Source organism: Eschrichtius robustus, chromosome 6, assembly GCF_028021215.1.
Source record: "Eschrichtius robustus isolate mEscRob2 chromosome 6, mEscRob2.pri, whole genome shotgun sequence".
NCBI lineage: Eukaryota > Metazoa > Chordata > Mammalia > Artiodactyla > Eschrichtiidae > Eschrichtius > Eschrichtius robustus.
The window spans coordinates 64,585,302-64,873,659 of NC_090829.1; the positions used below are offsets into that span (position 1 = coordinate 64,585,302).

The 288,358-nt window shown below is 40.3% G+C and overlaps 2 protein-coding genes across 6 annotated transcripts; one reads left to right on the forward strand and one right to left on the reverse strand.

Moving 5' to 3' along the window:
- Nucleotides 1–11,724: 11,724 nt before the first annotated feature.
- Nucleotides 11,725–41,923, forward strand: SENP2 (SUMO specific peptidase 2). The gene is made up of 17 exons (XM_068546397.1): nucleotides 11,725–11,972; nucleotides 13,919–13,974; nucleotides 17,898–18,031; nucleotides 18,667–18,733; nucleotides 20,613–20,703; nucleotides 23,916–24,084; nucleotides 26,191–26,294; nucleotides 27,983–28,077; nucleotides 28,661–28,712; nucleotides 29,396–29,459; nucleotides 31,020–31,196; nucleotides 32,739–32,870; nucleotides 34,316–34,519; nucleotides 35,559–35,638; nucleotides 37,588–37,672; nucleotides 39,905–40,000; nucleotides 41,536–41,923. Exons 1-17 carry the CDS (start codon nucleotides 11,872–11,874, stop codon nucleotides 41,596–41,598), a joined length of 1,770 nt encoding a protein of 589 aa, XP_068402498.1. The 5' UTR covers nucleotides 11,725–11,871; the 3' UTR covers nucleotides 41,599–41,923.
- A 17,151-nt stretch (nucleotides 41,924–59,074) lies between these two features.
- On the reverse strand, nucleotides 59,075–224,150 carry IGF2BP2 (insulin like growth factor 2 mRNA binding protein 2). 5 transcript variants are annotated; one of them, XM_068546398.1, is made up of 16 exons: nucleotides 223,896–224,150; nucleotides 222,258–222,318; nucleotides 102,415–102,463; nucleotides 101,377–101,428; nucleotides 97,888–97,951; nucleotides 95,582–95,854; nucleotides 93,046–93,180; nucleotides 86,337–86,459; nucleotides 85,854–85,989; nucleotides 82,923–83,051; nucleotides 72,670–72,738; nucleotides 71,680–71,796; nucleotides 67,571–67,645; nucleotides 62,709–62,840; nucleotides 62,227–62,340; nucleotides 59,075–60,921 (listed from the first exon to the last, which is right to left on the reverse strand). In XM_068546398.1, exons 1-16 carry the CDS (start codon nucleotides 224,071–224,073, stop codon nucleotides 60,829–60,831), a joined length of 1,800 nt encoding a protein of 599 aa, XP_068402499.1. In that variant the 5' UTR covers nucleotides 224,074–224,150; the 3' UTR covers nucleotides 59,075–60,828. The 5 variants fall into 5 exon arrangements, with proteins under 5 accessions (XP_068402499.1, XP_068402502.1, XP_068402500.1 ...); XM_068546401.1 differs by lacking the exon at nucleotides 223,896–224,150 and adding an exon at nucleotides 222,826–222,943; XM_068546399.1 differs by lacking the exon at nucleotides 82,923–83,051.
- Between the last annotated feature and the right edge of the window lie 64,208 nt (nucleotides 224,151–288,358).

The following is a 288,358-nucleotide window of genomic DNA, read 5'->3' on the forward strand; positions in this document are numbered from 1 at the left end:
GTGGGATTCTCATTGTGGTGGCTTCTCTTGTTGCGGAGCACGGGCACTAGGCGCGCGGGCTTCAGTAGTTGTGGTTTGCAGGCTCTAGAGTGCAGGCTCAGTAGTTGTGGCGCACGGGCTTAGTTGCTCCACGGCATGTGGGATCTTCCCAGACCAGGGCTCAAACCCGTGTCCCCTGCATTGGCAGTCGGATTCTTAACCACTGTGCCACCAGGGAAGCCCTGTCTTCATTTCTTTTCATTCTTTTTTCTTTATTCTGTTCCGCAGCAGTGAATTCCACCGTCTGTCTTCCAGGTCACTTATCTGTTCTTCTGCCTCAGTTATTCTGCTATTGATTCCTTCTAGTGTAGTTTTCATTTCAGTTATTGTATTGTTCATCTCTGTTTGTTTGTTCTTTAATTCTTCTAGGCGTTTGTTATTTAATTCTTCTAGGACTTTGTTAAACATCTCTTGCATCTTCTTGATCTTTGCCTCCATTCTTTTTCCAAGGTCCTGTATCACCTTCACTATCACTATTCTGAATTCTTTTTCTGGAAGGTTGCCTATCTGCACTTCATTTAATTGTTTTTCTGGGGTTTTATCTTGTTCCTTCATCTGGTACATAGCCCTCTGCCTTTTCATTTTGTCTGTCTTTCTGTGAATGTGGTTTTCCTTCCACAGGCTGCAGGATTGTCATTCTTCCTGCTTCTGCTGACTGGCCTCTGGTGGATGGGGCTATCTAAGAGGCTTGTGCAAGCTTCCTGATGGGAGGGACTGGTGGTGGGTAGAGCTGGGTGTTGCTCTGGTGGGCAGAGTTCAGTAAAACTTTAATCCCCTTGTCTGCTGATGGGTGGGGCTGAGTTCCCTCCCTGTTGGTTGTATGGGCTGAGGCAGCTCAGCACTGGAGGCTACAGGCTCTTTGGTGGGGCTATATGGCAGACTCCAGGAGGGCTCACGCCAATGAGTACTTCCCAGAACTTCTGCTGCCGGTGTCCTTGTCCCTGTGGTGAGGCACAGCCACCCCCCGCCTCTGCAGGAGACCCTCTAACAGTAGCAGGTACGTCTAGTTCAGTCTCCTATGGGGTCACTCCTACTTCCTTCTGGGTCCTGATGTGCACATTACTTTGTGTGTGCCCTCCAAGAGTGGAGACTCCAGTTTCCCCCAGTCCTGTCAAAGTCCTGCAATCAAATCCTGCTAGCCTTCAAACTCTGATTCACTGGGAATTCCTCCTCCCATTGCCAGATCCCCAGGTTGGGAAGCCTAACGTGGGGCTCACAACCTTCACTCCAGTGGGTGGACTTCTGTGGTATAATTGTTCTCCAGTTTGTGAGTCACCACCCAGTGGTTATGGGATTTGATTTTATTGTGATTGCACCCCTCCTTCCGTCTCATTGCAGCTTCTCCTTTGTCTTTGGATGTGGGGTATCTTTTTTGGTGAGTTCCAGTGTCTTCCTCTTGATGATTGTTCAGCAGTTAGTTGTGATTCTGGTGCTCTCGCAAGAGGGAGTGAGCGCACATCCTTCTACTCTGCCATCTTGAACCAAGTTACGCGTGTGCAATTTTTTGCTAAGATGGATCCCACCACAGAGGTCTGTGGGTGCATGTCCACACTTATTGTGGGGTGGCACCCCCTCCCTTTCTGACCCCCAAGGAGCCTTCCTGCACATGTGCAGACAGGGAAATTTTCTTTGACCTCAACAGTGGTCATCTTATCTCTTCACTTCAGCAGAGCTCAGCTTCTGCCACTACCTTTGTCCTTGGAGTGTCTGGGTGAGAACAAAGCTTTAATTTTACTCCACTTGACAAACACAGCTGTTCGACCCAGGGACCCATCTATCTTCTACCTCACCCCCACTTGGGCCCTAGCCCAGCCAAAGCCCCCTGCCTTAGCAGGGAGGGTTCTTTTTCCATTCGGATTTACACAGCCAATAACAAAATGGATGCTAAGACTGAAATAGCACAGGCTTTAATCAATGGCCAGAGAATGGAGAAGCAGGAACTTAGTTTGAAAATCAACTTCTCCTTGCAAAACCACCGGAATCACAACTAACTGCTGAACAACCACTGACAGGAAGACACTGGAACTAACCAAAAAAGATACCCCACAGCCAAAGACAAAGGAGAAGCCAGAATGAGACGGTAGGAGTGGCGCAATCACAATAAAATCAAATCCCATAATTCCTGGGTGGGTGACTCACAAACTGGAGAACACATACCACAGAAGTCCACCCACTGGATTGAAGGTTCTGAGCCCATGTCAGGCTTCCCAACTTGGGGGTCTCACAATGGGAGGAGGAATTCCTAGAGAATCAGACTTTGAAGGCTAGTGGGATTTGATTGCAGGACTACAACAGGACTGGGGGAAACAGAGACTCCACTCTTGGAGGGCACACACAAAGTAGTGTGCGCATCGGGACCCAGGGGAAGGAGCAGTGACAGCAGGGGAGACTGAACCAGACCGACCTGCTAGTGTTGGAGGGTCTCCTGAAGAGGCGGGGTGTGGCTGTGTCTCACCGTGAGGACAAGGACACTGGCAGCAAAAGTTTTGGTAAGTACTCCTTGGTGTGAGCCCTCCCAGAGTCCTCCATTAGCCCCACGAAAAAGCCTGGGTAGGCTCCAGTGTTGGGTCACCTCAGGCCAAACAACCAACAGGGAGGGGACCCACCCAGGTCCACCCATCAGCAGACAATCGGAGTAAAGTTTTACTGAGCTCTACCCACCACCAGTCCCTCCCATCAGGAAACTTTCACAAGTCTCTTAGATAGCCTCATCCACCAGAGAGCAGACAGCAGAAGCAAGAAGAACTACAATCCTGCAGCCTGTGGAACAAAAACCACATTCACAGAGAGATAGACAAGATGAAAAGGCAGAGGGCTATGTACCAGATGAAGGAACAAGATAAAACCCCAGAAAATCAACTAAATGAAGTGGAGGTAGGCAACCTTCCAGAAAAAGAATTCAGAATAATGATAGTGAAGATGATCCAGGACCTCGGAAAAAGAATGGAGGCAAAGATCGAGAAGATGCAAGAAATGTTTAACAAAGATCTAGAAGAATTAAAGAACAAACAAACAGAGATGAACAATACAATAACTGAAATGAAAAATACACTAGAAGGAATCAATAGCAGAATAACTGAGGCAGAAGAACAGATAAGTGACCTGGAAGACAGAATGGTGGAATTCATTGCTGTGGAATAGAATAAAGAAAAAAGAATGAAAAGAAATGAAGACAGCCTAAGAGACCTCTGGGACAACATTAAACGCAACAACATTCGCATAACAGGGGTCCCAGAAGGAGAAGAGAGAGAGAAAGGACCTGAGAAATATTTGAAGAGATTATAGTTGAAAATTTCCCTAACATGGGAAAGGAAATAGCCACCCAAGTCCAGGAAGCACAGAGAGTCCCATACAGGATAAACCCAAGGAGAAACATGCCGCGACACATAGTAATCAAATTGGCAAAAATTAAATACAAAGAAAAATTATTGAAAGCAGCAAGGGAAAAATGACAAATAACATACAAGGGAACTCCCATAAGGTTAAGAGCTGATTTCTCAGCAGAAACTCTACAAGCTAGAAGGGAGTGGCATGATATACTTAAAGTGATGAAAGGGAAGACCCTACAACCAAGATTACCCTACCCAGCAAGTATCTCATTCAGATTCGACGGAGAAATCAAAAGCTTTACAGACAAGCAAAAGCTTAAGAGAATTCAGCACCACCAAACCAGCTCTACAGCAAATGCTAAAGGAACTTCTGTAAGTGGGAAACACAAGAGAAGAAAAGGACCTACAAAAAACCCCAAAACAATTAAAAAATTGTAATAGGAACATACATATCAATAATTACCTTAAACGTGAATGGATTAAATACTCCAACCAAAAGACACAGGCTCTCCGAATGGATACAAAAACAAGACCCATATATATGCTGTCTACAAGAGACCCACCTCAGACCTACGGACACATACAGACTGAAAGTGAGAGGATGGAAAAAGGTATTCCATGCAAATGGAAATCAAAAGAAAGATGGAATAGCAATACTCATATCAGATAAAATAGACTCTAAAATAAAGAATGTTACAAGAGACAAGGAAGGACATTACATAATGATCAAGGGATCAATCCAAGAAGAAGATATAACAATTATAAATATATATGCACCCAACATAGGAGCACCTCAATACATAAGGCAACTGCTAACAGCTATAAAAGAGGGAATCAACAGTAACACAATAATAGTGGGGGACTTTAACACCTCACTTACACCAATGGACAGATCATCCAAACAGAAAATTAATAAGGGAACACAAGCTTTAAATGACACAATAGACCAGATAGATTTAATTGATATTTATAGGACATTCCATCTGAAAGCAGCAGATTACACTTTCTTCTCAAGTGCACACGGACCATTCTCCAGGATAGATTACATCTTGGGTCACAAATCAAGCCTCAGTAAATTTACGAAAATTGAAATCCTATCAAGCATCTTTTCTGACCACAACGCTATGACATTAGAAATCAATTACAGGGAAAAAAACGTAAAAAACACAAACACATCGTGGCTAAACAATACGTTACTAAATAACCAAGAGATTACTGAGGAAATCAAAGAGGAAATCAAAAAATACCTAGAGACAAATGAGAGTGAAAACATGATGATCCAAAACCTATGGGATGCAGCAAAAGCAGTTCTCAGAGGGAAGTTTATACCTATACAAGCCTACCTCAAGAAACAAGAAAAATCTCAAATAAACAATCTAACCTTACACCTAAAGGAACTAGAGAAAGAAGAACGAAAAAACCCCAAAATTAGTAGAAGGAAGGAAATCATAAAGATCAGAGCAGAAATAAGTGAAATAGAAACAATGAAAACAATAGCAAAGATCAATAAAACTGAAAGCTGGTTCTTTGAGAAGATAAACAAAATTGATAAACCTTTAGCCAGACTCATCAAGAAAAAGAGGGAGAGGACTCAAATCAATAAAATTAGAAATGAAAAAAGGAGAAGTTACAACGGACACCGCAGAAATACAAAGCATCCTAAGAGACTACTACAAGCAACTCTATGACAATAAAATGGACAACCTGGAAGAAATGGACAAATTCTTAGAAAGGTATAACCTTCCGAGACTGAACCAGGAAGAAATGGAAAATATGCACAGACAAATCACAAGTAATGAAATTGAAATTGTGATTAAAAATCTTCCAACAAACAAAAGTCCAGGACCAGATGGCTTCACAGGTGAATTCTATCAGACATTTAGAGAAGAGCTAACACCCATCCTTCTCAAACTCTTCCAAAAAATTGCAGAGGAAGGAACACTCCCAAACTCATTCTATGAGGCCACCATCACCCTGATACCAAAACCAGACAAAGATACTACAAAAAAAGAAAATTACAGACCAGTATCACTGATGAATATAGATGCAAAAATCCTCAACACAATACTAGCAAGCAGAATCCAACAACACATAAAAAGGGATCATACACCATGATCAAGTGGGATTTATCCCAGGGATGCAAGGATTCTTCAATATATGCAAGTCAATCAATGTGATAGACCATATTAACAAATTGAAGAATAAAAACCATATATGATCATCTCAATAGATGCAGAAAAAGCTTTTGGCAAAATTCAACACCCATATATGATAAAAACTCTCCAGAAAGTGGGCATAGAGAGAAACTACCTCAACATAATAAAGGCCATATACAACAAACCCACAGCCATCATTCTCAATGGTGAAAAACTGAAATCATTTCCTCTAAGGTCAGGAACAAGTCAAGGATATTCACTCTCATCCCTATTATTCAACATAGTTTTGGAAGTCCTCACCATGGCAATCAGAGAAGAAAAAGAAATAAAAGGAATACAAATTGGAAAAGAAGAAGTGAAACTGTCACTGTTTGCAGATGACATGGTACTATACATAGAGAATCCTAAAGATGCTACCAGAAAACTACTAGAGCTAATCAATGAATTTGGTAAAGTTGCAGGGTACAAAATTAATGCACAGAAATCTCTTGCATTCCTATACACTAAAGATGAAAAATCTGAAAGAGAAATTAAGGAAACACTCCCATTTACCATTGCAACGAAACAAATAAAATACCTAGGAATAAACCTACCTAGGGAGACAAAAGACCTGTATGCAGAAAACTATAAGACACTGATGAAAGAAATTAAAGATGATACCAACAAATGGAGAGATATACCATGTTCTTGGATTGGAAGAATCAATATTGTGAAAATGACTACACTATCCAAAGCAATCTACAGATTCAATGCAATCCCTATCAAATTACCAATGGCATTTTTTATGGAACTAGAACAAAAAATCTTAAAATTTGTATGGAGACACAAAAGATCCCGAATAGCCAAAACAGTCTTGAGGGAAAAAAACGGAGCTGGAGGAATCAGACTCCCTGACTTCAGACTATACTACAAAGCTACAGTAATCAAGACAATATGGTAATGGCACAAAAACAGAAATATATATCAATGGAACAAGGTAGAAAGCCCAGAGATAAGCCCACTCATCTATGGTCAACTAATCTATGACAAAGTAGGCAAGGATATACAATGGAGAAAAGACTGTCTCTTCAATAAGTGGTGCTGGGAAAACTGGACAGCTACATGTAAAAGAATGAAATTAGAACACTCCCTAACACCATACACAAAAATAAACTCAAAATGGATTAGAGACCTAAGTGTAAGACCGGACACTATAAAACTCTTAGAGGAAAACATAGGAAGAACACTCTTTGACATCAATCACAGTAAGATCTTTTTTGATCTGCCTGCTAGAGTAATGGAAATAAAAACAAAAATAAAGAAATGGAACCTAATGAAACTTAAAAGCTTTTGCAGAGCAAAGGAAACCAGAAACAAGATGAAAAGACAACCCTCTGAATGGGAGAAAATATTTGCAAACGAATCAACGGACAAGGGATTAATCTCCAAAATATATAACAGCTCATGCAGCTCAATATTACAGAAACAAACACCCCAATCCAAAAATGGGCAGAAGACCTAAGTAGACATTTCTCCAAAAAGACATACAGATGGCCAAGAAGCACATGAAAGCTGCCCAACATCACTAATTATTAGAGAAAAGCAAATCAAAACTACAATGAGGCATCACCTCACACCAGTTAGAATGGGCATCATCAGAAAATCTACAAACAAGAATGCTGGAGAGGGTGTGGAGAAAAGGGAACCCTCTTGTACTGTTGGTGGGAATGTAAATTGATACAGCCACTATGAAGAACAGTATGGAGGTTCCTTAAAAAACTAAAAATAGAATTACCATATGACCCAGCAATCCCACTACTGGGCATATACCCAGAGAAAACCATAATTCAAAAAGACACATGCACCCCAGTGTTCATTGCAGCACTATTTACAATAGCCAGGTCATGGAAATAACCTCCATGCCCATCGACAGACAAATGGATAAAGAAGAAGTGGTACATATATACAATGGAATATTACTCAGCCATAAAAAGGAATAAACTTGGGTCATTTGTAGAGACGTGGATGGATCTAGAGACTGTCATCCAGAGTGAAGTATGTCAGAAATAGAAAAACAAATATTGTATATTAACACATATATGTGGAACCTAGAAAAATGGTACAGATGAACCGGTTTGCAGGGCAGAAATTGAGACACAGATGTAGAGAACTAATGTATGGACACCAAGGGGGAAAAGCAACAGGGGGTGGGATTGGTGGTGTGATGAATTGGGAGATTGGGATTGACATGTATACACTGATGTGTATAAAATGGATGACTAATGAGAACCTGCTCTATAAAAGAATAAATAAAATAAAATTCAAAAAAAAAAAAGAAAAAGAAATAGTAATGTGCCAGTGTTACTGTCTTACTTTTATAAATGTACCACAGTTATGTATTAGGAGCAAATGGGTGAAGAGTATAAGGGAAGTCTGTATTCTCTGTAACTTTTCTGTAAATCTAAAATTACTCTAAAATAAAATGTTTATTTAAAAAAAAAAAGAAAGAAAATCAACTTCTCAACCTGCTTGAGACACTACATATACAGGAGGGTCGAGGTAAAAGGAGGGAACTGAGTAAAGTGAGGGAGGAGGACTTCTCTGGAGGTCCAGTGCTTAAGACTCCAGGCTTCCACTGCAGGGGGGCATGGGTTCAATCCCTGTTCAGGGAACTAAGATCCCGCATGCCAAGCAGCGCAGCAAAAAAAAAAAAAGAGAGTGAGGAATATTTATGACTTATCTGAGAACAGAGGTGTGGTATGCTAGGAACTGGGACAACACCCGTTTTACAACACCCATTTTCAGTCCTTCTATGGGCTCTTCTGGCTCTTTCCGTGGCAATTGTCAACTATCAGGTGTGTTATTTACCATGCAAATGTATTACAGTGAGCATATAATGAGGGTCTACTGAAGGTCAGGTTTTCTACCACCTTGGACATAGTTGGTTCTAACTGGTTTGGTGGGCTCTTGTTTTTCTCTTCTGGTGGTTTCCTGTAAGACTAGGATAACACCTCCCTGCAGCTGAAGGGGGAGGATTAGAGCTCAAGGCTAACAGTCTTGGTAACATTTGGAGAGGGGAACGGGCAGATCTGTAGAAAACATAGGATACAGAACTGGCAAGTTAAATGACTTATTAGATATGAGAAGGAAAGAGAGGGAAGAGAAACATTAAGCACTTAGCTATGCTGGGCATTGAAGTAGCCCTTTCATATACATCAACACATTTGATGTGCCCACAGATCTGAGAGCCGGGTTTGGTGAACTCTGTTTTGCAGATGAGGAAATAGGCTTAGGTAGGGCCTGATGCTATTACTTCTCCACTTGAGGCAGGCCAAGCCATTTGTAGTTGATGTGAGCAAATTTTGTAATAAAATCTAGGACACGGAAAGCTGTACTTGCTTTTGGCATAATATGGCCAAAGTTGTTGGACAGACTGAATAAGATCAAAGTCACATTATTAGAAGGGCTCGCTTTTCTTGAGTACCAGAGGAGTTGGTCCCCAGAAGGAAATTAATTTTCATGGTGGTGAATTATGTTAGATTTTAGGCACGTTAGGCCCAAACCAACAACACCTCACCTATGGGTTTATACCCCGCTTCAGTCAAAGGGCCCAGATCTCTCTTCTGACAGGGGTCAGCAAAAACGAAGTTGGGAGGAAATCTTTTAACACTTCGAGAATGCTGGCCAAGGGAAAATTTGCAAGACTAAAGAATGGCTTGGAGGGCTGGGTCTTCATTGTTCTGTGGAGGGGAGGTAGGTTTTGAGGAAGATGGGGGAGGGGCCATGGAAAGGCTTGAAGGAGAGGATCTCCGCAGGAGGAGGAGGAGGAGCTCTTTTTGGAAAATTAGGGTAACCGGTTAGGATATCCTGTGAAAACTGAAGCAATGAGGTTGTGCTCCTCTGGCGGTACATGGGTGCAAGTTATCCAAACCAAGGGCAGAAATCTCAGTATCCTTGTTACTCCATGTGATTTTGGGATTCTCCTCTGGGCCTCCAGTGAAGAGTTCCTGAGTCTGGGAATGGCTCCGGCAGTAGTGGATTTGGGGTTAAGGATAATCCCACTCCTTGGTCAGTGGATGGGCAGTGGTCCACGCCTCTACTGTGGACGACAGGACATCGAAGGCACCAACTGGCAGACGAGACCCAGGCAGAAGCGACTGTAAGGCTGAATCCCCTTTCCTTCTCCATTTCAGAGGGTGACTAGAGAACTAGGAGGACACAAAGGTGATGTATGTGTGCAGAGGGGCTGGCAGAGTTATTGTTTGCTGATGAGGTCCAGAGATTCGGACTGAGGTTTGTAATCCCAAAGCCCTCCCACTTTTCACGGCGGGTGACCTATGTTTCAGTATTGGGTATGTGAGGGTGCTCTTAATGAGGCCGGAAAAGAAAAAAAAATTGTGTTGTGGTGTCGTAGTAGTCTGCTCTGAGACTTGATGCCAATGTTTCTTAAATCTTGGTGGCCAGAACCTGGGAGAAGCTGCTCTTCTAACTAAAGCAGCTTGCAGTTTTCTGATTTATGTTTTAATGAAGACCACTCTTTTGTTTTGGAGAATTCCTTTCCAATACTTGAGTGGTCTTCTTGGTTTGGCAAAAGCAAAGACTTCTATAGTGGAATGGACAGTTGGGACACAGCTGAACTGCCCTGCATAATAATGCCAATGGTAATCTCCTTTTAAGTTAACTTGCGAGACCAGCCTGAAATGGGTAGACGCAAATGTGGAAGGGAAATTATCTTCTGTTGGTGACACGTAGAAGTTGTTGAGAAGAGTGGAGAGATGACCTTGAGGGGCCCAGAATCCTTTTGGGAGGCAATGGGCTATAGATGCTGTACTTGTAATAGCCACTTCTGAATCTTCTCAGCTTTATATTAATAATTCTCCTATTATTCCCAAACTATCTGTAACAGACAGGTGTTAGCTATATTTTAGGGAATTGAGGGAGGATCCCATGTTCACACTTAGGATTTGCTTCTACCCTCTAGGACCTGCCCTCATCCCCCCAGGCCAGTGTGGTGGTAGCCACAGGTGGGTTGCTGTTGCTTCTGGGGCTCTAGTGGGTGGCTTGCTGCAGAAAGAATCTAGGAAGAATGTCTATCGAGCAAATGATGAGGCTTACTGGGGAGTGCCTGTGTTGAAGTTCAAGCAAATCTGGAAGTCTGACCTTAACTGAATCACAGACTAAGGATCAAGTGCATTCAGGGATGGATTCGTGGGGCATGAAAACATTTGAGGATTCCCAAGAGTGTTGGGCCAGGGGACTGGATTTTCCTTTAGTAAGAGGGTGGGTCCTTTTCTGTTGTTGATAATTAACCTGAAGTAGGACCTCTAGATAAGAGAGGGAGAGTAATTAGCAGCACTCCCTGCCAGCTCAGGGGGGGACTAGTAGGTACTAGTAGGCCACAGGTAGCTTTTCATCCTTAAGTTTCTGTGAAGCCTTCCTTGACTTGTGCCCTTTCCTTAACTTCCCTAGCCGACGGTTTTCCTTTCTCTGGCTCCTACTGCACTTTCTACCCACCTTTATCAGAGCAGCCAATTATCTTTTTAAAAATTTAATTGAAGTATAGTTTACTTACAGCCAATTATCTTGTATTGTAATTTGTAATCATGTTTCTGCCAGTAGACGGACTTCAAGGGCGAGGGACTGTGGCGCTGGTACACAGACTGCGGTTCAAATTCCAGCTGTGCCACTAGCTAGCTTTTTGACTTTAGGCAATTACTTAATCGCTCTATGCCTGGATTTCCTTATTAAAAATGGGCACAAGGCTCCGCATCGCCTGCGGTTGCTGGGAGAAATGAAGGTGACTGCGTGTAAAATACCAGACATAAAGTATGTGAAAAGTAAGGGGCGCCTAGCAGCGTAAACGTTTGTTAATTAACCCAACCTTTATTTGGTGCACTCAAACATTTACTGATCACCTACTGTGTTTCAGGGCTGGGAGCGCTCCCTCCCGGGTGGAGAAACGTCACGTGCGGCCCGTGGGCCTTGTCCCGCGGGCAGCCTCAGGACTGGCTCCGCCGAAGAGAAAACCCCGCCCACAGCCCTTGCGATCTCGTTAGCGATTGGGCTGGGACCATCCCGCAGGCATTCTGGTTGCTAGGCTCGGGAGGTGGGGACCTAGATTGCGCCTGCGCAGGTTGAGGGCGAAGATGCTTTCCGGTCGGGCGGGAGGAGGTGACGTCAGAAGCGGTGGCAAGCGGGGGCGTCCTGTAGCTCAGGTGACGTTGTATCTGTGGGCCCTAGGACTGCGTCACAAGTCGGCGACTGAGCTTTGGCGTTGGTGGTCGAGGCAGCGAAGGCGGCAGCGGCGGCGACAGCTCTGGGGTTTGCGTCTCGGGGTGTGTCGGCCGCCGCTGCTGCTTGGGCCTGGTATGTACAAATGGCTGGTTAGGATTCTCGGCACCATTTTCCGTTTCTGTGATCGGCCGGTGCCCCCTGCCCGGGCCTTCCTGAAGAGGCGGCGCTCGAACAGGTGAGAGGAGAGGGGGCCGAGCGCCGGCCTGGCTGTTCCCCTCCCCCACCCCGGGCTCGGCCGGCATAGCGCTGATCCAGCCAGGCAGGCCCCGCTCGGCAGAAACAGGTAGCTGGGGCGGAGGCGGTTAGAGGTGCGTGTCGCGGATGCCCTGGTGACGTAGTCGCTCCTCCGCGCTGTGCAGATGCGAATCCTGATGATGGAAGGAGCTAGTGGTCGGTGACGGTTAGCATCTTTCTTGTCAGAGTTCAAGCTGGTTGCTGTCAACAAATGGGGCTGTATCATATTTTGCTGCTCTTAGGTTGAAAACTGAAAATTGAAGGAGTACTGTCTTTGTGTGGCTCCTGTTTACAAAGCACACTCCCAAGTGTTATCTGTGCGCAATAAGTGCAGTTAAGGGAAGTGAGACTCACAGCTTGCCCAAAGCCCTTTCGATTACACTTACTGTTCTCTTAGCACCGAGAGACAGCAGCTGTCTTGTTCTGAAACAGCTGTCAAACTGTGTGTGTGTGTGTGTGTGTGTGTGTGTGTGCTTTGCTGGGGAGGGAGAGTGATTCTGTGCTTTAGAATTAGCGTATGAGAAAAAAAAAAGTAGGTACTTCATTCCTTTAAAAATATCACTAGTCTGTACTCTAAAATTCAGTTAAAATTTTTGGGAAACTAAAAGTTGTTCTCAGCATTTACCTGTTGGTTTGTCCTATTTCATAGTGTCTATCCCCTTCCCTAAGAATTAATCTAGAGAATAAAGTACCATACCAATTCTATACATAACCTCCCAACTTTTAATGATCAAGTGTTAATTTCATTTTTTAAATTAAGCCTCAAGATCATTGGAGGATGATTTCTTGGAGCTTGAGAAAACAAGATGATTACTTAATGTATGAGTCTAAGAATTCAGATCATTGATGAATTGGCTGTGAGCTAAATTCCATCATGTGTTCCAGAGAGGGCAAGGTTTTAACGTATTCTTTCTACCTTTCTGTAGGGTTGATATAAGGATCATTTGACAACAAGTTGTAAAGTACCTAAAATGATGCTTAGGGTATATAAGGGTAGTGTTTGTATATTCTGCCCCAAGGGCCTTGTGCAGAGGCTGGTGCCTGACAGGCACTTGGTACATATTTATTGAATAAGGAAATGTTAATTTCCTCTCCCGTGTCCTTTATTTTCACTGCGAATCTCTGCTGGTCAGGGAAATAGTGGCTTGTAGGTCAAACTCCTGTTCTTTACCACATCCTTTATCTAAAACAACTCTTTTAAATGTAAGCCATTTTTCAGTCCAGATGAAGATAGTAAGTCTGAATGGTATTCTCCTGGGATTTATTCTGTTCATTTTTTTCGTAAATATGATCATTCATAATCATCTTTAGAAGGATGATTATACCATGAACCTTTAATATTCTTGAGGTATAGGTCCAGAAAGTTTCCTGAATTTCCAAATTCTTTGTTATCACTGTAACATAGTTTCCATGATAAAAATGCAGTTAAATATAACACCTTTTTCTGGCTGAGAACTATCTTTTGAGGCTTCTTGTATTGTCTACTTCTATCTGAAGTAGAAAGTGACTTTCTTTGGGGAGGGTGTCATCTTTCAAAAGGAAATTATTTGTTCTTAAATCATGTCTGGAGAGAAAAGGAATAGCATAGTCCTAAGCTTTTACCTATATTCATTTACTAGTTAAATGATTTCTGACCAGTTTCATGTTTGTACTTTAGCCAGACTACAGATTATTATGTAATAGGGAGTTTTGGATCTCATATAGTTGAAACCATAGTGTTATGTCCTCAAATGCTAAAGGCCTACTATAGCATAAACGTTAGTTGGATCTCATTTTATGACAAAGTGAATGGAAGGGGGTGTGTTGCATGAATAGTAAGCTTACTTATAGGAGTGCGTATGTGTGTATATGAATATATGCATATATATCTCTTTTCTTTTTTTTCAGCACTCTGCTTTCTACAGTGGACACTGATGAAATACCAGCCAAAAGACCGAGATTAGGTATTAAATATTAATTTTAAAAGTTAGTTTTTTATATAAGAAAAGTTTATGTATGGACAAAATTCAAAAGATAAAAAGTACATACAGTGAAAAGTAAGTCTCTTTCCTGTCCCTCTTCTACTCAGTTATCTTCTCTAGAGGTAACCAGTGTTAGCAGAGACGTAAGTATCTTTCCAGATAAATAAGCCTGTATGTTGAAAGTGCATTTCAAAATTCCAAATCTTCCTATACAGAAAAGGTGCTTTTTAAATTTGGGGAGAAAACACTGTAAAAACTACTTCAAACTGAGTCATCTAGTTCAGATAGCTGAGTGAACCAGTGTAATCTGTTAACTCAAATTGTTTACTTCCCTATATCTGAAGGGCTAGACATTGCTTGGTAGAAGAGAATAAAACTAGATTAGAGTAAAGAGAAAAGGCACAGTGGAATACTATAGTAATACTTTCCTCTTTCTCAAAAATGCACGTGAATTTGAATCTACCTCCAGATGAGGTAAAGAGTGGACATGTCTGTGTTAAGATTTCATTTAAATCCAATGAGTGCTTATGGAGCCTGTCTTACTGTTAAGCAATGTGTTAGGTTCCACAGGAAGTACAAAAATAAGTATGACAGGGTCTCTTTTTAAGGACCTTAAAATTGTAGGGGGTGTATGATTATATAGTGGGGGGTTTTAAGACAAGTACATAAATAATACTAATGTCTATGAGGATATGATAAGTGATATAAGAAAGGTAGTAACAAAATACTGTCCATTTTTCTGCTGGTTAAGAGTCTCAGTAAATATTTGATGAAGGATCTAATATGTGAAATGAGTCTTGAAGCATAGATAGGGTATCAACAGAGAGCAATAGGAAGGAAAAGCATTCTTGGCAGAGGGAACAGTATGGGAAATTATGTAATTCAGGAAATAGCAAATAGAACTTAGGGAAAAAGTTGACCAAAGAGAGAGTTCAAAGTACAGAGGGACTTTGAATGCCAGGAATTTATACTAAATTCATTAGGACAGTATTTCCCAAAGCACAGGATAGATACCAATTCAAGAAATGATTTTAGGAGATACAACATTCATAGCATTAAGTATCATCTGAATTATGTTATAAACTAAAAATGTTGTATCCTTTTCAGTTATTTTTAATTTATGATTATTTTAAGCAGAAAACATGTTGATTTAATGCTAGCATGTATTTAAAACTTGTCTAATACATGCTAATCTTCCCTTTTTTAACAGGCCCAGCTAGAACTTAATATTGTTGTTTTCATTTCCTCATAAGGCAAATGAGGTTGCTTTACATCAACAGTAGTAATATAAAGTTACCTTTCACAAATACATTTGTTTAGCAAAAAAAAGTGAGTCAATTTTATAGAAAAATATAAATAAACAGCTGTATGTGGTTAAAAACAAAAAACAAAAATCTTTGATGGTGGTATTAGAGAAGGTTCCTGAAATAATTCTGGTATGTTAAGGTTCTCACCGTCCATGATTTCCACGAAATATATATTAAGATTTTCTGACTAGAAACTATAGAAGGGAGCCTAAGCCAAGGGGGAAGCAGTGGGTAGCAGAGATAATACTTCCTGGTAGAGTTTGTAAAGGTCTCTAGCAGTGCTGGCCAGTAGAACTCTCTGAGATGATGGCTATTGAGTACCTGAAGTGGGGCTATGCAACTGAGGAACTGAATTTAATTTTAATTAAATTTAAACTTGGGTAACTACCTGTTGATACTGGCTACTATATTGGACCGTATGAGTCTGTTGGCTGCTTTGGAGAGAAAAAAAGGAAGAGTGAAAAGAAGAAGCAGCTTAGAATTGCAGACTCATGATCTTACAGATGAAAGGGATCTGAAGCGATCTACTTAGTCTAGTCTCAGCAAAATAAGATGGTCTTATCTTCATTTTACAGATGAGGTGGGCCTTCCTGCCTGCTTTTTTTTTTTTAATTAATTAATTAATTTATTTATGTCTGTGTTGGGTCTTCGTTTCTGTGCGAGGGCTTCCTCTAGTTTTGGCAAGCGGGGGCCGCTCTTCATCGCGGTGCGCGGGCCTCTCACTATCGCGGCCTCTCTTGTTGCGGAGCACAGGCTCCAGACGCGCAGGCTCAGTAGTTGTGGCTCACGGGCCTAGTTGCTCCGCGGCATGTGGGATCTTCCCAGACCAGGGCTCGAACCCGTGTCCCCTGCACTAGCAGGCAGACTCCCAACCACTGCGCCACCAGGGAAGCCCTGCTTTTTTTTTTTTAATCAATGAGATCTTTTGACATAATTTTGAGGCATACTCAGATTTTGACAAAACTTATGGGAAAATAAATATCACAGTACTTTTTGTGCGCACTTATGTTATTACACATTTATGTTATTACGAGTACTTCCTGCCGTTTGGAGTCTGGATGACAGTCTGGATGATAAGCACCAATCCCTAAAGTTCTTTTTCTCCCACTTACAGCACAGTAGAATGTAAGTGATATCCCTCAACGTTATTAGAGGGATAACCTGGAATTCTCTCCAGTTCCTAAAATGAGAAATAAGGCATTTGCAAATTTTGGTACTTCTAACTATTCTATAGTGACAGATTACTTCAAATTGGATTCTGCTTTACCCATCTAGCACATCTTTCTTGTTGTTTAAGTTATTCCCCTATCTTCCTGGAAAGTATTTTATATCTTATATGTTCTGGAGTGCTTGATGTTTAAAAGCCACCATTTCACTTTCAGGGTATTTTTCTCTAAAGCAGAATATCGTTAAGATGATGACCCCTTGGGCTTCCCTAGTGGCGCAGTGGTTGAGAGTCTGCCTGCCAATGCAGGGGACACGGGTTCGAGCCCTGGTCTGGGAAGATCCCACATGCCGCGGAGCAACTAGGCCCGTGAGCCACAACTACTGAGCCTGCGCGTCTGGAGCCTGTGCTCCGCAACAAGAGAGGCCGCGACAGTGAGAGGCCCGCGCACCGCGATGAAGAGTGGCCCCCGCTCGCCGCAACTAGAGAAAGCCCTCGCCCAGAAATGAAGACCCAACACAGCCAAAAATAAAATAAATAAATAAGTAAATTTAAGAATAAAGATGTTAATCTGAGATCACAAAACGATCTTTAAAAAAAAAAAAAAAAAGATGATGACCCCTTTATCTCAAAGTAGTGCTTTAGAAAACCTTAATTAGGAAATAGAAAGGAAATTGTAGAAAACAAATCAGCAGTGTAGGAAGTGAGAAGGGGTAGTGTGATAAAAGGAGGAAGTGGGGAAAGCATTGAAATCTACCCCTCACCCTTATTTATTTACTTACTTATTTTGTAATCTTTATTTTTGGTGGCAGGGAGGGGTGAGTCTGAGATCTTCCAACACATCTTCTCCAGTAGAGGCATAGCTTTGTTTCATCCTAGACATTTAGGAGCCACATATCTTATACTTCACTAATTTCCATCCTGGATATAGCCAAGGTAGTAAGTAGTTGTTTAGGACAACTATGTTGTTAACCTGCCTGAGAAGTAAGGACAAACCAGTGAGTAAATGGTAATGCTTCCTAGAATTCTGCCATGCCTAGTAACTATATGCTCCAGGTTGTCTAAGTTATGCCCTTATGTCTCTGGAAAAGATTTATTTTACAGTATATATTCTGGGGAACTCATTGCTTAAAAGCTGTCATTTCAGGACTTTTTTTTGTGAATCAGTATGTGATTTGCTAAAATGATGGTTTCATGCTTTTGTAACCTCCTAGATATTTTACTAAAAAAACCCCAAAATGCTAATGCTGGAATTGCAGTTATTCAGATACGAGAAAAATTATTTTTACAGGTACCTTTTTCTCTCAATGGTTGAAGATAGGACTTCTAATAAAAATTGAGAGAGGCCTTTTCTAAGATATAATCTTTTTTTTTTCTTGCTAAAAGTTTAAGTACTCTATATATGTGTATGTAATCTATATTACACTTTCTAGGTTGCTTTATTCACCAAGTGAAAAACAGTCTCTACAATGCTGCCAGCTTATTTGGATTCCCATTCCAGCTGACCACAAAGCCCATGGTGACTTCTGCTTGTAATGGAACACGGAATGTGGTCCCTTCAGGAGAGGTCAGTGGGGATAGGCTTCACTGGGGCTACTGGTCTTTGTACTTAATCATTAAAGTTAAATTTTAGAAATATTCTCTTTTTAGGAATTAATATGTAGAATGACTTCTTTCCGAAATGTTCATGTCTTAATTAGCCTTGATACAGAGACCAAAAAATGAAAGATTAAGGAATTGCACATTTAAAAAATATTTATAAGGAGCCTAATTACTAATACAGTTGACCTCTGAACAATGCTTGGGTTATGGGCCCCAACTCTCCACACAGTCAAAAACTCACATAGTTGGCCTTCCAGATCCTTGGTTCTGCTGTATCTGAGGTTCTGCATCCGTGGATTCCCAATCAGTAATCATGTAATACACTAGTATTTACTATTTAAAAAAATCCACATTTAATTGGATCCACGGAGTTCAGACCCTTGTTCAAGAGTCAACTCTACATCTGGTTTTCTTGTTTAAATATGTGTGAAGAATCTGGAATTGTTACTTTTTACATCATTTTGTGAGTCTTGGTCTTACTGATGAAGTTTCTTCTGTGAGGTAACTAAATCATCACCAATAGAGTGATTTTTTTTTTTCATATTAAGACTTATTTAAATTCTAAGAGTTAATACAGAGATGATTCTTTTTGATTTTAAGGTATTTTCGAACTCTTCATCTTCTGAACTGACAGATTCCGGATCCTGGAACAACATGCTGAAACTGGGTGAGGTGGTCAAAAACATTTCTGCTTCCCCTACCTCCTTCTGCCTCTGTTCTCTGAGTTTTGGGAATGTGAAAGGAAAACACTGATTTGGCTTCAGATGAGAACACAGATATATTCTCCCTACCGTTCTAAAAAGCAAATAACTTTCCTTTAGTATTGTCTTTGAATTTACTGTTATGTTTCCTATTTGCTGTATCAGCGTCTTTAATGTGACTTAGATCAGGGCTTATTTATTAAAAAGAAAAAAAAAAGTGTTACCTGAGAGCTTACTCTGTCAGACACTGTGCTAAGTTATCAGGAATAACAAAATAATAAAACCTTTAGTAGCAAAATAACAAAACAAAATAATAGAATAATAAAACCTTTAATAACGAAATAGCAAAACAAATAACAACATAATAAAATAACAAAATAATAAAACCCTGCCTTTGAGGGACATCATCTGATGGGGGAGCAACCTTAGGTTTCCAGTTCTCATCATGGTTTTGTGGATTAGGAACCTCCATATCATCCTTAGATCCCGAAATTGAATTGTAATTATTATATATACTATATAAAATGCTCTGGTGGGGAAAAATAGGAAGAAGCCAGAGTCCTGAAAATGATTGTGATCTCTGCCACACAGATAGGCTTGTAAAGTTTGAAAGGAAGGGGGAAACAGAGCTTTTAGAGAAGTTGTGGGTTCAGAAAATTGACATATAGAGAGGATGGTAGATTTATCTTGTGCCTGAAGTACCAGCACTATATTTCTGTGGGTTTGTGTAGCCTAGTCAGAGAAGCATGGGTATTCCTAGGGCAGATTTCTTATATAAAGAAATCCACAATCTCAAATCGGAAATGCTTGAAGATATGTTTGGGAATTCCACATTTTTCAGTTGTTTATTGAATATTATTTTAAAAACCCCAACAGGATTGAACATTGATTCAAGTCAGGTTTTACAAACAAATGAGTGCAGGTCAGTTCACGTTTTGCTGCTACTGACTTAAGAAAAAACTTTGAGCTTTAGACCTCTTTGCATTTTGGTGTCCTCAGGGACTCCAAACCCCTGTAGTAGCTCCAGCAGATAATGTGGCTGATGAAAATTTTGTTACCCTTTTTTGAGGTATAGTAACCGTCTCACAGGTATTAGAAGCTTCCAGGGAAATGTAGTAACAAAGCAGATTTTCATTTAAAAATACTTCTGTTTTCTTGAGAAGAAGAAACAATTTGAAAAATTTACTCAATTTGATTAGATTACAGTTTATAATCATTGAGTTCTTCATGCCTTTTGTTGGCCCCAGCAAGCAAAACTAGTAAAGCTTTCCTATGAATTGTTACTACCTACCTGAGAGCAAAGACAGACTAAGCACTATTGCTTTTCCTTTAACTTTTACAAAATGTGTGCTAGAAAGTAATAGAATTTGAAAAAATAAGATATTTAGTTCTACAGTATAGACTGCTCACAGATTTTCTTTTCTTTTTTTTTTTTAAATTAATTAATTTATTTTTGGCTGTGTTGGGTCTTTGTTGCTGCAAGCAGGCTTTCTCTAGTTGCGGCGAGTGGGGGCTATTCTTTGTTGTGCTGTGCGGGCTTCTCATTTCGGTGGCTGCTCTTGTTGCAGAGCATGGGCTCTAGGTGCGTGGGCTTCAGTAGTTGTGGCTCACGGGCTCTAGAGCGTAGGCTCTGTAGTTGTGGCACACGGGCTTAGCTGCTCCACAGCATGTGTGATCTTCCCGGACCAGGGCCCCAACCTGTGTCCCCTGCATTGGCAGGCGGATTCTTAACCACTGTGCCACCAGGGAAGTCCAGATTTTCTTTTCTAATGCAGACTGTTCACAGCTATTTTTGTGTGTGTTTTTTGTTTTTCTTTTACAATTACAAATGGTTTTTAAAAATAGGTAATAAATCTCCTAATGGAATAAGTGACTATCCAAAGATCAGAGTGACAGTAACTCGAGATCAGCCACGCAGAGTCCTGCCTTCCTTTGGGTAAGTGTTAAATTCTGCCTTTCTGTAAATGGAAACTTAGTAATTTTTAGGTGGTCAGTCTTGCTAGGCATTCTCACTTCTATTATGTAATCTTGTTAAGTAAGTACTCTGAGGTTAGTAACTTGCCAAATATCATACAGCTGGTGAGAGACGTACTCAAGTGTGTGTTACTTTTTCTACCATATCATATGCCTATATAATGTGATTTTGAAAACCTTTAATTTTTAAAATTATTTTTAATTTTTATTTTTTGGCCTCACCATGTTGCTTGTTGGATCTTAGTTCCCCAACCAGGGGTTGAACCCAGACCCTCGACAGTGAAAGCACTGGACTGCCAGGGAATGCCCTTTAAAACCTTTTAAAAAAGAATTGTCACTCACTTCTAAACTTTTTTTTGAAGTATAATATGCATTCAGACCAGTGCAGAAATCATGTATACAATGAATTGTTATTATTTTATTAGTAATTTTCTTCTCTCTGTGTTCTCACTTTCTAGAACTTCTGTTGCTTGGATATCGGACCTTATGGATTGATCTAATTTAATTTTCATATATAATTCTCTTTTGTTTTTGTCCTTACCCTTTTTTAAAAAAAATCTTCTACCACCGAGATAACATATATGTATACTTTTTTTTTTTTTTGGCTTCATAGTTTTTAAGTTGTAAGCATCCTCCCACTCCCTATTCCCCATGGCTTTTTCTTTCTCCAACCATCGAATTCTTATTATAGAGGTGCAATATCTTTTCTTATCTCTCTAAAGCTGTTAATTATTTTAAAATTTCTTCTCCTCCTTGCTTTGTCTGCTTCCTTTGAGTTACTTCTCCCCCTTTGGTTTATTTTGGTTTTATCTTTCTTACGAGTTCTTATTCAAATACCTGGTAATCCTTGGCTATCCACTCATGTTTGAAAATGAGACACTAACTATAAAAAGTAAGGTTCCCTGGAGGTGGATAAATGGCTGATTGTAGGATTAGGAGAGATAAAGTAAAAAATGATTGTGGAACATCCTGTGCCAGCAATTAAAGGAGCCCTAAAAACCTGGGGACATTATCAACATGACACAGGAGGAAACTTGAAGGGGCTTTCACTGGCCAGCTGGGGACAATTTAAGCATCAAATGAATAAAGACAAGAATACACATGTTAATAAATACATAGTGTGGGAGGAAAAGGTCTTTATAGTAGAATGCCAACTAGTAAGTGTAGAAGGAATGATGGAATTAGAAAATCACCATCTTTTAACTATCACAGTAATAACTGATATATACAGGAATTGTCAGTTGAGCTAAAACTAGTAAGTAAAAGTTTTATGAAGTATGGAATATTTATATAAACTCAGAATTTTTCCCCACAAATCACTTACTAATTATAAAGGGAAAAATAGTAACTTCAGAGTGAAGAAACCTGCCTGATGCCACCTTAACCAAAGGATCAAAGTTTAAATCACCCACAGTGGGCAAACTCACATCCTGGCCTCCAGGTACATTGCACTGAGCAGGACATCATCACCTAATTCAGTATTCCTGAAAAGATCAATAATCTGAATATAATTATGAGAAAACTGGTTAAGCTGAAACTAAGGTTAATTCTACAAAACATCAGGCTTATACTCTTCATTTTACTCTTCATTCATACTCCTCCTCTTTAACCTGTGATTATTTAGAAGGGTAGAATTATATTGTTTAATTTCCAGATACTTGGGGCTTTGCAGATATCTTTCTGTTACTGATTTCTAGTTTAATTTCATTATGGTCAGAGAATATACTTAGTACGATTTCATTCCTTTTAAATTTGTTAACATTTGTTTATGTCCTAGAATATATTCAGTCTGGATGTTCCATGTTCACTGAAAAGAATGTGTCTTCTGCTATTGTTGGGTGGAGTGTTCTGTAAATGTTAGTTATTGTTTGCTGATAATGTTTTACAGGTCTTACTGATTTTCTGTCTACTTTTTTATTGATTGATGAGTATCGAGTGTTGATGTTTCCTACTGTAATTGTGGACTTGACTATTTCTCTCATCCAGTTATGTCAGTTTCTGCTTCATGTACAGTATTTTGAAACTCTGTAGGTGAATACATTTGACCTAGATTCACCAGTTGTTACCATTTTTCCAGTTTGCTTTATCATTCTCTGTTATATGTACATAATATTTTTTTCTGAATCATTTGAGAGTAAGTCTTAGACTCATGCCCCTTTAATCATAAGTACTTGAGTGTGTTTATTTCTCAGAATGAGGACATTCACTTACATAATCACAGATTACCAAAATCAGAAAATTTAACATTGATATAGTACTATTATATAATCTTACTTAAATTTCTCTATTATAGAGATTATTTTTTTCTGGCCCACAGTTCAGGGCAGGATCATGTATTACATTTAATTTTCATGTCTCTTTGATCTCCTTTAATCTGGAACAACGCCTCAGCCTCTCTTTGTCTGTAATAGCATGAATATTTTTAAAGAGTACAAAGCATTGCTTTTGTAGAATCCCTTAATTTTGTCTGATGTTTACTCATGATTTATTTTAGATTATGCAAATTTTTTGGTAAAAATACTGCATATGTGATGTGTCCTTTCTTAAACCTCACATCAAGAGAGGTAAGATGTCAGTTTGTTCCATTATCGGTAATGGCAAGAGAGGCAGGCTCTATCAACCAGCAACAATGACTAGGTGAGGGCTTCATGGCTTCCCATTCTTTAGCATTTATTAATTTAGTATTCAGCAGATACTGATTGAGTGCCTTTTGGCTTAGATCATGTACCAGGATACGGTGGTGGAAGGATGAAATCTCTGTCTTCATGGACTTTAAAGTTTAGTGTGGGATGCAGTCCCACAGTGACACCAATAATTAATCAGTCACACCAATAATTAATTTCAGTGGTGCCAAATGACTAAAGGAAAAGTGTAGTACCAGAGGAGGGTATGTTGTGTAATAGCGAGCTAAGCCAGAGTTGGAGTTGGAAAATTGGGCATGAGGAAAAAGGCAAAGGCTTTCATGTGGAAGCCCTGGTGACTGGGAATAGACATTCTATAGCAGAATTCTGGGGTGCCCTCTGCTCTAGAGATCTAATTTTTGTGAATGGTGGTTGTCTGATTTGCCAGGAGCAAGCTTAACCTGAGACAGCTTAATCACAGGATTGTCTGGAGCTTAAATTCCAGCAATTTAAGCCGTTTGGGAATAACTTTTTCTTTTTTTTTTCCTCTCAGTTTTACTTTGAGTTCAGAAGCCTGTAATAGAAGACCAGGTGGCCGTCGCCATAGCAAAGGCAATCTGGAGAGTTCCTTAACGTGGAAGCCTCAGGAACAAGTTGTAACAGAGATGATTTCTGAAGAGGGTGGCAAGGGTCTGAGGCGTCCCCATTGTACTGTGGAGGAGGTAAGCCCTTTTAGCCTGATCTCTTTTAAAAGCAATTTTAGGAATTTGGGTGGGGGGGCAGATAAATAGTATATGTTCTGTGGTACAAAATTCAAAAGGTATAAATGGGTGTACAGGGACTGTAAATTTCCCAGTCTCCCTTCTATATCTGGCCCCTATTTGACTCCAATGCTTATATGTATTCTTCTGTATATATGTAGTCAATTTTCAGGTAAAAGAAAGAAAAAGGAATCATATTAGGAAAAGGTACGATTATAGATTCTTTCTTTTTGGGTGCCTGAATTATTCTAACTTGTTTCTTGTATAAGCTATAATAACTGTGACTAAGTAAGGGAAGTAAATGGTGTACATGTCTGCTTTTTCCTTCCATTTTTAGGGCACCTAGCATGATGTCTTCATCAACAATCTTCCCTTCCCTCTTGAAGTCTTCACTTATTCCAGGAGAATTTAGAACTATTCCTGTCTCTGGCATTTCCCCCAGACCATCACCTATTGCAATTTGCTAGATGGTTTTCTGAGCCACTTAGCTTAGTTCATCAAAGAAATGTTTATTTGGGTCCCAGGTGCTGTGCCAGTTTTCAGCAATTCAGAATTGAATAAAATATGGTCCCTGTTTTCTAGGAGCTTATACATTAATTGTTGTAATCAGCAAGCAAGTAGGCAGAGAAAGGAATGGACTGCAGCCCTGGAGGGGATTTTAAGGAGAGGTGTCAAAGTAGGCTTCAGTACCTCCTAGATGAGAAATAAGGGATGGGACTGAGCAGATATGTATGGGGTATACACAGGCCATATTCTAGAAATATTAGAAGGTAGTATTAGCAAGGACATACTTACTGGTTAAGTGTGATATAAGGTTAGATGGAAGAGCCTGAGTCCCAGATTTCAATCTTGGATAAATATGTGCCACTGACCAGGATACCCTACGTGTTTAGGGGAAGGTGATGACTTCAGTTATGGACATTGTTTAAAGTGCCTGTGAAACATGCAAGAAGACCTGTCCTGTAGACTTTTGGATATATGGGAGTTTAGAGAAGAAGGCAGGGTTAGGGACACATTTCTGAATCTTCTGCATATTGGTGTTAGATAAATCAAGGGAGCTGAAGAGATTATTCAGGGAGAGTATGTAGTGTGAGAAGAGATAATGGGCAGAACCATCGACATTTACAGGCAGTCAGAAGAAATAATATTCAGTGGAGACTGAGAAGATAAGAAATTAGGGGCTTCCCTGGTGGTCCAGTAGCAAAGAATCCGCCTTCCAATGCAGGGGATGCAGGTTTGATCCCTGGTTGGGAACTAAGAACCCACATCCTGCGGGGCAACTAAGCCCACACACCACAACTACTGAGCTTGTGCACCTCAATGGGAGTGCCTGTGTGCTGCAAGCTACAGAGCCCACGCGCCCTGGAGCCTGCACGCCACAGCTAGAGAGAAGCCTGCGCGCCACAACAAAAGATCCCATGTGCCTCATCGAAGATCCTGCGTGCCACAACTAAGACCCGACGCAGACCCAAAAAAAATAAAGAAAATAAATAAATATTAAAAAAAAAAAGAAATCAGGAGAGTGTATTGTCCAGCAAGGCAAGGTGAGGTTAGCAGGGTGAGATGCTGGAGAGAGGTCAAGTGACAGAAGAGCTGAAAATGTGTCCATTGGATTTGGCCATAGAGGGTCATTAGTGACTTTGGTGAGACCAGTTCTGTTTTGGAAGCTGAATGTTCTGAATATGCAAGTGGATTATTTCTGCTGAGTTTTTTGTGGTTAACCCAGTTTCACTGTCAAAAACTCAGATGCTATCAAGGTCTAGCAGATAATGTAAATGAGTGAAATGGGCTGGAGTGAATAGGTGACCAAGGGAATAAATAGTCTTACATAGCTCTGGATTGTTGATACAGTGTTTCAAAAGAGACCAGATGTTATTGGATTTTTCTTTTTAATTTATAAAGTTGGTAATTAAAATTAAAGGAATTAAAAGAACACTAAAATTACAAAAACACTGTGCTGGCGAATGAAACACATCTGTGAGCTGCGTTTGACCTCTTAGTCTTTGTTTATGATTTAATTATAGGTTTGATGTGCTGGTAGTTATCTAAATGCTTTCTTTTATTTAGGGTGTTCAAAAAGAGGAAAGAGAGAAATACCGAAGGTTATTGGAGCGACTTAAAGAAGGTGGTCATGGAAACTCTGTTCCTCCTGTAACTTCAACTCATCATAGGTAAAGATGCGTTAACAAGATAAATGCTTTGCCAGACATCTTTTTCCTTTTTTTTGGAGAAGGGATTGGTGGGAAGGGCTTTGTTGAAAAAAGAGATTAATATTGAGAGAGCGAGCCCTGTAATTTGTCTGTACTGATGGATTATATTGAACAGTGGTTTTACAAAATAGAATTTTCTGTTAGCTTTAAGAGTCCTTTGTTCAAGTGAACTCTTACATAAAACTCTGATACAGAAAAGTGGAATCACTGGTTGAAGTCAGGTTCCCAGGGAGCAGAGAGTTTTTTCAACCTCCCCAACACACGTTTCTCATGACCTCTGTCTTCCTCTCTTTTTCCCCCTCTTCTCCCCAGCTCTTCCCTCCCTTCATCTCCTCCCACCCGCACCCCCCCCCAGCCCCCCGCCATGTACACATAGTCTCTGAGGCATCCTAGTGGATGCATCTTAGCACAGTCGGAAATCTTCCACTCCAGAGACAAGATTAAAATCATCCCAGGTCATAAGAGGTTTTCCTTACAGGCAGTTTGTTAATTAACTGTGCTGAGTTGACCAAATAGATGAGAATGGCAGAAGGAACTGATGTCTGGCCTTTTATTTCCCTGTAAACAAGGGGACAAAAAATATGCAAGCTCAGGTTTGAGATCTACTTGATAATTCTGACAAGCGGTGTGAGAATACACAGAGGGGAGTCCCAGAAATTATGTAACAGTAAGTTGAAGGTGAAGAAGTCACAAGACTGTCTAGCTTGTTGAATGCAGAAATAACAAGAATTTTAACTTTGGGAATTTTAACTTTGGTTGTGAACTTTAAAAAGAAATTCAGGAACTTCCCTGGTGGCATAGTGGTTAAGAATCCGCCTGCCAATGCAGGGGACATGGGTTCAAGCCCTGATCTGGGAATGTCCCACATGCTGCGGAGCAACTAAGCCCGTGTGCCGCAACTACTGAGCCTGCACTCTAGAGCCCGTGAGCCGCAACTGCTGAGCCCATGTGCCACAACTACTGAAGCCCACGCACCTAGAGCCCGTGCTCAGCAACAAGAGAAGCCACCACAATGGAAAACCCACGCACCACATCGAAGAGTAGCCCCTGCTCACTGCACTAGAGAAAGCCCATGCCCAACAATGAAAACCAAACACAGCCAAAAAATAAAGAAATTTATTTAAAAAGAAATTCAGTTTAGTCAATCAGAATGTTCATATTTTTTTCCATTTTGACTAGGCACTGTTGGGAGCAACAGTATGCTTCATGAACTGTTGGTTTTGTCATGTCAGCAAAATCCTCAAACTATTTTGCTTATTATGGTTTTTTTGTTGTTCTTTTTCTTCTTATGTTCTTTTAATGTGTTGTTTTGGGACCCATTTCAGTATATCGTTTAAAATTTTTCATCTTTTAAGTTGGGTGTTACCATGCTGAGATTTTTCAGTCAAGGTGGTGCTGGGGATTGAGAACATCCACTTTTATAATGGAGAAACTGGAGGTTAGGTAACTTGGCTGTAATATTAGAATCAGGATCAGACTCCTTTTATCCTAGTCCCAGATGATGCTGTGTTGCGTCCTTTCTCTTGTAATTTGACATTTCTGGGTTATCAATAACTCCTGTTTGGAGAAGCTTACCAGAAAGAGATAATGAATACTTATAATAGATTTTCCTTTTGTATCTGATCTTCTTTACTTTTTGTGTTTCTAAGTTCTCAAAGAAGTCAGATGGACACATTAAAGACCAAAGGCTGGGGGCAAGAGCAAAGTCATGGAGTCAAAACAACTCAGTTTGTTCCAAAACAATGTGAGTTCCCAGATTTAGCTGTATCTTAATAGTCTTAATATATTGAACTTAGTTCAAGTGCATATAAAATTGAAAAATGACATACTAGTAAAAGATGGTGTACCAAACTTTAAAACATTATCAGACCCCAGGGCATTGATGGGGGCCTACCAGTACCAGTAGTTTAGTAAAAAAGCTATTTCAAAATAAAGCCAATTTATAAAATACCTCTTGATTATTATTCCTAGCTTCTATATCATAGTGTATATTTTGTGAGCCTAAAATTAATTTCTTTGTATTCCGTATGTTAATTTCCTTGTATTTCTCCAGTTGCTGTTCACTAAATGACACTAAATGATAGCTTACCAGATGAGCAGATATTAGTCAGTTTACACTAAAGATTATATTTAAAGCAGAAAGAGATTTATGCGTTTTTAAGCAACTTAATTTGTATGGAGGCTAATGTCTTTGGAACCCATTTTAGCATTTCAATGTAAATTAATATCTTGATACTTTGGAAACCGTAAATTGAAATTCCAGCTATATGATTGATTAATAAAGGAAACACTTTTTTTTTTCTTTTTTTTTTTTATCATCCTCACAGATAGAGTTGTTGAAACAAGGGGACCTCTATGTTCAGTGAGAAGTGAAAAGAGGTACATGGTTCAGTTTATTCTAAGTTTTCTTTGACATATTATTTTCTTACTTTATAAACTATATTTATGAGTAACCATGTCTGAGGAATTGTGAACTCTCCTCAGCTCTGGTAGCTGGTCAGCATATGTGGGTACATAGGTAGCTCTTGTGTCAGATGTCCACCCTAGCTTGGGAGGGTACCCTTCTCCCCTAGGCATTAGAGGTTGGGAGGCATAGGTACTGCTTAGACAAGAGCGTGGGTGTGGTGGGCATCTCTGGTGATCAGCATCTCTAGTATATGAACAGTGAAGGCAGTTCTGTGTGCCTTAGGATTTTGGATGCTGGTTCATTTATAGTAGAGTTTGGTAAACTATGGCCCATGGACCAAATCTGGTCCACCTGCCTGTTTTTGTAAGTAAAGTTTTGTTGGACACAGTCAGGCTCATTCATTTACATACTACTTATGGCCACTTTTAAACTACAATGAAAGTTGAGAAGATGTGACAAAAACCATAAGACCTGCAAAGCTAAGATATTTACTGTCTAATCCTTTTTAGAAAAATTTTGCTAACCTTTGGTTTAGAGGACTATATAAACTCAAGGCAATATTTGTTTACAATTATTAAATCTTCTTTCTGAAACTAGTTTAATATGTATCAGATTACAATCATCCAGTCTGTAATCTCTCACTTTTTTTCCTCAGGTGTTCAAAGGGGAAACTTTCTGATACAGAGAAGACAGTTGGAATCAGACTAGAAAATGAAGGTGTAAGTAGAAACCCCAGTTAAATTTTATGTCTTTTATTCTTCACCTGACTTATGTTAAAATTTTGGTGCCCATGAAAAATAAGAAAGATGATACATGTTACTTTGATTTCTAATTCCGTTGTTTTCTTTGAAGAAGCAGCAGGCATTGAGGATACACACCTTTGGCTTTCTTCTGAGTTGCCAGATTTTTATCTCTGTGCTGTAGCCACCTTTGTAAGAGAGACTAACTTGCCTCCATCCCAACCCTTATCTCTGTTGCCTGGCTTCTTTTGGAGAATTTTTTAAAACCATACATCTTTAGGGAAAATAGTTGTTCAGGACTTTCTTTTCAGATTCAAGATTTCATATTTACTTGAAAATATTACCAATCTTCTGCATAATTGGATTTTACATTTTCTATATAAGTATCAGAATAAGAAGTGTCCCAGTGATCTCCGTAGCAATACCAACATTTTAAATAATAGTGGCAAAGTGTTTTACTAAGCACTCCATATCCAAAAGAATTATATTCCTAAATTAAATGCAAACTTGAAGTTTTAGATTATTTCATATTTTAGGTAATAGAAATAACCAAAGTTTAGGGAACTGCTTTGTGTTAAGTATCAGTCTGATCAAGCGTCTCTTTTCCCATTTGATATCTTCATAAGAACTAATCTTAAGGCTAAGTCATAGTCTTAAGTCATGATCTTAAGTCCTAAGTCTTAGATTGTTCCCTTCTCTAATGTATTTGTTACCTGGCTAAAGACTACATCCTGCTTCTATCCTGGCTGAACCTGAAGGCATTGCAATCTGGGACCATGTGGAAGGGCCAGCAGCTACTGGTTTCCTAGGACCAGTATACCTGGCAGTTAGCTAGAGTAAAGAGCACTGGCTACATGTGTTGAGAGTGTCGTTTTAGTCCAATGCTCTATTTCTAAATAAATTTCCTAATTTTAGATAAGTTTGCCTAGCAGATGACTTAAGTTCAGTATTAACAGTTCCGTAGGGTCATGGTAAGGAAAGATTCTTATCAGAGTTTCTGGGATGCTGGCAAAATTCTGTTTATTGACCTGAATGGTGGTTACATAGGTGTTAATATTACAAAAATTAAGTGGCACATTAATGTTTTGTGCATTTTTCTATAATATATAATTACTTTTTTAAAAGGATGAAGTAGAACAAGTTTACTTGGTATAAGGATAGAAGTGGTTTATTTTGAGTGGTGGGATTATGGGTCATATTTTTTGCTTTTTTAAAGCTTTTCAAAATGTCTTTTAACTGTATTATTTTTAATTGAAATAAGAGAACTGAAAATACTTTTCTTGCTACCTCCAGGGAAAACGAATGTTTTGTTTCATGGTTTATAATTGAGGTGTCCTGTTGTGAGCCTTAGGTCTTGAACAATTTTTGTTCCCTCTTCCAGGGACAGGCAGATATGCTTAATCTACTTTACTCATTTGGGGATTTACTAATTCTCTTTTCTTTCAAGATAATGGTGCTGTTTTATATTTCATGTGTTACATATGTTTATATGTGCAAGTATCAAACATGTCAGTAGAATATGGGAACTTTTTTGATCAGAGGAGGGGACTCCAGCTGGAACCTGACTTATCTGAAGAAGTGTCAGCCCGACTCCGCCTGGGCAGTGGAAGCAATGGCTTACTCAGGAGGAAGATGTCAATACTTGAGACAAAAGAAAAAACTTGCTCAAGCAAAGAGAGGGTTAAAAGGACAGATGATCTTCTTGAACTTACAGAGGTATTGTTTCTTGTGTTGATCAGAATAAGGGGCATGTTTTTAAATAACCTCAGTTATTTAAGACTTGAGTGAATGTTTTGTTTTGAAGAGTTTCTCCAGGCTGGGGAATGTATATATGAAGGAAAACAGGCCCAAGGGCTGTTCAGTCACTGGCTACACTGATCATTAGTGATCTGTGAAAGTGGCCTAAGGGATTAGATTAATTTCAGCAAATGTGAGTAGACAGAATTGTCACATATCTTGGAATATAATGGGTTCTTTGTAGATTCTTTTTCTAAACTTAAAATATTTTGAGTTACACTGTATGGGTTTGACATTAGGAAGGAGTTCATTGCAGTTGTTCGTTTTTTTTTTTTTTAAACATTTTATTTTATTTGTTTATTTTTGGCCGAGATGCATGGCCTGTGGGATCCCAGTTCCCCAACCAGGGATCGAACCCAGGCCCCGGCAGTGAAAGCGCCAAGTCCCAACCACTGGACTGCCAGGGAACTCCTCTTCATTGAGGTTTTTGTTAAGCGATTATGGTTCACTAAAATGTCCCTTTCAATGATTATTGTATTTGAAACATTTCTATAAGTAAAGACTTACAGAAAACAAGGAAATGAAGGTAGTTAAAAATTCTCATTTTAAAGGTGAGCCCACATCTTGACTCCTTCTCCATTGTTGTGGTAGTCAGTACTATTCAGTGAATATTTATTGAGCACTTACTATATGTTGGGCATACAGGTGGAGAGAGAGAGATCCATAAAATTGCAAAATTGTGTATAGTGGGGGGAGCAGTATTGAAAATATTTGGATGAAATAATTTCTATTGGTTTATAGATTCAGGCTTATAGCTTAAATATGCATTTCTCTTTGTAATTCTTTAGAATGATGCCATCTATTCAATAAGGACTCAGTTGCTAGACTGCTGCCTAGTTTTCTAGTTTCTGCTTACTCTCTTCATGTCAAAAGTGGATAGAATGATCTCTTTGATGTCCTAATTTTATTACTTTGATGTTTTAAAATAAAAGTTCAGGAGGTAGATAAGGAAAGTATGAAAATGCTTTTATAGTATTGTGAAAGGAGCAAAGGCTAAGGAGTTAGACACTCCTGGGTTCAAATCTTGGCTCTGCCTTTTAATCATTATATGACTTTGAGCATGTAACCAAAATTCTCTGAGCTTTACTTCTTCTATAAAATGGTGATAATACTTTCCCCACAAGCAGGGATTAATTGTGTGCTTCAAGCATCTGGTACATGTTTGGCTCATGTATCCCACATAGTAGTGGGATAATTGAGAGTATACTTTAAATATTATTACCAAATTATTGTTTTCAGAAGCTAATAATTGAACTAGCATTTTTTACAACCATTAGTAGTAAGATTGCTTTGTGCTCCTAAATTGAAATCTTTTCCTACTTCAATTTAGTAGGTCTTTGATGGTATATTTTTCTTAAGGGTCAGGTATTACAGAGATGAAAAGCTATTTTCCATCTCAGACTTTCAGTATCTGATAGTGGTTCCATATTAAAGTAGCAACCTCTGGACTTTGTAATTCAGGACATGGAAAAGGAAATCAGTAATGCTCTAGGCCATGGCCCACAGGATGAGATCCTAAGTAGTGCTTTCAAATTAAGAATCACTCGAGGAGATATCCAGACCTTGAAGAACTATCACTGGCTCAATGATGAAGTAAGTTGTCTTTTTTTCCCCCTTTGACTCTCATTATGCTTAACCATTTTCTGTCTGTAACCATAGTGGTTTCTACACAATTAAAAGGGGCTGGTAAAGCAACTTTAGTTTATCTAAAACAAAAACATCTTAAACCTTAAAAAGATGATTAATTCTGATTGTTTGCTGCCTTTAACTAGCAATGTTTCCCTCTTCTCCATTTGTGCTTTATTTCATCCACCACTGCATTTACTAGTCTTCAGTGAGATTTTTATAAATCCTGGGTGCAAGTGATAAATGGAAGGAAGCAAGCAATACTTTATTTTCGATGAATTCTTATAGGAGCCATTTTATTATTTCAATAATAAAGGAATATATTGATCACTGTATGTACACTATGTGATTTTTTTCTTTATTTCATTTGAGTGATAACTGTAAAATTTGCCTAATTGTCATCTTGTATCCTTATGTATTTAGCTAAAGCTAGCTCTTGGTTCTTGCCAATTTCCCAGTTGGTTCTTTACCCAGCTGCTCAGCCCCTGCATTTTCTCCTTTTGCCTTCCTTCCTCCCCGCTATAACTAGTGACATATAAACACATTCTTGTAAAATTAGAATGTTTCTGTTTCACATTATAAATGTAATACGTTTATTATAGAAAATTTGGAAAATACAGGAGAAGTGAAGGAAAAACATCGTTCGAAAGTGGCACAACTCAAAAATAAACAAAATACTAATGTTTTGGTGTATTTCCTTCCATTTAATTTTTTTTAATTGAGGTGTAATTTATATATAGTAAAATTCACTTCCAGTTAATATTTTTGCATATTTTGTGTGTGATATAATTACATATACATTTTCATTGTTGCAGACTTTCTCCTTGAGTTCTTTCTTGTCTCTCCTACTCATATGCCTCAAAAGTACAGTCTCATTCCTTCTTAATCCCTCCCATTTTGCACTGATCATTTTTTTTAAATAAATTTATTTTATTTTATTTATTTTATTTTTGGCTGCTTTGGGTCTTCGTTGCTGTGAGCGGGCTTTCTCTAGTTGCGGTGAGCGGGGGCCACTCTTTGTTGCGGTGCGCAGGCTTCTCACTGCGGTGGCTTCTCTTGTTGCGGAGCACGGGCTCTAGGTGCGTGGGCTTCAGTAGTTGTGGCATGCAGGCTCAGTAGTTGTGGCACACAGGCTAATTTGCTCCGCGGTATATGGGATCTTCCCGGACCAGAGATCGAACCGTGTCCCCTGCATTGGCAGGGGGATTCTTAACCACTGTGCCACCAGGGAAGTCCCTGCACTGATCATTTTTTGTTTTCCATCTTCTGTCATAGACAGCCCTTTTATCCCCTTCCTTAGTACCTTCCCTTCCCTCAGCTTATTTTCTAATTCATCCTAATTCAGTTAGGTAGAAATCTAGTATTGATAATATACTTGCCATATTCCAACATTTACTCTCTTGGTATTACAGGTCATTAATTTTTACATGAATCTCCTGATGGAAAGAAATAAAAAACAAGGGTATCCAGCACTTTATGCATTCAGTACTTTCTTCTATCCGAAATTAAAGTCTGGGGGTTACCAAGCAGTGAAAAGATGGACCAAAGGGGTCAATCTCTTTGAACAGGAACTTATTCTGGTGCCTATTCATCGTAAGGTACATTGGAGCCTGGTGGTAAGTCGAGAGGTTTAATTGTTGGAGTTTGGATAATGACTGTTTTGTTAAATGCAGGCATACCTCAGAGATATTGCAGGTTCAGTTACAGACCACCGCTGTAAAGCAAATATCACAATAAAGAGAGTGACATCAATTTTTTGGTTTCCCAGTGCATATAAAAGTTATGTTTACACTACACTGTAGTCTATTAAGTCTGCAGTAACACTATATCTAAAAAACAATCTACGTACCTTAATTTAAAAATACTTTATTGCTAACTACTTTTTATGCTAACCATCATCTGAGCCTTCAGTGAGCTGTAATCTTTTCGCAATAGTAGCATCAACGGTCACTGATCACAGAGCACCATAACAAGTATAGTAATAATGAAAAAGTTTGAAATGTGAAGAATTACCAAGATATGACACACAGACATGAAGTGAGCAAACACTGTTAGAAAAATGACGCTGATAGACTTGCTTAATGCAGGGTTGCCACAGACCTTCAATTTGTGAAAAATGCAGTGTCTGCAAAGCACAATAAAATGAAGTGTGCTGGAAATGAAGGTGACTCTTCTGTCTAGTGAGGGTCCCGTAGTATATGTTAAAGGCATACTCTGCAGAGTCCCTTCTTAGTTCTTGAGTTGAACAACTTAGAAAGCTACAAGACAGTCTGTGTAGTGGAGGAGCTTTGATTTTTAGTAGGAAAGAATTTTAATACACGTGGGTTATTTTATTACTTTTGTTTATAAGATGATAACAGGTTTATTGTAGTAAAGTAAAGGTATAAAGAAAAAGGCAAAAAAAAAAATCTCATCACTCTGAGAGGACCACTAATGTTTTAAGGAATAAGTTTCTATCCCTTTCTCTAGGAATAGAAAAATATAATTTTATAGACATGGAGCTCATATCATCTGTGATGTTTTATGAAAAATGTGTCTTAGAAATCCATTCATGTTGGTACATATATTGATATTTTTTTAAATGCTTATCTTTTTAGAAATAAAATTCTCATTTTTGTGATGGTTGTTTCTGGATGTTGCATTTTTCCATTATAGGTGATAGACCTAAGAAAAAAGTGTCTTAAATATCTGGATTCTATGGGACAAAAGGGCCACAGGATCTGTGAGATTCTCCTGTAAGTAAAGGCTTAAAAACTTCAGTGTTGCCTCAGTGTGCCCTTTGTTAAGTGGTCTTTCTTCTTTCCATCCTCTGGTGGATGGTAGTCTAATGTGTAGTGAGAGCTATCTTCCTAGTTGTTCACAACTTGACCTGAATCCATCTTTTTGTCTAAAAATAACCCCAAAATCTGATCTTAACTGAGAAATCTTATTTAATAGCATCATTGAAAAGAAGTCTGTCATATGTCATAATGTAAAATATATTTGATCAGAATCCCGTGATTTGAATTAGATTTCTCTGGGATTGATACATTAGTTCTCTCAATTCTTAAACACACTCACTGATGTCTCTGTGCTTTCCATGATGGTTCGGTTTATCTCATAGAACCTGGAGGTAATTTTTAAGTTAAAACATGGTTTGTAGGCAACTGTTTTAATAGTAATTGCTAGAAACCTGCCTTTAAAGCATAGCCATCTATTAGCTATGTAAAGTGATGACAAGAATTTCACAGAGAGGAAGCAAATCAGTGAAACAAGTCTATTTTGAAACCCTTATGCTCACTGGAAGCAAATGCAGGTTCCAGTTTTTAATTTTAGTAAGGATACTTGGATAATTTTAATAAGGATACTTTAGTAGGGAACTCTTGTTGAATGATGTGAAGAAAAGTTAACAATAATTCAGTTCTTCTTTGATGTTGTTTTAGTGTAAAAGATCCTTTTTATTTATGGGTGTTTATCTTGAATAAAAAATATAGAGAAGAAATTTTTAAAAATCATAAGATACACCAAATTGTTTATAAAGCAGTTATTTCCTTCTAGTCTTTTCTGCTTAAGATGTATGTAAAATGTGCATACATACATACGTGTGCACATACATATAATCACATACTTATGAATGTTTTCATTGGAATCATATAGCAAAATTTTGTCTGTTGCTTATAATAGGATACCAACTTTTCTCAATTTTTTTCATTATCACCTCCCCACTCCAAATTTTTTTTTAATTTAATTTCTCCATGACAAGAGAAAATAGTATTAGGGAAGAGACTTTTTTTGTTTGTTGGGTTGAGCTTTAGAGGGCTAGAAACCATTGAAATATCTAAGATTTTTGCCTTCTAAGAACCAGTTTTCACCTCTCTGGGGGTGACATTGCTGCTCCCGTTGAGAGCGCATGCCCTAGCATAGCACTGGTTTACCTTTTATGCAGGTTAGGGTGAGAACTGAGATGCCTGCGTTAAATTTGATAACCCTCTGGAGATTTGGATAAAATTAAATCACTCTCAATACTTAAGTATATATCACTTAGGAATGAGGAAATTCTCTTACATAACCACAATGCCATTATCACACTTAAGAAAATTGACAACCACTAATGTGTAATATATGATTCATGTTCTGATATCGTCAGGTATCTTTTATAGCTTTTTTTCCTAATCCAGGAAGTCAGTCAGGGTTCATGCATGTAAGTAATGTCTCTTTAGTCTCCTTTAGTTTAGAATAGTCTCCTACATTTTTTTTTGTTTTCCATGGCAGTGCCTTTTTCTTTTTAAGACTCCAGGCCAGATGTCTTGTTTTATATCTATTTTTAAGTGAGAAAAAGCAAGTTATAGAATGAAGTACTTTTTTTAAATAGAATAAAATGTGTGTTTTAAAATGGGGTGGAGTAGAGAACTAGAATAGCAAACAGCAAACTGTTAATAGTAAATATTTCCAGAGTGGTTATTATGGGGTCTTTTGCATTTTACATATTATGTTTTAATTTTTAAAATATAACCATATATAATTTTTGTAATCAGAAAAAACACAAAATAAAATGTAAAAAGCCAAAAACAATCATATTTTTAAAAATCTAACAGAGATGGATTTGAGAATGGCAGGTCTATTAAACATCACAATGTCTTTGTAGTCATAATGCTAAGTCTTCACAGGGATTCATCAATATATTCCTTCTTTGCTGTTTTTTCAGTCAGTATTTACAGGATGAAAGTAAGACCAAAAGAAATATTGACCTGAATGTTTTAGAGTGGACCCACTACAGCATGAAGCCACATGTAAGTGGTGATCATCTGTATTTCAAATACTTTGTTGCGTTTCCTGTCAGTAGCATATTATTTAGACTTGGCTTCCTTCCTCCCCTTACTCACTCATCCTTAGGCATGCATTCTCCTGAGGTGTACATCTTTAGAATGATCACTTCTAAGTCTTCAGAAGTTCATTTAACCAAGTTGTTTGCTTTTAAGCCTTTATCTTGTTTCTTAAACTATAAATGTTAAATATCTGCATGTCTCAAAAAATTGAGAAAAAAACACAACACAGTAAATTCAAGCCAGCTACTTTTCTTGGTTGGCATTAATGGAAATTTTAAAGCTCCTGTTCAAAACTTATCTGAGAAATTTGTATATTTATATCTTAAGGGTTCGATGCTGTGAGTCCTCAACAGTCAGGTGTGCTATTTGTGAATGTGCTTTGGATCATGCCAGATTTGAATCTCATTCAGGGTTTAAAAATGCATACATCTGGGACTTCCTTAGTGGCGCAGTGGTTAAGAATCCTCCTGCCAGTGCAGGGAACACAGGTTCGAGCCCTGGTCCGGGAAGATCCCACATGCCGCGGAGCAACTAAGCCCATGCACCACAACTACTGAGCCTGTGCTCTAGAACCTGTGAGCCACAACTACTGAGCTCGTGTGCCACAATTACCGAAGCCCGGGTGCCTGGAGCCTATGCTCCACAACAAGAGAAGCCACCACAATGAGAAGGCTGCGCACTGCAACAAAGAGTAGCCCCGCTCGTTGCAGCTAGAGAAAGCCTGCTTGCAGAAACAAAGACCCAACGCAGCCAAAAATTAATTAATTAATTTAAAAATGCATACGTCTTTTAGTCCTAATGGCTCCTTTTCTTTTTTAAAAAAATATTTATTTATTTATTTATTGGGCAGTGTCGGGTCTTAGTTGCGGCACGTGGGATCTTTATTGCCGCGTGCTGGATCTTTAGTTGCGGCAAGTCTGATCTTTCGTTGTAGCATGTGAACTCTTAGTTGCAGCATGTGGGATCTAGTTCCCGGACCAGGGTTTGAACCCATGCCCCCTGCATTGGGAGCGTGGAGTCTTTGCCACTGGACCGCTAGGGAAGTCCCCTCATGGCTCCTTTTTAAAGTAAGCTACATGAGTTCAATTTTAGCCCTAACCTCTATATAATGGCTGACTATCTTTATCCAAAAGCATTTTCATTTCTAAGTTGAATAATTAGAAGAGTAAGTGTTGAAATTTCCTGAGGAAAGCACAGATAAAAGAAGAGTTTGTTAGGATGAGTAACTGTGTTCGGGAATGGGAAATGTAATAAAGAAGACAAATTCTCTTCATTTGTGTGGTGGAGTCCATAGTTCTCTCCACTCTGTGAGAGATGCTGGGCTCAGGAGAGAAGTTCGAGGTACCTACCATATGTATGGGCGGTGTGCATTTTCAATCTTTTCCTTTTTACAATAATCATGTGTATTTTTTTGAATAAAAATTGAGTTGTCATCTAGTATGTTTTCCAGCAGTGGAATTAGACTCTCTTATACTCTTATTGCCCTTATAACTGACAGCCAAAGTGTGTAAGGGGCTGGCCAAGATTAGTGCGACACGGGCTTGGGGAATGTGTGCGTTTACTTCACCTGGGCTTTGAATCCACCGCCTTTGGTTTATGGTGCCTTTAAGTGCTGCTTGCAAGCAGTAGTGTTTTTTTTTTTCAGGACAGAATTAAACATCATGGCAAGATTTCCTAACTGGTTAAACCCTATAAAGAGGCTTTTTTCTTTCTCCTGCTTGCAGCTGTGGGGGTCCAAGGCAGTAGTCTTAGTTTTCCGGCTAGGGAAGACAAGTCAGACTCTGCAGCATGGAAATAGGTTAGTTGTACTGTAAGCATATTTCTGATTGAACCACACTTAGCCCTTTTCAAAATTTATGAATGCCTCTGAAACAATTCTGACTAGAATTCCTGTTCCTGGTAATAAACCTTCTTTCAATTTGGTTTATATGAGAGCTGAGAGATGGAACTCTCACTTTGCTTTTCTCTTTCCTTCTAAAAAACATTTTCCATGAGGCTCACATACTCCCATGTCATGGGTTGGGTTTTTATGCCACATAAAGACTAATTGTGTTTGTGTGTGTGTGTTTGTGTAATACCAGATTTAACATTTACCTTTATAATATTGTTTATCCACAGTAATATTTAGAAAAAGTCAAAGGAGTTTGTATTTGATGAAATTTCACCCCTTCCTTTCTTTTTTTTTTGTAATTTTAGGAGATTCCTCAACAGTTGAATGGGAGTGATTGTGGAATGTTTACTTGTAAATATGCAGATTATATCTCTAGGGACAAACCTATCACATTTACTCAGGTGAGTGGAGACCCCTCCTCATCCATTTACTTGTTACTAAACAAGATAAACTCAGAGCATGTTACCAGTGCCTGGCACACATTAAGCTCTTAATAATGGTAGCTGTGCTACTATTATTGCTGTAAACCTTGGCCATAGCCCTACTCTTGCTAGTATCAGGGTTTGTCACTGTATCTGCTCTCACGTTTATCCTAGTCTTTGGTGACCAGTGGGGCAATTTGCATATCTCCGAACTCCAGTGTTCACTGGTTCTTGAGTATTACTAATACTTTTAGCCAAAGAAGGAGGCACAGCAGAATATGTAACAGCATGGGGAAATCAGGCCTTGTGAGAACTTAAGCTGCAGGTCTGAGATGTAACTATGAATCCTGATTTTCCTTTCTGTTCTGATTATTTTTGGTTCTCCATAGCTCTGCATTTGAGTGGAAATTCAAATATGTTGGGAACTCTTGAGTATTTATGTTTGTAATAGTGGATTCTCAGTCTTTTTACAACCAAGGACAACCTCCTTTAAAAAATAGTTTGCTTTAACAGACCTCATTTTGATAGCTACCAAATTGTACATATTGAATAGTAGGACTAATAATAACCCCATTCTAAGCTTTTGAACAACATGAACTAACTAGGGCTCCCGTGCTGAATTAATACAATTGGTTAGGTTCAGCAGTTTTACTAAGAATAAATATGTAATTTTTTACTACATGTTTTGAGCTATTTAAAATAATTTATGAATCCATGTGTTAAGACTTTGTAGGCCTCTTCACACTAGTTTATAGTAAAATGGTATATCCAACTATTTATAAGGAAACTCCAGGAGTACCTCAAGGGTATCTGATTTCATCAAAAAGAGTTACAGGTGGTTTTGGATTTGTCTTGCATGTTGTTGCTTTGAAAGTTGGACCATGTAGTGATTATCAGTTAAAGCAGAATAATATATTAAGAAAAGCATCTAAAAAAAAAAAAAAGAAAAAAAAAAAGAAAAGCATCTAATTCTTTGATGCTTCTAAAGAAGGAGTTATTTATTCTCTGAACCTAATGACATGAGATTTGAAGGGGGGAAGTTGCTATTTGAACAGAATTGGCCGTGGACAACATTTGGTATAGCACAGAGTAATTTGCAGGTTTGTTTTTTTCTTTTTTTAAATAGACTTCATGTTTTTCTCATAAGAAAGCAGAATATGTTCATTTTAGAATGTTTTGAAATACAGATGAGTAGAAAAGTTACTTTTTGTGCCACCACTTAGCTATTTCCCTTTTTGGTACACGTTTTTGTTACGAAGTTGTTGTTGGACTCTATTGTATAATTCTGCATCCTGCTTTGATTTTCCTTAACACGTAAAAATGCTTATGATACATATAATAATACAAATAACCTCCTTTTTTTATGGCTTTGTAAGTCTGTACCATGATGCGGAAAAGTCAAGGCTTACACAAAGGACATTGACATCCTACTTTATTTACATGCTACAACTAAAGGTTGTTGACGCTGGGCACTTTCATGTGTGATGTATGTGTTACTTGTGGATTCTCTGCAGCACCAGATGCCTCTGTTCCGGAAGAAGATGGTGTGGGAAATCCTTCATCAGCAGTTGCTGTGAGAACGCCCTGCCGCAGTCCCTCCCGCTGCTGGTGGTTCTTTCACGGATGGACGTTTCCATATACCTCATGCATTGTGGGTTAAAAAGTCCTTGCATCACCTCTGTTCTGTCACAGGTACTGAGCTGTTAGAAGTGCATGAAGGCCCCTCTCTGCACCCTAGTCCTGACTTGGTGTGTGGAGGGCTGCTTGCAACCCTGTTTATAAGGCCATGCCTGCTCAGAGCCCTGGACTGTCAACCCACACAAGAACAAATGCTAATTAATACTTTTTTTAAGATTTTTTTTTTTCCCTATGAATGTGGAAAATGCAGAATTTATTCTATGATTTGTTTTTTCTGTGTGTTTGTTCACGTGTATTCATTCACTCACTCATTTGCAAACATAATGGGCAGTGGCTGTTTTCTGCCGCTCTTTTAAAGTTAACTCTAAATTTCTCATTTGAACTATTTATTTCTGAAAGGAATGTTAAGCTGCCACTCCCTGCTGAAGATCAGGAGGGAAAGCAGTGGGGGAAGGAAGGGTTAATTAACTTCTCTAGCTGGAGCAGTAACTGCTGACTTGAAGCAGGAGGTCTTCTTTCTTTTGAGGCTTGAAAATGCCAGGAGAAGCGCTGTGGTGTAGGGCTCTGGTTGCCTTTCAGAGGAAGTTCCACACTACAGCATTGGCATGGTGTCGTGGAAAAGTGGAACTGTGGCCAAGGAACTCTGGCTATCCAAGTGTCTTCAGAAGAGTGTCGTGGTCATCCTAAAGAGACTTCCCTTTCTGGAAATGAGGTGACTTGGCTACTCTTGAAACTGGATTTGAAGTCACTCTAAACCCTAAATCTTCATTTTCATCCCAGATCTGGTTGAGTATAAGCCTCAGATACGTAAGGGCTGGCCTGAGCTGTTTATTTCAAAAGATACTATTCAGTTTAAAGCTATTTTCCTCAAAGTTTTTTTTCTATATATAAAGCCAAAATTAAGTTTTGTACTCATTAGTATTTACATTTCCCCGTTCCACCGCCACTGAAATCTGTGCAAGAAAATTTAGTACTTGGCTCTGAGGTTGCCAGTTATACAGTAGTCTATTTTGCCTATGAAATTTGTATTTAACTGTTTTGTTCATTAAAAACCTTACAGTGGTTACGCATATTTAATTTCAGAAAGTTTAGAGTTGGTCAGAACATATTTTGCAAGATCTAGTGCCTAGTGTTGCTTTTCTGATGTAATAAAAGGTTGTCTGGCAGAACCTGAAAAGTATACGCTGATTTCTAACCCTTTCCCTACTTAAACCTCCCACACTTCTCCTTGTTCACAAAAGTAAGAGGTCAAACCAGAAAAACTGGGCATCTGTTAGCTATGAATCAACATGTCTGCCACCTGGAGGCCCTGGCTTCTGGTCGCAGAGGCATACTCTTTTTTTTTTTTTTTTTAATTTATTTATTTAATTTTGGCTGCATTGGGTCTTCGTTGCTGTGTGTGGGCTTTGTTGCAGCGAGCAGGGGCTGTTCTTCGTTGCAGTGTGTGGGCTCTAGGCGCGCAGGCTTCAGTAACTGTGGCACATGGGCTCGGTAGTTGTGGCTCGCAGGCTCTAGAGCGCAGGCTCAGTAGTTGTGGCGCACGGGCTTAGTTGCTCCACGGCATGTGGGATCTTCCCGGACCAGGGCTCGAACCCGTGTCCCCTGCATTGGCAGGCGGATTCTTAACCACTGCGCCACCAGGGAAGCCCTACAGAGGCATACTCTTGCAGGCAGTTTTCCCTGAGATGTGTAAAAGTCTTGGTATAGGACCTGGGGCCTGTGGTGAGGATTGAAACCACTGTGCCTACTTGATGGTCAAACCAGAGGACGTGTGCTTAGGTGATGATTAAACAGTGAGCCAGTTGGGCTGAGTCTCCCTCAAGCTTAGGCTGTACGGAGAACCCTGCCTGCAGCCTCCATTCTTTTCTTGAGGCTTCTGGAGCTGTGCCAGTATGTATTGGGATCAGGCAGCGGGCACAGCCAAGAAAGGCCAGAGATTTACTGGGTCAGCAATGCACTGAACGCCTGGTTCCCACTTGGCACTAGTAGGTTTCACCTGAGAATTTAGAACCTTGGTTAAGATTTGTTCCATGTGGGGTAAATCCTTTTAGGAATGGCAGCCCAAATGAGTGATGGTGGGGGTTAATGTATTTGTATTACAAGTATTTGGAGGGGCTTCTTAGAGCAGCATTCACTGAGCTTTCCACTAATGTGATTCTTCAGGATAGCTCTTAATAATCTTCTAGGACATAATGAATTGATGAGAACAGAGAGTCAAGTTGGAGAATGCCATTCTACTTAACCCTGAGTTTCTGAATTTAATAGGAGATAACACAGCCATGCTTCTCTAGGCACTGACATTTCTCTGTACAGATACTTGTTGGTAATAGAATTTTAATACCTAAACAGTTTATGAGAAAAGCAGCCAGCTACTGATAATTTGCTAATTATCAGTAGCAAATTATTAACATTAAAGCCAGTGAGAAAGATATCTATATCTCTCTCTATATTTTATTGCAGTAGTTTGGGGGTCTGAAAAAAAGTTGGAGTGAACCATTGTTCTTTTTTTAGTAGGCAGTCTCTCCTAAAGATTGATGATGAAGAAGAAAAAAAACCCCCACAACTGTTGGTGAGCAAATGTCTTTCTCATTTTTGACCTTTGAGCCAGGAGGAGGGTGGGAGGGAAACAGACTTGGGGCCTGTGGAAGATGTCTGGAGAGCCCCTTATTCTACCTCAGTTACCTAAGGCTATTAGAACTTCTGATCTTTTCCTCCTAAGCGCAGCTTGGGGAATGCCATGTTGAATGGTGGATGTTTGCCTGCACTGAGAGGAGTTGCTTGGTGCTGGGACCAAGGTGTGGGTGCAGGGAGAATGTGTCCGTGAAGATATATTGAACTTCAGATATGAATAAATAAATATGGTGGAGAAATTTAAGTTTGTAACAACCTTAGTACTATAGTTAAGCTACACAGTTTAAATTGGCTTTTGTGAGGGAATTCCCTGGTGGTCCAGTGGTTAGGACTCTGCGCTTTCACTGCCGAGGGCGCGGGTTCAATCCCTGGCTGGGGAACTAAGATTGCACAAGCCAAGCGGCACAGCCAAAAAAATAAATAAAAATTTTTTTAAAAAATTGGCTTTCGTGAACTAATTGGGAACCTAATCTCTTTATGATAGTTTCTTTAAGAAAAGCTCTAGGTACCCAATATTCAAACAAATTTTTGGTAATTGTTTGTAAGTTGGGGATCTAGGTGTTTGTATTGCTTTGGTGATTTTTTTTTTTTTTTAATTTATCTAATATATACAAGGAAGGGTTTGGGTGTTTGAAATAGGTGTTGATTTTATCTATTTATCAATAAATTCATCTATTTAATTCAGTGGCTTTCAAATATTTTTGATTGCAACTCATAGTAATAAATGTATTTTTTGGCTGCGCCGCAAATTTTTTTAAAAAATTTTTAAAAATCAGTGTGACCACCACATTGATTTCTCAACCCACTAATGGATAGAAATCCAGCTTGAAAAACACTGCTCTAAATTAACTGACAGCAAAATGCAAATTATGTTCAAAACTATAATGCTTGAGACCACAAAAATACAACAAATGTGGGGTTGTTTTGAGATGAATCAATCTAAATCTAGGAAAACGGGCCAGAAGTTTTCAGACCCTCAATGGAAATACGTGGTTAAACAATCCTTGTTCTTCAGGTTTTTACATTGGAACTTCGTGAAATATGTTCAGTAGAAGTCTTATTACTTCTATGTAGGATGTAAAACAAAGGGTTCTGTGGCCCAGTGGATGTGTGTACCATGTCTTTTCCTCCTGGGGATGCATGGCAAACGTAATAAATTAATGTCTTAACCTAGTGTGTCTAAAAACTTGGACGTTGAGCCCTCTGTGTTGACACCTGTGGAACTGTTTTGTGAAATACAGTTTGGCACGCGCCAGGAGAAGCAACATAGAGTTCTTGGAAGCATATGCTTCAAATATACATTGGGGAAGTATCCCCTCTCCCCATCTCAGGCCCCCCCCCGCCAAGCACACACACTGCCTCCTTAAGGGCATGTGGTGATCATAGTCTGTGGTGCCACTTATATTTTTCTTTAATTGTATCAGTAATAGGTGTTCATAGTAGAAAAATAAAATACTGATAAAAGTTAAAGAATAAGGGCTTCCCTGGTGGCGCAGTGGTTGAGAATCTGCCTGCCAATGCAGAGGACACGGGTTCGAGCCCTGGTCTGGGAAGATCCCACATGCCGTGGAGCAACTAAGCCCGTGAGCCACAATTACCGAGCCTGCGCGTCTGGAGCCTGTGCTCTGCAACAAGAGAGGCTGCGATAGTGAGAGGCCCCTGCACCGCGATGAAGAGTGGCCCCCACTTGCCGCAGCTAGAGAAAGCCCTCGCACAGAAACGAAGACCCAACACAGCCATAAATAAATAAATAAATAATTAAAAAAAAAAAAGACCTTATTAAAAAAAAAAAAGTTAAAGAATAAGAGTTCTGTAAACTCACCACCCAGAGTTAATAACTCTTAACATTAACATTCTGGTATATATCCTGGCCTTTGGTATATACTCTGTCACGTGTGTATTAATAAGTGTGTGTGTTGTGCACGCTTGTGCAAGTATATATATATATTTTTTGTTATTAACAAATATGGAATCACACTATGTGGCCTATATAACCCCCTTTCCACTTAATTTATGTTGAACATATTTTCATGTCAATAAATATTGACATCTTAATTGTCGTGTAGTGTTCCAGCATATGGTTATAACATAATTTATTTAATCAGTATTGTTAGACATACTGTCTTGCAGTGTTTTCAGTTATTCTCTTAGGAGAAGTTCTTAGAATTAAAATTTCTAAATTAAAGTTACATGTATTTTTTTTAAAATCAGAGGTAAAAATCACCCATTAGTATTTTGACTTTTCTTCTGGCACAGGCTGATGACCTGTACCTCCATTGATTTAAGTTTTATAATATTTTTCATGTGTAGGTCTTCTGGATAAGTTCATTCTGAAGGATTTAGTGTCCCATTTTAGTGGACAATTTTATTTTTATTCAACTACTTTACAAAAAACTTTTTATTATGGAAATTTTAAGACATAAACAATCATCACCACCTTTCAGCAGTTACGAAAATGTGGCTAATCTTGATTCACCTTTTTTTCATGGGAGGGGGAGAGTCTGGAGTATATTAAAGCAAAACCCAGACATGTCTTTCTACCTAAACACTTAAGAATGTCTCCCTAACATATAATAACTTAAAAAAAAAAGCCTTTGTCATTTTTACACGTAACAAAATTGGTAAGAATTTGCCAGTACCATCTAATAGTTCATATTCAAGTTTCCCTGATGATTAAAACGTTTTATTACATTCTTCTAATCAGGATATATAGTGGGTTGAATGGTGGCCCCAAAAAACATATGTCCACATCCTTATCCTTGGAACCTGTATTACGTTCTTTGGCAAAATATGTGATTAAGATCTGGAGAAAAGGAATTTATCCTGGATTGTCTGGGTGTGCTGTAAGTGCAATCACATGCCATATAAGAAAGAAGCAGACAGTTTTGAGATGGATAAGGCAGAGGCGTTGAAATGGGCCTAGGCAGTGTTTATTTTTATACCCATTTTTAGGTATAAACAAAATCTGGAAAAAGACACCCAAGTGTTAATGATTGGCTGGACAGGCTCTGTTGCTTTCTAATTTATAAACTTGTGTTTGGAGTTAAAAATTAAAAAAAGGAAGAGGCAATGAGACTACTACAGAAGCAAGACTGGAGTGATGCTACCACAAGCCAAGGAAGCCTGGAGCCACCAGAGCTGGAAGAGCCTTCAGAGGGAACCTGGCCCTGATGACACCTTGATTTCAGGCTTCTGGCTCCAAAACTGTGAGAGAATAAATTTCTGCTGTTTAAGTCCATCAAATCTGTGGTAGTTACAGCAGTCTCAGAACAGTAATATGGGATCCAGTAAAATGTACACGTTGCCGTTGGTTATTATATCTCTTGAGTCTCTTTTATTCAACAATAGTCTCCTTCCTTGTACTATTATTTATTAGAGAAACCGGGTGTTCCTGCGGAAAATCGCACTTCTAAATTTGGCTTATAACTCCTTGGTGGTTTTTAACTACTTCCTCTATCCCTTGTATTTCATGTAAACTGGTAAGCTTGATCTAGAGGCTTGATCAGATTCAGGTTGAATTTATTAGGCAAGGATACTTCATTAGTGGTCATACTGTATTGTATCACATGATGCATAATGTCTACTTGTTCCACTTACTGGTGCTACAATTGATCTGTAATTCAGGCTGTCAGAGTTCCTATTCATCTTTCTCCTCTTGGTTTTAAATTTAATTGATGATCCATTATTAAGAGGTACAAAATGGTGATTTTCGAATTCTATCATTTCTCTATGTTAATTACCTTGAATTCTTCTATAAAAGAAAAACTTCTTATCAACTGATTTGGTTACCCTGAAATGTACTGCAACTAGGAAAAAATACGACTTTTAAAAATTTCTTTATTTTATTGAAATAGTTGATTTACAATATTATATTAGTTTCAACTGTATAACATAGTGATTTAAAATTTTTATAGATTATACTCCATTTAAAATTATTATATAAAATATTGGCTATATTCCCTGTGCTGTACAATATATCCTTGTAGCTTATTTATGTTATACATAGTAATTTGTAAGTCTTAATCCCCTACCCCTATCTTGTCCCTCTCCCCTTCCCTCTCCCCACTGGTTTGTTCTCCATATCTCAGTCTGTATCTGTTACATTCATTTGTTTTATTTTTTAGATTCCACATATGAGTGATAACATGGAGTATTTGTCTTTCTCTGACTTATTTCACTAAGCATAATACCCTCCAGGTCCATTCATGTTGTTGCCAACGGCAAAATTTCATTCTTGTTTTTAAATGGCTGAGTAATATTCCTCTGTGTGTGTGTGTGTGTGTGTGTGTGTGTGTGTGTGTCACATCTTCTTTATCGCTTTATCTGCTGATGGACTTAGGTTGCTTCCATGTCTTGGCTATTGTAAATAATGCCATGAACATTGGGGTGTATGTATCTTTTTGAATTAGTGTTCTGATTTATTCCAGAGTGGAGTTCCTGGGTCATATGGCAGTTCTATTTTTAGTTCTTTTAGGAACCTCCATACTGTTTTCCACAGTGGTTGCACCAATTTACATTCCTGGCAACAGAGTATGAGGGTTCCCTTTTCTCCACATCCTCACCAACATTTGTTATTTGTGTTCTTTTTGATGATAGCCGTTCTGACAGGTGTGAGGTGATATCTCATTATGGTTCTGATTCACATTTATCTGATGTTGAGCTTTTCATGTGCCCATTGGCCATCTGTATGTCGTGTCTATTCAGGTCTTCTGCCCATTTTTAAATCAGCTTATCTGTTTTTTTGATGTGAGTTGTTTGAGCTGTTTATGTATTTTGGATATTTTGGATATTAGCCCCTTATCAGTCATATCATTAGCAAATATTTTCTCCCATTATGTAGGTTGTCTTTTTTGTTTTGTTGATGGTTTCCTGTGCTGTGCAAAAGCTTTTAATTTTAATTAGGTCCTATTTGTTTATTTTTGCTTTTGTTTCCTTTGCCTTAGGAGGCAGATCCAAAATAACACTGCTCAGATTTATGTCAAAGAGTGTTCTGCCTATGTTTTCTTTTGGGAGTTTTATGGTTTCCAGTCTTACATTTAGGTCTTTAATCAATTTTGAGTTTATTTTTATATATGGTGTGAGAAAATGTTCTAATTTCGTTCTTTTACATTTAGCTGTCCAGTTTTCCCAGCACCACTTATTGAAGAGATTGTCTTTTCTCCATTGTATATTCTTGCCTCCTTTGTTGTAGATTAATTGACCATAGGTGTGTGGGTTTATTTCTGGGCTCTCTTTTCTGTTCCACTGGTCTGTGTCTGGTTTTGTGCCAGTACCATACTGCTTTGATTACCGTAGCTTTGTGTATAGTCTGAAGTCAGGGAGCAAGTTACCTCCAGCTCTGTTCTTCTTTCTCAAGATTGTTTTGCCTATTTGGGGTTTTTTGGGTTTCCATATAAATTTAAAATTATTTGTTCTTGTTCTGTGAACAGTGCTGTGGGTATTTTGATAGGGACTGCATTGATTCTGAAGATTGCCTTGGGTAGTATAGTCATTTTGACAATATTGATTCTTCCAATCCAAGAACATGGTATATCTCTCCATCTGTTTGTGTCATCTTTGATTTCTTTAATCAGTGTCTTAAGTTCTCTGAGTACAGGTCTTTTACCTCCTTAGTTAGTTTTATTCCTAGGTATTTTATTCTAGGAATAAAATGTGATTGTAAATGGAATTGTTTTCTTAATTTGTTTCTGATAGTTCATTGTTAGTGTATACAAATGCATCAGATTTCTGTATATTAATTTTGTATCCTGCAACTTTACTGAATTCGTTGATGAGCTCTAGTAGTTTTTTAGTGGCGTCTTTAGGATTTTCCATGTATAGTGGCATGTCATCTTGCAAACAGTGACAGTTTTATTTCTTCCTTTCCAGTTTGGATTCCTTTATTTTTCTTGTCTGATTGCTGTGGCTAAAACTTCCAATATTATATTGAATAAAAGTGATGAGAGTAGACATCCCTGTCTTGTTCTTGATCTTAGAGGAAATGCTTTCAGCTTTTCACTGTTGAGTATGATGTTAGCTGTAGGTTTGTCATATATGGCCTTTATTATGTTGAGGTATGTTCCCTCTATACCCACTTACTGGAGAGTTTTTCTTATTGTAAATGGGTGTTGAATTTTGTCAGAAGCTTTTCCTGCATCTATTGAGATGATCATATGACTTTTATTCTTAAGTTTGTTAATATAGTGTATCACATTTTGATTGATTTGCAGATATTGAACTATTCCTGCATCCCTGGGATAAATCCCACTTAATCATGTTATATGATCCTTTTAATGAATTTTTGGATTAGTTTGCTAATATTTTGTTGAGGATTATTGCATCTATGTTCATCAGTGATATCTGCCTGTAATTTTCTCTTCTTTGTGATATCTTTGTCTGGTTTTGGTATCATGGTGATGCTGGGCTTGTAGAATGAATTTGGAAGCGTTCTTTCCTGTGCAGTTTTTTGGAATAGTTTCAGAAGGATAGGTGTTAATGCTTCTCTAAGTGTTTGGTAGAACTCACCTGTGAAGCCCTCTGGTCCTGCAGTTTTGTTTGTTGGGGATTTTAAAATTACCGATTCAACTTCAGTACGTACCGGTAATTGGTTTGTTCATATTTTCTACTTCTTCCTGGTTCAGTCTTGGGAGAATGTACATTTCTAGGAATTTATCAATTTCTTCTAGGTTTTCTGTTTTATTGGCATATAGTTGTTTGCAGTACTTTGTATTTCTGTGGTGTTAGTTGTAACTTCTTTTTCATTTCTGACTTTATTGATTTGGGCCCTCTTTTTTCTTGATGTGTCTGGCTAAGGCTTGTCAATTTTACCTTTTCAGAGAACCAGCTCTTAGTTTCATTGATTTTTTAAAATTGTTCTTGTTTGTTTGTTTTGTTGTTGGTGGGTTTTTTTTTGGTCTCTTTCTTTTTTTTTTTTTTTTATAAATTTATTTATTTATTTATTTTTAGCTGTGTTGGGTCTTTGTTTCTGTGCGAGGGTTTCTCTAGTTGTGGCGAGCGGGGGCCACTCTTCATTGCGGTGCACGGGCCTCTCACTATCAGGGCCTCTCTTGTTGCGGAGCACAGGCTCCAGACGCACAGGCTCAGTAGTTGTGGCTCACGGGCCCAGTTGCTCCGCGGCATGTGGGATCTTCCCAGACCAGGGCTCGAACCCGTGTCCCCTGCATTGGCAGGCAGATTCTCAACCACTGCGCCACCAGGGAAGCCCTGGTCTCTTTCATTTATTTCTGCTCTGATCTTTATGATTTCTTTCCTTCTGTTAACTTTGTGTTTTCTTTGTTCTTTTTCTGGTTCCTTTAGGTATAAGGTTAGGTTGTTTATTTGAGAGTTTTCTTGTTTCCTGAGGTAGGTTTGTATCACTATAAACTTCTTTCTTAGAACTGCTCTTGCTGTGTCCTATCGATTTTGGAGCGTTGTGTTTTCGTTTTAATTTGTCTTCAGGTATTTTTTGATTTCTTAGATTTCTTCAGTGATCTGTTGGTTGTTTAGTAGTGTATTGTTTAGTCTCCATGTGTTGTGTTTTTTTTGCAGTTTTTTCCTTGTATTTAATTTCTACTTTCTTAATGTTGTATTGGAAAAGATGCCTGATACGATTACTGAGGCTTGTTTTGTGGCCTAGCATGTGATCTGTCCTGGGGAATGTTCCACGTTGCACTTGAAAAGAATGTGTATTCTACTGCTTTTGGATAGAATGTTCTATCTATATCTATTAGGTCCATTTGGTCTAACATGTCATTTAAGACCAGATTTTCTGTTTGGATGATCTGTCCATTGATGTAAATGGGGTGTTAAAGTCTCCTACTGTTATGTTACTGTCAGTTTCTCCCTTTGTACCTGTTAATATTTGCTTTACATATTTAACTCCTCCTGTGTTGGGTGCATATATTTACAATTGTTATATCTTCTTCTTAGATTGATCCCTTGATCATTATGTAGTGTCATTCTTTGTCTATTGTTACAGTCTTTGTTTTAAAGTCTGTTTTGTCTGGTATAAGTATTGCTACCCTGGCTTTTTTTTGATTTCCATTTGCATGGAATACCTTTTTTTTTATCCCCTTACTTTCAGTCTGTATGTGCCTCTAGATCTGAAGTGAGTCTCTTATAGGCAGCGTATATATGGGTCTTATTTTTGTATCTCTTCAGCCACACTGTGTCTTTTGGTTGGAGCATTTAGTCCATTTACATTTAAGGTTATTATTGATAGGTATATACTTATTGCCATTTTGTTACTTGTTTTGGGGTTGTTTTTGTAGTTCATTTTTGTTCCTTTCTTCTTCTTTTGTTCTCTTCCCTTGTGATGTGATGACTATCTTTAGTTTTTTGGGAGGTTTTTTTGTTTGTTTTTGCCACACCGTATGGCATGTGGGATCTTAGTTCCCCGACCAGGGATTGAACCTGCGTCCCCTGCAGTGGAAGCATGGAGCCTTAACCTTGCCAGGGAAACCCCTATCTTTAGTATTATATTTGGATTCCTTTCTCTTTTGTGTTTGTGTACCTATTACAGATTTTTCATTTGTAGTTACCGTGAGATTTATATATAACCGTCTATATATGTGTGATTATTTTAAGTTGCTGATCTCTTAACTTCAAATGCATTTTAACAACCCTGCATGTTTACTCCCCTCACCTAGTGATTACTGTTTTTGGCATCATATTTTACATTTTTTTGTTTGTGTATCCCTTACTTTCTTATTGTGGATACAGATGATTTTATTACTTTTGTCTTTTAACCTTCCTACTAGCTTTTTACATGGTTGGTTTACTACCATTACTGTATATTTGTCTTTACCAGTGTGCTTTTCTTCCTTTCATAATTTTCATGTTTCTAGTTGTGGTCTTTTCTTTTTCAGGTAGAGAGTCCCTTTCACATTTCTTGTAAAGTTGATCTGGTGGTGCTGAACTCTTTTAGCTTTTGCTTGTCTGTAAAACTTTTGATCTCTCCATCAAATCTGAATGAAAGCCTTGCTGGGTATTTTTGGTTGTAGGTTTTTCTCCTTCATTACTTTAAATATATCATGACACTCCCTTCTGGCCTGCAGAGTTTCTGCTGAAAAGTCAGCCATATGGGAGTTCCCTTGCATGTAACTCATTGCTTTTCACTTGCTGCTTTTAATATTCTCTCTTTATCTTTAATTTTTGGCATTTTAATTACAGTGTGTCTTGGTGTAGTCCTCTTTGGGTTGATCCTATTTGGGACTCTCTGTACTTCCTGGACATGGATGTCTGTTTCCTTTCCCAGGTTTGGGGAGTTTTCAGCTATTACGTCGTCAAATATGTTTTCTGCCCCTTTCTCTCTTCTCCTTTTGGGGCACCTATAACTTTTTTTTTTTTTAATTAAATTTATTTATTAAAAAAAATTTTGGCTGTGTTGGGTCTTTGTTGTTGCGCGTGGGCTTTCTCTAGTTGCAGCAAGCAGGGGCTACTCTTCGTTGCGGTGCACGGGCTTCTTCTCATTGCAGTGGCTTCTCTTGGTGCGGAGCACGGGCTCTAGGCGTGCGGGCTTCGGTAGTTGTTGCACACGGGCTCGGTAGTTGTCGCACGCGGGCTCAGTAGTTGTGGCTTATGGGCCCTAGAGCGCAGGCTCAGTAGTTGTAGCACATGGGCTTAGTTGCTCCGTGGCATGTGGGATCTTCCTGGACCAGGGCTCGAACCCGTGTCCCTTGCATTGGCAGGTGGAATCTTAACCACTGTGCCACCAGGGAGGTCCCACCTATAACGTTTTGATATTGTCTCAGAGGTCTTGTAAGCTGACTTCATTTCCTTTTATTCTTTTCTCTATTTTCTGTTCAGCATCAGTGATTTCCACTACTCTGCCTTCCAGCTTAACTGATCCATTTCTCTGTATCATTTAATCTACTGTTGATTCCTTCTAGTGTATTTTTCATTTCAGTCATTTCAGTTATTGTAGTCTCCATCTCTGATTGGTGGTTCTTTATATTTTCTAAGTCTTTGTTTAAAACTTCTAATTTTTTTTTTTCGGCCATGCCACTTAGCTTGCAGGATCTTAGTTCCCTGACCAGGGATTGAACCAGGGCCTAACTACTGGACCGCCAGGGAATTCCCAGCAATTTCTAACTTCTCACTCTGTTCATCTATTCTTCTCCTGAGTTCTTTGATCATCTTTATTATTGTAAAAACTTAACTCTTTATCTGATAGAATGCCTACCTCCACTTCATTTAGTTCTTCTTGGGGTGTTATCCTGTTCTTTTGTAACATGTTCCTCTGTCACCTAACTTTTCTGAATTTGTTGTTTTTATTTCTATGTGTCTGGTAGGTTGGTTACATTTCCTGACCTTGGAGAAGTGGCCTTTTGTAGAAGACATCCTATGCATCCCAGAAGTGTACTCTCCTCTGGTCACCAGTACTATATGCTCTAGATGTGCTCCTAACCTATGTGGGCTGTGTGGGTCCTTTTATTATAGAGAGCTGGTTATTGTGGGCTGTCTGGTAGGACTGGCTGACCCCTGGTCTGGTTGGTTGCCAGGGTCTGCCTTGTGTGGAGGCTGCCAGCCACTGTTCGGCAGGGCCAGGTCATGTGGCTGGCTGCAGAAGCCTGGAGGGCTCTGGGGCTAGTGGTGGCTCACTCTTGGGCAGAACTGGGTTCTGGAGTGGGTGGTTGCAGAGCCAGCATTCCTGGATATAGTGTTGGCCTGCTGGTGGGTGGGGCCAGTTCCTGAAATGGCTCACTAGGTTCCAGGGTGTCTCAGAGCTGGTGCTGGCCCACGGGTGTGTGGGGCTGGATCCCGCGGTGGCTGGTTGAATAGTGCATGGTATCTCAGAGGTGGTATTGGCCTGCTGATGCGTGGGGCCAGAGCCCAGGGGCTCCCAGAGCTATTGCCAGCTCACTGGTGGGTGGGGCTGGATCCAAAGGCCTCTGGCTGAGGTGCCCAAGGTGTCCCAAAGGAGATGTTGGCCTGCTGATGGAAAGGGCTGGAGCTTGGGGCTCCTGAGGATGTTGCTGTCCTACTGGTGTACTGTCTGAGTCCTGACAAGGCAGGCTGTGGGGCATGGTGGTTCTGTTCCTGCTGTCTACCCACTGGTGGGTGGGGTCAGTGCCCAGGAGGTCCTGGGGTGTTGGCCCACTGGTGGGCAGAGCTGGCTCCCAGGGTCTCTGGCTGCAGGGTCTTGGAAGTCCTGAGTCCAATGCCTGTGTACTAAGTGTCTGGGTCCAGGTCCTGGGTCCTCTGGTGGACAGAGCTGTGTTCAGGGATGGCTCTGGGCTATGGAGGTCTTAAGGCAGCCTGGCTGCTCATGGGTGGGACTGTGTCCCCACATGGCTAGTTACTTGGCCTGAGGGGACCCAGTACTTGGGCCTACAGGCTGGTGGGAGGGGGTAGGGCTGGGTCCTGAGGCTAACAAGCTAGAGGGAGGATTCCAAAATGGCACTTGCCAGCACCAGTGTCCCCATGGTAGAAGGAACTCTCAAAAATGGCTGCTGTCAGTGTCTTTGTCCCCAGGGTGAGCTCTACTTGCTCCCTGTCTCTCCAGGAGACTTTCCAAGTTCAGCAGGTAGGTCTGACCCAGGCTCCTTTCAAATTACTGCTTCTGCACGGGGTCCCGGAGCATGTGAGATTTTGTGTGCACCCTTTAAGAGTAGCGTCTCTCTGGATCTCCCAGAAGCCAGCCCCACTAGCCTTCAAAGCCAAATGTTCTGGGGGCTCATCTTCGTAGTGCACCCCTGTGTTGGGGAGCCTGATGTGGGGCTCAGACCACTTGCTCCTTGGGGAAAACCTCTGCAATTGTAATTATCTTCCCATTTGTGGGTTACCCCCCCAGGGGTGTGGGTTTTGACAATATTGCAACTCCACCCTTCCTACCTATCTTGTTGTGGTTTCTTATATCTTTAGTTGTAGATCTTTTCTGCTAGTCTTCTGGGTTTTCTCATTGATAGTTGCTCTGTAAATGGTTGTAATTTTGCTGTGCCCATGAGAGGAGGTGAGCTCACAGTCTTCCTACTCCTTGGCCCAGTCCTATGATTTTTCTTTTTTTTTAATATATAAATTTGTTTTTGGCTGCGTTGGGTCTTCATTGCTGTGTGGGCTTTCTCTAGTTGCAGTGATCCGGAGGCTGCTTTTCGTTGTGGTGCACAGGCTTCTCATTGCCGTGGCTTCTCTTGTTGTGGAGCATGGGCTCTAGGTGCGTGGGATTCAGTAGTTGTGGTTCACGGGCTCAGCAGTTGTGGCTCGCGGGCTCTAGAGCACAGGCTCAGTAGTTGTGGCGCATGGGCTTAGTTACTCTGCGGCATGTGGGATCTTCCCGGACCAGGGCTCGAACCCGTGTCCCCTGCATTGGCAGGTGGATTCTTAACCACTGTGCCACCAGGAAGTCCTCTTTCTTGATGTTTAATGAGAAATTGTAAGAAGGAACATTGAAGGCTGCTAACCAGAAGCCATTTTTGACTTGAAAGTCCCTTCTTATACATCAGTTAGAATCAAAGACTTTGTTGTGTTCAAACTTTTATTTTACAGATGAGGAGACAGGCCTCCAAGAGGCTGTGATGTGCACAAGGTTATTTAGCTAGTGTACAGGCAACCAGGGAGAAAACGTCTGGGCCTGGGCTTTCTTATTCTCCTGATGAGAAAGTGAGACTGCTAGAGATCTGGTACAGGGAAAGAGGCACCCATCCCTGCCTTCAGGCCTGCCCTAGGGCAAAGCTGAGCTACACCCTGGTTAAGTTCCCTTCACAGCCCCTTGCTCTGTTTGCTGAGCAAGGCCTCCCATGCTGACCGCCAGTTACTGGGGCTTTCGAAGGTGCAGGATGCAGGAGGTGGGGCTGTATTCCTTCACAATGATTTTTCAGAGCCGAGGGAAAGCAAGTCCCAGCGACGAGGGATGATGACTGGAGGAACTGAGTAAAGGGAGAACTAGACAACTGTCTTCAAACATTAGGGGAGTTGTCCTAAGTAACATGTAGCAGATTCAGTGTGTGGTGGTTGTGGGGTGAGCAGATTTCAGATCACTGGAAGGAAGACCTACGAGGCTGGACTGTGCGACGACAGAACTGTCTGCCTTAGGAGCCGCGTTTCCCCTGGCCGGGGGGTGGCCAGACTTTGGAGAGAGTATAGAGGACATTATTCCATATTAGGAAAGTGGACCAAATGACCTCGAAAATCCTTCCCCAATACTGCTGTTCTGTGAATTTAGCGTTGAGAAAAGGTTTTGCCAGGTTCAGTAAGGGTGACTGGAAGCAGTTTTGTAGCTATCGAGAATCAGGGACATTCAGGAGTCACAGAGGTCAGGGGAATCTTTCGTGTTAGGAATTGTTGCAATTACAGATAAACTGCTCTGTTTGAGTTTGGTTTTTCATTCAGAGTTTGCCCTGATCACTAGAGGTTACTGCAGGCAAATGGGAATATTCTTCACTGTTTATATTGTCAGCCACATCTGATATTAGGTTAGATCTTAAAATGGGAACAAACCAAGTACCTTGGATCCCTGCTTTTACAAGAGAACACAGGAGGATCGAGGTCAAGTTAGAATATAGTTGCTCCATGAGGTTTCCCCTCATGTTGGCTGTTTCTGTGAGAGCAAGAGCTATTAAGAGCACTCATGGCTTCTAGAGAGACAGTGACTTACGTGGCTGATGTGAGCTAGAATAGAAGATTAACATGCATATGGGGTAAGTCTCAAATTTTAATTCACCAGCACCTTAAGGGGAATGTAGAGAGGAAATAAAAGGCGGCAACAATTGACAGTAAACATCAGGGGGTTTGCTAGCAGTGGTATTAGACGTTAGCAGTAGCAGGTCAAAGATATCTCCATTAGGCTTTAAGACAGTGAAAGATTTGGATGCATGTACAATTTAGGCTGGTCTCTGAATTTCTACAGTTGCGGGCTTCTCTCATCATCGTTCACATGGGGATGCCTCTGTTGCCCATGTCCTTCCCCAGGGATGCAGGAATAAGACTAGGCCAAATGCTTTCATACTCCATAAGTCCTTATCCCATCTCTGTCTACTCAGTCACCGAGTCATTCACATCCTAGCTGATGCCAGGTTACCAATTTTCCCCTGCTTCCCTTAGAAGTCATTTCCTCTTTTCCTCCAAATTTCTATTCTATCCATCCTTTTTCTCATGTCTTTAAGTTCTCCCTCTATGCTGGAATCCTCTTCCAATTTGCAAACAACCTCTTCCTTTCCATAGCTCCATGTTGGAGAAAACGAGATTGTCTTGAGGCAAAGTTGGAGGGCAACTAACCAGGATAGAAGGGATGTCCAGGCCTACTCACCACATCTCCTGACATACTTAAAATTTGGCTTCTGGGGAGGGGTGAAGGAAGTACCTCTTCCCTTAAATTGTCAGGCATATTAGCCTCTTCCTTCCCCCCACGTAAAAATAAGCTCTTTCCCTGGCCAGGCTTAAAGTTTCTTAAGATAGGGGATGACCTTACCTAGTTACTGTGCAGTCAGTATCCAGCCCTCTAGTTCTGTGGTTCTCAAACCTCAGCATACATCGGAATCACCCCGAGGGCTCACTGACGGAGACTGCTCGAGCCCACCCTCCACCCTTAGAATTTCTGTCCCAAGGTGGACCCTGAGAACCTGCATTTCTAACACGTTCCCAGGTGATACTGGTGCTGCTGGTCTGAGGAGCACAGTCTGAGCACCACTGACCTAGTTTAGCTTCTCCCAAAGACCTGCCTGGAGAAGCCAGCCTCCTCAGTGTAGCTTCCCAGTCCTGACGGTATATGCCACCCATTTCCCTGAAGTCCCCTCAGAGGTGGAATTCAGCTGACACTTTGGGATGGGCGATACTTACTTAGTAAAATAAGAGACCAAGACACCAGGATCTTGTTAGCTGGATATATTTCTTTTTGTTTGTTTGTTTTTGTTTTTGTCACAGAACACTGTTTGCAGTAGAGGAAACTGGCATTGCAGTCTGGTGGTAAAATGGCTTGTTCACATAAACCAGTACATGTTCATCCTTTAGCGCAAAAAGCCCTAATGGCGCGTACCCTATTGAAATTCAGGACATCTCCAATATTCTCTCTCTCTGTTTTTCTTTGTCACTTTTTTTTTTAAATAAACATTTTCAAGGTTTGTCCAAAAGAAGGCCATATAGGTTCTTGGCTAGCGGAAGACAATTCAGAACAGTTGTTGCACACTTGGACTGTTACCTTCTCCAGGCTGGCAGTTGATATCTTATTTTTTTCCAACTCATTTTTATTAAAAAAATAAAAAAATGCTCCAACTATCAGTTTTACAAAATCTCTAAGGGAAACACAAGAGCAAGGTGCTGAGGTAAAAAACACCTGAGGTAGCTTTTTTTTGTGTGTTTTTCTCGTTAAAAAAATCTGTAAATTTAACGCCCTGGGCCAACGACCTCGTGTAAATTGCTATTTTCCTCCCTATTTTTTTTTTAAAGAAAGAAATCATTTTGCTGAATATTGATGGCTTATACACCAAAATGTAAAAAGACAAAATACATTCTTTCTTTGTGGAATTTTTCTTTGTTTGGTTTGATGATGGGTTACTGTTTTTCCTCTTCCAAAATGCTAGGACAAGTACCATTGACTCTTGTTCTTTTGAGTAACCAAGTGTAAGCTGAGGCTGGTTTGTGTGTTTCGCTTTTGTTCCTTTGTGTGATGTGATACTCAGAGCACTGCTTTGCCTGGGGGGTGCGTAGATATGGGAATTGAGACAGAGGGATGAGGGAATTAACAAGAATGGGGATGGAGAGGATGGGGAGGGAGAGGGGGTAGGGGAGAGATAAACAGAGAGAGACAGAGAATTATATAGCAGTATGCAAAAACCAGTTTAAAACCTGTGAAGCAAAGAGAAATGGGTGTGTGAGCTAGACAGGGATGAAGAGAGACAGAGTTTTCCTCTTCAGAGAGACGGTATCCCTTCTGTTGACATACACAGGTGATCCAGAACTGCTGTGAGTGTCCTTTCGACGAGATTTCCCTCCGGGTGAATTTTGTGTGGGTGGCCTTGAAGCTCCTTACTAAACCGTTAGACCTCCCAAAGCACGACTTTATTCTTTAAAGTCTAGAAAAGCCTGCTTTCTCTTTAAAAAGAAAAAAGAATAACTGATTAAAAATTGGAGTTAGTTGAGTTATTTGATATATTATTTCTAAAATATATTAACGCCGCAGGCACCCTGTGTAACCCACAGGCCACATATCTTAACATCTTTCCCTTCTAATATGTACATACATGTACAGAGACAATTTTCCGCAAAAAGAAAAGGGTGTGAATTTTGCTTTGATTTGAACGCGTTCACCTATGTTAGTTCAACTAGAAGGGATAGCGTGGTGGGGTTAGGAGAGACCCGAGTGGATGGTGAAGTGGATGGCTGGGAAGCCTGCAGAGGCCCTGGGGGAGCTGGGAGGCCGGGCCCCGGCATGGCTGCCCTCCCGCCTCCTCCCTGGCCCCCCGGATTCTCAGGGCCTCTGCAGAGCCCCTGGCGCCTCCGCAGACTTCTCATTCCTCAGGATGGTCTTTGGTTTGCTCCCGATCTGGCTGGCTGTGTTTGGTCTCATTCTGTCAGGTGTTGGAAGGGCTACATTCATCCGTTGTTTGCTGGTGCCTGTGGGAGCCTCACTTGCTGCGCTGTGAGGCAACTCCCTGAGGATATTTCTGCTCCTGCTGCTTCACCTGTTGTACAATTTCCCTGATCTTGCGCTGTGCAGTCTGCAGCAAGGGAGAGGAGGGGGACAGGGGAGAAAAGGAACCCAGTTCTGAGGACAAGCAGTGGGGTGTGGGGAAGGAGGCGGTAAACTCAGAAAAGTGTCATCTATCTACTGAGGCCCTGACTCCAGGCCTTTTCTGCCTGGAAGTAAAGTGGCAGAGTTCCCCACCCCCACCCCGCTGAGGCTGCTGGGTGGAGGGTAAGAGGGTGGGACCCCAGGAAGCAGAACCAGGGCATTAGTGACTAGGGAACCTGCAGAGGTCAGACGGCATCCTCCCTCCCAGCTAACACACGCTCCAACGTCCAACGCTTCGCCTCCTCCCCGCCTTCCTAGAGTTACTGCAAAGACAGTGGTGTATGGCAAGGGAAGATGGAGTCAATGGGATGGGGATAAAGCGAGAAACTGGCCCAGACACTCTACCCTGAACAAGTGGAGAAAACACATGAACCCAAACCTGTCCCCTCACCCACCCTGCTGCTCCCACTGCAGGGAGAACCCTGCAGACTGAACTCCTACAGGAGCCCAGCCACTGAGACCCACACCGGGGACACTGGAAGAGCTGGGATGGGAGAGCCCCAGGGGGTGGTGTGGTCGGGCTCTGACTCTACAAGTCTCAAAGGGTGCTGGTGGGGTGCAGGGCGCAGCAGCGTGGCAGGTCCTGGCAAAGGCACGGCACTGAGCGCGCAGGCTGACGCTCAGACAAACCTGCAGTGTTGGCTTAGACTGCCTCTGTTCCTTTGGGACAGGGGCTGGACTGCTCTATCCCCAAACCCAACCCCCTCCCCCAACAACAACAACAAAGCATCAAAAAGAACCAGGTCACGTGATCCTGAGTCACTAGCCCTTCTGACTGGAGGAGAAGCAGCTGCGTGGAGCCCTGAGTCCTAATGGGGGTTGTCACAGTGAGGTAGAGGAGAGGAAAGAGAAACAAGGGTCTCCTGACATGAGCGTTTAACCCATAATAGTGGAATTGTGGCACCTAGGCTGGTCCTCAGGGCCCAGGGGTGGCCCTTGCCTGAGGCCTGAGCAGGAGGACGAGGGAACAGGAGAGCCCGCAGTTCAGCATTTCAGAGGCTTGAACTGTGCTGGCTTGACTCCAAAGCTCTATACCCTTCCTCAGGCTCCTCTAGCAGGCCTGGGAGAGCAGTGGTGAGCCAAGAACAGCCGCCCCTGCCCTGTTCCATCTGTGCATGGGGGTCAGGGTCGGGGGGGTGTGCACGGCCTGGGGCCACTGGACAGGTCACCAAGAACTTAGAGACTTGCAAAGAGATTAGCAGGAGAGACTGGACCCTCACAGCACAGGTACCTGGCTGGCAAAGAAATGCCCGATAATTCGGACAATCACTTCCTCATTTTCATCTGGCGTTTGGTCACGAGGCACAATGACTTCTGCACTGGTTAAGTTCTGCAGTTCATTCACCTGTGAAGGGAGAAACCAAAAAAATTCCTGTGACTTGCTTCACTGCAGTGGTCGGGAACCGGAACCCAGCATATCTGCAAGGTATGTTTGTATACTCTGGGCGGGACTCTGCTCCTTATCATTTTCCTGCTGCTGTGTGTGTGGGTTTACAGGGGCAGGAGGCAGGCTCCCTGTCTTCATTTCCCAGCACATAGCCTAGATGCAGTGTTCCTGGACCCAGGACCCTGCTGTTTCGGTGTCTGGCTCAGCACTGTGGATTTGGGGCCCTCAGCTCTGGATGATGCTAATTACATTTTTGTCCTTGAAGAGTCAGTGGGGGTCTGAGGGAAGTCAGGCCAGGAGACGAAGCCAGCTCAGAGCACACTTACGGTTTTGCCACCCTTGCCGATCACACGGCCGGCTGTAGAGGAGGGCACTCGGATGTGGGCTTCCAGCTTCACCTCCTCTTTGGGGTTAAAGAAGTTTTCTTCTTTCAGTTTCCCAAAGATCCGCCCCTGAGCCTGACAGAGCAAGACACGTCAACCTGCTTTAGCAGCACTGCTACAGGAACCAGTGAGTCCAGGCAATGGGACAGCCCCAGCCCCATGCTCCCAGGGGTCTGCTCAGCTCGCTCAGACCCGGTGGGTGCATGCCTGCCACACCCAAGGAGTTGCACCTTGCAGACATGCACAGACACTCCCGTGTCTTCAGGTTTGCACATGGATCGCACAGGAAGCTTTCTGTGTATAGGGTCAGGGTGGAACTACATGTCTTACTTCCGTATTCCTGAGCACCAATAAATGTTTGGTTGAATGAATTTGTTCAGGGAATTCTTAACTTCCTCCCACCATGATATGTTCAGGCCTCTGGTTATTAAAGGATGGAGGCAAGGGTGGTGGTGATGGGATTTGCTCTTTGATGTCTAACTCCAGAGCCAGTGTAGCCAAAAGCTTTTTGTTCTTTTTAAAAGAACCTTTTTTTTAGGGCTTCCCTGGTGGCGCAGTGGTTGAGAATCTGCCTGCCAATGCAGGGGACACGGGTTCGAGCCCTGGTCTGGGAAGATCCCACATGCCACGGAGCAACTGGGCCCGTGAGCCACAATTACTGAGCCTGCGCGTCTGGAGCCTGTGCTCCGCAACAAGAGAGGCCGCGATGGTGAGAGGCCCGCGCACCGCGATGAAGAGAGGTCCCCACTTGCCACAACTAGAGAAAGCCCTCGCACAGACACGAAGACCCAACACAGTCATAAATAAATAAATAAATAAATAAAAGAACGTGAATGTCTTTAAAAAAAAAAAAAAAAAAGAACCTTTTTTTTAAAAAAATTTATTTATTTATTTTTTGGCTGCACCACGTGGCATGTGGGATCTTAGTTCCCCAACCGGGGATTAAACCCGTGCCCCCTGCAGTGGAAGTGCAGAGTCTTAACAACTGGACCGCCAGGGAAGTCCCTAAAAGAACCTTAAAAAAAACTGAGATATAGCTTACATAACCTAAAATTCAGCATTTTAAAGTGTACACTCCAGTGGTTTTTAGTATATTCACTAGGTTGTGCAACCACCACTGCTATCCAGAACATTTCCATCCCATTCCCCCAAATAAAAACCCATACCTATTAGCAGATAGTCCCAATTCCTCCCTTCCCCGTGTCCCTGGCAACCACTAAACTACCCTTCTGTCTCTGGATTTGCCTTTTCTGGATGTTTCACATAAATAGAATATATAATATGTGGTCTACTGTGTCTGCCTTCTTTCACTTGGTGTAATGTTTTCTAGGTTCATCCATGATATAGCATGCATCAGAATTTCACTCTTTCCATGGCTGAATGATATCCTATTATGTGGATATACCACATTTTGTTTATCCATTCATGAGTTGAAGGATTATTGTTCTTGAACATTTACATGTGTTAATTTTTTTTCAGACACATTTCAAATATTTTTAATACGAATTATACTTTTACAAATAAATGTTTCTGACTTTCAGAAAACTCAAGTTATAATTTTCCTAGGGGTGAAAAGGCAATAACAAAACAATGCAGGGGAAGGGAGACAAGATGGTGGAATAGAAGGACTTGAGCTCACCACCTCTCACGAAAACACCAAAATCACAACTAACTGCTGAACAACCATTGACAAAAAAACCCCTGGAACCTATCAAAAAAGATATTCTACATCCAAAGACAAAGAAGAAGCCACAACGAGATGGCAGGAGGGGTGCTTTCACGATATAATCAAATCCCACACCCACCAGATGGGTGACCCACAAACTGGAAACTATATCGTAGAGGTTCTCCCATAGGAGTGAGAGTTCTGAACCCCATGCTAGGGTCCTCAGCCTGGTGGTCTGGCATCTGGAGGAGGAGCCTCCAGAGCATGTGGCTTTGAAGGCCAGTGGGGCTTGAGTGCAAGAGCTCCGCAAGACTAGAGGAAACAGAGACTCCATTCTTGGAGGGCGCACACAAGGTTTCATGTGAACTGCAACCCAGGGCAAAGCAGTGACTCCACAGGAGCCTGGGCCAGACCTACCTGTGGGTCTTGGAGGGTCTCCTGGGGAGGCAGGGGTTGGCTGTGGCCCACTGCAGTGGCAAGGACACTGGTAGCGGAGGCCCCAGGGAACACTTCTCAGCGTGAGTATGCCTCCTCCCTGAGGTCGCCATATTGGTACTGAGACCTGGCCCCACCCAACAGCCTGCAGGCTCCAGCGCTTGGACACCTCGGACCAAACAACCAACAAGGTGGGAATACAGCCCCACCCACTGACAGCTGCCTAAAGTCATCCTGAGCCCACAGCCACCTCTAGACACACCCCTTGACACGGCCCTGCCCACCAGAGGGACAAGACCCAGCTCCACCCTCCCATGGGCAGGCACAAGTCCGTCCCACCAGGAAGCCTGCACAAGCCCCTGGACCAACCTCAGCCAGGGGTTGAGGCAGACACCAGAAGCAAGAACTACAATCTGGCAGCCTGCAGAACGGAGACCACAAACACAGAAAGTCAGACAAAATGAGACAGCAGAGAAATATGTTCCAGACGAAGGAACAAGATAAAACCCCAGAAGAACAACTAAGTGAAATAGAGATAGGCAATCTCCCTGAAAAAAGAATTCAGAATAATGATAGTAAAGATAATCCAAGATCTTGGAAAAAGAATGGAGACACAGACCAAGAAGATACAAGAAATATTTAACAAAGAGCTAGAAGATTTAAAGAACAAACAGATGAACAATACAATAACTGAAATGAAAAATAAACTAGAAGGAATCAAAGGCAGAAGAGATGAGGCAGAAGAATAAATAAGTGAGCTGGGAGACAGACTGGTGGAAATCACTGCCACAGAACAGAATAAAGAAAAAAGAATGAAAAGAAATGAGGACAATTTAAGAGACCTCTGGGGCAACATTAAATGCACCAAGATTTGCATTACAGGGTTTCCAGAAGAAGAGAGAAATGGCCCTAGAAAATATTTGAAAAGATAATAGCCAAAAACTTCCCTAACATGGGAAACGAAACACTCACTCAAGTCCAGGAAGCACAGAGAATCCCATACAGGATAAACCCAAGGAGGAACATGCTGAGACACATATTAATCAAACTGACAAAAATTAAAGACAAAGGGAAAATATTAAAAGCAACAAGAGAAAAGCAACAAATAACATACAAGGGAATCCCCATAAGGTTATCAGCTGATTTTTCAGCAGAAACTCTGCAGGCCAGAAGGGAGTGGCACCATATATTTAAAGTGATAAAAGGGGGAAAAACTACAACCAAGAATACTCTACCCACCAAGGCTCTTACTCAGATTCAATGGAGAAATCAAAAGCTTTACAGACAAGCACAAGCTAGGAGAATTCAGCACCACCAAACCAGCTTTACAACAAATGCTAAAGAAACTTCTCTAGGTGGAAAAGAAAAGCCCATAACTAGAAACAGGAAAATTACGAATGGGAAAGCTCACTGGTAAAGGCAAACGTACAGTAAAGGTAGGAAATCATCCACACACAAATATGATATCAAAACCAGCAATCATGAGGAGAGTACAAATGCAGGATATTGGAAATGCATTTGAAATGAAGAGACCAGCAGCTTTAAACAATCATACACACACACACACACACACACACACACACACACACATATAGACTGCTATATCAAAACCTTGTGGTAACCACAAACCAAAAATCTACAACAGGAACATACACACAAAAAAGAAAGAGCAATCCAAACACAACACTAAAGATAGTCATCAAATCACAAGAGAAGAAAAAAAAGAGGAAGGGAAGAAAAAAGACCTACAAAAACAAATACAAAACAATCAACAAAATGGCAATAAGAACATACATATTGATAATTACCTTAAATGTAAATGGATTAAATGCTCCAACCAGAAGATATATATATATATATATATATACACACACACACACAATGGAATATTACTCATCCATATAAAAGAATGAAATAATACCACTGCAGCAACATGGATGGACCTAGAGATTATCATACTAACTGAAGTCAATCAGACAGAGAAAGATGAATATCATATGATATCACTTATATGTGGAATCTAAAACAATGATACAAATGAACTTATTTACAAAACAGAAACAGACACAGACTTTGAAAACAAACTTACGGTTACCAAAGGGGAAACTGGGGCGGGGGGGGGGGGGAGGGATAAATTAGGAATTTGGGATTAACATATACACATTACTATATATAAAATAGTCAACAAGGAACTGTACTCAATATTGTGTACTAACCTATATGGGAAAAGGATCTGAAAAAGAATGTATATATGTATATGTATAACTGAATCACTTTGCTGTACACCTAAAACTGACACAACATTGTAAGTGAACTATACTCCAATATAAAAAATTAAAACAATGCACACACCCCCCCCCCAAACACTTCCAACAAACTGTGCCATTTCCCCTCACATCCATGTTTATGCCCCATCTTCAAAACCACGACCAAGGGGATCAGAGATGCCATCTGAACAGGGCATTGACAGAGTCCTTTTCCACAGGAAAGAAGGGAAGGAGGGCTCCACAGAGAGGGAGCAGCCTGGAGGTGGGGAAGACAGGGTGGGTGGGGACTATAGAAGGAAGGGAAATGGAGGTGGGGCCTCCAAAGAAGAGCCTGAACCTGGCTCTGGGGCAGGTGCGCCTGCTAAAGGCCCTCAGCCTTCCCTAACAGGCGGCCCTGTATCCAGGGCTGCAGGGCTGAAGGGGTTCTTGGCACTGACCTTGAACTGGGCTTCAGGTGGGCCGGTGATGATGACCATCCTTTCACTGACATCTGGGCCTTCTGCTGGGGCAATCTGCAGTTCACAAAGCAAGAGGGAAATGCTACTGCTTGGCTCTGTTCCCCGAGCTCCTCCGTCTTGTCTCAGAGGATGGCACACCCACTAGCAAGAGATTATAAGACTCACGCCTTTGTACCTGGTGCTTTGTCTGACCCTGCTGCTTCCACCCTGGGTCTTAGGAGATTATGGCCGTAGTGCCCAGTATCACATTTGGGTCTCTGGCCACCCAGGAATAGCTGGAAACAAGTTAGTACTTACTGACTGTCCCGGCCCCCACCAGCAGTGTGACCAGCCTCCTTTCACCAAGGAGCTCCACTAGCCCACCCAGGGCCCAGAGGCGAGGAAGGGCTGGTCCACAGAGGAGTTAAGTTGGAGTCAGCCTGCAGAGAGGGCTGTTAGTGACAGGTGTGACGAGGACCAGCTCCTCTGTAGCACACTAATCAACTGACGGCACCAGAGCAAGAATGAGGACACCTCGGTTCCACTGCGCGCTCTACAAACCCCTCCTCCCCCCACAGATGAAATGTGGCAGTTGAACCTGGCAAGCTCAAAACCTCCTAGCTCTCACTCTGTGACTCTGACGTCTTTTATAACACAACTCAAGGTGGAACAACCGAACATTTTTTTGTTAGATCCTCTTTACATATTTTTTCCCCGCATACCTTGCCTTATTTCAAAAACCTTTAAGGTAGCTTTAAAAATAAATACAATGTAGCATAATTAAAGTTAAATTTATTTATTTATTTATTTTTTTTGGGGGGGGGCCACACCACGTGGCTTGTGGGATCTTAGTTCCCTAATCAGGGAACTTGTGCCCCCTGCAATGGAAGCGTGGAGTCCTAACCACTGGACCACCAGGGAATTCCCATAAAGTTACTTTTAAATGAGCTAAAAGTACACCAGGCACTTAGGGATAAGCCAGGAGTGAGATTAGTACACAAATGCACCTCATAAAGTCCTACACACCACCCAGAGACCCCATCCCCGAGACGGAGCTGTTCAGCGTGAACATGAGTCACCACTGACGGGGCATGTCTGAAGTTATCACCTCTGAACCACTGTGTCTCAGCCTTGGCTCCCGCAAGAAGACCTCCACCTCCACAGGGTTTTAGTTTTCTCTCAGTACATGTCCTAAGCCAGGCTGCACCTGCAGGCCTCAGGGTCCTGTGTTGCTGTCCCAGCTTTACCGTGAAGACAGACCCAAGGCCTGTGCTGACCTTGCCCACTCTGAAAGGAGAGACTCTTCTATGAGACCTTCAAAGAAGATCTGGCCCTGACTACTTAGTGGCACGAGGATGAACGTTGAGACACAGGTCACCGACCACTGAGCTTCTTGGGGGTCTTCCCTTTGCTGTGGGCAGACCCTGCCAGCCTTCAACTGCAGGGCAGCAGCCTCAGCCAAAAAACAGATGTGTCCAGGGGACTGAGACCCTCCAGCAGGCCGCATACAGACTGGCCCTTAAGATCACTGGCGGGAACCCTCATCTCTACTTCTACATCCATAGGTGGCATTAAATCTGCTCCTTATTTCCAAGAGTAAATGAGAGTGACAGGAGCACGGACACGGTGGTTCCCAGCTCTTATCCACCCAAATCAAGAAGGGCTGAAAGGCTAATTCATAATTCACGTTGACCCAATCAGCTCTCACAGTTGCCTTGCTCCAATCCTGAAAGAAAGCCCCCCATCTCTCCACTACCTGGTATTCACAGCCCAGCCCAGAACTCTGAGAGCCGCACGTGTGCTCCTGCAGTTCTGGAATGGCACTCCCCAGGCAAACTCCCTGAGAGGACCTGGAACGAGGACTCCACTTTATGACTGAAGCAAATGGGATGCAGAAAGATGAGGTGACCACCAAGATCACGGGTGAGCAGGGCTGAAACAAGGATCAGGAATTTTGTGTGGCATTCTGAAGCCTGTCGGCCAGATGATGTGCAGGAAAGGCAGGCGACGGGGGCTTAGCTCTCGCCTGTAACTGAAGCATCTCTTGCATGCACTGCCCGATCCCAACTCAGCCCACCCCCTTCCAGCACTCTGCTCCCACGTGTTAGTGTAAAGCTCTCCCCCTGCCCCAGCAGCATCAAATGTGCCTCTAGTTGTGGCCCCTGAAGACTGGCAGAGCAGGATTGGGGTGTGGTTCTCTGGAATTAGTGAGATCATCATCTTTAGAGACAGATGCTGTCAGAGACCTGTCAAGATAAAGGAAATCTAGCAAAAACCAGACTGATTTTAAAAAGTAGGAAATGTCTCTTGCAAATGTTTGGCTTCCCTGGCTTCCTCTCTTCTTTAGTGCTCTGGAGAGAGCCAGAGCCCATTCTGTCCCCTGCTGTCTTTGCCCACCACAGAAGTCACGCCACCACTCAACTCTGCTGGGACACAGAGGGACTACGGGGATGCTGTGGGGGAAGCCCAAGGGGTTGATCCTTCTCTACTTTCCCAAAGTCTTGCTGGAATGACTCTGGTATAGCACTCGGGTTGCTCAGGTTGAAAAAACATTGGACCAAAAATAGGATAGCCTGGTCCAACCTCAGCTCTCACATTCTTTAGCTTTGTGGCCATTGACATGTCAATGAAACACTGGGCCCTAGTTCCTTATGGGCAATGGTAAGTGGAGAGTTATTGCTGCGATTAGTCCTGGGAAGTGCCCTGTAGCCTACAAGTCGGCAGAACTGCTATCTAAGAGCCAGTCCTGCCACCTGTGTGCCTTGGCCATCTCCCGTTCCCTCTCTCAGTCTCCCTTTTCTCAGGGGAAAAAGAGAGGATTTGATGAGACGATCCCTCAAGTCCCTTCTAGTTGAAATTGTCTCATTCTGTCCCTTGCGTCGCATCGCACCTCAGACCACAGGATCGGACACCGAGAATGGCCCTCAGGGTGCAGCCAGCCCAGTGGTCGTCCATACCTTACCTGTCCCACACAGAGGGCGGGCCCAGCACAGCCCGTCAGTACCTGGGCTGGGGTCTCACCTGCAACAAGCCTGCCGGGTGCAAAGGCCCCGGGTGCTCCACCACCATCTGCCCCCACCTCGGGCTCTCCAATCTGCGCGCTTTGCAGGTGAGATAAACGAGCACCGAGAGGGGAAATGATTTACCTACGTAAAATTCTTTCATGGTCTCACTGCAATCCTTGTTCTGCACTACTCAGAATGTTTTGTTTTTGTTTTTTCTCCAGCACACTTGCTGTGGGAGAAATTCCAGCTCTTCTTAGGGAGAAAGTGTAAGCATTCTTTCTCTCCAAGTCATGAGACTTCTTCTTCGGAATTCCGGGTTGTCCCATGGCAGCAAGTTATTTTACGTAACAACGGAAACTCTTGTTTCCGACAGCGTTTCACGAGGCTTGGGACGTGCTCAGCATTCTGCCCGTGAGTCAGCGCTGATAGCTGGGCTTGGAGCAGGACCAGGGTCGAATAATCCTCCCCTTTCAGCTTCTCTGCCGACTCTTCCCATTATGCTCCAGGAGACAGGCGGTGGAAATGTAACTGCAGCTGTGTCTGCACTCGGCCAGTGCATGAATCAGGGGCCCTCCTTCCTGACCTCTCTCCTCAACCCCAGACTCTCCTCAACCCCGAGGCCGCGGCTCAGGTTCTATCACCCGCTTTTGTTTATCTGCGGTTTCATCACTGCCTTTCAAAGAGTTTTCCATTCAAACTATTTGTCAAAGTTCAAAGGTTTCTGAAATGGAGACTAACTAAAGCATCAAAGCACTGACAACTGCTGAGTATAAATTATCGCTCTCCTTAGGCTCACCCCCTTCACTTGGGAGAATCCTCAGCCTTTGTTTTCTCTTGAGGACAATGGTAGCCCAAAGAGGACCAGGTTGGCTTATGTATTACTAGTATTTTTTCCTAATTCATTTGTTAGTTGAACAAAAAAGGAGTGAGAGAGGTAAAGATGAGTGTACATGGGAATAGTCCTGAAGGCAGGCTTTCCAGGTCCTGTAGGATTTTATGGATGGTGTAAGAATTGCCCAGGATGGACAGAAGGAACAAAGGACATGGGGTGGATATGGGGGTGGAAGAGGGTGGTATAGGGGCAGCTGTCAAGAGCGGCTTTACCTTGATGGAGGCCCCGGCGAATCTGGCCAGCTGTTTAATGTGCGCCCCTTTCTTCCCGATGATGGCACCCACCGCCTGGGTTGGGATGAAGAGATTCACAATCTCCTGCTCTGGATACTGGAAGGACAGGACAAGACAAGACAGACGACATCATTCCTACTGGGGCTGCTCCTTCAGGCACTCAACAGTAACGGAGCAATGGCCAGATGCCGCATGGGATTCTTCTGGGGCCTGGGGCACTGCAGTGGGGAAGCTGGAGGGATGAACTTGAACAGGGTCCACACTAACTACACAACCACTAGAGTACAAACTCCTCCTGAGCAGCTCTGAATTTGCTAGACACAGCAAGCTGTCTGTCCACGGGCCTTCTGTCAAGTTCAAATGTGATGCGTATTTCTCCTGTGTCTTCATCCAAGGAATCAGTAGCTATTAAGCACACCTGGCCTGAGGCACGTTGTTAGCAGGAACGGAGAGCTGCCCTCCCACCTAGCGGGCATGAGCGGCATTTTCACTGGAGGGGAACTGGGTTCAAAACGAGACTGTAATTAAACCTGCCCTGAACAGGCTGCGAGGGGACGGCCCAGAGAGACACAGGCAAGCCCGCCAGGAGCCCTTGCTGTTCTTGTCTGTAGGGGTCTGTGGGAATGACACGGCCCACTTGCTAGACTTTGTTAAAGAACTTTGGAGACTCTGTTCTTTAGCCCAACACCACCTCCTAATTTGACCTGCTGATTGCTCCTCTGCACCAGTTTCCAGCCACCTGTGGGATCTGTGAGCACCAGCAGGATGCTGAAGGGCCTCTTAGTGCACTTGAGTGCCGGGTGGTCTGGTGTGCTGATGCCCTGCGATGTGTCACTCCCAGGACAGCCTGGAACCAGGGGACCCGGCACGCACACCGTGAGCATGCACTGGTCAGTCTGCTAAGGACTGAGTGGCACCGGCCACAGGAGAGGGACAAGTGGCAGATGGGGCTGAACTGTGGGCACTTACTGAGTGATGATGCGGGAACGGGCCGAACTGGTGAGGGGGGTACAAGCTGGAGAAGTATCCGGAGTGGGTCTGCAGCAGGAGAGAAACGGTCAGTCAGCAGGGCCCATAGGGCCGCTCACCAAACTCAGGGAGGCAAGATTCCCACACACAACAAAGGCTCCTGGCACCACCACCGGGCCGCACTGTCCTAAAGGCACACCTGTGCCTCTGCAGCTCAGATCTCTGCTCCCTTCCCTCACGGAGCACTGGCTGGGCTGGATACTCATCATTTCCAAGCTGAGTCATGGTCCAGGCTTCCCAGGAACCCACCAGAGGAGGGAACATGCACACGCACTTTTTAACCTGCCCTCAGGCAGAGAGGAAGCGCCAGTGGTTTCTATTTTCTGAGGAATTATGAACCACAGGTTAAAGGAACAGAGAGAGCCAGGACAAATCCAAGAGTTATTCTAAACAAGCAAAGTGTTCCTGGGAAGTCAGATCAGTGAGTGCCCAGAGAATCTCAGAAGGAATGGAGAGACTGAGAATAGAGAAATTGAAAACGAAACTGAGGAGAGAAAATGAATGAATAAATACATATTGTGGAGGGGGAGGGGGAAGCAGGGGACAGGAAGGCAGATGTGGTAGAAGAAAACAGAACTATTAGGAAAGTAGCGTTAATTTTTAAAGTAGCTGCTTTTTATTGAATACCTACTGTGTCCTAAGCATTGTGGGAGATACTTTGTCCATAAACTTTTTTTAAAAAAATATTTTATTTTTGGCTGTGCCACGCAGCGTGTGGGATCCTTAGTTCCCCGACCAGGCATCGAACCCATGCCCCCTATAGTGAAAGCGTGGAGTCCTAACCACTGGACCACCAGGGAATTCCCCATAAACTCTCTTAATCCTCACAACAGTCCTGCAAGACAGGAATACATCTGCATTTATATATTTTACGGGCAGGACATTAAGCAGAGTCAGCAATGTCTAGTTCACTGTGCTTTACACATAAGGCCAAGTAAATGCTGACATGCCTATTACAGGAAAGGAGGTGGACAGCTCTGGGCACCATGGAACCAATCCCTGAGGGGCCGTCTAGCAGTGGTCAGACACTGACCAGCTGGAGGCTTGGAGTTAGGGGACCTAGCTTTCATTTGAGGGTCCTTGAGCAAATCTCCTGGTATCCTCTGTCTACTGAATAACCAGTTGGATTCTGAGTTCCAGAGCACAACTTTGCCTTCGGACTCATTAGGGACAAAAATGAAACGACTCCTCTTTTTGAGTTTGGATAGTGGACTTCAGGGGAAAAGAGGTGTGAACACAGTGGGGAACTTCCTCCAAGGGTGCTCTGAGTGTCCACAGCACCTGCAGGGGACAGAGCTTTGCCAAAGGAAGGGAACGATCCTGTAATGCAAGCCTCTGCTCCCACGACTTGGAAAGAGGCTGCAGTGACACCTCAGGGCCACAAGAGGGGGCTATGAGATCAGTGTTCTTCTGGCCGACGTCCACTTTTGAAAGGAAGCTGAGTGAAGACGTTTGGCTCACTTGGGCCTGCCTCTTTCTTGAAGAGCATCAGCTCCAGACCCTTCTCAGTGCAGGCCCCTTTCCTGGGCCACGGCGGGTCAGGGAGAATTCCTGCAGCTTTTCTGCTCAGACAAAGCTCTACCTTGGGGAAAGGATGCTTCTGCCCTCCTCTCACCTGGAGAGCTTCTCCTTCAGCTCTCAGCAGAAATAATTCTTTTGAATTGTGATTTGGCCTCAAAATAGACAAACCACAAGTGTAGCTCCATTCTGGGTTCAAATACTCCCAATATAAACACTGTATCAAATTCAGATCTACCACTTGGGTGAGGGGAGGGGATGAACTATAAAAGGATAAAAAGAAATAATTCCCCAGTCCTCTTTTTATTCATGAGTTACAGCTGGAAAAACCGCTGTGGAGAAAGAACCCCAAACTCGGCAATCAGGAACGTGTTTCTAGCTGAGGCTCTGTCATTAGCCTTTGTGTATATAAGTTGGTTTTTGGAGTCAGAAGACCCAGAAGACTTGAGTCTGAATCACTAGTTCTATACAACTTGGAATAATTTATTCAGCTTTTCTGAACCTCATCCACAAATGGATTAAAATAATATCCAGAGCTTACAATACTGTTGTGGGAGTTCATTCAATTGTTTACTCATTCATCCAAAAGATATTTGAGCAAAGCACTGTTCTAGGTGCTGGGGACACAGCTATTGAGACAGAAAAGGTCACTGCCACCACAGAACTTAGATTCTACTGGAGAGGCAGACAAGCATGTGAAAGAAACGAACAGGAGGATATGAGGAAGGGTAGCGGCCGAGATGAGGAGTGGGATGGCAACTTCAGCTGGAGGGGTCTGGGAAGCCTCTTGGAGGAGGTGACCTCTGAGTTGGGACCCACGGAGGAGACGGAGCCCCATGCAAGGCACTAGGGAAGAGACATTCTAAGCAGGGTTCTGAGAGGTGCAGAGCTAGGAAAGGGGTTGGTCTGTTTGGAAAACAGAAAAGAGGCCAGTATGGCGAAAGCAACTGAGAGAACAGCCTGATGGGATGGGGAGGCAGGTAGTGTGAGATCACGCAGGGAGGGCCCTGTGGGCCTCGATTTGGATGTGGATTTGACCCAAAGTACAATGGATGCCCCTGAAGGACGTTACGTGGCATTCAATGAGGTCACAGGAATGGAGAATCCATCATCAGGCAATGTATGGCTTGAACTACTGAGTGTTAAATGAGTACTTATTTATCACTTATCAGAGCACACTTTCCATTCTCCCTACCCCCATGCTTACATGGAGTCCACAACCTCAACTGGAAGAGGAGCTTAGTCATAATGATCAAAAAGTAACGTGCTGATGACTTAAATAAATGTTCTCTTTAATGGGAAAGCAGGGTGTACCCATCTGACAAACGGGCCCCAGAGTGGGGTGGGCGGTATGGAACCACAACCCTAAAATGGCAATTGGGCTTTTACTGTCTCAGTTTGAGGGTCCCCAGCTATTTTATGAGGGAGAAGCTACTTCACTTTTGAGTGTTTCAAAAGAATTATGATTTGGGGTATGGGGTGGGGGGAGAAGAGGTTATGGTGAAGGTGTCCCTGCCAGGCGTGCTCCCCCAAAACGAGAGGCAGCAAGGGTGCAGGGGGTCACTATTATCCACTGGTTCATTTCAGATTCTGTTTGAGGGCAACTAGTGTCTGCTTTTCCTCTGTGCTTGACTACCTGGGGGTAGTAGAGGCGTATATATCAAACATACTCATGAATATTTAGAATGGAATTAAATTTTAAGTTGGGCCTGCTTTTCCTGGAAGAACTGCAGGGTCCTCAGTTCCTATTTGTTGTGTATGACCATTTGATATATCATTTAGGTGATATTCTGAATCATGAAGAAATCAGGGAGCAGGAAGAGAGAGGGGTGTTGAAGGGGTAGTAAAGAGGGCAAGGGTCAGGCATACAAATTATGTTCAAAAATATAAATAGCTTTAGTGTGATGACAGAGTGATGTTATAAAGATGGCAGGTGCTCTCCCTGGGAACCAGGGATATGTACATGGGAGGAAGGGAGTGGACTTGGTCAGAGTCATGGGCAGAGCTATTCAAGATTCAGAAGGTGCACCAATCTATCCCAGCTTGTCCAGTGCCTCCTTCCAGCCCCTGCCTATCACCCCTGTGAGCTCTCAGAGGACCACCTCAGAAGCTGAGGGGGACCAGAAATTGGTAAGCTAGCAAGAGGTGGAGCCAAGATTTGAGCAGAGATCTCTGTGTCTGACTCTGCGTCCCAAGATCTTAACCCAACACTGCCCTCCCCTGGAACATTCCAAATTTATTAGTTCAGATGGGGCCCATGGTGCAGTTATGATAAGGCTCCCCTAAGGATTCTAATATGCCCTCTGCTGAGTTTAAGTACATGAATGGACAATTAAAACTCATTGGACATATACAGAGAATCAGCAGCATGAAAGAGGGGAGCAAAGCTGAGCAAGGCAAGAAAATGACCTCAGTGAATTAATTCAGGAAAGAGGGAGAGCTTTTTTAAAAAGTCTGCTTTGATTTCTCAGTTGAGATTCAAGAGGGCAGTGCTTTAATATGTGAGTAGACTGCTATGAGGGAAGCCAATCAGAGAACTAGATCGATCTTAGAAATTAAAAACATGACTTGTGGAGTAAAAACTCAATAGAAGTCATACAAATAGCAGCATGGACACTCTTGAAAAGCCAATCAGTGCACAAGAAGATTAACTCACGCAAAACAAAAGGAAGGACTCAGACATGATGAGTAGAGTGGGAAGATCTACTCTCTCCCCATAAAGTGGAAACTCCAGGAGGAAATGGAGTGGAGGGAAGAGAAGCAATGCTAAAATTAATTACAGACGCAAAAGGTTTTCCTGAACCAATGAAAAACTTGAATGTTCAGATTAAAGAGCTCAGAGTCAGATTTCTGATTTCCAAGGGTGTCAGTAAAATACTACAAAAGGCAAAAAACTTACAGACAAAAGAAAAAAAAAAAGTTACCTACTAAAGAAAGAGAATCAGACTGGTAGCAACAATGTTTTCAGAGTTCTAAAGGAACTAAGACCCTAGAATTTTTAGATACCTAGTTGAACTTTCATTCACATGTGAAGTGGTGGGTGCGGGGGAGGCATTTTCAGGTATAGAAAAGCTTAGAAATTATACTACTTACATAATTATTCCTGTAAAAAAAGTTGTTTGAGGAACTACTCCAGAAAAACAAAGAAACGAAAACAAATAACTCAAAAAATAAGAGGATATGGAATACAAGAAACCATCTGTAGTGAGCAAAGAAACCAGTAAGAAAAGTTTAGTTAATTCTAAATAACTGTGAAATATGAGATTGTGTATTGACTAAGAAAGAAAATTTAATAATTTGTACTAAAATTCCAGGTTATTTATAGAGTAATATAATAAAAATACATTAAACAAAAATCTGTTAGAAATAAAGAATTTGAAAAATCATAATCATAGTGGGAGAACAGTAAACTGCTATCAAAATGTAGTAAGTCATAGAGATAAAAATAGTTATATAGAGGATACAAGCCACCAATTAAAAGCTTGATTTTACAGCCATAAACACAACTTTGAGTCCATCAGAGAAGGTACATCTTTCCAAGTGCCCATGATTTCCAAAATTTGATCATGCATGAGCAAGACCACAAAAATCAGAGATGTTCCAATAACAGTCTTTGAGTACAAAATGTACAGGAAACAATTATACGATAACAAAAAAGAAACCCTTAACTACTTAAAAATTAAAAGAAAAATCCCTAGTAAATTTGATTAAGAAAAAGAAGAGAATGGAAATATACGATGTTAGGAATTAAAAGAGAGAGATATTCACAAGTTCGCTGCTTTAAAAGGCAACAGTTTGCTTTGCACAGCTTTGTGTCACTAAGTATGAAAAGAGAGATGAATACTTTCATAGGAAAATATAAATCAACAAAACCAAGTCAAAAACTTATAAGAAATTGAAAAGGTTATAAATGATCGATCTTTCTCCAAGCAAAAGGTACTAGGCCCAGAATTTTTATGGATGGATTGTATCAAATCTTCAAGGAACAGAAAATTCCTACATATTAATTTTCCCAAGTATAGTATAAGTTGACCATCTTTCCAATTCAACCTTTGAGGAAAAAAAAGATTGTTGAAACTGTCAAAGACGCTATAAAACTATAGTGTAGACAAAAAGATGAATGGAACAGAATAGAGCCCAGGAATATGACTCAGCGGGAATTAAGCGAACAACAAAGCTGCCATTTCAAATTGAGTGATGAAATGGTGCATTTCTCAATAAGTGACTTTCGGAAAACTGGCTATCTATTTGGAAAAAAAATAACGTTAGATCCCTATCTCAAAGTACAAGTTAAGATAAATTCCCTGTGAATTATAAACTATGATCCCCCAAAAGCAACAACTAAAAATTACTGTAAGAAAACTTGGGAGAATATTTTATAGTCTTAGATGGCAGAAGGCTTTTTCTTAGCACAACAAAGGCCAGAAGTCCATAAAGGAAAACATCACTGATTTAACTATCTTAATTCTTAAAATTTCTGCATAAATTCTGCTGAAGGGAAATGTGAAAATTTAAAATACATTCCCCTTTGATGCAATAATTGCAGTCTTAGAATTTACTTCTAGATATACTCACACACTTATGTATAAGGATATTCATTTTGACACTATTTGTAGCAGAGAAAGCCTAGAGATAACCCAAATGTAGAAAAATAGTATGCTCAGTAGAAAAATTATAGTAAATTTCATACAATGGAATACTATGTAGCCATCAAAGAGAATTAGTTCTAAATATGGAAAGATGCCCATAGTAAGTAAAAAATGGAAACAAACAAATAAAAACACAGTAATTCATTGTGTATGGCATGATTCCATTTATGTTTTGGAATAATATGATTATAGGATTATATATGCTCATAAAACATATTTTAAAACATAATAGTGCTATACTTCTGGGGAGTGGTTGCTGGGTGAAATGTGGGTAAGAGAAGGCAGGCTGAAGGGAAACGTTTACTATTTACTTCACACAGCATAGTTCGATTGTTCAAAAAATATCTATTTTAAATTACTATGGCACAATTTGCAGAGATGTGGATGGACCTAGAGATTGTCATACAGAGTGAAGTAAGTAAGAAAGAGAAAATCAAATTATCGCTTATATGTGGAATATAGAAAAATGGTACAGGTGAACTTAATTGCGAAGCAGAAATAGAGTCACAGATGTAGAGAACAAACTTATGGTTACCAAGGGGGGAAGGGGAAGTGGGAGGAATAGGGAGATTGGGACTGACATATAAACACTACTATGCATAAAATAGATAACTAATGAGAACCTAGTGTATAGCACAAGGAACTCTACTCAATGCTCTGTGGTGACCTAAATGGGAAGGAAATCTAAAAAAGAGTGGATATATGTATATGTATAACTGATTCACTTTGCTGCATGGCAGAAACTCACATAACATTGTAAAGCAACTATACTCTAAAAAAACTTAATTTAAAAAAGAAAAAAGAAAAAAAAAGGTAAAAAAAATAAATTAAATAAGCCAAAAAAAAGAATTTACTATGGCACAAGACACCACAAATAAAGCAAAGAGAAATGACAAGCTGGTGGAAGATATTTACAACATGACAAATGGTTAACAGCTTTAACATGTAATCAGCTGTCACAAATCATTAAGAAAAAGATGGCGGTAAATGACAATAGCAGCTAAGATTTACATAGCAATTACTGTGTGCAGGTTTTTACTTATTTAACAACCCCATGATATGTGTACTATTATTACCCCCTTCTTATAGACAGGGACATGGAGACACAAAGAGGTTAAAAGTCACTTGCCCAAGTTTGTTACAAATAACAAGTGATATAGTGCAGAGATTCAAACACAGGCAGCCTGACTCCAGAATCTATACTGCCTCTTAACAGACTGATGGGCAAGGGATACAAAAAGACAATTCATTAGAGAGGGAAAAAAATGGCCAATAAGCCCCAAAGTGTTAAATCTCATAATAGCACCCTTTAAAGTATCAGACTGCAAGGAATAATTACATTGGTAGTGAGTATAGGAGAAAAAAAACACCTGTCACATACCAGATAGGAAGGAAAAGTAGTACATTCTTTATGTATCAAAATTTATCATGTATCAATATTTATGTTTTTTATAGTTATATATAAAATTTATACATTCTTTGGCTCTGCAATTCTATTTCCAGGAATTTATTGAGAAAATAGCTGGATAAAAGAACCAAGATATATATACAAGGATTTCCATTGTAGAGTGAAAATTTGGAACACACACACACACACACATACATATATCACCTATATATTTAATACATTATACATGTATATATAAATTGCATATATACCCACACACATATACATAGAAACATTTTTTCTAGATTAAGAAAAAACTTGCACTTGTATTATTTGCTTCTTAAATACTTTGCACATATTACTTTTATAACCAGAAAATGATAATCGTAATTTTCATACATACACACATACATTAAAAGCTTCCAGAGCTGAGAGACCAATTTGTGCATGTGTGAGCCTGCTGCAAAGAGGTGCAGAGACTTCCTGACCTTTGGATGCTAAGAGCAAAAGCACTAGAGTTTTGTGATGCACAAAAGCAACCAGGAAATAACCTAGTTCCTTGAAATCTGAATGCCTTTGTGACAAGAAAGCAATAATATTTTATAAGTATTTGAAGTATCCCCACCACCCCATCCTACCCTGTCCTTCTCCGGAGGCCTGGGCCCACTAAGGAAGCCCTCAATCCTGCAGAGTACAGGCTCTAGATTCTGCACAGGTGGGTGGCGATGGCCACCTCCATGCCTGCCCTGCGTTCTGCAGCTGTCAGAGAGAGAGGTCTGCAGGAGCTGTATTGTTGCAGATTTGGGGCAACTGTGTGCTTTCGATTAGAATCTAATCTTGACCTATGGGTTCAAGATCAGAACTACATGGCTTTTAGCCTAAAGAAGAAATTTTATTTAAAATCTATTTTATAAAGAACAGAAACTATTTTAGTTAAAATCATTACTCTACTATTTTAGTAAAATCATTATTCTACTATTTTAGTAAAAAATCTCAGATGTGAAGGAAGCTTTCAAAATGGCAAAACCTATTTTCAAGTTTAGAAAATATTCTGCTATCATATGAAAAGTTCTCTTTTTGTTTAGTTCAGGGGTCTGCAAAATTTTCTGTAAAGAGCCAAATAAATATTTTAGGCTTTGCATACCTCAGGGTCTCTACTGCATCTACTCAACTCTGCCATCACAGCAGGAAAGCAAACAGACAGTACGTAAATAAACATTCACAGATGTATTTATTTACAAAAATAAGTAGTGGGCTGCCTCAGGCTGTCGTTTGCTGACCTCTCTTTTAGATTATCAATTTTAGAAGTGGTCTATTGTATTATACCTTTTTTCTCCCACCATTTACGTTACTTAGGTTGAGAGGCTTTTGAAGTTATCTTCTGTGGAGCACTATTTCTCCCAAGAAATGAGATGTGTCTAAATGCCAGTTCATTGTACTGGGCTCGGTCATTCTCAAATCTCAGCAAAGATACGGGGTCATGCACCTCTCATAGCTCTTCTCCCTCCTTAGAGCAGCTACATGACTATAACAGCTGCCATTTCCCTCCTGCCATATTCCCAGCTCCCTCTAACACACACACACACAAACACACACACACGGCTCAATATTGGGCCTTATCCTTTAGTTTAAGGGAAAATGTATATAACTCTAAAGAAATGGTATGGAGATTTTAAAATGACTCAGAAGAGCTGTATATAAACAAGATGACAGAATGTGTATGTTTTTGTGACTAAGGACGTGGGTGCAAGTTCATGTCTGTATTTTGTTGACAGAACAGCACAGTGAGTTCATCCTACCTCTCTACAGAGACCCAAAGAGTTACTAGGAATTCGGACATTGCAATGCCTACTACACCAGAGACCACCTCTCAAAAGAAAGAAGTGGTTAAGCTAATGTTCTCCAACCTGATTCTTCCCATTTAAACAGTATAAACATTGGGAGAAAATTAGTTTGCTTAAAAAATAAGTAGTATGTCTGGAGAAGAATTAGGAATGAAAAAAAAAAAAAAGCTGTCAAGTATCCTGAGTCCTAATTTGGTAATTTGTTGATCCTGAATGATGCTTGAGAATGGGAACCAGCAGAAAACACATAAAGTTCACATTTCTTCTGCCACTATTAATTATGATTCAAACAATAAATACTTACTGAGAATCTACTAAATGCCAGGCATTGTGCTAAGCGTTTAGAAATCTAAACACTGTGTGTTATTTTCTTTTAAAAACTGCCTATTAATAGAATATAATGAATTTGAGTCATAGACACAGGTGGGAATTTTATACATGAGTCATCCAGGTACCCTAATATTTTAGTAGGTGAACAACACTCATGAAGGTTCTTATTTGAGCTAACAAATCCTTTTTTACAATGAATAGGCTTCTAGCTAATGAATTTACTAATAGTCTCTTTCTTTCCCAGATATGACATATACTATATGTTTAAGAGCAGCACATACTTAGAAGATGGTTTAGTAACATTAATCTGTCCATTAGGAAGAAGTCCTAAGAACTGTTGAATTCATTCTACAATCCCTTATGAGCACAGCCTCCAAATGAAGGCTTTGGCTCTGATTCAACATGGCAGAGAAATGCTGCTGCCTGGAGGAGCACGAGCAGACCCCTGAAAGCTGAGCTACTTACAGCGAAAGGGTGGTAGGGGGGAGCGGGGGGAGCTCCTCGGGGCCCTGCTGGCGGAGGCAGCATGGACAGTCCTGTTGAAAAGATGCCAAGTGCGCTGAGGTTCAACCCCGGGATCAGATTGGCTTGTTGCTGGGAATAAAAATGGAGAAAAAGTTGAGGGGAGGAGACCTGAGAGGTCCAGCTTGCCTGGGTCAACCTCCATCTCTTGTCTGGATGGCACTGGTGTCTCCTCATCAGCTCCGCCCAGGCCCCGTGGACCTCTTCCTCACCCTGCTGCAGGGTCGAGCTCTCCAAACCTCAACCTGACTGTGGCATTCCTTCAAAGCTTCTCTGCTGCCTTGAGAGTGTCTACACATCTTAACACAGCAAGCAAGGCTCTTCCTGGGGACCCAGGCCACCTCACCAGCATCTCTCCTGCTAACCCTTTACCTCCACTCTGCCCAGTCCTGCTCCTCTCTCTCCTCTGGATCCCCGCACACACTGTCTACCTTGCAAGAAATGTGCTTCTCTCCCTCCTCACCTGGCTACATCCTACTCGTCATGTGGGTTTCACCTGAGCTTAGGTGTCCCCTCTTCGAGGAAGCCTTCTTTCACCCCAAAGGCCTTAGCTCAACTGCCCTTTCTGTGCTCTCCTAACATGCCCATGTTTCCTTACAACAGCATGCATCACATGGTATCTGAGTGGCCTGTGTAGCTGCCCCTCCCCTTTTTAGACCACAATTTCCTTATAGACAGAGACTGTCCTATTTAGTGCTGTGAGCTCAGTGCCTGGTACATAGTAAGTACTCAATAAATATTTGCTGAATGAATATGTTTAAAACATATTAGATTAATAGTTTTTCCTAACTCTATCCAGGAAAAGATCAGACCCTTCACTAAGATACCACTTATGTAAACTCCATTATCCATATTCAGAATGGTTCACAACCTTGGCTTCTTCACCATTTAGTTGCCAGCTTCATGATCATCTCACTTGCTTATTTCACATTTAAACATGGGGATGCTCACATAGGCTGCCCCTTCAGAGGCAGAGGGATGATGCAGCGCCCACCCTGGACTGTATCCAGCCTGTCCCACCATTGCCCCCCGAACGCTAAGCAAATCTCTAACATTTTCTCTTTTCTTATCTGTGGCTCTAGGGTCACCCAGTAAGTTGCCTTCTTTTAGAATGTCTGGAATAGGAGAGCTAGGATCCTTAACCTTGATCCCTTTCACGTATAAGATCTAGTAGTTTGGTTATTCACCTATCAATGCATGACTTTAGCACAGACATGAATGAACCTAAGTGATATATATGCTCAGGGGAAGATGTCTGGAGCACCCAGACCCTTTGTAGCATTTCCAGGTGTTCACGGAAAGAGCTGTTTATCATAAGATATCAAGATCCCAAAAGAAGAAAATGAGATCAGTGGATGATACTTTCAAAGACAAATACACACAAATGGGGGAGAAGTTTCCACTGAAGTCTTCTCCTCGTTGTGCCTCGTAATTATGATGTGATGTGGGCTACTAAGGTGGGATTTGGGGTGAGGTGGGAGAGAGAATACTGACCTGAGTAAGAAGGTCTCGTGGAAAGTGCTGCAGGTGAGGAAACTGGGGCTGCGTTTAACCTATTAACTTACCTAGTACTTTGTCAACATTTATTCTTCTGTGAAATGTTATATACAAAGTCTGGGATTTTCTTCAAAGTCATCCAAGGGGGGTGGGGATATGGATAAAGGTTCAGATGAAACAAAACAGGCCATGAGTTGATAACTGTTGAAGCTGGATTATGGGCATATGAGAGCTTATCATAGTATCCTTTCCTGTTTTGTATATGTTAAAAAAATCATTATCATAAAAAATGAAAAAATTTACTCCTCTGAGCTGAGTTTGTGCTTTGATTGATGGACAAATATTTTTAAGATTTCTGAATGAACTTTAGAATGGTGTCTCCCCATTAAAAAGTTGGAACTAGTAGTAATAACAGGAAGAACAAATCCAAATCAGTCTGCTAGAAGTATTAGAGCTGAGGTGGATGACAACATTTACTGGGCAATACATCAGGGACTGCCTTGGTGGCGCAGTGGTTAAGAATCCGCCTGCCAATGCAGGGGACACGGGTTCGATCCCTGGTCCGGGAAGATCCCACATGCCACGGAGCAACTAAGCCCGTGCGCCACAATTAATGAGCCTGAGCTCTAGAGCCTGTGAGCCACAACTACTGAGCCCGCGTGCCGCAACTACGGAAGCCCGTGCGCCCTAAGGCCTGCATGCCGCAACTACTGAAGCCTGCGTGCCTAGAGCCCGTGCTCTGCAACAAGAGAAGCCACCACAATGAGAAGCCTGCGCACCACAACGAAGAGTAGCCCCCGCTCCCCACAACTAGAGGAAGCCCGCGCGCAGCAACGAAGACCCAATGCAGCCAAAAATAAATAAAATTTAAAAATAAATAAATTAATTTAAAAAAAATAAAAGAATAGATCAGTGAGAGATGAAAATCAGAAGTTATGTTTAAAGTATGTATTTTTAAAATTGGAAAGGAGGGAAAAAAATCCCACTTTTCTAACATACCAGCTATTTTGATTTTTATATATAGCCTTCCAGGCATTTTGACCCATATTATTTTACATAATTATAACCCTAGTTATATATACTTTTATATATTCTTTTCTTAATTAACAATACATCATAAGCAATTCCTCATTTTAAAATCTTCCAAGTTGTGATTTTATTGACTTCACACTATTTTGTCCAGTGCACTTATCATAATTTACTAGTTCGTTTCCTGATTATTCTAATGTCCTTGTCCCAAGAAGACATGAATAACTCTGCATACCTATTCTAAAGTGCTTCTTCACTTTCTGAATGGCAATTATTCTTAGAGAGGCTTGGGGTCCTGCCTGAAAACACATGTGAAAACCAGTGGAGAAGAAAGCAGTAGGCACTTACATTAACAGCCAGCATATCATTTTCAAAGGCCTCACGCAGCTTCTTCATAATCTCTATTTCAGCATTGGCACAGGCCTCAACTGTGCCCTTCACAGTGATGGTTCTTTCAGGGTTGTATATGCTCAAATCCTGCAAGCTGGCCACCAGGAAAAAGAGAAAAATTTCCTTTTTTCAAAAGGAAAAATAAAATCCCAGAAGGATCACAAACAAGTCTTGGTGGAGGAGACAGGGAGAAGACACCACACGCTGTGGCACAGAATATCTGCCATCTTATCTCAAATCTTTGTAGTGATTTAGATCAAATCCATAGTAGAAAATGTTTGACTGGTAACTATTTATGTATTTGTTTTGATGGTGTTGAACATAATCATATCACTTATGATTACATTCCCACTTTAAGGAAAAGCAGATGAATGAGTTGGATATATCAAAATGCTCAAATTCTCCATTATTGGGCACAATTAATCTGAACAAGTGGCTTACGATGAGATTGTTATCTTGGTCCCTGTCTCGTGCTCAATTTTCTTCAAATTTCTGCCTTCTTTTCCAATCAGTCTTCCAACCAAGCCATTGTGGGCCAAGATCTTCAGAGGAATCTCTTCAGCTCTAAAAGACATAAGCAACATTTTAACATTTAAGGTGAACACAACGGTTGCCTCCTAAGAGCTATTACCTCCTTTTTTCTTACAAATAGAAGCCATTTTTGTTCAGGTACCAAGTGGCCATGGGCTTTACGAGATGCTGGGTCCTTCACTAACTCTGGTGTGTGAATTCTGATTAACACAAGCCAAACCATGGAAATTATACTCCCTTGTTGTGACTGGTTGGAAATGGGTCCATGAGAGAGATCTGGCCAACTAGGTATGAGAATAAGTCTGTTGGGTGATTTCAGGAAGGTTTTCCTTGTTCTTAAAAAAGGCACAATGGATAATGACATCAGTCAGATGGTAGACTAGGAAGCTACAGGCCCTCCTACTCCCACAGAGACACCAAGTTGACAACAAAAGATAGGCTAGACTATCTCTCTGAGAACTCTAGAGATCAGGTGAGAAGCTATAGCATCCAGGCTTTTATAAAACCAAAAAGGGATTCAAGTAAAAGGGGTAGGAAATTTTGTGGCATTTGGCATGCCTTTCATGCTCCTTCCCCTACACAGTATAGCAAGGGGAAACTAGGAGGAAATCCTCCAAACCAGGGATCCTCCCCTGGGACAGAAACAAAAGACTGGACCATGATTCCCACGTTCTGGCTTGCCTGGGGGCTGCCCGAGTGATTGGTTTCTGTCTCGCCTGACTTAGAGTTGACAAGCCTGGTGCCAGAGTCTGGAAGCTGCTCAAAACAGAGATGAACTGTTAGAGCCGCAGTTCCATAGTCAGAGGCCAGAGGGTGAAAGAGATCAGAAATGGTTTGAGAGGTCCTAGAACCTCCAGCCAGACTGATCAGTGATGATCTTCTCCTGAACAAAGCCAGTATGCAAAGACTGTGAGAGGTGTTTTTTTCCAAATGCCCAAATCGCAGCAAAAAGTTATAAGGCATATAAAGAAATGGAAACATGGCCTAATCAAAGGATCAAAATAAAACTCCAGAAACTGACCCTAAAGAAATGCAGATCTATGACAAAGACTTTAAAATAATGATCATAAAGATACTCAATAACCTAAAAGAGAACACAGACAACTAAATGAAATCAGGAAGATGATGCATGAACGAAGTGAGAATATCAACAAAGAAAAAGAAACTATTAAAAAACAACCTAACAGAAATAACAGAACTGAAAAATACAATAACTGAACTGAAATGTGCATTAAAAAGGTTCAACAGCACACATGATCAGGCAGAAGACAGAATCAGCAAACTTGAAGATCAGTCATGTGAAATCATCAAATGAGAGGAGAAAAAAGAAAAGAGAATTTTTAAAAAGTGGAGAAAGGGACTTCCCTGGTGGCACAGTGGTTAAGAATCTGCCTGCCAATGCAGGGGACACAGGTTCGATCCCTGGTCCGGGAAGATCCCACATGGTGCGGAGCAACTAAGCCTGTGCACCACAACTACTGAGCCTGCGCTCTAGAGCCTGTGTGCCACAACTACTGAAGCCCATGTGCCTAGAGCCCATGCTCCACAACAAGAGAAGCCTGTGCACCGCAACAAAGAATAGCCCCCACTCACCACAACTAGAGAAAGCCTGCACGCTGCAAGGAAGACCCAACGCTGCCAAAAAAAAAAAAAAAGTGGAGAAAGGCTAAGGGACTTATGGAACATTATCAAGTGGATCAAAATACATGTCATTGGAATCCCAGAAGGAGAAGAGAGAGATGGTGCAGAGAGCTTATTCAAAGAAAAAAGGCAGAAAACTTTCTAAATCTGAGAAAAGAAATGACATACAGATTCAAGAAGCTCCAAGAACATCCAACTGGGATCAACCGAAAGAGAATGCCATTGAGATACATTATAACCCAAGTGTCTAAAGTCAAAGAGAAAATCTTGAAAGCAGCAAGAGAAAAGTGATTAGTAACATATGAGGAAGTCTCCATAAGATTATGGATGGATTTCTCAGCAGAAATTTTGCAGTCCAGAAGTGAATGTGATGACATATTCAAAGCACTGAAAGAAAAAACTATCAACCAAGAATACTGTATCTAGCAAACTGTCTTTGAAAATGATGGGGAAATTAAGACTTTTCCAGATAAACAAAAGCTGAAGGAGTTCATTACTATCAGATCAGCTCTACAAGAAATGCTAAAGGGAGTCCTTTAAGTTGAAATGAAAAGATGGTTCAACATATGAAAATTAATCAATATAATACACCACATTAACTGAATGAAGGACAAAACTCACATGATCATCTCAATTGATACAGAAAAAGCATTTGATAAAATTTAACAACTTTTCATGATTAATAACACCCAACGATTTAGGAACAGAAGGAAACTACCTCAACATAGTAAAGGCCACTTGTGAAAAGCCCACAGTGAACATCATATTTAATGGTGAAAAACTGAAAGGTTTTCCTCTAAGATCAGGAACAGAACAAAGATGCCCTCAGTATCTCTATTTAACATACTATTAGAAGTCCTATCCAGAGCAATTAGCTAAGGAAAAAAAATAAAAGACATCTAAGTTGGAGAGGAAGAGGTAAAATTATCTCTGTTCACAGATGATATGATCTTATATGTAGAAAACAAAGATTCCACAAAAATACTGTTAGAACTAATAAACTAATTCAGCAACACTGTAGGATATAAAATCAACACACAAAGAACAGTTGTGTTTCTATACACTAACAATGAACAATATGAAAAGGAAATTAAGAAAATAATTCCATTTATAATAGCATCATAAAGAATAAAGTATTGAGGAATAAGCCTAATTAAAGAAGTAAAAGACTTACACACTGAAAACTATAAAACAATGCTGAAAGAAAGTAAAGACAGAAATCAATGGAAAGACATCCCGGATGCATGGACTGGAAGACCTAAAGTTGTTTAGATGTCCACACCACCCAAAACAATCTACAGATTTGATGTAATCCCTATCAAAATCCCAATGTCAACTTTTGCAGAAACAGAAAAATTCATTGTAAAATTCATATGGAGGGGCTTCCCTGGTGGTGCAGTGGTTAAGAATCGCCTGCCAATGTAGGGGACACAGGTTCGAGCCCTGGTCCGGGAAGATCCCACATGTGGTGGAGCGACTAAGCCCGTGTACCACAACTACTGAGCCTGCGCTCTGGAGCCCACGTGCCACAACTACTGAAGCCCGCATGCCTAGAGCCTGTGCTCTGCAACAAGAGAAGCCACTGCAATGAGAAGCCCACGCACCGCGACAAAGAGTAGCCCCCGCTCACTGCAACTAGAGAAAGCCCACGTGCAGCAATGAAGACCCAATGCAGCCAAAAATAAGTAAACAAAATAAATAAATTTATTTAAAAAAAAATTCATGTGGAATCTCAAGGGACCCTGAATAATCAAAACAAGTTTGAAAAAGAACTCACATTTCCTGATTTCAAAACATATTGCATAGCTATGGTAATCAAAACAGTGTGGTACTGGTGTCAAGATAGAAAAATAAACCAACAGGAAAGAATAGAGATCCCAGAAATAAATCCTTGCATATATGGTCAAATAATCTTCGACAAAGGTGCCAAGGCTACATCATGGGAAAAGGAGAGTGTCTTCGAAAATGGTCTTAGGAAAACTTGCAAAAGAATGCAGCTGGACCTTTATTTCATATACAAAAGTTAACTCAAAAGAGATTAAAGACCTAAATGTAAAACCTGAAAGTACAATTTTCCTAGAAGAAAACAAAGGAGCAAAGCTTCACGACAGTGAACTTGGCTACTGTTTCTTGGATATGACACCAAAGAACAGTTGACAAAAGCAAAATTAACAAATGGGACTACACCAAACCTAAAAACTTTTGTGCATCAAAGGACACACTCAACAAAATGAAAAGACAACCTATGAAATGGAAGTAAGTATCTGCAAACCATATATCTGATAAGGATGTGGAGAAATTTGAACTCTTGTGAAAGGCTGGTGGGATTGTAAAATGGTGCAACTGCTATGGAAAACAGGTTCCTCAAGAAATTGGAAATAGATCTACTGTATGATCCAGCAATCTCACTTCTTGGTATATATCCAAAAGAATTGAAAGCAGGGTCTCAAAGAGATATTTGCACACCCATATTCGAAACAGCACTATTCATATAGCTAAGAGGTAGAAGCAACCCAAGTCTCCATCAATGGATAAATGAATAAACAAAATGTGGTATACACACATGATGGAATATTATTCAGCCTTAAAAAAGAAGGAAATCCTACAACATGGATACATTTTGAGGTCATCATGTTAAGTGAAATAAGCCAGTCACAAAAAGACAAATACTATATGATTTCACTTATCTGAGTTCTCTAAAACAGTCAAATTCACAGAACCAGAAAGTAGAATGGTAGCTACCAGAGGCTGGAGGGAGAGGGAAAAGGGGAGTTGTTGTTTAACAGGCACAGAGTTTCAGTTTCGTAAGATGAAAAAGTTCTGGAGATCTGTTTCACAATAATGTGAATACACTTAACACTACTGAACTGTACCCTTGAAAATGGTTAAGATGATAAATTTTATGATAGGTGTTTTTTGTTTTTTTTTACAATAAAAAAAGTTCAAAAAAGGGGGGGAGGGGAACAAGGAGAGGATGCCTTCTCTTTCAAATTTTAAATAGTTTTTTGTGGGGATCCAATGTCTGAAATCACTTCAGTCATCTTGTCATCATCAGGGGAGTATCAGACACCCTGAAGAAGGTAAAGCGGAAAGAAAAGTCATGGGCCTTTTAGTCTATGATTCAACTAACCTTTCAGTCACTCTCACATAATAAGGACTTCTAATTATGTGACATCATAATTGTTTCTTATTGCTTAAGCCACTTATTATGTTTTCTGTTACTTGAGACCAAAAGCATCGAACAGATGCATTACTACTGCCTCAAAATACATGGATGTTTGAAGAAGCTCCAGTAGAATGTGACTTACAGAGGGCAGGGTTTTTTTGTCAGCTTTGTCCACTGGCACATAGAACAGTGCCTGACAGATAGTATGTACTCAATAAATATTTGGTAAATGAATAGAAAGAAAGTTTAGAATCCCTCTTCTCCTCCATCCTCCACCTCCTAGTCATCTTCCTCAGGGCTCAGCTTAAGTGTCACTTACACAGGGAGGCCTTCTCTGAAATCCTCTAATCTCTTCTTGCCCCTCTAAAACCTTGATTAGGGCCTCCAGTTACCTGCAGTTGTTTTCCACTGTAGCACCTCTCATAGCTGTGCTTAATTACTTACTGGTGTAATTATTTGTTTAGCAGATGTCTCTCCCACTGGATAAAAAAAAGGAACTGGATCTTGTTCAGGGCTGTAGCCTCAACCCCGCACAGTGCTCAGCAAGGTGCCGCACTCAAAAAAAAAGTTATTTCAAAGACAGTCAAATTCTATCTTGGCTCCACACGAATACTTTAAGAATCCAATTTATACATCAGTCTTTTCGGTTCTGTAGAATATTGTAAGATGCTTACACCTAGGTCAAAGGACCAAGGAGGGTAACATTTATAAAATTCTCAATAACTTAGATGAGGGAGGGGCTTCTTCAAATTAAGCCACAGCATTTGGGGGGTTTCAAAAGCCCCAAATAGTAAATAATTAGTTAAGTGAAAGGTTAGCATCCCTTATGAAATCTAAGAATAGATTTGCAATGTTTTTCTTTTAGGAACTACTTTCATCTTCTTGGTTTTGGAACACTATTATTGATATTGTTTGCTAAATTAGTTTTATATTCAATTCATCCCTCACTGCTTCTTTATAAAACTGCCACACATGCCTGTAAGCGGATTTTGCCAAACAAACATAGAGCCTTTTTTATTATATTGCCTATTCCGTTACCATTAATTTGTTTATAATACAAATTAATAAATTTGTATTACTAAATTATACAAGTTACTAAGAACTGTATTTGTCATTCAAACTGGTACAACACTCAGGAATCCTAAGAAATATTTTGTAAAAGAAATGGACAGGGGGAGAGAGAAAAACAAAGATGAATGAAGTAGCCACTCAGATACCAGTTTCTACTATTTAAGGAAACATAAGCCAATTTTAAGAGTGCAAGTGGCTTAGGAGCATGGTGACAAAACCCTTTTCCAGCATAGTAAATGATGGTTTTGACGACAATGTACTTTCTATATCTGCCCAGTCCAATATGATAGCCATTAGCCATACATGCGATTATTTAAGTCTGAATGGATTAAAATAAAATATTCAGTTCCTCCATTGCACTAGTCACATTTCAAGCACTCAACAGGAACACGTGGCTAGTGGCTATCGTATTGAACAGTGCAGATACAGAATATTTCCATCACTGCATGGCCCTGGACAGCACGGGTCTATATGTTCCTACCAATAATTATTACCAGTGAGTGATGGAAGCATTAGGATTACCAAGAGAAACATACAAGTAGAGAAACAGCCATGCTATAAACATAAAAGATCTATTTCCCACCGTATTCTCTTTAGGAACAAATTTTTGAAAAATAATCTTTCCCCTGTTCTCTTTACTGAGAAATAGATTTACAGCTTTTTAAAACTTTCCTCGGTTAAATGAATGAGAACCGAATCTTTTTTTCTGCTGAGTGGTCTGTGCATTGCATGCAAACTTACAGTTTGGTCTCATCAGCCTCTTTCTGCATGATTTCGAGAATCATGCGGCATGCTTCAGAGGTTCCCTCTGGGGTGGCATGGATGGTGACAGGCTTCTCTGCAGCCCCGGAGTTCTCCTTTCTATGGATGTCTACCCTGCAGGAAAAGAATCAGGAGCCATAGCACAGAGTCATCTAGGACTGGATCCTAGTCCCAAGAATGCGTCGCACCGGCCAATGTACAGCAAGGACACAGACAGACCAGGAAGTGTCATGAGCACGTTTGCAACCAATGCCATTCTCCAAGAAGGCGGCAAGCAGTGCAGGGGGGTCTTGTGCCAAACCCAAATTCTCGGCAGCTCCACTGAGAAGGGAATATTTCTTACAGGAGTGCCATTGGGCAAAGGCACCAAGGCAACGTGGTAATGAAGCCAGTTTGGTAAATGAAGTATTTTGTGTAGTCTTTCCAATGATCTTAGAAGCGAAGAGTAAAGTGAGCGGGATAATACTGCACGTTGGCACAGTGCAGGTCTCTGAACTGATTGCAGCTTTTAAAAGCCGTATGTTAATCCAACTCTAAACACCAAATTCAAGCAAGCTTTATGTATCTGAGTATGGACAGAAAACAGGCATGTCCTTTCTCTGCCTAAGTTTTTGGTTTCCTTGCCACCAGCAGCCTGCTTTCTTCCAGGCTCTTAAAAACTAATGGCTCGGGCTTCCCTGGTGGCGCAGTGGTTGAGAATCTGCCTGCCAATGCAGGGGACACGGGTTCGAGCCCTGGTCTGGGAAGATCCCACATGCCGCGGAGCAACTAGGCCCGTGAGAGCCACAATTGCTGAGCCTGCGCGTCTGGAGCCTGTGCTCCGCAACAAGAGAGGCCACGATAGTGAGAGGCCTGCGCACCGCGATGAAGAGTGGTCCCCACTTGCCACAACTAGAGAAAGCCCTCACACAGAAACGAAGACCCAACACAGCCATAAATAAATAAAAAATAAATAAATAAATAAAAATTAAAAAAAAAAAAAAGTTTAAAACAAACAAAAAAAAAACTAATGGCTCAAAAGCTTGATGACTTTATCAGACTTCTTTGGGTAGTTGTGGCTCTATTTGTTTTTAACTTTCAAAATCACATAATTGATTGTATCCTTTTTTACTTTGGCTGTCAGAAAGCCCAAATCCAAGTCTCTGGCCTATTTCTAAAAAAATGGGCACACACTTTGAGAACTAACTCACTTGTATTTAAACTCGCTGCATTTTTTTAAATGATTTTTTTTAAGTTACTTTATTTTATTTTATTTTTTGGACACACTGTGCGGCATGCGGGATCTTAGTTCCCCTACCAAGGATTGAACCCAGCGCCCCCTGCAATGGAAGCGTGGAGTCTTAACCACTGGACCGCCAGGGAAGTCCCTAACCTTGCTGCATTTTTAAAGCCACTTTAAATAATCTTTGGAACAAAAAGACATACAAATAAAAGTCACTTTCTCAGTGAAGAAAACTTAGAGGGGAAAAAAGGGGACTGATTTTAAAATAAAGGAAACATCACATAGTACTTGCCCCCTGTACTGTCTCATCATTTTACTCCTATGATTTTAAACTCTGGGACTCATATAAGTGTCCATCATTTGGAAGTAACTCAGTCACTTTGCAGAAAACAGTGTTTTCTCTTTCAGTTTACAAGACACTCAATATCTTGAATAAAATGCACTAGGCATGTAAATAACAAATATTTGTCAGTAATTTGGTGCTTTGTAATTTAAGTGCTTTCACAGTAATTATTTCATTCAATCTGCCTGACTGTCCTAATTCTCACAATACTCCTGGCTTACAGAAGAAGCAATTGGTGCTCAGAGAACTTAACATTTTTTCTAAGATCATATAGCTATTAAGTGGTAAAACTTGAACAAGGGTCTTTGTTTTCAAGACCTGTGCTTTGTTCATTACATCATGCTGTGGTCTTATGAACACACAAAACTCAACAACCTCACAAGTCACTTTATCCACTACAACTCCTACTACCAATTCAGTCTCCTTAAACAGAAAACTAAACATAAGACTAATGTACTTTATTTATTGCTCAATGTAACAGTGACTCACCCGTTTCCTTTATGTAGCTATTTGTGAGACTCCCTAGCTGGTCTCAAAGAATGACTACCACCCAGGGCTCTGACGCAGGAAAGGAGGCAAGAGCTAAGATACGTGGGTTCTAGGGTCCCGTAAAGTTCAGCTCCATACCTCTGTTGTTTTAAAAACATGTAGATGTATTCACAGGTATCAGATAGCTTATGAGAACAATTCTTGACTGTGAGGTCATTAGTACCTTGTTTATGAACTATTAGTGTTTCAGGGTATGACCTTTAGGTCATTGGCATGAAAGCTCATTAAAGCCCCTGGGCTTTGTGTTAGTCTGTTAGTAGTTCCGTTTAAAGAAGCCATAGTCCCATACAGCACAGCCCCCCGCTGCTGATGCAAGCAATAGCAACCTGGGAATGGCCGGGACCCACCAGCACTCAGGGGACCCCTCAGAAGGAAGCAAAGGAAGCCCCGGAGGCACGTACCGGGACTGGGTCTGCTTAGTGATGTTCTTTATGGTCAAGCCCTCCTTTCCGATGATGGCACCAACAAACTGGGTGGGGACCAGGATCCGCAGCGGGAAATCAATCTGTCTGGCCTGAGAAGAGCCCCCAGGGGCATGGCCTTGCTCCCGGGAAGAGTGGTCCCCACGCTGGGCTCGCTGAGGGGGCGAAGGGGAGCTCACCTCTTCATCCGGGATGTAGGAAATCTTGAAGGAGTAGTTCTCAAACTGATGCCCGCTTAGCTTCTCGATGGCTCTGAAATGCAGCAGGGACAAGTGAGCTTTGTTAGAGAACAGTGTTGGAGAAGACCCCCCAGGGTCAATGGACCGGTTCATTCACTCTCCTTTACTAGTTGCCTACGTGAGTGCTGTCCTCGGCACTAAGGATGCAGCAGTGAGCAAGACACATGCCATCTCTGCTCCCTCAGAGCTTGTGGTTAACAAATTAAACAAGTAATTACAATGTGTAGGCCTGGTCAGACTTGATATACAATGTGCCAGTCTGCTTTTTTTCACCACTCAAGGCTGTATCCCCATCATCAAAAACTCTTTGTAAATATTGGCATAAAATTGTCTCTTTTTAAAAATTCCAATTGTAATACAGTTATTACTGAAAATTCAGAAATAGATAAGCACAAATAAGAAAAACATCCTAGCCCATCCTATATCTTTCTTAAATATAAATATAATATTATGTATACAAATGGATTAATACCATACATACTACTTTATAACCTTTAAAAATAGTTAATACTCTAAACACTTTTCCAAGTGATTAAATATCCTGCAATTTAGTTTTTACTGGCTGCTTAACATTCTATTGATTTGCCATCATTTTTGCAACTGATTCTCTATTGTTTTATATATATATATATATATATATGTTTCTAATCTTTTACTACTGCATACAGTGTTGTCACGGGCATCTTTGCAACTACAACTTTGCAAACAGGACAAATTCCTAATGGAATTGCTGGGTCAGAGAGTAGGCAGAATTCTAACATCTTAAGCCATTATTGCTCAGTGTCCTTCTGGAAAGGTTTCAACATGTACTATCCCATAGCAGTTAAGAGAGCATTTGTTTCCTTGAATCCTCAGAAGTACAAGGTACTATGATTTTAAACGACTTATCAATTTGATAAATCCCACTATTGCATCTTAAAAACTATACATGAAGTGCAACCATTTTTTCACATGTTTTTGGCAGCATGTGAAAAAATTAACCCTCTTCTACAAGGTTACCGTTTAGGATTTACAAATTTATTACAAAGCAGCACTTTTTGAATTCAGTAAAAGCAACAAAGTAATATCATGTACAGAGGGCCTACCTAAGTAGCAGATGGACAAGTACTGTAAAGGCTGAGTTGTTGGTATATGTATCCTGCTTACATACGTGTGCAAAAGTCAACAGCAAATGACTACTGCCTTTTTCAATGCAACATTAACATTTTGAAAACTAGTGGTATGAGAATGGGTTAACCATGTATTCATGGGTGTGGAAACCTTGAAAAAGAAATAAAAGTATAATCCTGGGACATATAACCAATACAGATGTTATGCCACATGTGACCATAATTCTAGTTACGATGACCTGACAAGCACTTCATGGACCCTCTACAAAAAGGAACTTGTTAAAAAAAAAAAAAGGAACTTGTTTTTGTTGTTGTTGTTTTTTAAAAAAATTCAGTCCCGTGTGTGTTAATAGCCAAGCTCACAATTAACCATCACTGAAGCAATGTAGCCGTGAGTGGGATTAGGAGGTGAATGTGAGTAGGAAAAAGAACCTGAGCCAGGTGCTCTTTGATGAACCACTCCTAGATGACAATGCTCCCTTGGGCTGATGTCACTAAGGCGGATCCCTCTTTTAATATTCACAGAGGGAAAATGAGGTTTCAGCATCCATTCAATGAGTTTGGACAGAAACAGGCTTGGGCTTCTTCCTCATGGTGCATGGAGGAAGCTCCAGGTGAAAGTGGCTCCTAGTGGTTGTCAAAGCAGACTCTAGTGGACACAATGTCACAGACGTGGTGCCCTCTATTCCTGACTATATCAAGATACAGCTCCCACCTCGGTTTTGATGCCAAGGCTCAACATTTTTCAAGATAAAAATCTCTGTACAATCAACAAACAGACACTCTGGTATAAATGCCCTGGGGCTCCACTGATGTGTCAAAGATCTGCATCTTTTCAGAAAAGGTTTATAAAACACAGGACTCAATGGAATTCAAAGACAAGCTCCACTCCCCCCCACGCCCAAATTTGAAGGGAAATAAGCCCAAATCCACTTACGTTTTTGCTTCTTCTCTTGTTGCATATGTGACGTTGACAACGGCAGTTTCTGTGTCTGTGTTGACTAGGAAAGAAGCAAAAACTACATTGTCATAGAAAAAAGAAAGCTGCCACCCTCTGGCTAATGTAAATAAACTTATTTAGAGAAAAATGCACAAAACACCTCACTGCCCTATCTCTTAGAGTTATTTGAATCTATCTTTATTCATGCGCATTCATAGTAATTTGTAATCAACTGTATATACACATTTGTAATCAATTGTATATACAACTCAAAACTACACTTTCACTTATTTTATCAACACTTTTGCATGTGTATAGTACATGCACATTTTCTTAGGATTTTTCATTTTTAATGCCTATATAAAATTGCAGCAAGTAAATGTGCCATGATTTTTGCCTAGCCATTCCTTAATTGTTGACAAGTGAGTTATTCTCAGTATTTGCTATTCTGAATAGTGTTGATAAAAATCACCATTGTTGCAAATATCACTTGATTTGTGTTCTTCTGAATTGTTTTTTTTAGGGTAATTTAGAAGGAAAATAATTGGGTAAAAGAACATAATGCTTTTTAATGATTGTTTTCAGATTATTCTCCTAAAAGTTTGTATCAATTTATTGTACGACTATGAGTTGTAATTGTTATAATTTGCATTTATTTTAAAATAACTGGATATATGTATAAAATAATAAAAGTATTTTAATTTTAATTCTTCATTCATGGATAAGGTTGAACTATTACTATTTTTGTTCCCCTTTGATAGACCTCCTTGACTGTCTGTGTGAGTTAAATCTAGTAACTGTGTACAATGAATATAGAAAGTTGACAATTCCAACCCACTTGACTAAAGAGAACACATAAACTCTAAGAGTGGTTAACAAGGGATCACTATTGTGCGTTGGTTTATCTTGATTCATAATTGCTTGCCTCTTCTTCCAAAGTCAGACATTAAAAATGAATTCAAAAAGCAAGACAAGACTTTCTCAATCTAAGTCAGTAAACTTAAACCAAAAATACTGGTTTCCCCAAAACCAGTAAACATAACTAAATCAAATCCTCCCCCACTAAAACATTTAAGCTATTGGGAGACTTGGAATTAACAATATTAAGGTGAGGATAATTCAAGAGAACCACAATAGAGGTGTTTTTCAAAATAATAATAAAACCCTATAGTGCAGGGATCCTTAATCTTTTTCTAAAAAAAAATTTTTATTTATTTATTTATTTGGCTGTGCTGGGTCTTAGTTGCGGCATGCGGGATCTTCGTTGTTGCATGCAGGCTCTCCGTTGAGGCATGGGGGATCTAGTTCCCTGACCACGGATTGAACTCGGGCCCCCTGCATTGGGAGCCTGGAGTCTTATTCACTGGACCACCAGGGAAGTCCTGGGATTCTTAATCTTGAATCCATGTTAGAGCTTCAGGAATTCTTTACTCACCCTCCCCACTTCCCTGCAAATATTCAAATTTGTGGGTACGTGGATTTTTCTGGCTTATAATTTCCATACGATTCTCAAAAAGGTTAAAGATCACTGTTATCCAATAACTTCAAAGTAGCTGCAGCCCTTATGGGGAAGGGAGGCATAATCCTCAGGAAGGAACTGCCTCTGCGATTTACGTGTCACCAGTGCTGAGCCCAGCCCTTGCCTTGGCCTGGGAGTGTTCGTTTTGCTAATACACAGAGAGGTCCTCATAGTGCAAAATAGGGAATGTGCGGCCCACAACCATCCTCTTTCAGTGCTGACACACTGAATGCTACGAGGCCTCATATCTGCACTTTGTAGTGCTAAGACTCCCAAAACGGGAGAAAGGCTGGCTTTGAACCTCCTGAATAAAGCTATCCACTATAAGTCTCAGATTCTCAAATTTTGTTCTACTCCTTAGTCATATTCTTTGTTCTTGAAAGACGTCTGTCTTCAGGAAGTCAGACCTGTGATTCTGGGAAAAACTGAGCTCCATTCAAATACTTTATTTCATTGGACATGAAAGCTCTCCTTAAAATCCTACTGAAAAAGTTTTCCTGCTGAATCAGGAATCACCTATGAAACAGAACAAAACAACAGCCCAGCACTTCTATCCCGTAGTTGTGAGGCAGCTAGAAACTGGGTGCTCTCAGGGCACAGGTGCCACTGGAGCTGTGAACTGCCCCCAGGGACCTGGAGTATTTCTTCCTTGCATGGCATTGTCCTAAGTTTATAACATGGTCTTAGTAACTTTTACAGGTTCACGTCTGGAAGGTCATCCTGCCTACTAAATCCATTCCTTATTAGAATGTTTTCTTTTCCATTTGAGGGAAATAACAAGAACTGAGAAAACAGAATCCTTGTAAATCATGTCTTCCTTCTGAGCTCTTTCCCTTCACCTTTGGGTATGGGCAGTCAGCAGTATGAAATTGACTAATAGTATTTTTAATATTCAGGAGTGGAGAGCATCTGAATAACTACTGCTTTAAAACTATTATATTAATTATACTGGCAGACAGAACAGACTGCATATGAGAAAATGGATTCTCTGTGATTTTTCCTAAGTGAACTTTAACGATTATGTATGACTCCATGGTCTGTAAATATTTATTCAGGTTCTCTCTGGGTGCCCCAACTATTCAGTGATATAGGAAGGGTAAATTTATTCTCCCCATTATACACATGTGGAAACTGAGCCAGTAAGGTTAAGTGACTTTTACAAGGGCTCACAGTCAGTAAGTGACTGAATTCATAGTCTGCTTTCTAGGTCAATGCAAAAATAATCTTTATCACATGTTATTGCCTGTCCTATCAGGAGCTTGGAATCTACTTTTCAGGGACTCTTAAATAGCTACATAAGATATCAGCTCAGGAACCCTTTTTTTTTTTCTTTAAAAATCATAGCACTTCATGTTTTAGAAGACAAAAATAAGGGCAACAGGAAAAAGAAAATGTGTTTTCTGGGGATTTACAGCATTGTTCCTAAGACAGAGGCTCTCAAATGAGTACACACAAAAATCACTTGGGGGTGCTTGTTGAACATACAGATTCATGACTTCTTCCCCCAAAGAGTCTTACTTTGTAGGTCTGTCTATGGTGAGCCCTAGGAATCTGCATTTTCCCAAGCACTCCAGGCGATTCTGGGGTAGGAGTCCTACACCTTGAGAAACACTCAGTCCAAGATATTAGGGATATGTTGTTCTTAACCAGGAAGAGGAAAGCTGTAATAGTGTAAATCCAGTTACTTCCAAGTGAATTAAGCTTCCCCCACCCTGACAGCATTTGTCCAGTGCTTGAGTACATTACGGAGTATAAGAAAAATAGCCTGAAAACCATTCTTTGAAAAAATCGATATAGACAGATGGATATAGACATCTCTCACATACAGATATACAAACATACACTCTAGGAAGCTTGCTTCAAAGGAATTTGAACTTATTATTTGTCCTTGGATTTGACCCGACCTATAAGAAATAACAGGTAATATCCCTCTCAAAATTCAATAGGCTAATTTCGTCACTTATTACCTTGTTCGACATTCTCCACTGTCCCATACTGAGCCAAAAGTCCATCCAACACCTGAAAAAGAAGCTTTGCTGTCAGAATTTCAGGTCTTCCATAAAAGCAGCTAGAACTGAATAAATGTACAGGACTTTCATTTGCTTATTGGCTCTCGAGTAATCTGTTCACTGAGGAAACACAGCAGAGCTTCGGAGTCTTAGTAATTGTTAACAATCACATTCATCATGATGGTTGGAACCCGCTTGCTGCTTTTGAAATCAGAAGCAGAATAATGTACAAAGATTACTTCTCCTTCCTGGAAGATTTAACCTTCTTCCTTCAGTTTTCCTTTAGGGATCTCCTTATTTTACAAAGTAATGAGATATGTATACTTTCAAAATTTTCCACAATGAAAATTTTTTTTTCTTAAAGGAATAAAAACATTAGACAAAACATTCTGCTTCCTTTAAGGCTATTTTGATTTTGTTTAGGTTGGGGAACATGGGGCAGTATGTTTTTCAATAATGCAGTAAAGCCACTCCTCATATTCTATCTTATTTTATTTCAAGGTAACAATCTTGTAAGAAGTTTTACAACTCCGAAAATGTCTTAACTGTTATTCATAGCAACTAATTCAAAATAAACAAAAAACTTGCTCAAACTAACAAAGAACCTTCTATTCTTATGGGTTTTCCATTTATTTTATTTTTCCCCAAATCGTAATTTAGAAAGGTAAAAATCTTTTATAAAATCATAGAATAAAAATCACAAGCAAGGTATGTATTTTGTTTCACAGTTTGTCTGTTGGTGCTTGGTTTCTGAGAAGACAGAACATAAGGGATCAAAGTGCACATCCTGCACGACGAAAGGGACAAATCTGACCCCAAACTCAGGGCAGATCATGCACGTTAGGGGCACTGAAGAAGGGAAAGTCTGAGGACCTCTAATTCCTAAATGTGAAAGGGAACTATAAAAAAGGGAGAAAATCCCTTATTAACCCATTAAAAAATAAAATGAGGAAAGAGAGCAGGAAGATAATAAATATAGAAATGACATTGGCCTACCTCCCACTGCAGGTGAGGAGGGATGTTTCGAATCTGAATTTTCCTGCTCCTGTAAAAGACAAAAGCACAGACACAACAAACAGGCTTAAGACCACAGTTTGAGTTTACTTTCTCACTATGTTCACCAAGACATCAGCAAGGGATTTTGATTGTGAATCAAGAACATCTTGTTTTAAGCCATTCGTCAATTTCTCCCTTTATGTCTGTTAGTATTTGCTTTACATATTTAGGTGCTTCTATATTGGGAGCCTATATGTTAATGAGTGCAATATCCTCTTCCTGTATTGATTCCTTTATCATTATATAATGCCCTACTGTATAGCACAGAGAATTACACCCAACATCTTGTAATAAGTTATAATGGAATACAATCTGCAAAAAAAAAAAACACACACACAAAAGAACTGAATGACTATGCTGTACACCTGAAACTAACGTAATATTGTAAACCAATTATACTTCAATTAAAAAATTAAAAGAAGAAAAAAAGAGCAGCTTGTTTTAAAACTTTCAATTAGGGACTTCCCTGGTGGCACAGTGGTTAAGAATCCGCCTGCCAATGTAGGGGACACGGGTTCAATCCCTGGTCCGGGAAGATCCCACATGCTGTGGAGCAACTAAGTCCATGCACCACAACTACTGAGCCTGTGCGCCACGACTACCGAGCCCACGTGCTGCAACTACTGAGCCTGTGTGCTGCTACTACTGAAGCTCGTGCTCGGCCTAGAGCCTGTGCTCCGCAACAAGAGAAGCCACTGCAATGAGAAGCCTGCACACCACAATGAAGAGTAGCCCCCACTCGCCGCAACTAGAGAAAGCCCGCCGTCGCAATGAAGACCCAATGCAGCCAAATAATAATAATAAATAAATACATAAAATAAAACACAGCTGTTTTAAAAAAATAAATAAATAAAACTTTCAACTACTTTGAGGAAAAAAATAAAGAAAAAACCCAAGAAGTCTGAACAAGCTAAAGAAACAGCTTAGATGCAAATCTGCCTTTTCAATTTCCTACCAAAATAGTCAGAATTTAAATTGCCACACATGTCCTAATTATAGAATTATTCCCTTCCTCCTCAAAATACATAGTCCTGCAAGTGACCCTACCCCAAAAGGTACCTAGGCTCAAACATGAGAGGTGGAATACATATACAGCAGGCTTAAAGAGGATCTTACCTAACAATGCAGAACTTCCTTTTAAAAAATTATTTTTATTTCTAATAGGTAATACAGTCCTAATTCAAAAATCAGGACACTTTAAAGAGGTATTCCATGAAAAGTCTTACTCGTTGCTTGTGTAACCTTCAGTTCCTTTATGCAAATACTAGTAAATACAAATATACAATCCTGTTTTCACCTTTTCTTACAGAAATATTTGCATATTCTACACACTCACTGAATCTTGTTTTTTTCACCTAACAGTAATGTCCTGAAGATCTTTCTACATTGGTAGATATAGAACATCCTCATTCTATTTTACACTACTTGGATGTACCAAATATCCATCCCCTATTGATGGATATTTGGGCCTTCTCCTGCATTTTTATTCAGAAGATTTTTCTCTTTTTCCAAGACATCTGATAACTTTGAGTGATTTAGATCATTTGTTTTTACTTAAGCGTTAAAATTAGATAGAAAAAAGAATAGAAATAGGAAGATAAGAATTTTTCTGTCTTTGGAGAACATGTTAGATCCCAGAAAGAAAACACAAATCAGCATTTAAATATTAGAAGAGGTCATTTCAATGGAAGGGCTTGGCACTGAAATCCCATAAATATCGCCTTTGGGGGTTGCAAGAGAAGAGACGTGGTGGCCAAAGTGTAGCCCCATTACTTTTCCTTTCCTTCTCGTGTAAGAGGTACCAAATAGTTGCTATATGCAGCCACACATTTCTCCATGGCTTTAATCTGGGCAATAGCCACAGAAAGAAATGTTACAATTCATGCAGAGAGGAAAAAGGAGAGAGACAGAGAGAGAAGTACACAGACAGGGGAAACAACAAACAAATAATAAAGGAACTGAGGGGCTCCTGTTTCCTCTGATCTTTTTTTTTAAATTAAGGGGGACCATCCCTCTGTTCTAGATCCCATATACTACTTCTGTCTTGTTTTATTTTTTAAAAATGAGAATGCATTCATGCTTTACCAGAGCTGCTTAAATGACTATACAAGCCATTCTGTAGAACCTCTAATCTTGTGTCAGGATAGGAAGGAGAAAAAAGAACCAGGAACTAATTTCTGCTTCTGTGCTATGAAGGCTCATTCCTGACACTGCCTTTGGCAAGAGTTCATAATAAAACTGCTGACACCATCCCATACAGTGGCTACATGGAATGCTCCACAAAGGATGTCACAAGCCTAACTATTTATAGAAAAGGCATCATAATTTACAAGAAAATTGAATATTTCTAAAGAAAAATATTTTTGTTATCTCCAAGTATAAATAAACATTGACTACAACTGCTAAGCAAGAATTTATTGATAGAAATCCTATGGGAAGAAACTTCTGCATAGACACTAAGATTTGAATAAAGAAAGATACTGTTGCATTGTTATGACAAAGAATGCAAATAATCTAAATATCCACCAGCAGGGAGATGAATAAGTAAATCATAGTAGAGCCATAATACTGAACATTATACAGCTGTTAAAAAGAATGAAGTAGACATGTATCCACGGTCATAGGACACTCTTCAAGGCATAATGTTATAAGATGAGCGCTAATTACAGATTAGGTTTGATCTGTTCTTTAAGAGCACAAAACAAAACTATATGTCATTAAGTGTGTATATATGTAAAAGCACAAAGGTAGCTACAAACATTTGGTTGGTAAAACGGGACATGTACTTTTCATTTTAGCTGCTTCTGTCTTGCTTGCTTTTTAAAAAAATGACATGTTCATGTCTTACTTACTTTAAAAAATTAACACTTAAAACTCCTACTAGGGCTGCTTTCATGAATCGAAAAGATTCATTTCTTTAAAGTATCCTGGAACCTGCTTTTAAAAAAAAAGAGAGGGGGCTTCCCTGGTGGCGCAGTGGTTAAGAATCCGCCTGCCAATGCAGGGGACACGGGTTCGTGCCCCGGTCCGGGAAGATCCCACATGCCGCGGAGCGGCTAGGCCCGTGAGCCACAACTACTGAGCCTGCGCGTCTGGAGCCTGTGCTCCGCAACGGGAGAGGCCGCGACAGTGAGAGGCCCGCGCACCGCGATGAAGAGTGGCCCCCGCTTGTCGCAACTGGGGAAGGCCCTCGCACAGAAACGAAGACCCAGCACAGCCAAAAATAAATAAATAAATAAATAAATTTAAAAAAAAAAAAAAAAAAAAAGAGAGGGCTTCCCTGGTGGCGCAGTGGTTGAGTATCTGCCTGCTAATGCAGGGGACACGGGTTCGAGCCCTGGTCTGGGAAGATCCCACATGCCACGGAGCAACTAGGCCCGTGAGCCACAATTACTGAGCCTGCGCGTCTGGAGCCTGTGCTCCGCAACAAGAGAGGCCACGATAGTGAGAGGCCTGCGCACCGCGATGAAGAGTGGCCCCTGCTTGCTGCAACTAGAGAAAGCCCTAGCACAGAAACGAAGACCCAACATAGTAATCAATCAATCAATAAATCTTAAAAAAAAAAAAAAAGCCTGTGCCTTTAAAAAAAAAAAAAACCATATTAAGATGGTTTAAAAAAAAAAAGAGAAAAACCCTCTTATTTTCTCCATAATTATCAACCAGTTAGGTATCCTTCTTGAAATCTTATTTAACAAAGTATTAATTTATTTGGCAAACCCCTTTGTTCACAGTGTGTAAATAATCAAACTCTGCCCAGTCCAGATGATCCCAAATCCTAACTGAACGGGTCTAAAACAATAATGCTTCCTTGTAATATCTGGTGTGAGGACTGCACATCAGGCAATCAGTTGAGTAACTGGAACGTTCGTTAAGCAGGGTTCTCTAAAAAGCTAGTGTGTCGCATCTCTAATTTTAGACCAGGACGGAAAGGAAGAAAAAGAACCCAGAAACGAAAAGGGGAAATGGAGATCACTTCAGCAGAACCCATTCAATTGGAGTTCAGTCAGGTCACCTGGGAGAACATCCTGAGAGACTGTCTTTCAGGATCAGGAGTGACCAGGATCTTTGTGATCTGCTAACTTCCATGGCATCATCTGGACATTGTGCCTGCTTGTTAGGGCACCCAGGATGCCCAACCCCTTTTTCCCTGGGAGGGATGTCTGTGTGCTCTTCAAAACCCAGCTCACACCTGCAGACAATTCCAGGGCTTCTCCAAAAAAGAGTTGTTTCTATGCACTCTTAAGTTTTTATAACAGCTCCCTCTTTGCTATAATTACTTATCTGCTGGTGTTGGTCCTCTCCTCACTGGATTGGAAATTTCCTCAAGGACAGGCTTCTTGTTTACTAGTCTCCTGTCCAGCAAGAGGCCAAGCTCATAGCAGAAAAGGAGAACATGGAACTCTGGGGTCTGGGAAAAGCACTGCTATTGCTGGCTGTTGTCTGTTTATGATGCGGACCTTCTGGACCCTACCTGGGAGGGCACAGGCTGTCCTTTACTCCTTTGCCAGGTAGTAAAGGGGAGAGGAAAGACTTCTCTCCCTTCTTTCCTTTAGAGAAGAAACCCAGTGTTCAGCTCAGTCTCGAACAACAAATGTGGATCTTTCTCCCTTTGAAATCCATAAAAGTGTGCCCTGCTTGCAAACAAGCCCAATTTACACAATAACTTAGGAAAGTGATTGGTTTTAAGAAAATAGTTCTTTGTTCCTTAAAAAAAAAAAAAAGAATAACCTCACAGTTCCTTTAGTTTAGAAAGGAAATCAAGCTTCTCTAAAAATACATAATTGACATTTCTCATCCTCACCACCCAGAACCATTACAGCCAGCTTCTAGCTGGCCTGCCGTCTGTCTTACTTTTCCCTCCTCTCCCATTCATCCCACACTTAGTGACTTTCTAAAACACAAATATGACTGGTTGCTTCTGCCTTCTTTGAATGACTCCCTGTCACCACATCCAAATTCCCATTCATGACCCTGTTACTGTCCCATTCCCCATCTCTTTATCTTTAAACCCTCTTGCCCCAGCAACTGCTCTAAACTTTGGGCTCTTACCCTTCCATCCAAAATAATTTGTCACACCTGTAGTTTATATGCGTGCCAGGTCTGAGCCTTCAACATGCTCAGTCCACCTTAAAAACAAGAGTAAACAAAGGCAGTAAGGAACATGATTTTGATTTTTTTAAAAAAAATTTTAACTGAAAACAGAATAAGACCTGCAGTCAAGCTATTAATATAGACACACAGGCTCTCTCCCCAAGGCTCTGGGATTCAGGAACTCAGAATTTCCCACCTTCATATTCAAGTAAGTGTGTTCAGTGGAAAAGAGCAAGTAGCTCAGTCTCTACACATCCAGGAAAATAATAATATAGCCCAACAGCTATTCTGCTTGGCTGAGGAACTGGCCACTTTGATGGATTCTATATTCTGGTTAATTGGTGACAACAGTATACACATGTAGACTATCAAATCTTAACTACAAACAAAAAAACTTAACCACAGCTCATCTAAGGCTCTTCAACATGTAAGTGCCTCAGGGTACTTTTCATGAATATGTTATTATCTTTGTACTGTAGATGCCCAGAGGAAGTGGAAAGCTCTGAGTGAATTTCAGATAAAACTAGATGTCCACTGTTAGGAATTTCAAGGACCTGGCAGAAGTTATTTTGTATGGTAGCATCTGTTGCTTAAAATATCTGGGCAATCAGCTGGGGAAGTAAAATCATATTTAATTGTCAAGGAATCTCTGTGATTTTGAAGAACCACCCCACATCTCTGTGTGTGTGTGAAACTCCTGTTTGCTTGTGAGGTGGATAATGCCATAGTTTTTAGGCATACGGTCAATTAACCACAAGTCTGATCAACCACCTTGGGAACTCTAGCCCAGGCACTGACCATGCTGGGGGTCTGAGTAGGGAAGACTTAACATATATTGTGGACACCCAGCTCATAGGATCTCAGATTCCATTTGAAAATTAGGCAAGCTAAGAATCAGAAGATCTCTGGGAAAACTGTGGGCAAGAGAAGCAACAGAGGAAGCAAAAGGATCGTATAAGAGAGTCCTTTGGGGTTCAATGAGAGATCCTACCCAACTAGGTCCCATCTGTTTCCATAGCAATTTTGAGCTCCATCAGATGACACTGTGGTTTTAATCTTGCAAGGAAATCAAAGCACCATGGAATGTGCATTATCTAGAGGCAGGTGTGCTAACCGACTCCAAGGGCAGTGGCAGAGCCAAGGCTGAAACCACCAGAACTCTTGGCCACACCCCCTCCTCTAGTGCTATAATCAGATTCCCCTGCATCTCATGTCCTCATTAGTAAGTGTTTGAGGCACTTTCTCTCCTTCCCATTCCTCATCAGTTCTAAAAGTTCCCCTTAAAACTGGACATTCTGTACAAGGGACATCCTGTGCTAAATTGAACTAGGACCTAGGGCTAGCAATGAATCAGGGAAGCAAATGAATCACCGGTGATAGCCTCGGCCAATCTTCTATCCAGCACTCAGCTGCCTTTTACAGTAATCCCCTCCCCCACCCACCTCTCATTTTTCTCTCCTTTCTCTCACACACATACACACAGAGGGCACAGGGCATGACCTAAAAAAAAAAAAAATCAATGAAACTAACTGTTGTCACTTTGTTACAAAATTATTAAGAACAACTGCATCTGCCGCTATGAAATCTAAAATAAATGTATTATAACAGTTATTAGAAAACCAAATGCTTTCCACATAAAAACTGTTAAAAAGTGAAAAAGAGGTTTTGGGGTTTTTTTAGGGAGAAAAAACATGTGATCAGAGTAAAGTCCTTGTGAATATTAGCAGTGTTATGGGCCAAATCATATAAGGATTAAATCAGATATTATTGTGGTGCCCTGTTGCAAAGGGTTTGAGCCAGGAGAACTGCAGTTATGAACCCAGTAAATTCCCTTGCTCTATAAACTCAGGTCCACAAAACCATAAACCCCCAAGTGGCCTGAACACACTTATGCTTCATGAGAATTCAGAGACAGGACCTCTTGAAAGTCTACTGCTTGAGTATCACAGAAAAGAAATCAGTGAATATGATAAAGCAATAGTCTGAGACTTTGTAACTTACTCATTTACCTCCGAGCCCCTCTCAAAGAGGCCTTGACTTTTTAAGAGGTTGCCAACACAATTCCAGACTTCCCTCTTGAGGAAAACATCAGGAATTCTTAATTGTTCTTGAAAGAGGTAGAAGGAGAAAAGTAATTAGATAATGATGAGATGCTCATGAGAAGACAGGTCAGGCTGCTCCACCTGGGCAAGACGGTGAAGGAGTCTCCCTAGTGGGTCAGGTACAATGAGTACAATTTGCATTAAATGACCATTGAGTTTCAATCCAACTGCAAGATTCTACAAACCCTTTAGAAAGGTTAAAATCATCTCCTGTTAAAAGGAATCAGTATGCTTGACTGTAGGTTGAAACCACCATACACTGTTCTAGTGAAGTAGATAATCACATTCCTCAGATATTCAATATTTTAGCTCTTTAAAAAGGAAGTCAATATCTAAAATTTCTCTTTTTTGATTTGTATTCAGTTTTTAGTGAAGGGGGCTCCTTTTACTGAAGTAGTGGTAAATAGAAATATTTGAACTGAAGGAACACTAAAAAATCTAAATAATTATTCAGGGAAAATATTTTTCTTTGTCGAATACATCTTCACTATTTTAAAATAAAGCAAAAAAAAAAACAAAACCTGACATAGGAAAACCGTGACCAGTCTTACCAAGGTTTGTGTACAATTTCCTACAGATAACACCATCTTTCCCATCTACCATACTACTCGTTAACTCATTTTGTGACAGTAGAGAATGAAATACAGTTTTAGCTCTAGCTTTACCAGAATTTCTCCATGGGGTTCATTGAACACTATTTCTTTCTCATCCTTCAAGTTATTTTATTTGATGAGTTTATTAATGTTTCAGAGAGACACCCAACACGTTCGTCACATTGTTTTTAGCAGGAAGCTTTCCCCAAACCACCACTATTACTTACATTAATGGGTGCTAAGCATCCCATTTAAGCCTTACCACTCCCCTATGAAGTAGGGATTGTTATCCTCACTTTCAGATAAGTAAACTGAGGTATTGATGAATCCCCTGTCCAGTCTCACAGCTGGGAGCAATATTTTTGACCGCGGTCTACAAGTTTAAATCTTTGCTCTTAAAATGTCACTCGAATTGTCAAGTCACCAATGACAAAATTTACATTTCATGTATATACTTCAGTTCAATGAATTTTGGACAAGATGTACCACCTCAGGCAAATGCTAGGAAAATGAGTCTTAGGAATAGATTTCCAGGCTTTCCCTCTCACTGTCAACCTCATTGTAGACTCTGACCAAAAACATCTCTCCCAGGAAGGGTTATTTTGGAAATTTCACTATAGTGGTTCACCCTTTGCTCCTCAGAAGATTTATTTAATATAAATGCCCTTCAGAGAGGGCGATAAAGGTATTAATTAGTGAACTCCTTCACAGGGTCAGCTGACTCCTGGTTGACAGCTCTCCTGGCCCAGGACTGGGAGCTGTGCCTGCCTTCAAGCCTAATAAGGCTTTACTCATCATCACTGGCCCCAGTCAGCACTGTGCTGAATCTCATGGGGCAGGATAGAGTTTGAGAACCCTCCCCGAAATACGGATTGCTGAATGGAGAAGGGTGGGGTGAATCCCAGACAGGAGACAAAGTTCTCAGAAGGAAAGGACATTCAAGTGTGCCTGAGTACAAACAGGCATTTGGATTCAGGAGGGTGAGATCTTGAGAGGTAAGGCTGAGTCTTTGTGAGTGAAAGATCTCAAAGCCAGCTTCCAGCTTTTCGAGATCTGAACCATGTAAGAACTGAAAGCATTTTATTGTGCTGTGATGAAGATGCCAGTTAACAAAACCAAACTGTGTTTCTCTTCTTTTTTTTTAAATTAATTTATTTATTTTTTGCTGCATTGGGTCTTCGTTGCTGCGCGCAGGCTTTCTCTAGTTGCAGCGAGTGGGGGCTACTCTTCATTGTGGTGCGTGGGCTTCTCATTGCAGTGGCTTCTCTTGTTGCAGAGCATGGGCTCTAGGCGCACGGGCTTCAGTAGTTGTGGCACTCGGGCCTAGTTGCTCCGCAGCATGTGGGATCTTCCCAGACCAGGGCTCAAACCCGTGTCCCCTGCATCGGCAGGCGGATCCTTAACCACTGCGCCACCAGGGAAGCCGCAAACTGTGTTTCTAATGAAGTGATTAGTTACCCTTACAAGGCCCTCAATTCATTATCTGTAATTAAGACTAACCAGGGTAAAAACAAATATTTACACATCATATTTTGAGCTCTGATAAAAACATATATAAACTTGATGCAACACAAGTTACAATTTGAGTATATAAGTGTTTTACTTGTGTGGTGCAGGGTAAATACAAAACCATCTTTATAAAGGAAAATGAAGCCACGTGCCTAGTCACCAACAACTGTGCCATCCTTTCAGCATCTCTCCAATTCATTTTCAAATAATTGTTTTCTTGAGTTCTCCAAACAGCACTCAACTCTGTCCTTTTCCTTTTTTTTTTTTCACTTGTGCCTTTTTCATTTTTTCCCTCCTCAGCTCAAGTAGCATCTGGAACAGAGCAGGTGCTCAGCAATCAGCAAATTCACCAGGAGCATGTGTTGCTGACAGCTGGCTTCTTTTTCCTGGCACACTCCACCCCATATTCTGTGTTCCAACTATAAGAAGAACACGTGATTAGTGAAGACACTGACTGGTCTTCAACCAAGCCAATTTCTTTCACTCCAGTCTATGCTTATCAGCTCAAGGCAACAGGCTTTTGACTGGAAAACGCAGGGGAAGACGTTTCCCGACACAGTAGCCACTGCAAACCCTTCCTGTGATTGGATGTAATGACTCATGTGGAGGTGATGTTTCTTCCCTGAAGACAACAAGTACAATGGCATGCCTTGACATACTGAAGAAACAGTTTCACAATTAACAAAAATTCAAGCCAGAAGCTGTGAGTCCTCAATGTCTGGGAATGAGTGATAAACCAACAGCCATCTTACTTCTGAAAAGAAGGAACTACTCCCAGCAGTTATAAAAGTCTTTGATCTTATTCACTGTAGTCAGGATGATTAAGAAAAATTAAGTTCATCTCTAATATAGCTCTAAATCCCAAGTAAGCAGAGAAAGGGAGGAGAGGGTCCTCCCTTGTAAAGGAACTCCTTCCCCATGCCGTGAAAATCAAATAGCATTCACCATCTCACACAAAAGGAACATCTCACCCACACTGAAGGTTAGGTACTCTGAACAATCCCAACTACCCATACCCAAATGTTCTGACTGGAGGTTAAATACTGGACATTTTATCTCATTTGGGGAAATAAGATGATTTCTAAGATTAAACCAAAAGCTTTTCCAAATTCATTTAACAGATGTTCACTAAGCACCTGTTACTAGCCACGCACTTGTTTTAGGTTCCAGGGTATAGTAGTGAACAAAACAAAAATGTCCTCATGCTGCTTATATTCTAGGGAGTAAACGAACAGAAAAGACAACATTGACCTCAGCAACCCTAGAACTCTCTAATTAATTTCAATAAAACGTACTTTACATGTTTAATGCAACATGTACATTTCAATAAAGAATGTACTTTAGAGCTGGTCCCTTGACTCAATTATATCCTCAAGGAAAAAGGCTATTCCTGCATTTTCTTAGTCATATTTTTAGGTTTTAGCTAGACATGAACCCAATGTCCTTTAACACCTGTTTCTGCACAGTATCCTTAAACTGTAATTGCAGGTAGAAAAGAGCATCACACAAGTCCTTGTTTCCAACCACCGTGGGGAAGTTAAAGCTGAGGGAGGCATTTCTGTGTATAAGAGCAGTGGAACACCTGCACTGCCACAAAGGGGAAGCTTTCCTTCCCACCCGGCTCTGCCCCTTAGCACTTAACCCCCTGAGATTTCCTCTGCTACACAAAGGGGAGCTCTGGAGAAAATAAGAGGACCAGAGGAAAAGTTATTTCTCAAAATTGTAAGAGGAGTCAGAAAAAACTTCTCACACAACACCAATAAAAAAAATAAAATCACAGCATGCAAAGAAAAACAAATCAGTGAATGTCTTCGATATCTCATAAAGTGCTGATGTAAAAAGAAAGGAAAATCATTAGCTCTTAGAGCTAATGTTACATGATTTGAATACAATGAGACTTTTTAAAACCTAGAATTGCCACCTTTTTTTTTTTTGAGCCATGCCACGCAGCTTGTGGGATCTTAGTTCCCAGACCAGGGATTGAACCTAGGCCCTCAGCAGTGAAAGTGCAGAGTCCTAACCGCTGGACGGCAATGGAATTCCCCTTTTTAAATTTATTTTATTTTATTACCAAATAGCCAACTTTTAAAACAGACAAACTGGGGAAAGATGGCATATAAATTATTCTTATATTTAAAAGGATTCATCATCCTAATGAGGATTCATCTTAAGATATTTTTACATCAATTCTGAAATAAGACAAATTAGTAGGGAGATAACTGCAAATACACAAATTTGATTTATAACCAATTTTGAGAGACTAGACTTTTGCCCAGAGAAATTTTTCCAGTGGTGCTGATAGAAATGCAAGATTCTTGAGTTGTATCCTTCTTGAACTATGCACATCCTATCCCTACCCCTGCAGCTCAACAGCTCTAACCTGGTGATGTGGACACAGCAGTCACTCAAGAAATCTGAGGAATGAATGAATGTACATGACAGGGTTAAGATCTCTGGCACTTAAAAGGAGAATTCCTCCCAGCTGCTGATTCACACTCTCTTTTGAGTTCCCTGTCTTACAAAGACAGTAAACAGAGCATCTGTCTCAGTTGGTTCCTGACTTTTCATCACTTCCTCTCAAACCAGCACCATTAGCTGGGTGGGCCCCAGCAGGACCCAACACTGGGAAGTATCCTATATAGGGGTCAACACCTGACATGAATAAAGGTGAACAACCTACCTGGCTCAGCAGGTGGCCAAGGGAGGTCCTGCTACCACAGCTTCAAATTCCTTTTCCTCTCTTCTCCCTTCCCTGGAAGCAGTGCACGGTTGCCCTCTACTACCAGGACCCTCTTTCCTTTCTTTGTTGGGAGCCAGGTCCTCAGCAGCATGAATGAAGGAGGGGAAGAGAGTTCAGCCGGTGGCCTCCCCTTAGCTGTTCAGAGTCCCAGTCTCCTTAGCATTGTGATACGCTCCTGCACTCTCCTCTCACTTGTCCCTCACCAAACCCCAGGGGATTATGAGAAAGCACTCCATGAACTGTAGTGCACCCTGCACAGGTAGGCATTAGGGTTATTCTGACAGAAGCACCCTCAAACTCCTTTTCCCAGCGTTGGTCCTGATATGCCCAGCAGAGCTGGTGCCTGGTTTTCCTATGAAATGTGAATGGATCTGACTTCCCCTGATGAGTCACAATCAGATAATCAATTAGAAGGCACTGCATGGAGGCAGCATTGAACTAGAAAAGAAGCTACTGAAGTGATAAAGGATCACCTGTGGATTCAGGCTTAAAAGGACCCATTTCAGGATAATTTCACAAGCTAAAATGTACAACTGGCAAACTGATGGATTATTCTTCTCCTGCATTTAAGAGCACTTTGATTATTGTGCTCCAGTGAGAGTACTTCTGTTCCTTGGTGGGAAATACAAAATTTGTAATAGTCAAGCATAGATACCTGTGGAAATGCAAACACTTTCATTTACTAATGTCCATAAGGCCTTGATTTCTTAGAAGAGAACAATGACTTAAGAAAAAATATAAATTTAAATATAGTCCCTGGATTTTCTAACCTAATAATTCTCCCACCCCTAATAAAACATTTTATCGTTACCAAAGGCCACCATTATTTCAGCACCACAAGACGCAGAGTGGGAGATGTGCTGAGCAGGGAGCCAGAGACCATGGTTTGAATGCTGGCTCCACTTCAGGCAAAGCTGTCGGATAGAGATACTGGGCCAGTCACTTAACCTCCCTGCTTAATGCCTCAAACATGAGGCACTTGAGATAAGATGACAGCCAGTTAGACAAGCTTCTTTCCAAACCCAAGATTCACTCCATTTTGGCAGCAAAACAAAACTGTCACAAAGAAAAGGTAAGGAGCAGAAAAAAGAGGTGTCTCCATGGACCTCAGGCTACAGAGACTGAATTAAAAAAAAAAAAAAAAATCATCCCAACAAATCTTGCATTTTGTTTGGGTCACAGTTTTTAACAACCCACTAGATAAGTTAGCCGACAGAGTCCATACTATTTTATAATTGAATGGCTTACAATCCAAAAAAAGTGGATTTGTGACTCTACCTGTATCACAACCCATCCCTACAGCCACAATTTATCCCATTTCTTCCCTTTTCTACCTTATTGCAGAAAGCCTTATGTTTACATTTTCACTAGTGCCAGGGTTACTCTTGTACAATCTCTGGTGTCTGGATTTTGAAGGTATAATGTTATTTCCTGAAATTTACTATGAATGGAGTATACGGCACAGCTAAGTAGGAGTTTGTCCATTTCCTACAGGTGTATATAGGTCTTGGCATGGGACTGTGAATAAGGAGACTATAACTGCCTCCAAGGAATTCCACTGATGTCATAAACCACTGTATCAAAGCTTAGGTTTCCACTACATAGAAACAGAGCTCTGGCCCATAGATTCAGATGCTGGTTAATTAGTATTGTACTGATACTCTACTTGTTATTGCAACTTTGATCTATACAACTCTGTAAAGCCTACATTCATATTTTTAAAGTAACGTGCTTTAGCAGCAGGTGAGAGAAACTTAAGACGTGATACAGGGCTTCCCTGGTGGCGCAGTGGTTAAGAATCCGCCTGCCAATGCAGGGGATACGGTTTGAGCCCTGGTCTGGGAAGATCCCACATGTCGCAGAGTAACAAAGCCCGTGCGCCACAACTACTGAGCCTGCGCTCTAGAGCCCGTGAGCCACAACTACTGAAGCCCGTGCGCCTAGAGCCCATGCTCCGCAACAAGAGAAGCTACTGCAATGAGAAGCCCGCGCACTGCTACGAAGAGTAGCCCCCGAACACCGCAACTAGAGAAAGCCGCGTGCAGCAACGAAGACCCAATGCAGCCAAAAATAAATAAAATAAATAAATTTATATATATATAAAAAAATGATACATTTATTGGAAAAGCAGCAGTGTTAGCTTGATTAAATGCATACACCACTAGATAACTGTCCAAGGCCCTTTCCAATTCCAGCGGTCTAGGCAACAGGTGAGTAAGAGAGACTTCAAAGGCAAGGGGGACAGGCGGGGTGGGACTGTGGTGAGACATCAGGATGAAAAGTGTTTATATTACATGGAGCTCTTCCTAGTGAATTTTATATAGTGATTCTGCAGATCTCAGCAAAACTGGACACTTATCTATCACTCAACTGGTTTCTTTGAAACAAACTTTTTAGAAATAAGTACTACATATTCTTTGCACAAAGTTCAAAAGGTACCAAAGCAGAAAAAACATAGTAGAAAAATTTGTCCTCTATATCTATCCTTCAGGACTCCAGTCCTGATACCAGTTTTTAAAAATCATTCCAGAGTATTCTGTACAAAAGCATATATGTGTATAGTTGACCCTTGAACAGTGTGGGGTTAAGGGTACTTACCCACGCCCCCCGTGCAGCTGAAAATCTGCTTATAACTTTTGATTCCCTCCCGAACTTAACTACTATAGCCTACCGTTGACCAGAAGCCTTACTAATAACATAAACACATATTTTGTATGTTATATGTATATCTACATATATTTTATGCATTCATGACATACCTTTTTCTTAATCTTTTTGGTATTTCTAGGCTACACGGTTCATCTGTGAGGTTTTCTTTTCAAATTGTCCTAAATCTCCAAAAAATTTCCAATATATTTATTGAAAAAAATCCATGTACAGGTGGACCCATGCAGTTCAAACCCATCCTGTTCAAGAGTCAACTGTGTATTCTTTTTCCCCCCCTCAAAAACAAATGTTAGTGCTCTGTATATGCTTTTTTCACTTGGAGATTGTGTCATATCCATACACAGAGCTGTATTATTCTTTTTGACAGCTGTATAACATTCAACTTTATGAATATACCATAATTTATTTAACTCGTCTCCTATTGATGGACATACGTTTCTAACCTTTTGCTATTTCCAAAAAACCAAAAATGTTGTAGCAAATAACTTGTCTATCTACCTAATTTTACACATGTGAGTGTATCTTGGAAGACAAGCTCCTAGAAGGGGAATCACTGAGTCAGAGGGCTGTGCATTTGTAATGTCAACATACAAATGCAACACTGTTTCTCCACACATGAAAACGCAGCTATCCAATTTCTGATTTCTGCCCATTCATAGGTGAAAAATACTATCTTTTTTTGCATTTTAACTATGAATGAAGCTGACTGTTTTTCATATGCTAAAGAACCTACCCACCTTACCCACTCTGGGAAACTCCACAGAATTCTTCCCTGCTCTTCTTTGGTATTCTGGCAGGTGACTCCTGATCTGATTAACTTCATTCACTTCATTTATTCAACAAACCCTCACTGAGTATTGTTGGACACCAGAGAGACAGGTGAAAAGCCTGTTGCCCACCATGAGGAGCTCACAGTCTGGCAGGAAGATAGCCAGTGCACCCTGTATGCAGTGTTGCTATGAGACAGGCCTGCACCACGCTGGAGGGTGCCTGGAGGGTGCCGAGTGGCTGAGCAGACAGGAGGAGAACCTGGCAAGGCCCCCAGGGAAGGTGATGCCTCAGCTGAGTCTGAGCAGTACGAGGCAGAGTGAGCCAGGAGAGCAAAGGTGAGGTAGAGAGTGCAGAGGGGTCCAGAGGGCCTTTCAAATCAAGGGAATGAGGTGTACAAAGGCAGGGCAGCAAGGGTACTTGGTTTGAGAGGAGCAGAGCACGCTTCCAGGGACCATGAAGGTGATAAACCTTTCACCAAGACTCAAACCGGGAGACAACGTAAACACAGCCGTCAGCATTAACTTTCTTTTCAGAAGCTGTTTTCTTCTTAACTGACTCCCTTCCTCAGAGAAGACAGCCTTGTGGCCCTGAGAATTTGGGTGCAAGTATAACTCTATCCTTTCCTGTAGCTGTGTGCATCTCACTACTGGGGCAGTCTACTGATAATTCCTCACTTCCCTTTGACATGGGGCTGCCAGGTACACTTCACCAACAAATTAAGTGCCTCTAGATGAAAATAAAAGCATCTTGCCAACTACCATTATAATACTCTTCTGTTCCCAGCAGGTACTTACCACACCTCTTGAGAGTGTAACAAACAGATCCATTAAAAATATTAAGGGAATTCCCTGGTGGCGCAGTGGTTAAGAATCCATCTGCCAATGCAGGCGACACGGGTTCGAGCCCTGGTCCTTGGCAGGCGACAAGGGTTCGAGCCCTCGTCCGGGAAGATCCCACATACCGTGGAGCAACTAAGCCCGTGCGCCACAACTACTGAGCCTGCGCTCTAGAGCTCGCGAGCCACAACTACTGAAACCCGCGTGCCTAGAGCCCGTGCTCCGCAACAAGAGAAGCCACTGCAATGAGAAGCCCACGCACCGCAACAAAGAGTAGCCCCCGCTCGCCGCAACTAGAGAAAGCCCGCGCGCAGCAACAAAGGCCCAATGCAGCCCAAAATAAATAAACGTATTACAAAAAAAAAATTAAGCGTGCTTTAGGTTAGTGGAAGGTATGATTAAATACCACCACTGATTTTTTTAAATGAATGCACTAGAACTTTTATTTTTTTAATCCACATGAATAATGCCTCCATCAAAGTTATGCCCTTAGAAGAGTATTTACTTATTCTAATAATGATTCCTCTGCCCAATATATTTTTTGAATTCTTTTATTAATATTTTCTATAGCATCTATCCAAGAAACATTGATTTAACTGATTTGCCTTTGGTCTGTAGTGCAATCTTACAAATATGCTGTGTTGAGTAAGAATCTCCCTCTTCTTCTTCCTTTTCCTCTTTCTATATTTAACAGGAAACAAAACTCAGAGGCCTCTCCTCTGCCTCTTCTAACAGCAAAGAGTGCAGCTCTCTGGGGAGTAGGCTGCCTTAGTTTGAATGCCAGGACTGCTGGGTTGGCCACCATACCTACGTTACCAACCCATCCTCATAAGGGGTTCACCTCCCACGTTCCTTTTGGGGTGGTGGTGGAGAGGAGAAGTGCAGGGAGAATATCGCCCTTGGCTGCTCAAGCTCCCTGATCTGGTTAAGGAGAGGGTATTTACTCAGGGTCATGGTGGTGCATGAGGAAGCCAACCCCATCAGTGTTGGCTGATCATCAGAATGCGGACAAGGGGACATTCTTCATTTCTAGGTCATGTCTGGTTAAGATCAGGTGCCAGGATCAATATTTCACCTTAACTCAGGGGCAGCTGCCCAGGCGGGCAAGGTCAGTGCCGCTGTGGCCCTTAGCTAGTGTCTTCTTCACAGCATTTATTACAAACCACTGTTTACATTTCTGCAGCCCAGCCAGACTCTGCCCCACCACTGCGATTTGTTCATCCCACCATCCAGCACTTTTCTTTTCAAGGGATGGTTATACACAAGTGAACAGACGGCAGGCGTGGTTGCCCTTTAAGCTCATGTAATCGGGCCTCTCATTTCAATTCACTTTGGTCAGCCCAGGTCATCTGAATGTAAAAGGGCCCCTCTGTCTCTGACCGAGATCCTTGCAGCCCTTTGATGGCCATGGAGCTCTAAGAGGGAGCTCATTCCCTGAGTGCTTGAGACCCCAGTCTACTGGGAGGTCGTGGGCAGAAAGTCAGACTAGGCATCAGGACTGCTGGGCGTGGGGCCACCACCCAGATATGTGACTGGGCTATTTGTGGCAGGTTATTTCATTTCTCTGGGGCCAGATGGTCTCTTTCTACAATCCTCCTTAGTGTCGAGAGTTCTCCAGCCCTGCCTGCTCTCTTCCCTCAAGGACAGTAAAGATGCCTCTTCCTCCCATAGAAATGTGTACAAGAACTAAGCTGTCCAGGCAAAAAAACCTTTAAAGGAAGAATTTCTGTGCTGTGAGTGGTTTACTGTGAGAATAGGACTCAGAGAAGTCTTAGAAATCTTCACTCAATGACACAGATGGATAGACAGGCTTTAATCTGTGAGCCAAGAAAAATGGTTTGTAAAGGCTAGAAGAAAAGAACCCCATGGCTAAGAACTTGTAAAAACATCTATAACAAACAAAAGTTCTAAGGGAAAGACTATGAATCAGCAGGATCACAGGAGGTGGAGAGTGAGCTTTGAAACGGCAGAGAACTAACCAGCTAAAGGGCAAATGGTGCAGAATGCCACTGCAGGAGGTGACACACAGGAATCCAAGCAGCACCTGGAGTCAACAGAGGACAAGTAGACACATTTTCATCCCAGGCCTGTGCTGGTGGGGACAGCCTACCCTACCATACTAGTATTTTCCGGATGGGAAGTAGGTACCACTGAGATTCCTTAGCTTATAAAGCCAAAAATTCCATTCTTGGGAGGGAGAGGAGAGAAGGAAATGAGCATGAACAGGAATGACATTTTCCATTCCCTTCATGGACAGTTTTGCACAAGCTGCAAATGCAAAGGGGGGAGATGTAGACAGAGGCCCACCACCACGGTCTCTGCCCTCCAGGGAACTCAGTCCAAAAGGAGAGGAAGACAGGTCAACAAAACCCACCACCCAAGGTACTGCCAATGACAAAACTGGTGCAGACTTCACCATTACAAAGCATTTTTACACACGTCATCTCACCTAATTCTCACACTGGTCAGTGGACCAGAACGGAATTTAAGTAACTTGCCCAAGGTCTCTCAGCTGTGATGCAATAGGACCAATTACAGAAATCTCATAGATACTATTATAAGAACTGTAAGAGAGATTCTGAATTCACAGGGGTTCCAGGGACAATAGTGCCCATGAGAGGGACAGGCACTGTGTTGGGTGCTTTACCAACACCAACTCCAGTGCCTAAAAAAAGCCCCACACTGGTGCCCAGCAGGGCCCAGAAAGCCAATACCTGACTCCTACTTGCTCTATGAATGAAGCTGGGATAAGTACTGTTCCTACTTTGCAGCTGGGGAATCTAAGGTGAAGCCAGGAATGTGAACACAGGTCTGTTTGATGCCCAAGTCACTAATCCTGTCATTCTAGAGGTTTTTAGGTGTCACATGAGACACAGAGTTCCATGTAATGTCTGCAGGAGGTGAGCAAATACAGCAATAAAAACAATGCATCACATTGCATTTATTTTCTAACATTTCTTTTTATATCAAGGAAAAACTCTCAGTCTGAGGCTGGAAGTCTTTAACACCTCTCCAATACTAATACTCCTCCCTCTAAAAAAAATAAAAAATGTTAGGCTCAGAACCTTAACAAGCAACGGTAGCTAGAATTTAATAACAACACATTGTTGTCAGTATATTTCATTTTTATGGTTACTTTCTATTTATTGCAAATGGTACTGATTTTTCAATTATATAGATAATATAAAGTTTCTTTTAAAAGTAAACTTAGGGTGTTTTTTTAAAGGGGGACCACTTTAAAAGACAACATTAAGTAGTTAACAGGGCAGGTGTAGAGATAACGGCAGAAAACATGAAAGCAGTACACAGATGGCTGAAATTTGGGAAATGTTGCTCTATGTCATACTGGCCCTCAGAACACAAGTGCTTCTGCCCATTTTGAATCAGTGCTCCTTTGTGGGTCGAGCAAACAGGACAAGTATGTTCTCTGGAACCCTTAACTCTGAGGCTGCAGGATTCCCAGCTGGGCACGTCCCAGACAGGATCTCTTGCACGAGCTACGTTAATGAACATCACGTATTCAGGCTGGCACACAGTTTTATGAACAAGTGTCAGCAGTAGATATTAACAGGTGTTTGACTAGGGCAGGGGTCAGCAAACTATGGCTGGTGGGCTACATCCAGTCCAAAGCCTGTTTTTGTAAGTAACGTTTTATTGAACCTCCTGTTTGGTTATATATTGTCTATAGCTACTTTTCCACTAGAATGGCAGAGTTGAGAAGGTGTGACAGAGACCATATGGGCCAAGAAACCTAATATATTTACTATCTTGCTCTTTACAAAAAAAAAAAAAAAGGCCCTGGACTCGGGAGGCCAGACATTGAAATTGAGAAGATCAGGGCCAAGAGAGGGTGTGAGCATAGTTCAAGGGCCAGAGCAATAACTGTGCCAGAAATTAAGTCAGAAACTCCCTCCTGGAACTGGCAGATGGGTAGGAAGAAATCTGAGTGGAAAACTGAAGCAGGAAGAAGGGAAGAGCAAAGCCACGATCAAAACTGGAGAAGCAGAGATGAACAAGGGGCAGGGTAACACCAGAGATAACGGTCTTGCATCTTTTGAAGTCAAGAACCACCCCTACGGGGTGCTATTCTGGACTTCCCAGTCCTTTGAAAGTTGCTGGCTTTCGCAACTTAAGGGAGCCATGTCCCTGGGAAACCAGGGGCCCCAGTCATGCCTTGCAGGTGGTATCAACGTGGACCATGATAGGATTGTGATGGTCAGAGATGAGCTTGGGTGGGGAGAGGAAATAACGGACTGTGTTTGGACAAGACAAGGGAAAACAGGGTATGTCTACTGGGGAGACAGATGGCTACTAAGTCGGGACAACTGTAGAGGTCTTATTTAATAGGGTGAGGAGTTTCTGCTAATATAGTAGGCTAAGGGAGATCACTGCCGGCATTTGAGCAGGGCAGTCATTCATAATTCCACTTATTCATGAGGCAGAGACAGTGGGGTGTGACAAAGCTCTACAAAACTATAAGATACTACCTATCTTTGACTAGCAATAGTATAAAAGACAAAGCAGATTGGGTTTACTAGAATAGAGGTATTAAAAAAGTGGCTAGGGACTTCCTTGGTGGTGTAGTGGTTAAGAATCTGCCTGCCAATGCAGGGGACACGGGTTCGAGGCCTGGGCCAGGAAGATCCCACATGCCGCAGAGCAACTAAGCCCGTGCGCCACAACTACTGAGCCTGCGCTCTAGAGCCCACGAGCCACAACTACTGAGCCCGTGCGCCACCACTACTGAAGCCCGTGTGCCTAGAGCCCTTGCTCTGCAACAAGAGAAGCCACCACAATGAGAAGCCCGCGCACCACAGCGAAGAGTAGCCCCCGCTCACCGCAACTAGAGAAAGCCTGTGTGCAGCAACAAAGACCCAACGCAGCCAAAAATAAATACATTAATTAATTAATTTTTTTTAAAAAGTGGCTATCACTAGTGGTGTGAAAATTTGCAGCAGCCACAGGCTCAACACTACCTATGACAGCTCTCCTTTCATGTGCTTCGCCTCATCTGCATGGACGCTTCTACAGGTTAAGCAGAAAGAAGGCAGCGATGACCCTGAAGCAACCAAGAGTGCTGACTGGGGGGTGAAGGCTAGAGTACAAAGAAGTGAGCTTTGATAGAGAGAAACTCAAATGAGAGCAGTTAAGTCCTACTGGATCCCAGGGCCACTGGTACATACTTAAACTAAGTGGCGAGGGGGAGGCAATGTGTAGCTTTCGTTAATTTCCATAATGTAAATACTCTCACCATAGCTAATTTAAAGCCACTAAGGTGATGTCACCAAACAAAAGTTGCAAAGAGGTGCACACAGTTGGCTCCTCCAGCAAACCACTGGGAATCTAAGCATGTTGCTCCCAGCAGCTCTTACCTGGATGATGTGAGAGGACGCTGACAGGTCACTCAGATGTCAGGCTGCTGAAGCTACTCCTCCCACCCAGTTATGGAGGGAATGAGACCTTACAGCTGACATCCTCAAAAGGTTGTGGAAGGACCTCAGTTTCAGATTTCAGAACAACTTCATTCTGCAGATAAGGAAACCGAGGCTCAGAGCTTTAGAACTGCTCACCTTGGGCTACATTGCAGGGCTGGGATTATGCTTTGTACGAACAGAAACAAATTCTGAAACCAAACAGGGTGTAACTGTAGAGTGAAGAGGTGAAGAGGTAGTCCACAAACGGTCAAGCCACATCAAAGTGCAGCTGGTACAGGGCTGGCAAATTACTCCAAGGGTACTCTGGGCAAAGAAGAGAGAAGAAAGATCACCAGGAAAGCCTCGAAGCTGTGTGTGTGTGTGTGTGTGTGTGTGTGTGTGTGTGTACACGACCATGCACACATGTGCACGTGAACAAGTAGATGTCACAAAGTACTACCAATTGCCACTTCCTGTGTACTGTCAATAGAACGAGATGCCCTAGGCATCTTGAAATTACCAAAAATTAATGTGTGAATTTTAGCCAGTTAATGTCACATATGAAAGGGAACGTTCATACTCTTTTCTCCTTCCAACTGAGGTTTTTTCCTCTCCTGAATTTTATACACACACACAAATTATAGATAGATAGATAGATAGATAGATAGATAGATCTTTTTGGCCGCACCACGCGGCTTGTCGGATCTTAGTTCCCCGACCAGGGATTGAACCAGCGCCCTCAGCAGTGAAAGTGCGGAGTTTTAACCACTGAACCGTCAGGGAATTCCCCTGAATTTTATTTTTATCGTTAAAACTTTAAATTTTGCTACATGCTCACCCTAGCAAATTTTACTGGAAATCAATTCCTTCTCTAAAAACTGTACTTTCGTGCTGGCTTCCTCCAGACTTATAAAACACTGTTTATCAACTGAAACCTCAAGCAAGTCTCTCATGCACCTGTCTTCCTCCTTTCTGTCCCCCACCTCCTCACCTTCATCTGAAAAGACATGAACACCCACCTAGCAAGTTCCCTCTGTCATCAGGACCAACAGAGCCTGGGGAAATTTGCCCATGTTACTCCTCCTGCTTACAGAGAAGCCTCCTCTGGCAAGGCAGGACAGCCCTGTGGTCTGTCTGGGAGGTGCTTTTCTTCTGGGTGGCAGATAATGCCTTCTATTCACCAACCGTTCACGCTGCCTCCTTGGCAGCCCTTGGAAACCTCCGGGTGGCAGTGTTTGTTTACCCCCTTTTTGTAGGGGATGAAATTGAGGCACAAGAAGACACTGTTAGGATACACTACAGGAGCAAGATACAAGATAAGAGCTTTGTGGATTAGTTTTAAAAACTAAAGTGATTGCAACAAGAACTGAATCACACCTTAAGACAGCACTGCCTTTCTTCACCGCTTTCTTCACACCTCCTTCACCAGCCAGCTGTGAAGTGAACCTCTACTGAGGGGCAATGCCGGCAGGTTTAAGTTTTCAAATTTGTGTCATTTTGTGATTTCTGGAGGAGGTATAGTGAGCTTGGATATAGGTGATATGGCGGGAGGGTGGAGACAGGGAAGTAAAGGGAGAGGTTTGTATGATCCAGGCTAAGATAATCAAACTAAGAATAATCAGTCTGGTGGAGGCTGCAGAGAGACTCCAGGAAATGACCCTCAGCTGTGCTCACAGCTCACTGGAAAACTACAGGAATGGCCTCTTTACATCGGGTCTGGCGGGTAGAGAACTCAGGCCTGATGCTGTATAATTATGTAAATACACCCCCAGATATATAAACACATATACACATGTATACATAATACATATACATAAAACAGATACACATTATTATACATAATTATGTAATTATAATCGAGTTACAAGAACCTACTATGTTAGGGTGTTTTCAAGACCAGACTTCATTACAAGGGAAAACTGTTAGCCATAAAAATAGTTTTGTCTTGTCCCCAAAGCGATATGTCATTCTGTCTTGCTTTTGCTAATTAAGAGTTGAAAATTGTTGAAATGTTTCTTGTTGGTTAAACTGGAGAAAAGACAATAAAATCCAGTGGAGACTGAGAATTAGGAACCACTGAGGTTTATGTGGGAAGGAGAAAGGCTTCATGGACTGTGGCCATGTTTATGATTCCATCAAATCTAGTCAGCCACAGCCCACCACCAGGGCACAGTCAAAACTGCACAAATAACCAAACTTCTATCCTTTGGAAATGATAACATTGGGTCATATTTTCAATAGATAGAACTCACTGCTTAGCTCCATGGCAGTCTACAGTCAAAAGCTTATCATTTAAAATTATCTTCACAGGGTATTAGGACTGGGAAGGTCCTTAAGGAAATCCTTTCATCTCATAAATAAACGACACTGCATTCCAGAGAAGTGATTTGTCCAAAGTTTTTTGGATGAGAAGCCATATCTTCTGAGTCTCCAGATCCCTGAATCTTCTTCCCACCCCCATGTCTCTTTTGGCAGCATCCACCCTCGTCAAACCATTAACAGACATAAAAAGCACTGGTGTTCCAGGCACCACACCAGCCTCCTCAGGAGGATCTGAGGGTCTTTGATATGCCCAGCTCTTAACAGGCACCGAGGGCTCCAAGATGAATGACGCACAGTTTCTTCCCTGCTGGAGCTCCCAGACCAGTGAGGGTCACATGGAACTAAACAGCAGACAAGTACAGAATGGGACAAAAACCATTCTAGAAGAATGTACAAGAAACTGTGGGAGCTCAGAGGAGGGACCATAACCAGCCTTGAGGAAGGTGGGTAGGAACCTGAGCTGAGTTTTGAAAAGAGAGTCAGCACCATCAGGTAGAGAAGGGGGACGAAGGACATTCATCCTGCAAACAGCATGAGTGAGGGTGGGAGGCAGCCCAGGTAAGCAGATTCAGGATAGGCAACCCCAGGGAATCCAGTTGAGCCAAATCCAGAGAGAAGCCAAACTACGCATAGACTAATATCTGTAACTCTAAATGGGGCTGCAGTGAGCATGAGGTCAAAGCAAACACATGCTGGAGCCGAGGAGTCCTAAGTGGACACTAGGACCAGATAGGAACCCACAGGAGAGAACAGAAGAGGAAGAGAGCCTCCCAGAGAGCCCAGCCCAGGCCTGCGGAGGGAGACATAGAGACAGTCACGAGATCACCCCTTAGCCCTTCCTGTCCACTGGGACCACGTGTGGTCTGAGCACCAAGCTGGCCTGAGCCATCAGCCAACGAGAGTCTTGCTTCCTTGAGTTGTGAGCTCTCCGGGACTGCAACTGGCCAAGTGGGGAGGTCAGAGCCTAAACTAAACCTGATTCCTGGTAAGTTTTTATAACTGCTATCCTCTTTTCTCTCTCTCCCTGCATCTGCGCGCCCTGACAGAAGTGGAGACAGGACAGCCTGGAGGTTAAGATTGGAGTCAAAGGTTCTGCAGTCAAACCCCACTTAGCTATTTACAAACCGGGTGACCCCTGACAAAGCTGTGTTAAGTTTCCTGATTCAGTTCCCTCATCTAAACTCTCAGAATTGTTAGATTAGATGAGAATGCATAGGATGTCTTTTGACACAGTGCCTGCCACATAGGAAGTGTTCTGTGAATGGTAGGTGCTCTCATATTCTATTTAAAAGGTCAGCTGGTTACTATACATAAAAAAGGTAAGCAACAGGGATTTACTGTATAGTATAGGGAATTATATTCAATATCTTGCAATAACCTATAACGGAATATAATCTGAAAAAATTAACTGAATCACTTTGCTGTACACCTGAAATTAACACAATATTGTACATCAAGTATACTTCAATTAAAAAAAAAAAGCTGGGCCATAATTTAAAGGAATTCCCACATCAGGCTAGACTTTGTGATGGATTTTATTTTCCAAAGACGACAGCAACAAAATCACCCACATGCTCTTCTTATGATGTGACTTTGATATTCCTCCCACAAGAGACGGGGTTCTACGTTCCCTTCCCTTGAATCCAGACAGACTCGTGGCCACAGCAAAAGTGATACTGTGTGGTTCCCGAAGCTAGATCACAGCCTGCCCCTCTTAGGAACGCCTGCTCTTGGAACCAGCCACCATACTGGGAGGACGCACAAGCAACCACGTGGAGAGACCACTGTTCCAGCTGACAGCTCCAGTTGAGGTCCCAGCCGACAGCCAGCATCAAATCACTGAAGATGTGAGCAAGTGAGCCCTCTGATGTCAAGTCACTCCAGCCTTTGAATCTTCCCAGCAGAGGCCCCAGACATCACACAGCAGAGGCAAAGCCAACCCATTGTGCCCTTTCCAAACTTCTGACCCGGAGAATCTATGAACCTACAACAGTGGTGGTTTTTTTATGCCACTTAGTTTGGGCTTGTTACACAGCAGCAACAGATAATCACTATGATTGTTGGAAGGCAATAGAGGGCCATGGAAAAATTTGAGAGTGGTGAAAAGGCAAGACGAAGGTTTCAAGAAGATTAACCTGACCGTAGTGGGTTGAGACTGGTGGCAGGGAGCTCTTGTAAGAAACCACTGATACCATATAGCAGGCTCTATATGATGCAAACCTGAATACTGGGGCAGGGGGAGTGTTTACTGGGAAGAGATTAAATGTGGGGATTCAAGAAAAGAGAGTTCAAATGACTCCAAGGTTTGAACTAATGGTGGAACCCCTAACATAATTAGGTTCATCAAGAAAGGGGACTAATTTTTTTCCTGGTGGGCAGTAGGGAAAGAGGAGAGAAAATAAATTCCATTTAAAATATACTGAATCTGCATGATGTTAGGATAATCTAAGAGGAAGTATCAAGCATGAAGTTAGAAATCTAGAACCAGAAGCTGAACACTGGTTTTGGTTAAAACCTTGACAATGGATGAGATTACTTCTGAGATTATGCTGAGAAAAGGTCTTAACATCAGCCTCTCTTTAGGGGTGTAAGAGATGAGTGGGACCAGGTCTGGTCAGTCACAGAGGCAGGGTCCTGGGAGTAGAACATCACAATTAAGTTTTGGAAAGGTGTGATCACGATTAATGCCAAATGCAGAGAGGTCAAAGGGACAAAATATTGAGGAAAAAAAAGCCGGAACCAAAAAGGAGATTAGGAAGGGACCCAGGGTCAGAGGAGGGAATCTCTGCCCCAACCAAAAGTGGAATTAGACGCACACAAGCGTGAAGAGTGAAATGACTCTTAGCACACCGGAGAGACAACTTCCTACGAGCCTGGAAGGGAAGTGGATGGGAACTGTTAAAATGAGATGGTGAAATGCACATTTTAAGGGTATAAGGTGGGTACTGGAGCATCTCCACTTACCAACCTCACAAAGATAAAGCACAGAGTAAATTATCGTAACACGCTTTGAGTTCCCTGGCGTTGCAGTAGATCTGACACCTATCTTTCAGCCTTTCAGAGGAACCATTCTTAGCATTTGTTGAACTCCACAACATTCCTGCGAGGTAGATATTATCATTGGATGAGGAAACAAAGGCCACACAGCAAGTCAAAAGCCGAGGCAAGATTACAACAGGACCTGCCTTCGGTGCAGGGAAGGCCAGTTGGCTGGATTCCTTTTGTGTCAGTAATAGGTTCTTTGATCTGTAACACAGAAGAGGCTTGTCTCTGGGGAGGCTGTGAAAATAGATTCATTAACAACCATAAGGTTCTCTAAAACTCCAGAGGGGGATACGGGGGTGGGGGGTGGGGGGGGAAGGTGCAGCCACCCAGATTCTAGAAACAATAAAAGAAATTCCAAGGACAATGGGGATTCTAAAAACACTGAGGGCGATCAGGGCCCTGAGGGAGAGTCAGTCTGGGTAGAGACCAGGAGGAAACAGGCGTTCGGGGGAAGGACCTTGGAGCGGTGGCCATGTGCCAGCTGTTCCTCACACGTCTTCCTTCTGCCTCCTCACTTGGGCAGACGTAGCATGAAAGTGGCTGGGTTGGACTGAGGCTCTTGGCCTCAAAGACAGAGCAACTGGGTGACTCCCAGGCTGAGTTGCTGAACAAATGGGCAGTACTACGGAGCAGAGGGGTTCTGGATCAGAGCACCTCAGAGGTCCACAGAAACAGCAGAGGAGGGGTTACGGTTTTGTGAATTGTTACCTGAAATCCCTGGAGAAGAAGTAGCATCACAGCTCTTCCAATACCACTTCCAACTTTTTCTAAAAACTCAAAAGTTTCTTAATAAAAGTAAAAAAGCAATGATAACATGGTTTGAATAGCAGTTAGGCCCTTATTATAAATTAACAGTGATGGAGTTTAAGATAACTGAAGCCAGCATGGGGAAAGTAACAGATATTTATTGAGTGCCTACCATCAGCTATCTCATTTAATATTCATGCCTCCACAAGAGGTACTGGCAGCTCCATTTTACAGAGACGAAACAGAGGCTTAGAAATGTTCAATCCTTTGCCCAAGGCCATAGAGCTGGGCTATGACAGAGCCAGGATTTGAGCCCTGACATGCCTCCTTACAGAGCTCATGCTCTTTTCTGTGCATTGCACTGTCTACCTCGCAACAGTTACAAGTTCAACATTAGTCAGGTCTGAACTAATGAGATTTATTGTACTGCCCCAGAGATGGCTGCACCTCAGAACTGGAGAATGTGTAGGGAGGGGCACTTACATTAACATATGCCTGAACTACGCTTGCAATTCACAAAAGAAAGAAGAGACCAGGACCAATTCCAGTGTAAGAGAGTTTGTGTCATTCCTCCCCTCCCCAAAGAGCCCTTGCTCAGCACTCTCTGGCTACATTCCAGCTGTCTGAGGGACCCCTCACTGCTCTTGGACCTCCCCCACCACTGTCACTTCATCAAGCACTAACTATCCTTTTCTCCATTCCACCACAGCCTTGACTCAGTTGGCAAGAGGTGCCAATCTCTGCTAAACTGTTAGCTAATACATTACCCCTTTTACCATACAGGTTTTCATTCAGTTAATACGTACTTTATCACCGTAAGGGTATAAAGAAGGAATGATAATGGTGGCCGTCTCAGGCATCCTAGAATACAGACAGAGGAGACAGCTTCTGGGCAAACCTTGCCTTTATTTCTTCAGATAATCAATCAACCAATCAACTAGGTATTAATTTCACTAATACCCATCAATGGGTTAACTATTAGGCAGATTAACTCATTTAATCAGGCAGGTACTATTATTACACCCATTTTACAGAGAGGAAACAGTCACAGAGAGGCTCAATATCCTCCCAAAGTCACACAGCTCATCAGCAACAGAAGGAGGATTCGAACAAAGGCAATCTACACCCTGCGTCATGCTCTTCACCACTAACCCACATAGTTCTCAAAGTGTGATCTGCAGATCCTTAGGATCCCCAACACTCTTTCAGGGGTTCCACAAGGCTAAAACTATTTTCCTAATAATACCAAGAAGTCATTTGCCTTTTCACTGTGTTAATATTTGCACAGATGGCGCAAAAGCAATGGTGGGTAAAACTGCTGGAACCTTAACAAGAATCAAGGTAATGGCACCAAACTGTACTAATAATCATTGTATTCTCATTGCTATGTACTCTCAGTAAAGGGGTCCTTGATAAGCAGTAAAAATTATTAGCTTTTAATAATCTTGACCCTGGAGTACTGATCTTTTAAAATATTCTGTATGACAAAATGGAAAGTACACATAAAGCACTTCTGCATACTGAAGTAAGATGTTGTCTCAAGGCGAGGCATTTGTGTCGTTGTTTGAGTTTTGAGTTGAAACAGTGGCCTTCTTCATAGAACACCATTTTTACTTGAAAGAACCACTGACAGCTATGGCTATTCAGAACTGGGTATCTGACATATTCTTGAAAATGAATGAGGTGAGCCTGTCACTTCAAGGAAAACAACTGACAGTATTTGTTGGCTAATGATGAAATGTGACCTCTCAAGCAAAAATAAGAATTTTGGGAAACTTGTATTTACCATTATTAGTTTTCAGCTTCCCAATATTTAAAGATTTTTAGAGATAAGACTGGACATGGTAGTAATGATTGTGATTTTTTGATACTGTATAATACAACATGTCAACATTTGGAAAATCTGAATAATCCAGTGAACCAATATTTTCCAAATAACTAATGTATAATGTTGCAAAACCCTGCATTAGTAAGAGATTCTCATGTAACAGAATATTAAATTTCATCCATATGGTTTCAGGTACCATACGGCAACTAACCTTTAAGAAACGACTACGTGTCAAGTTTTGGTGCAGTATCAAAAAAGAATATCCATAATTATCTGAAAGGCCTATTGAAATATTCCTCTTTTTTCCAACTATGTATCTGGGTGAGCCCAGATTTTCTTCATATACTTCAACAAAATAATATATTACATCATATTGAATGCAGAAGCAGATATGCAAATCTAAATGCCTTCTCTTAAACAAGGTATTAAAGAGATGTGCAAAAACATAAAGGTAAAAAACACCACTACTCTCACTAAATTTTCTGGCTTTACAGTTGACCCTTGAACAACACGGGTTTGAACTGCGTGGGTCCACTTATATGTGAATTTTTTTCAGTGGTGAATACTACAGTACTAAACGATCCGCAGTTGGTTGAATCTGCAAATGCAGAACTGCAGTTATGGAGGAACCGAAAGGCATATATGGAGGGCTGACTATAAGTTATATGCGGATTTTCAACTGTGCAGGGACTCAGTGCCCCTAAGACCTGCGTTATCGAGGGTCAACTGTATGGTTATTTTAAATGTTATTTATGTTAACATGCGATTATTTTATTATTGTTATTTTAAAGTGAACTAATAAATACTTTCAAACTTTCTTAGTTTTAACTTCAGATATGGTAAATATCAAAAGCTCTTCAGAGTCCTCAATAATTTGTAAGAGCATAAGGGGGTCCAGAGACCAAAAGTCTGAAAATCACTGTTGTACAGCACAAGATCTAGAAGAAGAGAAGCCAAAAGAATAGACCGTGCAGCTGCATCACTTTCCAGGTGAGAGGGCGTCATGACTAGCCACCATGAATTTCATGGACTTCTCAGCAAGCAAGTTTCAAGGATCCAATTTCTCATCAGGCTTTATGGCTTAATGAGCATTAAAGATCATTCTCAATTCCTCGCAATTCCCAGCGAATACTTGCTCTCTTTCCTGCCCTGGGAACGCCTACTCCCCTTGAAGGAGCCATACTGCAGGAGGTACTGCCCTCTGCTCTCTGCCTCCAAGTACCCTATATGCCCTCTTCTAAAGCACCAGGCTTGTCGTTCAGATATTTGCTTATGTGACTCTAGGTTGGGAGTCTGAGGCCTTGAAAGCTAGACTTTTGACTTAATTCCAGCACTTTGCTCAGTACTTGGCACACAGAGTGAAACTCAAAAAATGTCTGTTCAATTAATGAAACCAACGAACTCCCCACCATGCACCAAGCAATCTTCCAAAGGCAACCTGACTTCCCCAGGGGAAGGCTGCTGCTGGCTAGCCAAGAGGAACAGTGCAGGTTTTTTGAGTGCTTCTCAGTATGTTATTCAACTGACATTCTGACTCACTATCACATCTCCTGTTAGTTACATCAGTGTGAACTGTAAACTAAGACGAAATCCAAGGCAAGCTCTCCTGCATCCTCCCCATACCGAAGGGCCCTTTCTTTGCAGACACTGACCTCCCTCTGTGATACAGGTGACACAAGCTCTCTAAAACGAACAAAACGTTTTTAAGCAGCCAGGTTTGAAGAAATTTTTAGTAAAATGAAGAACACATAAAGCCAGTTAGAAAATCATTGCTGTAGCCTGAACTGCTATATGATCAGGGACTTCATAACTCAATTAGAGAAAAAGATTTTCCCCCAAAATTTAATGTAAGCAATGTGTGGGAATAAAGGATGTTGAATCAGATAATCCCCTGTGAGCATTACACACAACACAATGTGTATAAGTTATGAAAAATTTTCACATAGCTCAGGATGTTACAGCTTCTTTCTGGAATGCTGCTACTGTCCTGTTAACCCCCCTCACCTCCCCCTGTCAACACACAATGTTCTCTTATCCTGTTGTTCACCCTGCCTCTTCCCTTCCTTCTGCCTTTCCTTTTGCTCTACCTAGTTCTGCTGCTTCTCCCTCTATTCACCTAGGAACTGAGGATATAATATAGCTGACAGAGACAAGACATTTCACAGCCTTCTTAAGCTCTGCCAAATTAGATGATCTCCTTATTTCCTTATCCCTACAGAGTCAGAACCTTGGAAATCACCTGTTCTCACCCCCTCATTTTACTTGAGAGGAAACAGAAAAATAATGTTAAAGGACTGAAATGCCATACTTCCTCAATTTATTTCTATGTCTTTCAGGAAAACTGATCTCAAGGAAAAGGGGGTGCCCATGGGTAAAAGGAGGAAAGAAACTGAGGCATGGTTAAGAAGACTGTCAGCATCCATTCAACACCATTTATTGAGCATTTACTCTGTGCTGGGTGCCAGAGGCCCCTTAGCACAGGCAACGGAGAAAGCCCTAACTGTGTATTAAAAATTTAACAGATATTAAATCAGAGGGCAAAAAGTAAATGCAAACAGCACAAAGGAAAACAAAATAAATACAGTAATCTAGGAAAATAGAAAACCTAGCAAGGCTCTCTATGAATGGAACAAGAAAGAAATGGAGGAAAACATAACATATATATTTAGATCGTAGATAAAAATGTATCATCTTTCACTGCAAGGAAAACAGTAAAGACTAAGCAATTTATTCACACTGCAATTTAAGGATTTGTTGAGAAAGACTGTGTACATTCACTACTGGGAAAGAATTTCTGGTGACAATTTAAAAAACCCCACAATAACAATATTCAAGTACTTTTCAGAAAACTCCCTTAACCCCCTCACTTCACCACAAGAGGGTGCACAATTCCTTATTAATACATTAATCAAAGGAAACCCTCAAGTTCCTCCAGGCAGCTGCCCACCTCTGCTCGGGTATCTCTTCCCCACTCCTGACCCTCAGGGGTAACGAGCATCTGCACAGACTGATGTAGGTTAAACCGTTTTCACCCACATTATCTCATATAATTCTAACACTATCTCTGTCAGGGTGGGAAAGGTGAAAAGTACCAACCCCATTTTAAAGATGAGGAAACACACTCAGAGGCAAAGGGACTTCGCCAAGGGCAGAGGGATAAAAATGTCAGAGCCCAAACTCAAATTAATATCCTCTGATTCCCAAATCCTATATACATTTCCCTTATTTCCCTATAAGAGCATAATCAAAACCCATACCTCAATCATACAGTGCCTCTATCAATCCATTCTACTTTTTCTGAGCAAAGAATCATACACTGGGCAGATCAGGAGGTCTTGCTCACCTCTGCAGTATTAAAGCTCTTTTTTTAAAAGTGTATGTTAACACCTGGCAATTACTTTCATGGGTTTCCAATGAGGTGAGAAGTGCACTTACACTTGTCCACAGTATTCCAGCCAGCATTAACACGGACTATAATAATTTTAAGTGTTGCTTACAACAGGGAAATTAACTATAATCTCAAATGTCTTTGGCCATATCTTATGAGATTCAGGCTAAATAATTCCAAAGGCCCTCTCTCATAAGAAACAGTGTAGCACAATGGTCAAGGATTTGGGCTTGGCAGCCAGACTGTGTGAGTTCAAATCCAAGTCCTGCCACTAACCCTGTGACCTTGGCCAATTATTCAAACCCGGTGTGTGTCAGTCTCCTCTCTGTTCTGTGGAGAGCAGCACCCACTTCACGGTGTAATAATGAAGGTGCAGTCACCACACAGAAGAACACATAATGTAGTAAGCTCTCAAGCTACAAAAGGCAGTCCTTGTTTCAAAAGCACAGATAAAATTATTAATTACAGTAGTTATTAAAAGAAAACATTAATTTTATGTGCTTTATGTCACATTGCATTTTATGACAATATGTACACTTGAAAATACATTTAAATCCCTTAATAATCTATATGCACAGCAAATTATATCTAAAAGAATTTAGGGCATAAATGTAAGTTACTAAGGAGTATATAGTTCTCCTACCTCTGCTTTTATGACATTGTGTATCTATGGTTAATTCAATGCCAAGTCCATGGACAGGAAAGAAAAGGTAAATTACAGAGTTCCTTTGGGAGGAGATGAAAATCTTTACACAGCAGAGGGGAAAGATTCCTGCCCTAGAAATCTGAAGACCCAGGTTGCAGTCACAGCTCTGCTACTAACCAGCATCCCCCTAATCCCACATACATAGCTCCTAAATATCTCTAAAAATCCACCATTTCCTCTTCGTTCCTACTACCAAAATGATAATTCACCCCTTACCATCATGGGCTTCTAACTGGCCACAGGAAGGGCTCAACAAGTTAGTTAACTGAGTGAATAAATGGGGTTGGGAAGAGTGACACCAAAGGAAAAGACTGCAAAAGCAGGGGCGGGGAGGGGGGAGATAAGTTTACAGACTACATACCTCCACTTTGTTAACGCAAGTCCTAGCTCAGCTGACATGGTAGGACGCTGGGCTACTCCAGCAAGGGTGGTCTATTAGAATCTTTCCTCCCTCTCAGAAGGTTTTTCTTCGTGGTAGTGTCACAGGACGCTCAGGGACCCCAGACCACCTTTTCCAGTCCTGTTCAGTTTGCCAGATCAAATTCACCAGAGCAGTAAGGCTGGCTGCTCCTACACCTGGTTGAAGTCACTTTGGCACTTCTAGGCCTAAGAAGGCATTGGGCCCAGCTTTGCTAGAGATCATGTGGGCTTGGAGGTGGGGTAGCCCACTCTTTCCAGCTCCTTTCAAGGGCCCCCACAGACCTCTGATCCCCTCCCATTCCAAACATCACACTCCTTTTAAGACTGACCTCTAAGTTCCTGTTTAGTTTGGACACCTCTCTTGCCTGGCTCCTGTGGGCAGAGATAATTCCGTGGCTACATCCCAATGAAAGGTGAATACCTTTTACAGCTTTGACCTGAGATTTTATTTGACATCCCATGGGCTCTGGCGCCCCTTCTGGGAACACAACTTCACACACACACAATACATGCAAGATCATTCCCCACCCGTGTAACGGCACTGTCTTACTGCATCTGAAGGACAAAAGACTACATTGCCTCCTAGGCTCCCTCAGGAATGTTCTCACTTGCTTACCCAATGTGGCTGTTAAATTTTTACAGTAAGCAGGCACCTCTGTATCTTGCTCACAACCTGAAATTTCCAGCAGGGGGCACCATGAAAGGAGGAATCTGTCACCTTCTGGGAGCGGAGTTAATCAGCTAAACTCTTAGGGTTTTAATTTAGGCTGCAGGGACAGTCTCTGCAAGGTTGGACTGCATGACGTTGGGGACGTGCCTGAGTTTGGCTTCTACGAGATTGTAACTCTTTCTTTTGATCCCGATATCCAAAACTGTGCAATCAGAACTGGGAGACAAATCCATATGAGGAAGGGCCATGATCTCAGCCATCAAAATTAGAACTGGAAAAGGCCTCCCCAAATGTAGGCAGGATAGCTCAGTCATAAATGCCTCCTATATAGGGCTGTGGATACTTCTCTTGGGATTCTAATTTAGAAGCTAACAAGTCTCTCCATGAAAACAGCTTTTCGTGATGTTTAGCATTAATTTTTATTTCTTTTTATATACTGCTTTGATCAGTTCTAAATACATTTTCTCTTTCCATGATGTTTACATCCTTCACATTCTTAGGGACTGTTATCATATCCCCTTTAATCATCCTTTGGCCAAGCTATACATATTTAGCTCCTTTCATCTCTCCTATGTCCTTCCTTCCGCAGTGTTGGCTCCTCTTTAAATTCTTTCTCATCTGTCAACATCTTTCTGGAACTGATGCACACTCTCCCTAAATAAACATTCTAGGTACTCCTTGTTTCCTAAGAGTTCTCCAAAACCTCCTATAATACAAAGAATATTGGAGCAGGAGTAAGTAGTGGTAGTTCTAATCCTGGCTCTCCTCCCAGGCTCAGTTGTCCCTTCCATCAAATAAAAGAGAGTGAGACCTCTTCTGATTAGATCAAGAGAACACAAAATATTAAAATCGCTTTGCAGATTTTAAAGTACTGTGCACGAACGATCTGTGCACATATTACTTGCATAATTTAAAAATCACAAACAAAGAAAAATAAGCTTGGAGACAAGTGTGTCAAATAAGAGTTGTTAAATCTGGTGGTAGCAAAGAGTAAGGTTACATTATTCAATGTATTTGGTGCTTTTTGTTTCAATTTAAGGAACTCATTTATTCACTCAGTATTTACTGAACATCTACTATATGCAAGACAACGGCCTGGATGATATGGGAGAACATAAAACAAGGACAAGGACTTTAAGAAGGTATCATTATCATCCCAAATTCTTAGGAATTTGGTTTGGATCACATAAAATCAGAAAGCTGTTGCTGCTGTACCCTTTTTTTTTTTTTTTAAGTATATTTGCCATAGAATTGCTGTAATTTTGATTATGCTCAATGTCATAACGGGATGAATTCTTCATTATTTCTTTAGAATACATTATAAGAAACAGAATTACTAGGTCAAAGCGTGTGCCCATATTTAAGCCTCACATTTCCAAACAGTGTTCCAGAAAAGGTGTGTCAATTTATACTCTCATCAGCACCCCATTGCCAGCATTGGTGTTACCTTTTTTCCCCATCTAATGGACTGCTTTTATAAATCATAAACAAAAACATGAGAAAATCTAAAATTCATTTCTACCAACACAAAATATCTCCACTTGCACCTATTTTGGTGTCCCCTTATGGTTGTTAAGTGTTCAGGAGAATCTTTGAGTGCTTATTACTTTCCAGGCAATACACTGGGGGTTAGATAAAGGTGAAATAAATGTGGACCCTGCCCTTAAAGGCTCATAATCCAGTGAAAAAGATAAACACCAACAATTACAGACACTGTGAGAAGTGCGCCTTCCTTGTGAAGTATGTGTAAAGTACAAAAGCAACACAGAACAGGAAGTCAGGAGCAGCAGAGAGGAGTCAGGGAGGCTTCAAGGAGTGGTGACACCTCAGTTGGGTTTTGAAGGATGAGGAGGTCTGGACCAGAGAAGGGAGAATGAAGGAGAGTCACCCAGGCAGAGTATTCTGTTGTGTCTTTGCAGCCAGTATCATCTTCTCCCAGAAAATATTTTATTGTATAGAGTTTTAGCAATCCAGATTTAAGCCTCATGGGTAGTTTTATTTTTTTTCATCTCTAACATTTGCAGTTGTACTTCTGTCCACGGAAAAAGCAATCAGCAATCTTCCTGCTACTTCATCCAACAACAGAAGGTGCATGATTACTCCTGCTTCCTTTACAGAAGACTTTGTTTTTACAAAAATGGGTAGGAAGACATTTTGTTGAATACAAACTTTAAAAATTAGATTTTCAACTATAAGATGTTAATGAAAGAAACTGAAGATGACACAAATAAATGGAAAGATATTCCATGTTCTTGGATTGGAAGACTTAATATTGTTAAAATGTCCATACTACCCAAAGCAATATACAGATTCAATGCAATCTCTATCAAAATTCCAAAGACACTTTTCACAGAAATAGAACAAACAACCCTGAAATTTGTATGGAACCACAAAAGACCCTGAATAGCCAAAGGTATCTTGAGAAAGAAGAACAAAGCTGGAGGCATCACATTCCTGATTTCAAATTATATTACAAAGCTATAGTAATCAAAACAGTATGGGGGGGGGGCTTCCCTGGTGGCACAGTGGTTGAGAATCTGCCTGCCAATGCAAGGGACACGGGTTCGAGCCCCGGTCTGGGAAGATCCCATATGCCGCGGAGCAACTAGGCCCACGAGCCACAATTACTGAGCCTGCGCGTCTGGAGCCTGTGCTCCGCAACAAGAGAGGCCGCGATAATGAGAGGCCCGCGCATCGCGATGAAGAGTGGCCCCCGCTTGCCGCAACTAGAGAAAGCCCTCGCACAGAAACGAAGACCCAACACACCCATAAATAATAAATAAATAAATTTTTTTTAAAAAGTAGAGGAATTTAAACAAAAACTCCTAAAGAAACTCAACATTTAAAAAAAAAACAAAAAAAACCCAGTATGGGGTTAGCATAAAAACAGACACATAGATCAATGGAACAGAATCGAGAGCCCAGAAATAAACCCACACATATATGGTCAATTAATTTACAACAAAGGAGCCAAGAATATACAATAGGGAAAGGACAATCTCTTCAATAAGTCGTGCTGGGGAAACTGGACAATCAAATGCAAAAGGATGAAACTGGACATATCTTACACCATACACAAAAATTAACTCAAAATAGATTAAAGACTTGAACGTAAGACCTGAAACCATAAAACTCCTAGAAGAAAACATAGGCAGTACGTTCCTTGACATCAGTATTGTTGATGATTTTTAGATCTCACACCAAAAGCAAAAAAGAACAAAAGCAAAAATTTACAAGTGGGACTATATCAAACTAAAAAGCTTCTGCACAGCAAAGGAATCCATCAACAAAAGGAAAAGGAAACCAAATGAATGGGAGAAAATATGTGCAAAGGGGTTAATGTGCAAAATATATAAAGAACTCACGCAACTCAATAAAAACAATAACAAAAAACCCAAACAATTCTATTAAAAAATGGCAGAGGATCCGAACAGACATTTTTCCAAAGAAGACATACAGATGACAAACAGGTACATAAAAAGATATTCAACATCATTATCATTAGGGAAATACAAACCAAAACCACAATGAGATATCACCTCATAACTGTCTGAATGGCTATTATCAAAAAGACAAGAAATAAGTGTTGGAAAAGGGAACCCTTGTGCACTGTTGGTGGGAATGTAAACTGGTGCAGCCACTCTAGAAAACTGCATGGAGGTTCCTCAAAAACTTAAAAATAGAAGTACCTATGATCTGGCAATTCCATTTCTGGGTATTTATCCAAAGAAAACAAAAACACTAATTTGAAAAGCTATCTGCACCCCCATGTTCACTGCAGCATAGTCAAGAAATGGAAACAATTTAAGGGTGCACCAACAGATGAACGGATAAAGACAATATGGTGTGTGTGTGTGTGTGTGTGTGTGTGTGTGTGTGTTTACACACACACACTCAATGGAATATTGCTCAGCCATAAAAAAAAGAATGAAATCTTGCCATTTGCGACAATATGGATGGATCTTGAGGGCATCATGCTAAGTAAAAAAGACAAATACCATATGACTTCACTTATATGTGGTGAACATATAAGTGAAAAACCATGTATGTGATAAACATATAAGTAAAAAACCAAGATCATAGATACAGAGAACAGACTGGTGGTTGCCAAAGGTGGGGGGATGAGCAAAATGGGTAAAGGGGATCAAAAGGTATGAACTTCCACTTATAAAATAAGTAAGTCATGAGGATGTAATATATAGTATGCTGACTATAATTCATGATATTGTATTACATATTTGAAAGTTGCCAAGAAAGTAAATCTTAAAAGTTCTCATCACAAGATAAAGAAATCTTGTAATTACATATGGTGCTGGACGTTAACTAGACTTATTGTGGTGATCATTTCACAATATATACAAATATCGAATCATTATGTTGTGTACCTGAAACTAATATAATGTTATATGTCAGCTATACTGCAATTTGAAAAATTAAATTTAAGCTTTAAGAAGATATTTAATCTTTAAAGGTCCTTAAATAGTTTCTCAAGTAAGATGGGAAGGTATACAAATGAGATAAATAACTTCCCATTCCTACAAAAATAAATCAACTGGATCTACATAAAATCCAACTTAAAAATAGTATAAAAAAGCGTAAGAATTAATTAACAGCATCAGATAATTTTCAAATAATAAAAACACACATAAAAGCTGCCCTTTTACGTGTTTTCACATGTCATTAGTAGCAGATATAAATACCCACGTCTGGGATTTAACTGTTCTGAAAAACAGACTTTTGCAGAATATGGATTTCAGCAGCACACTTAAGGGGGGGGGGGGGAGGGCAACTGAAACTGTACTAGTTAAAAGCCTCTAACTTATCCCAGAATTTTCAAAGCCCAAAACACCTCTCTAGGTCACTAATCCTCCAGTGCTTGCATTACAGAGGATTTAAATAGAATTGGCAGAAAATCACATACAAAGGGGCCTCTGGTCCCTTATCAATTATTAGAAAACGGCTTCTGAATTACTTTATTATTTTCTTTTAAATTTAAGCCTTTCAAATTGTGCCTATGGCTCAAATATCTTCCTAAATGCTTTGTTATCAAAGGCAAACAGATCTTCCCCTGAATCTAAATGACAGCCTGGCTTTCTCCACCACCTGCTGGAATGCACCTGAGCTTGGCCAGGAGCAGAGGCTTATCTCTGATGCTGCGCCTGTGATGGGCACAGCTTCTCCAGCCAGGGAGCCATAGGGGAAAGGCTCTGACCCCTGAGTCCAGGTAAGCCACCACACGGAGCTTCAGTTTCTGTCCAGCCCCACGACGCAGCCCAAATCGCAGCTGAGGCTCCAGGCCATCTGCTACTGAGTCCAGGATTCACAAGTCAAGCCTGTGTTCAGGTAAGGAAAATTACCAGTTGGCCAATCTTTATTAAAAGTAAAGATACTGGGGTTTCCCTGGTGGCACAGTGGTTAAGAATCCGTCTGCTAATGCAGGGGACACAGGTTTGAGCCCTGGTCTGGGAAGATCCCACATGCCACGGAGTGGCTGGGCCCGTGTGCCACAACTACTGAGCCTGCACTCTAGACCCCGTGAGCCACAACTACTGAGCCCACGAGCCTGGAGCCTGTGCTCTGCAACAGGTGAAGCCCGCACACTGCAATGAGGAGTGGCTCCCGCTTGCCACGACTAGAGAAAGCCCGTGCGCAGTAACGAAGACCCGATGTAGCCAAAAATAAAAATAAATAAAATAAATTTTTTAAAAAAAGTAAATATATCACTCAAATTTGTCTGTTCGGCTTTTTCCTACCTTTTTTTTTTTCCCAATTGTCAAAAAGCAAATGGGATCCTCACACACAAAAATCCCACATTAAGCCCACACAATTTCTACCGACTTGAAAAACAGATCGCTTGGTTTGTTTGTAAATTTAGAAGGATAAATGTCACTTAAGGTGAAAAATAAAATAGTACCTATTTATAAGTTCACAGTTTAATCAACAAGCACTTACTATGTGCTGAGCTAAGGATACAGAAATGAAAGACACGTTTCCCATCTCAAAACGCTCACAGTCTGGTACAGACCAGCACCATTTTCTTCTTTGTATTTAATTTCTATCTGTTGGGTTACCAATAGAACTAGACTAGGCTATTTATTATATTAATCTGATAATATATTTATTATCCAATTTATTTAGTTTTAATTACAAGCATCATCATTTGAAGACTTTTTTTTCAGTTTTATACTAATAAGCATAAGAGCTAAAATTGAATGCCTAGTCTGTGTCAAACATGAAACTAACCCATTTTCTGTATATCATCAAGCACAATCCTTTGATTGTGCTATTCTTATCATTGTCTCTTTACAGGTGAGGAAACCAAGCTCAAAGCCATAGATGACTTGCCTAGTCTTATGCCCAGTAAGAGGTAGAGCCAGGATACAAACTCAGGTCTGCCCAATCAGAGTTTAGGCTCTTAACTACCAAGTTTTGTGGCCTCCACTTACTCAAGGGTCGAGCAAGATTAGTTACAAATGGAAAGAATTCTGGGATATTTTCTGAGGAATTGTTCTATCATAGGCACATGGGCAAAATACTACAACAGTCTCTTGGAGATAAGTTCAGAAAACTATTGGTGAGCTTCATCCACCAGAGGGCACACAGCAGAAGCAAGAAGAACTACAATTCTGCAGCCTGTGGAACGAAAACCACATTCACAGAAAGACAGACAAAATGAAAAGGCAGAGGACTATGTACCAGATGAAGGAATGAGATAAAACCCCAGAAAAACTAAATGAAGTGGAGATAGGCAACCTTCCAGAAAAAGAATTCAGAATAATGATAGTGAAGATGATCCAGGACCTCGCAAAGAGAATGGAGGCAAAGATCAAGAAGATGCAAGAAATATTTAACAAAAACCTAGAAGTATTAAATAACAAACAAACAGAGACAAACAATACAATAACAAAAATGAAAAATACACTAGAAGGAATCAATAGCAGAATAACTGAGGCAGAAGAACAGATAAGTGACCTGGAAGACAGAATGGTAGAATTCACTGCCGAGGAACAGAATAAAGAAAAAAGAATGAAGAGAAATGAACACAGACTAAGAGACCTCTGGGACAACATTAAATGCACCAACATTCGCATTTTAGGGGTCCCAGAAGGAGAAGAGAGAGAGAAAAGACCCAAGAAAATATTTGAAGAGATTATAGTCGAAAACTTCCCCAACATGGGAAAGGAAATAGCCACCCAAGTCCAGGAAGTGCAGAGAGTCCCAAGCAGTATAAACCCAAGGAGAAACACGCAAAGACACACAGTAATCAAACTGACAAAATTAAAGACAAATAAAAATTATTGAAAGCAACAAGGGAAAAATGACAAATAACATAGGAGGCAACTCCCATAAGGCTAACAGCTGATTTCTCAGCAGAAACTCTACAAGCCAGAAGGGAGTGCTATGATATATCTAAAGTGATGAAAGGGAAGAACCTACAAATAAGGTTACTCTACCGAGCAAGGATCTCATTCAGATTCGACGGAGAAATCAAAAGCTTTACAGACAAGCAAAAGCTAAGAGAATTTAGCACCACCAAACCAGCTCTACAACAAATGCTAAAGGAACTTCTCTAAGTGGGAAATACAAGACAAGAAAAGGACCTACAAAAACAAACCCAAAACAATTAAGAAAATGGTCACATACATACTGATAACTACCTTAAATGAGAATGGATTAAATGCTCCAATCAAAAGACACAGGCTTTCTGAATGGATAAAAAAAAACCCTATATATATATATATATATATATATGCTGTCTACAAGAGACCCACTTCAGACCTAGGAACACATACAGACTGAAAATGAGGGGATGGGAAAAGATATTCCATGCTAATGGAAATCAAAAGAAACCTGGAGTAGCAATTCTCGTATCAGATAAAATAGACTTTAGAGAATGTTACGAGACACAAGGAGGGACACTACATAATGATGAAGGGATCAATCCAAGAAGAATATATAACAATTATAAATATATATGCCCCCAACACAGGAACACCTCAATACATAAGGCAACTGCTATCAGCTATAAAACAGGAAATCAACAGTAACACAATAAAAGTGGGGGACTTAACACCTCACTTACACCAATGGATAGATCATCCAGACAAAAAATTAATAAGGAAACACAAGCTTTAAATGACACAATAGACTAGATAGATTTAATTGACATTTATAGGACATTCCATCCAAAAACAGCAGATTACACTTTCTTCTCAAGTGTGCACGGAACATTCTCCAGGATAGATCACATGCTGGATCACAAATCAAGCCTCGGTAAATTTAAGAAAATTAAAATCATATCAAGCATCTTTTCTGACCACAACGCTATAAGATTAGAAATAAATTAAGGGGAAAAAAACATAAGAAACACAAACACATGGAGGCTAAACAATACGTTACTAAATAAACAAGAGATCAGAGAAGAAATCAAAGAGGAAATCAAAAAATAACTAAAGAAAAATGACAACAAAAATACGACGATCCAAAACCTATGGGATGCAGCAAAAGCAGTTCTAAGAGAGTGTATAACAATACAAGCCTACTTCAAGAAAAAATAAAAATCTCAAATAAACAATCTAACCTTATATCCAAAGGAACTAGAGAAAGAAGAACAAACAAAACCCAAAGTTAGTAGAAGGAAAGAAATCATAAAATCAGAGCAGAAATAAATGAAATAGAAACAAAGAAAACAATAGCAAAGATCAATAAAACTAAAAGCTGGTTCTCTGAGAAGATACATAAAATTAATAAACCTTTAGCCAGACTCATCAAGAAAAAGAAGGAGAGGACTCAAATCAATAAAATTAGAAATGAAAAAGGAGATGTTACAACGGACACCGCAGAAATACAAAGCATCCTAAGAGACTACTACAAGCAACTCTATGCCAATAAACTGGACAACCTGGAAGAAATCGACAAATTCTTAGAGAGGTATAACCTTCCAAAACTGAACCAGGAAGAAACAGAAAATATGAACAGACCAATCAAAGTTGAAACTGTGATTAAAAATGAAATTGAAATTGAAACTGTGATTAAAAATCTTCCAACAAACAAATGTCCAGGACTGGAGGGTTTCACAGGTGAATTCTATCAAACATTTAGAGAAGAGCTAACACCTATCCTTCTCAAACTCTTCCAAAAAACTGCAGAGGAAGGAACACTCCCAAACTCATTCCACAAGGCCACCATCACCCTGATACCAAAACTAGACAGAGATACTACAAAAAAAGAAAATTACAGACCAATATCACTGTTGAATATTGATGCAAAAATCCTCAACAAAATACTAGCAAACAGAATCCAACAACACATTAAAAGGATCATACACCGTGATCAAGTGGGATTTATCCCAGGGATGCAAGAATTCTTCAATATATGCAAATCAATCAATGTGATACACCATAATAACAAACTGAAGAATAAAAACCATATGATCATCTCAATAGATGCAGAAAAAGCTTTTGACAAAATTCAACACCCATTTATGATAAAAACTCTCCAGAAAGTGGGAATAGAGGGAACCTACCTCAACACAATAAAGGCCATATACAACAAACCCACAGCAACCATTATTCTCAATGGTGAAAAGCTGAAAGCATTTCCTCTGAGATCAGGAACAAGAAAAGGATGTTCACTCTAGCCACTATTATTCAACATAGTTTCAGAAGTCCTCGCCATGGCCATCAGAGAAGAAAAAGAAATAAAAGGAATAAAAACAGGAAATGAAGAAGTAAAACTGTCACTCTTTGCAGATGACATGATACTATACATAGAGACTCCTAAAGATGCCACCATAAAACTACTACAGCTAATCAATGAATTTGGTAAAGCTGCAGGATACAAAATTAATGCACAGAAATCTCTTGCATTCCTACACACTAACAACGAATGGTCAGAAAGAGAAATTAAGGTAACAATCCCACTCACCACTGCAACAAAAAGAATAAAATACCTAGGAATAAACCTACCTAAGGAGGTAAAACACCTGTACTCAGAAAATTATAAGACACTGATGAAAGAAATCAAAGATGACGTAAACAGATGAAGAGATATACCATGTTCTTGGATTGGAAGAAACAATATTGTGAAAATGACTATACTACCCAAAGCAATCTACACGTTCAATACAATCCCTATCAAATTAGCAGCGACATTTTTTACAGAACTAGAACAAAAAATCTTAAAATTTGTATGGAGACACAAAAGACCCCGAATAGCCAAAGCAGTCTTGAGGGAAAAGAACGGAGCTGGAGGAACCAGCCTCCCTGACTTCAGACTATACTACAAAGCTACAGTAATCAAGACAATATGGTACTGGCACAAAAACAGAAACATAGATCAATGGAACAGGACAGAAAGCCCAGAGATAAACCCACGCACCTATGGTCAACTAATCTATGACAAAGGAGGCAAGGATATACTATGGAGAAAAGACAGTCTCTTCAATAAGTGGTGCTGAGAAAACTGGACAGCTACATGTAAAAGAATGAAATTAGAACACTCCCTAACACCACACACAAAAATAAACTCAAAATGGATTAAAGACCTAAATGTAAGACCAGACACTATAAAACTCTTAGAGGAAAACATAGGAAGAACACTCTTTGACATAAATCACAGCAAAATCTTTTTTGATCCACTTCCTAGAGTAATAGAAATAAAAACAAAAATAAACAAATGGGACGTAATGAAACTTAAAAGCTTTTACAAAGCAAGGAAACTAAAAACAAGACGAAAAGACAACCCTCACAATGAGAAAATATTTGCAAACGAATCAACGGACAAAGGATTAATCTCCAAAATATACAAACAGCTCATGCAGCTCAGTATTAAAAAAAAACAAACAACCCAGTCCAAAAACGGGCAGAAGACCTAAATAGACATCTCTCCAAAGAAGACATACAGATGGCCAAGAAGCACATGAAAAGCTGCTCAACATCACTAATTATTAGAGAAATGCAAATCAAAACTACAATGAGGTTATCACCTCACACCGGTTAGAAAGGGCATCATCAGAAAATCTACAAACAACAAATGCTAGAGAGGGTGTGGAGAAAAGGGAACCCTCTTGCACTGCTGGTGGGAATGTAAATTGATACAGCCAGTATGGAGAACAGTATGCAGGTTCCTTAAAAAACTAAAAATAGAATTACCATATGACCCAGCAATCCCACTACTGGGCATATACCCAGAGAAAACCATAATTCAAAAAGACACATGCACCCCAGTGTTCACTGCAGCACTATGTACAATAGCCAGGTCATGGAAGCAACCTAAGTGTCCATCAACAGACGAATGGATAAAGAATATGTGGGGAACACCAGAATCACAACTAGCTGCTGGACAATCATCGACAGGAAGACACTGGAACTCACTGAAAAAGATACCCCACATCCAAAGACAAAGGAGAAGCCACAATGAGATGGTAAGAGGAGCGCAATCAGAGTAAAATCAAATCCCATAACTGGTGGGTGGGTGACTCACAGACTGGCGAACACTTATACCACAGAAGTCCACCCACTGGAGTAAAGGTTCTGAGCCCCACGTCAGGCTTCCCAACCTGGGGGTCCGGCAACGGGAGGAGGAATTCGTAGAGAATCAGATTTTGAAGCCTAGTGGGAATTGACTGCAGGACGTCGACAGGACTGGGGGAAACAGAGACCCCACTCTTGGAGGGCACACACAAAATAGTGTGCACATCGGGACCCAGGGGAAGGAGCAGTGACCCCGGGGGAGACTGAACCAGAACTACCTGCTAGTGTTGGAAGGTCTCCTGCAGAGGCGGAGGGTGGCTCTGTTTCACCGTGGGGACAAGGACACTGGCAGCAGAAATTCTGGGAAGTACTCCTTGGCGTGAGCCCTCCCAGAGTCTGTCATTAGGCCCACCAAAGATCCCAGGCAGGCTCCAGTGTTGGGTTGCCTCAGGCAAAACAACCAACAGGGAGGGAACCCAGCCCCACCCATCAACAGTCAAGTGGATTAAAGTTTTACTGAGCTCTGACCACCACAGCAACAGTCAGCTCTACCCACCACCAGAGCCTCCCATCAAGCCTCTTAGATAGCCTCAAACACCAGAGGGCAGACAGCAGAAGCAAGAAAAACTACAATCCTGCAGCCTGTGGAACAAAAACCACATTCACAGAAAGACAGACAAGATGAAAAGGCAGAGGGCTATATACCAGATGAAGGAACAAGACAAAACCCCAGAAAAACAACTAAATGAAGTGGAGATAGGCAACCTTCCAGAAAAAGAATTCAGAATAATGATAGTGAAGATGATCCAGGACCTCGGAATAAGAATGGAGGCAAAGATCGAGAAGATGCAAGAAATGTTTAACAAAGACCTAGAAGAATTAAAGAACAAACAAACAGAGATGAACAATACAATAACTGAAATGAAAACTACACTAGAAGGGATCAATAGCAGAATAACTGAGGCAGAGGAACGGATAAGTGACCTGGAAGACAGAATGGTGGAATTCACTGCTGCGGAACAGACTAAAGAAAAAAGAATGAAAAGAAATGAAGACAGCCTAAGAGACCTCTGGGACAACATTAAACGCAACAACATTCGCATTATAGGGGTCCCAGAAGAAGAGAGAGAGAAAGGACCTGAGAAAATATTTGAAGAGATTATAGTCGAAAACTTCCCTAACATGGGAAAGGAAATAGCCACCCAAGTCCAGGAAGTGCAGAGAGTCCCATACAGGATAAACCCAAGGAGAAACATGCCGAGACACATAGTAATCAAATTGGCAAAAATTAAAGACAAAGAAAATTTATTAAAAGCAGCAAGGGAAAAACGACAAATAACATACAAGGGAACTCCCATAAGGTTAACAGCTGATTTCTCAGCAGAAACTTTACAAGCCAGAAGGGAGTGGCATGATATACTTAAAGTGATGAAAGGGAAGAACCTACAACCAAGATGACCCTACCCGGCAAGGATCTCATTTAGATTTGATGGAGAAATCAAAAGCTTTACAGATAAGCAAAAGCTAAGAGAATTCAGCACCACCAAACCAGCTCTACAACAAATGCTAAAGGAACTTCTCTAAGTGGGAAACACAAGAGAAGAAAAGGACCTACAAAAACAAACCCAAAACAATTAAGAAAATGGTCATAGGAACATACATATCGATAATTACCTTAAACGTGAATGGATTAAATGCTCCAACCAAAAGACACAGGCTTGCTGAATGGATACAAAAACAAGACCCAGATATATGCTGTCTACAAGAGACCCACTTTAGACCTAGGGACACATACAGACTGAAAGTGAGGGGATGGAAAAAGATATTCCATGCAAATGGAAATCAAAAGAAAGCTAGAGTAGCTATACTCATATCAGATAAAATAGACTTTAAAATAAAGAATGTTACAAGAGACAAGGAAGGACACTACATAATGATCAAGGGATCAATCCAAGAAGAAGATATAACGATTATAAGTATATATTCACCCAACATAGGAGCACCTCAATACATAAGGCAACTGCTAACAGCTATAAAAGAGGAAATCGACAGTAACACAATAATAGTGGGGGACTTTAACACCTCACTTACACCAAAGGACAGATCATCCAAAATGAAAATAAATAAGGAAACAGAAGCTCTCAATGACACAACAGACCAGACAGATTTAATTGTTATTTATAGGACATTCCATCCAAAAACAGCAGATTACACTTTCTTCTCAAGTGCGCACGGAACATTCTCCAGGATAGATCACATCTTGGGTCACAAATCAAGCCTCAGTAAATCTGAGAAAACTGAAATCATATCAAGCATCTTTTCTGACCACAATGCTATGAGATTACAAATGAATTACAGGGAAAAAAACGTAAAAAACACAAACATATGGAGGCTAAACATATGGAGGCTAAAACACAAACATATGGAGGCTAAACGTTACTAAATAACCAAGAGATCACTGAAGAAATCAAAGAGGAAATCAAAAAATACCTAGAGACAAATGACAATGAAAACATGATGACCCAAAATCTATGGGAGGCAGCAAAAGCAGTTCTAAGAGGGAAGTTTATAGCAATACAATCCTACCTCAAGAAACAAGAAAAATCTCAAATAAACAATCTAACCTTACACCTAAAGGAACTAGAGAAAGAAGAACAAACAAAATCCCAAGTTAGTAGAAGGAAAGAAATCATAAAGATCATAGCGGAAATAAATGAAATAGAAACAAAGAAAACAATAGCAGAGATCAATAAAACTAAAAGCTGGTTCTTTGAGAAGATAGACAAAATTGATAAGCCATTAGCCAGACTCATCAAGAAAAAGAGGGAGAGGACTCAAATCAATAAAATTAGAAATGAAAAAGGAGAAGTTACAACAGACACCGCAGAAATACAGAGCATCCTAAGAGACTACTACAAGCAACTCTATGACAATAAAATGGACAACCTGGAAGAAATGGACAAATTCTTAGAAAGGTATAACCTTCCAAGACTGAACCAGGAAGAAACAGAAAATATGAACAGACCAATCACAAGTAATGAAATTGAAACTGTGATTAAAAATCTTCCAACAAACAAATGTCCAGGACCAGATGGCTTCACAGGTGAATTCTATCAAACATTTAGAGAAGAGCTAACACCCATCCTTCTCAAACTCTTCCAAAAAATTGCAGAGGAAGGAACACTCCCAAACTCATTCTATGAGGCCACCGTCACCCTGATACCAAAACCAGACAGAGATACTACAAAAAAAGAAAATTACAGACCAATATCACTCATGAATATAGATGCAAAAATCCCCAACAAAATACTAGCAAACAGAATCCAACAACACATTAAAAGGATCATACACCACGATCAAGTGGGATTTATCCCAGGGATGCAAGGATTCTTCAATACACACAAATCAATCAATGTGATACACCATGTTAACAAATAGAAGAATAAAAACCATATGATCATCTCAATAGATGCAGAAAAAGCTTTTGACAAAATTCAACACCCATTTATGATAAAAACTTTCCAGAAAGTGGGCATAGAGGGAACCTACCTCAACATAATAAAGGCCATATATGACAAACCCACAGCAAACATCATTCTCAACGGTGAAAAACTGAAAGCATTTCCTCTAAGATCAGGAACGAGACAAGGATGTCCACTCTCACCACTATTATTCAACATAGTTTTGGAAGTCCTAGCCATGGCAATCAGAGAAGAAATAAAAGGAATACAAATTGGAAAAGAAGAAGTAAAACTGTCACTGTTTGCAGATGACATGATACTATACATAGAGAATCCTAAAAATGCCACCAGAAAACTACTAGAGCTAATCAATGAATTTGGTAAAGTTGCAGGATACAAAATTAATGCACAGAAATCTCTTGCATTCCTATACACTAATGATGAACAATCTGAAAGAGAAATTATGGAAACACTCCCATTTACCATTGCAATAAAAAGAATAAAATACCTAGGAATAAACCTACCTAGGGAGACAAAAGACCTGTATGAAGAAAACTATAAGACACTGATGAAAGAAATTAAAGATGATACAAACAGATGGAGAGATATACCATGTTCTTGGATTGGAAGACTCAATATTGTGAAAGTGACTATATTACACAATGCAATCTACAGATTCAATGCAATCCCTATCAAATTACCAGTGGCATTTTTTACAGAACTAGAACAAAAAAGCATAAAATTTGTATGGAGACACAAAAGACCCCGAATAGCCAAAGCAGTCTTGAGGGAAAAGAACGGAGCTGGAGGAATCAGACTCCCTGACTTCAGACTATACTACAAAGCTACAGTAATCAAGACAATATGGTATTGGCACAAAAACAGAAACATAGATCAATGGAACAGGATAGAAAGCCCAGAGATAAACCCACGCACCTATGGTCAACTAATCTATGACAAAGGAGGCAAGGATATACAATGGAGAAAAGACAGTCTCTTCAATAAGTGGTGCTCGGAAATCTGGACAGCTACATGGAAAAGAATGAAATTAGAACACTCCCTAACACCAAACACAAAAATAAACTCAAAATGGATTAAAGACCTAAATGTAAGACCAGACACTATAAAACTCTTAGAGGAAAACATAGCAAGAACACTCTTTGACATAAATCACAGCAAAATCTTTTTTGATCCACCTCCTAGAGTAATGGAAATAAAAACAAAAATAAACAAATGGGACGTAATGAAACTTCAAAGCTTTTGCACAGCAAAGGAAACCATAAACAAGACGAAAAGACAACCCTCAGAATGGGAGAAAATATTTGCAAATGAATCAACGGACAAAGGATTAATCTCCAAAATATACAAACAGCTCATTCAGCTCAATATTAAAGAAACAAACAACCCAGTCCAAAAACGGGCAGAAGACCTAAATAGACATCTCTCCAAAGAAGACATACAGATGGCCAAGAAGCACATGAAAAGCTGCTCAACATCACTAATTATTAGAGAAATGCAAATCAAAACTACAATGAGGTATCACCTCACACCTGTTAGAATGGGCATCATCAGCAAATCTACAAACAACAAATGCTGGAGAGGGTGTGGAGAAAAGGGAACCCTCTTGCACTGTTGGTGGGAATGTAAATTGATACAGCCAGTATGGAGAACAGTATGCAGGTTCCTTAAAAAACTAAAAATAGAATTACCATATGACCCAGCCATCCCACTACTGGGCATATACCCAGAGAAAACCGTAATTCAAAAAGACACATGCACCCCAATGTTCATGGCAGCACTATTTACAAGAGCCAGGTCACGGAAGCAACCTAAATGCCCATCTACAGACAAATGGATAAAGAAGCTGTGGTACATATATACAATGGAATATTACTCAGCCATAAAAAGGAACGAAACTGAGTCATTTGTTGAGATGTGGATGGATCTAGAGACTGTCATACAGAGTGAAGTAAGTCAGAAAGAGAAAAACAAATATCTTATATTAATGCATGTATGTGGAACCTACAAAAATGGTACAGATGAACCGGTTTGCAGGGCAGAAGTTGAGACACAGATGTAGAGAACAAACGTATGGACACCAAGGGGGGAAAACCACGGTGGGGTGGGGATGGTGGTGTGCTGAATTGGGCGATTGGGATTGACATGTATACACTGATGTGTATAAAACTGATGACTGATTAAAAAAAAAAAAGAAAACAACAACAATAAAAAAAAAGAATATGTGGTACATATATACAATGGAATATTACTCAGCCGTAAAAAGCAATGAAATTGGGTCATTTGTAGAGACGTGGATGGATCTAGAGACTGTCGCACAAAGTGAAGTAAGTCAGAAAGAGAAAAACAAATATAGTATATTAACGCATATATGTGGAATCTAGAAAAATGGTACAGATGAACCGGTTTGCAAGGCAGAAATAGAGACACAGATGTAGAGAACAAACGTATGGACACCAAGGGGGGAAGTGGTGGGGAGGGGGATGTAGTGGTGGTGTGATGAATTGGGAGATTGGGATTGACATGTATACACTAATATGTATAAAACAGATAACTTAATAAGAACCTGCTGTATAAAAAAATAATAAAATTCAAAAAAAATAAAGAAAACTATTGGTTTGCAAACATCTTATCAGCCCATGAATGAGTGTATAAACCCAACAGTAACATATGCCAACAGAAGTACAATTGTGAAGGTATTGATTATAAATTTTGTTTATTAAACTTCTTAAATCCCAAGATCCTGGACTTTTTTTTTTCGTTTTTTTTTTAATTGAAGTAGAGTTGATTTACAATGTTGTGCCCATCTTTGCTGTACAGCAAAATGACTCGGTTCCAAGATCCTGGACTTTTAGACTCAACTTCATTTCTTTCCTATTCAGGATCCATGGGCTAATGTGTCTGACTGATAAACACATAATGAAAGAATGAATTGGTATCAATAGCAAGCAGTACTTTGTACCATGAATAACTGCTATTTGTCATTGTCAAGAAAACCTGGAATTCACGCTGGACAGAATTCTGGGCCCCATGAGATTCCAGATAAGGAGGACTCATAACCCAGAATAGAAAGCCATGGGAAGGTTGTCAAGATCCAATCATAAGGATTACAAAAATAACAATACTTAGGTCTGGCTTTATGGGCATGTGACCTGTGCAGTCACACAGGTCCTATGCTCAGCAGGGCCCCCAACACTTGGTTTAATGCTCTCCTGTCACCACGCAGAAATTCTTAATATTTTGTCTCTGAATTTGTGTTTTGTAAGTAAAGTCCAAAGGAATGACGGAGCGTGTGTGAGCAGGAGACATATGTAATGTGCGTGTTGCCACTCTTTGTCCCCTCTTTGCATAGAGCATTTGTGATGCCCTTTAAGCAGAGATTTCTGGTGGGCCCACCACATGTGCGAGTTCAGCAAGACTCAGAGCAAGTACAAGGCAAGCATGTGATGTCTTCACATCACAGTAAGTGGAGGTAAAGCCCCAAGACGTCACTTTTTCCACTGGAACCAGAACTTGCTTGGAACACAGAGAGAAGGCAAAGGCATTCTAAGAAACATGAATGACCAGTGAAGGACTACAGTATCCCTTCTTACACACATTACTTTCTCATGCAAGCCAAGCAGTTACACTGAAAGGATGATGGTAAAAGGAAAGGAAAAGATAGGGTAATCCATAGTCCCTTTTCCATTAATCCTTACTATCAGTAAGCCACAGGTAGAGTACTGGTAGAATGTGCACACATTAAGTGAAATAAAAATGGCTGAGTTAGCTTGGTGCAGTATTTCCACTGTTCTAGTTAGAACAATGTATGAGCTACAAAATACAGATTGTGTAATTCTGGTGATTTCACATATGAGTTAAATCCACATAGTTACATTTTAAACTGGCGTTGCAAGATATAAAAGTCAACAGTAAAATTCATAATAATAATGAAAATCTTTAATATTCCTTCACTTAGAATGACATTAAATAGCAAATAAAATACATCATGACAAGTCAAGATAGAGAACATGGAAGAAAGGAAAAAGCTTTATATTTTAGTACTTTTAATGACACTTTTTCTGTTTTTTTTTTGATCAAGAGACCCCACATCTTCATTCTGTATTTCACCCCACAAATTATATAGCAGCCTTGACAACAGTAAACAGGTGAAAAAATTAAATTATGATTAATTCACTGCCTGCTTCCAATCGAACTTCAAATCAAGCAATGAAAGACTAGATAATTCAACAATAAAGCAAAAAAAAAAAAAAAAAAGTATTACTGCTTGGAATTCTGAGTTTGGTGAAACCAACTCATCAACACATACACACAACCTCCTTCCACCACGTGCAGCAACCCAGGTATTCACCCTGAAATGGAGGAAAGAGGTTTTCACATCAAGTCAGTCACCAATACTTCTCCCAGTGCCCAAGACTATGCCTAAGGGCTTCCCTGTGAGGGAAGAACATGAAGATAGGACAAGTGGTATAAATGATCCATTTGCAGTGCAAATCTCTGTATGACACAAGCAGCCTCAGACTTCAGCAATGACTTATTGCTCATGTGCACTTGTCATATTTGGCACCTTAGAGGAGAGAGATAACTCCTTATGCTCGATGGACATTTTAAGATTTAATAAACCACCTAGAGGGGCGGGATAGGGAGGGTGGGAGGGAGACGCAAGAGGGAGGGGATATGGGGATACATGCATACATATAGCTGATTCACTTCGTGATACAGCAGAAACTAATACAACATTGTAAAGCAATTATACTACAATAAAGATGTTAAAAAAATGATTAAAAAAAGATTTAATAAGCACAAGCACTTTCATATACAGTCTTATTTTATTCCTACCATAGCCATGTGAGGGGCTCAGGAAAAGCAGATTTTAATAACATTTTTATTGTCAGTATTCCAATGATAAAAGTAATGTTGCTTTTAATGTTCCTGACCTGGGTAGTGGTGACATGGTATTCACTTTAGACTCATTCTTTAAACTTCATATATGTGTTTTATGTACTTTTGGGTATGGCAGATAGAGTCTGCAACAAAAAACAAAAGGTAATAAATGTTCAGTGTAGGAATTAGAAAAGAAGGCTGTAAATCTCCCATAATCCCATCAAAGGAAACTATTAACAACTTGATGCTTTCCCTTCTTTGTTGTTATAAAATTGGAATCCTGTTTTCCGTGATGTCTCTTTTTCTTCAACATACCATATTTTTATACAGTATTAAAAATTCAACATAGTATTTCTTAGCAAAGATAAACCCTAGTGTATTTAACCAATTCCCTATTGTTGGATATTCAGGGTGTAACTAACTTATTTCCAAAATTACCAGAGGGCACTTATCTCTCTTGCAGGGAAAAGGAACAGCTCATGGAGGTTGACAACCTTACCACTGCTGTGTGCAGAGCCAGGAGATACTCACTGGGTCGGAGGCTTGTTCCTCTCCATATGCTGCTCTACACTTCCTCTGATCGCAAAGGTTTTTTTTTGTTTTGTTTTGTTTTTTATTTATTTTTGGCTGTGTTGGGTCTTCGTTTCTGTGCGAGGGCTTTCTCCAGTTGCAGCAAGTGGGGGCCACTCTTCATCGCGGTGCACGGGCCTCTCACTATCGTGGCCTCTCTTGTTGCGGAGCACAAGCTCCAGACGCGCAGGCTCAGTAGTTGTGGCTCACGGGCCTAGTTGCTCCGCGGCATGTGCGATCTTCCCAGACCAGGGCTCGAACCCGTGTCCCCTGCATTGGCAGGCAGATTCTCAACCACTGCGCCACCAGGGAAGCCCGATCGCAAAGGTTTAACCTGACAAATTAAAGGGGATAATAGTGAAAGACAACGCATCCCTGACCCTTTCCCATGAACTCTTGCCCCCTAAAATGGGGCACAGTCCACCGAGTTCAGGGTTGAGCTCAGGAGGGATGTGTTTCTGCGGTGTCTGGTCTGAGATGAAGGGCCCCATCGCTGTCCCCCTGAGGTGTACTGCCTAAGCCCAAACAGTTCCTTGGGAGACCAGGCAGGGAGAATAAACTTTTCAAAGGTACAAGGTTGCAGGGTTCGAGGTTAGTAGGGAGGTTCTATAAATATTTACTGAACAAAACTCTGTCTGTTAACTGGTGACACAGAGCAAGGTGTGGTTTTCCTTCCTGCCCCCAGAGGCGGCTGGGAAAGTTGGTCTGACAAACTAGTGGGAAGTGCTGCCTGGCCAAGATGGAACCAAGACACAGAAGAATGCTGAACACGATTCAGGAAATGAAGTGAGTCCAACCATCCTCTGTCTGCCCTCTCCCCCGAGCCTCCGCAACTCCCACCCCTGGTCACTGAAGCCGGAAACCATAGAGGAGAAGACACTCATAAACAAAACACTGGTCACAAAAATGAGAGCCTGGAGGAGCTGACCAAACAAATAGCTCTGGTCGCAGTACACAGTTTAGCTGTTTCCCAACAGGTTGAAATATCACTGGCACCATTTAATACTGCAAATGCCACTGGGTGGCAATAAAAATGAGCTGTGGGAGGCTGTACATAGAAAAAAAGTCCTAGCCTACCTCTGGTTTGGTGGGTGGTCTGAAAGTTTTCTTTTTGGCAAGGCCACGTCCATTCCTTTACAATCCTTGCTAACTGAAGTAGCCAAGAACCTACTTTTAGTAAGATGACCTTCCTTCAGGAAGAACCACAACTGAACCACTCTAGACTTAAGACAAATCTATCCTATCATCTAGGGACTCCAAAGACAGTAGTTCCAAAACCTACTTGAAAATGCAAAAATGTTTAGCTACAGTTTACTACGAAATCCACCTCCCATCCCCAGTCAATTCTAATCTAATCCCTGATTCTTAAAAAAAAAAAAAAGCCCATTTTTCATATAACTTAAAATATAGTCTATGTGGCACGACAAATTTTGCTTGGGGACATCCAGAGTCAGTGGGGGCCTTCAAAGGGATAGGAAGCCACCTTCCAGAGCTGCCGAAGCCGAAGTGCACCTGACTGCTCACAGCAACCGCGGACTTTTACCTGCTGGCTCCAAACATCAGTGATCTCAAAGGCAGGTGCTCCCAGTGGCAGGCGCTGCTCTGTCGTGGAGCTGCTTCTCCCATGAGCAACTCCATGTCCTCCCAGGAGCAGCAGAGATTGATGATTCATTACTGTCCTAAGCAGTACTGGGGAGTCCAGCTAGCATGTCATAATTCAGAAGGATTAGTCTTTTTAGCACTGGAACCCTAGCTCAAACTGAATCTCTCTCCCTTCTGGATCAAAAAAAGCCAGCTCTCATGAACATGGGTATGAGACATAATTTGATTTATAAGCTTTGTGGGCCTCTATGAGGAAGACTGTATATGGGAGTGGAGTAGAAGTGAGGATAAAGCCAGCAAGAAGCATATAACATATTATGCAAGCAAGATACCTATTTATTATTAACTTTTATTTAGATTTTCATTTAAATGATACATTCAAGCTAGGGACTCCTGTAGAAATTACCTGAAATATTTTATGGAAGAGGAGAAAATACTCTGCTGTTTGGAAGCAGGACCAGAAAAGGATCTCTTTGATGCTTTTAAGTTGAAAAGTTAGGTCTGTAAAGATCTAGGTATCCAAATGTGGCCATGCTAAATTTGAGTGTGGGCTCTTTTTCATTCCTGGCCTGCCTTCTTTTCGAAGTATGATTGGGCAAAAAGTAAAATCAAAAATAAACAAAAGCAAAAACCAGGTAAAACACGGAAATAAGTCAGAGACATAGAAAATGCCAACATTAATAATTTCCAAATCGCTAGGAGTTAAGGATAATTACCCAGCTATGTATCAATGGAATTACTATGTTTTAACTTTCTAAGATTCTCATGCTTCCAAAATTAATTATCTGCTTACTTGTAGCTTCTAACTTATAATTTATAAATAGGTACCCTTTTTCTGCTTTGAAGAAATTTAGATTTTAAGATGCTAACATTTATGTTTTGGTATAGTCATCATCCTTGGGCTTGGAGATCTTTGGTATTTATGGTCAAGGTGCTCTGTTCTTTCAGATTAAAAAAAAAAAAGTCTATGGACGACTTTAGTTTCTTTAACAGGTTGGGAGTGTCCCAAATGTAATCATAAAAGTTCCCTTCCTGTCACTGTTTTAGGGAGTCCTACTCAGACTGCTCTCAGCAGCAGCAAAAATGGCAGAGGAAGGAATAGTGGGTTGGCGTAATGGACAGACCGTTAGATATATGATGTACTACCTGCCTGTCTTAGTGTGTCAGTCAACTAGAACTACTGTGCTTTAACACCAGAGCAGCAACTGGCAAACAGCAAAGTCTACCACAAAGCCTGTTGCTGTTACTACTGTGGGAAGTCAAACTTGTCAAATATCAGTTTTCTCTCCGCTCCAATAATGGGTTATATAGAAGCTCTCTTCCAGGTTATAGAATTTGTTTTATTTCTAAAAATTCCCAACAGACAGTAGGAACCGGTAAGGCATAATATGTAACAATCATTAGAGGCTGAATTCCCCAACTCTTGATTTAGAGTATATAACCGTCACCCTGCCCCAACCTCCCCACATCACCTGCACTGTGACAGCCCAGTTCCAAAAGGGCTGGTTGTCCTCACACACTTCAAAATTCAGCCTAAGTCCCATCTGGTGAAACCTATCCCCCACGTTCTTGACACAAAGAACTCCAATGTCACTGACAACCTCAGAAGTTCCGTAAGGTCCTCTTACCTCTCTTCAGCCATGAAAATTATTTTAAAATATGTATAGAAATTCAAGAACTTCCCCCTTTTTCCTGCTTGACTATACTGAGAATGGTATTTAACCTAAACACATACATGTCAAGGCTGTGTTGTAAAGGATAATTACCTATTTATTTATTAGACTCTTGGCCTTAAAAATAAATGTCAGGAGGGAAAAAAACCAAGAAATTGGGGTCAACACTTGAAGATTCAACACAGAGAAATTAATACACATAATTACTGATTAGACACTAATGACAATAATGTATGCTGCAGTCCAAAGTTCAAACAAGCAATTATGGTTGATATAAGAAGTATAAACAATTAATGAACGGTCTAATTGCTTTTCTGAATCGAGACTGGCTTCTATCCCTCACACAGACTCTGTGACAGTCTATCCTAGAATCTCTATGGGTAATTCCTGGGCCACTTCCTCCCAGGTGCATATTGAAAAGCTCTGAAAACTAGTAACACTCTGAATGCAGATTTATCTGTTAGGACTATCACTTCTTCCTCTGGGTAACTTTGAGAAAAAACTTCAAGATGTTTCACTAACCAGAGTGAAAAATAAATTGGACGTGGAATTAGCCAGGATATGATCTCTCATTGAAAGGCAAAAGCACTATTACAATTAGCAAAATTGCACTGTGTTAAAAAGGTCCCTGACATCAAGCCAAGAACATGAATTAGCTTGGCTCAGAGAGAAAAGAGCCTGTTCCTGAGATAAATCAGGCAAGCACACATCTTTAACAAAAATTAAAAGTACACCAAAACCACAATGGCATCTTGGCTTTTATCCCCCTTGCTGATTTAATAGGTGACTCTAAACTCTTCAAAAGTGGTGGTGACTCTAAACTCTTCTCAGCTCAATTCCTGCATCAGAATCCCCAGGAGGACTTGTTAACACAGGAGCCACCTCCAGAGTTTCTGATACAATAGATCTGGGGTGAGCCTGAGAATTTGCATTCCCAACAAAGTTCCCAGTTGATGCTAAGGGGGCTATACTTTGAGAAGCATGTCCTGGCTTATATATTACATGGGGTGTACAAAGGTGAGAGGATGCTTACCTTTCTGTGGGGAACATCCCCTCAAGAGTGCTGGAGAGCTGCATTGTGAAAGGATCCTTCAGGAAATGCCCACATAGGCCCACACTTTGCCTTTGACACTGGGAATTTATTATCTGTTGATCTTTAATCTATGTATTACAAACCTCTCTCGACTTTGAGACCTTCCAAAGCAAAGGAGAGCAACTCCCGAAGCCTAGGAACCATCTCACCTGTGGTGACATGCATCCCATCCCCTAGAAGTACAAATTCCAGAATAAGATGCACCTGGGTTCAAATCTTGGCTCTTTCACTTATTAAAGTGTGAGCCCTTGGGCAAATTACTTAATCTTTGAGCCACTGCTCCTCATCTATAAAATGGGAATCATAACAATATCTACAACTCATAGCGTGGATGGAAGAATTCGATGAAATAAAAAGGTATCTAAATCTCTTAGCCCAAAGTCTAACACAGAGAAAACTCAGTGTCAATGTTATGATGCCCAGTTTTTACTGAGGATATCTAGAATTCTCTACCCAGATCACTTGTAATCCAGGAACTCTTCCTCTACTGACAACTCCCACCTACCCAGACTTTTCAACAAGACATCCAAGACAGGAGAGAGAGCTTTCTCCCAAGAAAATATCATTCACAGTCCTCTTGGATCCCTTGGTCCTCCTGCCAAACTGGTATCTCTGCTCCAATCCACACCCTCCATAAATGCCGGTGTAAGAAGTCGACCTGGAGTACTTTCACCTGAAGCCCTCCAGGTGCCCTAAATTCTTTCACCACTCTTCAAAAAACAGTCTTTTTGAATAAAGGGAGGAAAGGTGTGGGCCATCATTAATTCAGCCAACCAAAGATAAGCAAACCACCATAGCACCTGAATGCGTGCATGTCCTTTAAAATTTATGTAATTCAGTGCACATGATCTTTTTAAAAATTTGTTTCATTTTTCAACATTTTTATTATAAAAGTAATAAATATAGAAATTAGAAAATTAAGACCACTAGTGATCCTATCACAAGATAACCAGTTAATAATCTGATGCATGTTATTTCAGTTCTATATGTATATATGAAAATGGTATCATACTATGTTATTGTTCTGCAATCTTTCTCAGTATATTGTACAAGTTCTTAAATTATACATTTTTCATTTTTTATTGAAGTATAGTTGATTTACAATGTTGTGTTAGTTTCTGGTGCACAGCAGAAATGTATATTTTTTTCTCTTTCAGATTCTTTTCCATTATAGATTATTACAAGATATTGAGTATAGTTCCCTGTGCTATACAGTAGGACCCTGTTGCTTATCTATTTTATATACAGGAGTTTGTTAATCCCAAACTCCTAATTTATCCCTCTTCACCCCCATCCTCTCCCCTTCGGTAACCATAAGTTCGTTTTCTATGTCTGTGAATCTGTTTCTGTTTTGTACAAGTTTTTAAATATTCTTCTATAACGTTAATGTTAACAGCTGCAAAGGGATTCATGACATGGCTGGGCAATAACTTACTTAACCCCTTGGAGCCTTTTCTCTCACACATGCTATGTATGCTGAGGACCCAGCAGAGTGAACATGCATATTTACAACTGCTGCTCCCCACCACTGGGCCATGTGCAAGGACAGAACTGTTGGACTGATAAAGCTGAAGGAATTATTAGCTAATAAACTTGCAGACTGACTTAATCAAAGAAAAACATTTAAATTAATTAAAAATACTTCTATTAATTTTCTACACATTCTAATACTGGACAGCAGGTGGTCCACAAATTCCTACCCTTTTGTACTCCAATGTAGCTGAAACATTTTCCCCCATTTTTGTTTTAATGAGAAATTTAATTTTGTCAATGAAATTAAATTAAATCAGAATATACTTCACATATATTCCCCAGGGTCTGAGCAGTTAAACTTTTTTTTTTTTTTTTAATAAAAAGAGGGAAAATCAAGACATATAAGCTATTTACTATGCTTCAATTCTGTATTGACTACAGGGAGAATGCAGTGTGCTGAGAGTGGTTGGGGGAGGTAAATCTAAGTCTTACACAGTATATTCTAATTAGTTACCGCTGTTAAAGAATCAAAGATCCTGTGTGAGGGAAAGTTCAACTCTGTTTACACTGTGCCTCTCAAAGGGATCCTGTAAAACTGATGATTGTGAGGGTAGGGCTCACGCACCAGTCACCTCAGGAAGCACCTACAGTCGTGGCCTTCGTGGACATCCAGTACTGATGTCACTCCCGAAGACCGTCAAGTACCTGCAGTGGTGCACTCTGCTGCCCCACTACCAGCCCCACCAAGTCTGTGCCTCCTGCTTCTCATTTCTCACTGATTCCTTCAAAGAATATGTCATCCTTCCCATTTGGGGAGGACCAACGTTACTAGGAAAGATGGAGAAAAGATCTTATACACACACACACACACACACACACATATTATCTAGAAAGAATCAACTCATATATCCCTTATAAATATTAAATTACTTATCACTTCCCATAACAAGTCACGCCTGGGGGGACCTGAGGGTCTGCCATGGTATCATATGCAGATAAGGCAACTGCCCAATCAGAAGAGACAGCAGGGCACAGCCATCCTCTCCCATTGCTAAGCAGACATTTCCTGTTGATGTACGAGTGCCTCAAATTTAAAACTTTATCTCCTCAAACCTACCTCCCTCTTCTGACTTCCATATTACATTTAATAAAACAGCACTGCTCTTCTCCTAAGATCCCCAGTTCAGGATCACTGGGCCATCTTTGAGGACTCCTCTTCCTTACCTTCACTAGACTTGCACATCCAGTCACTAACTCAGCAAGTTCTGTTTCTTCTCTCTTCTCAATGTCTTCCATCTGCCTCTTTCTTTCAGCTTCCTCAGTCAATACCCTAGTTCAGGATTTATTACCCAAACACCTAAACAAATCCGTAGCCTCTTAACTGGCCTCTCCACCTGTCAGTCCACCCCACCCACAGGCACCTGTTTTGATCATATACCTCTTTGCCGATCAGACACTCAGGTAGCTACAGAATAGAATCTGAATGTCTTTGTCAGCACTCAAGATACTCTATGATTCCAGCCATATCTCTGGCCTAGCAGAACTGGTCTATTCTATTCCAGGGGCACATTTACAATATGCACTCTTGTATTTCCAAACTATACTTGACACCTTTTTCCTGCATTTGGAATGTCCTTCCCGCTTTCCCACTCTTCTCCTTTTCCTTGAATTTTATTCATACTTGAGCGTCCAGCTCAAATTCTACTTCTTTCTGTCCCTCTGTGAGTCTCATACCTGCATCAATTAGATGTAAACCTTTGAGAGGCTGTATCTCACACGTCCTTATTTTTTTAATCCTTCAGCACTCCTAGCATAGTGTCAGGCATGTCACAAATGCTCAGTAAATCTTTGCTGATTGATTTTTGATTAGTACTTATAGATCCAATCTATCTCCACACACACACCCTGACCTGCCTGTGACAGCAGCCGTTTATGCATCCAAGCTAACAGGCTCATATCTGGAGAGGTTAACCTTCATTAACAACTATGCTCCAAAACCAACAGGGCTAACTGGTCACTTGACCAAGAACAATAATTTTCTTTCCCATAGAGAACGTGAGCAGTTTGCCTTAGGCACTGAGTGCACTCTGTAAAACCCTGATGCAACAACAAAAAGCACACTTCTGAATGAAACAGGAGTCAGTACAGGTGGCCTCTGCCTTTGTATGCCTAGATAACAAAACACAGGTTTAGTCAAAGATTCCCATTCATATAATGCCTTTGATAGTCCTTACAAACTCATAACCATTTCATCTCATATAAATTTAGGAGATATGCAAAAGATCTGTCACGCATCCAAAATATGCATCAATTCAGCCAATATTTACCAAACAACAAGAAGAGGCAACACACTTTACAGGAAAAAGCATGGGCTTTGGAACTAAGAAAACCTGGTTTTGATTCCTAGCTTTACAGCTAGTCGTGTGGAAAGACATCAGACCTTGCTCAGCTTTGATTTCCTTCTCTGTAAAACAAGGGTAGAGCCACCTACCTCACAGGGTTGCTTTGAGGATTAAATGAGATAATGCATGCAAAGTACTTGGCACAGATAGGTTCATAGGTGGAAAGTTGTTGCTATGGTCAAAGGAGAAGAACAGAGCAGTAGTTGTATTCAAAGTGCTGGGCTTTGTGCTTAATTAGCACCGCTGCATATTAAACAAGACAAGCTCAAGAGAGACCCTTACTTAAAGACAGAAATAAGATGAATATATATATAAAACTATCTTAGGCCTCGGAACTCTGTGTCTGTCTTTAAAGTCTTAAGTAACATTGAAATTTCATAGATATTACAAGCAACATTATGCCAAAGTACTTAGGAAGTGAAACACATCTCCAACTACTGTCACATGGTAGTCACTAGGTGCTTTCAATGATTCAAACTGTTTTGGGGGATATAGGTCTCTGGTAGAACATCTACTGCACTTTAAAGTTCTTTCACCTATTTTACCTTGAGCTAAATGGCTTGTAAACTCCTAGAAAGTCATTGTTGTTCCAAAAACCAAAGTTGGTTCTTTAGGGAAGATAATGCCAGGAATCCAAAACTAGCGTAAGAATTCAGCTTCCCGGCAGGCCACTGCAAAGAGGACATACCTACCATATACAGTAGACACACAAATGTGTGCTGAACACCAGAATGAGTTTCAGTTACAATGAACCTGTACCTCTAGTGTAATGTAACACCTGAGATACAATGTAATAAATGTTTCTATAAACAAGAATTCCAATCTTGAGAATCAGAGAAGGAAATACAAATGCCCAGTTTCAATCTCCCTTGAGAACAAATAGTACCTGAAAAAAAGTACTAAAAGAGAAGCTGGTGTTTATTCACAAACATATGTCACTGTCAACGTTACCCCTTTCCACACCCATTTTCAGTCTTAGGGGTATGTGTGTATATGGTTTCATCCCATGGGTTTCAAGTTCACAAGCAAGTCAAGGATAAATGCTATTCTTTAGCATCTTGCTAAAAAAATTTAGCTCCCCACCTGAGAAGATGTTACATTTAAGTACTTCAGCACTCAAATCCCAAATTAGGAGACAAAGAAGTGTAAAGGGCAAAAACCCTTAAGAGAGAAGAGATAAGAGTTCTCCTCTGCCTTTCTGAAGAGTGGCAGCTATTCCTTTCACAACCCCATGATGCAGTATCTGAGAAGCACAGGAAAGGCTGAAAAAGCTGTGGATGACCTTACTAGAATTTCATGCTTACTTATACGTGTGACTTCGAGCCAGTACCCAGGCTTCCAATCTCTCAGAAGTCACCCATAAATCAGCAAATGAGACAAGTGCTGCAAATAGCATAATTTCTCATGAGCAAGTACCCTAGCTATGTTGCTAGATTTTTTTTTTGTAGTTAACAGAGAATGGTAAAAAATGTTTTAACATTTTATCATGAAAATTTTCAAACTTACACAAAAGTAAAGAGATAGTGTAATGAACCCAGCTTTAACAGTTATCAACATATGGCCAATCCTGTTTCATCTAAACCCTATCTACTGGATTATTTTCAAGGCTACCCAGAAATCATAGCATTTTATTTAGAAATACTTCAGTATGTATCTCTAAAGATAAAGACTTTTAAAAAAATCACCACAATGCCGTTATCATACATTAACAATGAAAAGTAATTCTTTTATACTATCAAATATGTTCAAATACATCCCAATTATCTCATAACCTCATCATCTCTTTACAGGTGGTCAAACATTGAATGTTCACAATGGAAAGAAACTTAGAAATTGCATAGTACAATTTCTACCCAATATGACCCAATCCCCCTTAAAGCAGTTCCTCAGCTGTGACACTGCCCCTGAGATGTGCACATCTCGTGGAAGACATGAATCTTAGACTCATGAGATGATTTTTTTCAGTATGCTATTTAACCATCTTTTATAATTGCAATTTTAAAAATTTAAGAATAATAGCTCTGTTGAGATATAATTCACATACCATAAAATTCACCCATTTAAAGTATACAGTTCAGGGCTTCCCTGGTGGCGCAGTGGTTAAGAATCTGCCTGCCAATGCAGGGGAGACGGGTTCGAGCCCTGGTCTGGGAAGATCGCACATGCCGCGGAGCAGCTACGCCCGTGAGCCACAACTACTGAGCCTGCGTGTCTGGAGCCTGTGCTCCGCAACGGGAGAGGCCGCGACAGTGAGAGGCCCGCGCACCGCGATGAAGAGTGGCCCCCTCTCGCCGCAACTGGAGAAAGCCCTCACACGGAAACGAAGACCCAACACAGCTAAAAATAAATATAAATAAATAAATGAATTTATAAAAAAAAAAACAAAAAAATATACAGTTCAATGGTTTTTAATATATTCGCAGGGTTATGCAAGCGTTACCACTATCTAACTTTAGAACATTTCCACCACTCTGAAAAGAAGCCTCATGCCCATTAGCAGTCGCTCCCCATCTCCCCTTCTCCAGTCCCTGGAAACCACCCATCTGCTTTCTGTGTCTATGGATTTTGCCTTTTCTGGACATTCTTACTCTACACTATGCTGTTTTAAAATTGCTTGGGGCTCCGCTTGCCCCACAACCAAGGCAGCAACTGTCCCAGAAGGTACTAGGGGTACCTGACACTCATGGGAACAAGATTCCTTGGCAGGGGTTTCTCCCTCTTTTCCCTAATTTGGGAGCGGAGGATCAGCTGCTTCTTTTTGCTTCAGCTGTCAGGAAGCCCAGAGTTGAATTTGTGGCCCAACTTTTATAACTGTGTAGCATATTATCATATACATTTCTCTGACCAAACTTTCCCTCTGACCTGAATTTTCCTTTTGTTCATTTGTTTTTGCTTATATTTCAAGAATTTTTGTACTTTATTCAAATACTTCTTTGGAACAAGGAAAGATTTAAATGTGTAACATTTCCTTTCAGACATTCTGGTAATATTCTATCATATCTTAAAAGCCTTGGAAAATCTTTCCCATTTGGCTATGATTATTTTCTTTTGATGATGGATGCTTAGGCTGGTATTTAAAAAAATACTGTCCTAGGACTCCTAATAAAGGATACGAATGCATAAAAGGTGACATGAGTGAGGAAAGTTTATTCCTGTACATACAAAAAAGAGGTGTAAGTGTGGGGGCAGATTCTGTAAAGAAAAAGTTGGTGATTCAGTGGTTTACAGAAGTAAACCTAACAGAGTTAATGGTCAGGGGAAATAAACAGAAAGAAGAAAAGAGACATGGCAGGTATCACACTCTGGGATCCTGGGATTACAGCATTTACTAAGAGGGTGTGTGTGTGTATGTGTGTGTGTGTGTGTGTGTGCATGCGTGTGTGTGTGTGTGTGTGTGTGTGTGTGTGAACTTAAGAGACCAAGAACTGAAGCTTTACTGCTAGAAATGTGATGTACTCATCCCCATTCCAAGTGCTGGCTATTCAGCACATTTTACTTGGTGGTATTGATTGTTTTGCTCAGAATATTTTTCCGTACCAAGTAACATTAAAATCCAGGCTTTCCCAAGGAAAAGCTGCCTGGAAGGACCTCACAGGCAGAAGACATTAATCCTTCTCTTGATAGAGTTCAACAAAACTCTTCCTGCACCCAGGAATGCAATGATTAATCAACTAATTTCGACCCAAGTTTTGTTTATATGTTCCAACCATAAACATTAATTGAAATATTTCCATTGCAACAAAAACACTTTGGTTTAAACATCGGTGTAGGACAACATGCAAGCATGTTTCAGAACATGAAAGTACAACTTGTCAAAGTAACATTTCCTGTATTAAATCCAAGGGGGCACACAGTGGAAAGTGTGTTATTCTAGGGTGCACAGCTACTTGACAGCTAGAGCAAGGGACTGGGACTTCCTCTTCCATGTGATAAACTGCAGTAGGGATTCCACCTTGATTTGTGGTTTTAGAATAGCCTGCATGAAGACAAATTTGCTTGTTGGTGTCTCTTTTGTTTTACTGTGTTTGCGGGGGGGGGGGTGGGTGGGTGGGTCGGTGGAGAATTTAGGCTTAACATGTGAAAAAGAAACACGAGTGTGGGAAACACCTTATCTGAGAGTAAGCATGTTTTTGATAGTATTTGAATAGGGGTTAGGGTTAGGGTTAGGGGTTAGAGTTGGCACATTCAATATGTGCTAGATCACTCTCAGCTGCAGAACTCAAAAATATTTCTGAAAGACATATATCAAAATGTTAACACAAGTTATATCTAGGAAGTGGCATTAAGGATTTTGTTGCTTGTGTTTTTCTGTTTTCCCAAGTCTTTTACAAGAGCACGTGATGAAAAATACTCTCTAAAGAAGGTGAAATCAGTGTGAAGAATGGAAAATCGATAGGCAGAGAGGGGCATAAGAAAGCAAAGTGCCAGAAGCACTTGGTAACATGAGCGGCTCTGTTTGCTATAACTTGGAGTGTAGGGCAGAAAAAGGAGGAGGTAAGGTGGGAGAGATTGGAGCAATATTGCAAAAGCCTTGAATGTCAGGGTAAGGGGATTTATAATCAGCAACTGGGAGGTGTTTAAATGGTACTTTTTATCATTATAAAAACAACATCTTCTCAAAAAAATAGTATTATACCTTTATTGTAAAAATAACTGGCAAAGACTAAAAACCCCAAAGTAAATAAAAAGCACCAGGAAGAAGCTCGTCACCAGGAGAAAACCATTGTGAATATTCTGGCACATTTCCTTTCAACCTCTTCACTGTGTATATAGCTCTGGAAGATTTTTGAGCATGAATGTGACATCATCAGGGCTATGCTTTAGGAAGGCTGGGTTACAAGGTGGGCTAAGTACAAAGTGCACTTTCTGGGAATGCAAGTGACCAGCTGAGGTTTCCTTGCACACATTCACAGCTGCTCCTGCTTATATTTCTGTACCCACGCAAGTCAGAGGACAGTCTGGCTATTTAGGGCAGACTCACAAACATGTCCAATGGGGCAAGTGGCACCTGAGAGGGAAGCCCAAGGCGAAAGGCTAGGAGTGAGCAGCCGTAACAGTGTTCAGTCAAGCCGAAAAGACCTCACTGTGGGTGGAGAGAATGTTCTGCAAAGCACCAGCAGGTTTCCAGGGAAGGGAGGTCTTATCTCAGGGAGAATGGAGAAAGCTTTCCTAGAGACCATCCTCATCATGCACGATTCCCAATAGGGAAATGCCTAAAAATAGGCAATTACCACATCTAGTATGTGATAATCATATTATGATAAAACAGCTCATGGTATGACAGCTACTACCTATTAGTCAGAATTCATGTCAACTCTGAGATCACAGCCTCAAGAAGAGGTTGACCTGTGTCAAAATTCACTGACAGGCTTTACTTGCCAAGTCAGTTCTCACAGCTCTCAGCTTTGCCCCATACTCGGAGACAACGGGGCTCTGTGCAGGAGGAGAAGCCAAAAACTGGAAGGAAATTTGTATGCCTCTTCTACCCCCACGAGGTGCTTATTATTTTGCTTCCAAAGAGGCAGAGTCCAGTGTTTTATTCCTCCCCTTTCTTCCCTTTGCTAATTTTAACTCAATTTCAAATTAATATTTTTCAAGCGATAACTTATTTAATTCCCAGTCCTTCCTACCCGTTTATGACTTAGGAATGAACGTAAGCACAAAACATCTTGTGATGGCCTCAAAATAGAAAGCAGGTTTAAAGTTTTATTTTTCTGTCCCAAAGCTGCCAAAGCTCTGGGTGTTTTAACTTCTGCTCTACACACAGTTTTCTCCCTCCCTCCCTCTCTCCCTCCCTCCCTCCCATCCAGCTATATTTAGTAAAGCCCAAATAAAAGGGATACAGGCAAAGCAAAATTAAATATAGTTTCTTTGAATCAGTAAACCCCAGAGTTAGTCTATATGGCAGCAGCTAAGAAAGTGAAGCTCATATGAACACATGTATACTCATGACATGCACCGTCCTCCAAAGGTGACCACAGCCTCATCCGATTCACCAAGTGGCAGGTGCACCCAGGAAGGTAAACACACCCCCTCCAACCACCCTCTTCCTTTCCTACCCCCACATCTCCCCCCCCCACCTCACTGCCACCCCCATCTCACTGCTCTCCATTTCTAGATATCAACATATCTACACAACCCACTACTCTCTGCCCGCATCTAGAAGGAAAAAAGTTGAGAAGGGTAAATTTAAATGAAAGGAAGCATGGAGAAGTACTTGGATGACCAAGGACTTCTAAACCAAGCTGGTTCAGAAGCACACTGCTGTAACTGCTGTACAGTATACACTGTCACCTCAGTTGATTTACTTAAAAGTGATCTCAGACTTTTGTTGACAGAAGGAAATTCTATGGGACTTGAGAACAAGGGAAACACTCTGTTTCTGGTTTTCCAATACAAATAATGAGCTTACAATGACAATAAGGAGCCTACAGTGACAGTAAGATTTTGCGGGTTAACTTCCCATCCACAAGGCAGCAAATCTATAAACCTAAATACAGAACACTCCGTAGGAGGGAACGGGATGGGTTTGAGGAGCATGGATTGCGGCATGGAAAGGCAATGCCACCCAATGCAAACTTTAGCTTTTCCCATAAAAGAAGTACCTGATTGCCCCCCCTGCCTATCCCCAAACCAAAGGCACAGGACAAGAGGGGAGAAATGCAGAGCTTCTAAGAACCTAATGGCTGAGTAGAAAACTCACCCTTCACAACGTTCTCACCTATCAAGTCCAACCTGAAAAGCAATAGACAGCACACTCTCTATTTAGACAATATCATCAGAGAACACCCATATTTATTTGCTACTACATTAAGGAAAAAACCCCCACAACTGTACACTTTAAAATATTTTAAGGGAATTCCCTGGCAGTCCAGTAGTTAGGACTCCGCACTTCCACTGCAGGGGGCACAGGGTTGATCCCTGGTCGGGGAACTAAGACCCTGCATGCCATATGGCGTGGCCAAAAAAAAAAAGAAAAAATATATATATATATGTGTGTGTGTATATATATATACATACACATATATATATATACACACACATATATATATATATTTATTTTAAGTATAATGTCCTAGAACAGGAGTTAGCAAATTATGGTCCATAGGCCAAATCCAGCCTGCCACCTGTTTTTGTACAGCCTGTAAGCTAAGAATGTTTTTCATTTTTTAAATGGTGGAAAAAAATCAAAAGGAGAATACTACTCTATGACGTGAAAATTATACGAAATTCAAATTTCAGTCCATAAATAACGTTTTATTGGAACACAGCCATGTTCATTCACTTGCATACTGTCTGTGGCTGCTTTTGCAGTTAGGCAGGTATGAAAGAAACTTTTGGCCTACAAGCCAAAAATATTTACTATCTTGCCCTTTCCATAAAAAGTTTGCCAACCACTGGTCTAGAGACATATCTGGGGTGTGAAAATACCTTTCACTTATTTCATACTTTATAGTTTTTCCAGGTACATTCACACTCATAACTTTTATCTTTACTCCAAGCCTTTGAGTTGGATAAGCAGGAATTATTATCGCCTCTCTAGAGATGGGAACACAGTTTGAAAGTGAATTTACCCAAGGTCATGTTGCTGCTAAGTGGCTAGGCCAGGACTAGACTCCAATTTTCTGACCCATGTCCACAGGTGCTCACATTATACAACTGTGTTCTCTTGGATGTCAGCCAACTGTGGCTAACCAAAGTCTTTTAAACATTCTCTCCATATTTGAGAGTTCACCCTAGTGTAAAATCCTTCCTTCCTAAAATAGGATCCCAAACACTACACTTCCTAGCACCACTTCCTGCTAGGGTAGAGATGCATGAACGTGGACTCAGAGGTTTCCCATCTTGGCAGAGGCAGCTCTGACAGAAGCATACCGATGGTGGCAGAGGAAGCAGCCCCCTTGGCAGACCAGTTCAGTGGAATTCCTGGAAGCTCAACCTGGAGTCTGTTTCTTCAACTTGCCCAACAGTTCTGTGTCTATTTACACACCTCAGTACATTCTTTTAAGCTTAATCAAGCTCCTGTGGGTTCTATTTTCCAGAACTAGAATCATGAACCAAAACAACTTAAGTCAGAAGAAATCCTTATAATACTATAGTGAGTCCTAAAAACTCCTGGAACAACTTCCATCTTCATCATCATCGCCATCTTCCAAAGTACAATCCTGTTTCCATGAGATATTACCAAATGTAACTCTTAGAAAAGGCTTCTGTAATTAAATAAATAAAATTGGAAAACACCAAGTTAAGCAGATTTCTCTACTGCAGGACTTATCAGAGCCTTAATACACATGTATGCTTCATAAATCTCCAAGAAAGGGACAAGTATGCAACATTTGAAAATTTATTGGACCACTGAATCATTTTTAAATATAATACCTCACCTGGATAGTAATAAGTGTTGGGAAATACTGGTCAATTGATATCCTCTATCTAGAAAAAAAAATTTTTTATAGTTCTAAAATATTAAAAAAATAAGACTGTTGAAATGAGAAATCCAGTTCTGGAGTGTGTTACAGTAAAAAAAAATACTTTCATATACTGCTGGGGGGTGGTATATATTATACAACGTTTTTTGAGAGCAATTTTACAATAACTAGCAAAGGTCCCAATATTTATACTCTTTGACTCAGTAATTCCACTTCTAGGAATTTATCCTAAAAAAATAATCTGAAATTTGGACGAATGTCAGCTCCTCAGTTCTTATGTATGTCTCTGATACTTTATGAAAAACAATATGCTCTGATTTGAGGAAAACACAAAGAGGGGCTGCTTCATCTTTCTACTCAGGTGACAGAAAAAGGACTTGCTCCTTATAACTGAGGAAAAAAGAGACAAAAGTGCTCTTATATTCTTAGTGGCATTATGACACTATATAAACATTTATTTAGCTCTCAACCTTCTGCAAAAAAAGGAAGAAGTTGAAAGTTTAAAACTTTCCCAAGAATATCTCTATTGTTAATTAAAACATCCTAGGCACATAATCTCCATAAATGAAGCAGGGAGAAGAAACCTGGGTGACACTGGTATGTTGTTAAGAGGTGCTATGATGCTGAGCTAACCTTAAGGTTGATGACAAACCACAAACCTTTGGGACAGATTTTTTCTTTTTTTTAACAGCTTTCTTGGAGTATAATTGCTTTACAATGGTGTGTTAGTTTCTGCTTTATAACAAAGTGAATCAGCTATACACATACATATATCCCCATATCCCCTCCCTCTTGCGTCTCCCTCCCATCCTCCCTATCCCACCCCTTTAGGTAGTCACAAAGCACCGAGCTGATCTCCCTGTGCTATGCAGCTGGGACAGACTTTTTTACTCCAGGATTCAGGTTAACTTGGTAAAGATCAAGAAAATGATGATGAAGAACTGTATGTTAAATATTTATTTTTTAAGTTAATTTAAATACTTTTAAAAAGATTATTTAATATTACTTATAGTTATTAACTGTATTTTGTATTATTGTATATATTTAGCATATATAAAGAAATACAGTACTAGAAATTTTAAGTGGAGGGTTGAAGGGAGCCTCAAATTCAGCAATTTGTAGGTTTAGATCATGTGACTAAGGCAGCAATGCCCCCTAGTGGTGGAGCATCACACTTTCACTTCGAGGCTTTTGACAGATCAATAAGCATCTTTAAAAGGTCAAATCCACAAAAATAAAGTCATGAGGAGACAGCAAACATTTCTAAGAACCAGTAACTCCTAATTGGTGAATGCCATGACCAAATAAGGGTATATTCAGTTTTAAGGCCATTCCTTGATTTGCTCTCAAGTCCATTTTACAGATAGAGAAACCATGGCCTCAAAAAATCAGGAATGATTTTGTCTCAGTCACAAAACCACACGAACCAAGAGCGCTATGTCTCTGCCATGCTTACTGCCTATTAGGCAAAATCCACAAACAAAGGATGAATGAACCATCTTTTCATATTTTATCTCTAACAAAGTGCCAACACCTATAGTGGCGGCCACTACATTTTTCTTTCCAAATTCAGCCCCTGTGGACTAGAGGCCTACACAAACTGCCTAAGGTCCAGCTACCCCCAGAAGGAAAATGACCCCTTTCTCCACGTCCTTCAGTAAGTACAACAGGGAGACTGTTTCCTGCTGAGGCTCAAATGCCAAGAGAATCTATGTCTCAAAGGAGGGGATGTGGTGGTGGGTATATAATTGATATCAGAAAATGAAGCCTGTATCTTTGTTCTTCAGGAGTACAACCACAGAGTTAGGAGTCAGGACCGGTCAAGTAGGGCCAGCCAACCCCAGGGACATATCTGGTGATTTACAGGAAACTCTCTAGTTCTCTCAGGGAAAGCGGGATGTGGTAAGACAGGCAAAACCAGGGAACAGAGACCATCATGCTGGTGTGAGCAGTAGTAGTGGTTTACATTTACAGAGTATTTTATGTATTGCAAAGTATTTTCACAAATATTTCACTTGCTCCTTTAGTTATATCCCTGTAGAGAAAGTCCCATTTATTCCAAGGTTAGAGATTAAGAAGAGAAGATTCTGAGCTGAGTGGCTTGTTTGTATAAGCTGGCAAGTTAGCAGACTCAAGACTCACCCTGAGGTCTACTGTTTCCCACAGTACCTGTCACATCCAAGTGGGAGATGGCTTAATTAGCAGCGAATACAAATTGTGAGAGGAGGGGAGCTCCTATAGGTAGTCACCAAGCAGGAGAGAGAGACTGGTAACAGATGACATTGTAGAAACGTTTTCAAAGTCCAAGACACAGTCACAGAAATTAAAAAGCAAAGACGTCTGAGACCATTTAGAATAGGGACAAACAGGCCTCCACAACTGGAAAAGAGCCTTAGTTAACCACTATATTACAATTAAAATACATTCCTTATACTCTGCGCAAGAAGCAGGAAAGCGAGAAATCCATTTTAGAAAGACTGCTACCCAAAATTGCTAAAACATTCCCTTGAGGCAAACTTTCCACTTTCCAAAAACCTTCTGGATAACCAAGGTTCTGGCTAAAGTTTCGTCTCAATAATCTCAATCAGTTAGTCAATCTTTTTCTCTTCTTCCCATGCTCTCATTTTTCCTTCTACTTACTTACAGTTTGAAGTAGTCTTAATCTGGAGTTTTTAAGATGGTACATTTCAAATCTTATGAGCTTATATTTGCATTGTAAAACTCCTTCTTGGTAATTAAAGAAAACAATGGAACTGAAAAGGTAGGGAACCTATAACAGACACATAATAGCCTATAATAGTTTTTGAGACTCTCAGCAGCTCATACTGCACCCCACATCCTCAGGAACTGCTTCTTCATCCCAGGGGTGGGCTCTTGGAAGCCATGTTTATACCCTGGAACCCTGTCTCTGTGACCATATCTGACTGATTAGGAGTAGACTTCCGTCCCAAACAGAGCCAATCAGAAACGTCCTCAGAGCAATTCCTTTTGCTTAAGCTAGCTTGATTCTGCTTCTATTGCTTGGAACCAAATGGTTCTAAATCACACATTTCATGTATTTATTTTCTGCTTCCCTACATTGAATTGTTTGTTTTACGAGGGCAGAGATTTTTGTGTTTTGTGTTTATTATATCCTAAGTGCCTAAAATAAAGCTTAGCCCATAGTAGATACTCAAAATGTTTGCTGAATAATGCATATTGTGAGCCTTTCTTAGTTTTCCCCATTCTAAGTTTTATTCAGTGTACACACTCTATTTGCTTAAGAGAGAAGACTCACTCCTGCAGAGTTCGGTCTTTACCACACTTCCACACAGTATCTGAAAGGTTTCCAAATTCATCCTTTTCCCAAATATCTATTCCCCCTTCTTCTGTCACTGAAGTCTCATCTTCCCTTTATACATTAGCACTTCAGTACTATATGTGTTGTATAGAGTGCACTGCATTACTATCGTCATAATGGGATAATCCCTTTATTTCTCTTTCTTCCCTTCTCTTTTATCCTTCCAAATGTCTGCTCTCAATAATGTCACTGGCCAGGCCATCTATTAATGAATGGGCAGAAGACCTCGTTCCTGGTTCACCAGCTCTAGGATTTAAATGATGTCAGCAAGGGAATAAAGAGGTGCTCAGGGAGGCCTGATGACTCCATTACGGACCAATAACGTTCCCAAGAGAGGCAAAACATGTGATTGCTACCCAGAAGGCCACAAACAATGTCATACACCTCCAAATCCCTTTACAGAAATTAAAAAGCAAAGACCAGCGTAGCATAAAAACTGCAAAAAGACAGCTGGCCAAATCTTTAGTAAAACAGATCAGTCCTATTCTCTATATTCTTAAGGGAGAACAATCACTACTGTAACACCTAGACTATAGAGCTTGAGTTTCTGGCTAAGATAAAATGATCTATTAGACTTCTAAGTGATTTTAAAGCAGAAATGCTAAATAAATATCAAGTATTCCTATATAAAATTCAAGTCCAGATTATACATTTAAATGGAGACATAATCAAGAAATAGATGATTGTTTTTTAAAGTAGAACATTTCCCCAAATATATGGCAGTAAGATTCAGTGTTTATGTCTAAAATCACTTAGTTTAAAAAAACAACAACAAAAAAAGACATTAAATAAATTTAAATTCCCAACATAAAAACCAAGTTAGGGAAAACCAAGAAGAAGCTTATTTATAAGGTAGAAAGAAATATCATCACAAGTAGATAAATGAGCAACTGGCCTTATCCCTATGGTTTCTTACAATTCGTTTTATCACCTCATCTTCTCATGCCAACTTCTCTTTCTTGTTTTAATTCTTCAATGTAACTCCTTAGGCTTAAATACTTAAAACTTTTTTTTCTTTCATATTATGGAACTCATTAGCTTAATCTTACTTTCTTGCGGTCTGAGTACTCTAAAAACAAGTGCCCTAAAAGCCCTTGTGTCACACTTTTAATGTGTTGAACACACTCGTGTAAGTGATCTGACAAAGGCAAACACTTTTTCAGCTCTCATTCACCAGCTCAGAACTCTTCTCACTCTGGCCCTCCCCTCCAGGAAGTCCTGACTTTGCTGATTAAGGGGAGAAACAAATCTCTTTTGATGAGCTGGGGTGAGAGCTGCCTGCCACTCTCTACCACTCCTTAATACAGGGCTAAACACAGTTTTCTGGAGGAGCTCCAGAATGTGTGTTTTCTAGAAGAGTAAAGAACTGTGGCAGCACCTTTATTCTAGTTCTCACCGTTGGGAGAGTGTGGAGGGTTCAGAGCAGAAGGGAGGGAAGCAGGGAGCCTGTGATATGGAGCTTACTGATAGCACTGACATTCACCAGATTTCAAATGTCCTCTTGTTTTCCCTCACTTACGTAAAATTGCAGACTAAGAACGTAAAAGTGACTTCAAGAAATAACTACTGGGCAAAGCTCTGCCTTCCCACAGATAAACAAGTAGGTCTCACAGGCAGTATATGTGATGATGAAGGGAGAGCCTGGGTTTAAGTCTTGGCTCCACCACTTATCAGTAAACTCTAGCAAGTTACTTAAGCTCTGTGCCTCAGTTTCTTCATTTGTAAAATAAGGATAATAACAGTACTGACTGCATAGGATTATGCAGATGTTACATAAGATAAACATGTAAAGCATTTAGAACAGTACCTGGCACGTAAGAGCTCACGTAAATGATGGCAGCAACAGCTGTTGATGTGATTACTATCACTAGCTTTGTTTTCTAAAAGAATTCCAAGAATTGCAATGCTTTCATTTAGCAAACATTTTAATGAGAACTTACCATGTGTGCCATGTATATGGTGCTAAACACTGGAGATACAGACTCAAAAGGTGCAATCCAGCCCTTCAAACAGCATCCAATCAAATGCAACAATATATCACAGAGTGGTTGTAACAGAGATCTGTACAGGATCTGCACAGAAGCAAGAAGCCTGGAGAGGTCCAAGAAAGGGAGAAGGAGCCAAGCCTTAAAAAGCAGACTGGAGGGCACCGAAGGAAGAGGAGAGGGAAGGTCATTCTGGGCAATGGCAAAACATAAGACTAATAAGCTTAGCAAAGGCAAGTGTACGAAAGGCTTAAGTAACTTGAACCTTAGATTCAAGATAAATGTAGATCCTTAACTTTAGGACAAAGGATCGGCTAGAATGGGTGAAACAAAAGGGGAAGGAGACTGGAGTGGCAATTACTACAGTAATAAAACCCCCAAAGTGAGCAAGGATAGATTAAAAACCTCAAAGCATCTTACAGAAAGGATGGAGCAGAGAGAATAAACTCCCCAAATATTTAGCAGTTAAAGTGACTGGTCTTAGTTACTGATTAGATGTAGAGGACTTGAGAATGAAAAGAGTACAAAATGAGCCAGCACAAGGTTATTCATTGGAGTAACGGGATGGTAGTGCAACTGGGATCGAGGCAGAGAGGGTTTTGGGGAGACTATGCTGAGCTTAGTTTTGAAGGTGTTGAGTTAAGGTACCTGTGGGACCTTCAGGTGGTGCCATGTGGTAAGAAGGAAGTCAGAAACACAGGTGTGCGTCTATGAAACTGGGTGAGGAGGTTGGACGTAGAGCTGAGCCATCACTGCTCAGGGTGCCGCCAAAGCCACACAGAAAGAGAGAGAGGTGGAGGTGACCAAGATGGATGGGTCAGGGAGATGAGAGGACCAGGGAGAAAGAAAGAGCAGATACAGACTCAAAAGGTACAATCCAGACCTTCAAAAAGCATCCAATCAAGTGCCACAACACATCAGCAACATTTTCTCAGAACTGCCGCACTATTTTCATCCTCATTAGTCATGTCAATAACAACTTTTTCAAACATTCCAATGTTCTTTATTTATATACCATCTGTTTCACAAATATTTGAGGCAGCTTATGGTAAAGACATACAATAAAACAGTGAAATAAAAATGAAACAAATATGGTATTAGAAGAAATATGAAGAAAATATGGTATTAGATTAGAAGATCATACAGAGGGAGGTTGGGGGAGAAAATGGGATTAGAATACAATTATGCAGGCCAAAGGGGACTACAGAGTTTTTACAGTAAAGTTGCAAGTCTGGCTCTGAGCTTCCTAGTGGCCAAAGTAAGAAAAGAAATAGTTACCTCCATAAAAAGAAACTATACCCTTCCTCAGGGTTACCTGATTTGCCCAAGATTGTCCAGTTAAAAGGCAAATGGCTCTTACTCTACCAAGCTGTTTCAACATGCAAATACTCTTCTGCATAGTTAGATTCCCATTATCAGGGTGGAGTGATAGAAAGGGAAATAGACTAGGAATCAGGATACCTAGTTATTATAGTATTAGCTCTTCTGCTAATTGCAAACCCAAGGCAGATCATTTAAATTCATTTTCTCAACTATAAAATAGGTGCTTTCACTGAGCCAGGGTCAACCAATACATAGCATTTGTGCTATCATTCTCCAATCCAGCACACCTTGAAAGACATCGCTAGTTAATCACAGATCTTTTTTCTGCTGAATCCTGAAAAGACCTCAAAATCCTGCTCAACAGTGTTCCGAGTAACCACCAATGAATCAACATGGGCATTCTGACCCCGGTGCTACTCTAAAGTGCCTCCAATGCTATCAGACACACTATCATGCAATGAGCATGATCTCTATCATAATTTGTGGGATCCTCTCTGAATGGGAAAGGCCGAGGGGGGTTTGACTGCAGCTGCTAAGGTAGGCAGATATGGAACAAAACTCTTTTCAGAGTTATTTTTAAACTTCTAAAAATACTTTGATATATTAAAATTAAAACTCACATGAGTCAAAATACACCACTGATTAAAATAAATACTTCCAAATGATCCACCAGAGGAAATCTAGGAAAGGCGTAGCAGCATGTACCAAGCTGAAAATCTTTAGAAGCAACTCAAATTTCAAAGAATCTTTCTTTTGTTCTATTTCAGAATCTGTATTGTGAGCATTTCTACAAAATCCTCTTCACAAAAGTAGAAAGAATAGTACAACAAATCTGTATGCACCACCATTCAGTTTCTACAACCATCAACATTTTGCCACAGGATTTAACTTTAAAAGTGAGGCCAGGGCTTTCCTGGTGGCACAGTGGTTGAGCATCTGCCTGCCAATGCAGGGGACACGGGTTCGAGCCCTGGTCTGGGAAGATCTCACGTGCCACAGAGCAACTAAGCCCACGTGCCACAACTACTGAGCCTGGGCGCCACAACTACTGAAGCCCGCGTGCCTAGAGCCCGTGCTCCACAACAAGAGAAGCTGCCGCAATGAGAAGCCCGCGCACCACAACAAAGTGTAGCCCCCGGGCTTCCCTGGTGGCACAGTGGTTAAGAATCCGCCTGCCAATGCAGGGGACGTGGGTTCGAGCCCTGGTCCAGGAAGATTCCACATGCTGCGGAGCAACTAAGCCCGTGCACCACAACTGCTGAGCCTGTGCTCTAGACCTCGCAAGCCACAACTACTGAGCCCGCACGCCTAGAGCCCGTGCTCCGCAACAAGAGAAGCCACCGCAATGAGAAGCCTGAGCACCACAAGAGTAGCCCCCACTCGCCATGACTAGAGAAAGTCCGCGTGCAGCAACAAGGACCCAACGCAGCCAAAAATAAATAAATAAATTTATAAAAAAAGAAGAGTAGCCCCCGTCGCCACGACTAAAAAAAAAAGCCCGCGCGCAGCAACGAAGACCCAACGCGGCCCCCCCAAAATTAAATAAATAAATAAATTTATAAAAGTAAAGCCATCTGGGACTAGAATTCACATTCTTATAGCAAAATACAGCTTCCTCCAGAAACACACGCATGTCCATGCATTAATGCATGGACACACACACCCATTACAAACAACAACTTCCAGGCAATATGCGGAAACAAGCTAGAGCGAGATCTGTTCTCTAGATCCTTGCTCCACAAAGTGTGGTCCCTAATAAGCAGCATCAGTATCATCTGGGAGTTTGTTAGAAATGCAAAATCTCAGGCCCCATTTCAAATTTACTGAGTCATAATTTGCATTTTAACAAAATCCCCAGTTAGTCTGTACATTATGGTTTAAGAAGCACTCGTCTACTCTAGACCACCATAACTGTCCTCTGCAAAGTTTTTCTTAACTAAGTGACTTCAGAGGAGCTGGGCAAGAAACTGAAGTGTGAAAAATAGTGTCCATTTCACTTGGGAGGGCAATTGGCCATTAACTACTCAAATTTAAAGGTATATAATTTATGACCTAGCAATTCCACTTCTCAGAACCTATGCTAGAGAAATATTCACCCCTGTACTTAAATAGGATATTACAAAGATGTCTATCACAGCATCTTTTTGGGAATTGGAAACAACCAACTGCCCATCAATAGGTGAATGGTGAAACAAGCCAGTACAGAACAGTCAGCAGAGGTTAAAATGTATGAACCAGATCATGGAAAATTCTCCCAGACATGTTGCTGAGTGAAAAAAGCAAGTTCCAGAATGTTCCACTTAGTATAACAACATTTGTTTAAAACAAAAGAAGAACAAATGTTTCATTATGTATTTTCTCTGGATACATATATGCATGTGTAAAGGAAGAGAAAAGGTCTGGAAGGACAGATACCAAAAGGAAACGGTGCCTACATTTGCAAAGAGATGAAGAGGTCTGGGATTAGGGGTGGTGAGTTAAAGGGCGATTATAATGTTTTACCTATTTGCTTATTTACTAAAAGGAGAATGCATTCATATATCACTTGTGGAACAAATATTTTATAAATGGCTACGTGATTTCTTACACCAAACGAGTTTACATAGAGAAAATATGGTCAGGGTAAGGGTACAGAAAGAAGGATTAGAAAGTCTAAAGACCTTTGAAAAACTGCAGATTTTTAGAAATGAGTTTTGTTTGCATGGACCATTTTCTCTGTTTTCCTCAATACATGCATACAGCTGGTACTGGGCATATTTTGCACTATTTAAAAATATCTTCAAAAGTGGTATGTTCTGTATACACTGATGTGTATAAAATTGATGACTAATAAGAACCTGCTGCATATAAAAATAAATTAAATTAAATTAAAAAATTAAAAAAACAAACAAAAACAAAAAAAAGTGGTATGTTCATTTTTCTGCGTATTTTTGTATTTCCTTCATTTGTCCATGATCTATTTGAGAACAAGTTATATATGTGATTGTTTCTATTGCTGCATATTCCAGGTTCCTAGTTCAACAGATGAGAATACACACTACCTAAATGAATAACTTACAAGCCTATGGATAATAATAGATTTTAAAAATCCCTAAGAAGTAGGCAGAGCACGTATTGTCCTGATTTTATAGCTGAAGAAATAGGCTCAGAAAGGTTGGGCTATGTGCCCAAGGACCTTCTAGCTAGTAGGTGGCAAAGCCAGAACTTGGCTCCCACTCTACGATTCCAAGTCCTCTGTCCTTTCAATTATACCACATTTATCATGCCACCATACTTAAATATGATACTTACTTACACTTCTAGGCAGTTTTTTACATAGCTTCAGATTGGAAACTCTCATGGGAAATACTAGAATTCAAATAATATGTACACTTTGGGTATCTTATATCTAATTATTTATTTAGAGTTTCTTTTCCAATACCTTGCCTTGACATGCCCAAGGAGATAAGACTGAAAAAAGTACTACCATCTTATCCTCATCAAAAAGTAGAAAAAGGATGGATTCTAGTACTCTGAGTTTAAAAAACCGTCTGTTCTAATTTACATGGGGAAAACAATAGTATAAAAGTAGACAAAAAAAAAAAAAAAAGTAGACAGATACTATGTACCCATCTCCCAGCTCTAACAATTACCATAGTGCATTAGAAAAATCCTAGAGACAATATCAATAGTGTTAAGGAGTAGGGGTGCAAGTGAGAATCTAGTTGTCTATCCTTAATAAAGGAAAGTGACCACATACCTGGAAGCTTTTCATGGGAAATAGTCTCAATCTGACTAATAGGCTTTGTGAAGTTAAATTTTTTTTTTTTTAAGTTTGAAGTTAACAAGGTTAAAAAAGCTCACACTGGACCTTAGATATCAAGATAATACAACTGACTTCTTGATCCTCTTAAGCACTGTGGCTAGAGAGGAGCTACTCTGGACACACATGCCTGCCTCTATTTATAGCAGTGAGCACCAAGTCTTATGGGAAAAGCTCCTAAACCATTTAAAAATCAAACTATTTTAAGTATCTCACAGCTTTCTAAGAATTTTTTTTTGTTTGTCTTAATATTGTTCCCAAAAGTTGGGTCATAAATTGTATATGTGTGCTTGCACACACACGTGTGTGCTTATTTTGGGGAAATGTGCAAAATGAGGTTAGTGGGTTTGAAGCATTAAAGGCTCTTTGGAGAGCTCTAACCTGAGCCGCATTCGTGGGATTAGGTCCTGGGGGCTCACAGTATGACTAAGAAATGAATTAGATGCCTAAAAAAAAAAAAATCTATTTTTTTTTAAGTATCAGGCAGAATTTACAAATTGTTAAAAAATATGAATCACGTACAGCTCATTTCAAATAGTAGGCATATTTCCCATAACCATTTAAAACATGTATGTACTGATTCTGGGAACTTGCTAAATTTAAACCCTGACTCAGTAGAGTAAGACATGTCCTTCCTTCTTCTTTTGGGGAGGGAAGAGTGGAAGAGATTGCCCCAGCAGAGAGGACTTTTAAAAACACCCTCTAGGGCTTCCCTGGTGGCGCAGTGGTTAAGAATTCACCTGCCAAATGCAGGGGACACGGGTTCGAGCCCTGGTCCAGGAAGATCCCACATGCAGCGGAGCAACTAAGCGTGTGCGCCACGTGTGCCACAACTACTGAAGCCCGCATGCCTAGAGCCCGTGCTCTGCAACAAGAGAAGCCACCGCAATGAGAAGCCCGCGCACCACAACGAAGAGTAGCCCCCGCTCGCCGCAACTAGAGAAAGCCTGCGCACAGCAACGAAGACCCAATGCAGCCATAAATAAATAAATACATACATACACCGTCTGTGTGCAAGGAACTTTTTAATTACGTAGAGAATTATTAGCGCTCCCCCCTTTCTTCTGGATGAGTAAAACCCAGTTGAAGACATTTAAAACCTGCTTGGGATCACAACTAATTTCCTACACTGGTCTGTTTGACTACCCCTTCTCTCTACTACCTTGACACTCAACTACGCCAGTGGCACTATACGTCTGCATAAGTCTTGAAATAGTTTTTACTGACCATCACATCTCTGCTTGGAATTAATCTTTTGATCATGTCTTTCTCTAATGTGCCATGTTTTTAAAGGTCACATTCATTTATACAGTTACCACCCACTAATTTTGAGGAAAAACCCTTGAAAAGGGCTTTCTACTCCACCACAGCACTTACAAGGTGGTCATCAAAAAATGGTTATTCCTAGTAATTTTACTCCATCACCAGAAGCTCAGAATGTAAATCAATGGGCACAGCTACACTGGTCTTGTCTGAAAATAGCTACATGACTAACTGTGTCCACACAGTGACTAGAATAAGTCAAAGTACAAGACTCATGGGTTGCAGGAATTCAGTAGAGGGGAGCCTCCAGGAAGGTCGACCAGGACCCCAGGCTAAGCGCTGGGAGGTGGAGGTCACTGGCTTTCTAGCTTGGTCACCAAATAGCACCCACCTGAGATTTTTACCAAAAGTCTTGTTGTTGTGATTATTGTTTTAAATCCTATCTTAAGGAACACATATGAAGAAGTTATGCAGTAGGGATTAACCACCTGTCAGCTGTGGGCCTTGTGTTATCAAGTTGCAGACTGGACTCAATTAGAAGCTGTAATTAATTACATAATTTTTAGTTCAAGTTTAATTCCACTAAAATGTCATGGTGAAACTATAATGACCAAGTTAAAGGTTATCATACATTTGATTCAGATTTGAGACACCTGAGATACTTATAAACCAAGAGTCGACCCTCTTGCTCCATGAAGAGCAATAAAAGTATGTCCTTCACATATATAGGTTCTGAGCATTTGGATTCTTACTGAAAATAGACTGATGCTTCTGCCCTGAAAAGGCCACAAAAGGAATAATTCCACCCCAGCACTCAGCAGGGAGAACGTGGTGGGCCTCTCCAGGACTGCAGGGAGCCCTGCAGAGGTGAAGGGCTTACAGTGGTGGGAAGCCCCAGGGCCACTGAGACTGCCACAGTCAGCAAATGGAGTTCTCATCCTTGAGGGCAGGACAAAGGATAATCAGAGCGTCCAAGCCATCAGTTGATTACAAACTCAGGGACATAAACCAGGGCTGTCACTTTGTCACTCTAACCACAGGCCACTGCTTCTGCACCTGGTTCTTGGTTTACATCACTTTATGTGAAAATATCTCAGTTTCCAAGATTTGATTGGCCAAAGCGGCTAATGCCTGTCTGTTCCCAGCCAATAGCTCAACTATGCTTCTCTATCTATGATGTAAGTCTTCCCAGCAAATCACAGTGGTGGGCTCAGGGTACAGGATGAACGTAGTTCATTCTTGTGGAATGTCAATTCCATGTAAAGTTTTAAAATATTTTTGACATGTTTATACTAAAGCAAACATGTATATACTGGGGTCAGATTGCCAGAAACAGAAATGTTAAAAAAAGTACAAGAGGAGACAAGTTTTGTGTTCACTGAGGTGACTTTGGTGGCTATCTCCTGATTCCCCTGGAAAATGGTGGTAGAGATATTTAAGGAACACTGGCCTGCTGGATCTCTACACTGTTCCCTCAGAGCCTAGGCTGGAATGGAAGGTCCCTCTCCCCAGACACCACTTCCAGCTCCCATCCCAGCAGGAGGCATGAATCCTTGGCACTGCCTCTTTCATTATCCTCCACCACACCATGCTCTAAGTCAACCATGGGGCTGGGCACGACTCCATCAGCACTGGTTAGGCCATGAAGACTGTCCCTGCACACTGAATGCTGTCTGAATAGCCCCTTGTTATTTATCATCATCAAACCCTGCAACAGTGGTAGAAAGACCAACTGGTACTTGGGACCAAAGTGAGACAGGGGGAACTGTATCTACAGGAATGAGTCTGTGAGTGAGAAAAAGTTGGGGCAAAGAAAATTGCTAATAGAAGGAACTCTGGGGTACAATGAAGCATGTGCAGAAATAGCACCAGTACAGCCAGCAAAGAAACACATTCACTAACCACCCCATCACATGCTAGGCACTGGGGATACAGGGATACATAAGACACAGTCCTTCCCTGTGAGGTGAGATCAGGATGACCCAAGTCTTTGACACTTCAGTGGCTGCTTTCAAAATTTATATATTCTAAATCCAACTTTATTTTTCAGGTAAAATAATGATACACCTGTGCTTTCTTTCCAATTTAGAGCTGACCTGACTGTGAGGAGCCTTGCATGGAGATGTAGGGTGAGCGGTCTTTACACTTCAACACCTACACTCACTTTATTGTGTCAATAACAAACGTAAGAAAAAATAATAATAAGAATTCTAGTCTAATAAGAAGCATCTGTCTGCTATCACAGAGATTAATCATTTGACAAACTTCTTAAAGGTTAAAAAGAATTTTTTTTTTTTTAAATTTCCAGTGCTGTAGAGTTTGCTGGGAAAGCAATTTCTGAATTGAATGGGTCACTGAACTAGATCAGAGGTTTCATTCATTCAACTATGCTGTAACAAATTTAACGGATTGAAGAAAATGTTCTAGATCCTGTGCTAAATGCTGGAATATTCAGAGGCTAATAAGACACATACCCTGCCTTCCAGAATTTAGTCTTGGGCAGTGTTTCTCAAACCTTTTTTCATTATTGTTCCCCTAATTAGCCTAATTATATAGACATTTGCTCTAATCGCTCTTCCCCGCCTCCCCTCCCGCAAGAAATGTTAATGCCAGAGATAACACTATATATCTGTTTATACGTTGTGGCCCTTTGGAAGGCTGCAAATTATACAGTATCTAAGATTTTTCACCCCCCAAGAACCAATTTCACCACGTTAAGGGCAACATGGCCCCATTCCCAATTCATGATCTAGGATAGATGTTCATATACCCCCATAAGATATATATGTGGAAGGGTACGTGTACACACACACACATATTTTTATTTTTTTTAATTAATTAACTTATTTATTTATTTTTGGCTGTATTGGGTCTTCATTTCTGTGCAAGGGCTTTCTCTAGTTGTGGCAAGCGGGGGCCACTCTTCATCGCGGTGCACGGGCTTCTCGCTATTGCGGCCTCTCCTGTTGCAGAGCACAGGCTCCAGACGCGCAGGCTCAGTAGTTGTGGCTCACAGGCCTAGTTGCTCCGCGGCATGTGGGATCTTCCCAGACCAGGGCTCGAACCCATGTCCCCTGCATTGGCAGGCAGATTCTCAACCACTGTGCCACCAGGGAAGCCCCACACACACATTTTTAAATCAAACTCTTAAAGGACCCCATGATTTTAAAAAATGCACATGGGGGACTTCCCTGGTGGTGCAGTGATTGAGAATCTGCCTGCCAATGCAGGGGACACGGGTTCGAGCCCTGGTCCGGGAAGATCCCACATGCCGAGGAGCAACTAAGCCTGCGAGCCACAACTGCTGAGCCCGCGTGACACAACTACTGAAGCTTGCGCGCCTAGAGCCCATGCTCCACAAGAAGCCACCGCAATGAGCAGTCCGCACACCGTAACGAACAGTAGCCCCCGCTCACCGCAACTAGAGAAAGCACGCACGCAGCAACGAAGACCCAACGCAGCCAAAAATTAATTAATTAATTAATTTTTAAAAAATGCATATGGGATCTAAAACAGGGGTCAGAAAACTTGTTCTGTAAAGGACCAGATAGTAAATATGTATTTTAGCTTTTGTGGGCTACATACTGTCTCTGTGGTATATTTTTCTTTATTTTGTTTTTGTTTTGTTTTTACAACCCTTTAGAAATATAAAAACCTTTCTTAGTTCAAGGACCCTAGCAAAACAGGCTACTGGCCAAATTTGGCCTGTGGCTGAAGTTTGCTGACTCCTGATCTAGAGGGATAACAGCTAACATTTTTTGAGATCCTACCATTTATAAAAAAGTAACTGTAGTATGGTGGTTGTCAGGGGCTAGAAGGAGAGGAAAATGGAGAGTTATTGTTTAATGGGTATACAGTTTCAGTTCTGCAAGATGAAAAGAGTTCTGAAGATGGATGGTGGTGATGGTCACACGATAATATGAATGTATTTAATACCACTGAACTGTATGCTTAAAAATGGTTACAAAAGTAAATTTTATATTGTGTATACTTTATGATAAAAAAAATTGTGATTTTTATAAAAGTTAACTGTTTAACTTTCATTTAATACTCACCCCAAAGCCATATAAAGTAGATATCTTCATTTTATAGCTAAAGAATGTGAGGCTAAAAGAGCTCTGACCACTTGCCCAAGTTACTAAGCTGGCAAGTGGAGTGCTGAGGTCTGAAGCCTAGTCTGTCAGTTTAAAAGACTGAGCTCTTAGTCATTCGCACCATCAAGTACTCCTTTTATTTATTTTCTCCAACAAATGCTGTATTTCAAAAGATTTTATCTGCTGAACAAACATCATTTACTAATAATTTGTTTTGCTTCTTAAACAGTTATCCCAAAACACATATCTGACAATCAGAGCTTCAGATCCATTCATGCGTCAGTCCATTCTTAAAAGATAAGCTCTAAACTGGTATGATTTTATCCAAAACTCAAAGAAATGTGGCATCCTAGTTAGCCTGTCAAGATTTTCCCTTAGATTGTAAATGTAAGGTCCATGAGGGGACTTTCCTTCTCTCTGTTTCACCCCACCATCCTCAGTTCCTAGAACAGGGCCCATATTTAGAAATTCGAAGAAATGCTCACCCTTCTTTACCTCTGAGTCCTTTGTGTTTAGGAGACCCCATGATATATGTGAAACAACTGAAGGCAGATGGGATCAAGGATCTCTTTCACTGCTCAAGTTTTATGATTCTATGCCTCAATATACATATTCCAGTGGTATTCAGTCAGTCAACCATAATTCTCAAGAACACACTACAGCACAGGGTGCAAGCCTGTGTTCTTGTGAAAATGCAGAATAAAATGAAAGAGGAACCTAAAGGTCAGTTGGGCATAAAGTCCAGAACTGGACAAAAACAACAGAAGAAAAACTTTAAAACATGTTCCATGAATTAGGGAAAGAATCTTAACCAGTTGTTGGAACAGGATCCCATATGGACTAAAAAAGCAAAAAATTGCTGTGGCTGTCTGTTTATAACAATTCTCTCAAGGCAATGTCTGTGTGACCTCCCTGGATAAGTGACACAAGCCTACCTCATCCCCTTGGCTGTATGAACTGTCCTGGGCATGTGACCTAGGCCAGGCCCATCAGAATTCTTCCCTGGGGGAAAGGGATCCTGTTTCCTCCCAGATCCATGGTACTACCTTCCAGGTAGAGGCAGCCCACCTGCAGTAAGAGAAAAATGAAGCCAGCACTAAAAGAGACAAAAAGTGGAGAGAAAGCATGGAGGAGCCAGAGATACTCAGCTGTGTTCAAGTCCCTGGTTCTCAACGTCCTTAAAACCCACTTCATCCAGCTTATCTTGCAGTGTGGTTAAGTAGGCAAAACAGCAGCCCCCTTTTGCTTAAGCTGGATGAACTGAGTTTCTGTTACCTGCAACCAGGAATCTTAATGCATGGGCCGAGGAGTCGGCCTGACCTGGAAGGATAAAGTGCGTCATCCCAGAGAAAGTAGGCTAAAGGTAACCAGCTCTGCAACTCACCCTGGACTGTTCCTCATCCTTCCTCCACCTCGAGTTTTCATCTTAGAAACTAGGTTAAACCTCTTTGCTACCAGGTGTGCTCAAATCTCTTAAACAGGCAGATCTAACATAATGTACTGTTTAAGCATTTTTGTTTTTAGACAGAAATGAATAACCCCGAAATCCTCAAATAGAATTATTTTTATCTTGAAAGCCCCTTTATATTTTATAGAGCATCCACAAACAAGTGTGAAGAAAGGCTTCGGGCTATACATAATAAAGAGCTTTAAGGGAACTGTTAAGAACGTAATCCCTTCAAATAGCTCATGTAAATTATATAATCTATGGAAAGAAATCTTGCACCACAAAGAATATCAAGAAAATTTTTCATTTTCTTCCAACCCAGCCACCAGCCCCATCACCCTTTACTTTGCTGATTTTGTTGTATTGTCATTTTCTTACCTTTCCTTCTCATGATTTTAATTGTATTTTTTTCCCATATGAAACTAGATGAAACTATTCACCAGTAAATACTCTCAGATTTACCTAAGACTGGGGAGCTATGAATAGAAACAATATGCAACTAAATTAGTCCCAGGCACAAGGAAAAGTGTGCCTGAACAGAAAACTCAGAAATTAATAATTTATTAGCAGAATATTTGGGAAAGGTTTTTTTAATACCCCAGATTACTATTTTAAGACTTTATTTTAAAAGAAGGTAAATAAGAATTACTCTCTAATCAAAGACTGTGTAAAAGCAAACTGCCCACATCTTGTTTTTCATTAGTTTATTTTTAAGGACACTTTTGAATAACTGTAAAAGTCACTTTTTCATCACTGATATTCAAGGTAAGAAAAGAGATTTTACCGCCAGACACATAGGGTATTTCAAAGTCAGTTTATGTATTTCTAAAATAGCAGCAGTTAACAGAAAACCGTTCCACCCCAGACCCAGTGAATGCCCTCCTGACAATGGTCAGATTATAAGCTCCAAGAGAGCAGGCCATGGAATTGCACTGGTCCACTGCGCTGCTTTAAGTGCCTGGTAGCACCTGGCACATAGCAGGTGATCAACAAACGTTTGGTGAGTAAGTAAATAAAGAGATCAATAAATAAATCCAAATTCCAGCACTAATAAAGAGCTCAACTAAGAAAGTTCTTGAGGGCTTCCCTGGTGGCACAGTGGTTAAGAATCCGCCTGCCAATACAGGGGACACGGGTTCGAACCCTGGTCCGGGAAGATCCCACATGCCATGGAGCAACTAAGCCCGTGCGCCACAACTACTGAGCCTGCGCTCTAGAGCCTGCGAGCCACAACTACTGAGCCCGCGTGCCTAGAGCCCGTGCTCTGCAACAAGAGAAGCCACCGCAACGGGAAGCCCGCACACCACAACAGAGAGTAGCCCCAGCTCACTTCAACTAGAGAAAGCCCGCGTGCAGCAATGAAGACCCAATGCAGCCAAAAATAAACAAATTAAAATAAATTAAAAAAAAGAAAGTTCTTGAGAAACTGACAAGGATGAAAATAGAGAGTGTAAAAGTTTCTCTCTTAAATTCAACCTAATTCATCAAGTCCTGGGGGGCATGTCCTATGTGCCAGGCACTGGACTAGCAGCTGCTGACACACAGATAAAGGTGACTGAGCCAGTGCACATCAGAGTGAGCTGACATTACCTAGAGGCCCAACTTTCATAGGACCTATCAGTCTATCAGTAGGTTCACCTTTAGTAGGACTGTCAAGGTGGGAAGGGAGAGACTACCATGGGAAACTAATGAGATTTTTAAATGCACTTAAGTATCCTAACTAGCCATTACAATGTAAGCCACTAAAAGCTTACAGTATCATACAACCTATTCCCTAACATTGTTTCTACAGAAAAATACGTTTTAACAGGGATGCTATAGTTCCAGGAACAAGCCTCCACATTCCTAATTCCTCTTCTCTCCTCCCACTAGAGCATTGCTCAGGCAGAGGTGCCGGGAAAGAGAAAGAATAAAGGGCAGGTTTGACAATGGGGGTTCTTCTAGAATGGGAAAATATGAGAAGGAAAGATAGGGGAGGGTGTGACATTCCTAATCATTCACGTGTCTGGAGATGGGAGTGGCTGCACCTTTAATTTTGAACCTCACCACACCCAGGTGTACTTTCTCATACTGAATTCCACCTACTAAAGTCATTACTGTTATTGCCCTCTGTTTGAACGCATGATCACATAGACAAATCACTCATCAAATTATAACAAATCCTGATAAAAAGCAATCCTCACTTTATTGCTTTCAGATACCATCAAACTATGACACCCCTCCAAACAGCAGATATACAGAATATCTAGCTAATTTTGCAATTGAGTATCTGCTTTTCTCCCCAGTACCAAAAGTAAAAAAAGATTGCATTGTATTCATTTAGCATAGATGTTATCAAAGTTATAAACAATGATTCTCTAAAAACTGCAAGCTCTTTCATCTGTCCATCCATTCACCCATGGAACACCAATTATGTGTCATTTACCATATCAGCCTTAGGAAAAAATATGGGGCCAGGGCAGAAGGGAGGGACACACAAAGGTGACACACCCTCAACTGGTAATATCAAGTGGTATTCTTTCTATTTCTGATATTGACTTGTAAAGTCTAAATGAATGACTAGTAAGTGGAATGGGAAGGGGAAGCTTAGCTCCAAGTCATATCCCATAATAAGTTAGAGTAGAAGTTAAAAATAGATTAAGAGCCACAATTATTTAAAAACACACAGGTGCAAACAAAATAAGAAGAGTATCTGGTCACACCGTAAGCATTCCTGAAAAACCATAAATCAGCAGAATTAGGCTACCATTAGACTCTCACAATAGTTTCTGAACCACCTGAGACCCTCTCATAAGCAGCCCACCACTCTTCCTCCTCTACCCAAGCGAGAATACTCTACTGTCCTAACACATAAAGGCACTGAGGAATTGTTCTACTCTTTGTTATGGTTATCACAAACATGGCTCAACAGTCAACAAAATTGTTCAGATCTCAGCATTACAGCAAGGAAAATTACAAAAAGGGCCAGCTAGTGATTCTACTACTGCCTTCTTGAATTGGAGATAATCTTTCAGTTCTAAATTATTGAATAGCACGGTTATATGCCCTCCTATATTAAGAAGCGTGGTACAGCAGAAAGACTACAGGCTTTGCAGTCAGATAGATGTAAGTTCAGATCTAAAGTTTCCTGCTGGTGGCCTTGGGAGAGTGGCAATCTTCCCGAAGCCCAGTCTCCTCTTCTGAGGAATGAAATTGCCACCACTTGCCCCACAGCGTTGTGAAGAGATGGACAATAATCCACATAAGCAACTAGCCCAGTCAATGGCTTCTATTTTTTATGCTAGGCTGTCTATACCTCCTCTCAGCTAACACACCCACAAGCTGTGCACACATGGCACTCAGAGTGTGTTAAAGGTGAGTTTCAGCCTGTCAATCAATCTCTGTGTGCTTAGTAAAAGCAAAGCTCCAGTCTTTGGGAAACCTAAGGGGAAGGATTAACTTGGTACCAAACTATATGCTCCAAAGCCTAAAAGAAACAACTCAGCCTCTAGCAACTACCATTCTACTTTGTATATCTATCAATCTGACTACTCTAGGTGCCTCATATAAGTGGAATCATACAGTATTTGTCCTTTTGTGACTGGCTTATTTCACTCATATAATGTCTTTAAGGTTCATCCATGTTGTAGCATGTTTCACAATCTCCTTCCTTCTTAAGGCTAAATAATATTTCATTGTATGGATATACCACATTTTGTTCATCCATTCATATGTTGATGAACACTCAGGTTAGAGAGAACCTTTCCCATGGATTACTGAAAATAAAGACAAATTGGGAGGAACAGCCCCCATCTTTGAGGCAGTGATAAAGAAATAGATTTTTGATGCCAAAAGGGCTCAGTCAAAAGCACTGAGAGAAACAGCCCCAAACTCTGGGCTGGTGTCAAAGCAGGTACAGGACCCCAAGATATAGCTCTGGAATCTGACAACTCTGTGGAGTTCTGGTCCTGCCTAGAGAGCAGGGAGGCAAGATGGACTGATAAAATGCTTACTGTATTTTCAAACATGCCTGAGACAAGTGTTGGCCAGAACAAGTTCTAGAGAACTGGTCTGCCCTCATATCACAGGTGTGCCAGGCTCCTTATCTTCACAGGCAGTTGTTCCTAAACAAGTATTTCTTTGCTAAGGACCTGAACACTCACAGAATTCCAGAGCAGGCAGGAAGGCTGGAGATGGACCAGCCTACAGCCTGACTTTACTGATGAGAAAACTAATGGCCAGATGGGTAGGTCACAGAGCTGGTTAACGACAGACAGAGAATTAGACAGAGCCCGGGTCAGCATTCCTTCCACCAGACTCATCTCATTCAGGTATCAGTGAACAGCCAGAGTTCCCTTCTTATCAGTGTTTTTTGTTTTTTTAAAAAAAAGCTTTTCAAAGGCTTGACTTTATTTGGAAGTCACCTCCTTTTTTATCCAACACATTTTTTTATTGTGATAAAATATACATAACAGGGGGCTTCCCTGGTGGTGCAGTGGTTGAGAGCCTGCCTGCTAATGCAGGGGACACGGGTTCGAGCCCTGGTCTGGGAAGATCCCACATGCCGCGGAGCAACTGGGCCCCGTGAGCCACAATTACTGAGCCTGCGCGTCTGTGCTCCGCAACAGGAGAGGCCGCGATAGTGAGAGGCCCGCGCAACGCGATGAAGAGTGGTCCCCGCTTGCCACAACTAGAGAAAGCCCTCGCACAGAAACGAAGACCCAACACAGCAATCAATCAATCAATAAATAAGAATGCGAATTTCTAAAAAAAAAAAAAAAATATATATATATATAACATAAAATTTACCATTTTAACCATTTTTAAGTATACAGTTCAGTAATATTAAGTACAGTCACACTGTTGTACATCCATCACCACCATCCATCTCCAGAGCTTTTCATTTTCCCAAACTGAAACTCTATACCTATTAAACAATAATTCCTCAGCCTTTGGCAACTACCATTCTACTTTCTGTCTCTATGAATCTGACTACTCTAGGTGCCTCACTTTGTATGTCTTCCAGGTTCCTCCACTTTGCAATGTGTCAGAATTTCCTTCCTTTGTAAGGCTGAATAATATTCCATTGTATAGATATACACTGTGTATACAGATGCACATTTTATCTATTCATCTGTCAATGGACACCTGAGTTGCTTCCAGCTTTTGACATTTGTGAATAATGCTGCTACGAGCATCAGTGTACAAATATCTGTTCGAGTCCCTGATTTCAATTATTTGAGGTATATACCCAGTAGTGAAATGCTGGATCATACCGTACATCAGTGCTATTTTGAAATGTGTCTAAAAGGAGACCAAGAAGAGTTTAAATCATCTTGGTTGGTGGATTTCTTTAAGAAAATGAAAAATTACTGAATGTTTTGTTCCTGAACTTAGCTTTACTTAAAAACAAATTTTATGAGAAAACTTTTAGAGGTTATGTGAGGTAGAAGAAAAAGCACAGTAATGATAGTGAGGAGAATAAATGTCCAATGTAACATGTTTGACCTCTCTGAGCATGAATTTCCACAGGGAGGAGAGAGTGGTCTAGATAATCCCTAAGGTCTATGGATTCTGTGGGTTCTATGAATCCATGGAAAAACTTAGAGGATTACTATGTTCCTTAATCATTTTCTATTTTCCTTCAGTTTGCTTTGAATTCCTAAGCATATTAGAGCTTAAAGAACTGTTTCTAGTTAAAGAACTTAGTGTATTCTTGAGACAAGAGTTCCAGGGGCAGTAAGAAGAAGAATCCTGAGCTAGTAAAAAAATTGTGACTAATTTAATATAATAGGCAATAATTTTCTCTAGTAGTACATTTATTTGATAATTGCCTTAGAATTCCTAGAATATAGTACCTGTATAACCTGCGTCACTGTGGCTTAATTTGAGTCACTGTGAACCTGTGGTTATTTTATAGTAGTTGCAACGCACACGGAGTTCAGTATCAACAGGGCATACCTGCCAAGAAATGTTTGCTACAATAGTTTGGTCCAAACAACACTTCAGTTACTGAGCAACCTATTGTTACCAAGATCCCTAACTGACAATGCATTCTGAGTCAAAATGCACACCTGGCTACAGGTAGGACACCAACAACACACTTCAAACCCCATCCATTCTTGGGCCTTTCCTAACGACCCAGACTGCGAACATTTCTCTCTTTCCCCAGGAAGGATTTGCAGGGTGAGAAACATACTTCCCCATCACCTCCCCCAGCTTCCCAGAACTATCTGCTTGGGTATTCACCATGAAGCAGGCTTTCTACTCCAGGGGCAAGAAGACAAAATACAGATAGGACTCCTCATGTCTGTTTCACCAATCAATATTTCAGCTACTTAAAATAACTTTCATGGAAAGCTTCTTATGCTGGGTACAATTATCTATAATAATCTATTCAGTCCTTCCAATCCTGTGAGTTAGGTGTGTTCATGCTCACACCGCAGGAAAGGAGATGGAAGCTCAGAGAAGTATCCTGTTGAGAGCCACGGGCAGTAAGGAGCCAGCCAGGTTGGACTGGGTCTTCTGGCACCAAATTTAGTACTTTTTTCCACCAACCGTTTGCCCAGATTCTCACAAGCCTGTGCCAACCGGCCAACCCAAAGAGAACATCTGAAGTGCCTCTCTTAAAAAGCAGGCCCTAATGATTTAACAATTAATTTGCAGCTTTTAAGTCAAATGTGAAGTGTACTGATCACATCACTTATTCTCTTCCCTGTATTTCTGCTAATAGGCAGAACTTTGAGGGAACTAAGGTCAAGAGGAGAAATCTTGGACCAGTCCTTTTATGAAAAAATGCTTTTCAGGGATAGAAACACCCACATTCTCACCACCTCCACCAGCAGCACACACTGCTGACTCCAGGTAAGGCTGCTGAGGGAAAAGGCATCCATCAAGGCTTCCTTTGACATTTTTAGAGGCAGGTTATCTAAATCCTTCCTCTCCAAACTCTAAGTGTGAATACAAATAGTGATAATATTTATTACATAACAGATCCAGGAAACTGTTTATGACCACATGCATTTTTCTATAGCACCAAGACCTCTGGGGGTGATGCTAGCTTGTGTACTACATTTATGCTGATTTTACTGGACTTGGAGCATAATTTTATTATTTTAAATGACCACAGAGGTTTATAATTATTGTATCATTGATTTTATGACACGTTATTGGTCCCATCTATGATTTATTTATGCCAGGGCTTTGATCAGGAAGTTAATACCCAGATATGACATTGTTCCTATGGGAAAACACCACTGGCTTTAGAACACCTGCTTTTATGAGAGAGTTTTTATTAATGCCATGCCATGAAAAGCGGGGACTGCCTACTCAATAAAACCCTGATTAAGCAAAATATAACTGTAAATTTTCCTTTGTCCAACTTTTAGGAGAAAGAAGCATTACTTTGGTTTTATTTTTTAAGCAAGCTGCAGAGGCTAATACGGAGTAAATCCCAAATTTCTGTTCTACCCCCTACATCAATGGTTCTCAATTGTGGCTGCACATCAGTATCACACGGGGGCACTTAAAAAATAACTATGCTAGCCCTCACACCAGACCCACTGAATCAGAATTTCTGGGGGTGCCCTTGCACTGTTGGTGGGAATGTAAATTGGTACAGCCACTATGGAGAATAGTATGGAGGTGCCTTAAAAAACTAAAAATAGAACTACCATACGACCCGGCGATCCCACTACTGGGCATATACCCTGAGAAAACCATAATTCAAAAAGAGTCATGTACCACAATGTTCATTGCAGCTCTATTTACAATAGCCAGGACATGGAAGCAACCTAAGTGTCCATCGACAGATGAATGGATAAAGAAGATATGGCACATATATATAATGGAATATTACTCAGCCATAAAAAGAAATGAAATTGAGTTATTTGTAGTGAGGTGGATGGACCTACAGTCTGTCATACAGAGTGAAGTAAGTCAGAAAGAGAAAAACAAATACCATATGCTAACACATATATATGGAATCTTAAAAAAAAAAAATTTGTTCTGAAGAAACTAGGGGCAGGACAGGCATAAAGACGCAGACATAGAGAATGGACTTGAGGACATGGGGAGGGGGAAGGGTAAGCTGAGATGAAGTGAGAGAGTGGCATGGACATATATACACTACCAAACGTAAAATTGATAGCTAGTGGGAAGCAGCCGCATAGCACAGGGAGATCAGCTCGGTGCTTTGTGACCACCTAGAGGGGTGGGATAGGGAGGGTGGGAGGGAGACGCAAGAGGGAAGAGATATGGGGATAAATGCATATGTATAGCTGATTAACTTTGTTATAAGCAGAAACTAACACACCATTGTAAAGCAATTATACTCCAATAAAGATGTTGGAAGGAAGGAAGGAAGGAAGGGAGGAAGGAGGAAAGAATTAATTTCTGGGGGTGGGCTCAGGGTACTGTATTTTTTAAAACGTTATGTGTATCCAGGGTTCAGAACAGTTGCCCTATACCAGTGGCTCTCAAACTTGAAAGGGCACCAGAATCACCTAACGGCCTTATTAAAACACAGATTGTTGGGCCCCACCTGGGAATTTCTGATTCACTAGGTCTGGGGTGGGATGGAAAATCTGCATTTCTAACAAGTCCCCACACGATGGTCCAAGGGCCACACTAAGAATCACTGCCCTATGCTTTCTCTAGTTGAACAATATTAAGTTATTCTAAATTAATTTTATTATAAAGATATCAGACCACTCCTTAGTAAGAAATGGTCTAAAACTTTAGAAAGATTTTCAACAGTGCAAGCTAAAGAAAAAGATTTTCTGCTTAACCATCAAATAAAACAGGTAACTGGGACTTCCCTGGCGGTCCAGTGGTTAAGACTCCGCACTGCCAATGCAGGGGGCGCAGGTTTGATCCCTGGTCGGGGAACTAAGATCCTACATGCCACGTGGCACGGCCAAACCCCCCCCCCCCACACCACCAAAAACAGGTAACTGAGGTTATCAGAATGCACTGTTCCCTGAGAATTTCAGTTACTGAAGTTAAACCAGGATAAAATCAGACCCAATCCCATTCAACCATGAGTAAGCACCTCCCATGTGGTGATTGGGCACACACCATGAGTAAATCATTCCTTCCTTCCTAGAGCAGTGAACAAACTATCAAACAGGACTGCTGTGCACACAGCTACACAGTCACACAGTAACAGCTGAGGTGATAGTGAGACCCGGACAGGGAGCGTTACAGAAGGACTTGGGGGAGCTTTACCCAGGTAGGGTCCTTTTAGCTGGATCTTCAAGGGGACGACCCAGCTGCCAGCTTTCCACTGCCCACAACACATTTTACATTACCTGGGCAGTGAACTCCCTGCCCCACGAGGAAGCATCTGGACTTTGTCCCCAGGCATTACAGGAGTGATCAGGAACTGCAGGCTACTTTTACTTCCAATCTGAAGGCAAGTTCTGTGGTTTATCTACCTTTGTACTTTTTTTTTTTTAACATCTCTATTGGAGTATAATTGCTTTACAATGGTGTGTTAGTTTCTGCTTTATAACAAAGTGAATCAGTTATACATATACATATGTTCCCATCTCTCTTCCCTCTTGCATCTCCCGCCCTCCCACCCTCCCTATCCCACGCCTCTAGGTGGTCACAAAGCACCAAGCTGATCTCCCTGTGCTATGCGGCTGCTTCCCACTAGCTATCTATTTTACATTTGGTAGTGTATATATGTCCATGCCACTCTCTCACTTTGTCCCAGCTTACCCTTCCCCCTCCCCATATCCTCAAGGCCATTCTCTAGCAGGTCTGTGTCTTTATTCCCGTCTTGCCACTAGGTTCTTCATGACTTATTTTTTTTTTTCCTTAGATTCCATAGATATGTGTTAGCATACTGTATTTGTTTTTCTCTTTCTGACTTACTTCACTCTGTATGACAGACTCTAACTCCATCCACCTCACTACAAATAACTCAATTTCGTTTCTTTTTATGGCTGAGTAATATTCCATTGTATATATGTGCCACATCTTCTTTATCCATTCATCCGATGATGGACACTTAGGTTGCTTCCATGTCCTGGCTATTGTAAATAGAGCTGCAATGAACATTTTGGTACATGACTCTTTTTGAATTATGGTTTTCTCAGGGTATATGCCCAGTAGTGGGATTGCTGGGTCGTATGGTAGTTCTATTTTCAGTTTTTTAAGGAACCTCCATACTGTTCTCCATAGTGGCTGTATCAATTTACATTCCCATGAACAGTGCAAGAGTGTTCCCTTTTTGTACTTTTTTACAATTAGCCCAGCACCTCACATATAGGCGTTGCTGAATACCTGGGAGTAAGTGATGAAAAAATGTAATCTGGAAAGCAAACCTAATGCCCCCCCAGGGGTGCATACAGGTCAGAGGGGAGGTCAGGTTCAGACCACCAGTCTTTTGCCCTCTAATTAGCACCCTCATTCCAGACTTAACACACTATAGGCATTTAAGAAGTGTTCCTGACTAACCAAAAATACGGTAGCACATTAAGCTGGTAGTAGCATGGTTGTTTCCGTAGATTTGGAAACAATAAAAGAAGACTCCTCAGAGCCTAGCTCATTAATGCAGGGACTGAGGGCTGGCTTCTTCTGTATCCTATGCTCTATCCTCTGCACTCTGGCTAAACACATAGTTTATTTAGTTCAAGTGAAGCTCTTCCGAGATGAAAAAACTTGTTGAATTCCTAGTGAGTCTCAGAAACATTTTTAAAATTATTCAGACATTATTTGATGTTCAGCAGTTGATTCAGCTGAAGTAATTGAGAGCTGACAGGCAGTTAATTTCAAAACCCTAATGCAACATCACTAGGCACAGAATCCCTCCTATTAACCCACCAACTACACAAGCACTATCAATGACGTGTAGGTCACTAAAGACCCCATGGAGAAAATCTCCAGAAATAAAAGCTTTTCTCAAGATAAAAACACCCACAAATACCGTTTTGGTGTTACAAGAACTGAAATAAATGTAGAAGTTAAATGCTTAAAGCACCCTTTGGAGTGCCAACGTAGTAGGGGTTAGCAGACCTAGGCTCTGTCTCTCCCAATAGAACACAGCTCCCAGGCAGCCTCTTCTACTTAACAGCCGGATATTGGAGGTTATCATTCTATTTCTGACAAATGCAGTTTGCTAGGCTCAATCTGAGAAGTTACCCACCATATATATATATGTATATATATATATATATACATATATATATATTTTTTTAAACTAAAATATATTTACATTTTACCTTTAAGGGGTAGTACAGAGTCAAATAGCAAATGATCAAACGTTAAAATAGCCCCCAGTTAAGTACTATTGGTTATTAAATTCTTGTCGGTGAATATTTCCCAAATAAAAGTACTGAAAAAAAGAGGTACTTCCATTCTATTAAGCTGTGATTATTCTGATCAAAATTGCCTTCATTTTCTATCAGTTAAGTAATACTGGCTTGCCATGATTTAAATTGAACACTTTCTTTTGAATGGATGGATTTTTAACCACTTTCTGTTATGTGAAAGTTATGAAGGCATCATCCTAAATTCTTCCAGAATAGGATGGTAACCGTATATTAACTATCTGCATCTCAAGGGCATTGAAAACGTAAAATGAATCAAGACTACAGCTCACTGAATAGTGAACTACCATTAATTTTAATTGTAATAGGACAGAACCGGAATTTACTTTTTCTTTAAAAAAGAGGGAAGGAGTGCTTACTTAACAAAGAAATCACTATAAACAAAATCATAAGAGGTAAATTTAAACTACTAAGAGAATAAGCTGTTTAAACACATTTCAGAAGTATTTATATATAACTGATATCATGAATATAAATCATTTTCTCTATTCAATAAGAAAGTCTAGCAGGACTGTTCTTTAGCAACATTTTGTTAGTTTACTCAGGTTACAATTTTTAATTGAAAGTAATATAATTTTTTAAAATCTGCCTATTCAGACATTCTACAAATTATCATTCATCTTTCCCTTACCTCAACTAGTCTGAATCAATGAGGCCTCAATGTATTTAATTCTAACCATAACCTCAGGTCAAGAATTGAACAGCATCAACCAAATTCAGAAAAACTGATACTGCTTTTGTTTTCAGACAAGAGGATCTGATGCATTTGTTGATGAAAAACACCCAACCACACTCATTCTGCATTGCGTGGCTCCAGGCTGTTAGACACAACCATGAATGTCTGAGGTTCAAACACCAATTGCACTGGTCCATGAGCATTTCTGAAAATCCAGGAAACCTGTGTGTTTCCAAAGGCCGTAGAGCTATACTCGAGAGCCTCTCCACACACCCAGGGCCACTCAGAGGAGTGGCATCCTAACTGGACTCTGTGGATAGCTCCTGTGGTGAGCCGTCTGTAGGCAGGGACACCTGTGTGGCTCTGTGAGGTGGCCTGGGAAAGGGGCTCTGTCAGATCACCAAACAGGAAACGTTCTCGTCTTCCCCAGAAGGTGCTTTTCTTGACTTGAAAAACAAATCAACTGGTGGGGCAAGTTAAGGAGGAAAAGCCGAGATTATCTGAGACCTGAGTAAGTCACCTGAGGGTGTTCAGCCTGCTGATGGCTTCTGATTTTCCCTGCTTCCTCTCCCCCACGCTGGGATTACAACAAGAAGAAAAGTCACTGAGGAAGAATGAGAAAAAATACATTTCTTTGGGTGCATATCCACAGGCAGTCAAAATATTAGGAAAACCAACAATAATAAGAAACAGTGTAGTTACATATCACAGTTGGTCCTCTGAGCTCACAGAATTCCTTGTTCATGCTCACCTTTAACCTCCTAACACTTGAAAGTGATAAAAATCTGAAATAAATCTTAAACTCAGTCTCTCCACTGAGGGTAGTTGGGATGTTCTCTCTAAAGAAAAAAAAAAGTTTAATACTATAATCATTTGATTGTTTTATGAAGAAAAATGCATCAAGATTCTTAACTATGAAGAGGTCAACAATTCACTCAGAGCATAAAAAAGGGAGCAAGGTAAGCAAAGGATAAAGATAAAACTTCGATGGACTAGAATATATAACCTGTGTAGAAAATTTAATATTATATTTACCACTATTGGCTTTTTTAAACCATACAGAAAGCACCTATCTTTTCTAAAGAGCAGACACTCCTAAAGGACTCCAACATTCTATGAGCCTCAGTCTATACAAGTTCAAAAGGAAACAACCAACATTACTTTTTTTTATTCCAAATTTATTTTATTAAAATTTTTGGGGAAAAAAAAGTTTTGGGTGTTTTGAGATTTGACACTGTTATTTTTTTTTTTTTTAATTAGTCTCTCTGTGTGCATTTTTTAATTATTTATTTATTTATTTATTTATTTATGGCTGTGTTGGGTCTTCGTTTCTGTGCGAGGGCTTTCTCTAGTTGCGGCAAGCGGGGGCCACTCTTCATCGCGGTGCGCGGGCCTCTCACTGTCACAGCCTCTCTTGTTGCCGAGCACAGGCTCCAGACGCGCAGGCTCAGTAGTCGTGGCTCACGGGCCTAGCCGCTCTGCGGCATGTGGGATCTTCCCAGACCAGGCTCGAACCCGTGTCCCCTGCATTGGCAGGCAGATTGTCAACCTCTGTGCCACCAGGGAAGCCCCGACACTGTTATTTAAATATAAATTTTTTTGCTTTTTAAAAATAGAATTAAAAATTTTTTTTTATTCAAGTATAGTTGATTTAAAATATTGTATTGGTTTCAGGTGTACAGCAAAGTGATTCAGTTATATATATATATATTTTTTCAGATTATTTTCCATTATAGGTTATTATAAGATATTGAATATTTTTCCCTGTATATAGTAAATCCTTAAAATAAAGTTTCATTTCACATTAACTATCATGTTATCAGGACCTTTAAGAGAAAAGATTGCCTGTGTAATGGGAAGTATATGCAAGTAAAGTAAGCATATGGAAGTAAAGTAAGCACTGGGATTCAATAAAAATTTAAAGACATCACTATTAAAATAGTATATTTTACTGAAGTCAAAGTAATTTAGGACATTCTATAGGCAAAGTTGATAGGTCTACATGAGTTTTGCACAATCCTCACACAGAATGAATCATTCAACACTGACAGGGATATATCTCGCTTTAACAACAATGCAAAAACACTAGCAAATATCTTCAAGAAATAAATGTATAACAAAGGTAGGTACCAAAGATCTGAGGGCCTGATGTTTGTATTTTTAGTGGGGAAGAGAACTGGCTTGTCTGATATCAAAGTGACCACTGCTTTTTGCCTGAGAAAGATTTACTCAGATTTGGTATAGTAAATAGCATATTTCTTAGAAAACCAATGATTTTAAAGAAGGGTAAATATATTTTCCTCTCGTAGACCACGGCTAACCACAGTGTGGCACAATTTTGGAGAAATCAGACCTCACCCAGTTACAAAAATAGCAAAAAGGATTCTTGCTGCTGGCAGAAAAGTGACATCTTTATCGATACTGCAAGAACAGTGTTTTAAACTTCTCAATTAGGCATTTTTTTTAAAAAATCAGCTCTTTTAGATAAGGCTGAAAGGGGAAAATTAAATTGTGTTTTATAAAATGGAAGTAACTGAAATCATTCTTCAGGGGAAGGAACAGAAAGAGGCAAAAAAGAAAAAGAAAAGATAAACAACTCAGGTTAAATACTGAATATATGACCTGTCTAAGTACTTTGAACAATCTGGGCCTCAGTTCTCTAATCTATGAAATGAGGATAGTAGTATCTGTCTTCCTCACCTTACAAGGTGCTGAGAAAATTAAATAAGAATTATAAAAGGATTCAGTAAACTGTAACTGTTGTTACTGTTGTTTTATAAGGAATTCCAGTTTCACTCCAAAAGGAGCTAATCATAAATATTAATACAAGGGGATCATTCTTTTCAGTATAAGTGACAAATCAACCAAATCTCTCTTTGACTTGCTGACTTTTCCTGATTGACTTAATTCAACCCTAGATGGTCCCCAATGATCCCTACCCTCTTGGTATTCACCTTTTGAGTAGTCCCTTCCCTTCGAGTGTGGACAGAACTAGAGTCTTGTATCTAACAAACAAAATAAGGCAGAAGTGACAATGTGCAACTCAGTGACTAGGCCATAAAAGGCTGTGTGGTGTCACTCTTTCTTGGATTACTCACTCAGGGAAGTCTGCTGTCATGCTGTGCACAGACCCACGGAGAAGCCCACACTGTGGGGAACGGAGACCTCCAGCCCACAGGCAGAGAGAGACGGAGGCCTGCCAACAACCCCAGAAGTGAGCCTCGCAGCAGATCTTCCAGCCCAGGGGAGTCTTTGGATGACTTCAGACCCGGGTGGCAACCTGACTGCAATTTCATGAAAGACGCTGAGCTAGAACAACCCAGCTAAACTGCTACATGTTCCTGACCCTCAGAAAATGTGTGCCATAATAAATGTTGGTTGTTTTAAATTGCTAAATTTTGGGGTAATTTGTATGCAGCAGCAGATTACTAATACACAGCACTTGACAGCATCTTGCTTTGCAATTAACATTTAATTTAAGATCAGTCTCTTCCTTGCTTATGAATTATCTTAACCACTGGTAAATACTGTCATTTTTGTACTTGTCGGTTTTTTCCATAATAACTTTCGAGGCTGTCTGCTTAAACTGATCATGTTTGATTTACTATATAAAAACACACCTTAAGTTTGATTCTTGTATCCACCTATTATCTTGCAATAGAAGGACAGCTGCTTTCATTTTTTTCCAACAGGTTTTTCTTCTGTGATTCTCAGCAGATGTTTAATGCAATTTGGGTTATACAGAGAAAAATATCTACAGGGAAAATTGTATTTTCATGTAATCATACTGAATTTAATAGTACTAAGATTAACCTATCTTTATTTTTTTTTAGAAGACTGATTTGTAAAACCTATTCTGGTTCCAACAAATCTAAATCTTTGCTTTCTAATACTCGTTTTGCAGCCCTGTGCAATTGCTCTTTTGCAGCTCACCTCATATTTTAAAGAGACTTCATAACTAAAATGTCCGTGAAGGTTTCATTCTACTTAAGCCAAAAGATTAAGTCAAAAGTTTGAAAAAACCACTCACAAAAAAGCAAAATCTTTGAACTGCTATCCCCCCTGCCCTGTTTGAAAATAAAGAAGGAAAGAGAAAAAGAGGGAAAGAAATAAAAGTAAATTATTAATGATATCTTATTATGATTTTAATTAATTCATTCAAAAATATTTAATGACCAGCTATTTCCAGGCATTCAAGATGCAACAGTGGAAATAAAAAATAAGACACAGATCTCATGGAACTTCAAATTTTTTAAAATTCAAAAAACCAGCCCCCAAAATAGAGTTAGCTATTTTTGTGGAACCTATGACCATTTAGATCCATCACAAATGAGGGGAGACATATAAAATCCTGAATTCCCAGATCCTGTATGCTACTTTATTATGCCTTACCATAAATGACTTGCTAACTTTTTTTTTTTTGAGTGAGGCATTTACTTCTAGTACAAGCTTAAGGTGAATAAATGGAGAGAGAATCAATATTTATAAGTTTTTTCTATGTGTCATGCATGTTAATACATTGTTATATAAACTACATAGTAACATTAATTATTTAGTATTAGAATACAATTTGACAGGTGAAATTTAGGCTCTAAGATGAAACACTAGTAAGCAACATGGTTGGGGTTTAAATTCAGTTGATTTTGATTCCAAAGTCCATGTTCTTTCCACCCCTTGATGAGTTCTGTTCAAAGCTCCAGTAAATCATGGTGTATATTCTATTCTAAAATTCTAAGATCAAGAGCTTCTACAAAATTGCCTTTCAGAAAAAAAATATTCTATTAAAACTACACTTTAATTCTAATAATTACTTCTAATTTAACTTTCAGTCTTATATCAAGTAGCCACTTTCAGAAGAGCTCCACTTGGATATCTCACATGACATCAAACTCAACATACCCAAAATGTGATTTCCTTCTTAAAAGCTACTCTCTCCCCAAGATTCTCTTTTTACCATGGCATCACTCTCACCTCACAATTCAATCTACTTACCTATCACCAAGTTGTCCACTCTATTATGCCTTACCATAGATGACTTGCTAACTTAACTTCTCCAAGACAAGGGCTTTACCTCACCATTATGGTGATCACTAATGGGCTATTTCATTATGTATGTAAATTATAGAACAAAAAGATACATTTAAAAAATGCTAATTCCAACTGTCAGAGAAGATTTTTGTTTTTCTTTTTTCTTTTTTTTTAAAAAGGTCCCTTAGGCAATTGGCAGTTCTCATTTAGTTTGGCCTTAATGAGTATTTACCCAGGGCCCAGAAGCAGAATCCATATGGCCTTCAATTTCCTCAACTTAAATACAAGAAAGTGCAACAGTAACCAAAACATTTTTCAAACATATTTAAAAGCATATTTTTTTCACCACCAAATTTTTCTACCAAGTACACTCTATGCTTTCAAAACTACCTGCCTTATATCAGATGTTGATTTATAGGCAGAACTCAAGTTCTTATTTTTAAAAATGTTTGCTGGACATACGAGAATCATATTTTCTTAGGAAATGGTTTAAAACATTATCTATAGTTGGCCTAGTGTTTAACTGGAGAAGAATTTAGACTGATATGGAAACATGTTCCTCCAATTATATGAAAATAGAGGCTTATTTTTTTCTCATGAACATGTATTCTGAAATACTATATAAACTTATAAGAGTGTCACATATTCAGCATATGTACATTCTATATTTACGAAAGGATTTTAGATGGCTAAATACAACAGAAGCAAAATAAGATCTCTATCATAAAGCTAAAAGTAGGGTACTCTTTAATGGAGAAAATAATTATTCCAGAAAACTAGACGAAGGATGGTTGCTCTGAGACCTAATTTTAGTTTTGAGCTTCCAAACAGCTATCATCATTGGATAAGAGACATACTAGTTTATCCAGTTTATCAAGAGAAGGACTTTCCCCTCTCACTCACAGACAGCCTTAAAGGTAAGAGATACTAAACGTAACAGAGTGTTTTCAACAATATTTTGCAGAGGATGCTGACTTTCATGTGGCAGAGACTGCAAACTGGCAACCCATGAGCCAGATTAACCTGCTGTCTTCTTTGACTCTCACAGTGTCTCCAAAAATTTTTCAATGGTTGAAAATTTTAAATATTTAAAATAAGAACTCTCCAAAAATAAATAAATAAATAAATAAAGTTTATTTAAAAAAAAAACACAAAAACCTAGTTTCTAAAGATCCTTGATTTCATCATCTTTAGCTACGACACAACTCGGGGAGTTTTAAAGAGCTTAGTTTACAAATTCAGTGTCCATGATTTGAAGACATCACTATCAGTCTGAAGAGAAGGGGAAAAAAGGTTGGAGCTAATAGCTACCCCTCCTACACTCCATAGAACACCCCTCCTTTGCCACCACTTATGTCATCTGCAGGAATCTAAGTGTGGACCCCTGTAAATATATGGTGGTCTATTAGAACAGTATTACTATAAAACTTGAGTGCATATTATGAAATCATCAATCTTTGAAGACCAATCTGCAGGAAGTTAGAGTGGTGAAGCATAGGGGCATGGAGGAGAGCTCAAAGGGCAGTGTCCCAGTCTCCCTCTCCCTCTCTCCCTCAGGACTATAAGGACTCCCTCCAAGAGTCTTTGGCCATAAGTTAAGAAATCATCAAAAAAATAATACATATTTTTTGAAGTAATATCCTGTTTTTAAACAAGAATCATACATGCAAGACTGATACTGAAGAAGTGCATGTTAAGAGTATAATGGCTCATGTCCCTTCTGATTTGTTGGGCATCCACTCTACCCAGGTGAAAATATTTTGAAGATCACCTCTGTGTTCATGGAACCCCAACATACACAACAGATGAAAGTAGGGCTGCTCTGCTTGAACAAGGGGTAGGAAGGCTATCCTGCTTGCACCTCCTAAAGCAAAAACTTGTTCTTGATGAATGGGTGGGTCCCATGTCACCAGACCCATCACTGTACAAAGTCAGTGGACTCTAATGGCTCTGCCAAGAGATAGAGTACAATTATTGCCCAAGGAGCTCCCTGGAAAGTTCCTGAAGTGCAAACAATCTGTGCTGTTGATTGTAGAAAAATCCATAGATTTAGTAGTCTGGCATGCAGTTGGCAAAGCAAACAGTTGTTACTAAAGCGAAAGTGACAGAAGATGGAAGGCCATTCCACAGGATTCAGAAGTAAGGGAGGCAGGGTCTAAACTTTCCTCAGGAAAGAGCTTTGCATCTGCTAGAATACCTGATCAAGGAAGGAATGGACTCAAGGCCCAGAATTACATACTATAGGATGGATACTTCCAAACTGTTTTTTCAAAGCAGCAAACCCCTCTTCTAATCCAAATTCTAGACCAAACTCCAATATATAAAACAACAACGAATGCAGCTGTCTTCCAAATGAAAGGTTGGTAAGAAGACAGGATCCCACAGGTACATATGTCCACTCCCTCTTCCCATAAATTTGGCATCTCCTCAGAATCCTAAGGCTCCGTGGAACACTCTGTTAAAAGCACGGCTGTGGGGAATAAAACATGTGACTCTGGCCTGGAAATTTTTAAGGCAGGTATTAACACCTTGACCATGATTGTTATAGGTGAACTAAAGCCACAAATCATTTTCAATATCAGAATTATTGTTTTGAAATCACTATCGAAATAGACACATATGGCAAACCATTAATACAAAAATCAATGAACCAAAGAGCTAATTCTTCCCTGGCAAACCTCTTAAGATGTATAAAGAATTACATTAGAACCAGCCACCTGTTCTCAGTCTTTTATAACCTTTACAACAAAATTCTTTTTTAACTTATCTACTTCATAAACCTAAATCCCTGTCTTTATTTCAAATAATGGAGCCACCAGTGCCCTTGTCATTTCAAATCTTTTGTGAAGAAAAAAATAAATAAAATCTAAATTTTTTAAAAATATTAAGCAACTAAAAAATTTAAAGAATATTAACCAACCAGCAATTTGTTTTTTATTCCTTAGAAAGGAGATTAAATCCTATATTTTAGAAAATCTGAGCTTAAAACCTAGTTTCTCGGGCTTCCCTGGTGGCGCAGCGGTTAAGAATCCGCCTGCTAATGCAGGGGACACGGGTTCAAGCCCTGGTCCGGGAAGATCCCACATGTCGCGGAGCAACTAAGCCCGTGCACCACAACTACTGAAGCCCGCGCACCTAGAGCCCAAGAGAAGCCACCGCAACAAGAGAAGAGAACAAGAGAAGCCACCGCAGTGAGAGGCCGACGCACCGCAGTGAAGAGTAGCCCCCCGCTCACTGCAACTAGAGAAAGCCCGCACGCAGCAAGGAAGAACCAACGCAGCCAAAAATAAATAAATAAATAAATAAATAAAGTTTATTTTAAAAAAAAACACAAAAACCTAGTTTCTAAAGATCCTTGATTTCATCATCTTTAGCTACGACACAACTCGGGGAGTTTTAAAGAGCTTAGTTTACAAATTCAGTGTCCATGATTTGAAGACATCACTATCAGTCTGAAGAGAAGGGGAAAAAAAGAGTACAGCTGGATCCAGGAGAAAGGCCAGGTTATTTACACACCCACAAATTTTTTTCTGTTCTTCAATGGTTGTTGTTGTTAGTAGATTTTTTTTCCTTTACAAAGAATAACCACCAATCCACTTCAGGGGGGAAAAAGAGTAGCCTAAACTTTCAGCACTGGGAAATTCCATCCCAAGTTTTCAACTACTCACAAAACCTTATGAGGGTTGACCCCCAGGACCGTGGAGACCATGGAGAAGCGTGTCTGTGGCACATTCCGAGGAAGCGTGAGCCACAGAGCCCATACATTCCAGCACACTGAGCAAGCACACACACACCTCCCCACTTCCCCAGACTCCGCCAGCGAGGGGGCACCAGGCTGGAGGCAGGCCCCACACACCAGGCACCTTCCAGTCCTGCCCAGCCATCCCTGCGGAAGTACAAAGGGGAAGGAGAATAAGAGAGAGGAACTGGCCAGTGCAGGGCCTCAAAGAAAGAAATATAAGACCGTTTGTGGGGCAGGCCAACCACATACTCTAAGGGTTTTTAAAAGTCAAAGAACAACTTGTGTGAGACTCCTGGTCCTGCTACCACCAATGGAATCACTTACTTTCTCCTACCCACCACCAGTGAGTACCAGTCTTTCCCACATGCTCTGGAATTACAGACCGTACAAGCTGCACGACAAAGTTCAGTCACCTATGCTTCTACGGCTATCTATATCCTTTCTCCCTTCCTCCATCCCTCTTTCTCTCCTTCCTTCCTTTCCTCCTTTCTTCCTCCTTCCTTGCTTCCCTCCTCCTTCCCTTCCTTCTTAATAATTGAAGAGGTTAAACTCCAGTTTTTCAGTGTTAAACTCTTTCATCATCTACCTCCGACTCTCTCATGTAAAGATGCACAGACCCTTTTACTCCAAAACCTTATCTACACAATGAAGAGACAAAACATCCATTTTTCAAATATGCATTGTTAAAATCACAAAGATCAAGAGGGACTAAAGTAAAATGTCTCCACATAACAAAAACTATATAGCCTGTCCTCACGTGAGCTTTTTTGAAATAGCCTCTATTTCATGAGTTGGTTTGAGGTTAACCTGTCCACAGAACCACGATTCAATGAAATATTTTTTTGCTTTATTTTCAAAGAGAAAGAGTAAAAGAGAAGATACAAATGTGGTAATAAAAATCTTTTCTGATAATATTCTTGACTGAGAAAAGCCTAATTATTTTTTCATCTCATAATAAAATTTTTTTCATAAAATTACATTCTTATCAAAAAAGCACCACCTCTATATCTACGAAGCAAAATTCTTGTATATCTCATTGCATTGGTAGTATAATTGTATCTCAAGTCCTATTTACTAAAAAAAAAAAAAAAAAAAGTCATGAATGCATAATATGCTTAAGTAGTGTATCAAAAAGAAGATACAAACCTTTCTACTCCCTGTGCTTTCAGAATCTTTCATTGTCAAAAAAGTTTAAGGGCTCCCCTGGTGGCGCAGTGGTTAAGAATCTTCCTGCCAGTGCAGAGGACACGGGTTCGATCCCTGGTCCGGGAAGATCCCACATACCACGGAGCAACTAAGCCCGTGTGCCACAACTACTGAGCCTGTTCTCTAGAGCCTTCGAGCCACAGCTACTGAAGCCCACGCGCCTAGAGCCCGTGCTCCACAACAAGAGAAGCCACCACAATGAGAAGCCCGTGCACAGCAACGAAGACCCAACGCGGCCATTAATTAATTAATTAACTAATTAATTAAAAGGTTTAAAATTTTCTAATGTTAGTAAGATGAACCACTCTATAGAAGATAATTTGCAAGAATCCCGTATTTCCGTCTCCAAATCATAGACACTTTTAAAAATATACAGATAAAAATGAAAGCATGCCACACTTTGTGCAATACTCTAGGTCCTACACAAAAAAGTCTGAGGTGCTTTTTTCCAGGATTTAAAAAAAGTATCTGGGCCAAAGGCATAAATACAGACCCTCCCTACCCCCCGCCCCACCCCACTGCATACATATGTTTTTTACACTTAACTTTCAACCACAATGATTTTTTTAAAATCTTTTATCTTTAAGTTATTACTAATGCCTCTACTATAGGTCTACTTCAAGAAAGTTTCTTCAAATTATGACTAACACTTTTCAGCTTTCAGTTACACTAAATTAAAAATATACTAAACTTCAGTCCTTTATTTTCCTCAGCATATCTGTTGTATACATGTAAACTTTAGCTCTAATTCTGAGTTAGGAAAAACATACAAAGTTACTCTATTACCTATGTACACATTATCACAACTTTCTACTTTATTGCTAGGGTGCTGTTATTGTATACAAATTAGATGGTAAGCAAGGGTAAGACGCCCACTGCTTCTTTGAAGCAGGTTTGGTCGGGTAGAAGAAGGAGTTGCTTTGGAGTCCAAAGCTTTACAGCCCTATCTGTGAAACGGATGAAATTCAGATCTCTCTCAGCTGTATACAAAAAAATATGGAGAAGGCCTAGCCCAATGCCTAGCACATTAACTACTCAGCAAGTATTAGTTACCTTTCTTCCTTTTCCCCATCTTCTGAGTCAGAATTCCACAGAACATGCAATACCCCATTCTGGGCTCTACTAAGTTAAAGAAATGAAATGCCCAGGGAGTTGGAAATAATCTTCTTTCACTTACCTTTTTCTTGATAATTCCTTCCTCCCTTCCACCACAACCATAAATATGATACTACACAAAAGTTAAAGGAAACGAGGATAAATGCAGAAAAAGTTCACAATTAAGGGGAAATGGACTGTTCTTCACATGCTTAGTTATTTAGTATATGCTTTTGAGTGACTATATCATTAATGAGGAACTCAGAGAACTTTAGGGATGCTATCCTATTAACATTCATTTCACTCCCACAGGAGAGGCCAAAGGCCATATTCTGTACAGAAAGTGAATCAGAGAGAGAGACACCAAATCTCAGGAAAGACTTGGCAGCTACCAGGAAAACACTTAAACCAAAACAGTCCTGCCCTCTAGCAATGGATTGGCTGAAACCTGGGACGAACCCACCCAAGTGATTCCTTGAGCTTGACTTTCCTTTACCATGTGGCACATGGTCTTGACCAGGGCTACCTGTGTAATCTGTGTGGCTAAGCTGTTGAAACATCTTTCTCAGCAATGTCCTATGTCATAACACAAGGAATGCAACCACTGAAAAAAGCAATGTAACAACAACATCAAGATCCAACCTGCTTGGTTAGGCATACCCCACTTCTGTCTATGGGCAAGCATAGTGATACTGCCAGTAATTTAAAAATGACCTCTGTTTCTAATTTTTTTCCTAAAAACTATAACAAAGTACAGATCATTTGGATTGATTAAGAATAAGATCATTGCAAAGGGTGATTCACAAACAAATCTATATTTATATCTTTCCATCACTCTTGAATGGCAACCTTTGAACCTTACAACACCTTCAGATAACTTCTTTAATTAAACAAAGTAAATGTAGGTGAAGTACGCTGGACTGAGAATCAGAAGTTCTAACCCTAGCTTTACTATTTAATAGTAATGTGACCTTAGGTAAATTATTAAATTTCTCTGAGACTGAGTTTTCTCATCTAAGAAAAGGAATAATATTAAATTTCCTTTCTTCTTCACATAATTATTATTTAGAATAAATGAAATAATGTGTTGAAGAGGCTGAGATATTATCAGTACTATGTGAATATGAGATGCAGGCACAGAAACATACATTTATCTAGTATTATTTACATGTCAACACATGGAATCATGAAATTACCTTTCTGATCACATTTAAAACAAAAATTAAAAGTCCAAGCTTCCCCCATAAGGCAAATCCTCACATGTTGGTACACATTAATTGTATGATAATAAGAAAAACTGAAAATATCATTCTCATTGCAATCATCCCATACAGATTATCCTGGTCATTAGGTACAACATTTTCTTATGATATAGATAGATAGAAGAAAGTCTAAAACATGCATCAGAACTCTTAATTTTCATTTATTGGACTTACTGAAATACCTATTTTATGAAATATTCTTGATAATAAACAGAATGGGAAAATTCTAACTAAATCTTCACGTTTTAAGAAATAAAGTATAGAACAGATAAATAAATAGGAAATCCAAGAATAAACAAAACATGTCTCCAAAATGTAAGCTTATTATTTAGTGAGAACCAGAGGCTTGGGGAAGAAACATATCTATTAAATGATGGACATCATTTTGGACTCGATTGCCTGCTATTAATGCAAAAGTATCCATTTTCTCTGGTCTACTTATTCAACACCTCAACATGCCATCAAACACTAAACCAAATTAAAGAAACAGTAATTATATTCTCCCTCCTCTTTGGAAGCCAAAGTAACAAAATCTGAATTTTTCTGTAAAAGAAAACAATTTTTCTTCACTATTTTATGGAAAGACCAGACTAAAGTACATGATCAAAACAGGAAAAGAAAAACCTTAAAAATAATGCTCTGAGCACTCTGCAATTTTGCTGCCCAAAATAGAACCCATACAGTCCATGCCACCAAATGAAAATTACAAGTTTGTAAGCATGAAGTCAAATTATAAAGTAAAAGATTTTTAAAAATATTTTAATGGTGATAAATGAAAGGAAAGACTGTTATCTTTACTGGTAGGTGTTCGTTGTTTATTTGCTATTATGTTTTCTTCAGTGATAGTGTTTTGAATGACCACCCAAACTAATTTGAACTTTAATTTGAGTGTAAAAAGGACAAACCTTGACTAACAAATTACTTGGGCAAGTTTTGTTAAACAGAACTCTCCCATTCTTCAAATTAAGAAGTTAATCATAACTTTTGGAAATTATGCTTTTGACTAAAATTTTTAGAAAGCTGGTTTAAAAAATTGGTTTAGCCAAACCCCACCACTTTCTTCTTCAACACCAATAAGAACACTGAAGACATTTTGGTGGCATTTAAATATAATTTTTTTAAATATATTTTTGAAATTTATTATTCAACTTTTTTAACAGCCTCCAAAGAAACCAGCTCAATACTATGCTTCTTCTAATGAAATTGATTCTCTCAGAGTACTTTTGTTATGCAAAATAATACACTGTCTTCCACAGTATAGAATTTCTAAATGAAAATGCATATTCAAATCTTAAATCTTCTACAGAAAATCAAAGCCTACACAGAATCACTTGCCAATTCTCTTAGTGAGAGGAGACATCCAAGCAAAAGTGAAGGAGAGTAAATTTCCCACAGAATGGTCCTTCCAGGAGCATGCTCACTGAAGAAGCCACTACAGGTGTCTGTGCCCTGGCTCCCACAAGGTTAACCACCTGCAAGAGTTATGCATCACTCAAGGCACATATTATTGCACTTGACTCCCTTTAATTACCACAAGGTTCAAACACCTAGCAATTTTCATTTGCCTTGTCAGGACTAAAATCCAGAACATTTGTTGTTTAATTTAAAGATATCCTCCTCTTCCCTCTTGATACCATCTGTCTGAAACTACTGTCTCCCATAAAACACACACGCACGTGTGTGCGCACACACACACACACCCATGTGCACACACCCTGCTGAACCACAGAGATGATACACTTAAGCTCAAATTATGTCCTCTAACAACTGACCAATTGCTCATCTATTTTTGAGGATTTCATGAGCAGACTTGGAAGAGTGATTCAGCAGGAGACAGCAAATATTTAGAAAGTTGAACGTATCAAATATGTATATAAATAGTTCTTATAGAAATCTGATTTTCATAACTTTTTGACTTTTAATAAATGTGCCCAAATTACTACCCTTTTATGCACATTTCAATGTTATTTACATTCCCCCCATTTAAAAAACTGGAACAACCTCTGTAAAATAAAAAACATTTACTCAAAATAATAGTGAAATGTTGATTTTGATATGTATTAGTTCTAAATCTTCTAACGTCCTTTAAAATTTTTCTTCTTAAAGAAAATATATTGTACTTTAGATCATTATGTATAAAAGGTGTTCTACAAATATTATTAATCTTCTCTCATCTTCTCCATATAAATGATAATCTCAGGCTAACATAATAAAAAACAAACTCTGAGACCATCCCTTACTGGTCATCTTATACCCAGCCATAATTACAAAGAAACATTATTATTTAAAAAAACACAATTTGACAAATGTATTACATATCACCAAATCACCTTTTAGAATTAACGTTTATGTGTTTAGCCATCTAGTACTTCTATAAATCACTACAATATAATTTAAAATTGATATGAATTTGGCAAATTGGAAAATCAAGCCCCATATAACATCTATTTTGATTTGTAGATTTCAATGGCTTTTAATATTTAACCAAGTAACGTAAAAAACATCAAATGGCCAGTCTTTTAAAAACACAAACTAGAATTTTAAACCTGAATTACCAAGTAATTTTTTTTCTTTATTGCTTCTATTTTAATTCCAACACTTATCTCTTAAAGGTCATCAAAATGTGTAATTTTCTATGGCATTCCCTAGAACTGCATAAAAAAATTACTAGCCTTTTTTTAAAATGGGAAACTAAATGTCCAACTCAAAGACAAATCAAAACTAACCTTAGAGTAATATATGTATGTGTGTGTATGTGTGTGTACATATATATATATATATAAAATATCCACACATGGAATCTATACAATTAAATCCAGGCCTTAATGTCTAATTCAACAAACTCTTGAAATAGGGTACCATATGATTTTAACCTAATAAAGTCTTTTCTGTTGCTACAAAATTAAAAATTGATCCATCAAAAGCCTTTGTTGCAGGGAGGGCTTGAGGTTGGGTGGTTGGGTTTTTTTTTTTCTTTTTGGTATTTAATTCAACTATACACAATGTAGTACATACAAGCAAAACACAATTGAGATACTGTTTTCTTTAACATTCCTATAGGAGACCAAATTCATTTGCATTGGAGAGAACACAATTACTGATTTCTAACTCATGAAAGACAAATTCATAGCTTTTTCCTACACTACCTCATAGTATTCTCACCATCTTAGTGAAAGCATGTCTAGCACCACTTAGTTACTTCCTAGAAGTGGGCAGAAATTGCATTTTTCAAAGTTTTGTTTCTCACAGAATCATTCAACTTTAGTTACAAAGCATATTCAGGTTAGCGTATGTCTTAGCTCAAAACAATTTATGCAATGTGTGTGTGTGTGCATGTGTGTAGATACATATAGTATATAAATTTTTTTTAAACTAAACTCTCATCAACATCAAAAATGAAATTTCTATCAAGGAAGTTTCCACAACTTTTACAGCCCTTTGTCTGTTTTTTCTTCCTTAAGAAATCTTTGATTCATATATGCTACCAAGAAATGCGAATAGAGAAAAAAGAATCAAAGATTTTTATTCAACAGAGCCTGAAGCCAACTTAGAAAGTAAGAAAAATAGATGGTTTGTACATGGTTTACATTACAATAATTTGCATTTAATAAGAATGAAGCACATGTGGCAAAAGAAAAAAGAGTTTTCTACTTCTAAGTGACTCTGAGAAAATAATACTATCTAGTCTGTCTACAAAAACAGCACATATAACATAATGCTAGAATGATATTTAACAAAAGATCCAATTGGTAAGCAAATGGCATGCCAATATTTTCATAACTTAAGATAAAAAACATCTCCTCCCAAGTATCATTAGGTTAAAAAAAAATCTATTTGGAATATAGATATTAAAACTGATTCTTGAGAACAGAAAGAAATCAGAACAATATAAAGAAAATGAGCACTCACTTGTGGAATGGTTTTTTAAGTAAGCAAGCAATGAGGATGAATTGTTTTCTTCACATTTTCACTTCTACTAACACAAAAACCACATATAGAACTGACTGAAGGCCAACAAATGTACTTTTAACTTGTTAATTTTCATGCAAGTGCAATAAAAGAACACCAAAATAGTCACCATATAACATAAAAGCTTTGGTTTCAAATGTCACAGTACCCTGTTTTTGAGAGTCCCCTCCGTGGTGGAGCCCTGTACATGAGAACACACAGCTGCCTCCTCCCAGGAGTCTGAGCTCAGTACACAACACCAGGCATCAGCTCTCTCTCCCTTAGCCTGCAGTACCAGTAACTAATTTCTGCATTTTAAACTAATAAAGGAAAGGAAGAAAGATCAAAGCTATCCAATCAGAAATGAAGCAGCCCTCTACAGCAGCAGCTTATGCATACATTTGGCATGTCAGACATCTTCAGAGTAGTGAATCATACACAGCGCATTTCAATCTACCTCCTAGGTATTTCATATTACCCACAGTGTTCAAAGAAATCATGTACCAATAGAGCTGTATAAGTCCTAGACTGCTCTTTATTTAATTAATACTAAAAATTTGGGACAAGCTTTTAATTCTGAACTCTTATATAAACACAGCAAAATCATCTAAATGACCCTCCATCTAACAGCAAATAACCTCTGTATTTTGAAAGAAAAAAGTTAAAAAGTAATATATTTGTGAGAAGTTTCAAGAGATGTTAATAACTTTGAATAAACTAGTATTTCACTTACATTGCAACATTAAATAATATACTTTGCAACATGAAATGAGACACCAACTAACCAAAGATAAAATTCTACCGATTTTTACTAATTATAACCAAAAAAAAAACCTCAAAACAATTATACAGCCAACAGAATTAGATATTTATAGAAACATAACCCATCAAATATTTTGGGTGGTTCTTTCAAACCCTGTTCAATATATTCATCCAATATTCAAGTGTTATAAGATGAGTAATTTTAACTTACAGTGAATAGTTAATGTATCAAAAAGCTTCAACTTCGATTTTTCAAGCAAAAAAAAATTTTTTTAAGAAAAGCATACAAACTTAAAATACTTAATTGAAAAATTAATCAGCTGCACATTACATCTCTTCCTAGAGAGAAGAACTAGCTTAATACTACACATGAAACTGCAAATCATAACTTTTACCTCTTTTTTTTTTAAGTTATTAAGTAGTTTTCTGATATGCCACTGGAATCATTGGCAAACAAAAGATAATCTGTTGCTTAGTTAAAACATATCTGGAAATGTGCACACATTTTTAGAAACCCTTTAAGCAAAACATCTATGTATTTAACAATTGGGATAGTTTGTTTTAAAATCTATTCAATCCTGGCAAAAATCAAGTAAATGGTTACACTATGGAGAATCACAAACTGTAAAGGTGGTAAGTCAAAGACTTCACTTAGAGTCTCCAATTCAGCTACTTAATGACTAATGGTGAAGAAATGTATGTGAATGGGATATAAACTAAATTACGACACATAGGAAAAAAATCTAGAATGAGTAATATAAAGGGCCCAAATTTAAAGTCCACAATAAACTTTAAACAAAGATGTTCTCCCTCATTCTCTCCTCACAGACATTCTCATATAAGCAAATCACTGTGGAGAAATCCAACCTCCACAAAACTTTTTAGTCCTTCATTAACAACAGTGCACTTAAATATAATTATAGATTTCACAGTGATATTTGTTTAGCCTCAAACATATCTTAAAAGCAGCAACAACAAGAAAACGCTCAGAAGCAATATTCAGTAGTCTCAGTGACTAAAAAAGTCTGGCTTTTAACTGCCACCTAATCCAAACAACCTACTTGTTTAAAGCACTATGCAAAAATATCGACCCCTTGCTGAATTATTTTATTATTCAACACTAAGGTATCTAAAAAAGAAAACTAATTAATCGCAATAATCGCGAAGTTTAGTTAAGCAATTTAGCTGACACAGTAAATATTTACTCTTAACATCTCACAGGAAGTCTTGACAAGCATTTGTTGCCATTGTGCTGGGGGGCAGGGGTGGGAGTGGTGGGTGGGAGGCAAGTTTTCATAAACAAGTTAAACGGTCCCAGCGAATTTAACACAGCTAGTGTTCGCCACCCACCCCCAATAAGGCACCAGATATTTTCCAAGTACAGTAAACACCTTATATAATGAAAGTAAAAAATGTAGCTTTCTAAACTATTTTAACTCCACTACAAAAACAAACAAACGCCTTTTAAAAAACTATACAAGCACATTTTAAAAAACTGAGTGTATTTTTTTTTATTTAGACGTTAAGACCAATCACACAAAAAAACTAAGCAAAATATATTTACCTGAGCTTTTTGGAGACTGAGTAATCAACTTCCATGATTTTCCCATGCAATTCCACTTTACCTTTAAAACAGAAATTAAAGCACTCAGAACCTTCCTGCGATCAAACCGGCGGGGGGCTAGGAGGGGCACGCACAGAACTCCACGCTCCGGCTCCGCCTTCGGGCGCCCTCAAGGGGTCTCCTACCCCGCTCGAGCTGGGCAAACTTGGTTCCCAGTGGAGAAAAAAGGTGGGCGCCCCATGTCGCCTCGTTCCCCGGGACGAGGTGGCAAGGGTGCGAGCCCGGATCCCGACCCCAGGTATAGCTGTGGGTGGCATTACCGGAAAAACAAATTTAATAAAGAGCGGCGCCAATTTGAAAGGATGAGCTCATTTGAAACTCAAGCTGCAGGGCTGGCGCGGCCCCGCTCCTCTCCGGGCCCCCACCTCTCCATTGCGCTAATCCGGGCTCCGAAGGCTCCGCTGCGCTCCCCTCCCTGCCCTCTCCTCCCGGTGGCCCTGGTGAGACACGCCGAAGCCCCCCAGGGGCCGCTTCCGCGAGAGCCGGGTCCCCGCCTGCTTCTGGTCACCTTGGCCTCGCCGCCGCCCCGCCCCCACCCCGCGCGCCGGTGGGGAAGGGGCTCCGGCCGGGCCGAGGTTCGGGGGACGCAGGCTCGTGGCCTGGGGGCGAGCGCGGCTCCGAGCGGTGCGTGTGCGGGAGGGAGAGTTGGTGAGTGCGCGCGCGCGCGAGTCTGTGTGTGTGTCGCTCTCCGTCTCCCGTCTGGGCTCCAGCGCTCTCGCGGGCCCCCCGGTCGCCTCTTTCTCGGTTCTCAGTCCGGGCCCCCACCGAGTTGAGACAGGGCACCTCGTAAAAAGGTGCTTCTGGCCGAGCGGGAGGCGGGGGGACAGGCGGCGGAAAGCCCCCAGCCCCGAGTTCTTCTCAATAAAATCGGACAAAAAATTCAGAGAAAAATAGGAGCGCTTGAGAGACAAGCGAGAAGAGACTGAGGTTCGGGAGAGGACCGAGAGAGATGTGCCGTCGTGCAAAGGCGGGGTGGGGGGAGCCCCGAAACCTCGGAGGGGATCGTCAGGGTGGCGCCGAGGGGGTGCCAAAAGTGGGGGACCGCGGGGCGACCTGGGGAGGGGGCTCGAAAGGAGAGTGCGGCTCAGGGGACGCCAGAGGGCGAGAGGTCCTGGGCACGAGGCACGGGAAGGGGTAAGGTCCGGTCAAGGGAGAAGGACATGCAGGGTTTGGGGGGGGTCCCTGACAAAAGAGGTGACGGGAAGGTCAGGGAAGAAGGGGAGACGGGGGCTCTCTAAGGATGGGGGTGGGGAACTCTGGAAAGCAACTCGGGGAGCCGGAGGAACAAGGGGTGCCCCGGGAGAGCGAGAGAGCCTCGGGAACCCTACGGGAGGCTCGGGGGTCGCCCCAGGGCTGCGGCTGGGAGGGCAAGGGGTGAGTCCGGAGCCGTGGGGGGAGGGGAGCTGGCCGTCCCAAGAGCGGGCCGGCGGTGAGAGTTGAAGGTCTGGTGCGTGGAAGTGAACGTGCGGGCGCTAAAGACCCCGCCGGGCGCCGCCCGCAGGGCTCGGCCTCCCTCCGGGCGCCGTCCCGGCCTGAGCTGGGCGAGGCGGGGGGAGGGGGACAGCGCCGACTGCTCACCCGAGAGGGTCTCGATGGCGCGGATGGCCCAGTTCTGGTCGGGGTAGTCCACGAAGGCGTAGCCGGACTTGAGCAGGACCTGTCCCGCCAGGGGCAGCTTCCTGTCCCCGAAGAGCTGCCGGAGGTCGTCGGCAGTGACGGCGGGGCTCAGGTTCCCGATGTAAAGCTTGTTCATCATCCGTCTCTTCCCCGAGAGCCCGCGGCTCCCCCGGCCCGGTACCCGGCGCTCCTCGCCTCCTCCGCTGCCCTCGTCTCCCCTCCTCCTCCTCCTCCGCCCCCCCTCCCCGCCCTCCGCCCGCCCGCCACCCACCCCCACCCTCAGCCTGGCTCCCCCCACCGCGGCCGGCCCGGCCCGCCCGGGGGCAGAGGCGGAGGCGGGGACTCGGCGCGGCTGCCTCCTCGGGGCAGAGTCCCGGGCCGGGCGGCGGCGCGCGGACAAAGCGCTCTCTCTGCCTCCCTCTCTCCCTCTCAAGGCGGTGGCGGGAGGAGGAGCAGCGGCGGGCGGCGGCAGCGCACCCCGCGTGTGTCTGTGTGAGAGTTTGTACGGGCGTGTGCGCAGCCGAGAGTGAGCGAGCGAGCGCCCCCTCCCCGCCCCGCGCCGCTGCGCCCCTCGCCTCGCGCCCCCCGCGCTCCGAGCGCTCCGCGCGGCTACCGGGACTTCTGCCCCGCGCCGGGCGGGCGGAAGCGGGTCGCGGCCTGGGGCTGGGGCTCCCGGGAGCCAGAACCCCGGGCAGGCGCGGCGCGGAGGCCGGGCGAGCGGCGGGGAGGGGAAGGCGCGCCCCGGGCGCGGGTGGGAATGCGCGAGGGGGAGCGGCTGGGAGCCGCAGGCGTAGGAGGGCGAGGGGCTGTGGGAGAGCGTGGAAAGGGGTGTGCGCAAGGTGGACCGGATGTGAGGGCGCGGCTGCAGCGCCGGCGGGAAGGTGTGTCTCGGAGGTGAGAAGCGAGGGCAGGCTGGGAGACCACAACTTTTCGCGGCGAGTTGGCCGAGTCCGGCTCCCTGCGCGTTCCTGGGCGGAGCGCTCGCTCGGAGACCCGCTCCCCGCCCCACTCTCCCGGGTAACCGGGCGGCGCGTGTGGTCGAGGGAGCGCGGACGGGGGTCGGGACGCTTGGGGCCCAGGACCGGCCGGGCCCTCACGGACCTTGCACCCTGGGGAAGTTGCTCCGGCCTTGGGCCTCAGTTTCCCGGCCCGCGAGGGGAGAAGGAAGGCCAGAGCGGAGCAACGTCCCCTCCGCCCGCACCCCGTGCGCCCGGAACCTCGCGGCCGGCGGCAGCCTGACGTTGGCAGCTGCTCTCTATTCTGGGAAGTGCCTAGGGCTTCCCGAGCCACCGCTGCGAAGCCAGGTGGCGGGTGGGGAGGCGAGCGAGGAGGGGGCAAGGACTGCGGCCGGGAGGACCAACGCTTGCTGCTAGGCTTCGAGGCCGGGTTCAGTACCCCCGCCGGGGTGGTGGGAGGCGAGGGTGACTGGAAGTGGAGGCGCTCAGGCGGTGTAGGAGTTCCCCGAGCATTGGGAAGGGCCCGGAGAGGAAAGAGGTCCTTCCAAGCGGAGGAAACAACGTGACCGACGGAAGAGGCAGGGTTGGGATGAGAGCAGCCCGAGCCGAGGGGCTAGGGAAGGAGCCAGACAGGCTGGAGACCGGTTGCGAGTTCCGGGGCTCGGCTGGAAGTCTGGTGGTTAGAGCCTGGTCCCAGCCAGGAAATGAAGTTCTACAGGAAGGAAAAAAATGGGCAGGATTCAGAGGCGAAGGGGCAGAAGAAGATTCCAAGATCTGCACTTCTGGGGGCCTTAGGAGAGGTGATAGTTTGACGGGAGGAACGTGGGTTGGTTATTTATTTATTTATTTATTTATTTATGTATTTTGAGGACGTTGAGGGTCTCTTGCTGGAGAAGCCACAAATGTAGGGATGGTCTCCTGGCTGGGTCGTGAAGTACTCTCTTTCTCAAGCTCTCCTGTCGACCAAGTGGGTGGAGGGAGCACGGCTTCCTAAAAAAAAAAAAAAAATACACGTTCCCTGGCCCCTTCCTTTGAAGACTGACTGTGAGCCTGGATTTTGTATTTTCTGTAAGTACTCCCAGGTGATTCTTGTCTAGGAAACACTGGCCGGTGGAAGGTCTTTCGGATTAGGATTCAGACCTCAGCGTTGTGGCATGTAGTGTTCCAGCATCTCTGAGCCTAAGTTTCTTCATCCATAAAGAGAGGATAAAGTGACCAACTCTTGGCTGTTGTGAAGGCTACACAAAGGATAACTGAGTAGTGTGTTGAGACAGTGGATACACACTTAATGCTTGTTTCTTTTCTTTCCCCCAGGAACTCATGAGCTTTAAAATATTTCCTTGGGGGGAAAGAGATAATTGGTATGATCACCTTCATACTATTTGCTTTATTTTACTTCCAGTATTTCAAAACTGCACATTCTAAAAGAGAAACAAGAGTGGCAGGGATAATTGGTCTCTGAAAGGTTAGTAAAACTTTTGTGTATAATATTTTCAGACATGTCAATTCCTTGGTCCTACTGCAAACCTGCAAACACTTTAGCATGGATTCTCTAGTGGGTAGCAAGCATCTAAAGATTCTTGGCAGAGCTGGCTTCTGGTGAACTCTTCTACCCTGCTTCACCAGGTCACTTTCATATTTTTTTCTGAAAAATAACTGGTCTTTGCTGTAATTTGTGTCTTCTGTCCTGCTGGTGGTTTGTAAATATAGTGCTGGAGAAGAGCTTGATAGGTAACTGATGGGGGATGTGTTTCCACCACACCTCTGATCTTGTAGCACCCACAGTTCATTATCTTAGAAGGCAGAGTTGCTTTTTCACATGATAGAGAATGGAACAGCCTCCGAATGCAAAACAGAAATCCAGAAGTCTTTGCCACTGCTTGACAAAACTTTATTTTCTACGTGTTTTCTCCTGAGATCCCCTGACTCCTCCCTTCCCAGAGAGATGAAATAGAGATTGATCCGGGCTGAATTTAAGGTTAATAAGCAAAAATTTTATGAATGTTGCACTGAGGTCAGAAATTTGGGAAAATTCTTATATTAGGCATATTACTTTTAAAAGCATATATTGACCTTTTCCTCAAGAATTTCAAAACAGTACAGATCCTCATGGTTTTCCAATGGTTCTTTTGGGCAGGATGGTGGTAAGGTGACTGGGACAAGATTTCTTAATGTCACTTTGCAGGTAGGAAAACAAGCCCAGAAAAGTAGACTTCTTTCATGGTCATACAGAGGGCTTGAAATACGATTGGCAAACACATGTTAGCCTAACAAAGAGCTCATGAAGTATTAAGGCTTCATCTTGACTTTCATGACCAATATTTTGTCCATGGACGGAGCACCATCTGATAGTATCACTGTGGTGGCCTTAACCTTTGGAGTCTAAAAAAACCACAGTGGAAATGTTTTTGTTCAACTAATGATGGTGGTCATTGTGGCCAATGGTTCTAGGTAATACAAGGAGTTGGGAGAGAAAATGAAGCCTATTTCCTGGAAGGCTGAGGGATTTGGAGGCAATTCAGTATTTAATAATACAGTATTTGGTGGTGTCAGCACCTGCCTGCTTGTTGGGAATGATTGGTGGTGGGGTAACTGTTTAGATACAGTTCCCAAATTGGCAGAAGAGAAATTGTTTGACCTTAGTTGAGTTAATTCACCTCTCAGAACTTCAGATTCCTCATTTGTAAAATAGCCCAACCTACTTCCTCACTATAAACTCCAGCTCCCCTCCACTTTTCATATTTTCCAAATACTGGGCCATCTCAGAGCTGTACTCCCTTACACATACTGCTCCCTTTCCCTGGAATGCGTTTCTTCCCCTGGTAAACTGTTTTCTCTTCTGACTTGACCCCAGGATACACACAGCATTTCCTTTATACAGATAAAAAAATATGTTGTCTAGTGGTGATACCCCTGAGGTGTACATTTTGAACAGATGGATTTTATGATATGTGAATTACATGTCAATTTTTAAAAACTGTATGAGAAAAAAAGTCTTTTTGAGGTCTTGGGTTTTTCATCCTTTCACCAATATCAAACGTGGCACATACTAGGAGCCCAGGTAATATTTGTTGCATAAACAGTTATTATCTGAGGTTTGCTCTAAAGATTAAATGAAAATGTATGAGATGGTACCTACCTTGCATGGCGCTTGACATACAGCAGGAAGAAATGTTCATTTTTCACCTCTTGTTGAATTTGTTCATTCATTCATGGCATTACACAGTGTTAGGCACTGAGGATCCAGAAGTGGATAAACATCATCCTGCTCAAGGAGTTTATGATCATGGAGGAGGCAGATGTATAAACAGATTATAGTTTGGCATTAGAGGCGCCAGAAAAGACTTTGTGAGCATACAGGAGGAGAGGATGTCTTATTCAGCCTAAGATCAGAGAGGGGATCACCATAGAAGAACTGAAGTTGGAAATGTACTTTGAAAGATAAGTAGGGATTTTCTAAGATAGGAGAAGGAATGGGAGAGGAAATGCATCCTAGGTAGAAGGGATTGCATATGCAAAGGCACAGAGACACAAAAAAGCATCTGCTCCACACCTAAAATTAAATCCAAATATTGATTTAGAATAAGTTTGAGAAAAAGAGAACAGAGAAAATAATGCCAGAAAAACAACAACAAAAACAAGAACCTTCCGGAATTAAAGACATGGATCTCCAGATTGAAGGGGTTTACTGAAGGCTCAACACAAAAGATCCAGAGCAAAAACACACTGTAAAACTTAGAACCCAAACAAACCCAGCAGCTGGGAGAAAAGAGGTCACATAAAAAGGATTTGGAAAGAGAATGGAAATGTATTTCTAAAACAAAGGACTCTAGGAGGCAGTAGAGCAATGCCTTCACAACCAAATGGAAATGATTTCCAGTCTAGAATTCTAAACCTAGTTAGACCATCAATTTAAAAATACTTGCAAGGATTCAGACATGCCTCCATTTGGGGGGAAGCTACTGGAGGACAAGTGCCAGCAACACCATGAAAGAAGAAGACATGGGATTAGGGAAATGAATCCAGCCCAAGAGACTGAATAGAAGATTCAGAATGCCAGCAATGCAGCCTTTCAGAGAGCAATCAGCACAGGCTGGAACAAGAGAATATATGGCTTGGAAAGTGAGGACTTCAAGGAACAAAAGAATGGAACTCATGTATGAGTGCATAGTAATTATTTCTGATAGAATGGCAGGCATGTTGGAGCATTTGGAAAAAATTAATCACAGGTATATGGAAAATAGGCAAATGGAAAAACAAAGAAATCATTAACTCTAGGAAAAACACATGGTCATACTAGAAAGGAGCAATGGTCATAGGCTCAACAGTGAAAATATTTGTACAGTCATAATTTAAACACAGATGTATTATCCAAACTGCAAAAGAGAACTTACAAATCAATCAGAAAAAGACAACCATTAAGAAAATGGGAGAGAATATGAATGGGCTAATTCACAGAAGAAGCTCAAATGGACAGTAAGCTCAACTCATGAGTAATGGGAAATCAAAACTATTCACAAATATCAAATTGACAAAAGTTGTAAAATTATGATGAGGCAAGGTATTGGTGAAGGTTAGGAGTATCGGAAACAACCATCCACTGCTGGCAAGAGTATACGTTGATACAATTGCTCTGAAAAACAATATGTCAATGTCTAGTAAAACTGAAAATACAGGCTCTTAGCACTCCCTGGCAATCATTCTCCTAGATGGCCTTCTCTTATATCATCTTTCTTCACACTCTCCAGTTGCTCTTCATCCACTCTAGGTCTCAGTCTCAGCAGGTAACCTTGCTTTCTATTTCACTGAGAAAATAGAAGCAATCAGAAGAGCACTCCAACAAATCCCCACTATGTCTGCCCACATACCTGCACCTGTGCCCATAGATTCTGCCTTCTCTCCTGTTACTATGGATGACTGACTATGCAGGATCCAGAAGAGGGAAAAACTGATGACTCCAGAGAAAATGAACAAACGTGCACATCCTCTGACCTAGCAGTTTCTCCTCTGAAGAGCTACATGTGCACAAGGAAACATACAAGGTTCACAGTAGCACTGGGATAGTGAAAAACTGGAACCCAAATGTCCACCAGTAAGGAAATGGATTTAAAAATAAATTGGTATAGTCATAAATTGAATATTACACATCAGGTCAAAGGGTATGCATGTTATTTGTTTTCTCTGGAATCATTGGTTTTTCCCTCTCTTCTGGATGAAATAAATGAAATAGGCTACATGTTTCAGTTAAAAACCAAACCATATCATGCTGAATAAAAAGTTGTATTGCAGAAGGAAGTATTGAATACTTATGATACCATTCCTAAAGTTTGAAAACGTACAAAACCAATTCTATTGCTGATATGGATATATTTGTATAGTATAAATGTATAAAAATAGGCATGGGAATGACAGACTTCAAATTTGGCATAATGATGATCTCTGGGGAAGCTCCAAACTTGGAATAATAGTTACCTCTTGGAGGATAGAAAAGGGACTGGGAGATCGAGGGGCACACGTGGAATTTTCATTGTAACTGGTTTTTGTTTTTAAAGCTAGGTAAATGGATGTTTGGTATCTTTTTCTACCTCTTCAGTAACAAAATTTTTGTCACTCTGTCTGGCCCAGAATGATTCTCAAACTAAATTAAGCATGGTAATCACCAGAAGAACTTTTAAAATACAGATTCCCAAGACCCATCCCTCGAACTCCTGAATGAAAATTTCAAAGCTGGGGCCCAGGGATCTACATTTTTTAAAACTAAAAGCTTTTCTGGTTTATACATATACATACTTATATGTATCTGTATATATACAAATATATATAGATACATATATAACATATGTATAAAATGTTGGACTGATAGGAAGTTTGCAAGAATAGTACAAAGTAGTTCTATATAGCATTAATGCAGATTCCTCAAATGTTGATGTTCTACCATATTTCTTTTATCTTTTTCTCTGTTTCTCTGAACCATTTGAGAGTAAACTGAAGACGGGATGTCCCTTTGTGTCTAAATAACTTCAGCTTATATCTACTTTAAAAAAAAAAAAAAAGTCTGTTTATAACCCCAGTGTAATGATCAAAAATAAACAATACTCTTATCTACAAACCTGATTCCGATTTCACCAGTTGTGTCAATGATGTTTGTTATAGCAAAAGAAAATCCAAATCATTTGTTGCATTTGGCTGTTTTGTCTCTTTACTCTCCTTTAATCTGAACAGTTCCTCAGTCGTTCCTTGTTTTTCATGACATTGACATTGTCATGTCAATGACAATGAGGGTCATTGAGAGTAGAGAAAGAGGCTACTTATTTTGTGCAGTGCCCCTCAATTTGAGTTTTTCTGATGTTTCCTCTTGATTAGGTTCAAGTTATAGGCTTTCTTGCAGGAATACAGCAGGAGTGATATTGTATATTGTATCAAGATGCGCACGATGCTGATTTGTCCCATTACTAATTTTGGTGATGTTAACTTTGTTCATTTGCTGAAGGTGGTGTATGTGCGCCCAGGTTTCTCTGTTGCAAAGTTACTAATATCTCTTGGGACAATACCTTGAAACTATATAAATACTCTGTTACTTAAAATTTGATATCATTGTTTCTTGACTAGATTAATGATTATTATTATGGTTGCCAAATGGTGATTCTAATTTCATCATTCCTTTTACATTTATTAGTTGGCTTTCTTCCGTAAGGAAGAGCTTTCCTTTCCTCTCCCCCCGAATATATTATATCAGTGTAGACTAATGGATTCCTGTTTTATTCAAAGTGTTATAAACTGTTACTGTCATTAAGTATTTTGATGCTCAGACTGTCCCAGATTTGACCAGTGAGAGCCTCTTCAAGCTGGCTCATGGAAACTTCTGACATTGTTCCATGTTTGTACTCTCTCTGCTCAGTCCTATAATCAGCCACTTACCAAGGAGCCCTGGTACTCCTTTAGCAAAGAATAGTATTTAGAAACCAAGATCTACATGCCAGATATGCTCATTGCTACACGAATATTGTTGATTCTAGACCCTGACAGCCAAAAGAGCTAGGAAATAGATTATGTATGTAAATACACACACAAGCTGATCTATACCAGTCTATATTTACCTGTCTATCTTTACCTATCTCTTACTATGTGTATTAAAAATCACAAGTTCACACTGATACCTCTGATTCCAGTGAAACACTGCAGGGTTCATTTTCTTCTCCTTCCCACTTTTCTTATTTGTAGCTCTCCTTTAACTGTGAGAAACCTGGCTCTCATTATCCACAATGTACTTACTTATTTGATCAGTCATAGAATACACAGAATTGCTAACCCACATTTCTGAGAAAAAGAAGGCTATTAACTAGGCTTCTAACTATTATTAGTTTAGAGTTCTTTTCTGTTTAGCCTGAGAGTATCCAGTCCAAATACAGTGTTCAAAAGTCACTTGAAAAAAAAAAAAAAAAAAAGTCACTTGAGTTTTATTTCCCGCTTCAGTGTTGGTTCTCTTATTCATTTGAAATTTGGTTAGTTTGTTTTTGTACATTTTTGTTTTTCCCTCCATCTTTGTTGATTTTATTTTTCTTTTTGTTGTTGTTGAATATATAAAACATTAACATGGTTCCAAAACACAAGGTATAGTCAAATGATTTCCATCCCTCCCCCTTCCTTGTATTCTATCTAACCTATCCCCACACATCCCCTGAGGGTAACCAATCTTTTTAGTCTCTAGTTTATCTTTCCTTTGTTTCCTTTTGCACAAATGAACATATACATATATGTTTTCTTATTCCCCCTTTTTCATACAAAGAAAATAGCATACTGCAGATACTCTTTTACACTTTGATATCTTAACAATATATCGTGGAAATCATATCAGTTCATAGAGATCTTTCTCATTCTTTTTTTTCTTCTTTTAACAGCAGCATATTACTCATATCTCATATATATGCATGTCAGTGGCCTCCAATATTTTTTAGTTTTGTAAACGATGATGCTGTGAATAACTTTTATGTGTGTTTTTGTACTGTTGGAGGTTTATCTTCAGGGTAAATTCTTAGGAATGGGATTGCTAGGTTAAAAGAGTATGCGTGCATACACATGTATGTTTTAAATATATTTTGTGAAATTCTCCTCCATAAAGATTATACCAATTTGCATTCCCACTAGCAGTGTATAAGAGTGCAATGTATACAGCCTGCCAACAAGGTGTGTGATTATATTCTTAATTTTTTCCAACCTGATTGGTAAGAGATGATATATCAGTGTAGTTTTAATTTGTATTTCTCTTATTATGAATGAGAAGAAACTTCTTTTCATATGTTTAAGGATCATCTTTATTTCCTTTTTTGGTACATTTTCTGCTCATGTCTTTTGTCCATTCTTCTATTGGATTTTGATCTATTTTTTGTCTAATTTTTATGAGTTACTTAAATATTAAGGATATAAGCCCTTTATCTGTGATACATGTTATAAATATTTTCTCCCAGGTTTTAATTGTCTTTTGACTTTGTTTATGATGTTACTTCTCCCATGCAAAGTTTTATGCAATCGAGTTTTTCAATATTTTCTTTCATTCCATTTGATTTTGAGTTATAGTTAGAAAGCTTTTCTCTACACCCAGGTTAAAGAGGAATTCACTCATTTTTTTGTTTTTTAAATAGGACTTGTGTGGTTTCATTTTTTAATTTAGATCCCTGATCCATTTGGAATTTATTCTTGTGTGTGGTATGAGGTATGGGTCTAATTTTACCTTTTTTCCCCCTAAAGAGCTAACTAGTTTTTCCAGTAGTATTTATTTAAAAGTCCTTCAGCCCAGGTATTTTGATATGCCACCTTTATCACACACTAAAGTTTCATATGTATTTGGTTCTATTTCTGGACTTTCTTTTTTACTGGTCTATCTATTCATGTGTCCATACCCCACTGTTTAATTATAAAGGCTTTATAGTATGTTTCATGTCCGGTATGCCTAGTCCCCCTTGTAGCTTTTTTCTTCCTTTCTTTTTTTAGTTTTTTTAAATTTTTCTGTTTTCCTGTCTATTCTTGTTTGTTTTTCCAAGTGAAGTTTGGTATCAGCTTGTCAAGCTCCATAAAAAGTTGTTGGTATTTTATTCAGATCACATTACATTATAAATTAACTTAGAGATAACAGGCATCTTTATGATGTTAAATCATCCTATCTAAGAACAAAAGCTATCTTTCCACTCACCAATCTAATTTAATTAAAAAACCCGCGGGTTCTAACTATGTTGGAGAGAGGAGATGGGGAAGAGCCAAAGGTCATTGACCTCAATGGGAAGTCAATAGATAATGGCTAGGGCTTCCCTGGTGGCGCAGTGGTTGAGAATCTGCCTGCCAATGCGGGGGACACGGGTTCGGGCCCTGGTCTGGGAAGATCCCACATGCCGTGGAGCGACTAGGCCCATGAGCCACAGTTGCTGAGCCTGCACGTCTGGAGCCTGTGCTGCGCAACAGGAGAGGCCGCGTAGTGAGAGGCCCGTGCACCGCAATGAAGAGTGGCCCCCACTTGCCGCAACTGGAGAGAGCCCTCGCGCAGAAACGGGGACCCAACACAGCCATAAATAAATAAATAAATAAATAAAAATAAAATCCCATCTTAAAAGAAAAAAAAGACTAATTAGAAAGTCCCTTAAAGGGCTTCCCTGGTGGCGCAGTGGTTGAGAATCTGCCTGCCAATGCAGGGGACACGGGTTCGAGCCCTGGTCTGGGAAGATCCCACATACCACGGAGCAACTGGGCCCGTGAGCCACAATTACTGAGCCTGCGCATCTGGAGCCTGTGCTCCGCAACAAAAGAGGCCGCGATGGTGAGAGGCCCGCGCACCGCGATGAAGAGTGGCCCCCACTTGCCGCAACTAGAGAAAGCCCTCGCACAGAAACGAAGACTCAACACAGTCATAAATAAATAAATAAAAGAACGTGAAAAAAAAAAAAAAAAAAAAAAAAAAAGAAAGTCCCTTAAAAAAAAAAAATAGATAATGGCTAAAATTGGTAAGGCAAGGAATGGTACAGGCAGATTAGTTAAAAATACGTAGATAAATGCCAAGGGAAAGAGCTACAAGAGTGAGAGGATGTTTGTTTTTTTTTTAAGGAGGCTTTCAGTACATATATTAGTCAGGGTCCTGGTAGGAAACAGATGGCACACTCAATCAGAGTGATTGTGAATATTAGTAAAAGTGCTATTTAGAGGTGTGGGTGGGGTAAAAGGACATAAACAAGGCCTGGTGCAGCACCCTGCCACTAGCAGCAACAGGGAGCCATTACCACTGCTTGGCCTAAAGAGTGACAGGAGGAAGGGACAATTTAAAGGAACCGAGAGAACTGTAGGAGAGGACAGCGCAATAGAAACCTTGGACTTGGGTTGAACACAGTTACTGCTTACTGCAGCACGACAGGTTGAGAGCATGACAGGGAGGGAATAATTATCATCTTACTCTTCTCCCACTCTTCCCAGTGCCCTCTAATAGCTGAACCAAAGCAGAAGGCAGAGGGCAAAGGCATATAATAAACAATAAAATAATAATAAAAAACAACTTTAGTCAATGAATCTATGGTCTAAGGGAACGTGATTCAAATAATTATAATAAAGGTTGAAAAGTGATAAATGCCTGAAGAGGGATCAAGAATATTCCCAGTAAGGGAAGCCTGGAAGGGGACTTCCCTGGTGGTGCAGTGGTTAAGAATCTGCCTGCCAATGCAGGGGACCCGGGTTCGATCCCTGGTCTGGGAAGATCCCACATGCTGCAGAGCAACTAAGCCCATGCACCACAACTACTGAGCTTGCGCTCTAGAGCCTGTGAGCCATAACTACTGAGCCCACGTGCCACAGCTACTGAAGCCTGTGCGCCCTAGAGCCTGCATGCCACAACTACTGAGCCTGTGTACTGTATGCCTAGAGCCTGTAATCCGCCACAAGAGAAGCCACCACAATGAGAAGCCCACGCACCGCAATGAAGAGTAGCCCCAGCTCACCACAACTAGAGAAAGCCTGCATACAGCAACAAAGACCCAATGCAGCCAAAAATAAATAAAATTAAAAAAAAAAAAAAGAATCCTGGAAGATTCTCTAGAGGGGGACATAAACATTCAGTTCAAAACAGTCATGTCAGCAGAAACACCACGAGCCTCTTGTTTTACAGTTGAATATCCACTATTGGTACAGTGGCCTCTCAAACTCATCCTGTAAGTGAACACTCCCTTCCTGCCCAGAGGCAATGGAAGTCTTTAGTTCATGGTTTCTAATTTATACTGCATTTGGCTTCCTTGATGTTATACCCCTTCTCCATGCTCTTTGCCTCCTTGAATTGCACCCTGCTCCTCTGAGACAGGAAAGCATTGTGGGAAGTGCTGTATTGAAGTCAGTAGACCTAGAATTGAATTTCCTAACTTTCACTTACTAGCTGTGTGACCTTAATAAAGTTACTTAGCATCTCTGAGCCTCAATTCCACTTTGCAAAAGAAGAATAATACCTACGAGAATAATACCTACCTCATGGAATTGCTGTGAGAGTTAAAGATGCTATATATCAAGTACCTGGCATGAGGCCTGTCACTCAGTAGATAGCAGGTTAGGATGTTACTGCAGACTGTAGGCTCTCCCTTTTCCCACTAGTTTCTTGACTTTGAGCCCTTTAGAGTTACTCCAGTGGGAGTTGCTCTTCTGGCAGCTACTTGAAACAAGTTTCTGGACAGAGTTGGAAAGGACCTTAGTAGTAATCTGGTCCATCTTGCCAGCAAATCCAGGAGATTCTGCCACAGGCTTCAGGGTGGATGACCACCCTGACTCTACCCACATTAACAGAGAGCTCAACACCATTGAGTTCTGAAGCTGCCTGTTATCAGAAGATTGGTTGATTAGAAGAAAGCTTTTCCTTGAATTGAGCTGAAATCACTTTCCCCACTAACTAAAGACTCAAAACAATCTAGAGCTAAAAGAAATCTTCAAGATCTTCAAGCGCACCAACTTATATTATGAATGAAGAATCTGAGGCTCAGGGAAGCAAGGCAACGCTATTCTTCATGGTAATGCTTTGTGGAGCTACACAGAACCGTCTCCTCCCCTGCCCTTCAGTGTTATCAACCAGCAGGCCTCCCAGTTCTTTCAGAGCTCTCCCCCAATCATTCAACATGCCCCCACCCTTTACCACTCTGATCACTCACCATTGCATATGCAAGTGTGTGATGCCCAGAACTAAATCTGATTCTTAGTGTGATCTGGTCCTAGCAGAGTGAAATGAGACTATCTGAGATCCCGGGCAAGGGATGGCCATTAGACCTAGAAAGGCCAAGAACTTGACTTAGACAAAACCAGCAGATCATTTAGAGAAATGAAGTTGGTTGTGGTTGCTCAGTTCTATTAGGCCCCCTTCACTGGACACTTAAAATTTGCCTGTGTGCTTCTGAAACATCTGTGCCAGCTCCAAAGAAGGTGCTTAGGAATATTAATATAGATTTATTTATTTATTATTTTATCAAAAGGAGAATGACTTTATTATTTAACATTATGATAGAGGAAAATTATTTTGATTAACATTCTTCTAGGCATCTCTTTATCCATACACACAGATATATTGGGTTGGCCAAAAGGTTCACTCTGTTTTTTCCATGAGATGGCTCTAGTAGCACTTAGTTGTCTTTAACTTCATTCGAAACAATTTTGTTAGAGTCTTTGTGACAACTGTCCTATCAGCGTGCATTTAAAAAAAGAATTATCAAAATGGGTGAATTTTTGTGTAGCCATTTTAATATTGAAGGTGGAAGAAAAATGCAACATTTTTGGCATATTATGCTTTATTATTTCAAGAAAGGTAAAAATGCAACTGAAACACACAAAAAAAGATTTGTGCAGTATATGGAGAAGGTGCTGTGACTGATTGAACATGTCAAAAGTGGTTTGCGAAGTTTCACGCTGGAGATTCCTTGCTGGACGATGCTCCACAGTCAGACCAGTTGACGTTGATAGCGATCAAATCAAGACCTTAACTGAGAACAATCAACGTTATACCACGCAGAGATAGCTGACATACTCAAAATATCCAAATCAAGCGCTGAAAATCATTTGCACTAGCTTGGTTATGTTCATTGCTTTGATGTTTGGGTTCCACATAAATTAAGTGAAAAAAACCTTCTTGACCGTATTTCTGCATGCGATTCTCTACTTAAATGTAACGAAAACATTCTGTGTTTAAAACAAATTGTGATGGACAATGAAAAGTGGATACTGTACAATAATGTGGGATGGAAGAGATCGTGGGGCAAGCGAAGTTAATGACCACCAACCACACCAAGGGCTGGTCTTTATCCAAAGAAGGTGTTGTTGTGTATGTGGTAGGATTGGAAGGGAGTCCTCTATTATGAGCTCCTTCCAGAAAACCAAATGATTAATTCCAACAAGTACTGCCCCCAGTTAGACCAACTGAAAGCAGCACTTGACAAAAAGCATCCGGAATTAGTCAACAGAAAACACATAATCTTCCATCAGGATAATGCAAGACTGCATGTTTCTTTGATGACCAGGCAAAAACTGTTACAGCTTGGCTGGGAAGTTCTGATTCATCCGCCGTATTCACCAGATGTTGCACCTTCGGATTTCCATTTATTTAGGTCTTTACAAAATTCTCTTAATGGAAAAAATTTCAATTCCCTGGAAGACTGTAAAAGGCACCTGGAACAGTTCTTTGCTCAAAAAGATAAGATTTTTCGGGAAGATTGAATTATGAAATTGCCTGAAAAATGGCAGAAGGAACAAAAGGATGAATACGTCGTTCAATAAAGTTCTTGGTGAAAATGAAAAATGTCTTTTATTTTTACTTAAAAGCCAAAGGCACTTTTTGACCAACCCAATACATAAGTCATAAATGTATCGGAAACACACACACGTAATTTTATACAAGCCAATTTTGTACAACATACATGCCTGTTATTTTATAACATCCTTTTTCTTTTGTTAACATCCTTTTTCTTAATATTTTGTAGACATCTTTCTATATCAAAGAACATAAGTTCATATTCTTTTTTTTATTTTATTGGAGTATAGTTGATTTACAATGTTGTGTTTCAGATGTACAGCAAAGTGATTCAGTTATACATACACATATATTCATTTTTTTCAGATTCTTATCCCATATAGATTATTACAGAATATTGAGTAGAGTTCCCTGTGCTATACAGTAGGTCCTTGTTGGTTATCTATTTTATATATAGTAGTGTGTGTATGTTAATCCCGAGCTCCTAATTTATCCCTCCCCACCACGTTTCCCCTTTGGTAACCATAAGTTTGTTTTTGAAATCTGTGAGTCTGTTTCTATTTTGTAAATAAGTTCATTTATATCATTTTAAGATTAGGTTCTACATATGAGTGATATCATATGATATTTGTCTTTGACTTACTTCACTTAGTATGATAATCTCTAGGTCCATCCATGTTGCTGCAAATGGCATTATTTTGGTGTTTTTTATGGCTGAGTAGTATCCCATTGTATATATGTACCACATCTTCTTTATCCATTACTCTGTTGGTGGACATTTCGGTTGCTTCCATGTCTTGGCTATTGTACATAGTGCTGCAATGAACATTGGGATGCATGAATGTTTTCGAATTATGGTTTTCTCTGGATATATGCCCCGGAGTTGGATTGCTGAATCATATGGTAGTTCATTTTTAGTTTTTTAAGGAACCTCCATACTGTTCTCCATAGTGGTTGTACCAATATAAATTTAGTTTTAACCTTTTCTCTACCAAATACACAAAAAGCAAGGGGGGAAGTGGAGATAGGGTAGAGTGTCAAAGGAAGAAATAGACCTATTATCACCAAACCAGAGTTGTTAATTAGCAGTTTTGCCCAAATAAAGTATTAAACTTATTACATGACTTTAAAATAAACCTAAGCAGAATTTCTAGAAGTCCAGCATTGTTGGTATTTTCTGGTAACGTTGATAGAGAAGGCACAATAAATAACTGCCTAGTACAAGGTAAAATAAAACTGGTGAGTCCTTTTGTTCAAAGCCAGAGAAATTACCTGTGGTTCTTACAACATTTCTGAGAAGAGGAAGGAGGCATGGCTGAAAATATTACTGTATTGTGCAACTGAATAATCCTCAGAGAAGTTATATGTTTTTATGAAATTCCTATAGTCACCACCATATTGAACAAGATGCCATTTGCCGCAGTAATTTGTTTTAGGATCATTACCACATCTGGTAATTGGTTTTTGAGATTTTCTTTTCTAAATCTTAAAAAACCAGTGACCACTGATATTATAATGGGTACATTCAATTCTGGTTTTAATGGGAGATATCTATTTTTATATCCCAGGCACCTCTAATTTTTTCATTTACCTATGTAATCTTTTCCCTGTTTTAGACAAATTGGATATATACCCTCCTGGATCATCTTTTTTTAAAAAAAAAATCACCCTCCTTTACATGAAAGACATTTTTCACAAGACCAGAAGTGGTCTTCAGAAGCAGCTGATCTGATTATCTGATTACTGTCAAAAAGAAGAGCTATATAAGTACCATGCCAAAACAAAATTTGTGGTTTTTGTCAGAAGTTTGCCATTATTCAGATGGACAGTTTTAAATAACACACATGCAGCTGCTTATAAAAATTTTTTTATCTTTGTTGCTGTTTTAAAAAGAACAAATAACAGCTATTAGCAGCCTCCACCAGGTCATTGAAATAAATAGCTAACTCCTGCCGCAGTCTCCAAGGGAATTTATCCTGGACTCATGCTGGACTCAGATGACTGAATGGAACAAGCAGGATGACAGGTAGCATCTTTTTTACTGTGCTTCCGTCTGGAGAGGGAGAGTTTGTGAAGCTTCATAAAGTACCAATTTGGTTTTGGTTCAGTAAAGTAACTGTACTTTGTGGCTTAGTTTGAATTATTATTTTTTAAATTTATTTATTTATTTATTTTTGGCTGCGTTGGGTCTTCTTTGCTGCACACAGGCTTTCTCTAGTTGCGGTGAGCGGGGGCTACTCTTCGTTGCAGTGCGTGGGCTTCTCATTGCGGTGGCTTCTCTTGTTGCCGAGCACAGGTTCTAGGCACGCGGGCTTCAGTAGTTGCAGCACACGGGCTCAGTAGTTGTGGCTCACGGGCTCTAGAGCGTAGGCTCAGTAGTTGTGGCACAAGGGCTTAGTTGCTCTGAGGCATGTGGGATCTTCCCGGACCAGGGCTTGAACCCGTATCCCCTGCATTGGCAGGCGGATCCTTAACCACTGTGCCACCAGAGAAGTCCCTTGAATTATTTTTTAAAAGACTAGTTTATGAAATCTTATTGCTGTCTTAAATGTTATTTGTCTTACAGGCAAAACTTTTTTCTGTGATAAGACATGATCAAATTAATAATGGAAGTCAGTGGGAAATATGATTCAATTTTAAAACTAGCATTATACCCAGTTCTATTTAAGATTTTTCATCTGGTCTGTCTTTTCTGAGAGAAAGGAAGGAGGTAAGGTTGAGGGGGTAGTTACTGTATCTACAGGTTAATGATACTATTCACTCTTAACGGTTCTCTGACTTTCTTAATCCAGCAGTAAAGAATTTTGAATTGTCCAACTCAGTTACTCCTAAAAACTGTTGCCCAAAACAAAAGGCACAAAGAACGGTGACAAAGATGCTGCTTTTGATAAGAGACCAAAGCAGGCTTTCTGAAGTAAGTTATTAACTCGTATCAGAAACAAAAGAATGGCCACCATCATGGGGTTAACGTAAATTTGATGTGGAAAAGGCACAGCTTTATAAATAGAAAACCTGGAGTCTAGTCCTCCTTACTACTTCACTTTAATGAATTTGGGGCAATTCACTTAATCTCTGACTCTCAATTACCTGCTGAAGGCAGAATGCTGGTTCTAATCACCTTGTAAGGGTGTCTTTCAGTGGTCAGATCTATTAGCAGAATTATTCTTGGGAAAGTAGCTGTCTTTGTTTCAGGAAATACCATCATAAGCCCCTAGGGCATAAGGGCTGGCTAGGGCTCAGGCAACCAAAAAGAACCAAAAGGCTGCACTTGCAGAAGCAGGAAATTAATTTTTCTTGGGGGCTGGGTTGGGGAGAAGGTGCTCTTTATAGGGTGGAGGAGTGAGAAGAGGAGGGGAGTGGCTAAGAGATTGCCAGAGTAAAGGCCCCGCATGGGGTAAAAGCCAGTGAGAAACCTCCAGTAAGGAACGATCAAAAGGACATTTATGAACCAGGAAGCCTAAAATGTAATTTTAAGTGCTTTGTGGCTTAATGGGCAATGTGACCCTTCCCCAAGACCCACATGTCTTAGAGAACTTGAACACACTAATGGTCTGCATGAGTGGAGGTTTGTTGGAAGAGGAGTAAGGAACCATATGGCCACATTGGGCAACAGAGATGGTCTTAGGAAAGCCAGCCAGAGCTGGGAGGCAGAAAGGCCCTCCAAACAATATACCCTCATAAATCAGCAGAAGGCTTGGTAGAGCTATGGACCTTGGCTGGGCACAGTGGAGCTTAAGCCCATCTGATCTAGAGATGACAGGGCTAGCAGAGCCCAGATGACATTTGGGTTAGCTGATTGGGGGGGGGCTGGGGGGGTGTCTATAGGCTGCCCCCTGAGCACCACTGCTAGCTTCATCTTCAGTGTTTTCACCCTCTACATCAGTGTCAGTTTAAGGGGTGATTTCAAAGTCTTGTAGGATCACCTCTGTGTGTCTCCAGTATTTTGATTAGAACACAGGCATTTCCCCCTAATATTTCTCCCTTCAATATGTCTCTTAAACCCCTCTATATTGTTCTTGTGTTATTTTCTAGCTTGAACTCATTTTGTCTTTTTGTTTCTTTTCCTCTCTTAGAAGTGAATTGGCAGAAATTTTGGTTTATTTCCTGTTTTCTCTTCCATTTATCATTCAGATTTTTCTTTACCTGGAAATCTCTGAAGATTATTTGCAAGGTTTCCTTAGCCTTGCGGTTTGCTTTCTGTGAGCGCTATTCTATAGGACATCATTTTTTAGCATATTTAAAGAAAATTAGATCATCTTTCATATCCAAAAATTTTATTGCTTCCTCCAACTTTACTTTTTAAAAGAAATTTATATTTAAGTGTTCCACATTTGTTCTATTCTGTGACAGTTTCACATTCTCTCACTCTAAGTGAAAACAATCACTTTGGAGTTTCATCTAAAAGCATTAACTCATTCTAAAGATTATGCTAGTTTGAGAATAAATTAGTATAACCTTTCTGTCAAGAAATTTGGCAATATAGTACTTGTCAGGAGCCTTCAAAATGTTTCTACCCTTTGCTTCAGGGATCACATTTCTAGGAATCTTTCCACTGGAAATAATCATAAACGTGGTCAAAGATTTATGCATGTTTATTACAACATTATTTATTTGAGATAGTGACAGATTGAAAACAACCTGAATGCCCAGCAAAAGGAAAATAAATTGTCACATCCATATGATAAAAATTATGCAGCATTTAAAAAAGTATGCTTTTTCCTGAACTGGCAGTCAGTTTAAAACATTTGGATAATCATTCTGAGTGTCCATGACTTCCAAGATGGAAAGCCAGAATGGCTTGGGTCCCTTTAGGAATTTAACCCCATCCATTGCCTATGAAAATAAGCCCAGAATGGGGAAGGGTCTTACCCCAGAGGCCCAGCTCCACGGTTTCTGTCTTTGCAAGCCTGGGGGACTTTATAATCCATATTTTTACCAAGGTTTCCATGTGGTTCTGACATGAGCACAGTCTGAGACATCCCCTCCTCTACCACCACCAGGACCTGAACTCTGACAGGAATTGAGGAGGGGAGTAGAAAAAATTTGTTCTTTCAAAAATTTTTTATGATCTGGCAAAACGCTATTTTGAAGTAGAATTTTTTTAAACATTATATTATTCCAAATTTGTGGGGAAAATTAATATATGCTTAGAAAAAATTAACACACCAAAATATTTACAGGGTTTAAATCTGGGTGATGGAATTGTGGATGATTTATGGGGAACCATGATTCAGAGAGATGAGGTAATTTTCTCAGGTTCTCATAGCCAGCAAAGTGCTGGAGTAAAGATCCAAACCCAAGGCTATTTGCTCATAAAGTCTGCTCTAATAGCTAGTGACTCCTACTTAAATTGGAAAACCATGTGTAAAAAACCCACAAATATGGTACTCTAAGTGTGATAGATTGAATTATTGGTCCCAATTATTCACTGTCCTGTAGGAGTATTTTACAGTCACCCCTTGCTATGGCCTTATGATGGATAGAATGTATTCCGAGCACCTTGATTTTGGGCTTAGGCATATGACCTGCTTTGGCCAGTGGGTTGAGGGTGAAAATAATGAAAGGGAAGGCTTAAAATGGGCTGGTAAAATTGGGCCTTTTCTCTTTGTACTACTACCTCTTGCCATGTGAATAGTATATTTTGAGTAAGCTCTGGTCCAAGGAGAATGAGAAATAGTAGACGAACATAGACCCAACCTTCTGATTAAAGCTTAAATTTCAGCCAATCTGAAAATACATAGTGAAAAATAAATGATTATGGTTTTAGGTTATTGGATTGTGGATTGTTACATTTTATGTAGAATTATTATGGCTGATTGATATGAAACATAAAGATGTTTGTATTAAGTAACAAAACTGAATCTCTTGATATGTCAGTATAAGTGCAAATTTGGTCATGCAAATGTAGGGTCTACAGGTTCTCACCACCTGGTTAAACGGTATAAAAAGGCCTTTTATTTAATGCAAACTGCCTCATCACTTGATATGAGAGCTAGTCTCAAATGAGGAGGGAGAAGTTCACATAGAAATGCATGGCATTCTGAGGAAAAAAGGAACACAAACCCAAAATCTCTCAAGTCTAGGGTTGGGAAAAACAATTGATGTGGGCCAGGCCAGAGTAGGGATGAACAAGGAGGAAAAGAGAAGAAATTCTGGTCTCCAGAATTTAGAAGGAAGTTCTTTTCTTTTGCGACATGGAAACACATTCTGCCCATCATGAGGCCACAGCAAGTGTGTGGATGTAAAGGGTAGAGGGTTCTAGGCTCAACAACCTTTGAGGATGGAGCTGGAAGGCTCTGAGACCAAGTCACCATGGGCACCTTGTGTGAGCTTTAGAGAACTATGACTTAGTCTGTGGACTGTACCTGTGGAGTCCAACCACTGATCCCACATTTATACCCTCCCCACCTTTTTTTTTTTTTTTTAACAAATGAGATCATACTTCTTTTAATCAGCTGTATTTTGCAGTATACCATGAACTGTTTTCCAAATCACTAAATATTCTTCTATAATTTAGTTTTTAATAAGTATAGAATGTTCTTTTCTATGGCCCAGCATCCTAGGGCATCTGCTTACTTAGGATGAGAATTCAGCCAGATAGAAATATCTTCTCCTATGTTCTGTCCTCCACAATTTAAAATAAATGTTAACACTATGTCTTTTTTTAAATATGAATCTTTATTTAAAGCAAGCATATGCTAAATGAAACTTCCAGAAAGTAAATTAATTGTAGGAGAGAAAAATCAAAGAAAATAAAATATTAGATCAACTATTTCAGCCAAAGCAATGAAAAAAGAAACAAATTTAAAGGAGTCTCTCTAAATATTCATTAATATTTAATAAGAAATGAAAAATATGAAACATGAAAATTTTACACTTTTTTTTCATAAGTCACAATCCTGATAATTATCCTAAGCATATGATTCAAAATAAGAATAGTCCATAAGTGTTTGGTTGAGTAACTCCTAACAGACTCAATCTTCCCACAGATTACTATAAACTGGACAAAATACAAAAGCACAGAGATTTTGGAGAGGAGTCAACACTCAAGAAAAAAAGGGACATCAGGGTAAGTTATTCATTTTCAAAGCTTTTTGAATTAAGAGAAGCCTCAGTCAGCACTGCATGGAGTAACTAAAACAGAGAGAATGTTTGCTGTCTTTCTGGTGTAAAGCACCACAGGATAATGTTGAAGGAAACCCCAGGTGCTGTAGAGGGGAGAGTGGAATCTCAGGAAGGAGAGAGTCACAGAGGGAGTACTCTTAATTCTGTGTATAAACTCTGGCCAAATCTCAGGTTGACTCCTGAACCACATACATATGCATCAGACAGACTTGAGCTAAGAACAAAAGAACTGAATTGACATTTGAGCAACCATTCAAGAGATAGCGTTTACAGTTCAAGTTCAATCAAATTAGTTGCTGGTTAAAACACACACACTCTCTCTCAAAATATAACAAAATCCAGAATCTCTACAACATAGCATTTACAAGGTCCAGGATACAGTTTGAAGATCCATTCTCAAGGGAAAAGACAATCAACAGAGACCAATGGTGAGAAGACGCAAATGTTGAAATTAGCATACAGGGATTCAAAACTATTATAATCATGTTCAAGGAAGTAAAGAAAATATGCTCACAATGAGTAAAAAGATAAGGACTATAAAAAAGAACTAAATGGAAATTCTAGAACTGAAACATACAATATCTGAAATAAAAAATTCACTGGGTGGATTTGACAGTAAATTTTGGATAACAGAGGAAAGACCCAGTGAGCTTGAATATCCAATCTGAAGAACAAAGAGAAAAAAATACTGAAAAATAAATAATTAAGAGCTCCAAGGACTTATGGGACAATATAAAAAGTCCAATGTGTGTGTTATCAGAGGGAAGAGAGAATGAGTAAACAACATATTTTTTCCATATCCAGTGAAAGTAATTTTTTTATTGAAAGATTCTTTAAATTCTGTAGTGCTTTACCATTTTCAAAAGTTTCACACACATGATTTTATATATTCCCGTAATAACCCTTTTTTTCTCCCCTATGCTTATGTTGCTCCTCCCCCTTCCCTCTCCCCACTGTTAACCACTAATTTGTTGTCTATGTATGAGTCTGTTTCTTTTTTGTTTTATTCACTACTTTGTTGTATTTTTTGGATTCCACATATAAGTGATATCATACAATGTTTGTCTTTCTCTGTCTGACTTATTTCACTTAGCATAATGCCCTCCAAATCCATCCATGTTGCTGCAAATGGCAAAATTTCATTCTTTTTTAATGGCTGAGTAGTATTACATTGTGTGTGTGTGTGTGTGTGTGTGTGTGTGTGTGTATATATATATATATATATATAAAACATCTTCTTATCTTTTAATTTTTTAATTTTTTTGGCCATGCCATGCGGCATGCAGAACTTCCCCAACCAGGGATTGAACCCATGCCCCCTGCATTGGAAGCACGGAGTCTTAAACACTGGACCACCAGGGAAGTCCTATATCATGTCTTCTATGTCCATTCATCTGTGGATGGGCCCAGGTTGCTTCCATATAGTGGCAATAATATACTTGGAATAATGCTGCCATTAACATTGGGGCGCATGTATCTTTTCAAATTAGTGTTTTTGGTTTTTTTCGGATATATACCCAGAAGTGGAATTGCTGGGTCATATGGTAGTTCTATTTTTAGTTTTTTGCGAGACCACCATACTGTTTTCCACAGTGGCTGCACTAACTCACATTCCTACCAACAGTGTATGAGGGTTCCCTTTTCTCCACATCCTTGCCAACATTTGTTACCTGTGTTCTTTTTGATGATAGCCATTCTGACAGGTGTGAAGTGATACCTGATTGTGATCTTTTTTTTTTTTTTAGCTTATTTTATATATAATAGTTTGTACCTCTTAATCTGCTACTGCAATATTGCCCCTCCCTCATTGTGGTCTTGATTTGCATTTTTCTGATGATTAGCCATGTTGAGCATCTTTTCATGTGCCTGTTGGCCATCTGTATTTCCTCTTTGGAAAAATGTCTATTCAGTTCTTCTGCCCATTTGTTAATTGGGTTGTTTGGTTTTTTAGATTTGAGTTGTATGAGCTGTTTGTATGTGTTGGATTTTAACCCCTTATTGGTCATATCATTTGCAAATATTTTCTCCCATTCAATAGGTTGACTTTTTGTTTTGTTGATGGTTTCCTTTGCTGTGCAAAAGCTTTTAAGTTTAATTAGGTCCCATTTGTTTCTTTTTGTTTTTATTTCTCTTGCTTTAGGAGATGGATCCAAAAAAAATTGCTTTGATTTATGTCAGAGTGTTCTACCTATGTTTTTCTCCAGGAGTTTTATAGTATCCAGCCTTACATTTAGGCCTTTAATCCATTTTGAGTTTATTTTTGTATATGGTGTTAGAGAATGTTCTAATTTTATTCTTTTACATGTAGCTGTCTGATTTTCCCAGTACCACTTATTGAAGAGACTGTTTTTTCTCCATTGTATATTCTTTCTTCCTTTGTCATAGATTAATTGAGCATAAATGTATCAGTTTAATTCTGGGCTCCTTATCCAGTTCCATTGATCTATGTGTCTGTTTTTGTGCCAGTGCCATACTCTTTTGATTATTGTAGCATTGTAGTATAGTCTGAAATCAGGGAGCATGATTCCTCGAGCTCTGTTCTTCTTTCTCAAGATTGTTTTGTTGGGAATTCCCTGGTAGTTCAGTGGTTAGGACATGACACTTTCACTGCCGTGGGCCCAGGTTCAATCCCTGGTTAGGGAACTAAGATCCCACAAGCCATGCAGCGTGGCCAAAAAAAAAAAAAAAAGTACAGGATTGTTTTGGCTATTCAGGGTCTTTTGTGTTTCCAGACATATTTAAAAATTTTTTGTTTTAGTTCTGTGAAAAATGCCATTGGTAATTTGATAGGGATTACATTGAATTTGTAGATTGTCTTGGGTAGTATGGTCATCTTAACAATATTCATTCTTCCAATCCAAGAACATGGTATATCTTTACATCTGTTTGTGTCATCTTCAGTTTCTTTCACCAGTGTCTTATAGTTTTTGGAGTACAGGTCTTTTGCCTCCTTAGGTAGGTTTACTCCTAGGTATTTTATTCTTTTTGATGTGTTGGTAAATGGGATTGTTTCCTTAATTTCTCTTTCTGATACTTCGTTGTTAGTGTATAGAAATGCAACAGGTTTCTGTATATTAATTTTGTATCCTGAAACTTTACCACATTCATTGATGAGCTTTAGTAGTTTTCTGGTGGCATTTTAAAATTTTTCTATGTATAGTATCGTGTCATCTGCAATCAGTGACAGTTTTACTTCTTCCCTTCTAATTTGGATTCATTTTATTTCTTTTTTCCTCACTGATTGCTGTGGCTAGGACTTCCAAAACTATGTTGAATAAAAGTGGCGACAGCGGGCATCCTTGTCTTGTACCTGATCTTAGAAGAAATGCTTTCAGATTTTCACCATTGAGTCTGATGTTAGCTGTGGGTTTGTCATATATGGACTTTTTTTATGTTGAAGTATGTTCCCTCTATGCCTGCTTTCTGGAGAGTTTTTATCATAAGTGAATGTTGAATTTTATCAGAAGCTCTTTCTGCATCTATTGAGATGATCATACGGTTTTTATTCTTTTATTTATTTATTTATTTATTTTTGGCTGTGTTGGGTCTTCGTTTCTGTGCAAGGGCTTTCTCTAGTTGCGGCAAGTGGGGGCCACTCTTCATCGCGGTGCGCGGGCCTCTCACTCTCGCGGCCTCTCTTGCTGCGGAACACAGGCTCCAGACACACAGGCTCAGTAGTTGTGGCGCACGGGCTTCGTTGCTCTGCGGCATGTGGGATCTTCCCAGACCAGGGCTCGAACCCGTGTCCCCCTGCATTGGCAGGCAGATTCTCAACCACTGCACCACCAGGGAAGCCCCGGTTTTTATTCTTTAATTTGTTTATCTGGTGTATCACATTGATTGATTTGCAGATATTGAAAAATCCTTGCATCCCTGGGATAAATCCCACTTGATCATGGTGTATGATCCTTTTAATGTATTAGTGTATTCCTATATTAGTCATTGCATATAATCCTTTTAATGTATTAATATATTCCTATATTTGGTGAAAGATATACATTTACAGATGAAAGAAAGTCAGTGAAATGAAATAGTGTAGATATAAAGAAAACCATGCTTAGAAGCATTGTAGTCAAACTGCTGAAAAAAGATAAAGGGGAAATTTTATCTTTAAAAGACAAAAATATGTCTGACCTATTTCATTTAGCATAATGCCCTCAAAGTCTATCCATGTTGTTGCAAATGGCAAGATTGCATTCTTTTTATGGCTGAATAATATTCCTCTTTGTGTGAGTGAGTGTGTGTGTGTGTATGTGTATATACATGCACACCACTTTTTCTTTATCCATTCATCCATCAATGGATATTTAGGTTGTTTCCATGTCTTGGCTATTATAAATAATGCTGCAAGGAAAATGGGGTGCAGGTATCTTTTCAAGATAGTGATTTAGTTTCCTTTGGATAAATACCCAGAAGTAGAATTGGATCATATGGTAGTTCATTGGATCATATGGTAGTTCTATTTTTAACATTTTGAGGATCCTGCATACTGTTTTACATAGTGGCTACACCAATTTACATTCTTATCAACAGTGCACAAGGGTTCCCTTTTATTCACATCCTTGCCAACACTTGTTATTTCTTGTCTTTTTGATAATAGCTATACTAAATAGGTATGAGATGATATCTTATGTGGTTTTTTTTTTTTTTTAGAATTGCCATTACATGATGCTATCTTTTATTTTTTTAATTTTATTTACTTTATTTATTTTTGTCTATGTTGGGTCTTTGTTTCTGTGCGAGGGCTTTCTCTAGTTGCGGCAAGCGGGGGCCACTCTTCATCGCGGTGCGCGGGCCTCTCACTATCGCGGCCTCTCTTGTTGCGGAGAACAGGCTCCAGACGCGCAGGCTCAGTAGTTGTGGCTCACGGGCCCAGTTGCTCTGTGGCATGTGGGATCTTCCCAGACCAGGGCTCGAACCTGTGTCCCCTGCATTGGCAGGCAGATTCTCAACCACTGCGCCACCAGGGAAGCCCTCTTATGTGGTTTTGATTTGCATTTCCCTGATGATTAGTGATGTTGAGCACCTTTTCATGTACCTGTTGGCCATTTGTATATCTTCTTTGGAAAAATGTCCATTGAGCTCCTCTGCCCATCTTAAAATCAGATTTCTTTTTGCTATTGAGCTGTATGAATTCTTTATGTATTTTGGATATTAACCCTTTATCAGATATATGATTTTCAAAAATTTTCTCCCATTCCATAGGTTGCCTTTTCATTTTGTTAATGGTTTCCTTCACTGTACAGAACCTTTTAAATCCATTTTGAGTTGATTTTTGGGTGTGGTGTAAGATAGGGGTTCAGTTTTATTCTTTGGCATGTGACTATCTAGTTTTCCCAACACCATTTGTTGAGGAACTACCCTGTCTCCAATGTGTATTTTTACTTCTTTTGTTGTAAATTAATTTACCATGTATTTCTGTGCTCTCTATTCTGTTCCATTGATCAGTGGGATCTGTTTTTATGCCAACGTCATACTGTTTTGATTACTATAGCTTTGTAATATAATTTGAAATCTGGAATGTGATGCCTCCAGCTTTGATCTTCTTTCTCAAGATTACTTTGGCTGTTCAGAGTCTTTTGTGGTTCCATACAAATATTAGGATTATTTCTTCTATTTCTGTAAAAAATGCCATAGGAATTTTGATAGGGATTGCATTAAATCTGTAGATTACTTTGGGTAGTGTGAACATTTTAACAATATTAATTCCTCTAATTCATGAGAATGGAATATCTTTCCATTTATTTATGTCTTCTTCAGTACTTAAGGATGCCTTCAGTAATCCCCAGGACAAGCACTAATAAATAATGCAGAAAATATAGTGAAAAAGTCAATAGGTTAAAAGTATTCAAATATCTAAAAGAAAAGGAGGAACAGAGAAACATCACACTGCAGGAATTAACAAAAAGTAGACCCTTCCTTGGTTTCCCTTTGCCCCAGCACAAAATCCATGAGACCTCCGTGGCCTGGACCTGCCAAATTTGCTAGACTTATTTCTCCAGCCCACTAGCATTCTCTATATTTAGCTTTCTCCTCTTCCCTTCTTGCTCCCTCTCCTGCCGTCTCCCTCTCTTGTCATCTGCCAGGGATACCTTTCCCACAGTCCTTCACTAGGCTAACTCCTTCTCATTCTTCAGGTCTCAGCAAGACCTGAAGAAAGCCTTTCTGGGCCAGGTTCTCCCTCCTGTGTAGTGGTCCCTTGCACCCCAAACATCCTTCATTAATTCACTCACCTAACTTCTCTGAAATTTTTGGTCCATTACTTCTGTTTCCCTAGACTCAGCTCCATGAGGGCAGGGACATGGCCTGTTTTGCTCACCATTCTATCCATGGCCTGGCTCAGTGCCAGCACAGAGTAAATGCTTAGTAAACATTTGACAAGTGGCTAAAAGAGTGACTAAATGAATGAGTAGAGAAGGCAGATACTGAGAGGGAGAGAGTTCCTACTCTGGGGAGATGCTATCACAAAAAAATTGCAGCAAGGGGAGCTGAGGGAACAAGCCTGTCAGAAGCACTGAAGCAGTGTTTGCTGGCATGAAAGAAGACCAAGGTGTATTATTGAATGGAAAAAGCACAGAACAGTGTGGGGAGTATGCTGTCATTTGTGTCATATAGGCATAGTGTACTTCTTGAAAGGATGTACAAGAAGTCTGTAACAGTGAGTTTCATTGTGCAGGAAGGAAAATCTTTTCAGTTTGTACAATGTTCATGTATTGCTCATAAAATCAAAAACAAAAAATAGATTACGGCATAAAGACTTGATGTGTAGTACTAGCCACATTTGGAAAAAATAAAAAAGAATCTCCATGCCTCTATTGGAATTCTCCAGAGAAATAGAACTGAGAGAGAAAGGGGGAGGGGAGGGAGAGGGAGAGGGAGAGAGAGAGAATGTGTGTGTGTGTGTGTGTGTGTGTGTGTGTGTGTGTGTGTGTGTGTAAAGAGATTTATTATAAGGAATTGGCTCATGCAGTTATGGAAGCTGACACGTCCCAAAATCTGCAGAGCGAGTTGGCAAGCTGTAGACCCAGGAAGAGCTGAAGTTTCAGTTTGAGTCTGAAGGCAGGAAAAAGGCAAAGTCCTAGTTTGAAGGCAGTCAGGCAGATGGAATACTCTCTTACTTAGGGTAGGGTCAGCCTTTTTGTTCTATTCAGGCCTTCAACAGATTGGATGAGGCCCACGTACATTAGAGAGGGCAGTCTGTTTTAGTCCATTGACCAGTTGAAATGTTAATCTCATCCAAGCACATTAACACTCAAAATAATATTTGAGCAAATATCTGGGCACTCTATGGCCCCGTGAAGTTGACACATAAAATTAACCATCACAATATCCTACAATAGGGTAGTGGAATATAATGCAGCAATTAAAGTGTAAATTTTGAAGCCTAGAGAAAGTGAATATGGTAGGAAGCTAAATGGAAAAGTAAAACACAGAATACTAGATTGCACCTACAATTGCGACTATAATAAATGTGCACACATGTATTAAAAATGGAAGCAAATAGGAAGAAATAAAAAGAGCTTTTGTGCTCTGCTGGTGAGTTTATGGGAAATAATTTCCCTTAAATTTTTCCTTTAATTTTTTAATAATATAATTGTTAAAAATTCAAAAAACCAGGAATCCTAGGTGTAGCAGTTTATAGGAAGATAGAGCAGTAATAAGAAACAGTGCCTGACACATTGCACTCAATAACTAATGAATGAATGAACAATAGCTACCATTGCCTTCACTTTGGTTCCCCAGTAGCAGATCATGAGACAAGGATTTGAGTGCCAAGTAGTTTATATGGGAGGTGATCACTGGGAGGGGCATAGAGAAGTGAGACTGAGAAGGGAAAGAAGCCAATACAGGGTGCTTTAATAAGAAGGTACCACTGAGAACAACTGAGTCACAATCCATGGGGGACCTCTAGGAGAATATATAAAATAGGCTTCAGTTTGTCCTAGGGAACAAGAAAGAAGTTTTAATATATCAACTCCCATTGATCTTGGTTGAAAGGCCTGCTTCTGGGGGCATGAACTTCTTGGCATTTCCAGCCTGCCCCAAGCAAGAGTTGGCAAGAGAAAGCCCTCAGGTAGAGAGTCACAGGTGCTTGCAGTGAGAAGCTGTTGGTTGCATGGGAACAATGAGTGCTGAAGACACACGGGTAGGGCACGACAACATTTACAAAGTTGACTATCATTGAGTACCTACTATGATTCAGGCACTTAGAGAACATTTTCTCTGATCCACAGAACAATTTTACATGGGGATTATTATTAGTTCCATGTTTCAGGTGAAGAAACTGAAGCTCAGAGAGGTTGTGGCTTAAAGTCATACAGGGCAAGGTACAGAGTCAAGTACTAGACCTCTAAGCCTAAGATTTTGTTCACATCCTCTCGCTACCTCCTAGTAAACTCAGCACTGGAAACTTCCTAGATAAACTCACCAAAAATGTAAAATAGTGGCACTTCAAAGGTAACAATTCACTAAGATCAGCTTCAAAACAGCACAACTATCTGGATCCAGTTCTGCAATCAGTAAGTACTGAAATGTCTAAGAGAAAGAGAAAGTCAGCGTGGGACAGAGGGCATCTACGATGGTAGGAGCACTGTTACTAGCTAAGACTCAGGCCACTGTCAATAAGCCTGCACATACTACTTTCTGAGAGATTAAAGAAGATCATGACTATAGAAGGAAATTTATAGATGCTATTAGAAAAGCAAATCTGCTTTTGTCACTCCCTCCCTCAGAATCCTTCAGTGATTCCCAGTTGCCTTCAGTATTATTCTTTTTTTTTTTTCTGGACTCACTGTGCAGCTTGTGGGATCTAGGTCTCCCACGCATGCCCTCGGCAGTAAGAGCATGGAGTCCTAACCACTGAACCACCAGGAAACTCTCCAGTGTTATTTTTTTTTGTAGAGCATACAAGTGCTTTAAGATTTGGCCCTGCCAACTTCTCCGTGCTCACTTCTACCGCTCACTCACAGCCATGTAAAACCACTTGTAGTCCTCAAACTAGCCTAGCTCTGTCACACCCCTGACCATTTATGAGGGCTGTTCCTACAGCCCAGAATTCTCTTTTCCACCTGGCTAATTCCTACTCATTATTCAAGGCTCAGTCACTAGCTCTTATAGTAAAGTTTCTCAATCTTTTAAAGAAACATAACCCTGGACTTCCCTGGTGGTCCATTGGTTAAGAATCCACCTACCTATGTAGGGCACATGGGTTCAATCCCTGGTCTGGTAAGATCCCACGTGTCGTGGGTCAACTAAGTCCGTGCACCATAACTACTGAGCCTGTGCACCACAACTACTGAGCCCACATGCCACAACTACTGAAGCCCACATGCTCAGGGGCCTGCGTGCTGCAACTACGCCTGTGCGCTTAGAGCCCATGCTCCACAACAAGAGAAGCCACTGCAATGAGAAGCCCACGCACTGCAACAAAGAGTAGCCCCTGCTCGCTGCAACCAGAGAAAGCCTGCACTCAGCAACAAAGACCCAGTGCAGCCAAAAAAAAAAAAAAAACCCCTATGTGATATATATAAACATCCTATAAACATCCCATACCAGCCTTCCCTGACACTCTGATGATTCCCCTTTGAGAGTTGCTGATATGCAGAATATATAATCTATCTTCTGAATATCTCTACCATCTGTGGTGATTTTATATTTACTTCTTGTAGTTTGAATTATGAAAACAATAGGTTTTTTCACTTTTCTAAATATAAAATAGCCTTATAATATTGAATATATTTTTTCAGACTTTGCTCTTCAATTCAGAAATTCCCCTCAGCAGCTTCTGTACTCCTTCCTCCTACCCACCCCAAGATGGGAATTACTATTCTATGGGAAATTTTTCAAGATGCCAGCCTAGGCTAGGTGGCACCTCTCTGTTCCCAAAGTATCTTATATATACCCCCTTTGTATTAACCCTTTCACACTATATTGAAAGTGTTGATTTAACTGTTAGTTTTCCACTGAGTCCTGTATTTAAAGGCAGTAAATACGTATTGAGGCTCTACCAAGTTCCAGGCACTGTCTTAGTTATGTGAGTAGTATTATCATCCTTAGGAGGAAAAAAGAGGACAAGGGGCTATATATATAATTTATCAAGTAAGGTTCCAACTAGTAAGTGATAAAGCTACAATTCTAGGTGTGATGTGCCTGACAGCAGAGCCTATGCTCCTTCAGTAAAGTGCATTTCCTGTCTGAGGCAAAGCTGTGTCTGAGTTCTGTGTCCATGTGCTCAGAACAGTGCCTGAAACCAGTAGGCCTATAATATTTGGGGGGGAGGGGGTGAACAAATGAGCCAAAGACATCAAGAAAAGTAATAAAAATGCAAATGGGAATGTCACTGAGCAAATAAGTGATCAAGAAAGAAGACCAGGACTTCCCTGGTGGTGCAGTGGTTAAGAATCCACCTGCCAATGCAGGGGACATGGGTTTGAGACCTGGTCCTGGAAGATCCCACATGCTGCAGAGCAACTAAGCCCACGTGCCACCACTACTGAGCCCCCGTGTGCCACAACTACTGAAGCCCACGTGCCTAGAGCCTGTGCTCTGCAACAAGACAAGCCACCGCAATGAGAAGCTCACGCACTGCAACCAAGAGTAGCCCCTGCTCGCCACTACTAGAGAAAGCCCATGTGCTGCAACGAAGACCCAAGGCAGCCAAAAATTAATTAATTAATTAATTTTTTAAAAAATCTGCCTGCCAATGCAGGGGACACAGGTTCGATCCCTGGTCTGGGAAGATCCCACATGCCATGGAGCAACTAAGCCTGCTAGCCACAACTACTGAGCCCACATGCCACAACTACTGAAGCCCGCATGCCTAGGGCCCGTGCTCTGCAACAAGAGAAGCCGCCGCAATGAGAAGCCCATGCACTGCAACGAAGAGTAGCCCCCATTTGCCACAACTAGAGAAAGCCCACACGCTGCAACGAAGACCCAATGCAGCCAAAAATTAATTAATTAATTAATTTTTTTTAAAAAAAGACCAACCCAGAAACCTCTATCTCAGGGTGTTTACACACACACAAAAATAAACAAAAAAGGAAACAACACAAAAAACAATGCAAGAAAAACTAAAAGACCTAGAACATAGATTAGAAAGGTTTAAGTAAAAACAATATGGAGTCTATAGGAAATAGAGAAGGCTAACAATGTGGAAATCGTCATCAGGGAATAAGTAAGAAAATGTAGCTGAATAGACGAATATTGTGGCATTCTTTGTGTGATTATTTGTTTACTCTCTCTCTCCCCTTTTAATCAGCTCCATGAGGGTAGGAATCGTATCTCTCTTGTTTCTCATATCTTCAGTGCTTAAAACAGTGCTTGATGTAAGGTTGGTGCTCAGTCAGTAGTTTGTTGAATGAATAAAAGAAAGCTGAGCATGAATAATAAGAAGACATAAAATCCCATTCAAGGGCTTCCCTGGTGGCGCAGTGGTTGGGAATCTGCCTGCTAATGCAAGGGACACGGGTTCGAGCCCTGGTCTGGGAGGATCCCACGTGCCACGGAGCAGCTAGGCCCGTGAGCCACAACTACCGAGCCTGCGCGTCTGGAGCCTGTGCTCCACAACAAGAGAGGCCGCGATAGTGAGAGGCCCGCGCACCGCGATGAAGAGTGGCCCCCGCTTGCCACAACTAGAGAAAGCCCTCGCACAGAAACGAAGACCGAACACAGCCAAAAATAAATAAATAAATAAACTCCAATCTCTTTAAAAAAAAAAAAAAATCCCATTCAAAAATCATCAGAGACAGCCACCTGTGGTGGTTCTGAAATATTGCCCCAAGAGGTAGCATTTATGCTCTTGAATCCGGGGAGGGTTTGTAAGTTCTTCAGTCACAGAGTCTGACAGAAGTGACACTGTGTAACTTCTAAGGCCAGGTCATGACACTGACAGAGGTTATCCTAGAATGCTCACTCTCTGAGTGCTCCCTCTCAGAGCCCAGTCATCATGCTGTGAGGAACCCATGCTATATGGAGAGGCCACATGTAATCACTCCAGCTGACAGATCCCATTGAGCCCAGCCCCAAGTCATCCCAGCCAGGCACCAGACATACGAGTGCAGAAACCCACAGATGATCCATCTTCCAGCCATGTGAGTCTCCTCTCACTGAGGCCCCAGACATTGTGAAGCAGACAAGCCATCTCTGCTGGGCCCTCTCTGAAACTGACCCACAGAATCCATAAGCATAGCAAAATGATTGCAGTTTCATGCAGCAATTGAATAATCAGAACAATATCCATCCACACCTTTTCAAGTTATCTCTTTGTCAGGTGTTTAAAGAAAAAAAAAGGTAGGGTTTTATGAGTTGCAAGCAGAAAAGGAGAAATAACTTTTAGAGACCAAATGATAAGAATGACTTTAAGACCTGTCCCTGAGGACTTCCCTGGTGGCGCAGTGGTTAAGAATCCGCCTGCCAATGCAGGGGACACGGGTTCAATCCCTGGTCCAGGAAGATCCCACATGCCGCGGAGTAACTAAGCCTGTGCATCACAACTACTGAGCCTGCTCTCTAGAGCCTGTGCTCAACAACTACTGAGCCCGCATGCCACAACTACTGAAGCTCACATGCCTAGAGCCTATGCTCCTCAACAAGAGAAGCTACTGCAATGAGAAGCCCGTGCAGCTCAGTGAAGAGTAGCCCCCACTCGACGCAACTAGGGAAAGCCTGCACGGAGTAACGAAGACCCAACACAGCCAAAAATAAATAAATAAAATTGATTCTTTAAAAAAAAAAAAACCTGTCCCTGAGATGCTGAATAAGAGGAAATCTAACAGAACTGAGTTATTGCCTAGTCATGTTGACTTTTCTCTTTGAAGGAAGAAGAAAACCGTGTCATGATCTACAAAATCACCCACACTCAGAATTTCCATCCTATCCCTGAACTGAAAAATCACTGTAAGGCAGTGGCAATCAAAAACCACAGACATGGAGACTAAAGACAAAGATACAGAGACTCAGGAGTTAACTGAATTTAAACACTAAGAAGCAGGGTGAGGGGACTTTAATAATGTAAATATAACCCAGCCTAGGGCAGTGTTTTTCAAATTGCCGGCCACAGTCCATTAGTAGGTTATGAAATCAAGTTAGTGGCTCTCAACCAGCTTTTTATTTTTAAATGAAATAGAATATACTAGAATATAATGGAATAGAAAACATTGGAGTTCGTCATATGGGCGCTTAGCAAAAACTGTGCATATTGCACCAGTCTTCTGCCCAGTTGCAATGAGTGGGCATAGAGAGAGGGGTGTGACGAATATATGAACCGGTTAGGACCAGGTCATTTGCTCTTTTGTTCCATGGTATACAATGGCCAATTTGACGATCATCATAATGGGAGGATTAACATATAGTTGCAGGTATGGTTGAAGCAAAGTTTAGTATAATTTTATTTGCTGTTGGCAAAATTGTTGATACTTTTTAGTGAATTTTAGTGAACTAGGCACTTTTGTGTGTCTTTCAGAAAAAGGCATCATTATCAATGCAACATATTTCAAGTTTGTGACAATTGTAACATTTTAACTGAACTTGTATAAAATGCTTTAAAATTGATTAATAGTAAAAAATGATGAAATGAAAAATATAGAGGCAAATTCAAGTTTAACTGATGGACATAATGGTCAGTGGATCAGGATTATGTGCAGCTCTCTTAAGAATTGCTCTAGTTTTTCTGTAGATCATCCACATCATCAAAGTTGGAGGCTTGGAGTGGGTGAGAGACCAACACGGGTTCCCTGGAGACATAGACAAAGGTTCCAGCTTGTTTTTGCTCTTCCTAACCGTCAGCCTCCCTGATGTCAGGCCCAGCACCAGATGAAGGGGCAACTGACTTAACACAGAGTGCTTAACCAGCCCTTCCAATTATGTCAAGTCTAAGTCCTATAATAAATCCCTTATATCACACAAAGTAGTTTTGATTTCCTGATTGAACCCTAACAGATATCCCTCCCCTGTTTCTTTTCTTTTTTTTCCCTAGCAATTCAGTTATTCTGCAGAATTTTCCTCCGTCTGGATTTTGGATTTTGTTGATTGTGCCCCCTGTAGTGTTGTTTACCATGTTTCTCTGTCCCCTTTATTTCCCGTAAATTGGTAGATCTGGAGGCTTGATCAGGTTAAGGTTCAGTTTTTTTAAGGGGAGGAGCAAGATGTAAATAGCAGTTGTATATTTCTATCAGGAGGTATATAATAGCTGGTTTTCTTTCTTCATGTGATGTTAGCAGTCATTGGTGATCAATACCAAGATGCATTATATCGTTGTTTGCAAAATGGCAATATTATATCATTCTTCTTTATTTATTAGCTGGAGTACATCTATAAAGAAACTTATCGACTGTTTATTTACACTGAGGTACAATCTGTGTAGGAAAAGCAGGGATAAATGCTTTCTCTTTTTTCCCTTTTTAATTACGAGATTTAAAAATAATGAATTGGTTCCCTAGCATCTTCCAAAGGTGACCAACGAGTTTTGTTTTGTTTTTTTAAGGATTATTATGAACTCGTGAACATATTTGGGGTATTTCGAATAATTGCATTTACTATTCTCATAGACAATTTGGGCAATTGGGAAACTGTCCCATTTTGGGACAGTGGTGCCTTTGATGGCTTTCTGATTTCCTGACATGTTTCAGGCTCAGTTCACATATTTCCTGCCCCAGATATGGAATCAATCATTTCTCCAAAGAGCTCTGGTTTCTTTAAGTGTGAAATGGATTTTGGATACCACAGTCTGGGTAGAGTGTTCACTGATGCTTGATTGGGCCTGTTTTTAGGTAGGCCTTTCCAATGGATATACCTAGGAGACACTTTTTTTTTTTTTTTGGCCTTGCTGCGAGGTTTGCAGGATCTTCGTTCCCCAACCAGGGATTGAACCTGGGCCTCGGCAGTGAAAGCGTGGAGTCCTAACCACTGCCAGGGAATTCCCAAGGAGATACTATTTTTTTTTTTTTTTTTTTGTCTGCGTGGGTCTTCGTTGCTGCTCGCGGGGTTTCTCTAGTTGTGGCGAGCAGGGGCTACTCTTGGTTGCGGTGTGCGGGCTTCCCATTGCAGTGGCTTTTCTTGTTGTGGAGCACGGGTTCTAGATGGGCGGGCTTCAGTAGTTGTGGCTCGCGGGCTCTAGAGTGCAGGCTCAGTAGTTGTGGCGCACGGGCTTAGTTGCTCCGCAGCATGTGGGATCTTCCCAGACCAGGGCTTGAACCCGTGTCCCCTGCATTGACAGGCAGATTTTTTTTTTTTAATTTTATTTATTTATTTATTTATTTATGGCTGTGTTGGGTCTTCGTTTCTGTGCAAGGGCTTTCTCTAGTTGTGGCAAGTGGGGGCCACTCTTCATCGCGGTGCGCGGGCCTCTCACTATCGCGGCCTCTCTTGTTGCGGAGCACAGGCTCCAGACGCGCAGGCTCAGTAATCGTGGCTCACGGGCCTAGTTGCTCCGCGGCATGTGGGATCTTCCCAGACCAGGGCTCGAACCTGTGTCCCCTGCATTGGCAGGCAGATTCTCAACCACTGCGCCACCAGGGAAGCCGGACAGGCAGATTCTTAACCACTGCGCCACCAGGGAAGTCCCGGAGATACTTTTTTTAATGATAAAGTACATCGTGAGTTTATAGTGATACTTCCAATTCAGATTCAGGACTACAGGATTTTTATATAACCTTGTCTACCTTAATCTATTTCTCCTTTTTCTCACACTGAAAAACCAACATAATCACTCTTTTGCTTTATCCCACAACACACATACAACCGTCTTAGAATAACAGTACTGACACTAACACAAACATTATGATTACTGAAAACAGTTTAAGGGGTTTTTTTTCTTCTTCTTTTTTGTCCTAAGAGTATATCCCACTAAGAATATACACTCAGATTACAACGTCTTAAACTCATTTGAAACAATTCATATTTGTGTGGTTGTACCACCAACTCAATATACAGTTAGGTTTATTTCATTTTGCTTTTGTTTTTAGGATTTGCTTTTTTAAATTATGTATTTTCTAATTATGTAAAATGTTTACATGATCTCATAGTCAAATTTATCAAACAAGATATAGTCAGAAAGGTTTAGCTTCTATCCCTGCTTCCTCTATCCTTTCCTTCCCTCTAGAATACCACGCACACTTTTTTTGGTTGCTTTTTTGTTTATTAATATGTCCTGGGTGTTACTGCATAGCAGTATGTAAATGTAGTCCTCATCTCTTTTTACATTTGCATGGTGTTCCATTGTATGTATATATTCTAATTAATTCCACCAGTTCCCTCTTAATGGATATCTGGGTTATTTCTAGTTTTTTGTTATTATAAATAATTAAATGACTGACCTTTAAAAGTATTTTGTTTAAATATCTGAACTACCCATACCCAAGTTTGTTGGTTGTCATCAGGGAAAGTACTAAGCATGTTGTATGAACCTAGAAACAAGATTTACATTTTTCAAGTCCCAGTCTTTCCCAATTTTTGTTTTTATATTTATTTGGCACTTCTCCATATTATATTTAAATATTAATAATAATTAATATAAACTTTGTTATATTGATACTCTTTCTTTATTATTCATAGCACGAATATATGCAATTTTTGTTTCTTATATACATTTGTGTTAGATCACAGTGTAAAACTGTGTTTCTTACTGAATCACAGGCAAAAAAGGCACGTAATCAAAAGAGGATGGATTATCCATTAGTATTGATAATTGAGGGTTTTTAAAAAATTCCTCAGCCCCAGCTTTTCTGAAGCTAGAGACGCCAGCCTTCACACTGCAAGAGATCTTGTCCTCTGCTTTGCCTCCAGGCTGGGTGGGCTGATGTCAGCCCTCCCAGTCTCATGCACTTCTCCCTACCTTGGGCTCTGATAGCCTGGCTGTTGCATCCTCTTGACATCACTACTCTTGTCATCCATGTCATCTTGTCACCTCTGTAGCTGATGAAGTAGAGGAAGGCCCTGTCCCACAAGGTTTAAAATCTTTTGAAGGGATGGTAAGACCCCACAGTCTCACCCCTTTGTTTCTGGTTACAACACTTTATTAAACCATTCACCTGGCCTACCCTTAAAAATGTTCTCTGTCAAAGACATTCTCCACTAGCTATCACCGAATCTTTTTCTTGCCCTTCATGGCCAAATGTTATTATCTCCACCTCTTCACACCCCATGCATTTGACAGCCCACTGCAGTTTCTTCTGCTTCTACCGTTACACCTGAATGAACACTTGCCATGGTCACCAAAGACTTCATAGCTGGCAAATTCTACGGTGCTTTCCAGTTGTCATCCAACTTGAATGCTCTCTGCAACATTTGGCATTGTTTATTTTTATTTTTATTATTTTTTACTTTTTTAAAGAAAGGGTTTGGGTTTTAATTTTATTTTATTTATTTTATTTTTGGCTGCGTTGTGTTTTTGTTGCTGCATGCGGGCTTTCTCTAGTTGTGATGAGCAGGGGCTACTCTCTGTTGCAGTGCGCAGGCTTCTCATTGTGGTGGCTTCTCTTGTTGTGGAGCATGGGCTCTAGGCGTGCAGGCTTCAGTAGTTGTGGCACATGGGTTCAGTAGTTGTGGCTCGCAGGCTCTAGAGCACAGGCTCAGTAGGTGTGGCACATGGGCTTAGTTGCAACGCGGCATGTGGGATCTTCCTGGACCAGGGCTTGAACCCGTGTCCCCTGCATTGGCAGGCAGATTCTTAACAACTGTGCCACCAGGGAAGTCCATGGCATTGTTTATTTTTAATTTTTCAATTTTTATTTATTTATTTTTACCTAAAATCTTTAAAAAAATTTTTCTCTCAGTTTTACTGAGATATAATTTACATACAGCACTGTTTAAGGGATACAGCATAATGATTTGACTTACATACCTCACGGAAATGATTATCACAATAAGTTTAGTGAACATCCATCATCTCATATAGAAACAAAAATTTAAAAATACACAGAGAGGTGTTACTCCAGTACTTTTTGCTTCAGACAACATGCTCCAGGTCCTACCTGCTGGTACAAGGAGGATGAGAGACATGTAGAGCAGACCTGGACTCAACCTGAAGTAGGAACCAAACCCAAGTGAGTCCAGACTAGATCAGCCAACTCCCAGCCAAACCACAGAAAAAAGAAAAGAAATTTTTTTTTCCTTATAATGAGAACACTTAGGATTTACTCTGTTAACAGTTTTCATACGTAACATACAGCAGCGTTAATTATATTTTTCATGCTGTACGTTACATCCCTAGTACTTATTTAACTTATAATTGGAAGTTTGTACCTTTTGACCGCCTTCATCGAATTCCCCCTCCCCTACTCACCACCTGTGGTAACCACAAATCTGATCTCTTTTTCTGAGTTTGTTTGTTTTTGAAGTATAGTGGACCTACACCACTATGTTAGTTCCTGTTACACAACACAGTGATTTGGTATTTCTATACATTTCAAAATGATCACCTTGGTAAGTCTAGTTATGATATGTCACCATACAAAGATATTACATAGTTATTGATTATATTCCCCATACTATATATAGCTATATATGTATGGATGATTATTTTAAGATGCTGATCTCCTTTTTTGTTTTTTTTAAGGTGCTGATCTCTTAAGTTCAAATTTTAACAACCCTGCATTATTACTCCCTGCCCACATTTACTGTTTTTTTTTTTTTTTTAATTTAATTAATTTATTTATTTTTGGCTGTGTTGGGTCTTCGTTTCTGTGCGAGGGCTTTCTCTAGTTGCGGCAAGTGGGGGCCACTCTTCATCACGGTGCGCAGGCCTCTCACTATCGTGGCCTCTCCTGTTGCGGAGCACAGGCTCCAGACACGCAGGCTCAGTAGTTGTGGCTCACGGGCCCATTTGCTCCGCGGCATGCGGGATCCCCCCAGACCAGGGCTCGAACCTGCGTCCCCTGCACCGGCAGGCAGACCCTCAACCACTACGCCACCAGGGAAGCCCCATTTACTGTTTTTGACATCATATTTTACATCTTTTTGTTTTGTGTATCCCTTAACTACTTATTGCAGATATAAATGATTGTACAACTTTTTTTTTTAAGATACATGCTTTTATTCATACCATTCCTCCAATCTACTTGTTGGATTATTATTCACCTTTTTTTAAAAATTGAAGTATAGCTGATTTACAATGTTTTGTTAGTTTCAGGTGTCCAGCAAAGTGATTCATATATATATATATATATATATATATATATATATATATTCTTTTTCAGATTCTTTTTCATACAGCTTATTACAAAATATTGAGTATAATTCCCTGTTCTGTACAGTAGGTCCTTGTTGTTATATCTATTTTATATATAGTAGTGTGTATATATTACTCCCAAATTCCTAATTTATCCCTCCCCCCGATTTTACTACTTTTGTCTTTTAACCTTCCTACTAGCTTTATACCTAGCTCATTTACCTCCTTTACTGTATATTTGCCTTAACCAATGAGATTTTTCCTTTTGCAATTTTCACGTTTTCCTTTTGCAATTTTCCACCCCTCCTACCCATCTCATTGTTGTTCCTTCTTTATATCTTTAGCTGTAGATCTTTTCTGCTAGTGTTCTGGTTTTTCTCATCAATAGCTGCTCTGTAAATAGTTGTAATTTTGCTGTGCCCATGGGAGGAGGGTCTTCCCACTCCAGCATCTTGGCCACCTCCTGGCATTGTTAACCACCCCTCTTCTTTGAGCCTCTCTCTTGGCTTCCATAATAACATTCTCCTTTTCTCTGGCAATTCTTTCTCAGTCTTCTTTTCATGCTGCTTAAATACAAATGTGCCCCCCATTTAATATACCTTATTGGAGCTTCCGTTCAAATTACCATAAGAATATATGCTCACTGAAACAAGTCAATAAACAGGGAAGTGTACAACGAAAAAGCCAACTATATCCTTTTCTGTATTTAGAGCTAATTTAGGATTCTAAAACTACTAAAATTTTTAATATTTTTAAATCTAAAGATTGATCTGGGTTGAAATAAGCCCAGATTCCATGACCCAAATGAAAGTATGTCTGTATTGCAAAGAAGGCTGAAGGCAGTGAGACCAATTAGAAGGTTGTTACTTTGTATCCAAGTGAGAGGGGATGGCAGTTTGTACAGGGGATTGGCAGTGGAGATGGTAAAACAGACCCATTCGCTGGATATTTAGAAGATGGAATCATAGAGCTAAATGATTGATAGGAAAAGGGAGGTGAGGGAGAGCAGGAATGAAGGATGCCCTCCAGGTTTCCAGGTAAAACATGTGAGAGGATGAGGGTGACACAAACTGAAATAGAATGTGGGAGGAGGAGCCAGTTTGGGGAAGAAATTGGTATTGGTATTCAGTTTGAGAACACTGAGTTTTAAATGCCAGGGAGACATCCAGGAATATAAGTCCTGTGGCCACCTGGGTACATGGACCTGGAGTTAAGGATTCAGAGAAGGGAGTTATCTGCTTATTATGACAAAGGGAGCTATGGTCACACACAAGCTTGTGTCAGGAAAGAGTGTACAGTGAAAAGGGAAAAGTGGCCTGGGATAGAACCCTGAGGGGCCTCCCATTTACAAGGGAGCAGAAGGGGAATCCTGATAGAGCATCCACCATTGCTCTCTCTTTTTACCATCTGTTACTTTGCATCCCAACTATCTGGTTCTTGGCCTGTGGGGTGTACTGATCATGCCTTTTTATTTGCTGCATTTCTGGTGCTTTGACATCTAGGGCCTTGTTGACCCTGGAGAGACTGCTCCTTCCAGGGCTAGCCAGTTCCTAGAGATAACAAAGGGCTTGGGGCAGTAGTCCAGTTCCCATGGCTGTCTGCCAGCCTGTGCCCCTCACAAGCACACAGGTGCTGGAAATGGCGTCACCAGGAATCTAGTGTCTAACTCACATAATACTTAGATCCATTGTTTAGGGTCAGTGGAGTTGGTTTCTGGGTATAGAGAGGAGGTGGTGTCTTCAAGGGCCGGGTAGAGCAGGAACTGGAACAAGGTAGGAGCAGACATGCCTGGAGGAGTCAGTAGGAATCTGAAAGTTGATGTGATTTTGTATCATGGGGTGAAGGGCTAGAAACCAGGGTCATAATCCTGCAGGCAGTCTAGAGTATCTGGTCTATTTATAGTGTAGTCCTTGAGGTCCTCCAAGAACTGAGACCTCACAGTTAAGTTTCTTTCCATTCCAGCTCCCAGCAAGAAGCAAAAACACAGGGTGTAGCGGGCCATGGCTCACCCGCACACACATGGAGGCTGCAGGGGTCGCCCAAGACTGCCACTTGGCAGGTGGAACCATTAAACAGGTAGGAGCCAAAGTAGTTCCTGGGCAGTAGTGGGTTGGGTTCGGGGAACACCCAGTGTCCCTTATCGCCCACCCGCCAAGAAACCAAAAACGTGATTTCTTGCATTTCTCCAGAAATCTGATCTTATGTTTCTACAAATAGGCAAATCTTCAGAGGAAAACAAAACAAAACACAAAACCCATCTAGAGGAACCTCCGGTTAATTGTCTGTCAAGGGTAGATGGACCATTTGTAAGAAGAGTATCTCTAGCTACCTTTCCACTTCCACCAGCCATACACAAGGTGCTGACAGCTGACCCCAAACCCATCCTTTCTGGCAGGAGGTCCTGATTGGTCCCAAGAATTTCACCTGATTTTTCTCCCAGTTAGATCCTCATTCTTTGCAAGGGGATCCAAGGTGGGTTGTGGGTGTGGTTTTCCTGAATACCAAAAAAATACTGAGAGAGAAATACGGGAGAGAGCAAATAAAATGGATCTCAGAGTGAAAACTATTTATGTAAAAGAACTGCTTATATTTTTAAAATATGGAAGGGTAAGCCATAACATGTTTTGAAAGGTTATCTGTAGAAGGAGGGGGCAATAGAGTGGAGAGGAGAGGAGTGAAAGGTAATGTTTGTAGATTTGACTTAGCAACTATGTAAATATCTTACATAATTATAAAACAAAATTAAGATTTAAAAAAATCTCTTAAAAATTGAAAGAAAAATAAAACATATGAACTTAACTGTAAATCAAATAGTAGGGAAGACACACAGAGGGGACCTATTTCAAGTGAGTTTAAAACATAGTAATTTGACTGCTTATCCCAGTGGGTTATACCCTTAGGACAAAAAGAACTGCTTCAAGAGTTTTAAACTGTTTATGGCGGTCATATTGTTGGTAGTAGTGTTGGTATTGTTATTCTGAGACTGTTAGATGTGTATTATGGGGTGAAGAAAACGAGTAATTATGTGATAGTCTAGTATCATTCCCAGTGTTACTGAGAACCAGGATGTTTAGCATGGGAAAAAGAAAATACAGATTAAGATAGAAGTCAGATATAAACCCTGAATCTGAATTGGAAATATCATCATAAACTCATGATGAATTTATCTTAGAAAAAACTATTTTCTGGGGAATTCCCTAGTGGTCCAGTGGTTAGGACTCCATGCTTTCACTGCTGAGGGTGCGGGTTTGATCCCTGTGGCAGAACTAGGATCCAGCAAGCCTCGGGGTGCGGCCGAAAAAAAAAAAGTATTTTCTAGTTCTTTTCATTTTAAAGGCCTAAAAACAATGACCAAGAAGTAAAAGTGAGCACACTGATACCCAGATTGTGATCTTAAAATACTATTTCCAAATAGAAAAAGAGTTAGCAAAGACTGCTAAGACCTACTGTATAGCACAGGGAACTCTACGCAATGTTCTGTGGTGACCTAAATGGAAAGGAAATCCAAAAAAGAGGGGATATGTGTATATGTATAGCTGATTCACTTTGCTGTACAGTAGAAACTTAACACAACATTGTAAAGCAACTATGCTCCAATAAAATTAAAAAATAAAAATAAAAAAGACCGTTAAGTTCTTGTCAGAAGGGCTTAGAAGTCAACTTAACAGGCCTCCCACTGGCCAAAGGTGGGGCAATTTGTACATCACATCAATATGTTTGTCAACCCCAGTTCATGATAATACTAAAAACTGATTGGTCACTACAGGAAGATTTAAGTGCACAATTTATTATTTTGAGAACTGCTAAGTAAAGGGAAAGACATTATTTATTACTGTTTTTCCTTTATGAACTATACTTGGGTAGCCAAATAATATAGAAGAGGGTTTCTTTATAAAAGTAGTCCAGCTAATGAATGAAAAAGGCATGATAGACTTTGAATGTCACCAATTGGAAATCCTAATGAATTAATGGATCTAGTTATTGATATTCAAAAGCTGCTAACATCACAAATGGAGACACCCAGACATCTTGTGCTTCCTAATGGAAGATCACAATACCACCCATGAAGTTGTCCTGCCAAAAAAATTTAACTTGAACATGATCAGGCCTCTATATCCAATTACTAATTTACAGGGGGAAAAAAAAAAATCAGAGGTTAGAGAAACATGTTAAATGGCACCATGGGAATATCGTCAGCAAAATACATATTGTGGACAAATGAGCCCTTTTTTTTTTTGGCCGCACCACGCAGCATGCAGGATCTTAGTTCCCCGACCAGAGATCGAACCTGTGCCCCTTGCAGTGGAAGCATGGAATCCTAACCACTGCACCACCAAGGAATTCCCCAGCCATTTTCTTAAATAAATAAATTTCATGGAGAAATGAGAGATAGAGGAAGAACTCCTAGGGTAAAAGAGAATTGAGTACATCAACAAATCACAAGGTAGAGGTCTTTTTTTGATCATGATTCAAGCAAATTGTAAAGCATACACATACACACCACATTTGAGATGATTGCAAACTGAACACTGATTGAATATTTGATAGAATTAAGGAATTATTTTTCATATTCCTAACCATTTTGCTTTTTACTTGAAAAAACATAGCATTGTTTAAAAATTTTTTAAGTCCTCAAAATTTAGTAATGCATACTAAATAGTTATAAATAAAATATTTTGGATTTTCTTTAAAATAATATGGGAAAGGAGCAAGTAGCTGGAAGAACAGATGACATAAGCATGGCTATGAGTTAATTATTGTTAAAGACAATAATGAACTCTTGGGAGTTCATCATACTATTGTGTCTCCATTTATATAGTTTTAAAAATTTCCCATAAATAAAAAGCTAAAAGAAAAAAAGGAATTGCAACATTCTAAAATTCCACAGAGAACTCAAGATGTAAACTAAGAAGATTCCAGTCATTGTGGTCATTGGTGTCATTGGTGGCTTTTTCAGAACAGTTTCAATGGAATAGTGAGGACAGAAGACAGTTTGCCGCAGGTTAAAAAGCGAATGGTTTAGAATACGCTTATGCCTTGGAATTAGCAGGGAATTTTTCACTCCCTCTCTCTTTCTACATTTACCATTATGGAAAATTACAAACCAAGAATAAAGTAAAGTGAGGGTAGAATAATGAACCTCCATGTACCTATTACAACTTAAATAATTGTCAACATTTTGCCAATGTTGTTTCATCTGCAATTCTCCACCATTTTTTGATGAACCAATTTAAAGGAAATTCTAGATATAATTTAATTTCACTTGTAAATAATCCAGTATTCATTTCTACTTGGTAAGGACCTTTTTCTAATTAACATAAAACCATTAGCACACCTAACAAAATTAAAAATAATTTAAGGAAGGATTTCTTAACGTATAAAAAAGCACAAATCACAAAGAGCAAGTTTTTATGTTTCTTAACATTTAAGATTTAAAAATTCTGCTTAACAAAGATCATCACAAGGAAGGGAAAAAATAGACTGAAAAAAGATAAACACATGTAATAGACAAAGATTAAAGGGCCACAACAAGGGAACTTCCCTGGTGGTCCAATGGTTAGACTCTGTGCTCCCAATGCAGGGGACACGGGTTCGATCCCTGGTTGGGGAACCAGGATCCTGCATGCTGCATGGCACTGCCAAAAAAACAAAAACAAAAAACAAAACACACACACACACACACACACACACACACACACACACCCCTAATCAAAAAGAAAAAGGCAAACAATCCAATAGGAAAATGGTCAAAGAATAACAGATAACTTACAGAGGAGGAAATTTAAAGTACCATCAAACATATGAAAACATGTTCACCTCCCTGGTAATCAGAACAAGCAAATTAAGACCACAGTGAGATACCATTCTATATCTTTCATATAGACAAAATTGAATGTGATAAAACCATATGTTGGCAAAGATGTAGACTAATGAGAATTCTTAGGTACCTCTAGTGAGAATGTAAATTGAACAGTTGTTGAAGAGAAATTTGGAAATGTCTACCAAAGCTGAAAATGAGTACATACCCCAAGGTCTAGCAATTCCCCTCCTAGGTGTAGAGCCCATAAAACCTTGGATATTTGCATAAGGAAACATGTATAAGAGTGGTTTTTTTTGTTTGTTTGTTTTTTTTTACGAGCAAATTGGATCTTAGTTTCTTTTTATTTATGTATTTATTTATTTTTGGCTGTGTTGGGTCTTCGTTTCTGTGCAAGGGCTTTCTCCAGTTGCGGCGAGCGGGGGCCACTCTTCATCGCGGTGCGCGGGCCTCTCACTGTCGCGGCCTCTCTTGTTGCGGAGCACAGGCTCCAGACGCGCAGGCTCAGTAGTTGTGGCTCACGGGCGTAGCTGCTCCGTGGCATGTGGGATCTTCCCAGACCGGGGCACGAACCCGTGTCCCCTGCATTGGCAGGCGGATTCCTAACCACTGCGCCACCAGGGAAGCCCTATAAGAGTGTTTTTGTAACACTGTTTGCAATAGAGAAAAAAAAAATGGGAACAACCTAAATGTCCAACAGTAGGAGAATAGGTAAATAAATTGTGCTTTATTCATACAATGGAACACTAAATTGAAGTTAAAATATGAATCAACCTCAGAAAACATGTTGCATGACGAACACAAATTGTAAGGAAAATATAAAGTATCACATCATTTATTTAAAGTTTATAAATTGCATTGTTTATGAATACATATACACATCAAATGATAGTATATAGATATGTGTGGAAATGATGGATACCAATTTCAGGATACAAGTTACCTCTATGAAAAAAGAAGTGAACACAAGGGGCTTCAAATGCATCTGTAATATTTTATTTTGTTTAAAAACCTAAGATTAAAACCTAAAAATCTGAAAGATCAAGAACTAACCAGGCACACGAATATTTATTATATTTTTCTCTATACTTTTCTCTATGCTTGAAATTTTGCTAAAAAGAAAAAATAATGAATTAGGGAGATGAGAAAGTGGAAACAGTAAGGATCTTGGCTCTGAAGTCAGAGAGAGGATAGTAGCTAGAAAAGGAAGAAGGGCCAAACTCCTAACGGAGCCGCAAGTTTTGAAATGCTGGCAGGTTAAAGGCCAAGCCATGCCTTTTCATTTTTTATTATCCCCCTCCAGCTTGACAAATAATACTTGGCAAATAAGTAAGCATTCTATGACTTTTGCTGAATGGATAAATGGAGTTAACAGCCAGAATTGCTTCCAAAGACACAGTTGGCATCAATAAGATATATAGTCGAACATTCCTTTTTAACAAGGTGGCTCAGAATTTCCTGAATAGATTACTCTGGGGACAATTGCTTCTCTCTCTAAAAAGCCATATCCTCTGACTAAATGGGGATTTCTGCCATGCTAGCTAGCACTGATTACAATTCAGCGTCCTTTCTTGATTAAAACCCTAATATAATTAAGTATCTGTGTTTTGTTTTTGTTTTTGTTTTTAAAAAAAACAGCTTTGTGGAAGTACAATTTACAACCGTAGAATTCAACCATTATAAGGGTAATTCAATGACTTTTAATAAATTTATAGAGTTGTACAACTATCACCACACTCCAGTTTTAGAATATTTTCATTACACCAAAAAATAACCTCATGCTCATTTGCAGTTAATCTCTCCTCCCACCCCTAGCCTCAGGCTACCACTGGTTTTCCATCTGTTTCTATAAATGTGCATTTTCTGGACATTTCATTTAAATGGGGTTATATTATATATAGTGTTTGTATCCGGCTTAGCGTAATGTTTTTGAGGTTCATCCATGTTGAAGCATGTATTAGAATTACATTCCTTTTTTACCAAATAGTATTTGATTGTATGGATATATATTATTTTGCTTATTCAGTCATCAGGTGATGAACATTTAGGTGGTTTCCAGCTATTGGCTAGTATGAAGAATGCTGCTATGATCATTTGCGTACATGTTTTTTTGTGTGTGGACGTGTGTTTTCATTTCTCTTTCTCTCTTTTTTTTTTAAACACTGTCTCTGTGTAATTTCTTTTTTCTTTTTTTTTTTTTTTTGGCCGTGCTGCACAGCTTGCGGGATCTTAGTTCCCTGACCAGGGATTGAACCCAGGGCCACGGCAGTGAAAGCACCAAGTCCTAACCACTGGACCGCCAGGGAATTCCCTGTTTTCATTTCTTTTGGATAGATTCATAGGAGTGGAGTGGCTGAGTTGTATGGCAAATTTATGTTTTTAAGAAACTGTTCAACTGTTTTCCAAAGTGACTGTAACCATTTTACATTCCTGACAGCAATGTATGAGGGTTCTAGTTTTTCCACTTCCTCACTAACACTTGTTACTGTCTGTCTTCATAATTATAGCCATTCTAGTGGGTGTGAAGTGGTATCTCATTGTGGTTTTAATTTGCATTTCCCTAATAACTAATTGCGTTGAACATATTTTCATTTGCCTATTAGGAATTTAGTTGCCTTTTTTGAAATGTTTATTCAAGTCTTCTGCCCATTTTTCAAATTGAGTGTCTTTTTATACTGAAATGTAAGAGCTCTTTATATATTCTGGATACAAGTCATTTATCAGGTAAGTGTAAATATTTTCTCCCATTCCATAGCTTGTTTTTTTTTAATTTTCTTAATGATATCTTTTAATACTATGGAAGTCAACCTAAATTACTAGAGGTATTTAAATTTTAAATTGAAGGAAAATTTTACAGTATTAGATAAAAATTCATTATATTTCTCTGGTCTATTTTCATATACTAGAAGCACAGTATAAATATCTTCCTTTTACATTAGTGATACAATTTTTATTGACTTGGAATCAAAGAGATTTATTCAAGTAAAACAACAAAACCCTAATGGGATAAATGAAGGTAGGCATGAATATAGAAAGAGATAAATCTTGCTTGAGAAGGGTCAATATAGTGAAGGTGGCACATTTTCAAAGTGAATATATAGATTCAATTCAACAAGCATTTTAAATGCCTCTTATGTATTAATCATTATATTTGATGCTGAAACAAAATATAAATGAGACAACATCATCTGTCTTAAGAAATTTACAAGGATTGAGACATTGGAGTCACTGTGGGAAACAAGTAGCTTGGATTTCTACCTCATGTCATGTGCTGTAATAAGCCCTGGGGTGAATCTTCAATTTATTCACTCTGTTTTGGTTATATATTATTATATAACAAATCACCCAAAACTTAGTCGTGTAAAACAACAACAATAATTTTGTTTTCAGCTTTTCACCATTGAGTATGACATCTGCTTTGTATTTTTCATATATGGCTTTTATTATGTTGAGGTAATTTCCTTCTAGTCATAGCTCATTGAGTGTTTTTATCATTGAGTATTCATTGTGTTGAATTTTCTCAAATACTTTTTCTGCATCAATTAAGACGATTATATGGGTTTTTCCCTTCACTCTGTTAATGTGGTATATTACATTGGTCCATTTCACATGTTGAACCATCCTTGTATTCCAAGAATAAATACCACTTGGTTGTGAAGTATAATCCTTTTAATATGCTGCTGGATTCAGTTTGGTAGTACTTTGTTGAGGATTTTTGCATCAATGCTCGTAAGGTCTGTAGTTCTTTTCTCGTAGGGTCTTTGGTCTGTATTTTTTTTCTTGCAGGGTCTTTCTCTGGCTTTGGTATCAGGATAATTCTGGCCTGATAAGTTTGGAAGTGTTCCCCCCAGTTCAGTTTTTTTGGAAACGTGTGTGAAGGATTGGTGTTACAAGATGATCCATTTTGCCTTTTAAAGAAGTAGAGACTATCATGTTGTATTGCTTTGAATATATATAACTGAAAGAAAGAGAAAGAAAAGAAATCCTTTAGGCAATCAAGTGTGCCCTGTCTTTTCTAGTCTTTCCTGTTCCACTGTAAATGGGCCAGACCCAAGTTAGGACAACACCTTCACTCCCAGGACATCATGGCTGAGAGGATTCTCTTCTTCATGCCTCTCCAGAAATCAACTCCAGTGTCATTCCTTTATCTTGTTTTAAACAGAAAGTTAACTCCTACACCATTCATTCACCTTGGCTCAGACTGGACTCTGAGAAGTTTTGGTCATTTCCAAAGTTCAAATCTAACTCAAAAGATGAAAAATAACACCTGAAACTAACACAACATTGTAAATCAGCTATACTCCAATAAAAATTCTTTAAAAAGGTAAAAAATAACCTCTTTGAGAATAATTTAAGAGAAAATTCAGAATAAGACTTCCATAAATGATCAAAAGTGTGGCTTATTTCTAAATGTCCCTGGGTTATGTGAGATGTTTCTATAGAGTTATAATAAATTCCCATACACTTGGTTAAGCTAACTGGAGTTGGGTTTTGGTTAGTTGCAACTAGAGTCTTAACCAATCACAGTCAATTTGAGAATATTTCCATCATCCCAGAAAGAAATCCCACACCTTTTTTTTTTTTTAATATAGTGGATTTTTAAAAAATTAATTAATTGATTTTTGGCTGCGCTGGGGCTTTGTTGCTGCACATGGTGCGCGGGCTTCTCATTGCAGGGGCTTCTCTTGTTGCGGAGCACGGGCTCTAGGTGCGTGGGCTTCAGTAGTTGTGGCACATGGGCTCAGTAGTTGTGGCTCACAAGCTTTAGAGCGCAGGCTCAGTAGTTGTGGTCCACGGGCTTAGTTGCTCCGCGGCATGTGGGATCTTCCTGGACCAGGGCTCGAACCCGTGTCCCCTGCATTGGCAGGTGGATTCTTAACCACTGTGCCACCAGGAAAGTCCCAATCCCACACCTTTTATCCATAACTTCTAAGTCTTCCATTCTCCTCCATCCCTAAGCAACCGCAAATCTACTTTCTGTCTTTACAGATTTGGCTATTTTGTACATTTGGAACCATATAATGTATGGTGTTTTTTGTCCAACTTCTTTCACCTAGAATAATGTTTTCAAGGCTCATCCATGTATTATAACGTGTCAGTACTTCGTTCCTTTTTATTGATGAACAATATTCCATCGTATGGATACATCACATTTTATTTATCCATTCCTCAGTTGATGGACAGGATTGTTTCGATTTTGGGAGCTATTAAGAATAACGCTGTTATGAACTTTCGTGTATAAGATTTTATGATGATGCATATTTTTAATTCTTTTGGATATATACCTAAGAATAGAATTGCTGAGTGTTAAATTGTTCTTGCCAGTCCTGCCTGCCTGTGTTACTCCATAATCCTGGCTTTGGTAACAGATCTTTTCCTGCCCAACTTCTGACCTTGGCCCATAGCCTGTGGCCTCTTTTAGAGTTTCCTTTCTCCTATAAAGGACACAGTTACTCTAGTTCCCCATCTCCATCTTACCTACCTCACAGCTTTCAACAACTCAGCCCCTACTTGCATGCTCAGACCCGTCCCACTTCCCATACTCCATACTTTGAAGTAGGACAGTCCTCAGTTTGAATCCTGACCCAACCACTATATGACTGTGAGGTAATCCTCCCACTTCCTGGTGGCTTACCATCTGCTGGGCATGAGGCCATGTTCTTTACATACATGGTCTCATTTAATCCCAACACTTAGGTGTTTTAACAGACTCAGAGAGTTTAAATGACATGCCCAAGGTCAAGTAGCCATGGCCTCCATTCAAACCTGTCCTCCTTTTTAGAGCTGGGATATTGTCTTGTACTCTTCCTATCAAAACTTGCTGGTCCTATGGCTAACAAGTATAGATGAAAACTGTTTAACAGCACTAGTAATAAAAAATGCAATTTAAAATACAAAAGAGCTATCATTTGTCCCCTAACCAATTAGCAAAGATTTTAAAAGTCTTTGGTGAGGATTAAGGAAAGCAGACACTGGTGGACATGTGTATTGATATAGTCTTTTTTGGAGGTCAGTATTAAAAGCCTTAACAATATACTTATCTTTTAGTTCTGGAATTCTGAGTCAAAAAACTTATTCTAAGGGAATATATGTGCACAAAGAATTAGCAATATCAATACTCAATGTATCTTTGAGTTTACAAAATATGTAGATCCCATGTTTTATTTTTTAAAGGGAAAAAATATGCACAGTATATGTAAATGCATGCAAAATACACAGTAAAGCGACTAGGAGAAAATATACCAAAATATTGACTATGGGCGACTCTGAGTGGTGGGATTAAGAATGATTCTTTATTTTCTCCCTTTGCTTCTCTAAATTTAAATTTTTTTCTTTAACAGATATATGCAGTTTTGGAAAAAAAATATAATGCTGTGGAGATAAACTTATCTTCTTTGTAGCTGAAACAAGAATTCCTTTGTAGGAAGAGGTCTAACTCTGTTGGAAGATCAGAGAAATAGTCACTGATTGATCTTCCTGAAACACTTGCTCAAGTGGACAAGTTGGAGCTTGTCAGGAAATCCAAGAAGCCAAGCATGTCCAGCCATGGAAATGGGACTGTGGAGGGGAGAGTTCTGTGAATAGCTATTGTTGCTACTGCATCTGTGGATCTGCAGCTAAGTATCCAGTGATAGGTCTGGGGCCATTGTTGGTCAGCAGGGCAGCATCTGGGAAGATGAGTTGTTCATGGAACAAAGAAGAGTGAGGACAAACAGGCACCTTCAAGGACCCCTGCATATGTCCTTCACTGTCCCTAATCCCTGTGTCTCATCACTGATAAGTGGCTGCTGATTCATCTCCATCTTCCAAATATTGTGGAGTTTCTTCTTTGGGACAGTTCTAACTTGGAACCATACAGGGAAGAGGATTCTAAGAATCATAGTTCCTAGTTTAATCAATTTGACAATATCACAATCTTAACATAGATTCATAGTCTGAATATATAAAGGACTCCAAAAAAATCAATAAGAAAACTGCAATACAACACAGTTTAAAAATGAATGAAACACTGAAATAAGCACTCTCATAAGATATCCAAATGGCCAATCAGCATTAGGGAAAATACAAACTAAAACCACAATGGTGTACCACCATACACCCATCATAATACCAAATATTGGTGAAACTATGGAGCAACTGGAACTCTTATATATTGCTAGTAAGAGTTTACATTGATTCAACTACTTTGGAAAACTGTTTTGCAAGATCTACTAAAGCTAAATACATGTATATCTTATAACCCAGTAATTTTGCTCCAAGTGAAATAAGCACAAATGTTCACCAAGCAGTATATTCGTATTCAAGAATCTTCATAGCATTCTCATTCATAGTAGCTTCAAACTGGTAACAGCCCACATATTCATCAAAAGATGAATGGGCAAATAAATTGTAGTATATACACAAGATGGAATACTATACAGTAACAAAAAGAATGAACTACTGTACATGCAGCAACATAGCTGAATCTCACCAATAAATTGAGCAGAAGAAGCCAAATCTGGCATACAAAACAGGAAGACTATAGTGATGAGAGTCAGAGGACCGGCAACATCTGTGTTGACTAGAAAGTATAGAAGAGTCTTCTGGAGTGCTATAAATGTTCTACATTGATCTGGGTGGGAGTCACATGAGTGTATAGATAGGCACAAATTCACTGAAGTGTACACACTGAAGATAAGTGTACTTGTACACTACTGTAGGTAGTATTTTATACCCCAATTTAAAAAAAATTTAAAGAAATCTTTATCAGTAAAACATTCTAGGCAGCAAATACTATTAGAACTGCCATTCTAGACTAAGTTGAGCTGTGACAATGGGAAGAAGACAGAACTGATGGAGTCTGTCATGATTTTGTATTAGGAAGTTGTGTGGGGTTGGAGCAGGTAGAGTGAGTGAACTTTCAGGTGCTGACGAGTGCTGCGATTCTTGTTTTCTTAGAAAGTGTTGTGTTGAATGTGTGTCCAACGTATGTCACCATGTCCACAATCAGGGTTTGGATGGTCTGAAGTGTCTACTTGAGTAATGCCATTGCAGAACTCAGCACAAGGGTGAGCTTACCTGAGAAGACCACAGCCAACTGTTCCACTGGAACAGGCTACCTGCTTTTGGCACCTTAGGAGCAGGCACCAGGCAGCTCTGGACTTTAGCAGATGCACCTCCATCTACATGTCTGCTGGTTGCACTTTCTTGGTTGTCCTGAAGGCCACAGCTGAAGAAGGATGGCTATAAAATTCCTGAGCAGGATTTGCTGCCCAGCACCCTAACATATATAGATCTCTGAGGATGGCAGTACTAATGATATTTGCTGACTGATGTGTGGAGGGTGTGGAAGCAAACTTCTTAAAAAAGAGGGCCCACTTAGGCTGTCAAGCCGAAACCTCCAAGTTTATCCCATCTGCTCTGGGCAACAATATCCACTCTCCAGGCCGGACAGTATGGGGCTCCCTAATATTGTCTTTCCACATCTGTGAGGCTGCCTGGATAGTCAGTAAGTCCTCTTGGGGCAAGTTGACTTCAGCTAAACCTGAGAAGAAACACATGAGTGAGGTGCCCAGGTTGGGACCCTTTTATTCAGGATAAACATCAGTGTTGAAAGTATCAGTTTCTCTTAAGGAAGCTTGTTTGGGCTTCCGTGGGCAAAGATCCAGGTGGAAGTGAATTGATTTTGTTTGTTTTAGTTCCTAAAACACTGTAATGAATCTTAGATATCTTTCCTCTTGTTTATTTTTTTATTTTTTATTTTTATTTTTTGGCTGCACCACACGGCATGTGGGATTTTAGTTCCCAGACCAAGGATTGAACCCTTGCCCCTGCAGTGGGAGCGTGGAGTCCTAACCACTGGACTGCCAGGGAAGTCCCGATATCTCTCCTCTTGGAAGTTGGTTCTAGGTGGTCAGGACTGTAAAATTTTGGCAAAACCACAGTCAGTTGCAGAAACCTCGGGCATATTCTATTTATGACTTGATATCCTGAATTTTTCACTTAACATTATATTATAAACATTTCCAACATTCTTCAAAAAATTCCTTTTGAATGGCTGCATAATCATCCATCATGAATGTCCTAGAATTTGTTTAACTCATTCCTCTGTTATTGGATATTTCCATTGTTTCCAACTTTTCACTATTGTTTTTTTAAATTTATTTTTTATTGAAGTATAGTTGAATTACAATGTTGTGTTAATTACTGCTGTACAGCAAAGTGACTCAGTTATACATATATATACATTTTTTTTGTATTCTTTTCCATTATGGTTTATCACAGGATATTGAATATAGTTCCCTGTGCTATACAGTAGGACCTTGTTGTTACTTTTTGCTATTATAAATTTGTAATAAAAACCTTCTGTTTTGGTAAAGGCAGATCAGTTTGTTTTGGAGATTGATTCCTAAGATGGAAATGATCGCATAAAGGGTGTGAGCATTTTAAATGTCTTAGTATAGATTGCTTATCAAAATATGAAGTGCAATTTACCCTCTGGGACAGATCTTAAATTGTATCCTGGGCATTGTTGTCCTTATTTGTGCTCCTATTGGGGCAGAAGCCTTGGGCTGGAGTCCAGTGGGCATGGCTGGGCCATTGACCTCTTCATTGTTCTTACTAGCTCCTGCCCACAGGTCTGACTCTGTTCTTCACACCTCTAACTACTGTCTTGAGTTTGGTTCCAACTCAGTGAACTTCCCATAACCATGGTGCTGCTAGCCCCTACTCTGAGCATCAGTCCCATTGCCAAGACTCCTGCTTCTACACCCCAACACAACATAGGACCCTTGTGTCTGATGGACCTACAGTTCCAGTTAGCTCACCCTCCTGGATATAGTGGTTTGTACAGATGACTAGTCATGCACAAGCCAGGTTCTCCCTCAGGTAAGCCTGCTAAGCCCTGCTTATTTCCAGCTGATTTTTTTTTTTTTTAATAAATTTATTTATTTATTTATTTATTTTTGGCTGTGTTGGGTCTTCGTTTCTGTGCGAGGGCCTTCTCTAGTTGCGGCAAGCGGGGGCCACTCCTCATCACGGTGCGCGGGCCTCTCACTGTCGCTGCCTCTCTTGTTGCAGAGCACAGGCTCCAGACGCGCAGGCTCAGTAGTTGTGGCTCACGGGCCCAGTTGCTCCGCGGCATGTGGGATCTTCCCAGACCAGGGCTCGAACCCGTGTCCCCTGCGTTGGCAGGCAGACTCTCAACCACTGCGCCACCAGGGAAGCCCTCCAGCTGATTTTTAAGAGCCAAGATTATGGTATCAGATAGAGCTCAGTTCAGATATCTACTTTTATGAGTTTTGCATATGTGTCCTTGAATCTCAGTTTCCTCACTGTAAACAGGGGTAATAACATGTAGTGATCTTTATTAGTTTGTATTTTTTTGCTTAATATGTACATATGTACCCATACAACAGTATTATAATTTTTTCTTCCTAACTATCATACATACTTTAACAAAGTTAAGGGGAGAAAATAGTCTACCATATTTATCCAGACTTACCATTTCTGTCATTCTTTCTCCACTCCTGAAATTTCAAATTTCCATCTAGTATTATCTTCCTTACACCTGAAGAACTTCCTCTAGCATTTCTTTTAGAGAAAATCTGATGGCAACAGATTTTATTTTTCTTTCACCAATGAATTTCACCTTTATTCCTGAAGGGTATTTCCACTGGATATAGAAATTTAGATTGATAGTTCTTTTCTTTCAGCACAGTAAAGTCTTTGTTTCAGTGACTTCTGACCTCCATGCTTTCTTTTTTTTTTTTAATTTATTTTATTTATTTATTTTTTGCTGCGTTGGGTCTTCATTGCTGCACGCAGGCTTTCTCTAGTTGCAGCCAGTGGGGGCTACTCTTTGTTGCAGTGTGCAGGCTTCTCATTGCGGTGGCTTCTCTTGTTGTGGAGCACAGGCTCTGGGCACGCGGGCTTCAGTAGTTGTGGCACATGGGCTCAGTAGTTGTGGCTTGCAGGCTCTAGAGCACAGGCTTAGTAGTTGTGGCGCACAGGCCTAGTTGCTCCGCGGCATGTGGGATCTTCCCGGACCAGGGATTGAACCCATGTCCCCTGCATTGGCAGGCACTGCGCCACCAGGGAAGTTCCCCCTCCATGGTTTCTGATAAGAAATCTGAAGTTATTCCAATCATTATTCTCCTGTATGTAATGTATTGTTTTTCTCTAATAGCTTTTTTTTTTTTAAACATCTTTATTGAAGTATAATTGCCTTACAATGGTGTGTTAGCTTCTGCTTTATAACAAAGTGAATCAGTTATACACTCTCTAATAGCTTTTAAGATTTTTAATTTGTGTTTCGTTTTCAGTAGTTTGATTATAATATGTCTGGGCATGGGTTTCTTTGAGTTTACCCTTTGAGGTTGATAGAGTTTCTTGATCTGTACATTTATGCTTTTCACCAAATTTGGGACGTTTTCAGCCATTTTTTCCTCAAATTTACTTTTGCGACACAAATATCTTTCTGAGATTCCATTGAGGCAAATGTTAGATGTTTTTGTATTTTCCCATAGGTTACCTGTGGCTCTATTCCTTTCCACACACTCCCCCCCCACCCCCCGCAATGTTTTGTTTCTCTGTGGTTCAGATTGCACAGCTACTATTGATCAGTTTTCAAGTTCATTGACTCTTTCCTCTGTCATCTCCATTTTGTGATTGAATCCATCTAATGAATTTTTTAAATTTTGGTTATTGTATTTTTCAGTTCTAAAATTTCCATTGGGTTCATTTTTATTCTATTTCTCTACTGAGACTTTCCTTTCTTTTTTTTTTTTTCAATGATGTTCATCCTACTTCTTGGAGCATGGTTAAAATAGTTGCTTAAAACCGTTTGTCTGATACCTGTAACATCTGTGTCTTGTCAGAGTTGGCTTCCATTGGTTGTCTTTGCCCAGGTGAACTGTTGAGATTTTTCTATGTTGAATAATCTTGGATTGTATCCTAGACATTTTCTGTATTATGAGACTCTGTGACTTATTTAAAACCTATGGCAAATTTTATTTTATTTTATTTTATTTTTATTTTTATTTTTAATTTTTTTGGCTGTGCCACATGGCATGCGGGATCTTAGTTCCCTGACCAGGGATGGAACCCGCAAACCCCTGCAGTGGAAGCACGGAGTCTTAACCACTGGACTGCCAGGGAAGTCCCTGGAGAATTTTATTTTTTATTTATATTTTTATTGTTTTATTATTATTTTTTTTAGCAGACAATCAACCTGGTTATTTCAGGCTACAAGTTTGAACCTACCTTCTGTGGTGCAATGTAAGTTTATATTTCAGAGTTTTTGCAGTACTGTTTGGAACAATCCCTCAAATGCACCACCCAGGGACCACTTTTATTCCTAAGCAGTGCTCTGCCTCATGGTTCACTTCTGAAAGCATTGCTATTCTATTTTTTTTAATTGAAGTATAGTTGATTTACAATGTTGTTTTAGTTTATGGTGTACAGCAAAGTGATTCCGTTATTCTTTTTTATTATGGTTTATTACATGATACTGAATATAGTTCCCTGTGCTATGCAGTAGGACCTTGTTGTTTATGTATTTTATACATAGTAGTTGGTATCTGCTAATCCCAAACTCTTAATTTATCCCTCCCCTACCATGTTTCCCCTATGGTAAACATAAGTTTGTTTTCTATGTCTGTGAATCTGTTTCTGTTTTGTAAATAAGTTCATTTGTATCATATTTTAGATTCCACATATAAGTGATATCATATGGTATTTGTCTTTCTCTATCTGACTACTTCACTTAGTATGTTAATTTCTAGGTTCATCCATGTTGCTACAAATGGCATTATTTCATTCTTTTTTATGGCTGAATAGTATTTCATTGTATATATGTACCACATTTTCTTTTATCCATTCATCTGTTGATGAACATTTAGGTTGCTTCTTTGTCCTGGCTATCATCAATAGTGCTGCTGTGAACATTGGGGGGCATGTATCTTTTTGAATTAGTGTTTTCTCCAGATATATGCCCAGGAGTGAGATGGCTGGATCATATGGCATCTCTATTTTTAGTTTTTTAAGGAACCTCCATACTGGTTTCTATAGTAGCTACACCAATTTACATTCCCAACAACAGTGTAGGAGGGTTCCCTTTTCTCCACACCCTCTCCAGCATTTGTTACTTGTAGACTTTTTAATGATGGCCATTCTGACTGGTGTGAGGTGATACCTCATTGTAGTTTTGATTTGCATTTCTCTAATAATTAGTATTCCTATTCTATTTAAGTTCAGATCCATTGATCCACAGCTTGGGTATAAGCCAAGGAGTTTATGAAGAACTTTTGCTGAGCTCCCTCCTCTCACAATCTCTTTATATTCTCCCACTCTCAGAGACCCCTCTTTCTGTTACCCTGGCTATAAAGTTGATACTTTGTTCTCCTTGTCTGCCATGCACTTCTCATGACTGGGTTTGCCTCTGGGGCTAAGGAATGGTAGGTAGGATATATAGAGAAAAAAGCAACAGGGATTCCTGCACACTCTGTCTCTTCAGACCCCAGTTCCTCCAATCAGAGAGAGGTATTCCCTTGTCTCAGATTTTAGGTGTCCACCTGCCTTCAACTGCCTTTACTACCACCATCAGAAGATTGCAACTCAGAACGGGGGCTTTCCTGAGGGCTTGGGCAGGAGTGAAAGAAAAGAAAAAGAAGAATATTTCCTCCACTCTCTCTGACCTGTAGAGGCCGTGAAAGAGAGAGGTTCTCTTGGAGCTCTTTGTCTACACCTGGTACACAGATCAGGGATTTGGGCTGCCTTTGAATTCAGGTTGGTAGATACAGGGGGAGAAAAGCCAGGAAACTTATTGCTAGATTCACAATACTTTGAGTCCTGGTTTCCTTCCCCAATTTGTCTGCTATCATTCAGTTTTCAGAGCCCTCAGACAGTTACTCCATGCATTCTCTGTGAGGTTTGAGGTGTATTCAGTGGGAGAGTGTGCTTACTCTATCTTAACAAGAACCCATAATTTTATGGTTTATTCTGAAAGCTTTATAACTTTACCTTTTACATTTGTCTATGATTCATCTTGAATCATTTTTTGTACTGAATAAGATAGAAGTTAAAGTTCCCTTTTTCCATGTAGGTAACCAGTTGTGCCAGCACTATTAGTTGAAAAGACTTTGTTTCCCCATTAAATTCCTTTGATGCCTTAGTAAAAGGTCAATTGACCATGTAAGAGTTGGTCTATTTCTAGATTGTGTCCTTTCCTACTGACCTTTTTTTTTAATGCCAATATCACATAATCAATGATTACCACAGTCTTATAGTATATCTTGAAACTGGAAACTGTCAGTCCTCCAGCTTTGTTCTTTATCAAGATTACATTGGCTATTCTAGGTCGTTTATATTTCCATATAAATTTTAGAATCAAGTGTTCAATTACTACCAAAAAAAAAAACCCTTTCTTAGGGGTTGACATCTTAGCAACATTTATTCTTCCAATCCACAAACATGGTGTATCTACATTTATTTAAGGCCCTCTTTGACTTCTCTCAGCAGTGTTTTGTAGATATTAGTGTAAAAGTCTTGCACATATTTTGTTAAACTTATTCATAAATATTTTTTATGGCTTGGATGCTGTTGTAAATGGTATTTTTAAAATTTCTGATTTTTCATTGCTATTATGTAGAAATACAACTGATTTTCATATACTGACCTTGTTTCCTAAAACTTGCTAAATTCACATATTAAATATGATTTTTTTTGTAGATTCCTAAGATTTTTTATTGATACAATCATGTGACCTGTGAATAAAGACAGTTTTACTTCTTTCTTTGCAGTATATATGTTTGTTTTTGTTTTTTTAAATAAATTTATTATTTATTTATTTATTTATTTTTGGCTGCATTGGGTCTTCGTTGCTGCGCGGGGCTTTCTCTAGTTGCCGCAAGCAGGGGCTACTCTTTGTTGCGGTGCGCGGGCTTCTCATTGCGGTGGCTTCTCTTGCTGCAAAGCACAGGCTCTAGGTGTGCAGGTTTCAGTAGTTGTGGTGCACGGGCTTCAGTAGTTATGGCGCACGGACTTCGTTGCTCCGCGGCATGTGGGATCTTCCCGGACCAGGGCTTGAACCTGTGTCCCCGGTGTTGACAGGTGGACTCTTAACCACTGGGCCACTAGGGAAGTCCCCAGTATATATGTTTTCATTTCTTTTTTCCACCTCATTGCATTGGCTAGAACCTCCAATAAAATGTTGAATAGAAATGATGTGAATGGAGAACCTTGCCTTGATCTTGATATTAGGGGAAAAGCATTTAGTCTTTTACCATTGAGTATGGTTATAGTTGTCTTTTATCTGGTTGCAGATTTTTTTTTCTTTATTTCTAATTTGCTGAGAACTTTTATCATGGACGGGTATTGAATTTTGTCATATGGCTTTTCTGCATCTATCAAGATGATCATTAAGCTTTTCTCCTTTTTTCCCCTGCTCATGTAGTGAATAACATCAACTGATTTTTTTATGTTAATCCAAACTTGCATGGCTCTGAAAACTTCGTTTAGTTGTGGTGCAGCATACTTTTTATATATTGGTGAATTAAATCTGTTACTATTTTGGTATAGAACTTATACTTATGTTCATGAGGAATATTTACTCTGCAGTTTTCTTGTAATGTCTTTTTCTGGTTTTGATATCAGAGTATTGTTATCATAATATGATTTGAAAAGTGTTCCCTTCTGTATTTTCAAAAAAAATGTTTGTATAAAATTGGTACAGTGTCTTCCCAAATGTTTGACAGAATTCACTAGTGATGCTAACACTAACAAGGTCTGGAGAAGTTTTTTTTAATGGAACAATTTTAAATTAAAATTTCATTTTAAAAAGTAGTGTCTTTTAAAGAGTTAGTGATCCAGGTAGTTAAATTTCTTGGCATAAAATTGTTGAAAACATTCTTTCATTAACCTTTTTAATATCTGTGGGCTATGTAGTGATGTTTCCTCATTCATTTCTGATATTAATAATATCTATTCTCTCTTTTTTTCTCTTGGTCAGTATAGCTAGGGTTTAGCAATTTTATTACTCTATACAAATACTAAACTTTTAGTTCACTTTCTCTATTTATCATCTAATTTTTGTTATATTTATTTTAGCTCTTTATTTTTTCCTTCCTTCTACTTATTTTGGGTTAAGTTTGATCACTTTTTTCTAACTTCTTACCATGGAAGCTTAAGTTACTGATTTTTTAAAAAAATGTTTATTTGGCTGCATCGAGTCTTAGTTGCAGCACGCGGGATCTTCGTTGCTGCATGTGGGATCTTTAGTTGCAGCATGCGAACTCTTAGTGCGGCATGTGGGATCTAGTTTCCTGACCAGGGATTGAACCCAGGCCCCCTGCATTGGGAGCACGTAGTCTTAGGCACTGGACCACCAGGGAAGTCCCCTTAAGTTATTGATTTTAAATATTCTTTTTCAGTAAAAATCATTTAATTTTAAAATTTCCTCCTAATCACTGCTTTAGTTGAATCCCACAAATTTTGATATAATGTATCATCATTAAGTTTGACATTTTCTAAGTTTTCCTTGTAATTTTTTCTTTGATCCATGGTTAATTAAGCATGTTGTTTAATTTCCAAATACTTGGAGATCTTCTTTTTGTTTAATTCTACTTTAGTTAAATTGTAGTCAGAGAACATAGTCTATATATCATTTCTACTTTTTGAATTTATTGTGCCTTATTCTATGGCTCATTCGTGATGAATGTTCCACGTACACATGGAAAGAATATATTCTGCAGTTGTTCAATGCAGTGTTCTATAAATGTCAAAAGATTGAGTTGGTTGATAGTATTGTTCAAATCTTCTTACTCTTACTGATTTTCTATGTATTTGTTCTGTTTTTGAGAGAGGAGTGTTGAAATCTCCAAATATAATTATGAATTTTTATTTTTTCTTTTGGTTCTTTTGGTTTTATTTTTCTTTTGGTTTTTTTCTGTGCATTTGTTGAAGCTGTTATTAATTACACACACATTATGATTATATGTCTTCTTGATGAAGTGATCCTTTTATCATTATAAAATTTACCTTTTTATCTCTGGTAAGCTCCCTGTTCTGAAATGTGTTGTTTGATATTAACATAGCCATTCCAGCTTTCATAAGAATATGTGTTTGCATAAGACTATTAGTATTTGCATAAATTTTAATAAGATTAGTCTTTGCATGGTATATATTCTTCTATCCTTTCTATCTATACTTTTAATCTCTTTGGGTCATTTATTTAATGTGAATCTCTTAGCATATATTTGGTTCTTGCTTTTTAAAAAAATCTAGTTTGACAACCTCTGTCATTTAATTAGAATATTTAATCAATTTACATTTAATGTAAGTTTAGGTATGGCTAGTTCTAACTCCACCATCTTGCTAATTTTTTTCTGTTTCTTTTTTATGTTCTTTGTTTTTCTCCTCCTTCTTCCCTGCCTTCTTTTGGATTATTTGAGTGTTTTCCAGTATTCAACTTTATTATTTACTTATTAGCTATATACATATTCTTTGTCTTATATTGTTAATGGTTCCTCTAGGATTTACAGTGTTAATCTTTGACTCATCATAATCTACTTTCAAATAATACAAATTCACATATAATTTAAGAAAATTATAATAGTATATTTTCATTCCCCTCTATCC

Coding starts and splice junctions, on each gene's coding strand:
- SENP2 (XM_068546397.1), top strand. CDS start 11,872: ATGTACAAATGGCTGGTTAGGATTCTCGGCACCATTTTCCGTTTCTGT. Junction 11,973..13,918: donor AAGAGGCGGCGCTCGAACAG/GTGAGAGGAGAG, acceptor CTTTTTTTTCAG/CACTCTGCTTTCTACAGTGG. Junction 20,704..23,915: donor AGAGTCCTGCCTTCCTTTGG/GTAAGTGTTAAA, acceptor TTTTCCTCTCAG/TTTTACTTTGAGTTCAGAAG.
- IGF2BP2 (XM_068546398.1), bottom strand. CDS start 224,073: ATGATGAACAAGCTTTACATCGGGAACCTGAGCCCCGCCGTCACTGCC. Junction 85,990..86,336: donor ACCAAGATAACAATCTCATC/GTAAGCCACTTG, acceptor CCTGGTGGCCAG/CTTGCAGGATTTGAGCATAT. Junction 72,739..82,922: donor CCCCCTACCACCCTTTCGCT/GTAAGTAGCTCA, acceptor CTCCTGCTGCAG/ACCCACTCCGGATACTTCTC.